At 42.7% G+C, this 288,358-nt stretch overlaps 5 protein-coding genes and 4 long non-coding RNA genes across 28 annotated transcripts; 5 read left to right on the top strand and 4 right to left on the bottom strand.

Moving 5' to 3' along the window:
* Window positions 1-14,406: 14,406 nt before the first annotated feature.
* On the top strand, window positions 14,407-18,547 carry LOC144304892 (uncharacterized). Of its 2 annotated transcripts, none has more exons than XR_013371874.1 (3): window positions 14,407-14,686; window positions 15,085-15,259; window positions 15,656-18,547. It is a non-coding gene; the product is annotated as an uncharacterized LOC144304892 (long non-coding RNA). The 2 variants fall into 2 exon arrangements; XR_013371883.1 differs by having other exon boundaries at window positions 14,408-14,686; window positions 15,130-15,259.
* A 62,873-nt stretch (window positions 18,548-81,420) lies between these two features.
* Window positions 81,421-89,401, bottom strand: LOC144310190 (uncharacterized). Its single transcript, XR_013375871.1, has 2 exons — window positions 89,329-89,401; window positions 81,421-81,530 (listed from the first exon to the last, which is right to left on the bottom strand). It is a non-coding gene; the product is annotated as an uncharacterized LOC144310190 (long non-coding RNA).
* Window positions 89,290-164,067, top strand: ADAMTS18 (ADAM metallopeptidase with thrombospondin type 1 motif 18). Its single transcript, XM_077890882.1, has 20 exons — window positions 89,290-89,566; window positions 91,766-91,959; window positions 92,433-92,516; window positions 94,055-94,214; window positions 95,779-95,884; window positions 97,836-97,973; window positions 100,536-100,689; window positions 108,004-108,099; window positions 112,718-112,866; window positions 119,031-119,203; window positions 123,060-123,190; window positions 123,931-124,054; window positions 124,794-125,038; window positions 144,451-144,592; window positions 146,966-147,092; window positions 150,578-150,782; window positions 153,444-153,629; window positions 155,332-155,544; window positions 157,708-157,855; window positions 162,079-164,067. The coding sequence occupies exons 1-20, from the start codon at window positions 89,428-89,430 to the stop codon at window positions 162,192-162,194; spliced, it is 3,030 nt and encodes a 1,009-aa protein (XP_077747008.1). The 5' UTR covers window positions 89,290-89,427; the 3' UTR covers window positions 162,195-164,067.
* SYCE1L (synaptonemal complex central element protein 1 like) lies at window positions 161,243-233,694 on the bottom strand. Of its 11 annotated transcripts, XM_077890892.1 has the most exons (14): window positions 233,487-233,694; window positions 228,860-228,922; window positions 227,153-227,257; window positions 226,887-226,961; window positions 226,282-226,329; window positions 225,956-226,010; window positions 224,667-224,750; window positions 224,349-224,412; window positions 223,484-223,553; window positions 223,298-223,385; window positions 223,012-223,096; window positions 162,235-162,409; window positions 162,023-162,136; window positions 161,243-161,509 (listed from the first exon to the last, which is right to left on the bottom strand). In XM_077890892.1, exons 1-13 carry the CDS (start codon window positions 233,692-233,694, stop codon window positions 162,117-162,119), a joined length of 1,140 nt encoding a protein of 379 aa, XP_077747018.1. In that variant the 3' UTR covers window positions 161,243-161,509; window positions 162,023-162,116. The 11 variants fall into 11 exon arrangements, with proteins under 11 accessions (XP_077747018.1, XP_077747016.1, XP_077747017.1 ...); XM_077890890.1 differs by having other exon boundaries at window positions 162,023-162,409; XM_077890891.1 differs by having other exon boundaries at window positions 162,023-162,409; window positions 227,153-227,212.
* On the top strand, window positions 177,784-183,682 carry LOC144309976 (uncharacterized). Of its 4 annotated transcripts, XR_013375789.1 has the most exons (5): window positions 177,839-178,045; window positions 178,196-178,386; window positions 180,280-180,350; window positions 181,382-181,600; window positions 182,978-183,682. It is a non-coding gene; the product is annotated as an uncharacterized LOC144309976 (long non-coding RNA). The 4 variants fall into 4 exon arrangements; XR_013375785.1 differs by lacking the exon at window positions 178,196-178,386 and having other exon boundaries at window positions 177,784-177,920; XR_013375783.1 differs by lacking the exons at window positions 177,839-178,045; window positions 178,196-178,386 and adding an exon at window positions 177,786-177,832.
* LOC144310178 (uncharacterized) lies at window positions 215,854-220,109 on the top strand. The gene is made up of 3 exons (XM_077890914.1): window positions 215,854-216,949; window positions 218,421-218,511; window positions 219,861-220,109. Exons 1-3 carry the CDS (start codon window positions 216,510-216,512, stop codon window positions 220,101-220,103), a joined length of 774 nt encoding a protein of 257 aa, XP_077747040.1. The 5' UTR covers window positions 215,854-216,509; the 3' UTR covers window positions 220,104-220,109.
* MON1B (MON1 vesicular trafficking associated B) lies at window positions 231,454-268,707 on the bottom strand. 6 transcript variants are annotated; one of them, XM_077890884.1, is made up of 9 exons: window positions 268,568-268,702; window positions 268,279-268,411; window positions 254,644-254,705; window positions 248,394-248,674; window positions 241,401-241,558; window positions 239,132-239,461; window positions 237,786-238,605; window positions 237,283-237,430; window positions 231,454-234,884 (listed from the first exon to the last, which is right to left on the bottom strand). In XM_077890884.1, the coding sequence occupies exons 4-9, from the start codon at window positions 248,495-248,497 to the stop codon at window positions 234,675-234,677; spliced, it is 1,770 nt and encodes a 589-aa protein (XP_077747010.1). In that variant the 5' UTR covers window positions 248,498-248,674; window positions 254,644-254,705; window positions 268,279-268,411; window positions 268,568-268,702; the 3' UTR covers window positions 231,454-234,674. The 6 variants fall into 6 exon arrangements, with proteins under 6 accessions (XP_077747010.1, XP_077747009.1, XP_077747011.1 ...); XM_077890883.1 differs by having other exon boundaries at window positions 268,279-268,707; XM_077890885.1 differs by lacking the exon at window positions 268,279-268,411 and having other exon boundaries at window positions 268,568-268,693.
* On the top strand, window positions 242,228-245,301 carry LOC144310189 (uncharacterized). Its single transcript, XR_013375870.1, has 2 exons — window positions 242,228-243,147; window positions 243,423-245,301. It is a non-coding gene; the product is annotated as an uncharacterized LOC144310189 (long non-coding RNA).
* Window positions 268,708-275,093: 6,386 nt separating the features above from the next.
* LOC144304360 (metalloproteinase inhibitor 2-like) lies at window positions 275,094-278,712 on the bottom strand. The gene is made up of 7 exons (XM_077882893.1): window positions 278,598-278,712; window positions 276,949-277,083; window positions 276,627-276,749; window positions 276,379-276,452; window positions 276,134-276,248; window positions 275,764-275,885; window positions 275,094-275,523 (listed from the first exon to the last, which is right to left on the bottom strand). Exons 1-7 carry the CDS (start codon window positions 278,710-278,712, stop codon window positions 275,419-275,421), a joined length of 789 nt encoding a protein of 262 aa, XP_077739019.1. The 3' UTR covers window positions 275,094-275,418.
* Window positions 278,713-288,358: the final 9,646 nt, after the last annotated feature.

The following is a 288,358-nucleotide window of genomic DNA, read 5'->3' as shown; positions in this document are numbered from 1 at the left end:
GAGGAGCAGAGGGAGAAGCAGACCCCTGCTGAGCAGGGAGCCTGATTTAGGACTGGATCCCAGGACCCCAGGATCATGACCTGAGCCAAAGGCAGATGCTCAACTGACTGAGCCACCCAGCTGCCCCCTCTCATTGTGCTTCTGGTTTTCTTGATGACTACACTGAGCATCTTCCTATGTGCTTCTTGGCCATCTGTATATTGTCTTTAGAGAAATGTCTCTCCAAGTATTTTGGCCATTTTTTAAATTGGATTGTTAGTCTTTTTTGGTGTTGAGTTTTGGATTTTTTAAAAAATATATTTTCTGGATATTAAACCTTTATCGTGTCATTTGCAAATGTTTCTCCCCATTTTGTAGGGTTTGGTGTTTTTTCTTTCATTTTGTTGATAATGTCCTTTGAGGCAGAAAGTTTTGAAGTTTGCTGAAGTCCAGATTATTTGTTGGGTTCCTGTAGGTACTTTTGGAGTATTAGTTTGTGAGGGCTGCCATCACAAAGCACTCTGGTTTTCTCTTTCACCATATCAAAAATACCTGTGGTTTCCTCCGAGGCCTCTCTCTTTGGCTTGCAGATGACTTCCATCTTACTGCCTCTATGCATGATCTTTGCTCCTCCGTTGTGTCTCTTCATGTGCCCTAACTTCCTCTTCTATTTTCTTTTTAATTTTATTTATTTGAGAGAGAGAGAGAGAGCGAGCACAAGCAAGCATGAGTGGGGGAGAGGGAGGATCTCAAGCAGACTCTGTGCTAAGCAGGGAGCCTGACTCGGGCCTCAATCCCAGGACCCTGAGATCATGACCTGAGCTGAAGGCAGATGCTCAACCGACTGAGCCACCCAGGCGCCACAGATTTCCTCTTCTTATAAGGACACCAGTTGTACTGAATTAGCTTACTTTCTTGTTAAAGGAGACAGAAAAAAAAACAAATAAATGAGATAATACTTGATAGCAACGAGTTCTATAATGAAAAATAAACATAAAATTCCAAAAATGAAATGCCAGAATGGAATGGAGAGTGAATGAGGGAGAGAGACTGTACTTAAGTCCAATGATCAGGGGAATCCTCCCTGAGGGCTTGATAGTTCACTGGCACCTGACTAATCAGAAAGGACCAGGTATTTAAAAATCTGGGAGAGAATTCAGTCTCACTACATAGGAAACCACACACTTGAAGCCAGTGCCCTTGCTTACAGTGGCAGGGCCAAGATTTGCATCCAGGTCTGTCAACCTCCCTTTGAAACAATTTGTATTATGCATTTCAAGATGAATCAGCCAAAGTGAGTGATTCAATATCATGTCAGTAGTGGGAGAAAAGGTAAATGGCAAAAAAAAAAAAAAAAAGAAAGAAAGAAAGAAAAGGAAAAAAAAAGATATTATTTATTTACTTATGTATCGAATTTATTGATTCTTTGGCAGCCATGAGGGGGTAATCAAATGACATATTAACTTGACCAGTATTTTGACAAGCTGCCTGGAATGTAGGTCCCCAGAATTATGTAAGACCAATAAACGACATTTCTTGCTGGGTAAGGTAGCAGACATTCCATTCTCCAGATCCAGGGCTGGCCACAGGGGGATTTCTGGGTGGCCAAGGAGAACAAGAAGTTGCAGATGCTTGGTCTTTGCTGGACTTGCCTGATGAACATCGAAATGACAAATTGTCTTTCACAGTCCCTAACAAGGGATGACAAAACATGGTGGTGGCTCAGTGTACAAGTCACATTCCACTCTTATAGGCTTGTGAAAAAGCCAACCCAGTTCTCAGAGCTCTTCTGGACCCCAGACCAAATTCTTCTCCTTGGGAAAGCCCCACCCAAAAGCAAACACGCCCCAAACACACTGCATTCTCCCACAGCACAGCTCCCAGAGAGTTGCGTTGCTCAGCACAATCTCAGCTTTTAAAAAACACACCATAGGAGAAGACCCTTCTCTAGGGAGAAGAGTTTATTTCTGATTCCCTAGGCATTGGTCTTATTTGGTACCTTTTTAAAAAAATTTGAGCTGCAGAGAAGACATCTCTTTGGGGTTCTGATAAGTCTTCATCAATAAGAGCTCCACCTCCCCCTCCTGCCCAGGCAGGGGATTTTCAATCCCAAATTCATTTCTCCAATCTCTGTCACTCGCCGATTTTCCATATTCTGGCCCCAACTTCTGTGCTTTCTTTATTTTTTTATTACCTTTCCTCAGTTACATGTTTCTAATTAGAAGCATCATGTTTTACTCATCTTTGCCTGTAGTACCACAACACCTATGATGCTTGAAATAAATATATTCTCAATAATTTTTTTTTTAGGGAAGACCAATTTATCTTGTGAAAACCTTTATGTTTTGCATGTACTTTTACAAAGTTGGGAGCTGCTATTATTGGCTTATGCATACCTGTAATAAGGGTAGCATTAGAGGCAACTCTGATAAATGCAGTAGATGGATATTATAGAAAAAATGATGTAAAGTTGCCACATCACACAATCTAATTGCATTATTTCAAAGGGAGAGGAATAATAAACAGAATAAGCCTCTTTTTAATTTATGGCTGGGGAAGTTGATATAACAAGTATTACAATTTGTAGACTGTCCAGGTACTTACAGCCACTAATGTAAAGCTTGATGGAACAATATAAAAGAGAATACTCTCTAATAGAACAGAACACTTGAAAAATTAACAGTACATATAATGTGGTTGGAGTTTTAAACAACATATATTGTGCATGAGTGGGAGCATTATAAATCATTTTAAGCATAAATAGTAATATCCATTAAGAGTAATGAGAATACTCAGGGATGCCTGGGTGGCTCAGTGGTTGGGCGTCTGCCTTCAGGTCAGAGTGTGGTCCCAGGGCGCCAGGATAGAGTCCCACGTCGGGCTCCCTGCGTGGAGCCTGCTTCCCCCTCTGCCTGTGTCTCTGCCTCTCTCTCTCTGTGTGTCTCTCATGAACAAATAAATAAAATCTTAAAAAAAAAAAAGAGTAATGAAAATACTCATTGACTTTGACTCAATTCTCTGTCTCATGGGAATTGATGTTAAGGAAATAAGTCCAATAGACAAAAAGCAATTCTATACTAGTACAGATCTTCCCTCAACGTATGATAGGGTTACATCCTGATAAAGCCATTGTAGGTTGAAAATATCATAAATCAAAAATTTATTTAGTACACCTAACCCATTGACCATCATAGCTCATCTTTGCAGATGTTAAATGGGCTCAGGACACTTATATTAGCCTATAGTTGGGCAAAATAATCTTACACAAAGGCTATTTTATAATAAAATGTTGAATAACTCATGTAATGTATTGAATGTTGTTGTGAAAGTGAAAAACAGAAAGGCTATTTGGGTACAGATGGCTGTCGGTGTATTGTTCACCCTCATTGGTTGTGTGGCTAACAGGGAGCTGTGGCTGCCACTTCTCAGCATCATAAGCAGCATCAGACCACATGTCGCCTGCCCAGGAACAGATCCAAATTCAAAATTCAAAGTACAGTTTCTACTTAATGCACATCACATTCATGGCATCATAAAGTCAAAAAATCCTAAGCTGAATCATTGGAAGTCAGGGACCATCTGTATAGACAAGATCTTTTTCATACTTCCCCAAAAATTAAATTTAAAAATTATGTGGTGGTTAGACTTTCAGTGTTGTAAGATCCACATTACAGTCTAGGCAGCTGATATATCACACACTTTGCTTAAATGTTGTTAATGGAATAGGTAATAGCACAAACTAGGATATGTTTTGATACCATAAAATGGGAATAGAAAAGCACATCGGTGATTACAAATAGGTAAAATATTCATGCACACAGACAAAAGCTGATTTCTGGTAGTTATGGGGCTGAATTGACTCATTCACAAAGCTTGTGGAAATGTAAAGATTTTTTTTCTAAAGCTTTGTAAACCAATTTTCTGAATTCAAAAGATAAATAAACTAGAATTGACATAAGGAAGATTGGTTTGATAAAAAAATTAAGGTATTTATTTTTATAAGGTATTTATTTTATATTTATGTCCATTCCTCCCTTACTGATCTGAAATGGAGCTCCATCACTCTGTCTTCTAACAACAAAGAAAAGATCAAATAAATTTTTGAAAAGCGGAAACTTTCCTAGAGAGAAAGAAGATAGTGATCAGGCGTATAAAAGCAGACATCTCCCTTCAGGGCTTGTGAAAACAATTCTAGGGTCTGACGACTCATTAGCGTCATTTTCTATAAATTTTGAATTTTATTAGAGAATAAGAAGGATGCCATTAGATTAGGCAGGCCCAAATATTCTAAAATGGAGATTATTTAAGTCCCTTTGGGAAAACCAAAGAAGTGACTGAATCTTTTTAAAGAGAAGCAATCTTGTCCAAAAAGCCTGATGCCGATTGTTAAATTGATGAGCATTTACAAATGCGTGTTGACACTAACGTGGTTTGTATTTTTGTGCCAAAATAACTCCACAGACACTATGTTGACAACTGTACCTTGAGGATGGAGAAGCAGAGGACACTTGCACCCTGGTTTCTGAGAAGCATTTGATGAAGTGTCCCTGATAGTTGTGTATGCAGGATTATGACATGGGGACCGGGTTGTAGGGCTCTGAGCATGATCATACGTGACTGAGGAGGTTGATTAATGACTTCTTGTCAACTTGGTGGGAGGTCTGCAGCAGAGTGACATGGGGATCACTCCCCGGGTCTGTCCTGTTTGTCATTTTTTATCAGCCACTTGAGTTGAAAGTATGCTTATCACATCTTCAGCTGCCACAATGTGGGGAGGGATTGCTCATTGTGTAGACAACAGAACCAAGTACACAATGAAATCAACCGGAGGGAACAGTGTTCACTGGTGGGATATAACAGGAAGAAACAGGAAGTCTTACTTTCTGGACTGACAGTAAAATTAATAAGTTTTATTATGAACCTCATGTTTCAAGAGGGTCATCTTAAAAATTTAGAGAAATCAAGAGAAAGGTCAACAGAACAATGAAACGGGAAAGAAAGCGGACAGGTACCAGATTCTTACTCTGTGCCTGGCACTATGCTATGCTGGGAACTTTATATTTTACTCCCCAAAAGCCCTATGGCATAGACACTGTGTTCATCAATTTATAGATGAGATTAAGGCTCAGAATTTAAGGAAGTTGTCCAAAGATTAATAACTAGCAAAGGACCAAACTGAAATTTGAGTCCGGGACTATAAGTTGCGCAAACCTAAACTACTTTCTCCTCCAGGAAAACCATCCAAATTTATTGAGAACACAAGCATTGTCTTCATATATTTCGAGCATTAGCATATAAAAGAGGAAGCAGACATATGGGTTTCCACATACAAGAATTAAACACATTTGGTGTAATTTCTTAGAGCAGCCAACTCTGCTACTTTAAGGAAGGAGTTTTAATGCGTAGAATTATCCAACAGTGCAAACATCTAGCCCACATGAATCTTGAATTTCCTTTTACTGGAGCTGTTTAAGCAAAGAATAGAAGGTCATCCATCCTGGATATATGGAACAGGTTCCTTAAACTCTTTCTGAGAAAGCGGTGGAGCTCAAAGACCTGCACAAAGTGGTTGAGCTCAAAGACCTCCCTTCCAACGCTAAAATTTCTGAGTCTGTAGGTCAAGCCCACATGAACTTCAACTATATTCGGAAAGGATCAATTTGCCAACTTCTCTGTTTCAGTACTTCTGAAGTCCTGTTTTTTAATCCCATGCAGCATTCCAGATGGCTGGGATTTAGTTTCCAGCCCTGGAACTTGGTAGCTCTATGACCATAGACCTAACCTTTCCACTATCATCTCTCCCCCTTGCAAACGGAGGTCCTAATAATGCCTTTTTCAAATGGTTGTGCAAACAAGAAATGGGATGTTCACTTAAAAACAAAAGATCACAGCAAAATCTTCATAAATGTTAATTATTGATAGTAACAGCACTGGGATGGTAGTTATGATAAACAGAGTGTCTTACATGTTTTTTTTTTCTTTTGTATTCTTAAATTCTTCAAGCAAGGATATCAAGCTGCTCAATGTAGCAACTTGAGGCTTGGATGGACCAGAATATCTGAGGTGCTGTCTTTCCTGTTACTCCACTGCACACTCCCCTTGGGATCAAGTCAGCACCCAGCAGAGCGCCAGCAGTTCTGGGGAAAGACTCAGAAATTGAATTCTACTTGGTGTCACTTGACTCAAGATACAGATCAAGAACCAAGAACCCCTTCCATGGGTACTTTTGTCTTCTTGCTATTTTAATTCTGTCTTTTTAATCATTGACATTTATATATGAGGCATATTCATCTATAATACATTCAAATGGCGTGGAAGTGTGTAAAATACAAAATGGGAGTCCTCCCTAACGCCACGCATTAACCCCCAGCCCCAACACACACACCTGCACGCACACATATTCCCTAAAGGAGAGCTTGGTTGAGAACTCCCGGAATTTCTGTTTTTGCCTAACCACAAAGAACTCCCACTTCACTATTTCGTTTATGTCCTCAACAATCACGGGAGGTATCATCACTTTACGTATGATGATTGTAAAGATCAGAAAGGCAGAGTGGAACATTCTCCTACAGGTAGCAAGTAGCCATTAGGGTTGGAAGTATTCTACATCTGTTGATTCCTATCTCAACAAAGGCTTCCTTGAGGTTGCTTGAACCAGACTTCTGGCTTATGGCACAAAGAGTCATGAAAAAGATCATGAAATCAAAATTGAATTCATTAGTATTTGCTTTGAAGCTTGCACATTTAAGAGAAAACTAATTTATAGGGCTCTGCAAAGAAATATATAACTAAACCTGTATCATCCAAGAATGTGTCATAATTCTTTCCTTTAAAGTGTAAGACAAAGCCATTACACTTAAATTTTTAAGAGGCAATTTAGACATTTTGATATCTTCTATTTGGAATAAAATATGATTTGATACAACCTCAATTTCTAACTAGTTTAGTCTTTTCCTACCACCAACTCGTGGGAGGAATTCAAAACGCTGCAATTCGGGGGAAGAAAATGTTTGTCTTTCTTCATAACGCTTCCTTTTTTGGGAGTTGTTTATTTAATAATCAGAATCAGACATTTTTTTTTGCAGGCTTGGCAAGTGGCTACCAGCTTTGGATCCATTCTGATTTGATTAATTGGACCACAGAGAAGACACTGGAGCAGAACTGACTAGATGTTTCCTTTTTTTGTAACTAAATATTTGGACTTTGCTGCATTTTTTTTTTCCTGTATACATGAGACCACAGTGATATATTCTTAAATCCAGTGTTGAATTTAGAACATTTCACATTTTATTCTGCAGTACCTTCTCTTCCTGCTGGGTAACTTTTTGAAGTTTAAATTCAGAACTCACGGTACATGAAATGCTCAGACTTTGCATAATATGTCTATGACAGGTCCTTGGTGTGGCTAGCGGGCCCTTCCATATGTCACAGGATGACATGTGGTCAGGTTCTGCAGACCAGAGTTTCCCAGGCAACTGAGTCGTGCCCTATGGGGATTCCTCGGGAAGTTGAAAAAAGAGGTTGGAGATGAGAGGTCTGGAGCCACCACGTCTCCAGGCCATTGTTTTGCTTTCTTTTGTCTGCTCTCCTGCCTTCCCCTTGATTGTAGCCTGAGTCTCCTACATGGGGAATGCATTCCTTTGCTGGCACTCCAGAAGCTTGGGGGGGGGGGGGGCAGTGGAGCGGCACACACAGAACTTTAAAAAAATATTACAGCTTGATGTTTTAAACAATTAATATTTTCATGTTTGATAAAAAAGTTGTAAAGTGAATCAAGTTACATAAATGTGAGTAAATAGTTCAGGTGGAGAAAAAAAAAATACAAGGTAGCAAAGAAACCCTTGGACTCAGTTTCCAAATTCTCTATCATTTCTAGTTTTTCTGTTTATATCATTTTTCTTAACAACAACAGTGATATTGACACCTAATGCTTTATTTTCCTTCAAATTCATACGACTTCTATATCTGTCTGTACAGCTATCTGATTGTCCTTTTTTTTTTTTTTTTTTTTTTTGAGTAAGGAGGAAGCTATTCTTTATGGGCTGGAGGGAAGGAAAAAGAAACCTACAAGGCTGCCTGCTGGTTTGTGTCCAGAGAGCTTAGTCTGGAGTCAGATAAACCTTTATCTGAAGCCCAGCTTCATTGTTCACTAATCCAGTGGTCTTGGGGAAATTATTCGGTTTCTCTGTGCCTCCGTTTCTTTCTCTGTAATATAGGGGGAACAACTGTACCTTCCTTGTAGGATTATTGAGAGGATCCGATGGCCGACGCAGACAACGGTTTAGCGTGGTTCTCAGCACACAGGCAGTACCCACTATGCTCTAGTTATTGTTTATTCTTATCATTATCAGGTTTCTAAGATGCTGCTAATTCCACAACACCTTATTTCACAATGGTTCAAATGTGAAGAGAAGTGTGTTTCAGAAGGATGGTGTGTGAAATCGCTCCAGTGAAGCTTTTGGAGTCCTTATAAATATCTTGCCAATTTGCATCATTCATTAGGATTATCCTCTTGTAATTGGTGAGATTTCCGGAGCTATCTTTGCTTCCAAGACTTCCTCCCAATCGTGGTGTTGTCTGGGGACATCTTTGGAATCATCCTCATGTCGTATGTTGGGACATGGCACTCATGGCACCCCGTTCCCATGTTCTCAGGGCTAAGCAAAGAGAAAGTGAAATGCCTTCAGTTGATCCTAGGAGTATATTTATTTCTAACCAAAGATATAATATAATGCCTTTAATCATTTTAAAAGTTTGCCTTCCTGTATCAATCCCGGCTTATTGTTTGGTTTTGTTTTTAAAAAGCAGATCCCACATCACCTTCTAGAAACATACCCATTTGTTCAGCCACTTTGGAGCCTTATAACTCTTGATAATTGCCTTTTAATTTTATTATAAAAGTGCATTACAGATGATAGTTCTAAAAGAGATGAGATTTTCCAAAAATAATACCTTTTTTTTTTTTCTCTCTCTTTTGAGAAAGAGAGAGTGAGAGAGTGTGGAGCTGGGGGCCAGAGGGGAGAGGCAAAGAGAGATGGAGATAATCTCCTGCGATGATCGTGGAGCCCAATTCTGGGCTCCATCTCATGACCCTGAGTTCATGACCTGAGCCGAAACCAAGAGTCAGATGCTTAACCAACTGAGCCTCCCAGGTGTTCCACATACACATTTTTAAAAGTGGTGAGTATGTACCTTGAGTGAGAAAGGTCAGATGAAGCAATTGGCATAATCCATCCTGATATATGTAATACAAGGTAACACTTCCTTAGGGAAAACAACATAACAAAGATAGTTTAATCTGTCTTTTTTTTTTTTTTTTTTTTTTTTTTTTTTTTTTTTTTTTGCTACGATGAAATCATGCCTAGTCTTTTCCAGTTTCTCTAATAAGGGTAGAGGCTCAAAGTGGATGCCCAAGTTTACTGGATGGAACGCAAAACTCAAACACGCTCCATTCCCTGCCTCCCCCCCTCCATTCCAGTACCACACATTGGATTTCAAAAAAAAATTCTATGAGAAAGGAGATGGAGAACATTATTCAGTCAAGGATTCATTCATTCATTGTGTAATAATTCCACAAATAACATTAAGAATCTTTTGAGTGCCTTGCACAGGGCAATGATCGCTAAGGTTTGCTGTGTGTACAATGTTACATCATGGAATGGAAATGCCTATGTGAGATACAGACCACTCCCCACCCCACCCCCCATTTTACAGATGGAGGAACACACTGCTTTTCCTACTGAAACAAGCTTGCAAGAAATGAGTAACTCACTCATTTGGATGGCAGCACCATAGTTTTATTCTAGTACAATCTATGCTATTCTCATTTTTTCTCCCTTTCCCCTTCTTTCTTCTTCAGGTTATTATACAAACCATTATGGATCCCCACCTATCGAGTCCCACACAGAGTCCCTCTAGGATGGATCCTGAGACCTACTATCTTCTCATTCTAGACTCTTTCACTGGTGTGCTTCAACCCTGAGACACCGATGTGGGCATCACCTCACATTCTGATATTTCTAGCCCAAGTCTTTTCTCTCAGACCTTACTCCAGGCTGACACCTGTAAGTCTCAAGGCCAGCTAAGACTCAACACTTTAAAAGCTTACTTCGTTGGGTCTCACCCCCACCTACCCTGTCCCAAACCTGATGCTTTTCAGAGATGCTACTTCGCTAAATGGTATCCCCATCCCTCTGGCCAGGCAAACTGGAAACCACACTCGCTCTTGACACCTTTGTCCTCCTCACCTCGGGACTTGTAATAGATTCCTGTAGATCTCCACGTCCACCACCCCCATCCTTTTACCTCATCTCTGTCCCAGAAAATGGCACTGCCCTCCTCATTGTTCTTCCTGCCTGGTCCCTTTCCAACCCGTTCTCCACACATCAGGCAGAGTGAGATTTCTCCGAATGCCAGTCTGCTGGTATTGTCCTGCCCATCTTCAAATTTTTCAGTGGGATGCCATGGATCTGATAACAGACCAATATTCTAACATGGTTCCAAGCCTTTTGTATGCATCCTGTCTCATGATTCTTTGCCCTTTGATGTCTGCACTTGGGCCACCCTGATTCTCTGTCGGGTCCTTAAATGAGCCACCTTCATCCACGTGCAAAGCCTTGCCAAACTGCCGATGGCCTGAAAAGCCACCTCCATCCCAAAGTTTATGGCCATCATGTCTCTGTTTCCTTTATTTCTCAGCTCAGATACCACTTCCTCACTGAAGCTTTTGTTAATTTGCCATACCGATCAGGTCAGTACATTTTAGGCAAAACACTTTAAGTAATTGGTGCCTACAAACTTATCTGTGCATTTATTCAGTTAATATCAGTTATCTCTACTAGAAGATAAGCTGGTGAGAACAAAGACCATGTCTCTATATTTACCATTACGCCCTCCTATGTCTAGTGTAGAGCCTGGAGCATAGTAATAGTTGAATACATATTTGAATAAATACACTGTGATGAGGTACAATAGGATAATTACATGATTAAACTATCTGGTGTTCTGGTCATTGGTGAAAAAAACCATCTCTGCCTCTAGAGTAGGGATTCTCAAATGTTAGTAATGATCAGAATCACCTGGAAACCTTACTGAACCTGCTGGCTCCCACCCCCAGCTTTCTGATTGAGTAGGTGTGGCTGTGTCAAATCTTTGCATTTCTGATGAGTTCCCTGGTGAGAACTGTTGCTGCTGTTCTGGGGACCAGACTTTGAGAAACCGTTGTACTAGCCCATATAAATTTTGGAATATACTTCTTACAGTTTTGGGAGATCATCCCTTCTTCATCTATTGCACTAGGCACAGCCTACAGGAATGGTTATTGGATGCTACAGGAAACGGACAGGTTTGCTCTTCCTTGTCATTTCTAGCCCTTCGGAGAGTCTCCCATGTTGCAACAGCCATGCCTGGCATCATCAGGGATTCGGTTTCCAGCAGGGATTTACTCACTAGCAGGGCTCTCCTGATTCTCAATGGGGACAAGTGCCTGCAACTGAAACTAAAATGGGGAGGGAGGGCAGGGAGGCTTAGGTTTCAAACATCTTTCACTGAGGAATTAGTTATAAAGAGACACACAACAATAAAGGCTGAACTGAGCCCAGACACCGTCATTCACAGCAAGCTTACCCTCTGAAACTGGCTGTACGCCAGCTTGCAGCCAGGTGCCTCTCTTGGATCTGAGTCAAGTGCCCTGCGGCCACCTACGGAGCACTCAGGTAGGATCCTGAAAGCCCCTCACCTCCATCTGCCCTGCTTGATTACTGTTTCAGGTCCCACCAAAGGACTCCCAGCTGGCTGGCTGGGGTCCAGCGGCTCGGGCTCGCCCATCACATCATCTGTGCCACCATGGGGAGGATGGGAAGGACCGTCAGGAGAGAAATGACAATTGGGCCACCTTCTGTGCTTGGAGCTCACCTCAGAGAGGTATTGTTTACACATGATTAGAGTGTTTATAGCTTATTATCCTGGGCCTAATGGCTGCAGAAAGAAACAGGAGGGCCAGACCATCAAAGCTAAGATACAGGTTTTAATAAGACACAAAACGAAATAATAGGACTTTCTGGGAGGAGATGGGGTGGAGTGGCATAAGATCATCTGTACATAGAGAAGGGCATTTATAACATGTCCTGCAAGCAGATGAGCTCACTGGCACCACACACGGATGATGATCAAGTGCAATTCAGAGGGAGGACACTGTTTGCCCAAAGGGCATGTGTTTGAGCACATGCATGTCTAGCTGAATTGGAGGCAGAGGATTTGTGCTTGTTTTATTAAACATTTGAAAGTACCTAGTGTGGTGGTCATGTGAGTGCCTCACAAGCACTCCACTTCAGGCAGGTAATTGACCAAGGGCCCAGCTGCTGTCCTGAATTCTGTGGAAATTCTGCATTTGTGTCACAGCAGCCAGGGAGTATGACAGCAGAAGCCATGCTAAGGCATACCCTTCCACCTCCCTCCCCCACTCCCTCCCCCCACTAGGAAACACACAACTCCTCTGCTGGCTCCCTCTGGCTTCAGGTCATTTCAGTGGGCTTCTAGAACCTCCTTAATATTGTATGGAAGTCTAAGATGCTTCTACCCAACCATCATTCCCTCTCTCCTTCACTTGGGGTCAGGCCCTCATCGCAGACTGATGGGTTTGCCAGACTTACTGGCTCCTCCCATTCTTCTCACTGACATTACCCCTAATATTCTTTCACAGTTTCTTCTTTGCAGAGGATCCTAGTAAAACGATAGGGCACAGGGTATTTATTCTTCACCCTGGTGAAGAAACAGGACTTTCACTGAAAGGGGTGGATTGAGGTTCAAAAAAAATGGAGATGTTTCTTCTGTCCCTTGGTCCAGGGCCTCATTATCCACATCATCTTCCAGGATTCTCTGCTTTCTACCATCTGTTAAGTTCCCCTCTCCCAACACACGCACATGCACGCAGTTGTTCTCTAGAGGGTCTTCAACAAAGGTCATCATCCCAGGAGAATACTTTGGCATTCAAGATCCCCTACATTCATGACCCCTTTTTATTCTTCTTCTCTCCCACCTCAAATGGCAATCTAGCATTTCTCAAAACCACCCACCATAGGAAAGGTCATCCTTCAGGTTCTAGCCTGAAAGCCTACTCTACTTGTGGAGTCATTAAGTACAAAAAATGAAATAAATAACCTATGAATCCTATGATGAATATATACTATTTTTCCCAATTGCTTTTTTATCTGGTAGGCAATTGTGTACAATTGTTATGAATCAAGAAACGTAAGTCAGATGCTGTGTTGCCTTAGGAATCTTAATCAGCGTCTCTGGGCTTCCATTCTGTCATTTGAGATGATGACATTACAGAGCTATTGTGAAAATTATAGAAGATAATATTATATATGTGAAAAGTTTGCATAGGGCCCTATACCCTTTAATGGCCTATTGGGTGCTTAGTGTTATTATTACAAAAATAGTTATGGTAAAGAAATAGCACATGGTGATTCCAATCCTTAGCACATGGTGTGATACATAAACAGGGCTTAATAAATATTTGCTAGGGCTGCCCGGGTGGCTCAGCAGTTTAGCGCCGCCTTCAGCCCAGGGCCTGATCCTGGACACCCAGGATCGAGTCCCACGTCAAGCTCCCTGCATGGAGCCTGCTTCTCCCTCTGCCTGTGTCTCTGCCTCTCTCTCTCTGTCTCTCATGAATAAATAAATAAAGTCTTTAAAAATAAATAAATATTTGCTAAATGAACATCCTTTACGATAAGGCTTCTCAACCTCAGCCTCATTGACATTTTGGACAGGATAACTCTTTGTTTTGGGGGTTCTGTTCTGTGCAGTGTAGGACATTTAGTAACATCCTTGGTTTCTACACACTAAATGCCAGTAAAAACCCCTATGCAAGTTATGACAACCAAAATGTCTCCAGACATTGCCAATGTCCCTTGGGTATAGGGAATGTCCCCAGTTGAGAATCAACAGTTAAGGTAGAATTAACATAGCCCCTAAACCTCAGCAGCTTAAAATCCAGTAGGGAAGCTATCCAAGATTATTTCAGATTTAGGTTTAATTTTCCATGTCCTGTGACAGAACAAAATACTGAATGTTTGAAGAGCACAGAGAAAGGTATTGGCCCATTTTGGAGGATTCCGGGGTAGTTTGCTTCCCATAAGCTCAGGCTCATGCCAATTACGGCCTATTACATTGACCTTTACAGATGATATGGACTCATTAGGTCAATCTGAACTCATGATGAGATCTGGCTTGGTTTCTAGCTCTGTGGTTAGAGTGTGTATTCCAGCTTTAATATTTTAGAAACGGACAATGTGAAAATAATAAAAGGAAACCATATTTGGGATGAGGATGGGAGGCCGGCAGGGGGAGCTCTCCTACCTAGCACTCCATTGAAGACCCAACAAGAAGAGATAGACCTTGCAGGTGGATGGATACTGCTTTACCCTCACTACTATCCCAGCGGGAGGAAGAAAGACTTTCCTTCTCCCCTAGCAACAGCCCAGCCAATGAGAGCGTGTTACAATTCAGGCAATGAAAAGCCACCATACTTCCAAGGCCCAGTTTACTCCAATGGCCTTTTTGTTTACAACAGCCTTCCCAACATCCCCTTTCCTTTGTAAAAGTGGTCCTCTGTGTGCTCCGGATTTGCCTCTGGTTTTGCCTAGCTTAGCTTTTGCTCATTGCCATTGGCTGCTAGTCCCAAATAAACCCACTTTTGCAGGTAACATAACTGGCTGTTTTCTTTCTTTTCTTTCTTCCTTCCTTCCTTCCTTCCTTCCTTCCTTCCTTCCTTCCTTCCTTCCTCTCTCTCTCTCTCTCTCTCTCTCTCTCTCTTTCTTTCTTTCTTTCTTTCTTTCTTTCTTTCTAAGATTTTATTTGAGGGAGAAAGCATGAGTGGGGGTTGGGGAGGGGCAGAAGGGGAAGCAGACTCCCTAGGGAGCAGGGAGCCCCACTAGGGGCTGGATCCCAGGACCCCAAGATCATGACCTGAGCCAAAGGCAGACGCTTAACCAACTGAGCCACCAAGCACCTGGCAGTTTTATTTCAAAGTTTAGCAACAACAGTAACACTTTTTTTGCCTTATGCCTAAATTGAAGATTAATATTTCTGCTTTCTAAGGGACATGGCACTCTCCAAAGCCTGAGGAAATCACTCTCTTTTCAGTGTCTTTTGACTGGGTCAAAAGACTCGGTCAGCAAAAGGAGTCTGAAACAGCTGCGCTTCTGGTAGGTGCCCTGCTCCACTGATGAGAGAAGTGAGGGATGGACAACTGTTATTTCTCCAGAGTACATCGGTGAGTTATTTGATATGCTAAGATAGGCCTGGGTCTGGACAGGGAGTGGAGGCTAGATAGTTTGCATAAAAAGCAGGGCAAAGGAGAAGAGGGGAAAGTCTGGGTTTATGGAGACCTCCAGCAACATGGTGGGTGGCCTGATGACTTGTAAGAAAGGGATATCTGATACTGCCTTAAATCAGTTTAAACTCTGCTGTAAACCCATTTGATGGTGGTGATGGTTGCACAATATTGGGGATGCACTTAATGCCACTGAATTGTACACTTTCAAATGGTTAAAAAGGTAAACTTTATGTCGTATGTCCTGGTGATGGTTAATTTTATGTGTCAACTTGACCGGGCTGAGGGGAAGCCCAGATGACTTGTAAAATATTATTTCTGGGTGTGTCTGTGAAGGAACAGATTAGCATCTGGATAGGAAGTCTGAATAAAGATCACCCTCACCAATGCCTGTGGGCATCATGCAATCCTTGGAGGGCCTGACCAGAGCCAAACATCAGAGGAAGGGCGAATTTATTCTCCCTACTTGAGCTGCGACACCCACCTTCTCCGGCACTTGGATTCTCGGGCCTTTGAATTCAGACCAGAACTACACCAAGGGGCTCCCCTGATTCTCATTTCTTCGGGCTTGGACTGCAGCCATAGCACTGGCCTTCAGCTTGCAGAGAGCACACCATGGACTCCTCAGCCTCCATAATCAGGTGAACCAATCCCTGCTCAGAGCTATGCTCCTATATACATGCAAAGTTCCTATTGGCCTTGTTTCTCTGGACTAAGATGGTATTTCACTAGAACAAAAAAAATAAAGAGTATCTGAGTCTCCATACTTTAGTAACAATGGCCATGCCCTGTCTTGAGTGGTTTGGGACAAACAAGGCATGGTGCTCTTTGTCTGGTCGAGGCAGGACAGAGAGGAGAGGGGAAGATGTGAGAGTTGGTGACATGGAGAGTTTGGCAGGAGCCAGGGGTCATGTGAGAAAGAACATGTCTAGGAAGTCTCCCAAGTTCTGGCAAGGTTGCTAGATGTCCAATAGTACAAGGGATCTAGGGCCACTCTTTATGTTCACATTTTAAGGAACGGGGTGAATTCAGTCATCAACCGGCATCCATAAAGATGGAGTTTAAAAGGTTCAAAAAGACTGTAATCTATGTTCTAGCTTAGAGCTTATCAATTGCTATTTATGGTACTGATCTCATGGGTGCTGTTTTAAGGGTCAAAGGAGTTAAATAGCTCTACAAATTTAATGCATATCAATTTTTTAGAAGATTTTATTTATTTATTTATTTATTTATTTATTTATTTATTTATTTATTTGAGAGAGAGAGAGAGAGAGAATGCACAAGCAGGGGGAGGTGCAAAGGGAGAGGGAAAAGCAGACTCCCTGCAGAGCAAGGAGCCCGACGTGGGACTCCATCCCAGGACCCTGGGATCCTGAGCTGAGCCAAAGGCAGACACTTACCTGACTAAGCCACCCAGGTGCCCCTAATTCATACCAGTTTTTGATGTCTGATGCTACCTTTCCACATACTGTTCCTTCCCTTTGTATCTGTTAATTGTTTACTGGTCATCATATTACATCCATTTGATAGTTATTGACTTTGGTTTTTGTTCTTTTAGTTTTTATCCTTCTAAACTTCCTCCTCCCTCCCACATGCCTGATTTTTATCTCTCTCAATTCCTTTCCCTTCTCATTTAAGTATATAAATGCCATGTTGGGTCTGACCTGTGACTTTCCTGGGTGAGCAATCTGACATGCAGGGATAGCCCATGTAAATTATGAAGGTCCTTTTTGGTGTATGAAAGTTAGCAAAGAATGCCAAACGCAGCCCATTCCCAGCTGAGCTGTGGTCCAGTCAAGCCTTCAGGGCTGGCTACCAGACATCTGGTGGGCTCCAGGAGTACCAGGCTTTCACTTCCCACATGAAGACTCCCTGAAACTGAAGCTACTGCTGGCATGATTGGGATTGGGTTGTACCCCCGAGACCAGTGCCTTACGCTCCCCAGTAAAGACTGTGTTTCCACCACCACCACTTATTCAAATTTTGTCAGCTGGTAATTTCCTAACTTCTTTGTTCATTGGATAGTCTTACTTTCATTTTCCAGTTTAGGAAACTATTTTGCAGAGTACTTTGATGCTTATTTTCTTTCAGTGTTCATGATGCTGGGCTCACTACCAAGTAAGCAATCAATTAGTGGGAGTACCTTTCACCGTCGCTGTTGTCATGATTATTCATTTCTTAACCAAACTGGAGTCTCTCTCTGCTACAGTGGGACTTTCTGAGATATATGTATGCCTTGTGCTTCTATTTTCCTAGTTTCTACATCATTAATTAAGCATAGTATCCTTCATATGCAAGATTGAACTCTAAATTGTGGCTCTTAGGAAAAGATGGAACCTTGTGAATCTAATGTTTGTGGGTGCATTCCCTGGGTGTGAGAGTGATGGTATCCATAAATGTATTTATGCAACCTGTGTTCATTGGGCACTTACCTTTTGCGTGGTCTGAGACAACACCTGGGCTCCCCACCTCCCTTCCCCATTATAGGGGCAATGATACAAGTGTCCCCGTTGCTGCCATGATTTGGATTTTTTGTTTGTCTGTTTTTAAGATTTCATTTATTTACTTGAGAGAGAATGAGTATGTGCAGTGGAGAGAGGGGCAGAGAGAATCGCAAACAGACTTTGCTTTGAGTGTGGAGCCCAACCCATTGCTCGATTTCACAACCCTGATATCATGACCTGAGAGGAAATCAAGAGTTGGAAGCTTAACCCACTGAGCTACCCAGGTGCCTCATGCCATGATTTGTTATACCTCAGCTCTCTCATAACAAAGGGGGTTCTAAATTTTTACTAAGTGTGTTATGTTATATTCCTTGGATGGATTATGTCCCAACCATTCACACTGGTGGTGCAGGGAATCTTAATACCTGCAACATATTCGATATATGTACTACTAGTCAAACAAAGCCGTGCACAAGTGTATCCAACACAATCTCAACTATATAAAATGGCACTTATAGCCGGAAGATACTCTGTAATCTGTGGTCATCTTTGAGGGGCGGATAATGAATTATTCGGATTCTTTCATTTCATTTTTCTGTATTTTTCAAGACTTTCAAAAGAGAGCTTGTACTGGCACTTATTACTATTTTTTAATTAAGTAATTTCTTCAGTCCCTCTGCAGAAGGCCTACTTTGCCATTTCCAAAATGTAATGTGGCAATTTATCTGCTTTCTTTGTTGAGGGGGGGGCTGTTTTTGTTTTGTTTTTGTCTGTATTCTCTTTATGTGCTTTGAAACTAAAGAAGTGTTTTATAATTAAAGCAGTGTGTTCAAAGCTGTGTGTGTGTGAGAGATCTTTCATTTACTGTACAGTGAACTCATTGAACAAAGCAATATTTAGGCAATTCTGAAAAGATTTTTTTTTTTTTTTTTTTTTTTTTAGGCATGAGGGAGCATGGGGTGGGGGGAGTTTCAATTGTAATGATTTTCCTCCGTGTCATTTAGCAGTTTTCCAGGGCTTTTCATTATGGCAGCGCTGGGCCATTTGAGGTACTTGCTTTCTAATCAGCCCTGGATGCCTTCCAGTGAGCCTGGGCGGAAATTCACCGGGCACAGGGTTTAATTGGGGCCACCCACCATGGAAGCGCTTCCCCCCTTTGTCCGGAGAGATGGAAGCTCTTAACGTAATGCACATAAAAACGTCCAGTATTGCAGGGCAGGAGCAAGCGGGCTCTGATGTCCCGAGGCTGTTATTATGTCCCAGTTTAATGTTAGGTTTTCAAGGAGGCTCCATCCAATCACGGGGGATGCGAGAACTCTACAGAAAGAGAGCAATATAAAGTATTAGGTTGCAGTCTGAACACAACCCCTGATGTTTGGAACCTCTCTAAATAGATCCCAGACTGCTTTAAAAATAAGAAATACCCCCTCTCATCCCTTCTCCTATAATCCCTCTGGCACCTTGGATTCCTTAAATTAATTCGTTGCAAAAGCCGGTTGAGTTCCAATAATTGGTTTTAAATGATCTGCCTCTTGAAATTGTGCCTTGCAGTCTAGTGGAAACACCAGCCTCAAGCGCGGTGGGGCCAAGTCACTATGCAGCTTCTGGAAACAAATTGCCTGTGTAATGGGGTGCAGGCTCCATACAGCACTCCCAGCAGGATGGTGATTGTGTAACTAGGGAAGGCAGGGTGTCTACAAGGCCAGATCATGGTGGTGTTTTGGATGATGCAGATAAGTCAAGGGAGCTGTGACCTCTTTGCATGCTTAAAATTGGAAATGTTTAATTTGGATGTGACTGTGGCATCTGCAGGCTTCTTACTGGCTGTGCTTCCCAGATTAACACAGTCAGTGTCCTGGGAATAAAGATTATTCTTGCTCTGCCTGCCCCTGCTGCAGAGGGTAGAGGGATGAAGGAAAAGAGAGAGAGAGAGAGGGAGAGAGAGTGTGTGTGTGTGTGTGTGTGTGTTTGTAACAAGGTGACTACTTATCAAGTGTTTAATCTGGCACTTAACCTGATGTTTAGGATGATCCATCTCCCCTTTCCCCACATCCCTATGAGAAGGCACTGTTACTACTACCATCTTGGAGATGGTAAACTGAGGCTTTTAGTAGGGAGGAGACCAAGTTCATCCAGTTAGTGTCTCCGTCCTGCCTGTTTGACACTACTGCAGCCCTTCTGAAGCTTAATGAGCATCCAGTCACTTGGGGATCTCTATCTAATGCAGGTTTTGATTCAGGGCTGGGGGGGCCTGAGACTTTGCATATCTAATGAGCTCCCCAGTGATGTGGATGCTGCTGGTCTGGGGATCGCCCTCTGTGTGTGCAGGCTAAAGACAATGGTTGGGCCTCAACTGGCCGCACATCCCATTCACCTGGAGCCGGAAGCACCGACAATAGTCCTGATACCCCTCAAGACCCATTGACTCAGAATCTCGGCATTGGAGGGACCTGACCACTGGGCAGCCAGGCTGAGAGCATCAGCCAAAGTGGGGACTTGTATGGCTTCAACCACCAGGGCGAGCATCAAGGCACTTAGACTTATTAGAGCAACACACACAGGAAGGGAAGGAGGAAAAGACCACAGTGTGTTACTAGTGAAGGAGGGAATAAAAATGGACCATGCTGGTGGGAGGAGGTGATGTGGGAGGAGGGAACACAGCTGGAACTAGTTCCCAGGCAGGTGTGGGACCTGTTCTTCGCAGGAGGCCATAGGAGTGAGGTTCCCCAGGTGTTGCTGGCTGCCAAGGTGAAAGAAAGTGCCTGTCTCCGTGGTCTGGACCAGTTTCCTTCTGGGCAATGAAGGCTCCATTCAATGTCTTTCCAAATGTGTACATCTCAGTCCTGCCCTTGGTACTAGAAACAGAAAAGGCAGAGATGGCCAGGCCGTACTCTGCCCCGGGCAGCTGGGGAGACAGCTGTGGTTGAGCCAGAGCCATGGCCTCTATAGCACTTGTCTCATGGAGCCAACAAGCCTCCCCACCCCCTGCCAGCCGGGGTGATGTGGCAAGTCTGTCCTGGATGGGACCCCCCCTCTTTAGTAGTCTGAAAGAGCACCGAATGCTGAGGACCTGAACTAAGATAATCGCCATGAGAACATGAGGGACTGCAATGAGGACAAAAGTGCCTGTAGCACTTTTTCAAAGATTTATTTATTGGGCCACCCGGGTAGCTCAGTTGGTGAAGCATCTGCCTTTGGCTCAGGTCATGATCCCAGAGTCCTGGGATTGAGCCCCGAGTCAGGCTCCCTGCTCAGTGGGGAGTCTGCTTCTCCCTCTTACTCTGTGCTCTCTCTTACTCTCTCTCAAGTAAGTAAATACAATATTAAAATTTATTTATTTATTTGAGAGAGAGAGAGAGAGCATGAGTAGGAGTGGCAGAGGGAGAGGGAGAGAGAGTCTCAAGCAGACTCCATGGTTAGCATGGAGCCCAATGTGGGGCTCGACCTCACGACCCTGAGCTGAGACCAAGAATCAGATGCTCCACTGACTGCGCCACCCAGGTGCCCCATGAGCCTGTGGCATTTCTAAAGCAGGTTTGGTGACCAGCTGAGCCTCCATTCTCTCCCACATCCTGGGAGGCTCCCAAACTTCCCAGCTTGGAATTTGGGGCAAATGGTGGAGCTGGAGAATAACTGGTGGCTTTTGCTTGGTCTCTTGTTGAATTTAAGGTGACTCTGAAGTATCCAGTTAAACATGCCCCATAAATGGTTGGAAATGTGTGTGTCTAGAGCTGGGGACTGAGATTCAGGCTGGAATAACAGCTCAGGGAGTCCTAGCAATTCAGGTGGGATCTGAGGACACAAGGGCAAGAGATGATCTAATTATAAAAGGTAAGAGACAGGGATGCAAATCTGGGGAGCACCAATGTTTAAGGGACACAAAAAGGGAAGGGAAATAATTGATTAGTAAAAATTAAGGAAAAAAAAAAAAAACCCGGACATAGTAATGACCTGGAAGCTGAGGAGGTGAATGCTTTTTGAGACGGAAGCAGTGGTTATTAGTTTCAAATGCTACAATTTGGGGATCCCTGGGTGGCTCAGGGGTTTAGCGCCTGCCTTCGGCTCAGGGTATGATCCTGGAGTCCTGGGATCGAGTCCCACGTTGGGCTCCCTGCATGGAGCCTGCTTGTGTCTCTGCCTCTCTGTCTCTCATGAATAAATAAATAAAATCTTTAAAAACAAAACAAAACAAATAAATGCTACAACTATTTTAAAAAGATAAAGACTGCCAAGCGCTTTCCCTCTCTAGAACATTTTTAATGGTTCTCTCTGAGCGAAGGAGCAAGGTCTACATCTTTATATTTCTATTTATTTTTAAATAGCTTTATTCTCATTCCACAATTACAAAATTATCCTTTGGAGTCTGGCCACCTTGGGGACTGTTTTGGGGAACCTGGGACACAAGCGAGGGTAAGTGACTAAGAGCATGATGCATTTACCTTCAACTGCAGAGCCCAGCCTTTTGAAGGGCTTCTTGCGATAGCATGACACACGGGAAGGAGGCTGGGTAAATGCGGGAAATGATAAAATTGCTGATTTAGAGGGGCTTCTGGGGGGCTCAGTCAGTTAAGCGTCTGCCATGGGCTCAGGTCATGATCTCAGGGTCCTGGGATCCAGCCCCACATCGAGCACCCTACTCAGCTGGGGAGTCTGCTGCTCCCTCTGCCTCTCCTCCGGGCTCGTGCTCTCTCTCTCTCAAATAAGTAAAATCTTTTTAAAAAATTGGTGATTTAGAAATAGTAGCAGTACATAGCAGTAGGTGGGAAGAATCTTTGCTTCTAGTCAATTTCCCAATCCAAGTTAAGAAAAGGCCTAAAAGGAAATTGTACCCCAAGCTGGGCACCGTGAATGGTTGTGTCCTGCCTGGGGTTGAATTGAAATGAAATCCACCGGGTCCTAGGCTACTAAATCCTGTCCCCAAAAGTTGCCATTAGCCCAGAGGGGCTGCTCCTGTCCTAATTTGCATAGCTTCCAACTTTTGGCCACTCTGGTGTGCCTGCCTGTGCAGAATGGAGCACTGCTTTCTTTCTTTATTGAGGTATAATTGGCGTACAATATTATATTTGTTTCAGGTGTTATGACATAGCAATTCCACAGTTGTATACCTTAAGAAATGATCAACACAATAAGCCTAGTTACCATCTGTCATCTTACAAAACTTAATACAATATTTTTGACTCCACACCTCACCTGTACCTTACATCCCCATGACTCTTTTATTTTTTTTTCTTTTTCTTTTTTTTTTTCCCATGACTCTTTTATAACTGGAAGTTTGTACCTCATAATTCTCCTCACCCATTTTGCTTCCATCTGTCCCCCTGCCCTGTGGCAACCACCAATCTGTTTCTTTGAGTCTGGGTTTGGTTTGCTTTTGTATTTGAGACTGCACACATAAGTGAAATATGCAGTGTTTGACTTCCTGTCCAATTTATTTCACTTTGCATAATACCTTTAGGTCCATCCTTGGTGCGAATGGCAAGGTCTCATTTTTTTTTTTTTTTTATGACCGAGTGGTATTCCATTGGATATGCTACACACCTTTATCCATTCATCTATTGATGGATAGCTTGTCCCTATATTGTGGCCATTGTAAATAATGCCACAGTGAACACAGGGGTATATGTATCTTTTTGATTTAGTGTTTTTGTTTTCTTCAGGGACATCACCCAGAAGTGGAATTGCTGGGTCATCTGGTCATTGTTCTGTGGGGGTGGGGGAAGGTGGGCAAGGGGACTGTTTTCTACTGTGGCTGTACGAGAGAACATCATTTCCTAATGCACACCTAGGCACTGTTTCTGGGAGCTGCAGCCCTGGAATCTGATGGGAAATATTAGGGGTTCCGTCTGGAGTTTGGATGAAGGGATATTCAGATGACACCACCTCTAAGCAAGCATTGAAGTGGAATGGCCACAGGAATAAGGTTCAAAGGAAGTTCAAGAAAGGGAGAAGAGCTACCATTTCTTGAGCCCTGGCGGTTCTGGGTTCTGCCTCAGATATTTTATATATGTTGCTCCTTTCAACCCTCATGAAAGCAAAAATAGGTGAAGGAAGGATTATCTTCTCGGCGTGAATGATTATGACCATATTAAGACTTTGTGTTCCAGGTCACAGAGCAAAAAAGAACTAGGACTGCTTTTGTTGAAATTGATGAAAACCCAACACAGATCAATGAAAAGGTGGAAAGAGAGTTGGAAAGAGGTGTCCTAACAGCTTAACAGGTAGTGATTTCAAGGATTAGAGAAGAAAGTCCAAGAATACTTGCCTCTGACTGGAGCCCGTTTATCTCCCTCTTTCCTACTCAAGGAGTTTCATTTTTGCAGAGCAGGGGGATGGCTGCTGACAAATCCAGGCTGCAATCACACATTATGACCACCTCCACTGGAAGATGGATTCGTTCTCCCAAATTGTGTAAACAGCAGGGAGCGATTCTAACAGGTCACGCTGGAGTCCAGATCCCGCCTCTTAGGTCAGTAGCTTTGGCCCCGTAAAAGTGCTATTATGTGTTTGGGCAAGTCCAAATCACAGATTAAACCAGAAAGAGGGGGATGGAAATGTTTAGAAGACAAAGTAGCCTCTCCCACCCCAAAAATCTAATCAAACAAGCAAAAAGTGCTTTCCACTCATCACTACAGCAAGGATCCAATCCCATGCCTGCCCTTTATTATTTCTATTATACTCTGATTCCTCCCCAGGTAAGTAGTGGCTCAAAGGCATCCCAGCAGCTCTAAACCCTGTTGACTCAGAAGTAGTGCTGGTGTTTAAGTGAGGGCGTAAGCACAGTGGGCCATGACTACCTGTTTGTGATACATTTAGTTACATCAGAAATAACCAGGTACTGGTTAAAAAATGTCTGAACTTCATCCCAGACCCACTGGAATACTGATAGGGATGCCCAAGAGTGGTTCTGACAACGCCCCAGGGGACTGTGGTTGGTAGTATCTTCCAATCCCGGCCGTCCCATCTGGAGGGAGGACTCGCTGGTCTTAGAAGGGTGCTCTTGGGAATCACTGGGACAGACGTCCGAGCCTGCACGTGCTGAGATCCTGGTGGTGGGGAATGAAGACAGGTCACACAGACAAGAGTCATTTCCCTTTTTTAGCCTGATTTTTTCCCAAAGCTTTTGCAAAGTCTCTATTCCACTCTTCCACTGTGCAGGGAGCTCAGAACTTGGCCCAAGTCCCTTTGTGGAAATGAGTAGGCTAGTTCCAATACAGCCTCCTGAGCCTCAGGCAAACAAACTACTTTTAATAGCAGGTCTTGGGAAAGCACTAAAGATAGAACAGGGGAGCAGCATGCGTAGCCAGCGCGGGATCAATAGAGGCAAGTGGAGTGGAGGAGCCTCATCGCACAGGTCAGTTAGGACACGTACAGGTTGTAAAGCAAAGAAATCAAGGTCCATGTCCTAAGAGGGGCAATGAAAGACTGAAATGTAATGCTAGAGGGGAGAACGGTTGACAACTCCTAAATGGTGCTTGATGACAAACTATTTCCAAAGCTAGTTGTTAGCCTAAGAGGTTCTGCTTCCTATATTGTCACTGACAGATGAAAAACAAAACGTGCTGCATGTCACTTGTTTGAATTTTATTCTTTGTGTGGCACACACCTTGGCTTTCTGGATGGTTATCTCTAAAGAAAATGGAAAAAATTTGTACCTGCCATTCTTTTTTTTCTCTCTTTTTTTTTTTTTTATTTAAGAGAGAGGAAGAGAAAGAATCTTAGCAGACTCCACAGCCAGTGTGGAGTTCCATGTAGGGCTTGATCTTATGACCGTGAGATCATGACCTGAGCGAAAATCAAGAGTCAGATGCTTAACTGACTGAACCATCCAGGTGCCCCAGAACTCATTCTCTTTGGACATGAAAATACTTTCTACAGGAAGCTATTCAGTAAAACCAGAGGAACTATTCAGTGCAGCTTTAAAATGCCAGAGGACAGTGTCCCTCTGCTCTCTCCATGGAAAGGGGGAGGAGAAACAAAGGGGTTGGCTGAGACAGAGAAGTCAGTAGTGGTGGGAGAAGGGGTAAATGTTCTTACTGTCCATGAAAGAGACACTTGCATCCTCCTGAAGCAGAGACCAAGGGAAAATTGGATAAATTACAGGGATTGCCATTTTTTCTTACTCTGGCCACAAAAAGGTACATGGCTTAAGGTGTATTCTTTTGAAAAAAGGTTAAACTTATGTCCATGAAGAAAGAAGAAAAACCAATGCCTACAATCATATCATTGATATTAAAAAAGGGGATAAAAGGGGGAAAGTCAAAAAAAAAAGGGGGAAAGTCTTTAAATACTTAAGGGTGAAACCCTGTGATCCCTCCATCTCTAACTTTCTCACCATTTCCTTCCTTCCTCTCTCTCTCTTTTCCTTCTTGCAAATATTTACTGAATGTCTGCTGTGTGCCAGTCTCTGGGCTATCTTCCACAGAATACACAACCACCGATTTTTTTTTCTTTTCCCCCTTAGGTTTATGTGATGAACTGAATATTTGTGCTCATGCCCCCGGATGGTATCTGGAGAAGGAACCTTTGAGAGGTGATTAGGCCATGATGATTGAGTCAGTGCCCTTACAAAAGAGATGGAAGAGAGTTCCCCCGCTGTTTCCATCATGTGAGGACACAGCAAAAAGAAGACACTCTGTGAACCAGGAAGCAGCCTCTCCCAGACATCAAATCTTCCAGCACCTTGATCTCAGACTTCCCAGCCTCCAGAACTGTGAGAAATAAATGTGTGTGGTTCATTTTATTTTTTTAAATGTATTTATTTATTTATTTATTTGAGAGAAAGCTCCAGAGACAGCACAAGTGAGGTGGGGGTGCAGGGGAAGAGGGAGAAGCAGACTCCACGCTGAGCAGGGAGCCCAACCCGGCAAGGTTCAATCCCAGGACCCTGAGAGCATGACTTGAGCTGAAGGCAGATGCCTAACCGAATGATCCACTCAGGTGCCCCAATGTTTGCTGTTTACATCAGCACTGCTATAGTGTTCTCTCATAGCAACCCAAGCAGACTGAGACAGATGACTATGAACGTTCAATATTCATTATAGTGCCTTACATTCATGGTTTTAAAATCAGCTAAAACTTGTATTTCCAAATAACTTAGAGATGAATGCCGCATTGGAAGGGCTGGACCTTGCGCTCCTGACTCTCTGTCACCATCTAGAGGCAATTTATACATATTGCAGGGCTAGTTCTGAGAATATTGAAAATATACAATCATCTCAGAAGTTGGGGATGGTTTTACAGTGTTTATATATTGACCCTACAGAAGAAAATGGACCTAGTCATCTGCAAATGGATGGAATTGGAAGTTACGATCTCTCCAGGTATGAGTAGGTGAGAAATGGATTTTGGTTTCTGTACCACACCACTGGAGGGTGGGGAATCTACGAAGTGCAAAGGTTTAGTAGAGTGTGGGAGAACAGCTGGAAAACCAGGGGAGGGCAATAAGCCTCTCACATCAGGTTCAAGGCCTTCACTCCTTTGGTGTCCAGTTCTTTACTGAGATCACATAAAGCAGCGAAGTCACCTGTATTAGAAGCACCCACAGGGGCTTGCTACAGATGCATATCTGGGCCCTGCACCAAAATCTACTGAATCAGAATTTCCTTGGTGCACGGCCCAGGAATCTGCATAGTAAGCCAGCTCCACCATCAAAGGTGACTTTGATGCACCTTACAATTTGACATCAGATGTATGAAGTACCAGAAATACAGTGTATCCTCTGTTCTCGCTTCTAAAGCCCCCATATAAAGTGTTCAGAAAAATACAGCCAATCCTTGAGCCATCCTTCTGATACATCATGTTTATTCCTGTTTCACAGATTATAAAGTGGAGGCCACTGGAGCTGAAAGAGATTATGTTGGGAAGCCCCCCTGGTTTGTTCAACCTGGATTTCCTCACTGTGCGGCCTTTCCCCTCGCAGGAGTGCTCCACTTGGGCAGCCCGGACGTTACCCTGTCACTGCTGCATCCAGAGAAACCGATGATGCGCCCTGAGCTGTCACCCAGACTAAGCTATGACGAGGACCTCATCTCAACCACGTCGGTACTCTTAGGGCTGGCGCAGGGTACACATTCCCTTCTCCTGCTACCATCCTGGTCCAGGATGCCGTCATTATTCACCCTGATTCTAGCACATTTGCTTACTTGCTCTCCTCTGGCCCGACCTCAGCACCACCCGTCCCTATCCACACATGATCTGAGACTTTGTACTAGAGATAGTGCTGTCCTCCACGCACACACACGCTCTCTCCCAGCTTAAATTCAATAGGATTTGTAGGCCAGCTTCCTCTGGCCTACAGAGTCCCGTTGGCTTGGCCATGTGCTTTCTGCCCCTCCCTCTGGCCGGTAACTCACCCTCCAGGGCCAGCACTTTTTGTGCAGGAAGACCTTCACTTAGGTGGCCACCCGCCTTCCCTTGTACCACCAGCACACCCTCTTTGGTCTTATGTGCGATGTCAGCTCTGAAGAGACACCTTACATACACACTCATCCCCGCCGCAGCTAAAGTAGATGCAGCTGTACTCTAAGTTAGGAAGGAGCCACTTCTCTTCCCTTGTGGAACTTGTGATTATTTGGGTTCTAGCGCTGAGTTATCCGACGAGTCTTCCCCCCTGGCCTTGGAGACTGTGTCTTCGTTCACCCCTGCCAACAGCAGGGATGCAAAGATCGAGTTAAATGTATTGAGTCCAGGAAGAGGCGCGCGCGGCAGGTGAGACGCACGCCCACCGTCCACGGTGACGGCAGCGCTGTTTGCCGCTGCGGCTGAGCTGTGAGTTGCGGTGTTCGGGGCCAGGACTCGGTCTCGGGAAGGTGGAGGCGTGGTCCCAGGGAGGGGAGAGCCCGGCAGCCGCGAGGCCACCGCCACCAGCGCGCCTTGCCCTGCAGGCAGCGACGCGGCTGGCGGTCCAGCCCTGCAGGCTGCCCGGGGGGGGGGGGGGAGGGCGGCTACTGGGTTCCTGGGGTGTAGCTGGGCTCTCTGCAGCCGGGCCGAGCCCACTGTCCTAGTCTTTGTCGAGGGGTTGATTGCTCCCCGCCTTGCCATGACAGGGCCTGAGGTAAAGGAGCTGAAGCGGGGAGGGGGTCGCACCTGGCGCTCGGGAGGCGCCCCAAGGCTGGGCACCCCGGCCCGGCCCGGAGCGGTGTGCGGCGGCCAGAGCAGCCGCGCCGCGTACCTGCGCCCGCCCCCCGCCCCCCGCCCCCCTGCCCTGCCCGCCGTGCGCGGGGATTACGTGTTCCGAGCCCGACCCGGGGCGCTCCCCGCCCTCCCCCGCCTTCCCTCCCCCCGCCTCCCCCCGCCGAGCGCGAGCGGGGATCCCACGCCCTTGCACCAGCCCGGGGGCTCGGACGGGCCCGGGAGCCGCTGGTCGCCAATCACCGTGCGGGGGAGAGGCGGGCGCTCGGCTCGGCGCGGCGCGCTGGGGAGCCAGCTGGCGCGGCCCTCCCCGGGAGCCTCAGACGCTCGCGCGGACAGACAGACGCACGGGCGGGCGGCGGGCGCGGACACAGCCCCGGCCGTCTGCGCTCGGAGCGCGGGAGCCCCGCGTGGCCCCGGGAGGGCGGGCGCCGCGGCGGGGAGGGCGCGCGGGCGGCCGCGGGAGGGCAGCGGCGGCGGCTCCCACCTGGCGCCGCACCTGGAGCGCCGCGCGCCGGGCCGGCGGGGAGAATGCGCGCCGCCCGTGCGCTCCGCCCGCCGCCTCCGGCCGCCCGCAGCCGCCGCGCCCGCACCTGACCATGGAGTGCGCCCTCCTGCTCGCGTGCGCGCTCCCCGCCGCCCGCTCGGGCCGGCCGGGGGGTCCCGCGGGGCTGCGGCGCGTGGCCAAGGCAGGTGCCGCCGGGGGCGCGCCGCGGGGGGGGCGGGGGGCGGGGGCGCCCGGCGCCGGCCCCGGCGCCGGCCCCGCGCGCCGCTCACGCGGGGTCCCGTCTTGTCTTGCAGGCGCTCCAGCTCTGCTGCCTCTGCTGTGCGTCGGTCGCCGCAGCCCTCGCGGGTGACAGCAGCGGCGGCGGCGGCCTGGACGTCGGTGCGTATCTGCTCCCCACCCCAGAAGGGCCTTTCCGGGCACTCGCCCCTTCCCCCCCCGCCCCCCGCCCCAGAGACAGAAAAGTAGGGGGGCGCGCTCCACCTCCACCTCCACCTCCACCCTCCACCCCCCACCCCAGCCTGGCAGGTGTGCGCGCGTCCCGGAGTGAGTTCCAGTCGGCGGGTGGCTGCTGGGGATGTGGCAAGGACTCTCTGAACTTATCAAAAGAATCAATGCCGCAAGCTGTAAGTCCCATAAATGAGAAAACAGCACTTTCCTTCGTTCACAGATGGCTTGTTTTTTTGAAAAAAAAAAAAAAAAAAAAAAGGAAAAAACCTCACTGCGGTGAGAAATTAGGAAGTGGACGAGGTGGTTGATATCAAAAGGCACCTCCCTGGTTCCTTTCCTCTTCTGGGAAACTAATTCTTGGTGGGCCCTCCCCCTCCCCCCATCTTTCCTTCTCACTCTCCTGTCCGCTTGTGCTCCTCATCTTCCTTCCCTTGTCCCCTGCCCTTGTGTCAGGGATTCCCCGAAACTGTATTAGAAGAAAGCAGGTAGCTGGAGATCTCTGGGACCTTTATATCTTCTGAGGTTCCCAACTGCAAATCTCCAGAACACCCTGCACCTCTATCACACGCTAACTTCTTGGGGCCCCCAATGGAAAATCCTTGTTGCCATTGTCCCACCAGCTTCAGGGGAACAGCTGATCCAGGCGTCTAGCAAGACCTTGACATCCAACTCAGATCCTAGAATTTTTAAGCCTTGCAGGGTTATCTCCTATTGGGGCGGTGGGGGGGGGGTGTTGGGCAATGGCAGGGTCATGGAGGAAGGACTGGGAAGATGTGGGTGAGTGAGGGGACAGGAGAGAGCTAGGAATTAACTCTTGAGAAATTCACTTTTTCTCCAATCAGGGATGCTGGCTGCAGTTTTTAAAACAACCCCCCATTGTTCCGCACGCATATAGTTCCCTCTGTTGCAGCCGCCACCTGTAAGGATCTCATCCTTGGTGAGCCCCTGAGCTGACTGGTTAGATCACTCTCTATGGGAGGCTCTGACTGCCTCCCTTTCTGGTGAGGACTGGAATATTACCATCCACCTGCTCATTCTCTGCTTGGAAACAAACCAGTAGCTGTTTCTGGGGCTTGACTTTTAGTTTTTGTAGGAATTACTGTCATGGAGCTCACTGCATGGGGGCTTTGTGGGCTGATTGCCTGGAAGGCCGGCTGGATAAGGCTATCCCATGGCCTCCTAAGTAGAAGCAGGCAGAGCTTCAGGTGGGTTTGGACTAGGAGGTATACGGAACATCTTCTTGCCGAGACTGGAGCACGTGCAGGCAGGGTTTTCCCACTTAGGTTTTTGTATGGGGAGGAAGGAGGTGGTTTTTGGCTAAGAAAGAGTTGCATTTAACCAAGAGTCGCATACCTGTAAAGCAACAGATTTTCAAAAGAGAAATAGTGTGTGGCCTGCTCATTTTTTTTTTCAAGGTTAAGAGAGGAGAAGAAGTTTTCCAGTTGTTTTTTTTACCATGTGTGTCAGTTAGATAGTATTTCTAGTTAAAGGAGTCAGAAAATGGGAGAAGCGAGACATAAAGTACATTGTGAGAATGAAAGTTGCTCAAGCAGTAAGAGTCACAGATGGTTCATACTGAAGAAAGCAGTTGAAAATTATGATCCTGATGGGATATTTTTTTTTTCCCCAAACGTAGGCTCAATTAGAATCTCACTCATTGATCCCTGTTAGCTACAGGGCTTCTGTTCATTCTTGGGCTTTTCTTATTTGGTTGTTGACTATTTTGGGAAAAAGGGAAATTCCTCTTTCTTTTCCTCCTCCAGTAACCAAGGACCCAAGTGACTCAAACATGCCTCTTAGTTATTCGGAATCTTTCTAAACACTTTCCAAATTAGTTTCCCATTCTGTGCCTAGAAAGTGGAAACGCAGAGTGTGTTTGAACACGCGGAAGGCATACTCCAGATCATTTTTTGATGATACTTTTCAGTTTCAACATTTTGTGATAGAAAACAGTGTGCCGGCTTCAATTTTCCAGCAGCAAATAGTTGTGTGTGTTTTTTTTTTTTTTTTTAAGCTCCTCCTCTTGAGAACAAGCAGCAATTAGTGCTGCTCTAGAGAGCAGTGGGGAAAGTATTTTTAAACATGCCTTTCCAGGTGTCCCCTGACTGACACTCCCCCACCAACATGTCTGAGCAATTTTAAACATCAGACTCTATAGGAAAGTTCTGACAATTTTGAGACATTTTTATGCATCCACTATATTTTATGTTTACAATGAAAGGGGATTGTCCCTGTGAAAGCTCAGAGTAAAATGTTCAGAGCGCTACAAGTGCTGGGGTTTTATTATCATATATACTTAATATCGGAAATATGAAACCGCTGGTACTTGCTCCTTATCTGGGATGTCATCTCAAGTTACTCAGCATTGTGTTATCATTTGAAATTTAAACTCGGCCTCCCCAAATGCTCCCAATTCAGTTGAAGCACGAAGATATTAATCTCCTTGAGGAAAAAAAAAAAAAACTGTTCTTTTCTCTACTCTTGTGGTTTTGCAGATATTTTGTCTCCAAATATCACTTTTTATGTATGGATGGCTCTGACTCACATACTAAGTCCATCTGTCTCCCTCCAGACCATGAGAGAAAGTTGTGGCATTTTCCACAAACATTCTTGAGATTCATGAAGATTGTGCTTGACTTTTAGTTTTTGTAGGAATTACTGTCACGGCGCGCATTGCAAAGGCCACAGCGTTCCCTTCATGAGCTGCTCTGAATTGCTGTTAATCTAGGTGCGTGGCGATAGGAACAAAGACACCTGCGAGCCGTACGCTGCGCTTTGCCAGCCCATTGGAAAAGTGACCCTTCGGCACTGTGAGTTCTGGGTGCTGACAGCTAAACCTTTCCCGTTGCAGATTACGTCTTTGTCACGCCGGTAGAAGTGGACTCGGGCGGGTCATATATTTCACACGACATTTTGCACAACGGCAGGAAAAAGCGATCGGCGCAGAGTGCCAGCAGCTCCCTGCATTACCGATTTTCAGCATTTGGACAGGAGCTACATTTAGAACTTAAGCCCTCGGCGATTTTGAGCAGTCACTTTATTGTCCAGGTACTTGGAAAAGATGGTGCTTCAGAGACTCGGGAACCCACAGTGCAGCGATGTTTCTATCAGGGATTTATCAGAAATGACAGCTCCTCCTCCGTCGCTGTGTCTACCTGTGCTGGCTTGGTAAGTACCCCACCCTCTGGGTCGACTCCCTCTTTTCGTGTGTTTTGTGTAACTTGAATGAACAGATGTCTGCAATATTAAGTGTTCTTCCAGCCAACTCGACACATTCACACTGTCAGCTTTGATACTTATAATATTCTCAATTGAATTAATCTAATCTGCTCCCAGAAAAAGAAAATATAATAGAACTTTAATTACCATTTAGAGCATTCTTTTGATGTTTAATGGTCTGGGCCTCTTTATTCTCCATGTTTGAGACGATCCCCAAGGAAATTAATTTGATGGATGCCATTCGCTTTGTAAAGTCTTGGGAGACCCAGGCATTATATAAATCTAACAAGCCGCATGCCTCTACATTGCTTTGAAATGGGAAAACTGTATTTCAATGCAAAGTTGTGTTCAGCAGCCCCGGGAAGCCCAACCTTCACTGTAGAAGGGAGGCCTTTTGTTTTCTTTTAACTAATCTTTTCGTGTCCTGCTCACATAAGACATCCTTTTAGAATGTGGTATGGGGTGCTTGAGGGCTGGCAGGATTGCATGTGGCATCCAGGGATGCAGAGCACTTAAAGTATCTGGGACAAGTGTTATTTCCTCTCTGTGTAATCTTCAGCAGTTGTGCTCTAGGCCAAGGATATTGGAGTAAAGGATACTTGTTTCAGGATTCAGTCAAATCTGTGAGGCAGTAAATGGGTTCTGGGTTCGCATTGCAATTGAGAAGTGTCTTGAACTGACATCAGAGTCTGTCTGTTGAGACGCATCGTGGTCGTGCTCTGGAATGGCTGGAAGAAGAAAGTGAGAAAGCCCGTTTGAGGATGTAGTTAGTAATGCACACAGCACAGCAGGACACAGAGCAAGAGGGGTTGAAGTAGGTGCTGGTGAATGAAAACCCCCATGTCCTTCGCTAGTCAAAACTTTATTATTTAACTTCTTTTTCACATCGTGGCCTGAACTTTAGCAAACACCTCTCATTGCGGAGTTTTGATACTCTTTGGTATACTCTTTGAAGCATAGAGCAAAGCGAGGATTTAACAATTTCCAACTAAGCTTGATCTATTTAAATGATCAATAAGACTTACTAATGACCTATATATTCTAACATGATTGCGTGCGTGCGCTCGCACACACACGAATCCTGGGATTTCTTGTTTAGCTTGAATGTGATGAGTCTTCTCATTTCTGAGCATTCTCCATATTTCCCCCTCTCCTATCTGTTCCAGTATCCTAACATTTTCAGGAGGTTAGGCCTCTCACCATAGCAGCGTAAACTATCCCATTCCACATAACATAGTGGTTAAGAGTAGACTGTCCAGGACACCAGCACTCACTGGTAGGACCTTGGGCAAAGTACTAACCTCTATGTGTCTTAGTGTCTTCATCTCTAAAATGGAATAACAAGAAGGTTTACATCATAGGGCTGTGGGGATTAAATGACTTCTTCCTAGGAAAATGCCTTAGCAGTTCCTGGCAGAGAATCATTGCCCTATAGCTATTCTAGTTCCAGCAAAACGTAGTTAGCCACCTCGTATTTAGCTCTCTTGGAATTCCAATCTCTGTGAATGATAGGAAATCTGATTAGTTGTCTCCTATTAATAGATATCTGGTTATTTCTCTAAGTTGGAGATTTACAGGGAGCAAATGATCACTAAACACATAGGAAATTAAAAATTTTCCATTGTGATGTAAAAATTGGGATGGATGTGAAAGAATTGACAACTACGTCTGCCTGTGTCTGAGGCTGAGGTGAATTGGAATCATGAAATTCAAATTCTGTCTCCACTGCTCAACAAACCAGCTGCACGTACTTAGTTAAATAACTTTACTTCTCTAGGTCTCAATTTCCTCTCCTGAATCACGTAAAATGATTTCTCAGGCCAGTGCCACTCTAGGCATCTGACTCTAATTTGTTGACCCTGGCCAGATCCACTTGCTATGGGGTAGAGTGAGAATCACGCTTGTCCTCGGTGCATTACCCACCTCTCCATGACCCTGCCAAACAACTGTGAAACATAAGCACATACACCCACACTCAATTTAAAAAAAAAAAAAAAAAGAAAAAAAAACATGCAAGAGAATAGAAACACAACTGAGAAACTGAGAAACTGGATGCCACTCTGAATACTTTATGTAACCTTGTGTTGAAGTATAATGTATACAGAAAAGTGCAAAAGTATATACAGAAAAATACAAAAACCATAGAGTGCAGCCTAATGAATTTACACAATGTTTACACCCGTGTAACCACCACCAAGATGAAACATTACCAGTGCCCCAAAAGGCCCAGCTGTGTCCCCTCCCCAGTCACTTGCCTCCAGAGGTAATCACTATCCTAACTTCTAATTTAGCTTAACTTTGCCTTTTTTACTTATTTCACATAAGTAAAATTATACAGTATTCCTTCCTACGACTATTTCACAATGTTTCCATTTAATTGTTGATGGGCATTTAAGTTGTCCCTGCTGTGGGCTGTCGTGGAGTACTGCTGAGCATTCTTATATATGCCTCTTCGTGAGCAGATGGACACATTCTTTTGAGTTGTTGGTCCTGGTTGTACTAATTGCACTGCCATCAGAGTGTATGGGAGTTCCAGTCACTCCACATCCTCACCAACACTTACTATTGTCTGTGTTTTCCATTTTAGCTACTGAATCGATGCGCGTGATGTGGTACCAAGTTATATGGGTTTAGTTTGTGTTGTCTTAATGGTTGAGTTCTAATTCTTATGCGGATCGGCCATTTGTATATTCTCTTTTGTGATCTATCCATATCGTATGGACAGATAGTATAAATGTTTCCAGCCTACACCGTGGTGTTTTTTCCTTTTCTCTGTAAATAGAAAAAGAGAGTTCTGAGCAAAAACACTGCTTTGCTGGCTTAGTATCTCTCTTATTATGGCTCTGAATCTCCAACAATGCATTGATCTGCTTGTGAAACACTAGCAAATAGCAGTAGTGAACACTGTGAAATCATGTAAGCTCAGGCAGGGGACACTTCACGAGGAACATTGAGAGATGGTGATGGAGAGCAATAATCATGGTGGGAGGAACATTTCTTCATCCTTCTAGCCACCTGGAACACATTGAAATCGCCTTGCTTCTTTGGCCAAACAAAGGGTTCATACCTTTGCTAAAGTTAATTAACAACTACTGTGACAGATTCAGAACAGTGAATGATTTTTAAGAGTTCAGGAGAGGGACAGACCTCTAAATGCTTCGTGGAGAGACGACTCAGGAGACAAGCAACTCTTCTTGCCTTGATACAGAAGCTGACAGGAGGTGAAAGGGACTGATAGGTAGAGCCTCTTCCACTTGAAGTCTCTACATCAGGTTTTCTGCAACGGTGGAGGTGGATGGCTGGCATCAGAATGCCTTTAGTGCATTCTATAATACAGCAACCTCCTGGAAAGCATGCAGTGTGTAAAAGGACAGTAGGTCACCATTCAATAATAGAGTACCAAGGGGAAAACTAACTATGATCCTGATTGCCAAGGAAGCCCCAGGAGAGAATGAGAAAGCATGGGAGGACTATAATAGTAAAATATATGCGTCAGTACGTGCATGCCTACCTGTATATGTACGTATCCAGTGAGGATTTCTCCTGCAGAGAATTTTCCTCAATAATTCAGAATTAAACTGTGCTTAAAATATTTTCTTAAAATACACTCCCTTTCCCACAACTGACAGGGTTCAGTTTATTCAGGAGTTGAGCAGGTATTTACTTAGGATAATGGAAAAAACAGAAGATGCAAACTTCCCTGAGTGAGTCCTGCCCACTGTGATGTCCAGGCAGGATTATTTTAAAAATTTTTGAATGCCTTTACACAGGAGCACGTGCCCTCCAGCTCACCACTGCCCCTACATCTGACTGCCTTGCACTATGGGAAGGTATCTGGGTTTGCAGCCTTTGTTGCAGAATCTTGGCGTCACAATTAATCTAATCACCATCTGCCATCCCTTCTACCTTATCCAGCCTCTCCTTGGCTACCACAGTGAGGAGAATGGGATGACATCCAGGAAGCCCTCACCGTTGTTGGGAGACTCTTCTTGATGTTGAACTACAACCTACCTTCTCATGATTTTCACCTGTATTTGTTAATTCTGTCTTCTGAGAGGATAGAACGGACTTGTGTCTATCTTCCTACAGACTGAGAGATCCAAAAGGCCTTTCTGCTCAAAAATCTTTCACCCTAGAGCTCTTTTTTTATTAGGACAGTGTTTTTCAGAGTGCTGGATCAGCTGCCTTAACTTTGCCTGAGGTGTTGAAAATGTGAATTTCTTAACCCACAGCAGAAGGTCAAAGAGGCTAAGGTCAGGAATGTGTTTTTAATTCTCCAAATGGTTCCTAACGCATACTAACGTTGAAGAACCATTGGATCGAGACAATGAACATATACACAAATTGTGTTAATAATTGCTGCTGGAAGAAAATGCTATTGGTTTGACCCCATTTCTGAAACTTAATGGAAATGTCCTGTTTTAAGAGCTGACTGGAAAGACACATTGAGTAACTACTTTATTCAACAACTATTGATGAGCTTCCATTCAGGGCACAGTGGATAAAGTTGCAAACAAGTTGGATGCCATAATCGAGTTTATAGAAAAAGTTCATGGAGTAAAATTTTAAAAATGGGAGGAAGCATAGTCAAGCTTAGTGCTAAGGCTACCTCTTAGAGCTTTACCATGCACATTAGCATATTAACAACTTAGAAATGCCCTACATTAAAGACCTTTGTTTAAACCTAGAACTTTCATAACTTTGGTCATGGAAGCTTTTTTTTTTTCCCCAAGTAGTGTCTCTTTACAGTCTGGTAGTGACAGGAAAATCAAAGCAATGATTCCCAAAAAAAGATAGTTCTGTATTGATTTCTAACTAGTGAGAGATGCTCCAGGGATAAAAGGATTTCATGACCATATAAGTGGTTTCATGGCCATGTATTCCCATAGAGTGAGGAAAACGTGAGGTTTACATGCAATTAGACAGTCTTCTGTGTGACACATTTCACACCTTTTAATATGCTAATGTGTATTGTGAAGCTCTAAGAGGTGGAATTGTATACTAATTGGACTACTCCCCTCTCTTTAAGGCATGCTTTCATCAACAACTTGTCCAGGTTTCTGCATAAACCATAAAAGAGCAATTGCTAGATCTACGATTAACTGGACTTTATTGGGACCTGATAAACCTGATTACCAGGTGCTCCTGTCAGGGAAATGCACCCCTTGCTTAATAAACTCTGACACCAAGCTCCATTCACAATGTGAAGAGCAAGCGACCAAGCATGCAGAAACTGCCACCGTCTTGCTTTCCTGCCCAGGTCTGTACTAAGGGTACTTGGTCCTTTACCTTTGATGAATAACCTCAGCAAATGCCCAGTGGGAAAGAGTGGAGGAGTGCTCTGAGGGCATCTTCTGTCTTCTCTGATCAGGCCCCAGCCTCAGCACTGTGTCAGGGCCTCAGTGGAAACTGTGCCATGATCAAGGCTGCAGGAGATCCCTCCAGCCTCCCTTCCTGACACACCAACCTAATTTTGTCTTTTAGTTTTTCTTTCGTTTCTTTTTTCTTTGTCCCCAACAATTAAACTATAAGTGGTGTTTCTCCTGCATGGCTGGCTGCCCCAGTGTCCTCATGTCTTTCTTAGTGGTAGCCTCTTTAGACCGTGACTGCGGGGACCCATCCTCTGGAGAGCCTGGGTCCCTGCGAGGAGCTTTGGAAACAGTTGGGTTTCAATAGGCGGTAGGGAAGCTTTGATCTCTCCTTTTCAGAAGTATTTTATGACTCAGAAGGCTCAGCCATTGAGTTGTCTGCTGCTGGCCACTGCCTGCCCAGCAGCCTTTAGAAAGCTGGTTTCCATTCATAAAAGGGTTGAAGTTAAATGACCTTAGTCCAGACAGGCAGAAAGAGACTGGGCTCTCGTGCTTTGTGGGGCCTCGTTAGCCAGGCAGGGGTTTGCTGAATCACATACACCCCCTTGTAACTTTACAGATCCTTGAGAGGATCATGTGAAATTAAGGATTAGACTGGGCTGTATTGCTAAGTTTTGGATACAGGCTGACCCAAACCAGAGATGTTTTCTTAGGTTATTGATTCATTAAGGGTAAAAAGGGGTTTTCTTTTTGTTTTTGTTTTTGTTTTTTTGGCCACTCTTCAGAGGTGATTTGTGAAGACAATTATTTGCTTGTAGCAATACTTTAAGCAGAATGCCAGCCAATCTCTTTTTTGAAAACATAGCCAAGATTCTTGCCAGAGAGCAGGATCCCAAGGCTGATTTGAAGGGTGCTCACATGGGAGGGCGGAGAGCTGACCCTTCCCCTGCACTCCCTGCCTGTTAGAAGGTGGCCACTGGAGGAGCTCACACCCTGGGGTTCCAGCATTGTGAGTACTGTGCTTTCTGCATGGCTCTACACTTGTTTTCTCATCTGTGATGTGGATGATAACTCTTCCTCTCTCCGGAAGACTGTGGCGATGCATGAGGAGTGCTTAGCCCAACATGCACTGGGTGCTCTGTCCTTTGACTGCTTTTGACTTTGGACTGGGAAGGGTTCTGGGAAGGAAATGGCTCCAATTCTGGAGCTTCATCAAGCCTGCCAGAACAGGGAAAGGGCACCTGGGTGGTGGTAACATCCTGCTAGGCTGTTTGGAGATTCTGTGGGGGAATGTAACCACTGCATTATCTACCATGAAGAAAGGAAACGAGAGAAAGATAAAGAATCAAAGAGGAAGGATCAACAAACACATAAAGGTTTGGATTGGTGCATGCACAGTACAGCAATGTAGTGTACTGGCTTTGAGCTCAGACTTGGAAGTCCCAGTTCTGGACTCTACTAACTGTACAACTCAGCTCAAATTACTGATCCTCTCTGTTTAATTTCTTCATTGGTAAGCTGAGGATAACAGGGCTTATGGATGGTGAACTGGAAGAAAAATAGTCTATATGCAATGCTTAAAACAGAGCCTACGCACATAGTAATAATGTTGGTAGTGGTAACGAGAGAGGAATAATCATCATTATTGCAAGCCTCCTTCCATAACAGAGCTTCCAAAGCTGGCTAATGCCAACCCTCCTTACCACCCACAGGCGGGAAAGTTTTAGCCAAGATAATAATAATAGTTTCTATTTATTGAGCACTTCCTGAGTTATTAAAACTGGCCATGGAAAGGAGAATTCAGCTAAGACACAGACCAAGCCCTTCATAACCTGTAACTTCCAGTGAGCTTGTGCTTATTCAAGGTCTAAAGTGGCATTTTTTCCTCCATGCTGAAATGCTAAAAGACCTAGACATGTCAAAAACAAAGCCCCAGCATCCTACACTTAGGCTCTCCCTCAGAGAATTCCATGGGTCCTGGGTAGAGCCTAGGTATCCATTTGGGGATTCAGAAAAAAATTCACAGATGATCCCAACCCAGGTGGCACTGTTGACTGAATCAGTGTCCTAAACGTATCTACAAAGAATCTTCTCAGGGGAAACGGGATTGCTGAAACCTCTTTGGGACAATTATTTTTTGCTTTATGGAATGCATCATGACATATAAGTGCGACTGTCTGTGCTCTAACTCACATCAGCCAATACGTATACTAAAAGGGTCAGGCAGGTGGCTTATGTAATCGAAGTGCAGATTGTTCTTGTTTGTATGCCCTAGAAGTTTCACTGGCAAGTAGAACTCCATCTCAAACTAGGTGAGGCATAAGAAAATATATTTATTGGCTCTGAGATAATTCTAATTCATGCTTCCCGCCTCCACCCCTCCCTCCTTCCTTGTCTTAGGATGGCTAGCTTTGAGCAAGGCTGGATCCAAGGTACCCAGTGACATCATCACTGTTGTCTTTCTCTGACTCAGCTTTTTGACCTTGCTGGTTTTCCTTCTGCATGGAGGACCTTCTGAGTTCCAGAGGGGAATCCAACATTTCCTTAGGTGCCTGTGTCTCATGTGCCTTTACTCAGCAGTGACACCACAGTTATAACCTATATCCTATATATATTATATATATATATAATATATACACACATACATACACAACCTATATCCTATATGAGAATAAGTGTATGGAGCCCTGGACTTTATTTGCTCTCTGTAAGCCTCAGATCCTCAGATGACCACACTCAATTCATCTATATATCTGAACAAGACCAAATTATGTCTTCACTTAAGTATTGATAAGTGAATTAATGCATGGAAGGAAGTCAGGGATGAGGCACAGCAAGCCAACAATTCCAGTTATTGCTTTGAAGCTCCTTTTGAAACCAGAGTTTATTACATCTGTGTGTGTGTGTGTGTGTGCAATGTGTGCACACATACATGTGCATGCATGTGTGGACATTTAAAATGTACATAGATGGTATTAGCCAATACCTGAAGCATTTTGTTTGATGGGAAGGGGGAGTGCTTGAAAATAATGTATATCTTGGCTTTCCTGCTTATCAGTACATGTACATCTGTCTTATTCTTTTAACCGCTACATATTTAATCATTCCATCTGGTTAATATATTTGTTTCCAGTTTTTTGCTATTGCTAAAGAGAACATGCATATATATGTCTTCTTAGTTGCATGCAATTCTATATTCCACAAGAGAGAAAGAGAGACCAAGAGACCCACTTCATGAAAAGCTGAGGCGCCAAACACATACTGGACATCAGCTCTGGCCAGAAATTTCCTTGCTGATATAAACATTAGCCACCCAGCATCACTGGCTATTACCGTGGTGGTAAATCATGCAAAGTTACTGTGAACTCATTTCACCTTTGTTTTCCGTGAGCCCAAGGAAGTCACTTGGGAGAATGGTTCTCTCCAGTGGAGTAGATGTGCTGGTAAAATTGCATGATTTCCCACCATCGACAATAAACAATTTAAGAGAAAGTGGTACTGATTAATTCCTAAAGTCCAAACGTAATGAGGCCCAGGGAGCACTGCCCACTAAGCACTGCCCAATGACCAAAACAATTTGCCTGGGCTTCCCACCCAGCTCTGTCCACAAACCCAGGACGTCCCTTTCAGTTATATCAAGTTATTTCCATGAAAGCCTGTTCCCATGGTTTCTCTATCCAATTACAGGGCAGACTCTGCTCAAATACCATAATACAAGTCTGGTGAGAGTGTTCTATCTGGATGGCATGCTCACCTCTCCTGAAGGGATGCCTTTGATGTATCGAAGGATTTTATTTGCAGCTGAATTCTTTTGATTGCTTATTCATGCCACTGAGTCCGGAATATTTTATCTGCCTTTATTACCAGTATGAGTCAAGGGGGCATGCTTCCTAATATAAATTATATAACGCACACCACTAATTTACTGGAAGTCGGCTACCCTTATTTGAGAGAAGGCACTTAAAAGAGATGGGCATGATCTAGTAAAAGGAGATTATCGGGATCCCTGGGTGGTGCAGCGGTTTGGCGCCTGCCTTTGGCCCGGGGCACGATCCTGGAGACCCGGGATCGAGTCCCACGTCGGGCTCCTGGCATGGAGCCTGCTTCTCCCTCTGCCTGTGTCTCTGCCTCTCTCTCTCTCTCTCTCTCTGTGACTATCATAAATGAATAAAAATATTAAAAAAAAAAAAAAGGAGATTATCTCTCCAGGGATTTCCCGAGTTCTCTGACAGCAGACTGCTTTGTAGCGTCTGTGGGTTCATTCTGTGGTTTTATGATTCCTCATCTCCCTTTCATATGGTACTTTGCCACTTCCAGGAGACAAATGGTTACCCAAGATTAATTTCTCTGTTGATAACGATGAACATAATTGATCCCCTACCTTTATTTAGTGTAGAGCTGTTTCAGGCAACACAGAAATGTGGTGGAGAGAAATTTCTACTTAAATGCGCTCTTGCTCTTCATACACACGCACACACACGTATATCTTATATACAAATGTGTTTCCTATACTTTCCTATATCTTAGTCTTATCTCAGGGGTTTACAGCCACTGTTTTTCAGTAAGACGCATTGAAGCAAAATGAATTCCATGCTTTTAAAAGGACTCTTTTTGTGTGTAAAGCAAATACTAATTTCTGTTTATTCCTGCCTATGTAATAATGATTAAATCATGTCTAAATCAGTAATTCTTAGCATAGAGAGCTTTAAAAAGAAGCATGTATGCTCAGATCCTGCCCCAGACCAATTGAAGCTGAGTATCTGGGGATGGAGCCCTGGCATGTGTAGTTTTTAGTGGCTCCCCAGCTGGTTCTAATGCACAGTCAAAATTGAGAATCCCTGGTCCAGATAAATGCCAGTGGCTTCAGAGGTGCTGTCACCTTAGAAATGCCTGTGCAATAGTTTAAGAGGGCAGGTTGGCATGTTAAAATGCATGAGATTTTAGAAGCCCGTGGTTTTTAATTGTTATGAGATCTCTGCGAAATTACTCTTTTTGAAGACTTTTTATTTTGAAATACTTTTAGCCTCCCAAGAAGTTGCGAAAATAATACAGAGAGTTCCCATCTATTCTTCACTCAGCTTTGGGAAATTATCACCTCTCTGGGAATCTAGTTTCCTTACCTGTAAAGTGGAGTTGGGGGTGGAAGGAAGCCCTATTGATGGACTGCTTTGAGAGGGAAGTGACATTGATGGTGCCATGTACAAACTGTAGCTCTTGGTGTCCAGACATGGCTCTCCAGTTATCCAGTCATTATGCATGTATTGCTGGGAAGAGAATTTTGCAGATGTTGTCAAGGCTTCAAATAAGTTGACCTTAAGATAGGGAGATTTTCCAGGTAGGTCCAACCTGATAGTCCTATGATCGTACAGAATCAGGAAAAGTCAAAGAGATTCATAGCTAGAGGGATTGGACATGTGAGCGTCTCGTTGCTGGCTTTGGATATCAAGCACAGGTGGCCCCTAGCAGCCGAGAGTGGCCTCTAGCTGGCAGCCCCAAGAAATGGGGACCTCAGTCCTACAGCTGGAGGGAGCTGAATTCTGCAAACAACCTGAATGAACTTAGAAGTGGATTCTTTCCCAGAGCGTCCAGCAAGGAATGCAGCCCTGGCTGACACCCTGACTGAGGCCTTGGGAAACCCAGAGCAGAGAACCTAGTCACACTGTGCCCGGACTTCTCACTTGCAAAACGGCGAGCTAACAAATGGGTGTTATTTTTAAGCTGTTAAATATCTGGTGACTTGTAATGCAGCAATAAAAACCTAACACGGAAAATTTCTAGAGTGCTGACCTGCAGCAGGTGGGTCACATAGTAAGTCCCTTCTGTTTCCAGAATCATGGTCCTCTTACATCTTCCACCAACCGCTCATGCTTCCTCATGGAGCACGCGAGACCGTCCGTGGCTTCAAGGAGAAACAGCAAGTATCCGTAGATATTCCCTATTGAAGACTGCTTCGGAAATTATTATACAGTTTAGCACCAGGTTTCTTAGCAGGGCACTACTCACATGGATAGATGCTTGTGAGAACTGTCCTGTGCATTCAAGGATGCTTGACTATTGCCCAGCAGATTCCAGGAGCGTCCCACAGTTAGGACAAAATGTTTCCAGATATGGCCAAGTGTACCTGGGGGTATGTTTGTCACCAGCTGAGAATCACTGATAGCTGGCTTCTTTAATAAAATGCATTTATGTAAGCATTTTTTTTTCCAGAGCATACTTGCTGTTGTCATTAAAATAATTTCACTGACCATGATGATTCAATAATGATTTTTACTTTTGAGACACATACCTCGGAAGACTGTGTATGACTGGTGCCTAGGGACCGGGGTGGATTGGAAGGCAGCAAAAAAAACTGTCTGGAAATCTTTTTAAGGATGTGTATTTGCTTTTGAATTGCACAGCATGCCAACCCAGACTGCTGAAAATAAATGGATCTCTGAAGAAACAGATATGTTTATAATAAAATTTACCCTTGCATTCTTATGAGGGAGGGAGTCTATCCATGTGGATATAGATTAGAGATGTGGATTCCATTTCTGGGTCTGCTGCCAACCTTATGGAAAAGTTAAACATCCTCTCTGTCCTGTGGATCTATAACAGTGGGAACAATGGGCAGCTCTGGAATGAGATCGAGAATGTTCTCTGGGTTTTTATGAATGTATGCTCAAGCCTGAGAATCTTGACAAGGTATACGGATTTTTCTATCTACTGTATTAGTTGGGCATACTGGAAGTTCACAGTACCTGAAGAGGCAAGGAGCTCTGTTTTAATTGGGGTGCAGGAGAAGGGAGCTAATTCTTTCATATGCATAGACTCATCAGCTGACCTGATTGTTGAACCTGTCTCCTTCGTCACTTCCTTGACTAGACCATCTTTTGAGAGGATGTGGTATATTGGTACCTGGTACCTGTATAATAGCAACATCCTCTAAATTACCCAACTTCTTTATAAATGTAATAGGTTAGCAAAGTTAAGGTCATCTGGGGTGTTTGTACGCCTGGCTAATTGCTTGACATTTCTATTCCCTCTGTTCCTTCCTTCCTGCCTACCACCCACCCATCTCTACACCCATCCAACCCTCCACCCACCCATCCTTCTAATCCAAAGCATTTATTTCCAGCACATTTCTATTATGTGCTTTATAGTGTGATAGACTGTGGAAATATAAAAATGATAATATGATTCCTAATTTCTAAGATAGTCCAGTGTCAAAGTGGAGAATGATGGTGACAGTGATAAAAACACAGAAGGACAGCGCAACAAAATTAACTTTATAATGTCTCGTTTAAGGCACTATGAGAACACAAGTGTTGAATGACTGATTTTTAATATGGTGGGAAAGCAGGTTGAATGAAAATGCATAAATAGCAGGTGATCATATACACCTCCCCCCCTTGTACATTTCATTGCTCACAGTCAGTTGAGTTGGGTATTTTGAAAATATACCCAATTCTGACCACTCATTATCCCCTCTCCTGCTACCACTGTGATACATGGCACTCTCCTCTCTCACCTGGATTCTTGTAACAGCTTCCAGTCTGATGGTTCTCCTTCCCCTCTTGTGTCCTTATAATCTGTGCTTCTCACAGCTGCCAAGTTATTTCATCTTTTTTCCCTGGCAGCTAATGGCTTTCCATTACTCCTAGTTTATAATCCAAATTCCTGACCGTGACAGGCAAGGCCGTATGTGATTGGGCTCCTTTGATTGAATTTCCTGTCTTTTATACCATCATATACTTCCCACCCCCCCCCACCCCCAGCCCTTCTGGACTCTTACACCTTTCAAGTCCCCCACTGCCCCTATTCCATTGACTTTGCTCTTTGGATGATCATTCCCCCCCCACCCCCAGTATTCACCTGGATCCTCTCTTCATGTCCTGTGCATTTCGGTTCTCTGTAAATGTCATCAATGCAGAAAGTTCTTCCCTGCACCTGTCACGCCCTCATTGCCTTACCTAGCTTTCTTTTCTTCTTACTTATCACTCGTGTGATCAACACTTTGTGAATTTGCATGTACTGCCCTCTGCACTTGAATAGCAGCTTGATGGGGGCTGGACTTCATCTCTGCTGTTCATAGCTGTGTCTCCAGTGGCAAGAATAGACCCTGGCAAATAGTAGGCACTCAATAAATATTTGTTATACGAAGGTATGTAATTAACATCCTGTAATTTAGAAATACATCATTTCTGTTTGGCATGCATCATGAATTGGATTTTTCTTGTGCATCCATGCATACGTTCATTCACTGTAGAAACTCATCAATAGGTCTCTTTATATGCAGGTTAGATATGGGGATTCAGAGTAGTGGTCACCTATAATTTCTTGTCTGCCCAGCATCTTTTTCCCTAGTCTTTTGGTAAAAAAACGTTGCAGTTTTCCTTGGGGACCTACGTTCTCCATGTAGGAGACCAGTCGGAATCTCAGACGTCCTTGACTACAGTGATTGGTAGGGATTCACATACAATAGGACCAGAGCCAATGAAATAAAATCCTGGGACATCTAGGGGTAGCAAAAAGGAAAAAACGTAAGTCCCGAGTTGCCAGCCACCTTTATATCCCCTGAGAATTGTCATCCCAGTCTTGATACTGGACATTAAAGTACTTCAGGCTTTTCATTTGCATGAAACATATCCCCTTTTCTTGTTAGCCTGGTTTAACTTAGGTTTCCGTCACTTTGAAGTGAAAGTCCTAACTGTGATAGGAACGTAGAAGTCCTGGGTAGTTTCTGCAAAGAACCTTCTAGTCTCACAGAGGAAGCAGGCAAGCATAATGCAGCAAGGGCATTCAGCATACATTGATCAACAAATAAATGCAGTGACACCTTGCCTGCGTTTTGTGAACTGACATTTAGTGGGTACAGAGCCCACTGCACGGAGTGTGACGGCATATACCATTGTCAATATTTGTTCTTGACAGCGCATCTTGGATGGATTATCTGTCTTCTTGATTCACTACTTTGTCAGTTGTCTTGTTATTACACACCTCTCCATGTCTGCCAACAATAACTGCAGATGGATTTAACACAACAAATACAAGTGAGTACGTTCTATGCCTGTCAGTGAGCAGTTGGAGAGAGACCGCTCTCCATGGTTGGCTTAGAGGATGACTTCACACTCCATAACCACTTTTAATTGATTTCTTTGATTTGTTTGGACGATGACATGTGGGGGAATGTTGTGAACCAAGAATGCTTATTGATGGATTACATTGCCCAATGTTCATATGCAGTTCATTTGCGTCTTTGAAGATATTTATTTTAACGAGTCTAATTTTAGTAAGCAGTGGGTTTTTATTTTTAAATAATGACAACAGAAGTGTGTTTTTTTTTTCCTTCCCCCATGCTCTGTTTCTTTTTTGTGATGTATGGAATTCCATCTCCTCTTTGCTGTGGCACAGTGCTGTCCAGTAGAATGTAATACAAACCAACATATGTCATTTAAAATTTTCTAGTAGTCTTATTTTTTTTTAATTAAAAAGGAAGAGACAAAATTTGTATTGGTAGATTTTGTTAATCTAAAGTATTGAAAATGTTCTTTCAAAATGTAATAAAAAATGACATAGTTTGCTTTTGTTTTACATGCAAGTCTTCCAAATCCAGTGTGCACTTTGCAATTACTGCACATTTGGTTCAGACCAGCCACATTCCAAGTGCTCATGACCTCACCCATACTGGACAGGATAGTTCTAGCCTTCTCCTATCTGGAAGTCCTGGGACTTTTATAGTGAAAGTAAATGGGCAGAAAAGAAAGATTCTCTTTTTATCTAATTTGCTAAAATTGCATATCTTCCAAATAATACTCCCACAGTGTCTTTAGTTTTCTTTTGAATACTCTTCAGTTGTGGACAGGTTGATGTTTGGGTTTAGAAGCACTTTGCCACTATACAGTTCCATAGACAATTTGATGGTGGAAATCAGATGTAAAAAAAAGTGAAATGTTGAAGATAACTGGAGGTATTAGGTTTTGAAACATTTTTTAATTTACACATGTTAAATAAAAATTTACCCATGGATTTTCTTATAATTATATTTGATCAAGACTTGCTAGTTTAATAACCTCTGCTTTTTTTTTTTTAAGTGGAAGCCTCTTTATTAGGTCTCATTTTTTTGGATTTTCATAATAACCTTTACAGTTCTGGTAATTAACATATGTAGAAACCAGAGCAAGATAGAGTTTAAGAAAATCCATGGTCAGGTCAGGACATCAAGAGGTAATGTCACACTATATTATAAATTTCCCTCTCTAATGGAAGGGTTCAGTGGCAAAAATAACGCAGATAAATGAATAGTCAAAAATATATCTGGCTTAGGATCACATTTAATGTATCAGAAAATTTAGTTATCTTATTATATTTTTGCTCAAATGGTGATACCTGAGCAAATTTTCCTGGCTGGTGGCTGTGCTAGCTGAAGCTGGCAACTCCACAGACAGGAGAAATCAACCAATAGGTGGATGGATGTCTCCATGCCCTTCCCCGTCAGCCAGGTAGAGCTGCCTGACTGTGGTTTCAGCAAGACAATCTTTTGCTGAGCCCTGCCTTCCTTAGGCCAGAAGAGTAGAGGAGAGTTTTCTCAGGAACACTTGAAATGAGGAGCAGGTGGCTTTTATTCTACAGAAAGGAAGGAGACTTTCTAAGTCCAGGGAAATGGCAGTGCATGCTTTTCAGGGGAGCACCTTCCCTTCTCCATTCTTGGTGGTAGACTGGGCATGCATGGGGCTGTGTTAGGGTTCTCTGGAGAAACAGGGGCAAGTGTGTGTGAATTCTATATATTATACATATGTAGTATTACTATATATCAATATTATATTAGATATTATGTTTGTGATTAATAAAAACATAATGTATATATTTATATATACATATGTATGTTTATATTTATACACATAAATTTATATGTACCAATTTACTTATGTGTGTATAGATATAAATATGTATATGGGAATGACTTACATATTATATTATGAAAAGCTGAGAAGTCTCAAGACCTGCAGTTGGCAAGCTGGAGAGCCAAGAGAGCTGATATAGTCCCAGTCTGAGTCTGAAGGCAGGAAAAGACCAATGTCCCAGTTTGAGGACCATTTCCTCCACATTTTTGTTCTGTTCAGGACATTAGTAAATGGGCAATGCCCACCCCCACTGGGGAAGGAAACCTGCTGATTCAGTCTGCTGATTATTATTATTATTCAGTCTGCTGATTCAGTGTGAATCTCAATAAGAAACACCCAGAAAGACACACTCAGAGTACTGTTTAACCAAATATTTGGGCCCAGTCAACTTGACACATAAACTTAGGCCTCACAGAGTCTTTTTGCCATCCTTGGGCACAGTCGGTTTTGCATCTCTTTTTCTCCTACTGTGCTCCAGTTGTGCTTTTCCGTGTAATAATGTGATTGTTCCAATAATGCCTGTCTCCTACACTAGACGACAAGTGTCACAAGGATGTGAACCGTGCCTTTAAAATTTTTTTTCCCTCATCATTGTATTTCAAGCGTCTGTCATAGCACCTGGCATTCACTCATTCACACTCTCTCTTGAAATATATAAATGGAAATATACATATATAAATATGCATCTCCACATTATATATTAACATAATGAAATAATATTGTTTCTTCAAGAGAATTTCCTCACTTATCAAGTGTGTACTGAGGCAGGACGTATCCAGGAGGCCTCTAGCCTGGCAGTACTAAAGAAGGATGTTAGCATCCTCCTGCTTCCCATGACACCTGTGCTTGACAAACTCGGAGCAACCTTAAACTCTCTGTGTTTCTCCTTTTCCTTGCCAGTGACATACAGATAAGATCACCGATCTCTTATGGTTGTGGTCTTATATTCTTCAGATCACAATGCCTTGGAGAGACAATAGATATACAAATGAGTGAATATAAAGTATGTCAGAAGGTCAAAGTGCTCTGCAGTGGGTGGAGGGGTAAGGCACACCTGCTAGTGAGGGAAGGCTGGGGAGGGGGCTTTTGCTGTTCCCTGTTGGGTGCTCAGGAAAGGTCTCACTGGTAAACTGACAGTTGTGCAAAGACCCCAGGATGAACCCCTGGTGTGGCTATGCTGGGGAAGAGCACCCCGGAAGGAAAGTCAGTGAATGTGAATGCCTTAGGGTGGGTGGGGGGGAATGGCCAGTATGCTCTAGGAAGCTCAAATATTCAAGGAGCACCTACCTTCACAGTAAATCATTGCTGCCATAAGCTCCCTTCAGTTCATCACCTAAAATAGGTAGGCAGTAGGTATTTACGCCTCATTGGCACTTTACAGGAAAATCAGGGTTTCAGCTGGAAAAAATGAACCAGTTTAAAATGATGTGAAGGTCTTGTAAAACAGCTGGCTAAACAGGGAGTATCTGAAAGGCCAGAATGTTATATTCCTTCCCCCACTCTGAGGCTTGAGGATAAAAAGGAAGGTTTGGAAAGATTCACTGTACTGAGCACATTGTGTTGCCATATTGATTAGAAGGGAGACAGGGTTGTCAGTTAAGTATATTCAGTCCTGGGTTTGGTTCTAGCTAATTTCTGCAAAGGGCCTCTTAACATTATTAGTCTTCTTCCCTACTAAGGCTCAGCTTTATTGTGCATTTTCTCAACAGAGGTTAGAACAGGGGGAAAGGTTGTTGACTACCCGCTGAGGTAGTCTGGGACTCTGGAGGTTTGGTTCTAGTCCCGAAGCTCTTACAAGCTACTCTGTAACCTGGTACATATCTGGGCCTCAGTTTCCTCTGAAAATGAAAAGATGGGATTAGAGAAGCATTTATCAAACTACCATTCTGTGTCTACTTGCAGAGGCATTGTTTGGAGTGCTTGATAGAAATTCAGATGCCTAGGACCCATTTCAACTCTCATAATCTCTGGGACTGAGACCCTTGGAATCTGCACTTAAAAAAAAGATTTTATTTATTTATTTATTTATTTATTTATTTATTTATTTAGGGAGAATGCATTAGCAGGGGGAGGGGCAGAGGAAGAAGAAGAGAGCCTCAAGCAGACTCCATGCTGGTTCAGAGCCCCAGACAGGGCTCGACCTCAAAACCATGAGATCATGACCTGTGAGCCAAAACCAAGAGTCCGACACCCCACCAACCGAGCCACCTAGGCGGCCCAGAATCTGCATTTGAGTAATTCCTATGTTCATCAAATTTTGAGAATCTATGAAATTAAAAAATAAAAGCCTGGGATCCCTGGGTGGCGCAGAGGTTTGGCGCCTGACTTTGGCCCAGGGCGCGATTCTGGAGACCCGGGATCGAATCCCACGTCGGGCTCCAGGTGCATGGAGCCTGCTTCTCCCTCTGCCTGTGTCTCTGCGCCTCTCTCTCTCTCTCTCTCTGTGACTATCATAAATAAATAAAAAAATTAAAAAAAAATAAAAATAAAAAAAATAAAAGCCTGATTCCCACATTTGAAAAAAAAACAACAAAACTCTACTTCCTTATAAAAGATGTCCTCTTCAGACTTGGGGTTCTAACTGATCAGGGGGTCATGAATCAACTTAGTCGCAATGAGCATCGGTAAGAGGGAAAATACAGAAGCATAAAATAAAGGAGTCTAGACAATGCCAGATTATCATCTAGGAAAAGTATTTTGTGAAATTTTGCAGTGTGGGTGTGTACATTTGTGTTTACTGAGCCACGTCATAAAATGTGTGGAGGTGTGTATGCTCATGTTTGGGACATGGCTTGTAGTGAAGGTGATTTAGGAGATACTGTCGTAGGGCACCCATATTTAATGGATGTGCAATGTGGTCTGTGCAGTCGTCCCTCAAAAAAGTTGTATTGTGTGAGCCACTGAGAGCCAACCCAGACAAACACTGAGAACTGGACTGTGGTGACGTTACCAGGAGCCCCAGAGTCATTGAATGAATAAATCTTTTCTAGTACTGGTAGGTCTTAAAGCTTATGTACATCTCTATACCTTTGTGCTGGTTTTTTTCCCCTTTATCCCAAAAGCACAAGAAAGATTTCCATTAAGTATTTGAACAGAAATGGAGCATTTTTCCTCCTATGTTAGCAAATGCCTGCCTCTGATAGACCAGCATTTAGCTGAGCCCAGATTCAAGACAAGGCTTGTTTGACGAAGCAGGCCTGTCAGAGTGCTTCACCATAAATGCCATAACCTGTTGATTTAAGGGTTTCAGTGTATACCGTGGGTCGTCAAGCCCCAAACAGAGCACATGGTTTTTGATCTGAGGATTCAGCTCCCCATTGTAAATCTGTCAACCTCCTCTGTTGAGTCAGCTACTGAGAGCGGAATGTCTGTGGGACTATTTATCCTGTCATATCAGCTTAGGTCAACGGTTTTTTGTTACTCTCTGTGGAATAAGCCAGTCCCCCGTTAAATGCTACTTTTGACTCTAACATAGTTTCTTATCTCTGCTTTCTTCAGTGTCTGCTTCAGTAGGACGGGGCTACAGGCAACGAATGGAACTTTGGTCCAGAGTTTCTAACTAACACATGGCCACCCAGTTCCCAGGGTGCTTCTGAAGTCTTGCATACCACCCTTCTCCCTTCGAGAGTGTTGCAATTTCTGCTTAAAAAAAAAAAAATAAGTCAAGGGGCACCTGAGTGGCTCAGTGGTTGAGCGTCTGCCTTTGGCTCAGGTCATGATCCCGGTGTTCTGGGATCGAGTCCCGCATCGGGCTGCACACAGGGAGCCTGCTTCTCCCTCTGCCTGTGTCTCTGCCTCTCTCTGTGTGTCTCATGAATAAATAAATAAAATATTTTAAAAAATTAATCGAGATAGCATAAATACAGAAAGATGCAGGAGGAATGATGAGTATAGAGAGCTCATTTATTTTTTACAAAGTGGCCACATTTGTGTCACCGCGGAGTAGATCCAAATTTAGACCGTCTCCTGCACCCCCGGAGCCCTGCTTGTGCTTCATCTCAGTTCTTAAATGCCTTACTCCCAAACGTAACCATTATCATGGCTTCAATCACTAAAGATTAGTTTTGCCTGTTTTTGAACTTTGCATCAGTGCAATCCACAGAACGCTCTTAGTTGACCAGCTGCCTCTGTTCAATAGCATGTTTGAACATAGCTATGGTCGATTCATTTTTATTGCTTTAAAGCATCCCATTGCATAAAGAGCTGCACTTTATCCCTTCTATTGTTGATGGACATTTGACTGTTCTTGGCTTTGGGCAGTTCCAGATAATGCTACTGTGGATTTTTTTTGCAGGTCTTTTGGTTCAAAGGTGTACTCATTTCTGTAGGGTTTCTAGGAGTGGAGTCTGGGTCATAAGGAATGTGAAAATTGGTTCTACCAATTTGTTTTCAAAGTACTTCTAACCAATCTACGTTTTTACAAGCAGTTTCACTTGTTCCTCATCTTTGCCAACACTTGGAATTTTTTATCTTCTTTTTAACAAATATGGAGTGTACATAGTCTACTACTGAGGTTTTTGCATTCCCCTAATGGCTAAAGAGGTTGAGGGATTTTCCATATGTTTACTGGACACTTTAATGTCTCCCAGCTCATCAGTCTTTGGCATCCTATATCAAAACCTTTTCCTATACCCAAGACCATAAAGATATTTTTTCTGTGTAGAATTCTAGAAGCTTTATTGATTTATGTACCTTCATGTGTAGCCTACAATCTACTTGGAATGCATTTTTGTGAATGATGTTAAGAGTTCGTCAAGGTAACTTTTTTCTCCAAGTGAATATCCAATGGACACTACACCATTTATTTAAAAGATGATTCTTTTAAACACACTGCATTGCCGTATTATCTTTGTCATGAAACAGGTGATGGTATAAGTGTTGGTCTGTTCCTGATTTGTCCATTTTATTACACTTTAAAAATTGTCTTTGTTCTAATACCACACTTTATTAATTACCAATAGCTTTGTCATAGCTATTGATAGCAAGTAGTAGAAGTCATTTTTGTAATTCAAATTGTCTTGGCTATACTGGGTATACCTTTTCATATGCATTTTAGGATCAGTTTGCTAATTCCTACCAAAGTGCTACTGAGATATTTACTTGGATTTCATTGCATTTATGGGTTAATCCTTATAATAGGATTTTTTGATACATGAATATGGTTTATCTCCTTTGTAAGTCTTTAAATTCTTTCCTGTTTTGTAGTTTCATTTTAGAGATCTTGCTTATCCTTTATGGCTTTTCTTGACTGATGTTTTTGATGCTACTTAAAATGAAGTAATTGTCCTTATTTTCTAAATTTTTGCTACTGTTATGAGGAAATGAAATTGATTTTGTATATAAACTTTCATCTGGAAATTCTTCATTATCAACTTTAGAAATTTAGTTATAAATTCTTTTGATACCCCTTATATATAGTCATATCTTCTGCGAATAGTGACAGTTTTTCCCCTTAATCTTTGTTAGTTTTTTTTGGACCTTTGCAAAGTCAAAGACCTTAAGTATGGTGATGAATAGACATAATACTAAACAACTTCGTTTCAGTCCTGAACTTGGGGGGCAACATTTTACCCTTTTACCATTAAGTATGATGTTAGCTGTAGGTTTCTTTGCAGATATACTTCATCAGATTGATAACATTCCCTTATATTTGTAGTTTGCTAATAGATTTTATTAAAACTTCTTCATCTATTGAGGGCATATGATTTTTCTACTTTTTTTTTCCATTAAGCTTATTAACTGACTTTTTTTCAAATGTTAAGCCAACCTTGTCTTTCTGGAATAAACTTTATTTGGCAATGATGTACTGTCACTTTTAGTTATTGCTGGGTTTGATTTGCAAATATTTGCTTAGATTTACCCATGCGTGTTTGTAAGAAAAAATTGATTTGTAATTTTAAACTCTTATTACATCCTTATCAAGTGTGGGTATTGAAGTTAGGCTAGCTTCATAAAATTAATTTAAAACTTTTTTTTCTGCCACTTCCCTTGGGTTTGTTATTTATTTTTTATATAGAATCTTAGCTCATTGCTTTTCATCCTTTTGTCTCTTCTGATACATATGCTTTTAAGTCTAAACATGTCCATATAAACATTACTTTAGCTGCATATCACAAGTTTTACTATGTGAAATGTTTATTGCCATTTATGCGAAACATTTTGTGATTTCCCATTGGATATCTTTTTAAACTCAGGATTAGTTAGAAGTGATTTGATTAATTTGCAGCCATTATCTTTTTGGTTTTGATTTCTAGCTTAATTTCACAGTGGTGAGAGAATATCCATCCACTTTTCAGCCCTTTGAAATGTGTTGAGTCTTGCTTCATGGCCTAGAATGTGATCATATTTAGGGTAAGGATAAATATTCCATAAGCCCTTGAAATGAAGGTGAATTGAGTCCTTGTGTGCACAGTATTCTATACATCAATTTTGTCAAGTACATTAATTGTGCTGTTCAGACTATTTCTGTCTTTAGTGATTTTTCTGTCTGCTTGATCCATTAGCTTTTGAGAGATATAAAGTATCCCATTATGATTGTAAAGTTGTCTATTTTTGTTGTTGTTGTTGTTGTTAGTTTCATGATCTCTTCCTGGTCAATTATCTGCTTTTAAAATATGCAGTGTCTTGCTATACCTCTAGTAATGCTTCCTGCCCTCAAGTCGGCTTTGATTACTGCAGTAACAGTGTCATCTTGGTTGATGTTTTTATGGTGTAACTTTGTTCCATGTTTTCACTTGCAACTCTTTGTCTTTATTTTTAAGGTAAGTCATTTGTAAACAGCACATAGTAGAGTTTTGAAAATCCGTGCTTTGAATCTTTGCATTTGAAATGGAGTATTTTATCCACATACTCTTAATATGATTACTTAAAGGTTTTGGCATTATTATTGCCATGTAGTTGAACTTTATATTTAAATCCAAGATATCACTATTGCTTATAGAATTCCATTTTATTTAGATTTACCCATTTTCCCTTCATTGTTATTCATTCCCTTTCATTTTCATTCTTCCATCTGGGAGTCAATAAGTGTGTAGGTGGGTGGGTGGATGGGAATGTGCATTCATTTATCCATATTCAACCTGAAGAAATCTCGTATTTATTTCCTTATATATCTGATAGTGGCAGACACTTCTCTCTCAGTGTTCATTTGTCTGGACATAGCCTTAATTTTTTTTTTTCCCCTCTTCACTAGGTCTGGAATTCTAAGTTGACCTCTAGCTCCTTAAAGATGATCATTCTTGCCTCCAGGCTTCTACTGTTTCTGTCAGGCAGCCCATTGCCATTTTTGCTCTTGTTCCTTTGAAGGTAATACAACTTTAAAAAAACAAAAACAAAAACAAAACAAAACAAAAAACCTCCCTTCTGGGATGCCTGGGTAGCTCAGTGGTTGAGCATAGAGTCTGCCTTTGGCTCAGGTCTTGATCCCTGGGTCTTGGGATTGAATCCAGCATCAGGCTCCAAGGAGCGAGCCTGCTTCTCCCTCTGCCTATGTCTCTGCCTCTCTGTGTGTTTCTCATGAATAAATTTATTAAAAATTAAAATAAAAAATAAAAAGTAAAAACTCCCTCTGGATTTTTATTTTTTTATTTTTATTTTTTAATTTTTATTTATTTATGATAGTCATACAGAGAGAGAGAGAGAGAGAGGCAGAGACACAGGCAGAGGGAGAAGCAGGCTCCATGCACCGGGAGCCCGACGTGGGACTCGATCCCGGGTCTCCAGGATCGCGCCCTGGGCCAAAGGCAGGCGCTAAACCGCTGCGCCACCCAGGGATCCCCTCCCTCTGGATTTTTAAAGAGTTTTTAACACCTTTGATTTTCAATGCTAGTACTACGATGTGCCTAGGTATATTTTTCTTTTTTATTTAAACTTCTTGGGAGGCACCTGAGTGGCTCAGTCAGTTGAGTGTCCAACTCTTGATCTTAAGGTTTTGAGTCCAGTCCCTGCATCAGGTTGTACTCTGGGCATAGAGCCTACTTAAAAATAAATCAATACATAAACTTCTTGGGGCTTGTAAAGCTTCTTAGGTGTGTGGCTTGAAAAGTCTTGGGAAGTTCTTGTGGCCATTATTTTTTCAGATAGTTCATCTGTCTTAGGCTGTCTCATGTCTTCTAAGATTCCAACTGCATATGTGTTACACACATATTTTTAGATAACCAATCACAGGTATGTTATACATTTTCTACTTACTTGTTTTCGGAGATATCTATTCCCCCTTTAGCTGTGTCTGAAATTCATTTAAATTCTTTTTTATTTATTTTATTTTATTTTATTAAAAAATTTTTTTTTATTATTTATTTATGATAGGCACACAGTGAGAGAGAGAGAGGCAGAGACACAGGCAGAGGGAGAAGCAGGCTCCATGCACCGGGAGCCTGACGTGGGTTCGATCCCGGGTCTCCAGGATCACGCCCTGGGCCAAAGGCAGGCGCCAAACCGCTGCGCCACCCAGGGATCCCCTAAATTCTTAATTTCAGTTATTATAACTTCCATTCTAAAACATGAATGTTAAAATAAATTTTGATTTTCTAGTGAAATTTCCCACTGTCTCAATTCCTAATGAATTTTCTCACTTGTTACTTATTTTCTTGAACATGTTAACCATAATTACTTAAAGTCAATATCACCAATATTTGCATCATCCCTCTTTGGTCCTGTTTCTTGTTAGGTCTTGTGATTTTAATTAAATGATGAACATTATGGATGAAAAATTAGATTCTAGATAAGCCTTTAGGCTTCCTGATGCAGTTAGGTGAGAATAGATTCCATCAGGTAGATCAGTTTAATCCAATCAGTTTTTTGAGGTTGAACTTTAGTCTCCTTCTAATTTTCCTTTACTTCTAGAATATAGTCTTCCGGGGTTCGTAGGTGCAGCCTGGAGGGTATTCACCAGTTTCTCTTCTTCCTTGGTCAGTTTTCTTTTTATCCCCCCTTGAAACTGTCAAGACTGCAGTTTGGCTTCTCCACATTTGGGGTTGTCCCTCTCTGCTTGGCTTCTCTGGATCAGCACCATTTCTGAAGTAGCAGATTCCTTAAAGAGAGAAGAATTTCAGACTCTTGACCTCACTTCTCTGCTTCTCTTCTCTATGAGATGTTGGCCTTTCTAATCTTAGGTAATTTGATAGCTGTAAACACAAATTTCTTCCTTTCTTCGTTTTTTGTATCAAAAGAATCACACTGAGGTATCTGGGGGGCCGGGGGGGTTTTGCAGTTGCTTTAAATTGGGCTTTTCAGCCTCTTCATCGAACATGAGGAAACAATAATGTCAGATGCTCAGATCACCTGATTGGGTTTCCTTCACTCTAGGATCTCAACTCTTTTGGTCCTGAATGTCTAGATAGTTATTTAATATCATCAAACAGATTTTGAGGGGGAGAGCGGGGAGTAGAAATCTTACAAAATGTATCTAGTTGTTCTTAATGGAAAGAATGGTCCACTGGCAAGATCTTGATTTACGTCTTTATTATTACACTGTTGAGTTATTGAGGGCTCTGGAAAAGAGAGAAAAGAAAAATTTTGGAATGATGGGAGCAGCTAACATAAACTGTACACTTGTTTTGTGGCCAGTACTGTGAAGAACTCTGATACAAAGAAGCCACATGGATATTGATAAAGAGACATAATCATTTTGCTTGTAATGCCACTTTATTTTTTATGAAGGATTGTACTGAAGAAGGTAGTGGAATACTCCATCCCCTTATCAGAATTCCTTCTGCATATACCTAGTTAGGTTTGATCCAGGGCCTAAGAATGTAACCACTATACTATACTCCCTTTCATTTGATAACAAAAGTCTTTATTTCTTTTTAAAAATATGTTCCAAGTGCTTTACTTTGATATTCATTTAAGTCTTATAATAAACACATTACAGAGGTACATTATTATCACCATTTTATAGAAGGAAAATAATTTTTTAAAGATTTTATTTATTTGACACAGAGAGGGAGAGAGGGGAGCACAGCAGGGTAAGCAGCAGAGGGAGAGGGAGAAGGAGGCTCCCCACTGAGCAGAGGGTGGGACGTGGGGCTGAATTCTAGGACCCAATGGTAATGACCTGAGCCAAAGGCAGATACCTCACTGGCTGAGCCCTTCAGGTGCCCCCAGAAAAAGAAACTTTTTAAATGTTTTTTTTTATTTAAATTCAATTTGCCACATATAGTATAACACCCAGTGCTCATCCCATCAACTGCCTTCCTTGTTGCCTGTCACCCAGTTATCCCATCCCCCCACGAACCTCCCCTTCCACAACCCTTTGTTTCCCAGTGTTCGGTTTGTCTCTCTTTCTAATTTTTCCCACTTGGTTCCCCTCCTTTCCCTTATAATCCCTTTCACTATTTCTTATATTCTACACACGAGTGAAACCATATAATGTTTGTCCTTCTCCAATTGACTTACTTCACTCAGCATAATACCTTCCAGTTCCATCAAGGCAAATGGTGGGCATTCCTCTCTTCTGATGGCTGAGGAATATTCCATTGTGTATATATAGACCACATCTTCTTTATCCATTCATCTGTCGAAGGACATCATGGCTCCTTCCACAGTTTGACTATTTTGGACATTGCTGCCAGAAGAAGAAACTCTTAAAGAGATATTATGGACTGAATATTCCCCTACCACTTCCCTGAATTCATATGTCGGAGCCCTAAACCCCAATGAGAATGTATTTGGAGGTCAGGCCTGCCAGGGGTAATAAAGGTTAAACAAAATCGTAAGAGTAGGGCTCCCGTCTGATATGATGCCTTTATAAGAAGAGGAAAAGACACTAGAAGTCTGTCCTCCATGTGAGGACACAGCAAAAAGCCAGCTCTCAGCCAGGAAGAGCCCTCTGACCAGGAGGTGCATTCACTGACACCATGATCTCAGACTCCCAGCCTCCAGAACTGTGAGAAAATACATTTCTGTTATTTAAGCCACCCATTGGGTCTGTGGTATTTCATTATCTCAGTCCTAGCAGACCAGTTCGGGAGGTTAAGCAGTCAAGGTCTCTCATCTGGTGAGGCAGAGGAAGAACCTGTGTAGAAGTAATACTGGATTCTTGCTTATGAAAAGCAGTGCTTAAGCAGCTCTTAAGAAGAGCTCATTTCTTAAGCAGTGTTCTTCAACCTTAGATGGAGCCTGACTGGAGAGCCTCAAATCTGTTCTGTTGACGAGTAAAATCAGGGCTGTGTTGGACTCTGAATTAGACATTACAGGATGTTCTCCCTCGTGGTTTGGAGAGGTGCTCAAGGTAGTGAAAAGTATTCTATTGTTTCAGTCTGATTTTTATTCAGGATTGAAAAATACGGGATGTATTTGACCAAGGGCTGCTTGTCTGGACATGAATTTGGACTTAGCTGTCAACACACCACTGAAGGTGTCTAGATTTTCTCCCCCAGTCCCGGCACAGGGGTGGCCAAATGTTGCTTCAAAACAAAGTCTTAAGTGAAGTCTCTTGCATTTCCCTTGTCTGGATTTCAGTGTCACTTTTGCTCAGAGCTGACCGGCTCGAAATCACTTGAAATTTTTTCTTTACCAATGGCTGGGGTAATTAACAGCAGCGCAAAAAATATTTTTCCGGAGGCTCTGGCCTTGTTCTTTTGTGAAGACTTTGTTCAAATATCCTTTGCACTGAGAAATCTCTGATGCTCCCACACTGGGTGAAGAGCTCCTGCTCTGTGCTCCCGGGACTTAACCTTTGTCATCATGCAGTGTTGCAATCACCTATTTTTTTGGCCATCATCCTCATGAGATAGGTAACTCCTTGAAGAAAGAAATCAGATCATAATCTTCACAGTTTCAGAACCTGGCATGGAATGAGTCACATTAGATACGAAGAATCACAGAGTGGACTGCATAAGAAATACTTCAGAAAAGTAGATCGGCTTGATGACCTGGACTGGGCTTTGAGAATTTGCAGCCTTTGGTTATACAAATAGAACAAACAAACAAAAACCAAGAGCGTTATTAACTAACCCATCTACCAAGTATTTGAGAGTCAAAGTATGTTTACTATTTTCCATGTGGATTTTTAAACAAGATTTAGCCATGGAGTTTACAGTGAATTTCCCATGATTTTATTTTTTCTTGTAATTTATTACAGTCACTGATTAGGTTATTAACTGACAGAGAAGGCCAGAGTCCATATGTTAATAGAAAAGGATGGAGCGGAGGCTGAGGCTCAAATTCCATTTCCTCTGAAAACTAGGTTTATGCGGTCCCGAGAAGTTGTCCCTCAATTCTATTTTCTTGTCTCTCCGAGAAGCACCCCCTTCCCTTTGGTCACCAGCATGCATCCATTGTCTCATGGAACTGTATGATCATTGTAGCACAAGTGCAGAATCAATTCACGCTTTTGATTCATTCATTCACAATGAATGAATTTGCTTCCTCTTCCTGCTAGGAGACATGGTTTAGTTGTCCCCCACCCCCTCCCCTTATTGGCAGTTTTACTTTCCAGGGTTTCAGTTACCTGTGCTCAGGAAGCACATGGTTCTCCCTCTGACATCACAAGAGACTACATTCACATCACTGTTATTACAGTATATTGTTACAGTTGTTCTATTTTATTATTATTTATTGTTAATCTCTTAGTATGAGTCATTTATAAATTAAACTTTATCATAGGTATGAACGTACTGGAAAAACTGTGATCTGTACTGGGTTCGGTACTGTCCATGGGTTCAGGCTTTCATTGGGGGTCTTGAAAGGTTCTCCCCACAGATAAGAAGGGGCTGCTGTATTCTTAAAGCTCAGGGCTCTTGATTCACAAGAACCACATCTGAGGAATTTTCAGAGGCCCCACCCTAAGGAAAGCTTGCTGGAAATGTGATTCCTGTTGTCCCTCAGATCTTTGTGTCAAGGTCACACTCTTAGGAAAGCCCTCTTCTCAAGTTAGGTTCATTTGTGTGTCTCTGTTTTACTTTCACAGCGCTGTCTCTTCCTAACAGATTATGTCTCCCTATTGGTGACTGTGCACTTCATTGTGTGATTGTGTGGGCATTGTTTATCTCTTCCACTAGACCTTAAGAACTGTGTCTGATTTTGCTCACAGTATCTGACCTGAAAGTACCTACCCCCATCTATATTTTGAATGGAATGAATGACTCTGTCTCTCCTGCTGAGACATGAAGAGCATTTACACTTTGTTCAGACACTAACTCAGACAGCAGCAGGCTGTATTCCATGCTGGAGAACCTAGATACCCGGAAACAGGGGGAGTGTTGACTTCTAACCACATGGGTCCCTGAGACCTCCCATCAAGACCACCCCGATTTCCCAGCCTCCCTGGTCATACCGCAGTGTGAGGTAGTGGGTTGAAAGCATAGGCTCTGAGCGTAGACAATCTTAAATTCAAATCCTGTCTCTGCCATTTAATAGCATTGTGACATTGGTAAAATTGCTGAAGCCGTCATTTCTAAATGGGAATAAAATACTCTCTATGTCCAAGTATCAGTATATGGATTAAATGAAGTGACTCAAGGAAAGCATTCTCTTTTTTTTGGAAAGCATTCTCAATAAATGCTTTCCATTATTATTGACAGTAATGGCACATCTTAGCCCAGGGACTTCCTTTTATTAGTGTAACTCTTAATGGCACCAGCATCTTCTTAATGACAAATTACTGTCCTCTCCTCTTACCATCTATATGATCTTGGGCGAGTTACGTAGCCTCTTGGTGCCTCAATTGTCTTAAGTATAAAGTTGACGCTATTATCACCTCTTTCATCATCCTGTAGAAATTAAAATTGGACTAACGCACAAAGAGAGGTGTAAGCAATGCTTGGTACATGAGAAGTAGTTACATAGTAGCTTTGTTATAACTTATAATAATGGTGATGCCGAAAATAATAATTATTAATTGTGCATGTGGGCATGTGATTGCGGCCCAGTGATTACTTCCTGTGTACTTGATAAAAGTTTGTGTTTTTGTGACATCGTGGGGCATTTCCCACGCAAAAGCCAGATGAAGAGGTAAAGAATTCAGGGCATTCAACTATGGCTGGAGTTTTTGGTCTTGAGCCAGGCATCTCAAAACTGCAGAGAGTTAGGATGATTTTGTAAGAGTAAGAACTGGAAACTCAAACCTTCGTTTTCTGGGGGGGCCAATAGCGCTAATCCAGCCTGACTTTCTTTGTTTTGTAAAAATGCATTTTCTATTGTTAGTCTTTGGATTGATTATCCATGTTGATCAAATGCAGATTCGTATATCAAGGGGATAGGAAGGCATATAAACATTCCCCTACTTAAAGTTGATTTTTAGAGTTGTTTACATCCTGCTTAAATCTGGGACTTAAAATGTACTCTCAAGAGTTTAAAGGCCCAGCAGTAATTCAGCCGGCACTCAAAAGTGGGCTCCATTCTTGCTCCCCACACTCCAGTGCTTCTAGACGCACAGGGGATCCGTAGGAACCTGGAAGAGCCTCCTCTGGGTTAGTCTCTGTGTTTGGAAAGGTGCCCCCAGAACTGTAGGATAATGAACACTGACTGCTGGTGCCTCGGGCTGTGTCCAGGAAGAAGGCAAGAGTGATCAGAGGTAGGGGACCAGGCATCTCCCCATGAATAGCCCTTTCTTTGGGTGGGAAGCAAGTAGTGGGTGATTTTTTGTGCTCTAACAGGAAATTTAGGAGGTTGAATATGTCATCATTTGACTGAAGTTCTTCTATACCTGTTGTTTTTTTTTTCTCCACTTGTTCTGGAAATAGGCAGAGCTTGTGAGTTCTAGTGTCTGATGAGGACAATATGCACAGTGATTAAAGCTCTGGAGCCAGACTGGAGCCACCATTTGATGGCCATTTACTTGAACGCTCTATGCTTCGATTTCCACACCTCTCGGGCAGGATCAATAATATCACCTACTTTAAAGAACTCATGAATGAATTTAAGTAAAGCTCTGGATATGTCATCTGGTACATAGTAAACATGGGTGCTATTGTTATCAAGGATTATTGGGCCTCAGTTCTGTCTTCATTTGGTTTTTCCCAAAGCAGAAACTGAGACAAGGACTTAGGTGTAGGTGGTTAATTTGGAAGGTGATCCCAGGAAGCAGAAGTGAGAGAACAGGGAGAATGTGATAAAGAAGGAAAAACAGCAGTATTGGGGTGCTTTCTAGAAGATTCTTCTGGGAGCACAGTGAAGTTATTTTCTCAAGAAGCATAGGAGTACCTTTTGGAATTCCCCCTGAAGAGTGACCTTCATGGAGTCCCGTCCTTTATTAGTTGAGGGTTGTCCTGGGGTCTTAACTCACTCCAGCCTCAGTGCTAGAAGCTGGGTGGGCTCCGACATAGAAGACGGCCACATAGCAGGTAGGCAAAGACAGTGCTGGCTTGAGGTGGGATGTGGCCAGCTGGATATATATGTGAAGCCCCCTTGATCTGCTCATTGCAGTTGGGGCTGGAATCAGAAGGGGCTGTCGGGAATGTGATGCAAGGCACCACAGAAGTCTTGTATGAGGACCTGAACCACAGAGTCGGAAGTTCCATTTTAAAGTTTATCAGTTTATTGGAGAGATCCGTGGGCATCGCTTCACTCTAACCAGTGCCGCCAGGTACTTCTTGGTATAAGAAAGTCTTTTTGTTTGTTTTAAAGATAGATTAGCTGGCACTGTCTTCCTAGAGGTAGATGCATGTAGGATTCTAGATTGTAGACACAAAGTAATCTGTGATTTCTATGAGTGACAGTATTACTCAGGCTGATTACAGTTGTAATTAGTGGTGGTGGTGGTCATTAAGTCCTGGTTACATACTGAATAGTAATTATGGTATGAAGTGCTTGGTATAACCCAGGAACTATGCTTTGGGCCTGACAACGTCATCTTACTTTCAGCCCTGGATGGCTCTCTGAGTATATGATACCATCTGCCCCATTTCATGATTGAAGCAACGCAAGGTCAGAGAGATTAAGCAACTTCCCAGCATCCGAGCACCAGCAGGGAGTAGAGTCTCTTACTGAGAATTAGAGGAAACAACAGATATCACTTCATTTTATCTTCCTTTGGGGGAGAAAACATATAAAGACTTAAGACTCTGTCACCCCTGAAGCTCTCTTTTCAAGAGTGAAAAGCTTGACTCTCCTGATTTAAGTGAAACAGGAAAGTCTATCTAGGGCTTTGCTAGATTCGGCTGCTAAACGGGGTCCTCAGGACTTGGTGTGTCTCCATCTCCCTAAGTGGCATCAAGGATGGCCACAGGAAGGGGCTACTCTTCCCCCAGTTTAGCAACCTCACATGGAGGCCAGACTTGTTCGCGTGAGCTCCAGCTGAGGGCACAGGGCTGGCTCTCATGGTCTGCAGGGACGTGGCCTCATTGCCAAACCCAAGCAGAGTGACAGCCCCAGAGCCAGCGGCAGGTCCAGGTAACACCGGCCCCCCATGCAGTAAAAATGAAGCAGAAGATGCTTTCCCACCAAGGGTGGTGGCTTCTGGCCTGGAAGAGCTGCTGGCCAGGTCAGAATGCAGGTGGCTGCTCCGTGGGTTCACAGCATCTCTGTTTTCATACACGAACATAAACATATAGGCCCTTCTTACACGCTCAGCATCTTCCTGCAGCATCATCCTATGACTCAGTCATCCTATGACTTTTTTACTCATCAAACCCAAACTTCTAGATACAGATTTTCAATTCATCCTCTCTTCAGGTCTTAAACTGTCACTTCTTTGTCCCTTTCCATCCGTTTTCTACCTAGAACGGGGGTTCTGAGCCATGAATGATTTTGCCCCCCATGAGACATTTGGCAATGTCGGAGACATTTACGGTTGTCCCATGTCTGGGAGGAGGAGGATGCGGCTGGCATGGAGTGGGCTGAGGATGGCTCAGCCAGGGTGGCTGCCAGACATCCTATAATGCCCAGGAGGGACCCAACCACAGACTTGCCCAGAATATCTAAAGTGCAGAGGCTGAGAAACCAAGCTTAGATAAATGCCTTAAAACTGTTGTGACCAAAGTTAGTTCTCACATCCTCCTTGTTGCTGAAACTGGTACATGGCTCTCTGCCCTTAGATTATCTAACCTTTTAAACATATTTGACAATTATGGTGATGGATCCTCCATTTCCTTGGAATATGTGATACACCACCCATAGGTTTCCTGCTTCTTCCTAGTTCTTACCATTATTGTTCTTTATACCTGGTGTCCCAAATGCAAATCCTGGAACCGGGGGCAGGATATGCAAAAAAGTAACACAATCTGGATGCATTATGCAAAAAGGAGGGCACAGAGGAGCCTGTGGCAAACAGGGGTAGGGGCCTCATGCCACCAGCTTCTCTCGGTTCTCTAGACAAGCCATGCATCCTGGATGTGACTCTTCCCATGTTTAATGTAGACAACTTATTTAACACTTTTGTGGGAAGCTCTGTGTAGACAAAACAGAACCCATGTTTGTGTCATGAGTATGTAGCCACCTCTACCTCAAATACCAGAATTTCCTGGGGATTTTTTATTTTGGGGGGAAATTGGAAAAAAAATGAGGATCCTGCTCATTTCTCTTTCACCACCTAGAGATACATAAATGCACAGAGTTCTTTTCACATGGTTGATTTTTCTTCTTTTCACTGTCTAAAACAGATCCTAAAACTCTTTTTTCATCTTTATTCCACTTGTGGAATTAGCGGTATTAGAGTTGGAACAATAGGAGTGTCTTAAGTGGCCATGCAGATTGGTACAAATTGAGAAGACAAAGCTGGGAGAGCTGTTAAGGGGCAACTCTCTGCAAACAATAATGTTTTGGGAATGTACCTGATCTGTGACTTTGGTTTACAAAACAAACCAATCTCCACTTCTTACAAGCTTTCTTAAAATCTAGATTTGCTCTGGGTGCCAGAATTTAGAACTTGCTCTTTGCAGGTTTCTTCTTGACCAGTTGTCTTACCTTCAACATTTGTTTTGTCATTAAGATTTTTACCTTCCGATATTTCCTGCGGTTTGGTTGAAAATGGTTTTTCAACTTTGTGGTTCTGATAACAACTTCCTTCAAAAATTATACTAATCATGTGAAACTGGTACATAACCCATATGGCGTCTGGAAACAGTTATTTTTAAATGACTTTATGCTGAAGTGTAGTCATATTTTTGTAAAAAGGCTGCGATCTGTTTTTAATTTGTGGCAGTTTGAAGCCATATTGATTTTTTTTTTCTGCTGATATTTCAAATTTCCCTTTGTAGCAAACACAGTAAGTCGATTAACCTCTTGCCTTCCATCACTGTCAAGGGGCAATAGCTTTATTTACCCAATTCAAATGTCTCAAGATTAAAAATTCTTTGATTCTCAGTTGAGACTTGGGTGGAATATGGTAGAAAGCTATAGACTGTCGTGGCCTAGGGCTTGGGCTTGGTACTCAGGTGGCTGGTAGAAATTCTGGCTTTCTCATACCAGCTGGGTGGCCTTGGGCAAGTTGTTTAACTTTTCCTGAGGCTTGGTTTCCTCGTCTGCAAAATATTAATGGAATTTTTCTTACCCTAGAGTGCTATTAGGGTAGTTAAGTGGCCTGGCATCCTGCCTGGTTCATAGTGGTAGGTGCTTCCTAACCGTACGAGAGTACCGCTACTAACCCTAGGGCTTGCAGTCACAGTACTCGTAGTAACAATGGTAGTAATAATAGCAGTAATCCTATCTATCACCTTTTTTGAGAGTGCCTCTAAAATTACCAAAAGGCTTTTCCAAATTCAGATTTCTCCAGACTCTTGTTTGCCGTAGTCCACTCCATCCTTTTGTTACTTTTTAAAAAAGATTTTGTTTGTTTATTCATGAGAGACACACAGAGAGATAAGCAGAGACATAGGCAGAAGGAGAAGGAGGCTCCCTTCTGGGAGCTTGATGAGGGACTGGATCCTAGGACCCTGGGGATCACGACCTGAGCCAAAGGCAGATGCTCAACCACTTAGTCACCCAGGTGCCCCACTTTTGTTATTTTTTTTTAACTCCTCAAGGCCAGGGCCTTTGGGACGCGCTAGATAGACTTTTTGAAAGGAATATTCCTGCCCTTGTGGAATTTGTAGCTTATGACCTTTGCTAGAATGGATATGTCCATTAATGAATCCTAGAGATACACAATTACATTGGTAAGTGCTTCAAAAGAAAGGTGTGTGGTACACTGAAGACCTGCTTGGTAGAGGGGAATTGAGAAGAGATAGCCCTAAAGTAAACAGAGTTTAAACTGAGAAGTAAGAGAAGGACATCTTATCTAGAAGGAGGGAATGGTTTTCACATGTGTTTTGTAGGAGGAGGAAGCATGAAGAACCAATGAGGCCACATGGTGGAGCCACACTGGTTGGTCAACTGTTGTAGCAGGTCGTTGGTGAGTCTGCAGAGGTAGGCAAGGGCCTGACCCTATGGGCATTATTGGACTTTCAGAGAACTTTGGCTTCCCCCATAAACACTCTTCCTACTCACCTCTAATCTCATCTCACATCACATTTGCTAACTAATGATTGAGTTGGGAAGATGAAATAAGTATGGTTTCTAGCTTCCCTAAAGGCAAATTTCAGAAGCCTTCTTATGTCTCCTCTCATGCCATGGCTCACTCGGTACTTCCTCAGACCTACTTGGACTAGAAGAGTATCCTGAAGCTCTACTGATGAAGGAAGATGATTCAGACCCTCGCTAGCCACGGGTAGCGTGATCCCAACATTACCAGTAGTGCCTGGCACATAGTATGTGACTCATCAATTTGATTAAATGATTTGTATCACTTTTGTTCAATTTCCTGTACCATGATTAGCCCATGTGTGAGAGGGGCTTTTTCTGGTACTGAAGCTTCTATGAATATAGGTAATCAATGAACATATTTTATTAATAGCTGTATGAGTTATATTTTTCAAAGTTGAGTCACTTCCGTCAAATCTAGCAGGCCACTTTATCCCTTTGTGAAACTCTTTCCAAACTCAGAAAGTGAGGTGTCTGTTGATTTGAGATGAACCCCTGAGTCCCCCTTGCCTGCCCTCCATGTGAGGAAAACAAGTTTTCCTTCTGTTCAATTTGAAACGAAATACAGTTGTAGTAGTTTTTGTTACTGTTTTTGGGTATTATAATTCCCATTATTTCTAACCCCAGCAGATTATAGATTGTTCATAAAGCTCCTTGCAGATATTTAAAGAGAAATTGAGAGAGTAACTGGATGGCTCAGTCGGTTAAGCGTCTGACTCTTGGTCTCAGTTCAGGGTCTTGGATCTCAGGGTTGTGAGTTCAAGCCCTGTGTTGGGCTCCTCACTGGGCATGGAGCCTACTTGAAAGATGATTGATTAACTGATTGATAGATATATGGATGGATGGATAGAGAGGGAAAGGGAGAGGATATTGATAGAACCTTATGGTTGACCCTTCCTCTCATCATGGCTGTCCATACTGTATCAGGAACACACAAATCATTGTTATCTGACATTGCCAGCTTCCTGCTTGTTTGCAGCAAGCCTCTGTTATATTCAACTGAGACTGAGAAATCATGTAAGGCTGATCTCTACTCTTACCACACTTCTCTTCCAAATGCATGTATATAGGAACATTTAATTCATGCTCGTAGGTAGATGAGGGTTCCTATATGTACCAGTAGCCCGACATCTTTCAGACTTCAAAGGAAAGCAAAACATAAATGTATAAAATCATTTATCCAATTTATTGGATACGGTTGATGGAAGGATGGTGGCATGGTGTGTCCAATAGAACTGTCTACACTGTCCAATATGGTAGCTGCTAGCCGCATGTGGTGAATGAGCCCTCAAACTGTGGCTAGGGTGACTCAGGAGCTGCACTTTTAGTTTTATTTGGGTTGAATGTATTAAATTTAAATATAAATAGCCACCTGTAGCTAGTGACTATTGTATTAACAGTATAAATTTGATGAGTTCAAGGAGTTATCTCCAGAAAGTAAGCAAGGCTGAATGATTCTTTGTCTTTGAACCAGCCTCTGCATCTACAGAAAGGATCTGAGTAACTTCCTTAACCCATTTCCAATAACTAAACCCTCCTAAGTCTTCATTCTGAATTTTTAAAAATGTGTTTACTTCTTCTTTACCATCATTGCTGGGTTTCTATTGTCATTTTGTCTTGCAGAAACCCAGGCAAAGCCTCTGCTTTACATTTCTTAGTCTCGGGTTCTTGGCTTCCTTTCAATCATCATCCACATTTTAGCCACACTGACTCTCCTCTGGATTAACATCCCTGAAGACTCTCTAGTTTTCTCAGGACAAAGTTCAAAGTTGCCAGCTTTAATGAACGTAATGGCTTCTTTGGTTTTCTCTTAAGTTGTGAAATTCTGGCTGTGTCAATGTCAAGCTGATTGTGAGTTTTACTGATAATGTTATTTTTATTCCTAATTACATAGGGGTTCCACATTATCTTTTTATATTTAGGGCTTTTAAAAAATCTACTTCTTTCCACCTGCCAAAGCACATACGTGCCAGTGCACGAAACCATAATATGCTTGGCAAGTCAAACAGCTTCAGGCAACTGAGCCTTTCACCTTTGCTCCCTCACCTGGATATCCCTCCCCACCCCACCTGCCTTGCTAGCTCCCTCCCCCGCCCTGTTCACCTGGCTGACACAATCCTCATTAAAGACTAAGCTTAGATAGCCCCTCTTTCAAGAAATCTTTCAGGGGCCAGCACAGTCTGATTCCTTGTCCCTAGGGCCTAGGTCAGAGCTGAACCTGTTATAGATACAAAATATTTGTTGAATGAATTCATCTAATAGTCATATACTGTCATGTGGGGAATTTTACAAAGCCACCCTCACCTCCTCTCTCCTCCAAAAAAAAAAAAAAAGTTACAAGCAAAATAAAACCAAACTCCTCATAACAGGACTGTCATCTTATATACGTTTTGTGGAACTAGCTAATGCAAAGATTGAGATACTCTTGCTTTTATTCATTATTAAATCGTGTCCTCAATCCTCCAACTAATGACTTCTTTGCTTAGTTGACTATTGCCAGCTTCATTCGTGGCTGCTGTCTTGTCACAAAAGCATCTCTTGGACATCATTCATTCAATCCACAAATACTTATTCAGAATCTGTCATGCATCAGACACCACTCTTGGTGCCCGGAAGCTAGGGATTTAAAAAATGGGACAAGCACATACAAGGTCTTTTCTCTCTACTACCCCACCTACTAGTGGAAAAAGATAAACAACCAGTCAGTTGAGAAATATGATACTTTCAGGCAGTGAAGCAGCAAATGAAATAGGCCAGCCAGGCACTCACTATGTGTCAGACACTATTTTAAGTGGTTTATATATATTAGTGTCTTTAATGCTCAGAGCAAGCCTATAACCTTCATTTATCCTCAGGAAACTGAGGCCCAGAGGGTCAAGGAACTCAGCCAAGGTCACAAGTCTTAGAAGTAGCGGCGGCCAAAATTGAATGCAAGCATTTGGGTTCAGGCTGTGGCATGATCAGACTGTGGCCCACAGTGTTTTTGATTATATGGTCAGGGAAGAGTTTCCTGAGAAGGTAAATCCAGCCTTGCTGAGAGCTGGGGGTTTCTCCTCCTGGAGAAAGTCAGAAACAGGTTTGGCAAGTTGAAAGAACTGCAGGAAGACCAGCCCTGCTTAGGAAGTGTGGAAAGGGTAGGGAGTGGGGGGTAGGGGTCATGAGGAGAGAAAAAGCCAGAGAGACTAGAAGAGCCAGTCAGGCACTTTCTTTCTCATTCCTGCTGGGTAGGTGAATCCTACCCAAATGAGGGCCGAAGTCATCAAGTACATCAACTACTGGATAGAAAACGTACCATTTTACTCATAGTCTTGGTTGTTGATGGATAAAAGTAAGATACTGGCTGTCTTCTCAGTTCACATGTTATCTTAGCAATGGTCAGAGAACCAAATGAAACCTTTTTTTGGCAGAAGTTAAAGAACTCAACATCTTGCTGTTGATTTTCTCAGTGTGATCATGGTAAACCACTGATACCCAGCGTGCAATCTCTACTTAAAGGAGAGACAGGACGACAGAAACAGTTCACTCCAAAATGCTTTATTTAAAAGAGTGGGTATGTGGCCCCAGCAGCTGGGTTGTGACAGAGCTACCTTTTTTTTTTTTTTTTAATTTATTTATGATAGTCACAGAGAGAGAGAGAGAGGCAGAGACACACAGGCAGAGGGAGAAGCAGGCTCCATGCATCGGGAGCCTGACGTGGGATTCGATCCCGGGTCTCCAGGATCGCGCCCTGGGCCAAAGGCAGGCGCCAAACCACTGCGCCACCCAGGGATCCCCAGAGCTACCTTTGTGTCTAAACTCTTGAAGAGTGCATTTTAAGATTGCTTCCAAGAACTAGCTGTCGATTTTTATTAGTAATCTGGAAGCCTACACAGACTTGGTTTATTGAAATACAACTTATCCTAGGACAAGGGTGGCTCGAGCCATCTGACACTGTGAACAACTTCGTAAACTGATCCATGACCCATGACAGACTAATATGTAACTGTTGATATCAGATGGAAGTGACCCAATGTTTGGCAAGAAAGCTACTTCTCATCTTCCTGCCACACTGTGCTTGTAACAGGAAGAGAACTTGCACAACAGTTGGATGAGCCAAGGAAATCTATGCGAGCATAAAGAAAACCTTGGAAATCACTGCACACATTCAATTAATCCCTCAGTTTTATGTTAACGAGTTAACAGCATATGTGTTTGTCTAACATCCTGTCTTATTTGTGTCTTTCTGAAGCCAAATCTGGATGGAGGGTATTAGTTTAATTTAATGCAAAAGGTCATTTGCTATTTTTGCCTCCAGGCTCCCCTCCTCCATCCCCAGCATCTGTTTGGAGTAGTAATCTGGATACTACAGAAGGCAAGTTTGGTTCACAGAGCAGAAATGTTTACCCATTGCAGGCTTCTGTAGTTTGTTTCTGCATGGAGGCACCAAGTATTTGCAAACTCCCAGACTTCACAAGGTAAATAAACTATGCTGCTTTTCCAACCTTCCAAGGAAGCTGTGTTTATCTACCTGCCTCATGCAAACAGCGCCACTCGTTGATCTCTTGGTTACTGTCACCAACCAGTGTACTTCTTCAACCGTTTCCTGATAGAATCCCAAGTGATGCTATACAAAAATAGAATTCTGTGTTATTCTCATTTGTACAGTTCAGGAAACTGAGGCAAAGGTAGGGAATGCAAATGGTGCAAAGTTGCAAAGATTTTAAGGTGTGGATTCAGAACTTGAATCTACATCCAGACTCAAACTCCCAGTTTTTCTTTTTTTTCCCTTTGCTCACTATAGACTCTCCATTCATAATCAGATCCTTTTTCCTTAACAATTACTTCTGTGTGCGACACATATGTAGAGTTGGCATTGTGCTGGATGATCTGGCAGTTACAAAAAAAGGACAAATGCCTTGGATGATGAGACATGATTCTTACATAAGCAGCGCATCAAAGATAGGGCTGAATTAAGGCAGAGGTCTCTAAGCCAAACGTCCACAGGCACAAGACTGGTCATGTAATGAGGGACGTGGGACAGTGGGGAAGGATGCAGACTGTGAGAGCATATCCAACATGCTTAGGGGATTAGCCACTTCTTAGCTGCTGTCCAATAGCCCTATATGAAAAACAGAATTCCTGACTTCTCTTGAAAAATTGGATGAAATGACATTAACACAGAGTTGAAAACCCAGCCTAACTGAGGAGGGGGTTACATCAGCAAGAAGGTGGACAAGTTTCCAGTGCTTGTCCCCTTGTAGAAGCATCAGTTTGAATAACTGGCCATGCATGAAAATGCCTTTACGATAGTGCAGCTAAATGAATTAAAGGCTTAAGAATAAGACTGGAAACTGTAAAACTCTGTTAGAACATAAAAATTCAACTGAACAAATTTTAAAGATCTTCTTGGCTTTGTTCCATGATTTGGGAATTAAGGCAGCAACCCATCTAGTGGATAGAAAGGAGCTCCAAGAAGCTGTGCAAAATGGAAGAGTTTTATAGGCAGAAGGAAGTAGGATAAGAAAGTTATATTGGCAAAATGTGGATTGATTGTGGCAAGACCACCATCCTTGAGGGGAAAGCAGGGGTCTTTCAGGAAGATTATGTCCTTGGTACTGACTAGGTAATTTCTGAATGACTCGTTTAGGGTTTCATTCCTGAAGAGACAGAAACTGTAATTAAGTATTAGGTCTGGGTTTGGGGACATGGGGTTTAGCATAAGTGATTCTATTTGGGGGCCTATTGTCTCTTTCTTAACAACTACTGGAAGAGAATGTAGGGAAAATGCTTTTTGACATTGGCCTGACAAATGAATCTTTGGATATGACCCCAAAGATGCAGACAACAAAAACAAATATAGGCTAATAGAATTGCATCAAACTGAAAAGCTTCCGTGCAACAACGGAAACCATAAACAAAGTATAGAGACAACTTTTGGAATGAGAAAAAATTTGCAATGTATATCTGTGTATCTGGTAAGTGGTTAATATCCAAAATATATAAGGAATTCCAGTGACCCAATAGCAAGAAAACAAATATCCAGATTTAAAAAATAGGCAAAGGCAAATGACCTGAGCAGACAGGCAGATGGCCAACTGGTATATGTAAAAATGCAGATCAAAACTACAATGAGATATCACCTCACACCTATTAGAATGGAAGTTATCAAAAAGACAAGATAACTGGTATTGGCAAAGACATGGAGAAAAGAACCCTTGTACTGTTAGTGAGAATATATAGTCATTATGGAAAACAGGATGGAGGTCTCTTAAACAAAAATAAAACTATCATATGATCCAGCAATTCTACTTCTGGATATATACCTAAAGGGAGTGAAATTAAGATCTCAAGGAGATATCTGCACTCCCATATTAATTGCAGCATTATTCACAATAGCCAAGATATGAGACCAACCTAAGTGCCCATCAGTAGATGAGCAGATAAAATGTGGTATACATGTACAATAGAACATTACTCAGCCTAAAAAAGGCTGTCATTTGTAACAACATGGGTGAACTGGGTGGACATTATGCTAAGTGAAACAAGCCAGACAGAGGGAGACAAATACTTCCTATGTGTGGAATCTACAAAAGTTGACCTGTAGAATCAGAGAGTAGAAGGGTGATTGCCCTGGACTAAGGGTGGAGGAAATGGAGAGATGTTGGTTAAAGGGTTCAAACTTTCAGTTATGCGAGATGAGTACGTTCCGGAGATCTAATGTATTACATGACAACTGTAGCTGATAGTACTGTGTTGTATACTTGAAATTTGCTAAGGGAGTAGACCTTACAGTTTTCAACACACATACAAAATAGATAACTTTGCGAGGGGATGGATATGTTAATTAGTTTGATTGTGGCACTCGTTTCACAATGTATGTCTGTTAAAATATTACATTATACAGCTTAAATATATATATAATTTTTATTTGTCAATTATACCTCAGTACAGCTGCAAAAAACCCCACCAAGAGCCAGGCAGGGTCTGTGGACTTCAGTTTCTAGTATCTGTTCTAGAAGATTGGTTTTCAAATCTGAACTCTGAGGGTCCGAGGGGGGAGCTGCATCCTTAAGCTTGGTGTTCAGATTGGTCAAAGACAGGCTCTAATGCCTGTAACTGGGCTCTGATGCTACAAAGCGCCATCAACAAACATTTTTGTTGCTACACGTGTACTAGGCTTTCAAATAGGTTGCTGCCTGTACAGAGTTTGTACGTTGCATCACAGTAAGTTACCTACATATCATCCCAATTGATAAAAAGAATAGAATTCCAGATGTGGAAAGGGCCTTAAATGATCGAGTCTAACCTCTTTGTTAAGTAGATGAGAAAACTGAACAGGAGGCAGAAATGATCCGCTGCTGATTGGTTGCAAGGCTTTGGGCAATGCCTTTGTTCTCTCTGGATCCCATCTCCTTTCTCTGTAAAATCGGAGGATGAAGTACACAATTGCTAACATCCCATAATCCTACAATTATTTTCCTTGGTTTTACCTTAAGGCAGGGGGTGAGGAAGGGCAGGAGAAGATAAATAACTGAAGAAAATTGGGACCAGCCGTTTCAACATGGTGTTCATCTCTAGCTCTTCCACACTACCCCTGGGAGAGCTCGGGAAGTCCAGTGAGCCACCCAGCCACTCGGTGCAGCTACCCAATGAGTAGATGCCACGTGGCATACTTCATCACATCTCTGACAGCTGGTTACTGGCTTGGCTTCCAGCTCCAGCTGTCTGTGAAACAAATGAATGTTGTCAGTTCCAAGGGAGGCAGGGCAAGGTGGGGTGGAGAGCTTGACATAACCCATCACCACTGCAGAAACAAGTAAAAACATATGTCTTCCTGATGCCGTGCATCCGTGGGCAGCAGCCTTGGGAATGGAGCAGCATCATTTATTCCAAAAAAGCGATTTGCACTATCGTGCAAATACAGCAGACACTATTTGTGCTGCTCCAGCTGAGTCACGGGGCCCATGTCAATTGTTCCTTCTAGGAAAATCACTACTTTCGGCAAACATGTATTAGACATCAGCTACCATATTTCCTACTCTCTAAACTCAGAACCAAGTAAAATTGGATAGTGAGAATTTAAGCAGTGGGAGATACCAATAATCTATTGATTATTGATTTTCAGGTAGCCAGGGGTTAGAGTTTGGATATAGTACTTTTATGAAAATATTTATCTGGATTAATTTGATATTGAGAGTGTAGGTTTCAATACCTGAATACCTATAGCTGGAATGCTTAGGCTCTTTGAGATAGCAATCTGAAGCAATGATAGTATAACAAGTTGAAAAACTGGATGTTACCTAATATGTAATGTTTAAATTTTCTAGTCTAAGTTTTTGGCATATTTCAAAAATGGCAGGCAGATTATATAGTGTCAAATTAGCATATCCTTCACTGTTACAGGAGGCAGAGTCCTTACAACTTGGGTCCAGCCATTTTTCTATAACATAGATGGATTCTTCTGGCTTGGCCTTCAAAACCCTCAGCTGTTTCTCACTGTACAAGAGTTTGATACCATCCTCAGAGGTGGTCTGACTTTACACTCCCATGGAATTTTGTATATTCCTCCATTCCTTCAACATGATTGACTGTCATGCCAATGCCATCTGAGTTCCAAGAGCATAAAGTCAAAATACAGTATCTGTACTTGCAGGGATTTTACATTACAAAAAAGTTATATAGCTCCCTTTGATAAGCACTGTGGTAATGTACATGATGATAAAGAAGCCTATAAGAGAAGCTTGTAAATCATAATGATGAATCAGGAAAGAATATAATATATCTGATTAATTGTTTATGTGTTTGTCTCCCAAAAAAGAAGCATGCTTAAGTACAAGCATCAATGTCTTGCCTATTTTTAGATCTCTCTTAGTACCAGGCATGTTGCCTTATTCCTCCTTAATTAATTCTAAAAATATTTACTGAGCACCTACCATGTGCCAGAGATAAGCAAGAGAAACACAAGCACCAGGCTTTATGGAGCTAATAGAAGCAACAGACAATAAACACAAAGCAAACAACTACAGGATAGACCATCAAGTAACAATAAGGGCTCTACAGAAAAATTAAGCTGACTGAGATGGAGGATGACAATATTTGCTTTGTTTCATAGGGTGGCTTGAAAAGGTAACCTTTGGGCAAAACAAAGCGAGGCATCTGGGGACACAGCCATCTAGATGCAGGAAACAGTAATCACAAAAGTCCAGGATGGGAGCTTGTCTGTCCTGTTGATGGAGCCAGTGTACCTAGAGTTTAGCCACAAAGGGTTGAAGATGGTTAGAAAGGCTACTGGGGGCTGGAATTGGATTAGACTGGACTGAAAAGTGGTTTGAAATTCATATTTCTTGGTTTGGCACTCATCTTGTAATAATAGAGCATAAATGTGACCTGTTTTTAAGTGATACTTTAGAAAAATAACTTTGGAACGAGAGAGGATAGAGCTTGCCAACAAGGAGACAAGATAGGAGGCCCCCTGCTTTATTCTAGGCCCTCGGTGATATGTGGCCAAACTGAAAAGAGAGTATAGGGCCGGACAGGGTTAGGAGCTCAAGAGATCAACTATGTGTTGAGATTTGTCAACATTGTTAACCACATAATGCTACATTCCATAGGACGTTGTTGGAGGAAATGAGGATTGGAGGTTGGAAGCATAAGTTTGGATTCTGAAATTGACATAAAAAACACAACTTCATTGGATATGAGTTATGACCATTTCCTCTCAGACATTTAGCATGCCCCTCCCTCCAGAGGATGCTGACATGACATGTGGAGAAGGAAGACTGTTTATTAGCAGACACAGCACCAAAGGCTGGAATGATCTAGAGGGAGAGGCTGGCTGCACGGTCCCCTGCAAAATAGGCAGAGTCTGGTTTCTATTAAATCCAGACCTGCCAGCTATCTCCACTTGGTCCCTCACAATTAGCCAACAGCCATTATGGTAGTCATGTGTTTTCCAAATGACATCCTTCCTTAAGCTTCCTTTGAAATGATCTGATTCTCAAGAGACTGGAGCAAAGAGGATCATGCGACACAAGGCTGTCAAATGGCTCCCTCCTTAGTCTTCCCCAGATGAGAAAGTCTTTATGACCAAACTGCCTATAAGGGTCATGGAGCTCTGATATCTGTTCTTGTTGATTGTGGAGGCATATTTAGCTTTCTGAGGAGCTGAGAAGATGTGGTTTTTCTCTTCCCTTATTATTCTGTGTATATCTCTCCCAAAGATGTGTGAAGTGCCCCTGACATGCAGGACATGCTGTGGTGGTTACAAAGCAGAGTGTCCCAGCCCTGCCCTGAAAGTACGCGCAATACACTAGAAGGTAGGAAACCAGAGCACTGCAGAATGAAATCTGAAGCAGATTAGTAATGTCCAGTAAGGCCGCATTCCAGAGAGCGGTTGAGCTGGTTACCTCTAGATCCACGGAGAAGCTTTTTCAGTGACTGTTGAACGTCCACCCCTGCCACCCCTTTGGTGTGAAGCCAAAGGGGAAGCCAAAAGGATGACTGCTTTTAGTGCCACTTGACCTCAGCCTTCATTTCTAGAGATCCGAGTTCATGGGTATTCCTCTATGTCCTTTGGATCCATCAGCGTGGCAGCAAAAGGTCGTTGCCAGGAGGTTAGGACCTACATGAAGCCAACTCAGAAGTATTAGTTCCTCAGGAACTAAATAACTCTGTTATTTGGGCTGCTACCCTCTTCCCCCAAAAAGTCATGTCCTCTCTGGAACCTTTCTTTTTTCCAACTTTATTGAGGTATAATAAATAAAATTGTAAGTTATTTGAAGCATATAACATGATGATTTGATACACATATACAGTCCCTCCCACTGAGTTAGTTAACATATCAAACACCTCACATATACATTCATTTTTGTGAAAACATTTGAGCTCTACTCTCTGTAGATTTCTTTTTTTTTTTTTAAGATTTTATTATTTATTTATTCATGAGAGACACAGAAAGAGAGAGAGGCAGAGACACTGACAGAGGGAGAAGCAGGCTCCATGCAGGGAGCCCAACGTGGGACTCGATCCCGGGTCTCCAGGATCACACCCTGGGACGAAGGCGGCGCTAAACTGCTGAGCCACCCAGGCCGCCCTCTTTGTAGATTTCAGTTAAACAATACAGTGTTTCTGGAACTTTCCCTGAACCCTAAAAAGGTGTGTGTTTAAGAGTGAGCAGAAGCTGTGTGGTCAGAGATCCCTGAGTTACAGAGAGGTTAATAAAAGTACCCATCAAACTGAGCTGACAGGTGGGATTTTGCAGACAGATTGCCTTGTACAGTATCTGGTACATAGGAAACGAGGAATTATTCTTCCAGGTGGAGCAACAAAAGAAGGGGGAGAGGGAGAGAAGGAAAGAAATTCCTCTACCTGTATGTATGTATGTATATGTATACATATTCATACATACAATGGAATACTACTCAGCCATCAGAAAGGATGAATCCCCACCATTTGCTTCAACGTGGATGGAACTGGAGGGTATTATGCTGAGTGAAGTAAGTCAATCAGAGGAGGACAATCATCATATGGTTTCACTTATATGGAGAATATAAGAAATAATGTAAGGGATTATAAGGAAAAGGAGGGGAACTGAGTGAGAAAAATTAGAGAGGGAGACAAACCATGAGATAGACTCCTAACTCTGGGAAATGAACAAGGGGTGGTGGAAAAGGGAGGTGGGCGGGGGGTTGGGGTGACTGGGTGACGGGCACTGAGGAGGGCGCTTGATGGGATGAATACTGGGTGTTATATGTTGGCAAATCAAACTTCGATAAAAACAAATAAATTAAGAAAAAAATTCCTCAACATCTATTGATTGTAATTAACCACTTGGATTAATTAATAAATGTTGAAACAAAAAAAAATAAATGTTGAAACATAGATGCTGTATAAGACTGCTTCTAAAAATTGTGTGCATTTAGGAGTATGTGTGCATTTAATTTTTTGAAATTAATACTAAAATTTAGACAATAGGTCATGGTAAACTGACAACCATTTTGGTATTAATACAGTGTTTGGAAAAAAAAAAAGAGCTTTTTGGAGGTCTGTGCCCTTCTGAGAATGGGCACAGGCATAAATTGGAACAGAATGGGTTTATATCTCCCAACCTCATGTTGCATCGGGAACTGCTATACTCTGGTCTCATGAGGTTTGGGCTGTTGAAGTCATTAAGTGTTTATTTCAACAGACATATTTTTAATTAGCCAAATAAATAGGTTTCATCAATATGTTCTTAATATCTTTGAAGAGCTGCTAGTATTGCATCTTTTATACCAGTACAGACGGTTATACTTCAAGCACTCTGAGGAAAGAGTCGATTCATCTTTGTGTCAGTAGCTTAAACCATTGCACATGGTCAAAGCCATGTTAGTTAATATTGTCTCGGAGCCAAATTTGGTTAGTGTAAGTGAAAGCAAAGGATAATTCATTTTCCGCCTACTGGAGTATAGGAAGAAGTAGCCCAACATCCCAAGCTAGGGAGGAGGAAAAAAGCCAGGCCATTTTAAGAAGTTCTGAAGAAAGATTTTTTTTAGACTGTTTTTCTAATCTATCCTTATCAGTATGACTCAGAAAACCATAGAGACTGACAGTACCTGGAGACTCTACTTGCCTAGTGGAGGTCAGGGGTCACCGGGAGAACTGGGCTTTGCCCAGTGATGCACCAGTGTGTGCCGCAGGTGGGATGCTTGGTGAGCATCTGTAATAATCTACCATAATCTCCAGGAAGTCAGCTCCACTTTTTTTCTCCCTGCAGTAACCTTCCATTTATTCCCATCAAAGTATCCTTTTCCCCATGATGCTGCTTTTTTTTTTTCTTCTTCTTCTTCTTCAGTAGAGGGCAGGTGGATAAGAGTAGGTCTTCAGAATGGACCAAGTCTGGGTTTCACATTTAACCTGTGAACATGCAGATGAGAAGTTAATAGGTCCAAAAAGTGTCATTGAAGTGGAGGAGCCTAGCAATTCCCCCTCTACGTGTCATTTGTCTTTCCCATCCCCAACAAAAGAAAACAACAAACAAGTTAAAACTAAAACCTGAAACCTTTGGGTTAAACAGATCTCCAAGGTAGAAAAACTCATGATTTCTCCTCTGTCTTTAAATATCTTCAGTTATATTTGTGAGAATATCATTAATGTGTCTCATCACCTCTTAAAGCCTTGTGTAGTCTTCCGACTATTTTCTCAATAAACACAATACTTAGGACACCAGATTCTGGTCCCCAGAATTTCAGGTCCAATTGAAGGGGAAGATTATAATATCAACATATTACTAGAAAGCAGGATGACTTCTCTGCTTTGTCCCCTCAAATAATCAAATGGAATAATGATAACAATAAACATTACTGGATGTTTCTCAGTGCCAAGTGCTCTTCTTAGCACTTCAGAAGCATTAACTCATCTAATCCTCTAAAAATCCTCTAAGGGAAGTGCTATTATTATTATTCCTACTTTACAAATCAGGGACTGGAGTATCTGAGAGTTTTGTAAATTTCTTCAGGGCTAAGGGAAAGGAAGAACGAGTCACTTAACCATTACAGAATGTGAAAATTCTGTGGCTCTGCATCTTGGCCCCCTTCTCTTGCCAGGCTATTTGGAGATACTGGTAGTATCTGAAGAAATTTGCGCTGAGTGGGCTTTTCAGTTTTCTTGAAGGAAGATTACTATGTATATAAATCTGGAAAGCCTAAATGCCCTTCTACATCATATTTGTATTGTGAGTCTAGTTGATGATAATATTGCTATCAATGAATGGATGGGAAATACCAGATTTTTGTTGACATGTATATTTTTGTTTTTTTCTCCCAAAAATGGAAGATTTTCTTCCCCTTGACAGTAATAGGGCATCCCAAATGTTTTTTTTTCCCCAAAAGGCATGTCCACGTGTGAGGGCCTGTCCAAGTTGTCTGTTAAACTACTTCTACATGTATGGATGCAGATGGTAAAAAATTCTATGTCAGTGTCTTAGAATTGTGTGCTTTGTAGAGAACTGAAGATGTTACCAGCATCTGTACGCTCTTGGCATGATGTCGTATTTTGTCTCCTCAGCCTGACCACTGATCCAGATAGTCTACTTGTTCTCATCTGGAACCTGGTGAATCATTTGTCTTTAATCTCAAGATTCTTACTTCCTTTTTTAAAGTCACTATGGCGCTGTGTTTTATGTTTAGATTTACTGAGCAGTTGACAACTTAGCACAGTGCTTGATAAATAAATATTCACTTATTTGACCAGTGAGAAAACCCAAGTTAGAGATACTTTTATTCCCACTTCACAGATGGTGTAAAAAGGCAACCAGAAGTTCAGAATGCTTAAGCCCAGCAAGTGAGCAATGGAGCTTCAAGTGTACCTGTAAAATGTTTACTTTTTGTTTGTCTGTTTTTTAAAAGATTTTAAAATTTATTTTAGAGAGAATAGGGGAAGAGCAAAGGGGGAGAGAGAGAGAGAGAGAATCTCAAGCAGACTCCCTGCTGAGCACAGAGCCCATAGGTGGAGCTCAATCCCATGACCCCAAGATCATGAGCTGAGCTGAGCTGAAATCAGGAGTCAGATGGTCAACCGACTGAGCACTCAGGCACCCCTAAACTGTTGTCTGTATGTTGAGCATTTCCTTTATTTCATTATCTTTGTGCCATTCCATTTTAGCTTAATTCTTGTCACTTCTTCACACAATTCTAAATCCCTAGTCCTTTGCTTCTTTGATGGTCCCTTTCTCTCCTCCTCCAGCCCCTGGACCGTGGACTCCTGTTTCATATTGACTCTGCTTCCTTAAGCTTTTTGCTCACTCTAAACTGATATTTCCTTTTGGGGCATCCTCATACATGCTGGGCAACAAATGAGTTAGTTATCCTTTAGTCCCGTTGTTTGGACAAAATAGTTGTTTTTTTTTTTTAAAAGAATGTGACAGCTTGACTGAAGTTTCAGTATTTTTTAGGTCACTATTGTTAACAATGGGTTAAAAATTTTAAAATGAAAAATAAGTTGATTTTTCGTAATCACAAATATATATCTTTGCCAATATTTTCCCAGCCAGCCTCATGGGGGCTACTTTGTTGTTTTATTAGCCTTCCCTAAGAAGAGCAATAGAATGTTAAGACCGCCCATGGGGGTTCTTTTTTTATTATTACTTCAGGACCTTTCTTTAAGATAGATCATCTCACTTTTAGCAAACATCATTAATCCATTGAATCCATTTTTGATTATTTAATAGGTACCAGTGCTGGGATACAGGTCACTTAAGACAAGGACCTTGTCTTTTCTCGAATCTGCAGTCTCCCTTTTTTCATTAAGTTTAAAGCCTTTGATAGAACTTAAATATGACCTAGAGGAGTGGGTGTTTTAAAGAGCAATTTCCTGAAGTATGATTTATACCCTACCTGAATCCTTAGTGTATTATTTGGCCACTGACATCCAAAGTAGGAAACAACTGCTAACAAAATATATTGTCTATAGTATCTCCATTCTAAAAGTATAAAGTGGCCAACTATCACTGCATAGAATATTGACTCTTGGTCTTTATCCCTAGCAGTTAAATTTGTAACTGGGTTTCTAGATCTTTGAAACTAGAAAAGGTTGACATGTAATGTGGGAACAATATTCAGTCCAAAAGGGAACACCGCCGGGCCTTTATCTCTGGCTTCTTCTGTCTTCTGAGAGAGAGGAGTCCCTAGTTTAGGGAGTTGGGGGCAGCTCTGAGTGTGTCACACTAGCCTCCCCAGGGACTTGAGGCCTTTCCTGTCCTTCCCAGACCTAGAGGATGCCTCAGTGCATCCTCAGGCTCCATTCCCTTCTGGTAGGCCACTGGGTCTCTGTTCCCTCCTGTCTACCCTCATTTCCTGCATGAGCCAGGAAAGGGCTCTGATCTCCCGGAAATGCCCATCCTCAGGAAAGCCTCCCATGTTCTCCCACACTCCTTGCCCTTTCCCTCATCTTGTTTTCTCTCCTAGAACCCTTTTTTTCTTCATATTTTGCCCAAAGGAATATTTCATACCCATTTGTGATCTTGTCTTATCCCTGCTCCCCCATTTAACTGGAAGTCCCATGAGACCACGGCTCCATCTTGCTCACCACTGTTGGAGTCAGAACATTGCGTGTGTTCAGCAACTCAAGATGCTTCACACATTCCGCAAATAAACAGATGGCTCCTTTTGGAGGTGCTGGGTTTGGATTTTTAAACCATAAAATGTATTTATTTGGTCAGACTCCAATGTTTTCTGTCAAACCCAATCCAAAAAAAGAATATATTTCTTCCTTAATAGCTAGTGCTGCAAAATTCTTGTTTCATTTTGAAGAATTATTCTAGATTTTTGTCCTTGTCACTCTTGAACTGAAAAAGAGAGGATCATGTGGCCTCTGTGTTTGTCCCAATATGGGAAGACAATTCTTATTTTTTTAGTGCTTTCTCAACACAGAAGCTTTCACTGTGCCTTTGAGTTGCCTTAAGGTGCTCAGGAAACAGGGAGAATAGAGAAAAAGCTTCCCAACCGGTTGGTCCAGTTAAGACACTTAAGTGGCTTAAGCCTTTGATATTAGTTTAACCAAGTTAGGAAGTTAGTAAGGCAGGAGGGCTTTCATGGATAAATCATTGCTCCCACCCCCACCCCCCACCTTAACTGTTCACTCTGCTGGGGACTGTAAATGGTGTCCTTTGTCTTCAGGCATGTAGAAGAGGTGGGGGCACTGGAAGGCCAGGGTTTACCTAGGAGGGACCCAGATCTTCCTGTGCTTCCAACTGAGATTTCTTCACAGGGTGGTCATGAAGTTTAAATAAAGCATCCCATCGAGTGTTCCAGGCTTCACAGCTCGACTTCAGAAAGAGTGCCTGGATTTTATGTATTGGAACCTGTCGCTTCCCACCTCCAGTGTCCTCCGCTATGGAGGGAGTGGGTGCTGGCGCATCCCCGCATGCCTCCGGTCAGAGATTCTTTCATTCACTCACTCCACAAACATTTATAGACTAATAAACAAATGTTGATTGGCTGATAACATGTGACACACAGCAGGGATGCCAGTGTGGCTTCTGCTGTCACAGAGAATTATGTTAAAATTACATGTCCCTGGTGGTGGGGAGAGGATGGCATTTTGTTTGCTTCTGTCGTTGTAGAGAGACATGAGCAAGGAACTGTGGCCTCAGAGAATTTGGAAGTGGGGGGTAGGGGGAAGCGGGGCCATGAGTGAATTTTCTTTGAGGGGAAGGTGACAAAGTGGTGAGCACCAGAAAGCCAAGCAAGTCTATGGGAGCAGGAGATCATAGGTCAAAGAAACAGTGTGCAAGAGTTTGTGGGGGAGGGAAAAATAATTTTCCCTCTACCCTACTAAGTTCTTGGCTCACCCCCCTGTAATAGAAGACAGATCAACAGGAAAAAACAAAGATGATTAATAACATGGGAGGGACCCAGGAGAACTTTGATATTTCTCCAAAAGGGCACAAGACACCACCCTAAATATGATCTAGATAAGATGTTGAGAGGGACAGTTATGGGAACTAATCGGGCCCAGTGCAGTCAGCAAGAGTGTGATTGTTATGCAGAGTTAAGTCCACACCTCTGTTGAGTAGTGTCTCCAGACCTTTGGTCATCCCCCTACTCCTGGTACACAGAGGGAGACACTCTTATAAATGGAGATTTCCTTTATAAACATAACTGTCTCCTACAGAAAGATAACTTCTCGGGGCATCTGGGTGGCCCAGTTGGTTAAGCCTCTGCTTTCAGCTCAGGTCATGATCCCAGAGTCCTGGGATCCAGCCCTACATTATTGGGCTTCTTGCCCCACAGGGACCCTGCTTCTCTCTTTCCCTCTGCCTGCCACTCTACCTATTTGTGCGCGCGCACCTGCGTGCTCGCTCTCTCTCTCTTAAGTAAGTAAGTCTTTAAAAAAAAGGAGGGGGGGGTAACTTCCCTAGGCTTTCAGAGCTTCTCCTGTATGGGCTGAGTCTTAAAAATAACCAGCTTAAGATAATCCTTGTGCCAAAGAGGCATATTTTGGGGTGGCAAATTCTGCTCACCTTCAAGTAAGAGCACATAGTAGATCTAAGAAGTGAAATGTCTTGTTTTGAATGGTGAGGAGAGAGGGAGAGGGGATGGTTAAACCGCCCAGCTCCACCTGGGGCAGGTTATGCAGGGATCTGTGGGCCAAGGAGAAGGGGCTTGGATTTGAGATCAATACCCGAGTGCATGGAATGAGTTGATTATGTTGGACAAAGAGACTATATGTGAGGAGGCTCACATAGGAGATGGCTTGGGGAGACTAAACAGAAAGTGTCCAAATGAGGAAGGGAAACCCTACCAGCATGGCTCTGGGCTGGGTGGGAAGGGCAGGTTACTCTGAGATCCAGCCTGAAGATATGATGGACAGGATTCCTAGATTGTGGGATTTTACTCAACTGAATGTTTATCTTGCCAATCAATTTCTCTTCTGTAATCTCCAGGAGAACATGAATGTGAACTGTTCTGTTGACATGTGGTGTGCCTCTGTTCTTTATGCCAACTCCTAGACAAGGGCTGCTATTGAGGTGCTCAGTGTGAGTTCACCGAGCCAAGCAAAGTATCTGTCTGTTCCCCGGTTCTAGATAATAGGTCAATGCTATAAGTCAACAAGACAGTCTTTCAGAAGGCAGCATCCTTCTGAAGGGGAAGGAAAGTCAAGGGCAAACCACATATTCTGGGACTTATTTTAGGAATGAGAAGCTGAATCCTAACATATGGCCCAAATTAGGCCTGAGCACAGAGCCCGTCTGCTGCAACCCCTCCACTCCATTGGGTGGGTTAGGTGCCAGCGCCTCCATGTTCCCATAGTAATCTGCTCTCAGCCTGACACCCCCTTGGCGTTTGGTACCATCCTTAAATTTTTAGGTGTCTGGCTCCCCAGCACAGCACATCCTCTGTGTAACTCCTACACAGTTGTGTGCCTTGCACCTGATACCCAGTGAGTGTCGATTCAATAGGCGCATCATCCTCACCCACCCAGACTGCTGTAGGTGAGAGTGTATAAAGGGATCCTACAATGGTTATTCGATCTCCCCTTATAAAGTAGTCAGGGAGGGAAGGATTCCTCCCCTTTTGCTCATGAAGAAGGGGAGGCCTAGAAGACGGGCTCATGAAGCCCTTTGTGCATTGATAGTCCTTGGAGCAGTTCAGAACAAAAGTTCTGATGCATGAATCATGAGGAAAAAGATGTGGATTTTGATGGTATGCAGTTCTGCTTGGGAGTGAGGGAGTCTGTGTGCCTCTTGGATCCCTGCGTGTTTCTGATGTTCGGCAAAGTTTAAGAGTTGCTGGCCCACGTAAGTGCTTCCCAGGCCTTCAGAGACATATGAATCGTGTGGGGATCTAAATAAAATGCAGCCTCTGATGCCACAGATCTGGGGTGAGACCTGAGTCTGCATCTCTGACAAGCTCCTGGGTGGGCTGAAGCTGCACACCAACAGACCACACTTGCTATCCCGGGGCCTGGATGTACAGAAACTTCGGAACCAAACGCAGAAAGAGAGAGGATGGAGATGTGGAAGGGAGAGTGAGGTGTGCTCCAGCTGAAATATCAGGTCCAAATATATACACTTTATGCCACAAACTTGGAAAGCGAAATTGTGATTGGATGGCTGGCTGAGTCATGGTCATCTCCATGGGTCCCGGGCTGCACCATCGAGAGACAGATCTGCTAAGTGGAGGAGAGAGAGTGAACAGGGACTCTACTACCTCCGCTTTGACCTCAGTCTGTGTGTTCTAATTGATGAAATTCTTCTTCCCAGCTTATTTCTTAACTCAGGCTGAAGAGCCAGTGGGTGGGACGCCTGGGTGGCTCAGCAGTTGAGCACCTGCCTTTGATTCAGGGCATGACCCCAGGGTCCCGGGATTGAGTCCTACGTTGGGCTCCCTGCAGGGAGCGTGCTTCTCCCTCTGCCTGTGTCTCTGCCTCTCTCTCTCTCTCTGTGGTGTATCTCATGAATAAATAAATAAAATCTTAAAAAAAAAAAAAACAGCAGACATGAGAAACTCTCTGAAAACCAAATAGAAGTTACCATTTTACATTCATGAGGGAAATCTCCATTTTGGGGGTGCCTCCCTCTCTGTGCCAGGACCAGGAAGGTGATCAAATCTCTGGCAACTTGTCTGGGCAGAAGGCCAGGACTTAAATCCGCACATCAACCATATCTCTTTTTTCTGTGCTTTTCCTGGTAGCTTGCGTGACTGCCCTTCTCCCACCCCCATCGCCTTCAACATCTTCTCACATCTTTAGCTGGAGACAGTATTTATAAGGTGGTGTCTTGGTCCCTTTTGGGGAGTTACTCAGTTTTCCTGGATGACTCCCATCTCTACGAAAGATATACATGTTATTATACCTCTGTTTGTTTTTCTCTTGTTAATCTTTTATTACAATGGGGTCTGAGCCAAGAACCTAGAAGGATAAAGGGAAAATTTTTTCCTTCCCTACGATGTCAGCGCTCACTTTCCTACTTCCTACCTTAGCCTCTGTCTTGACCTCCGTAAAATGGGGATAAAACATGTTAATGCTAATGGTACATAGAAAATACCCATCAATTACTTAGCGCAGTGCCCGCACCCAGGAAGTGGCCAGTAAACAGTTGTTGAAAATCACCACATAAGAGGAGGCCTGGAATCATTCATGTTTTCTGTGTGTTTGGCTTTTTAGTCAGGTCTAATAAGGACGCAAAAAAACGAATTCCTCATCTCACCGTTACCTCAGCTGCTGGCCCAGGAACATAACTACAGTGCACCTGCAGGACACCATCCTCACGTACTGTACAAAAGGACGGCAGAGGAGAAGGTCCACCGTTGCCATGGCTACCTGGACTCCAGCGGACGTTCTTCCGGTCTCTCCCCAACTCACACTCCCCGCACATCTTGGAGTCAAGAAAGAGAGCATCACCACCCAAGGTTGCAAAAGCAGCATTTTTGTGGACGACGCAAGAAATGTATGTAAGGAAACTTTTTCTTATTCTGTTCTCATGCGGGGCCCTCCGTAGGCTTTCTTGAGTGTAATTGGGTGTGCTGACTTTGCAGGTTAAAATTGGGGCTACACTGGGAATCCCTTGAAATCAGTCTTGGAGATGGACCAATATTCATCCCTGTCAGGCAAAAACTGGGCGACCAATTCTCAATTCTTCTAGGTTAAACTAGGAAAGATTTTGATATGCTTTTGTTGGTTTTCATTTAGCATCTCCTATGTTTTAGTCTTGGATCCCCATATTATCTTGGTTTCTGTGCTCATGCTTCTGTACTGAGTCTTCCAATGATGAGAGAAATCAGAGGTGTATCCTCAGGTGTGGTTGGATGTTTGTTCCTTTTGAGCTCTTGAAGGAGAACTTAACAGGAAATGAGAACATTGGCACCTACATGGAGGTGACACTGAGATAGATACAGGGCCCCTTGGGCATGATTTGTGACCCAGCCATGGCATTCTGCACTTCGTAGACCAGTGGTATCTAAGAGAAATAAATGTCAGCCCCACAAATAGTTTTAAATGTTCTACTGGCCGCATTTTTAAAAAAAATTAAAGATAGGAAATTAATTTTAATAATATATTTAACCTGATATATTACAAAATATCTCAACATGCCAACACTATACCAAATTATGAATCAGGTATTTTATATTAAGTTTTGGAAATATAGTATTTGTTTGACAATTAGATCACGATTTTAATTTAGACAACAAATTTTCATCAGAAATAATTAATTTGTATTTGAGTTTCATGAAATGAAGGTTGGAAGTGTAGATTTACATATTCAGGTTCTCCCAAACTCCCTTGTTTTCCAATAAGTGCAGCAAGTATTGCTTTCTTACTTTAAATCAAAATTAATTAAAATTAAAATAAAAAATTCAGTCTCTTCAGTGGCACCAGCCACATTTTAAAGGCTCAGTAGCCATAAGGGCAGGTGAATGCCTGGTTGGACAGAGCAGCCAAATGGTGGTTCTACCCAAGGAGAAGGGGAATGGATATCCCTGAGCAGTTGATTGGGAGCAACAGTGAAATGCCATGTTTCTAGCATTTTAATTGGTCTTTGGGGATTTGGGGTGTTAACAAAAATTTCCTCTTTAAGGAACATCTATTTGGCATGGATTTATAAAAATAGTGATATTCATAGTGACAGTGATATATATTTGATAGGAGATATCAAAGCTAATATTTAAAGCAGGGTTCAGATTGGTATTATGGATATTAGACTCCTTCCATTGAGAAACTGAGACTTAGGTCACTTATGAAAGTGGCCAACTTGAGGCTTTATATCTAAACTATATAATTTGATCTTTTAATTTTACTCTTTGGAGAGCTATCTGACTTCACTATTATGACTCTACTAGTTGTTGAAGTATTAAAATAACTCTGTGTTAGTATCACATTTCCAAATGCCCTATTGCCCCCCAGCAATCCTTGGACTTGTCCCTCTCCATTAACTGAAGGGATTATGCCTGGGGCCCAACATCCTGAGACTTCCAAGTCTCTTCCTAAAGGCCATGGCCAATATCCATTCTGTTAAGGTGGTGCCTGCACCTTACCTATTATGAAATATTTCATATTTTAAATATCAGCGCTGACTATGCTATTTCCCCCCAAACGAGTTCAATATTATGTCAAAGAGTCCTTATTGACCACTTATTTTGTGCTATATTCTAGCTTGTGTTGATGAAACAAGGATATTAGACATGGACAGTGTTCATTCTGTAGGACGTATATTTCTAAATTTTATTTAGAAAATAATATATAAAATGTCATCATGAATTCAGAGGCAAAGGGTAATGTCTACTTCTGCAGTGTTTTATTTTATTTAGAATAAAATAAAATGAACATTTTCTGTTTTTAAAGACTATTCCAGCAAAATTGATTTTTGTCGACCTGCTATACCAACTAGATTTGTAGTTTGGTTGTGTGTGTATGTTTACTCATTAGAGTATTTTTGAGTTATTGTCTGTTCATCTACCAACTTGTTTGAATGAATCTTTCTCAACCACAAACTAGGTACAAAGCCCCAGGACAAGCACTGAAAGCATCATTTATCAGTAGATCAGTGAAGTGTTGGTTACAGACTCTCTCCCTGCCTTGTGTAGATTTCTTTCTATCTCACTCAGCTGTTCTCCACTGGTAATCCCTTCCAAATGCTCTTATGTTCGTTGTAGATGCCCCTAAGCCTCCCACGGAGGATACCTATCTCAGGTTTGATGAATATGGGAGTGCAGGGCGACCCAGAAGATCAGCTGGAAAATCACAAAAGGGCCTAAATGTGGAAACTCTTGTGGTAGCAGACAAGAAAATGGTGGAAAAGCATGGCAAGGCAAATGTCACCACCTACATTCTCACAGTCATGAACATGGTAAGGGAGTTTGCCAGGACTCTGATGCTACTCGTCCTCCAGAACAGCTAAAAATTAAGAGTATTGGGATGCCTGGGTGGCTCAGCAGTTGAGTGTCTGCCTTCGGCCCAGGGTGTGGCCCCGGGGTCCCAAGATCGGGTCCCGTATCAGGCTCCCTGCTTGGAGCCTGCTTCTCTCTCTGCCTGTGTCTCTGCCTCTCTCTCTGTGTGTCTCTCATGAATAAATAAATGAAATCTTTTTAAAAAATGGAATGGTTTAAAAAAATTAAAGAGTATTTCCTTGTGTGGATTGAATAGCAGATATAGCCACATTATTTTATTGGAAAAAAATGAATTTTGAGGAGATTTGACTTCATATGTACATATATTTGGTGAAGTTGAGGCCTGTATACTTATAAATATGTCTGATTGATACAGAGTTTTGGAAATGTTAAGATTTACTTTATTTTTGCTTGATTTCAATTGTTCTGACAGGTTTCTAGCCTATTTAAAGATGGGACCATTGGAAGTGATATAAACATTGTTGTGGTGAGCCTCATTCTTCTGGAACAAGAACCTGTACGTGCCATACTTCACTTATTTCTTAATTCATTCTACCATTCAGGATCCACTTATTGAATACCTACTATGTATTGATCCGTGAACTAGTCATTAGAAATTCCAACTTAAAAATATGCTGATCCTATCCTCAAAGAAACTATAATGTAATAGGGTTGTGTATTCAAACAATGAAAACATCACAAAATAATTACATATATGTGCATGTATATACAACACACAATGACATATATATGCATATATAGTATAAATGTTACATTCTATATAAAAATACAAATATTATGTAGGCTTTACAGGGAAGGTGCCTTTGATATCAGATTTAAGGGTTAGTTGAATTTTGCACGTTGGATATCCTGGGTAATTTGCAGGTAGATGCAAAAGGATGTTTTGAAAATATACAGAAAATAAGTTATCAGAAGATTCTTGTAGTAAACCTACTGTTTCCCCAACACCATCTTAGTACTGCAGAGAATAAATAAGGAATATTTAACTGCCCTTGAATCGATTACCTTGAAGTGTAGGTCACAGGCACAGAGTAAATTATAAAACCAGAACATATAATAAAGTGTTAATTGCATGGCACCCGCTGCTTTGTAGTGTTTTGATGCAGAAACTGTATTTTTCTGAAATGGAGACTACCACAGGGTTTTAAGTCCCCTGTGGCTTCTCCTCTTCATCTGCAACCCCAGTAATTAACGTACAAAGCAAGGAGTCAGAGACAAGACAAAAATTAATTGTCCAGGTGTGTAGAGCAACAGAGGTTAACAACCTGTCAGATTGTTCTTGGAATTTTAGAAGGGTAGAAAGGAGGATGTGTGTCATTGGGAGACACTTCTGTCTTTAACCTACCACTTATACTTTGCCCAAGGTCATTGAAGCCAGAGGCATCCTAATTCATGGATAATTAAAGACCTAGTCTAAAAACCCTCAACTTGATCCAAGTCAATAGTTTCAAGCAAAGATTTTTGGTAAATAATTATCTTAAGGCTAGGTCCTATCTTACCCTCTCAGAATCTTATAATTATTTGTTTCTACATCCATTCAGTGAGCTTTCATTTTATTGATTGATGGATGGACTGATGATGTGCCAAGCCCTTTGCTGGAAATTTTGGCATAGGAGTAAATAAGCTGTGGTCACTACCTTGCTTGTACTATATTGAAGAAGGCATTGAACTTTATCAACAATAACTTATAATTAGGTTCTAAAAGCTATCAGTTTTATAAAGGTGGTAACAACATGAGATGGACACAGATATTCCAACTGATGTCAGGTTATTTATTTTTTTTATAAAATAGAACTAATTATACAATATACTGCCAAAACTCTATAGTTACTGGAAATATTGTGAGCATTTACCTGAAATATTTTTAGGTTTTTCTTTTTTTATCAGTTGTCTCCAACCTTAGCCCAAGTGTTTTCCTCCACAGACCTTTCTCCCTAGAAACATGAGGTTTCTGTGTTTGCCTGTACAAATGGAATGATTCAACGTTCTCACTCCTGACAAATTCACCCTCTGGTTTCTGTGGGTTTCCCATAGGGAGGATTATTGATCAACCATCATGCAGACCAGTCTCTGCATAGTTTTTGTCAATGGCAGTCGGCTCTCGTTGGGAAGAATGGCAAGAGGCACGACCATGCCATCCTACTCACAGGATTTGACATCTGTTCCTGGAAGAATGAACCGTGCGACACTCTAGGTATAGTATGAAGGGAGGCTTCTCTCACGCCTGTGAAAACACAGTATGGAAACTTTCAACTGGGTGGGTGGCCCTTAGGACCCTTAATAAGAAGAAACATCATATTTAAATTGTGGGGTAGTATCTTCACTCAGCCCTGTGGTGAATATTGTTCTATTTAACCAAAGTCAAGGTAGAATGGTGAGCTTCATTTCCTTTATTTGTTTTGGGTGTTTCTTTATGAACTCTATGGGATGATCATTGAGGTAAATTGTTTAACCGGAAAAATTGTGGTTTGTTCCATAAGCATGAATGCAGCTGGGTAGCTGAAGAGAATTAGACTGATCACCATGGTGTATAACTGTGCCCCTAGGTAGCATAGCAGTGCATCCGTTAGAAGGTTACTTGACTTTTAAGGGACTCAGCTGTTCTATATTTACCTAAGACACTGAGTAAGGACTATATCTTCTACATTTATACTATGTTTTCTAGTATATTCCATTGCATACATTAGGAACTCAAGAAATTTTTTTTTTGGTGAATTAATGATCATCTAGATCAGTGGTGATGATGGCAGTGGTGGTAATGATGGTGTCACTGATGATATGTGCCAATACATTAAGTTTCTCAGATCATCCCGTGGACCTCATAGCAGCAAAATGGATTCAGTCAGTCCACAAATGTGCATTTTATACTAACTGGGTCCATATCCTTGTTCTGCACATGAGGACCCAAAACTGGGAAGAAAGACCTGTACCACTATCATGTGATTCAAGATAGAATCAAGTACTGGCTGAGATGATTTGATAGCTGCTCTTTGAAGGATGTGGTTTTGGGGTTTTTTTTGTTTTGTTTTGTTTTTAAGATTTTTATTTATTTATTTATTCATGAGAGACACACAGAGAGAGAGGCAGAGAGACACAGGCAGAGGGAGAAGGAGAAGCAGGCTCCATGCAGGGAGCCTGATGTGGGACTCAATCTCTGGTCTCCAAGATCAGGCCCTGGGCTGAAGGCGGCACTAAACCACAGAGCCACCTGGCCTGCCCAATGATGTGGTTTATGAAAACAGAAGCATTTATCACATTATAGTGAATATGAGAAAAATGCACTTAATCTGTTCACATTGTTCAGGCCTTTTCTTGTTGTCTGCATCAGGAAAAGACCAGGATGTATGTTCTCTTAGGAAATATACCTTGAGTTTTGATGCTACCAACACTGTTAAGTGGACATTTTGCATCAGTTTAACTTAGATGAGGCCTATAAATGTCCTGCAGCTTCTTATTCTATATGCAAAATGGAAATTACAACACTCATACTGAGTTCTCAGGGCTGTAAGGAGGATCTTTTGATGACAATATTTTTTAAAAGGCAAAAAATGTTAAATATTGTGTTTATCAGGGTAGGACAAATAATCATATGCCTATAATGCTTTTCTGCAAAAATATTAAGTACATTAATCAAACTAAAACTAATTATGTGAATCAGTTAAACTAAAACTCTACAGAACATTTTGAAGCCATAAGAAATGATCAGGTATCAGTATATGTGCCCTTTAGCCTAACATTTGAAATTGCTCTCTCAATAGGATTTGCCCCCATCAGTGGAATGTGCAGTAAGTACCGCAGTTGTACCATCAATGAGGATACAGGGCTTGGCCTGGCCTTCACCATCGCTCATGAGTCAGGGCACAAGTGAGTGACCCCTGGATTCACTACTTTACATGAAATTGGTTGGGTGATTCATTGGTGTCCCTCTAATGATTATTGTTGATCTAGTTAGAATAGATAGGCTAGATCTTGGGTAAAGCTTAGAATAATACCTGACTATAAGAAGGGTTGATAAAGGCCAGTCATTGTGACTAATATTGTTTTTTTTTTTTAAAAAAACAAAACAAACAACAATGTTTCATAGCTGTACAGAATTACAGATGGACTGCGAGTCATCTAATGGACCCTCTGGTCTTTTAGGAATGTCTTCCATGCTGTGCTGCAGTGAAGATTCTTTTTTAGTTCATTATGCCAAGGAAATAATCATGCAGATGTGTAAATTTCCAGAATGTAGTGATATGTTAATTGTTCAAAGACTTTCAGTGCACACACTGGATATTCTTGGTAGTTGGTGTCATTGAGTGTACTTAGTATTGTTGTCAGTGGTGTTAGTAAATCTTTCTGAGAATAGAGTTTGAAATGAGGAATGAGAAACCTAAGAGTAATGAGTTGAATTTATAAAGCATGTTATCTGGTGCTGAGGCAGTTCTGGAGAGGATTTTCAAACGGTCCTTGAATAGTAGCATTCATATTGAAATAAGCACACTGCTTTACAAAATGACCTTTTCAAAGGACAAGTTCTTTGGATATATGAGTTTAGGAGTGTTTATGTGTGTGTCTCATATTCAGCATGTATATTAAATGCTCATTTTCAGGGCATCTGATTGATCTCTGACTTAAAAATAAAAGCAAAATCATCTCCACAACTATAATTTATATTTGAATATTTTGTATTTTAAATATTATGAGCATATTATATTCAGGAAATTTGAATCCTGTGTATGTACACAACCACTTTCTTAGTAAGGTACAAATGAACCAATTTTATTGTGAACAGTGGTACAAAAATTCCTATTAGGTACAAGGCCCCTTTGTACAGAGCAGGAAAGAAATACGAATGTCAAACATATATCTAAATTTATTTCTGTACCTATCACCTCCTGACCCTGAACTTCCTTATCACAGTCTCACAATTGAGATTAGTAAGAAAAAAAAATTGGTACTTGAAATAAAAGAGTTTGACTATCCCATCATTTTAATTTAACTTAGATATCTTAACCAAAAGTTTCTCATCCTTAAAAAATAAAGCAGACATATCGTTTGATTTTGTGGCCAAGACAGTAGAACAAAGCCCTTAGCATTCTTTAGAATTTTCTACATAAATTTTACAGTACTATGGTTGACTTTTTTTTAAAGATTCATTTATTTATTTTAAAGAGAAGGAGCGTGTAAGCAAGGGGGAGGGGCAGAGGAGAGGGAGATAAAGAACTTCAAGCAGACTATGCACTGAGTACACAGAACCCAACACAAGGCTTGATCCCAGGTCCTTGAGATCACGATCTGAGCTGAAATCAAGACTCAGATACTTAATTGACAAGCCACCCAGGCTCCCCTATAGTTGACCTTTGAACAGCATTGGTTTGAACTCTGTGCAGGTCCACTTACATGTAGATTTTTTAAAATATAAATACAATATAGTACTTTAAATGTATTTTCCTTATGATTTTATTAACATTTTTTTCTCTAGCTTACTTGATTGTAAGATATGTAACATGTAACATACAAAACATGTGTTAATTAACTTTAGGTTATTGGTAAGGCTTCCAGTCAGCAGTAGGCTATTAGTAGAAGTTTTGAGGGAGATAAAAGTTATACTTGAATTTTCAACTGCAGGTGGGGAGGGTCAGAGCCCTTACCCCTGTGTTGTTCAAAGGTGGGTTGTATATAGTAACTCATTTTTGTCTGTCTTTTTTCTTACAAATTTGATAAATCTGTCTCACTTGGGTTCATTGATTGTCAATGCATCTTCTTCCTTTGATTATAATTTGGAAAATGGGTTCACAGGAAGATTTCTGTTTTCATCTTTCTATTTCAGCTTTGGCATGATTCACGATGGGGAAGGCAATCCCTGCAGGAAGGCTGAAGGCAATATCATGTCCCCCACACTGACAGGAAACAACGGGGTATTTTCCTGGTCTTCATGCAGCCGGCAGTATCTCAAGAAATTCCTTAGGTGAGACAAAATAAAGCCAGGAGTATTCTGAGGGTTGGAGTGGTGACAGCAAACCATGCTCAACAGACGTTTAAAATAAATACTCAGGGGATTGGTGATGGTGATGATGATGATGGTGGTGGTGGTGGTGGTGACAATGATATTGTCATCATTATTGCTATTGAAAAAATACATTGAAAGTCTAATACTGTACTAAATGCTCTGCACATGTTGCCTCATTCAATCCTCATGGCAATCCTATTATGATCCTTATTCTCCAGTTGAGGAAGCCCAGTCATAGGGAGGTTAAGTGTGTTGCTTAATATCCTACAGCTGCTAAGGTGTAGCCATAAGACTCAGAGTTAGGTGTGCTTCTGTTCCCAAGATTTATGCTTATAACTATCTCCCCTTTATGACCTCCAGACGCTGCTAGATATACTTTTTACTGTGACTAATTTTAATCTGATCAATCAATTCAGTCATAAGAGTATTAAAAATGCTAACATGGTACACATGTTCTATAATGAACGGAATATTGTCTTGCTTAGCTATTTTGTTTGAAATGACCATGAGCTATCTGTGTGTCCAGAACACATCCAACAGGGATGATAAGTATATAAAATCTCTTTGCTAACTCAAAACACCTATATGGTATTAGTAAAATGGAAGTTAGGAAGGTAGTGTGATTCATATTAAATGTTATTTATGATTATGTTATTATGTTATTAAATGTTAATTATGAATATTAAATTCATATTAATATGTGGTTCATATTAAATGATGAGCCCAAAGTTGAACTCTTTGAAGTTTCCTCTAATTTTATTTAGCAACCATATATATTTGACCATTGTAATTATAATAGCACTCTAGTTGTTATTAGGTATCTCACCATGCTGTGTTGACTCAGAAGAACACTTAGGTTCTAATCCCATTTCCCTTTGACCAAATGTTAGGGCAACTAACAAAATTTCTTTGGGAATTCATAATATTGATACCTTTTTTTAACCTGTACTATTGCATATTATTTGCAGATGTTTACAGAATTAGTAATACAGGAAAAGCTGATTAAATGTAAAGATGTTTAACCAAACAATGTCCCAAAGAACAGTAAAAAATCGACAAACCTTTTGTTAACTATGTTTCATCAAATAGAAAATTATCTTGGGGCACCTGGGTGGCTCAGTCAGTTAAGCATCTGCCTTTGCTTCAGGTCGTGATGCCAGAGTTCTGGGATCAAGCCCCACACCTGGGGGGCTCCCTGCTCAGCAAAGAGTCTGCTTCTCCCTCTCCCTCTGCCCTTACCCCACTCATGCATGCTCTCTCACTCTCTAGTGTGCTCTCTCTCTCAAATAAATAAAATCTTTTAAAAAAATTAGAAGGTTGTCTTAATAGTTCTAAATTTATGATCGGGGCTTGAAATTATCTTTTCTATCTCATGTGATAATAGACTCAATAAATATTATAAATCAAGGTCACCTTAATCAGATTGAATTTCCATCATTAATATGATACAGTTAAATGTTTTGGGATGATGATAACAACAGTTGACTTTGAATGCTTAATATGCCTTTTCTTATTGGATCTGTTAAACTCTTGTTGGAAGTTATTGTCCATAATAAGGAATATTAGCGTTGTTCTTGGTCTCATGATTGACTCAGATTCCCATCTGTCTGCCTCCAAAATCATCCCTAATCACCGTGCTATTTTGCCTCTCATTGGTACCATAGTTTAACTATGTAAGTTAAACGGAGGGAAGGTGCCTTTTTTTTTTAAGATTTATTTATTCATTCATGAGAGAGACATACACAGAAGGGCAGAGATACAGGCAGAGGGAGAAGCAGGCTCCATGCAGGGAGCCCAACATGGTACTCGATCCCGGGACTCCAAGATCACGCCCTGGGCTGAAGGCAGGCGCTCAACCACTGAGACACCCAGGGATCCCTGGAAGGTGCTTTTAACAATATCCACCATCAAGACTGATTTTTTTCTTAACACATCCCAGTTGAGCAGACTTTGGGAAGTTACCCTGCTTATTGCCCCAATGCATCCTTTCTCCTGATGCTTTCAAAAGCCTTGTTTATTTTTTGCTTATAAAGATTATTTGAGGTAAAGCACATCTTTGACCACTGTCCCATTATTTATTAAAAAAATACAGCATGACTTTCAACTCCATGAAGACAGGTACTGTGTCTGGCTAGCTTATTTTGTATCTTTAGCACTTAGCCTGATGCTTACCACACAGTAGGCACCCAATACAAATTTGTTGAATATTGTCAAATGAGATTGTTGGGGGGTTTCCAAATATATTGACTTTTCCCATCCAGCAGACCAAATCAAACTACTTGGATAGCTCTAACTTCTCATACCAGGTAAAATCTTCCATAGCTGTGTACATTTCACCCTCTTAGATAGGCTAGGATTCACTCTCTGGGAAAAAAATATATACATTTTAATTTTAAGTATTACCTATATCTTTCACCATGCTATATTTTTCTTTGCATGAGTGCATTCAGAGGTGTACTGTTTTACATGGAAAGATCACGGATAAACGTAGGAATTAACAACGATGTGTTTTCACGGCAGCACACCTCAGGCTGGGTGTCTGGTGGATGAGCCCAAGCAAACAGGACAGTATAAATATCCAGACAAACTACCAGGACAGATTTATGATGCTGACACACAGTGCAAGTGGCAATTTGGAGCAAAAGCCAAGTTATGCAGCCTTGGTTTTGTGAAGGTATGTTTGCTTGTGATTTCAAACTTACATTAAGATTCTGCAATGTGTCTGTGTCCCTAACAGAAATATAAACATTTGGTTTGCTAAGGCCAAGGGTTAGAGTCTGGGTTATCTCTAAAATGTCAGTTGTTTGGCATGATAATTAAGTGGCAATTTTACTGTCAATGAATTATCCAGGCTTATCCCCCATAGGCCATGCCTGGTTTAAATACCATCTGACTGCATCCTTGGAAGAAAATCTCTCCTGTGTGGATGAGGATTTCATCACAAGCAGTAAATCTGAGTACAGTCACGTTTACCTTCTTCTTATCATTCTATCATTGTTGTATTCATATTTCTTTTTAATGTGATACATTGAAAATCATCACCACCTCAAAATATATTCATATGCCTTTATGGAATATGAAAACCGTTGGCAGCCAACTTCTTTGTGTGTTAAGTCTTTCCTTCAATATTATGAGGAACATGGATGGGAAAAGCAAAAAAGTCCAAGCAATAGACATGGGAGAAACATCAAACAAATTGGCCAAGAAATCCATCAATGTCCATCTCAACATCAATACAGTGGGATCAGTTTTGAGTTTTTCTTCCCTAGTATTCAGAGAGAAACATGGAAATCCTAGGTATCTAGAAACAGGGAAATGACACAGTTTTATAGCTCTGTTTCCCTGTTCTCTTCCTATTCTTCCTCCTTTCTGTCCCTTGTCTTTTCCTTTCCTTCTTCTGCAACCAGCACCACCACCACCGCCAGCATCGTTGTGGCTAGCACTGCCTCTTCCACCACCACCCCATGTCCAGCAGTTGCCATGCGAGTCTCTGCTCCACATCAGGCACCTTCTTAGAGACTTATTTTACTTTTCCACAATCTTCACAAAGACCTTTTGAAATGAGAGTTATCATTTTTTACATGGAGTTCAGAGAATGTGTATTCCATTTGCCCAAAGCCTCAAAACTTTTAAACAAAACCTATCAATCACATTGATGTTAAAACTTCCTTCTCTGCAGTTAATATGAGTGTTTCCTAAGCTTCAGTCACTAACCTCAACATCCAGTTCCTGACAACTACCTTCATTCATTGTGCTCTATCTCTGTATTGTGATTCACTTGTTGCTTTTCCAATAAATCAGCTCACTTAAAAATATGTAAGTCCAGGCCTAATAAATAACCACCAAATCACAGGTTTGATTTGGGATCACATATTTTTCTAATGCTCTTTAAATGTATAATTATTAGAAAAGTGTATCCACCCACCATCCACAATTTTTTTTGGTGTCTCCTCCATGGTGCATGGACATCACTTTGGCAAATGCTGGAGTATCATGGATACACTAATAAATTTACAACTGTTTCTAATTGCCTGTTAAGTTGATGTGTTTGGCAGAAGTCAGTAGACATTCACTTTGTCGACAGTTTGTCCTAATTCTCTCTTGTTCGCTTCATTCTTAAAGGTTTCACTAGTTTACGCATCCATTAATGAAACATTTATTAAGCACTTACTATGCAGCAAATGCACAATTGGTAATAAGTTTGATTTTCTTTAGAAACATAAAGGAAATTTTAAAAATTACTCTCATTCCTTCAGGATTAGACATTCAACACACGTTTGTGGGGTGTTGATGGTGTCAGGGCTCACACAGCCATTCTTCAGTGACAGATATTTTTCTGGAACCATACCATATTTTGGAGAGACAGCACCTCAGCGTGATGGCCTTCCTTGAGGAGCAGAGCAAAGGGAAGTGGGAATGGTAGACTAAAAGGCTGGATAGAATGAGGCAGGCACAGACGGGAACCTGGGGGACAGGGAGATTGGCTTCACGGAGGGATTTGAGATGACTATGAGGTAGGACAGGGAAGGTAGTGGATTCTGAATGTGAAATTTCCCACCACCAGCCCCCCAGCCAGGGGCAGAAATACCTGCTTATAACGAACCATGGCATGACCTCTGAGACTCACAGGTAGTTCCCGCCTGGCACTACATGGGAGGGGTTTCCCAAACAAGCAAACCTCCTAATGGCCCTGCTGGTCTGGGCAGTGTGGACCCATCTCAGGGGCACAGATAACGGATGGTGTTTGTTTTCAGAGTCCTCAGATGTGTCATTGCTTTGCTTTACACACCTGTTCTCCTCACTGACTATTTTTTTTTTAACTTTATGCCTCCTGGAAAGGCAGTTTTGCATAATAGTTAGAAGGAAGGAAAGTAAAGGAAAAAGAAAAGAGAAAGGGAAAGGGAAGGAAAAAGGAAAGGAAAGGAAAGGAAAGGAAAGGAAAGGAAAGGAAAGAAGGAAAGGAAAGGAAAGGAAAGGAAAGGAAAGGAAAGGAGAGGAGGAAAGGAAATGAAAAAGAAAAGAATGCTCCAGTGTCACTGAAGCCAGCGATGCAATTGTCAATATCCCCTGGAACTCGTTAGAAATGCACATGCTCAGGTCTCATCCAGGTCCTAAAGAAGGAGGTTTCTGGGTAGGGCTTGGCAATCAGTGCTTGAACAGGTGATTCTGGTGATTCTGATGCCTGCTCAGGGTTGAGAACTACTGAATTAAGCAGTCTTCAGTTTTACACACACACACACCACCAAATTTTGGACTTCGGTAGACCTGGCTTTAAAATCTTATTTCACCACATCCTAGAACCCTGAGCAAATGGCTGAACCTCCCTCAGCTTTTGTGTCCACATTTCTAAGGTAAGGATAAGCACAACTCTTCCCTGGTAACCGTGAGGATGAATCTCTTGGGATGGCGGCACCCCTCAGCATATCGCCAGGGTATGCTCCCTGCCCTCCTCCTCCTGCCTCCAGCAGCTGCACCCTCGCAGCCTCCTTTCTCCCAGTGACCTCCTTGTCTGAGGCCTAGGCTGGCCATCCTTCATCCCTGTCTCACCTTCCCTCCTCTCCCAGCCACAGGTTTTCTGTCTTCAGTATGTCAAGCTTGATCTCTCTTCCCTTTCAAAGAGTTCAAGAAAATGAGTTGACCTCTGATGGGTCCACATTATCTGGACAGATGTGAAGGAGGGTCACATCCACAGCAATGGGGAAGAACATGCCTTTGGTTGCTACACATGTATCCTGCTGCCTGGCAGTACGGGAATTGGTGCTGTCTGCGGAATGCCCCAAGTGCTGGAAGAGACTCTGGCCAGTGCTTCCCATGCATGCTGCTTATTTTACTAAGTTAGCAATGAGCAGCTTGGGCTCTGTACCTCAGCAGCCAGCAGTGACTGTCACATAGCAGAAGCTCTGTAAATGCTCATGCTTACAGATGCACCAAGAGGGTTTGAAGCAGAATAGGAATTATGGGGAAGGTATTTGAATTCTAGTGAATATTTTCACGCTCATCACCTCGGAGAACATTTCCTTTGAAAGAAAAGGCATGTCAAAAAGAGTAGGATGGGCATATATTTCTTCTTTTGAGAATCTGACATTGTAATGCATAAAGGACATCAAAGGGTACAAAGATCTAGAAAATAGCTCAGGGAGATGCAATGTACAGCATGGTGACTGTAGATAATGCTTTATGGCACATTGGAAAGTTGCTGAGAGAGTAGATCCTAATAGTCCTCATCACAAGAAAAATAATGCAATAATGCATGGGGACAGATGTTAACTGGATCTATTGTGGTGATCTTTTGTAATACATACAAACATCGGATCATTATGTTGTATACCTGAAACTAATATAGTGCTACCTGTCGGTTATACCTCAGTTTTAAAAATTATTTTTAAAAAATTATTTTAAAAATTTATTTTAAAAATTATTTTTTTTAAATTATTTTAAACTTTTATTTTAAAAATTATTTTAAAAAAAGAACTTGACATGGAGAGAAAAAAGTGGAGACCAGAGAGAAACTTCCTGGTATTTAAATTTAAATATAATCAGTAAATTGTACCTACTTTGCAACTTACTAAATTTGTTACATCAGGTTTCAGCTTTTACTAACTTCCCCCTTGGACTTGTGTCCCAACATAAGTTGATGTTGATGTCCTTGTATTTTCTCAAACCGTCCCTTCTTTCATGTCTACAAGTCTTTGCATATATGCCTCCCAGCTTAGAATGCTGCATGACCACCCATGTGACAAATACCTAATCATCTTCTACGGTCATCAAAGATGCAGCACAAGTGAGTGTTGCCTCCTATTTTCCCCAAGAAGATTTAAACATTCCTTGCCCCCAGGCTCAATCTGCACCCTATAAACTTGTGATACTGTATTATAACTGAGTACATGTGTGTCTTGTCTCAGTGGATGGCAGATACGTAGCGTGTACCTGCCATGTTGGCAGCTAGATACCCAGGACTCATTTACTGAATTTACAGTGGTAACTAAAGCTAACATTTCTTTAGCACTCCCATTTTCATAGAGTGGAGGATTTTGCCTCTGTCCCCTTCTCATCCTTCCTCAAGGGAGCAGAAGGGACTGACTTCTCTGGGAGAAAGAGAGAAGTCAGGGATGACTCTAGGATTTCTGGATTGAGCCACCAGAATCACAGAGGTCTCATAACAGGAGCTGGAAGAGTCTGAACAGATTTGAGGGGGACAAATGGGGAATTTAGTCTTGGATGGGTTCAGCGCTTTATAAACTTTGACCTGCAGAGACCATTCACATTTTTAGCACAGCCAGTTTCACTTGTATAGGGGCATCCTTCAGAATCCTTAGGATGCAGTGGGACAACACGGTTAACAAGTGACAGGACAGAGTCATGCATAATGTTGAGACTCCCCTTAGAAGTCACATCCAGGCTACACGAGACCTTGGAGTCCCTGTGGTCATTTCTTTTTTCCTGAAATTATTACTTAAGTCTAGGGAATTATAGATAAGGAAAAGTTAGTCACATGTGCTGGGGAAAAAGAGGGAAGAGCAAGCAAAAAAAAGTGCAAACTCCCATTTCTGTTTACTTTGAAAGGGAGCTTTCTCAGAGGACTCTCCTGGTCGTCAAAGCATGTAGTTGGCTATAATTACGTTTGACTTATGTACCTCACCACAAAAGAAATAATATGTTCATACAGACTGTCTGATTTCACTCTGGATTCCTGTGTTTTTGTGTTTTGCTTTACTTTCCCGGTCTTCTCCAACTGTCCCTTCCCCTTAGCCCTGTGGCTTGGCATTGGCTGTGGAATCCATGTCTCCTTTGCTTTGGTCTGCCCCGGGGTCATTTCGGTGGCTGCCACATAGGCTAGGGGTGTGGGTTATGGCTTCCTGCTGGCTGTAAGGAGGAAAACAGTTTAATGCTGAAAGCCTTTCTAACCATGGCTGGGTTTCAATGGTTACCTCTCATTTCTCCATCTTGATGTAGACTATCTTTTTCCACATTAAATTGTTCCCCTCAGGCCCAGGGTAACACATGGAGGAGCACAGAGATGATGAAGCTGATTCACCCGCTGGAAGGCTGCCTTATGCTTTCTACTAATGTCAGTGGCAGGTCCACTTTTATGGGAAACATTGACATATTGTGTCTTATGACTTATTTTGAGATTTGAAATGGTTTTGTGTGGCACACGTCTGGGGCCATGGGTGGGTGGTGTTTCCAAGGAGTGTACTGAATATCCTTCCATGCTCTGTTGGGGGTAAAGACTTTATGGTCTATAAGATCAGGCTCATAGCACATATCTCTGGTTTCCCTGTGTTTCCTTTTCTTGGTTCCGTGGAAAACTTTTTTTGTGAAATAACCTCCAAGCACGTTCTTGCCATATTTTCTCACCGTGAAATCTACGTGAACCGGAATGCTTAGGGAATTGGGTGCCTGGTTAATTGAATTTTCAGGGCTACACCAAGTGACCACAAAAGTTCGTTCATTTTGTTTCCTCCCTGGTTGTTAATATTTTCCCCCAAATTATATTCGTTCACACGTCTATCCTAGTAAATAGAATGTGGCAAACAAAATGGAATCATTTTGACATTTCATGATTTTGACATCCTATTAATGACATAATTCTGAATAGCAACTTTAGCTGTTTGAGCTGGAAGGAATCTGGTCCAGTCCCCTTTCTTTAGAGATAGGTAACTGAGGCCCCAGAGAAGTTGAGAGCTTTCCAAGTCCCATTAATGGCAAAACCAGGTCCAGAGCAGTGGTCAAGGACTCTGGCTGGAATCAGGCCAGTTTGAGTCCTGCATTTGCCACTTACCAGCTGTGTGACTTGGCGGCATTGAAAGTGTCAATAATTTGCTCAGTCTCGTCATCTAAATTAGTTTATATGGGGAGTTAGTTGAGTGTCTACCATTAAATGGTGTTAGTAACAGTATTAGTTTTCTTTCTATGGCTGCTCTAATAACTTTCCACGAACTTGGTGACTTAACACAAATTTATTTTCTTGTAGTTCTGGAGGTAGACATCTGGAATGAGTCTCAGTGGGCTGAACTCAAATGTTGGCAGGGTTGTGTCCCTTCTGGATATTCCAGAAGGGAAGGCTTTTTTTTTCTTTGCCTTCTCCAGCTTCTAGAAGCCTCCAGCATTCCCAGGCTCATGGCCTCTGCCCCCATCTTCAAAGCAGCAACATCCTCCTTAATCCTCCTCACACTGCCCTCCCTCTGGCTCCCTTCCATCCCCCTCTGCCCTGTTGAAGACCCCTCATGATTATCTTGGACCCATCTGGAAAATGAAGAGTTTCCCCATCTCAGGGCCAACTGATTAACAACCTTAATTACATCTGCAACTTAAATTCTCCTTTGCTATGTAAGTGCATGAAGTCACAGGTGCCAGTGATGTGCACATGGTCGTTTTGGGTGGGACAGTGTTCTGCCTACCACAGTGTAGCATGAGAGTCCAACCACTTCATGGTCTAGTGTGAGAATTGTCGAAATACTTGAAAGTTACTATAAAGAGGAGGAAGGTGATGATGGTGATCATTGGCCCCATTTATCCTTGAGAACCAACCTAAAGGCAAGAGCTATGTTTAGCACAGTTTGCGCAGGTAAGAAAACTGCACATCACAGACTTCTATAATGTGTCTGTAGGGTGCAGAACCACCTGGAATTCTAGGGCAAGGATTGGAGTCAGATGTGCTCAATTCCAGACTTGGCCTCTTCTGCTTCACTGGTGGCAGTGTTGCTGGTGGTTATTACAACCCAGGTCTCTTAGTTTCTGAGAGAGAACTACAATTACCTCCCTGTCATTACTAAACACGTATGCAGGTAGCATAGAAACTTCCTGCTTATACATTTGCTAGAACATGTTATTACTGGTTACCTTGCAGCTACCAACTTCACTTGCCTCTACTTCCTGGATAATGTCTCATTCCAGCTGCCTCAAAATATAATATTGTGTACCAAAGCTTTGGATATTTTCATTTTTATCGTATCAACACCCTTACTCGCTTCTTCTTACCTTTCAGGACATTTGCAAGTCACTTTGGTGCCATCGAGTGGGCCACAGGTGTGAGACCAAGTTTATGCCTGCAGCAGAAGGGACCGTTTGTGGCTTGAGTATGGTAAACTGCATACTTGTTAGTTTTTAGTGCTGGAAACATGACAATGCATAGAAACAAGCCGTTGTACAAACTATTTGAACTGAGACCTCAGAATGGAATGCCTTGGGCACATACATTTTCTGACTTGTCTTTAAATTAACCTGCATTATTTAGCAGCTATTATAAAAAAACTCAATGTTAATATAAACCAATTGGCTCAATTGTTTAGAATTTTTTTCTGCCTTTGGTTTCTATTTTTAGATGAAATATTTCTATTTCAATAAGCTGGAAGGTTTCACTGTATACTGTTTGCCTTTTAAACTTGATTCAGTATAGAAAAGCTTCAGGGAGCAAATGTCTCCTTTGGTAGCAAAGGAAGGACTGTCCTCCCATACAAAGCCCCTGCTGCTCACCTCACAGGACCTGTCACTGAGCCTCTGACGTGCTCGGGAGTCCTGTCACTTAGAGGGACTCCTAGCAAAGGATAAGCCGCATCTCTGTCTAGGTTGTACCAGAAAGCCATTGGCCAGTCAACCCTAAGAACCAGCTCTGATATGGGAAGTTTCTGTGTTTTGAATGAAGAACATTCATATATTAGTTTCTGGGTATTTTTCTCCTTTCCTAGTAGCATCTGGAGGAAGAGGTGCACTTGAGGCAGCAATAAATGACCCAGATTGGGGACATTCCTTTGAGAGATCATGATCGAGGAGCTGTGAGAGAGGGGAGCATGGAGATGCTCCAGGTTCTTTGATCTCTGCTTTTGGCTCTCTCGAGGTGGCACGAGCCTGCATAGAAGCCTCGGTCATTTCAAATGAATTCAATTGCACAATAATTTATCAACTGCTGGGTATCAGAGACAAGAGGCTCTGGGGATATGAAGATGAATAAAATTCAGTTTTATCTCTTCAAGAACTCACAGTCCAGTGGGGAAACCTGTGCAGAAGCCAGTAACTCTGTCTTTCTTTGTAAACAGATCTTGAATCCCTCGTTGCTGTCAATGCTTGGAATTAGGTGTGCACTTAGGATGAAGTACAGGGATGCCTGGGTGGCTCAGTGGTTGAGCGTCTGGCTTTGGCTCAGGGCATGATCCCGGGATCCTGGGATTGAGTCCCACATCGGGCTCCCCGCAGGGAGCCTGCTTCTCCCTCTTCCTATGTCTCTGCCTTTCTCTCTCTGTGTCTCTCATGAATAAACAAATATAATCTTTAAAAAATAAAAATAAAATAAAGTCCAGTGAGTGGGGACCCCAAGATGTATGTTCCTCAGCTGGGTGGGAGAGAGATTTTCAATGAGAGATTAATGACACAGGCAAAGATACAGGCCCACAAAAATTAGCAAGTGTCCAGAAAACACTTTCTAATATTTGTGGAGTCATTTATTCAACATGTTTTAAAAGATTTGCATTTTTAACTCTTTGATTCTAAAGAAAAAAAACATTTTTTAAAAATTGAGGTGTTAATGTGCAACTTTCCATCAGCAGTCCCTGTCTTAGGAAATTCCAATAAAGTCTCTCCTTGAAAATGTGCATGGAATGTTTTAGGTGTGATGAAGCGAAAGAATGAAATAATTAATTGAACATGTAAGTACTGCTCAAGGCATCTTATTTATTTTATTTTTAAAATTTTTAAAAAGATTTTATTGGTCTATTAGAGGGGGAGAGAAAGAGCACCAGGGTGGGGGGAGGGGCAGAAGGAAAGGGAGAAGCAGACTCCCCAGTGATCTGGGAGCCCAGAGTAGCTTGATCTCAGGACCCTGGGATCATGACCTGAGCTGAAGGCAGACGCTCAACCCACTAAGCCACCCAGGTCCCCCATCATTTTTTATTTTTAAAACATCAAAATTCAGGACTTGCAACTCAAGGGTTAGTGACCATGGGGAAACCTGTGCAGAAGCCAGATCTTTTCATTATGAAAGCAGCAGCATTAAACGTAAGAGAGATGTACAAGAAAAGATTGCTCTAATAAGCAAGGAAAGTAAGTGCCAAATGGCATAGGGCTAACGTTTGTCTTACATTACATATGCCAGGGGGGTAGTTCCACTGGGATGAAAATGCCCCTGGATTAGACTTTAGTTACCGTAACCTGAGACAAATCAGGCCAGGAGTTAGAAAACAGATGTCCTAACGCCCCTCCTGCACCTCATTATTTTAAAAGACCAGACTGCAGTTCTAAATACTGGGGGAGCGCCCCTTGACCGAATGATAGAAGCCCCCCTGCTCAGCAGAAAGCCCTAAGAAGAGTGTCACCCATCGTCACCCCAGTGTGATTGTTAGTGCCCCCATATGCACGGTTCTCCGACTCTTCCTCCGCTAGGGCATGGGACTGGCTCTCCCCTGGACTGGAAACGCCGTGAGGCCAGGGCCACGTCTCACGCTTTTATCTCAAGAGTCCTACAGAGCAGCAGCTACTCCATGTTTGTTCATTTGTCCCCTTGTAACTGGGCGCTCACTGAGTCCTTCCTGTCTCTCTCGTGGCCCTGGCCATTCGGTGATATTCGTACCATGAATGCTCAGTAAACACGTGAGGTTGTGAAAGCCACATAGTTTTATCGAGTTACACATGTGAGGAAAGAAAGGCTTGTGCTCACTCTCTGTTGTAAAAGCTGTCTGCCTGGTTACAGCCATTCAATTTGAAATGAGAAGTATATATATATATATGAATAGATCCAGCTTTATATGCAGAATTTTATTAATGTGGATTATGCATGTGTGTATTCACATATATGTGTGTATATAGGATATGTATATTATGAACGAGGTCTACATGACTTAGCATAACTTCACACTTTCCTAAAAGCCTCTGCAATTAGAGCCAAAGAGGGATGTCTGTGTGTATGTGTGTGTGTGTATTCACGTATTTATTTCTGATTTCTACACTGAATGAAAAAGCCAGAGGAGACCATCTGTTAGCAACCTAAGCCAATACTAGGATGAATCCTGAAAGAAAAGAAAGTTAAATTAATTGAAGATTGGAAACAGATTTAAAAACCTTATTTCTAAAAAAAAAAAAAAGAAAGAAAGAAAAGAAAGAAGAGATAGAAAAGAAAAGAAAGAAGAAAGAAAAAAGAAAGAAAGAAAGAAAGAAAGAGAAAGAAAGAAAGAAAAAGAAAGAGAGAAAGAAGAAAGAAGGAAGGAAATTAGGTTTAAGATATATCAGTGGGCCCTTTGCCTGTGAGGCGAGAAGTTTACGTATCCTGTTCAGAAGCTTTGGTTACTGAGTTTAAATCGAGCCCCAGCTAGTTGTGCGGCTGCTTGGGTAGCGGTGTTAGTATTTCTTTGCTAAATTTCTCATCCAGAAAATAGTTATTAACTCCTTAGCGCTTTGGGAGGATTATGTTAGAAAGTGCATGGGAAGCCCTCCCTCTCTCCCTGCCTGCACCATTTCTGGCACCTGGAAGCGACTTCATAAAGCGTAGCCTCTGTTGGTGTTGGCTGTTGTTATTTTGTCTCCGCCACTGAGCTCAGCCGGGAGAGTCCTGGGGATTCCTGGTCCGGAAGATTCGGATTCCTGCTCGTGGTGGACAAAATCCTTTAACGACCAACTGCTTTCCCCCTAAAAGTGCTCAACGGTGTTCTATGAGTTCATGCAAACTCTGAGACGCCAATTAAGCCAGGGAAAAGAGAAATGAAAAACACAGGGAGGAATCGGTGCACGGCAAGAACTGGAAGAGAGGAAGCAATGCCTTGACCTGGGCAAAGTGCACCAGAAACAATAAACAGCCAAGGAGCCAAATGGATCACAGGGGAAAGGCGAAGGCTTGGAAGTCCAACATCCTCCCCCGATTCCGTCACCGAAGCCCCACTCCTCGGCAGAACCTGGCAGGTCCAAAGCCCAGCCCGTTGGATCCCACTGCAGAGGCTCTTAGGAGAGTGTGCAGTTACACCAAGCCATGCAGAACTCGCTCATAATAAAGCACCGCAGGAATAAAACCACTGGCGGGGCGAAGGCGAGCCCCAGGGACAGAGACGGCCGCGGAGCCTGGGATGGATCGCAAAGGAAACAAACGGAGGTTGGCGCAGCCCCGGCTTGGTGGGCGCCTTGGCAGAGGCAAGGCCCGGGCTCCAGGTCACCAGAGGCCTGGGGTTAGGGACCTTTCCTGCAGACCGAAGGTCAAAGGGCGCTTTCTGCAAGCACAGTTCTCGGGCGGGAGCTGTCGGGTTTGGCGAGAAGCGCTGCGCAGGGGCCGTTGGGACGAGCAGGAGTGTCCGCACGAGGAGGTCGTCAGCCTGACGACTTCTGTGTCTGTACCTCGTGCGACAGCTGGTCCTCCTGAAGCGAATGAGCGACCCAGGCTGTCCCTGAAGCGGCTTCGCTCGTGGGGCTCGGGGAGGCTCAGGTGCCGGCGGCCCCACGGGCGCCCTGGGCGTGGGGTGGAACGTTCTCTGAACCTTTGGCCTCGGCAGCTCACGAAGCGCGTGAGCCGTGCCTGCGGGTGACACACGGCCCTTCCCTGGGTGCCAGCTCTTCGCCCCGCTCGCAGGAAACGTGGGGGGCCGGGGCCGGGAGGCGCGGCGGGCGGGGGGTCACGGCCCCCCATTTGCCCACATACCTGTGTTTGCTGCCAATGGGCAGGTGTCTGCATCTCCTCGCCTTCCCCAGGTGGACTCTGACGGGAGACATGTCGCACGTTCTTTCCACAGTGGTGTCGGCAAGGCCAGTGTGTGAAGTTCGGGGAGCTCGGCCCCCGGCCCGTCCACGGCCAGTGGTCCGCCTGGGCCAAGTGGTCCGAGTGTTCGCGGACGTGCGGCGGCGGCGTCAAGTTCCAGGAGAGACACTGCAATAACCCCAAGTAAGGCCGCGCCACCCAGTCAGCATGCGGAGGCGACTGGTTCGATTTGCTTACATACTGCTTTTTACTGCAGTTTCTTTCCCTCCAGAAAGGAACCTCCAGAAAGGCTTTACTGTTTGCTATAAAGGCTGCATGCCCTGGGGGGTGCGGGGGTGCAGGGGTTTGGTGGTCAGAAACCTAAAAGCCACAAAGGAGTTAGTTGCTCTGTGTGTGAGTGAGTACGGTGATCAGGGGCTCCAGGGCTAGTCTGAGCTGCTTTCTCAACCTCAACTAGAGCCACCCAGTCACACAATCAGATGCCTGTGTTGTAGAGCAGAGGAGCTAGGCCAGTGGAATGTGTGTGTGTGTGTGTGTGTGTGTGTGTGTGTGTGTGTGTGTGTGTCTCAAACTGATGAACTGGAGAAAGTATGCTAATTTTTGCCTTGCAGGAATGTACATCAACACGTGTTGACAGATCTGCCTGACTTTTCAAGAGAAACCAGAAATCCAAAAAAACATGTGGGAAATTTCCCAACGGTTAAGACATTGACCGCAAATTCAATTTTCTTTGAACACAACACAGTGAGGACTAATGACAATGTCTACAGATTGAGATTGGCCTGTGGTCACCTGCAGGCACCCTGTGGCCCGGGGTAGCCCGGGATTCTGAACCGCCGTCTGTGTTCTTTGAAAACGAAGATGGTTTTATGTTCCTTTTATCTGCTCTAATTCCCACGTGCAACATGCATGAGATGTACACTTCCTGACTGGCACAGTGATGGAGAGAGAGGCCAGGTTAGAGAGAGAGAGAGAGAGATTAGACTACAAAATCCTGGGTCTGCTGCCTATTAGCTGTGTGACTTTGGGAAGTTCACTTGAACTCTGAATTTGGTTTATGTGTGTAACAGAGATAATAATGTCTCCTGTAGATTTGGGGGGATTAGAAGTGGGAGGAGAGAGAGAGAGAGAGAGAGAGAGAGAGAGAGGCCTTACTGATGAAGCTGGACTTTGGAGAATGTGGTAGAGAGAGAAGAATGAGATGGGTCCTTGGAAAATAGGGATTTCACTTTACAGCACTGCTTGAGTGGTGGCGTGATGTGAGGGTCAAGAACATAGGCTCCCAATCCTGGAACCCTAAGTGTGCCTCCTGGCCCTGGCTCTCTCCAGCTATGTGGCCACAGACAACTTTCTCTCCCTTCCCTAGATGCCTCAGTGGTAAAAATGGGATGAGAAGAGTGCCCGTGTCAACTGAGTTAATATTTACAAAGCGCCTGGCGTGTTATAAGCATCCCATAAATGTTTGGTAGGTTGTGAATTAAAATAAATAACGAAACTGGAGCAGATGGAAAATTTTAAAAAGACATGGCATTTCATCTGAGTCAGCAGCCTGAGCTGGATCAAGAGGCCAGTTTGTTCCAAAATAGAGGGTCAGAAGATACTTTGACATGGTTTCCTAGATGCTCTTTGGGATATCAGGCTAATTGTATTTTTCAACTTTGGCACTATTGACATTTGAGACTGGAAATTTTTATTATGGGGTTTTCACAGTACATGGCAGGATGTTTAGCAGCAGCCCTGGCCTCTCCCCACTAGATGCCAGTAGGATGACGCTCTCTCCCTGACAGCCGTGTGATAGATAACCAAAAATGTCCCCTGGGACTATCAAATGTCCTGTAGAGGGTAAAGCCATCCCCAGTTGAAACTCATTGGTTTATTCAGATCCTATAACTAGGTGTGATGGTAGACAAGCTTGTGATGCATTTCCAGCTTATACCAGATTATTAAAACCACCCTCCTCATACTTTGCATGTAGCCCATATCTTGGATAGAATTCTTAAAATCATTATATTACTTTTCATTTTTTCAGCCTATTTTGTGGGTCTGGTTTTCATACATCACAACATTTTACAGCTCAGTATTTTCCCAAGAAAGAAATAGATTACCTAATTTAATAGCTCTGCTGGTAAAGTGTGTGAATGACACCCCTGAGATTTAAATTAAAACCTCTCATATCTGTGGGATTGAGAACTCTCATTATAATAGGGCATTGTTCATGGAAATATCATATTGTAATTTTAGAAATGCCTAATAAAAGAATCACTAATGTAGTTCCATTTGGTGCTGTTTTATCATTTTCAACAAGATTAAGGCTCCTCGGGATACTGTTTAATTATGCATCACAAATAAAACAAGTACATGAGCGGCTGTCCTAAGGCAATTGAATTAGTTGTTCTCTGTTCTTATTTCACTTTGTTGTAGTAAAACTGGTTCCCCCCCCCCACCCCCGCTCCATTTTAAATTACTGATTCCTTTTTTTGCTTCAGTTTAAACATCGGGTCTGTTCACATCACTCCACCTAACCAGTTTCATTTTCTCATGTGAGAAGCAGTAGGAGCTTTGATTTCACATAATGATGATTTTCCCAGAACATATTTTGTTTCATAAAAATGAACTATTCCTGGCTGATTTGTAGACTCCTCCAACTTTTCAGCTTCAAAAGTGTTTAAAGGTTATCTGGTTCTGGAATAACCGGTACCACACACATGTGGCCCTTATTTTTCCCCATGTCTAAGGTGGACATTTTTGTTTATTTTTAGTGAGAGCATGCGTGCAAGTGGGGGCGGGGGCAGGTGGAGAGGGAGAGAATCTCAAGCAGGCTCCGTGCTCAGCATGGAGCCAGGGCGGGGCCTGATCTCACAACCCTGAGGTCATGATCTGAACCGAAACCAAGAGTTGGACACTTTACCAACTGAGCCAACCAGGCGCCCTTGAGGTACAGATTTTTTAATGGATTAGAAGCTCTGTTTTCTACTGAGCTGTACTGTGCTTTAGGAACCTCATAACATTTTCCCAGGCCTTTGCTCCCAATCTACCTAGAACAGATGCATGAGTTGCAACCTGTTATTTAATCCAGTTACTTGACAAATGAGTAACCAGGGGAGGCGGAGGGTCCCAGAGTGGCAATCTTTGCCCGGGTCACCAAGCTGGTAGTAGTAGAGTCAGACCAAGAGCCCACAGTTTTAATCCTCTGACATTCTTTCCGGTTCCCTGGCTATTCAATTATTACACTCTAAAAGAGCCTAGTGGAATTTCTGTAAAGTCTGTTCAAAAAAATTAATCGCAAAAATTGAAGTAGCGAATATCAAACATGCAAAGGCATTCTAGAACTTTCCTAAAATGCAGGTCAATTTGAGAAAAAAATAATATGCCACTACAGTCATAGCTCTGGAATGATAATTGAATCAAATCTCTGGCCCATTCTTCCACCAGTAATTTCCAGGCTCAGTTGATTATCAAAATCACCAAATGTTCTTTAAAAAAACACTGATTTTTCTCTGTCTTCCTATCATATATTCATATTGTGAAAGTCTGGAGGGACCCAGGAGTGAGTGATCTGTCTGTGTGGGTGTGTATCTTTTTTTAACAGAGCTCCTCCACTGATTCTATTGATTAGTCAACCAATAGTATAACTATTTGTAGCCAGGACATGATAAATTATGCAGAAGTAAAAATGAACATACTTTATAATGGTCTAATAGAAGGACAAAATCATGTTCCCAGACATTTGTTTTCTGACTGTTCATATTTTGGTTTTTAATCTTATTACACCAAGTAATATCATGGTAGGATTTTCTGTTAGTTTATCCTAACACTCCTGTTTACAGCTGCAGAAAAATGTACCTGCTTTGGAGCATTTGATGAAAAAGTACAAATTCTTGCCAGTTGTTAAAGCAGAAAACATTTTAAAATAGTTATGATTGATTTGTGCTAACTCTGCCCCAGACTCAGCCCTAAATTCTTTTTTTTTAACATTGTATCCCATTTATTTTTACAACCTTTTTTATCATTTTATTTAAATTTTTTCATGATGGTAAGTGTAGTCTTTAATCCCCACCCTCTATTCCCCCAACCCCCCAAACACCTCCCCTCTGGTGACCATCAGTTTGTTCTCTAGAGTTAAGAGTCTTTCTTGGTTTGTCTCTCTCTCTTTCTCCCTATGATCATTTGTTTTGTTTCTTAAATTCCAAATGTGAGTGAGATCACACGGTATTTTTTTTCTCTGACTTACTCCTTTCGCTTAGCATAATACTCTCTAGCTCCATCCATGTCGTTGCAAATGGCAAGATTTCATTCTTTTTTATGGCCGAGTAATATTCTATGGTATATACATACCACCTCTTCTTTCCATTCATCTACCAATGGCAACTTGGGCTGCTTCCGTACTTTATCAGCCCTAAATTTTTTTACGACACTTATCTCAGTTAACCATCCCAGCTGCCCCCATTTTACAGATCAGGAGGTGGAATGAAATTGCCTAAAGATAAGCTGGGAAGAGACAGAGAATATTTAAATCTAGATCTGCCTCATTATAAAAGACCAACCCCCTAACCGTTGTGCATGACTGTCTTCTCTTCAGCGCCCGGCCCCTGCTCCCTAACTCAGCTAAATGCAGGCAGAGTGAGTAGGGTAGGGATCCTGGGGGAGTCAAAGGCAGGGGGCTTAGCTGTGCACTGTCTCTTGCTGGCTCTGTGATCTTCATTCAGCAAATTTCATGAGCCTCCTTCATTTCATTCGCCTCATCTACAAACTGAAGGGGTGCTATTGAAGTTTCAAGATCTTTTCCATGTTATGGTTTCTGAGTTGAAGAAGTAACATGTGGTCCTTGCTTTATTGAATCTGAGTTGTCTAAATGAAGGTTATTTGTAAACTCTCAGATGGAATGTCTTAAACTAAGAAAGTTTTAACTATGCCTTGTGAAGATGACCAGGAATAGTAAGGCTATCAGATGGCACTTTAAGGTTTCTCTAAGTGCTTTTAAGATAATGATTTAAGAAGTCTTCAGGGATTTGATCTCGCACAATGGCTGCTGAATGTTTAAGTAGTTGCTCCAAAGTGTTTTGAAATAGCAAAAAAATCTCTTTCTGGCAGCATGACACTTCCCGTTTCTGTTGAATCCATCTTAGCATGCAGTTGCACGAGGATTTGATAAAATATGCTGAAGCAAATCCAGGGGTGTTTTATAGCATTCTTGTGCTTCCTAAAGAGACAAGGAATTTTAATCACATAAATTTATTAACCTCGAGCGTTCTTTCATGTTACATGTTTGCATTGAGCTTTTGTATGAGATGATCCATAGTTGGGTTTTAACCTTTGAAGAAAAATACAAAAAAGTGGGAATGAGAAAGAAAACAATTGCTCTGTGCCTGGAAGAAGCTGGATAAGCTGTTATTGGTAATTTTCAGTTTGGTTTATGCTCCTTTTTTTTTTTCCTTATATTGCTTTCTGGTTTTTGCAGTCTACCTACCAAGAGCTTAAAGAGCCTGCCATTAGATCATAATTATTTATGTTCTAATGGGATTCCCTACTCTGGAAATCCATTTCCCATTGTGCTTGGCAGGAGAGGAGTAGGCCACCTACAACGTTAAAGAGTGATTATGCAGATGAAAACAGGGGAATTTTTGTTTACAGTTTAGGATCAACTAGAATAAAACATACACTAGTCAGACAATAATCAGAACATCAGCTCAGTGATTGACACAGCTGAGTTGGAGAACATGGCAAATGGGGCTTTCTGCCCTTCTTTTCAGTGTCCTGATCTTCTCCACAGCATCAGGTGGGTAGCCTGCTGTAGGAAGCTGGGTGTGTTTAGAAATGGGGGGAAAGCTGGGGAATAGGTTGGGTCCACATTTGAAGAGCTTTGATGCCAGTGTGAGTGTATGTGTGTGTGTGTGGGGGGGTGTTCATGCGTGTAGCACACAGACACACATGTGCGTTAGAACATTTAGGTGCATTTACCAATTTCCCTAATACAGGGATGAGGGCCAAGAATATGGTTTCATCATTCTTTAAAGAAATTGCCAGAATATAAAACTGGGATTAGAGATGACAAGTAAGTTTTACCTAATATGGCATTTCCAGTTGCTGAGCAGTGGTAGTGCCTACCCAAGGACTATGTTGAGAAAAGAAAGAAAGAACAAGCCCCTGGTTGATGGGTCATGCCTGCCATGGATACAAGGAGGGACGTGGCATGTTGTATACCACATTATTTCCATCTTGTGATAGACTGTATACACTGCATACTTTGTGACAATATTCATCTTGATTGTTGCTCCTCGTATTACTGCTTGTCACTAATCATAAGCCCTTTGTTTGCTGGCACTAAAGTTCTTTAATTTTATTTTCAGGCCTCAATATGGTGGCAAGTTCTGTCCAGGTTCTAGCCGTATATATCAGCTGTGCAATGTTAACCCTTGTAATGAAAATAGCTTGGATTTCCGAGCCCAGCAGTGTGCAGAATATAACAGCAAACCTTTCCGTGGATGGTTCTACCAGTGGAAGCCCTATACAAAAGTGGAAGGTAATTTGGTCTCTATAAGCCTCCAAGAAATATGAGTCTATGTGCCCAGTAATGGGAACAAACACACAGGAGAAAATGCTGCCTACATAAAAGAATTTAGATGTTGACGTCATCCCCTAGACCTGTCCTGCCCCAGTTTTTCATTCACATCCATAGATTTTGTTTACTTTTCCATACTTTTTTTGTCCACAAGACACCCCTTGTCCCCCACATCTGTAAGCCAAAGGGTTCATGTGTTTGGAATGTACTTATGTTTCCAAACTTACCTTTGACATTTCAGCAATTAAATCTCCCAGGGATGTTAATTGAAATTGGTATGCATTGTCCAGACCAAGAACTCGTGAAACCATATATGCCCCATAGAGACGCCATATTCAGCAATTGACATGTTAGATGATTGCGCACATGGGAAGGCCTATTTGCAGGGTATTACACACGCACACACACACACACACACACACACACAGAGCCATGTATTTCAAAATGTCTCTATACTGGCTTCTTAGTACTTACTATTACTTAAAGTTATAGCCTGTATTTTACTTTTTAAATTGAATTGTGACCTTACTGAAGTCTCAAAACATTTATTTTACTTACAATGTACAAATTTAATTCACTTTCTATTATCTCCTCAGACTAAGCTGTCATGGTGGGGTTGTTTGCCTTTTTTTTTTTTAATTTTTATTTATTTATGATAGTCACAGAGAGAGAGAGAGATTGAGAGAGAGAGGCAGAGACATAGGCAGAGGGAAAAGCAGGCTCCATGCACCGGGAGCCCGATGTGGGATTCGATCCCGGGTCTCCAGGATCGCGCCCTGGGCCAAAGGCAGGCGCCAAACCGCTGTGCCACCCAGGGATCCCTGTTTGCCTTTTATTATTTCCATTCCCTTGCTTAATCAAAACACAGCCATCCTCCCTTGGGAAAGGGTAGCTCTGAACCCCAAGGCCACACATGTAGAATGGGAAGACACTGAATTTAGTGACAGTTCATGGAAATAAGACTGAGGGGCTGTAGCTGTGCAAAAGCTCCAAATGAACCTGTGTTATCAGTTACCATAGAGAAGTTACCAGAGTTAGAGACAACACACAACAAGTAACAAGGGAAATGATAGTGCTGCTTTGCCCAGTCATTCATTGCAGGAGCACTGTATGGTGCTGGGTCATGACTTGTCCAAAAGCACAGAGGGAGACAGGCATAGAAATTCTGCAATCTATGTCTTAGGAAGAAGCAATGAGCAATCAATCTATAAATGTCTACTTATATGTGTTTCTTTGTGTGTGTGTGTTTCTTTTTTCACATAGACACTCAGCACTTTATTATTTGCAGTGTTTCAAATTGCACTAAGAGGTAATATATACGATGTTTACTAATGAATTTTTAACAGTTTTTTAAAAGTAATACACAATGGTACACCTCTTTCTTGCTTTATGGAACAAATGTGTTCTTGCAAAGACAACTTGTCTAAGGGCCTTTTGGACTTCAGTGATAAAGCTGGGAATATATTCATTAAAAAAAAAAATTCTCCAGTAGAATCATTTGGAAACTTACCAAGGAAAAGAGAAAAGAAACCAGTTACCTACCAAAATTCAGTGATAGTAACTAGAAAAGGATTTAGATTTATTTGAAATCACTCCAGAAGACAAGACTAATTCAAGGGCTATGAACTTCTAGCCATAGCACCTCCTCAGGGAGGCCTCCCTTGCCAGCCTGCCCAGAATATCCTTCCTTCATGTCATGCTCTGAATCCTTAACCTGCTTCATTCTTCAGAGCTCTTATCCACGCATGACTTTATATCATATAGTCACCTATTCATTATCTTTCTCCCCCTAAGGCTTTATGTTCCATGGGATGAAGCCTTTGTCCATGTTGAGCATGCTTGGACCTCCAGCATCTGAGAACAGCACTTGACACATATTTATAATTTTCAGACTGAATGGGTGAATAAGTATCAACTGTCCGTAATGGACTTTTATGAGTCGTCCACTCCCCATCACTGGAAGCATTCTATGAGGAACTGAGCAGTTATCTAGGAAGGGCACTGCACAGCAGGTTCCCATGGACAATTAGAATACCTGCAGGTGCTTTCAAGTCCAGCATTTGAAGGTTTATTTTCTCTTGGTCGAATACTCCCGTAATCCCATGTTTCTTATGTATGGCTCTTTCCCCCAGATCCTATCATCCTTCCTTTTTCACTTCCCCTTCTGTCTTCTTGGAAATTCCTTGGTCTTTCTCAGATTACAGATTTCATTCAAATACAGTGTCTACGGAATATGTTTTGTTATCACCCTTAAAATAGGTTCTGTGTGGAGTACCTAAGGAGAAAGTGAAGCAAATAAATACTGTAACTGGTAAAATGTCTTTTGGTTTCACAAGTTTTTCACTAATTTAACTGCAGACTTACTAAGTAGAGAGCATGCCACTTTATTGATTAGCTCAACAAGTGTTTACTGAGCCTTTAGTGCGTGGAGCCATTCTGCTGGATATGGAGGGAACTACAATGAGTATATCAGAGATCTGGCCTGGGGAGCTCACGTCCTAGCACAAGAGACAGACAGATTAAGGCCTTTTGTCTCTCCCTCTTCTTCTGATATGTACCTGGAATCAGCAAATACAGACCTTCGTGATTTTAAGGTCTAATGATCTTCATGCAGTTTGAGATGAACAAGAGAAGACTCTTGTATAAATGTAGACAGTCTTTGTCTTACAGCAGTGAGATTTTTTTTTTCCCTTCTGTGTTTCCAACAGACTAGTTAAGAACCTTGCTCAGGAGCCTTTTTAGAACTTGTTAATTCCCGGATGTGATGGAGAAAAGAAAGGGTATAGCTATGTCTTCCATAATCTACTATGCAAAAATTAGGAGGTGTTAGAAAAGCTGTGAAAAGAAATTTCTAGGTAAAGGAGAAACTTTCAATCCATTGACACGTCTGCATATTGGGATTATAATCTAACTTCTTTCACATTTAAGTTTTGACTCTGTCTTCTATCGAGAGGTTTCATGAAGCACAGCAATTTGCAAACTGTTTACACGTTTGTTGTACAACTGTTGTCAGGGCTTTTGCACGGTGTCGCCCACGCACGGTCTCCCATGAGAAATGTCATCTGGAGCTGCTGGCCAAGAAGAATGCTCTGTATTTGGGAAATTGGCATAACTCCTTTCTGATAACAAGAGCTCTATAGAAATGCAGTATTTTTTTCCTTTTGCCTATGATACCCGAAACTTCTCAGGGACTTTATGGTCAATAAGTTACATTTTTTTAGCCTTTAGCTTTATTTTTTTTCTCTTCCTTTTCATGACATGAGTATTCTCTATATGTTTTATAAACATGAGCCATATGCCCCCCTTTCTTCTCCAAAGTGCCTAGAATTTTTTTCTCTTAACTGCAAAAAGATCTAAAGTGATCCATGTCTTAAATCATTGTCACCAATCCATGGCCTTGGTGCCAAATCTGACCAGTTTTTTGTTTGTTTTTGTAAAGTTTTATTGGAACACAGAAGCACTCCTTCATCTATATATTGTCAATAGTAGGCCATAAGTCCTGTAAAGCCTAAAATATTTGCTAACCAAGGAGAGTAGCTATATAACCCACCAATCTTATGTATTGAGGCTATTACTGAGGATTAGAAAAATAAAATTTTTGCATGTTAAAACAGTTTTATATGAATTGCAAATGCGATTCCTATTTTTAAAAGCACATATATGCATTCATGCATGCACACCCACATACAAAACTGCAACATTTCCCATTTTAGACATGACAGCTTTCTAAATAAATTTAGTTCGACCTTTTGGACATCGTGTCATTTTCCTGTTATTTCCTCCTGATCACGTGCTATCTTGGTCTCTTTGCTTCTAGAGGCAGATCGATGTAAACTGTACTGCAAGGCTGAGAACTTTGAATTTTTTTTTGCAATGTCCGGCAAAGTGAAAGACGGAACTCCTTGCTCCCCAAACAAACACGATGTTTGTATTGATGGGATATGTGAAGTAAGAAAACATTTCTGCTTTGGGATGTGTGGTCACACTCGGGTTTCCTCAGGTCAAATGTGTACCATGAGAAATGGTACGAGAGATTCTGTGTCTGGAGAAAAGGCGGTGTAGGGGAAAAGGCCAGTGTTTGCAAATTGCATGTGCACACTGTCCACCATCCCCTCTGATTTTCTGCAAGGCCCTGTCTGATAGTCTTAGTTCCTCTTCACCCATCTCCACATGTATGCAATGGAGAGGATGATGTCTCTACTATGTGCACTAGTTGCAAAAATCAAATAAGAATGTGAAGAGTAGTGGTAAACTTCTGCATGTTTGCTAAGGATGTTCACTCTGTGGTCAGAGCCTCACAGTTGTGTTTTGAAATAGTCCTATTTACCGCCAATTAGTATTCGTTTTAATTCCATGTGAGCTCTCATAGGGGGCAGGGGGCATTGGAGGCTCCCCATTTTTATATTTCAGCCATAGAGCTGGCCCAAATAAGCTCACCTGCCATTAGTAGAAGCAGTTTTCCAGACAAAGACAGCAAGCTTTAGACGAGGTCTGTAACTTCCCTAGTCTTGCATCTGCTAAAGGCAGAGCAGGGATTTGAACCCTGAGTCAAACTTGAGACTCTGCTTTTAACTCTAGCGCTGTACTATCTTCCTAATGTTCTGAAGACTAAAGCCCAGTTAGTTATTCTTTGCCACTGGCTTTTCTGATCTTTTTCACCTTATTATTTTTCTAAATTTTTGTCACAGCCAGTGGGATGTGATCATGAACTTGGCTCTAAAGCAGCTTTGGATGCGTGTGGTGTTTGCCAAGGGGACAATTCGACTTGCAAGTTTTATAAAGGCCTGTACCTGAACCAGCATAAAGCAAATGGTAAGAAATGCCTGCCCTTTCATTGCTCTGGCTTTGCTGCTGAGTGATTTTGAGTCAGTCAAGCTGGAGATGGCCGAGTGGGTTTCCAGGCTCACCTGACACACACAGGACGGTGGCTTTGTCACCTCGCAAGAACAAGGAAGGCTGGGCGATTTCTCAGTGTGACGAGTTCTGTCAACACCTACCGCTCTGAGACGTGTCACACAAATGCCTTTCTACTTCACGGTTTGTCCCGTATCCCACACACCTTCATTAAACGAAGAACTGATTTTGAAATCCACCGTTTAGGACATGAATCACAGTTCATGCTCACAGTGTTAGGTGAATATCCGAAGCAAGTATCTAAAAGAATCCTGAGTAAAAGGAAACCTGGAGCCCTGTTTCATGACTATCACCATAGAGGTCCATGGTGCTGAGTTTCCTCCAAGTAGATTAAAGATAAAGAGCGTTCTTGAGTAGCGTGGCCTTGATTGTCCTGGGAAGGAGAAGAGTGTATCTCCTCTACACACACACACACGTGCTTGGGAAAGGAACACACCTTTTCTCTCTGGTGTTCCTTCCACTGGGAACATGAAACAATTGATCATTTGCACTTCATAGAGTAGGAATTAATGTCCATTGGTTATTCAACAACCCCCCACCCCCCAATAAACATGGATATCACCATGTCTCTGAGTCCTCAGCCCCGTTTCGCAGCGTACAACATGGTAAACAGCACCCTTCTCTCCTTCCTGTTTAGAATATTATCCAGTAGTCACCGTTCCAGCGGGGGCCCGAAGCATCGAGATCCAGGAGCTACAGCTCTCTTCCAGTTACCTTGCAGTCAGAACTCTGGGGAAGAAGTATTACCTCACAGGGGGCTGGAGCATCGACTGGCCTGGGGAGTTCCCCTTTGCTGGGACCGTGTTTGAATACCAGCGGGCCTTCAACCACCCAGAACGTCTGTATGCACCAGGACCCACCAACGAGACACTGGTCTTTGAGGTGAGCCCCTTCCATTTGTTGAGTGCTCGCTGCGTCTTGCTGTGTTTATAGCAATGGCCCCACTTTGAGCTAGCTTGAAGAACGCCTATCCTCTGATTCATCTTTGTCTCCTAATAAGCAAAATTGCAAAGTGCAAAGAGGAAGAGACAGCATCTACATTTGGGAGAAGAGGGCAGGAGTCCACTGGGTCTCCAAGAGAATGCCCTGATCTTTACATTTGGATGCCAGCCTCTCAGCATGGCACTTGACTGCCATGACACTAAGGGATGGAGTAGGACTGATTTTTAGATAATTCCATATAGTCTGCATCTGCTGTTGGGCTGGTCCACAGTGGCTCTTCACCACGTGGGTCACCTGGCCCAGGACATCGACTGATAAAGTAGAAAGAACACTTGCCTGAATGCCAAGAAAGTTTTAATCAGAGCAATCCACCTTACTTGTTCAGGTTGTTGTTTCCTTCGAAATGAGAAAAATGAACGGATAATAACCAGCCAGTGTATCTGCAGATGACTCTGCCAAACTATTATCATGCATTCATTTTCCTTGTTTGTAAAGTAGGGCCGATGTCTGCTTGTAGAGGTGGTTGATTTGCTTCAGGCTGCGTAGAAGCCACGCTGGCTACAACTTGCGGAGGGCTGAGATTACCAGACACTCAAGGCGGTCTTCCTGAATTTCAGTTTCTCACCTACAGAATTGGGATAGAAAGCCTACCTCACTGGCTTGCCAGAAAAATAAGCAGTGAAATGGAGAGAAGCGTTCAGAGGCTGGCCTAACTCACAGCTAGGGGAAAAGCAGAACTGAACAGGACTCTGGATGTTTTCCATCTACAAGTGTTTAAGACAGCCTGGTTGGGGAGGGGCAGAGGAAGAGAGACAATCCCAAGCATTCTCCTCGCTCAGGGTGCAGCCTGATGTGGGGCTTGATCCCATGACCCTGAGATCATGACCTGAGCTGAAATCAAGAGTCAGACACTAGTCAGACACTTAACCCACTGAGCCACCCAGGCACCTCTCCATCCATAAGTAGGATGTCTATACTTAGTCCATGCTGCTCTCTTCTCAAATAAAGGAAACATTAGCTTAATTTAACTATTATTATTTAAGGCACTGCCTTTAAACATTTACTAAGAAAGATGAGTAGAAGAACATTGGAAAAAAAATGGTCACATGTCACTTTGGATTCTAAGTCAGACGTTGTCCACCTTGGATGAATAAGATGACAGATTCCTAACTAAGCAACTTGAACAAGCTATCTGGTTAAGTTCCTTAACATCCATGTCCCTTAATGTCCACATTTGTAAAATGGGTGGATGGCACCAGCTAAGTGTTCAGGTTATCCTAGGGAGAATTTAAGGCAAATTCAATGCTTGCAAAGTACTCGGTACCTAACGTGTAACCATTCTTATCACTTTGCCTTCTGCACTTGCCCCGTATATATTTTTTAAAACCTTGGCAAAGGGCACTTGGGTGGCTCAGTGGGTTATGCATCCGACTCTTGATCTCAGCTCAGATCTTGGTCTCGGGGTCATAAGTTCAAGCCCCACATTGGGCTCCATGTGGGGCATGTGGAGCCTACTTAAACAAAAATAGAGATTTGGACATTTCCTAAGAGCAGGGAACTTCTAGCCCCAGTAGACATCTCAGTTTGCAACCTTAGTTCTAGATGGTGACCATGGTTTAAATTCATTTACATTCCTATTGTCTCGTCACTTGAGGTATTAGGTCCCGTCACCTCTGTCTGTGTGGTGGGAGGTCACTCAGATATCTCACGTCACTTACTCAGAGAGAAGCTGTAGGTAGGAAAGATTCTCCCAACTGTCTCAACTCTTTCATTTCAGAGATGAGAGCAGGGACTACAAATTGAATTGAACTAAAGGAGCGCCTGGGGGCTCAGTCAGTTAAGTGTCTACTTTTGGCTCAGGTCATGATTCCAGGGTCCTGGGATCGAGCCCTGAGCTGGGCTCCCTGCTCAGCGGGGAGTTTGCTTCTCCCTCTCCCCCACCCCTCTGCTCATTCTCTCTCTCTCCCTCTCAAATACATAAAAGCATTAAAAGAGAGCAACTGGACTAAGGGTGATTGGGAGCTCCATGGATCCAGCCCCTGAAATTACTTCATTAAACCTAACGCACAGGAATGGAATTCTGATTCAAGATTTCTGGATATTTTTTCAAACTTTTTTTTTTCAGATGTTCTATTTCTTTTCTATGAAGCATCTGAGCAGGAAACATCTTTTCCTTCTCTTTAGGAATGTCATATTTTCTTTCAAGGGGTATATTTAGCTTGCAAGGTATCCGTTTTAGAGCAACAACGCTTCATTAGTTCTGCCAAGAGGCCTTTGATCCATCTCTGAGCAAATGTACACAAACCGAGTTCTGTGGCTGCCGAACAACCTAAGTCAGGAAGTGGGGCTAGGTGCCTCTCGTGGCTTGTGCCACGGGCAATCAGAGCAAAGTGCAAATCATTCCCGGGGAGAAATAGGTTTTCTACTACTTCATGACAAGCAATCTCTTTTTGTTGTTTCTCGCTCTGGTTTTGGTCATAAACACAAAGTTTTTCTAGTAGATTTTCACAATGCTGTCTGTAATTTCAGGTTTGCCATTAAACATATATTATCTGCAGGAAAACCACAACAAAAAGACAAGAAATGATGGAAAGAGCAGAGCAGAATAACAGAGTTCTCTCTTACTTTCATCTTGAGGACCTGAAATACCCCCTGGCATTGCGTTGATCGAATTAACCAGATAATTGACACATTGTCACTGAACATTATACCAGCCTGGAGCTAAGAATTTTTCTTTATGCTTTGCTTAATTTAAACATAAATCCTTATCTCATTCATCCATATTTTGTAGCCCTGACTGACACTAAATCTTTAGAGTGCTCACCAGGTCCTAAATTTTTCCTGATGGAGCTATTTTTAAGAAATGGTGTAAGAGAATGGTCTAGTTTCATTCTTCTGCATGTGGATGTCCAATTTTCCCAGCACCATTTATTGAAGAGACTGTCTTTCTTCCAATGGATAGTCTTTCCTCCTTTATCGAATATTAGTTGAAATGGAAGGAGGACCTCAGTTAGTGATGGAGTTCTCCAAAATTGGCCAGGTCCACCATCTGTCTCCTTGCAAATACAGACACCTCCTTGAAAATAGGTCAAAATTTAAGGAGAACTATTTGGCTAAATCCAAATAAAATTATAAAAACATAAAGTCTTCCCTGGGTTCAACCGGATATGTATTTTTTTTAACAGTTTCTTACTACTATATGACTAAAATAAGAACTGTAATAATATCTACTAATACAAGGTCATAGTTTTGCCACAATGGATTAAGGTCACATTTGCTTAGCTGTTGTACAGAATTGTACTTTATGGACTCTTTCTACCTACAGGTTGAATGAAAGCTTAAATTAACATCTTAGGAATGTGACCTGTCTGAAAACAATCTAGAGGGAGACTTGTATGATTAATTGGACATGCCTTGCTTGTATTTCTAAGCAGTTACAGTTTCATTCAAAAGTTGCAACCATGTTTGGAGATAAAAAAAAGAAAAAAGAAAAATCAAATCTAGTAACCTAGCATTATGTCTGTTTTATCTTTTAAAAGAATTTGGGTTAATGACTTTAATATATAAATTGTACTTTATTGCTCTGAGGAGGACGTCATCAAATTCCTGCTCAGTTTTTATCACATGTTCATACCTTTCCAACATCGGTAGAACAAGGTGATTTTTAAAACTTAAAATCACAATAAGCAATAATGTACATTTTCTAAAATGAAACTATATATCAGTATCCAAGTAATCCATGGCTATATTCTTTAAAGGAAGTTAAATAAAGTTCACGTGCCTTTCCATACAACTATGGATTGAACCAAAATGAATACTTTGGGAGCCAAAAATATGTTCACTCCAATATAAAAATGTTGAATGTGTTTTAATAGCCCTGTGGGATGCTGGAATCAAAGTGTGGGAACCTACCAAAGTGAAAAATGCTATTCCATCCACAGAAAGTATAAGTCTGTGAAAGAAAGCACTTTCTCTCTTGGCCTCTTAAAATTTCTGAATGTTCGCTAAGTTCTTATTATAGTGTAAAATTCAGCAGAAGGGTATGTTTGTCAAAATACATGGGGATGGCATTGGGGAGATAATGTTTCTCTCCTTCATATGTATTAATCAGATCCTCCCAATATCTTAGCTAGGTCCCATCTTCAACCACCGTGGTATGTTTTGATCTAGATAGCTACTTTCAAAGCAGTTTTCCCCGTTCACTTCCATGTCTGGTAAAAATAAAATTAAACAAACGTTCATTGGGCACCGAATTTTTTGCCCAGTTGTGTATGAGGCATTGGAGATGCACAAGTGGGTAAGACATAAATCATGTTGCCAAAACATTATAGTCTGTAAAGAGTGAATTTTATATGTGAATCCCATTCTTGTTAGAAGCAACATAGATTAGAACAAGGAACATCTATACAAATGGTTGGCTCTGCTATTCCCTATGTCACTTTGCATGAGTCACTTAAAATCTCTGGGTCCCAATCTTCTCATTTGAGGCTAAACTAATGTCTTCCACTCTATCCTACGGCAGCACCCTGAGGTGCTTTTATAGCATCCCAAACCCCATAATTGCAGAAAGAGGACGTACTCATCTTTGTAGCCTCCAAAACTTACTGAATCATTACGTTGTACATCTGAAACAAATATAACCCTGTGTGTCAACTACTCAAGTAATAATAGTATTAATAAAGCAAATGAAAGGAGAGCTTCTGACCAAAGTCAGGAGTGACAAGCCGAGAGGCCAGCCTTCTCCTTTTCACATCCCAGCCCTTCAGTCCCAAACCACGGTCATAATCCAAAGTCCTCTGAAGAGGTCTGAACTTCCGTGATACACATTTTAAAAACCACTGGATTGCATCATCTCTTAGGACTAGTTCTCAAAGTATATGGTTGAAAGTTCAGTAGAGTGAATAGCATTTAAAGGAATGAAATTTGAGCTCCTAAATTGCATTTGAGGAATCAATATGCTTCCTAAAATCCTTGCCTTTCCCAAAGTGAATAATTTGCACATAAGAAGTTGCTGACCAGTTTGTTCAGAGCAGATTTAGTTTAATTTGGGAGAGTAGCAACTTGCCCTCCCAGGGTGGTAGATTTTATCAGATCTTTTCACTCCCCCCCCCCCCCCCCCCCGGTGTAGCCTAGTGCAAGGCAAGGGTAATGCAATCCTGGGAATAATTGACTGCTGTCAGTTAACTTGTGGCCTGACACCAAAAAGAAGTGCCTTCTGCGTCTGGTTCTTTTTACATGTCAAAACCTTATAGAATGTCTTTATAGGGAAGCTCAGTTTAAACTAAATGGAAAACAGACCTTCACTTCTATCACTGAGTCACCCAATTTAAAATGCAGTCTCTGTTACAAACATTCATTCTTCTTGGAACCTTGACTCTACATGTTTCAACATTTGCAACAGGTGGATGTCAATTTAAACAGAGCTGGCTGCATTGATTTCCTTGGTGGCCAAGGGAAATTCCTAAGAGTAATCAAGGATTTATATGATTGTCTTAGGCCTTAAATTTTTAAGGCATTATTTAAGTCCATCAATCAAGTTTTTATTTTGAAGTACATTTGTACATATACATGTAAATGACTTGAAGAAAAGGAGCTAATTTTCAGGACCCTGTATTACATTTCTGCATCACCCAGGGAAAAACTATTCATACACATACGTACCCCAGCAATAAAAAAAAAAAATCAATATTGATTTGGCAATCATATGCTTTCTGAGATCACTACAGAGACAGTTATTATAAACTAGATAATTTCCACATATTTCTTCTATTCAACATATTCCCCACAACATAAATCTGGCATAAAATCTATAGAATTTATCATTGAACCAGTACGCTCATTAGTCATCAGAAGGATTGAAAAGCCAGCTTGTATGTTAAGTCTTTAGGATATTATGTATGGACCTCACCACCTGATGTATTTTTTATTGAGTATGGGAACATGAGAGAAGCTAAATGTGTTACTTCTATACCCACGTAGCTAGATTGGGTGTGTGTGTGTGTGTGTGTGTGTGTGTGTGTGTGTGTTATGTAAGAATTTAGATTTTGAACTGGCAGAAATGTGTAAACTGATCATCAGAGTTGAAATTTACACATGCTTTCATCAAAAAATGGTCATTTAATCTGAAGTATACACAGGTATATGTTGGGCTTTTTGAGAATAGCTGAAAACTTAATATTTTTCCATGTTGAGGTTGAGATATAGGTAACGTAAGGTCATGCCCTTTGTACTTTGTTCAAGCACAGGGTAAAAGGCCTGTTTAACGTACCATTTTAAGAGACCTTGACAAGAATTAAAAAAAAAAAATCGGGGCACCTGGAGGGCTCCGTTGGTTAAGCGTCCAGCTCTTGGTTTGGGCTCAGGTCATGGCCTCAGGGTCGTGGGATCGGAGCCCTGAATCGGGGTCCGCTCAGCATGGAGTCTGCTTGAATTCTCTGTCTCCTTCTCCCTCTGCCCCTCCCCTCTGCACTCATTCTCTCTCTCTCTCTCCTCCCAAAACAAACAAATTAATCTTTTATAAACACGCAGAATTTATTTTTCATGATAAGGAATCTCCTTAGAGATGACACAGTTTTTAGAAGCAGCTGAAGGTGAGCTTTTTTGCTACTTGATAGTTGATGCATTCTCCCCTTGTCATCCTCTCCCCTCCCCCTTATTCCTCTCCTCCCTTCTGGCTCTTTCTTCCACTTCTTCTCTGTCTCCCTCATTTTCTCTTTCTCCATCCCTCTGTCTCTCTGTGTCTCTGTCTCTGACACCCCAAACAATTGACTCACACTCTGTCAAACCAGCATACCGTCAGAGGGAAGGTGAGGAAATTCATCACCGTGTTTCATTGTAAAGTCACTTCATCTCTGGCTGATAAACAGGATTCAGGATGACAGGATACCACAGGTTGCCATTCAGAGACCGAAATATGATCCCCTATGTTTTTACAGCATTCATTCCTTTTTTTAAGACGTCTTCAAAAGAAAAGCTCTCTTTTATGTTGAGGACTTCCTCCTCCCTGTTAGGCAGCGTGGGAGTGTTTAACTCTTTGGAAGCCCTCCTGCATTTCACAGTGTCCTGCCCCCGACGGCAGGGCAGCAGCCTTGGCAATGCCAGTGCGTGAGAAGTCGCTTCGCCACAAGCCAGGGCAGAGAGAGACCTCTAAGGAAAACTGCAATAAACAGCTTGGTCCGCACTTGGGCCCAAGGAGATGATGGGGGCGGCGGGGAGCAGGCGGCGGGCGCACGATCGGGGACACGGTGGCCTGCGCCCGGCGAGCTCCCCCTCCGGCTCTTGCTGGGCCCCGGGGTCGCCGTGGGTCCAGATGCGCCCAGACCAGGGCGGGGGGGCGGGGTGTACAGCCAAGTCACTGGACTGAGCGAGGACCCAAAACACAAGAGGCAAAGCAGTAATGGGGAAGTAATTCAGAACAGATGATGCGAACCTCAGACTCCAGAGGACGATTCAGAGGCGCTTTTTTGATGCCACATCATTCGTCTAGAGGCTGCCATTCGCTATTTGAAGCGTGGCCTCCGGTTAATTCATGGCAAATGCTTCCGTGACGGCCGGAGCACACTATTTATTTCTGATCATTAGACTCGGAGGCAGGCCGGCGGGTGAGCGAGAAGTGGAGCCAGGCTCGCGTGTCCGCCCACACCTTTGAAGGCGCCTAATAGGTGCACGGCCCGTCCCCAGCGGAGTCCGTGCTGCCTCCTGTCGCACCAGAGCCCTGGTGACACCTGGTCGTGTTCTTCCAGCCTGGAAGCAATTGAGAAGGCAAAGACCACTGGCGGAGCTGCGACATCACGGGGGCTTCCAGGAATCGCAGGGCCTTAGCAAAAGGTGACAGCACGCCGCCCAAGGCTGTCCCTTCCCTGAGCGTCGCCCGGCCTGTAACGTGCGGTGCGAGTCTCAGTTTATCCAGAAGGGCCAACCTACAAAGCGGGTCGGATCTCAGTCGTCACGAGAGCAACTGGGTAAAACATCCAAACGAACACAGGAGAAGACGGACTGAGGGGATGAGAAGTCGTGGAGGCTCAACCCAGCCCTTGGCCCATTCGGGAAATACAGGTTCCAGGTGTGAGCCCAAAGCAGCAGGCACACGCTCCAGCGAGCCGCTGAATCCCTGGGAGACAGTCTTTCCAGCGGCTCGTACAGGGTTCAGAGCTTCTGTTTGATTTTTAAAAGAGATTTTATTTATTTATTCATGAGAGACACACATACACAGAGAGAGGCAGAGACACAGGCAGAGGGAGAAGCAGGCTCCCTGCGGGGAGCCTGATGCGGGACCCGAACCCAGGACCCCGGGATCACGACCCGAGCCGAAGGCGGATGCTCAACCACTGAGTCACCCGGGAGTCCCAGTGTTCAGAATTTTAAAGTGCGGTCCCGGACATTGTGTTTCAGAGTTTGGGGAAGAGTGTTGTAAGAGAGAAGATGTCAAGTTGGAGTCAGTGTCAGAGACCTGAGTCCCAGTGTTGCCACTTAACTGGGCCCGTGCCCCTGGAATTGGTCTGTTCAGCTACAGGACTGGGGTATGAGCAGCACTCAGCCTTCCTCATGATACATGGTATTGTTACCAACTTTAAGTGAGACGATGCACATACAGTACTTTGGCATGCAATAAGCGCAATAAGCATTGCTGTTGTTTCAAAGAAGTCAAATGAATTATTGAGGACAAGAAACAAGCTTTCTAGCTTGTATTAATTAAAAAGCCAGTCTTTAAAGCCTCCCTATAACTCTGATTTACATGGGAGAATTAGGACTTTTTTTTTTTTTCAAAGCGCCTTAAATGAGGGGGCCCCCTGGGTGGCTTAGTCCATTGAGCATGGAACTCTTAATTTCTGCTCAGGTGACGAGATCGAGCCCCACATGGGGCTCCACATGCAGCTCGGAATCTGCTTGGGATCCTCTCCCTTTGCCCCTCTCCGCCACGCCCGTGTGCACATGCTCTCTCTCAAAAAAATAAATTAATCTTTAAAAAATTAAAATTAAAATAATAAAAGGCCTTAAATGAAGAAAATGCAACACTGGTTGAAGGCATTCATAGTTTTAACATTAAATATTAAAAGTGGGAGCAAAAGAAAGATGTTTACCAAGATTACTCAACGTGTCCTTTGTTTTAACTTCCTATGCCCTAGGCAGAAACCAAACCCCCTTCCCTCAGAGGGCAGTTGGTAGAGTCCAGCCCGTCTGTGGTTTTCCAACTTAAGAAGCTGTAAATTTTATAACTCTGCACCCTGCGGTCAAAGCTGCTGAATGTTGTGTCTGAAGTCAGGTGGTTCGTGTGTTAAAGGTAGACATTAAACAGTTCTACTGAGGACCTGGAAGTAGTTAAGGAGGTTGCTTGCCAGCTGTAAATTAGAGACCCAGTGCCAGTTGGCTGGAAAATTCTCTGGACTAAGTCCAGTTAAGTAGACTGAATCACTGGCGGTCTTTCTAAATTTGTGCATTTACCAGCTCGCCGTACAGTCTGACATGCAGCGTGGGGTGGCTCTGAAACAGTTATTGTGAATTTCTGCCACTGACGGAGGGTGGGGGGCATTCCCGTGACCTGGAGGGCATCTGCGTTCTCCACTAGTGCTGAGAACAGTTATTGACTGCTTTTGACAAGGTTGCTGAAAATGCTTTAAAATAGATGTGAGTGGCAGGGACTATCATGTTCTAAATCACCCCTTATTCTGGATGTTTCCAGACGTGCTGCCCAGCATTCATGGGGGAAGCTGGAGTCTTTGCTGTGTGGTTATTGCGCATCATGCTCGTGCTCTCCAGGTTTGGGTGGGACAGCCTGTGATCAAAGGGACGGCCAGGGTCACACTGAGGCACTTAGGTGCAAGCCCACCTCACCAGAGGCTATAGTCCCCGTATGGGAAGGATGGGTGACATCAAGGTTAGACCACAGGGTCATTTAGAACTTCAGAACTTGGAAAATCTAAAACTGTGTCTTAAAACTGGTACAGGTGACAACCTTAGAGATCAGACGAAGCTGGCCTTGTGGATGTGGGACCAGCAAAGTCCACAAAGCCTCATGCTCAGAAGGACTCTGTTTGGTTTACTGCTCTGCTGTCACTAACTTAAAAGTCTTAATAATTTTTAAAAATACTTTATTTGAGAGAGGGGGAGGGGCAGAGGGAGAAGCAGACTCCTGCCAGGCAGGGAGCCTGATGAGGGGCTCCATCCCAGGACCCCGGGATCATGACCAGAGCCGAAACCAGACCTTTAATCAATTAAGCCACTCAGGTACCCCAATAATGTTTCTTAAACAAGAGGTCTTGCGTTTTCACTTTGTATCAGGCCCTATAATTTCTGTAGCCATTCTTTAGGATTGATTTTTTTGTTTTTTAAAGACAGTCCTCTCTTTTGAGAATAGGATGAAAGAGTGACAATAGAGATTCTATTAGCTAGGCAGACACACTGTTACCAAAGGATTGACTATTGTGCTCATTTCGGCAGCACATATACCAAAGGATTGACTATTTGCCGCATCAAATAGTGAGAGGCAAGATGATTGCTATGTAGTCTGTTCTTGGTCATTTTTCTTCTCAATACAGGATAAAGAAAAAGGCAGAGAATACCTTAATTATCATTGAGAAGCAAATAATATAATTGGCAAGTACTCATCTTTTATATACTTGGCCTTGATATCTATTTATTTAAATAATTACTGTCTTTCAGAGGCCTTTATAAGCTGATGTTAGACACTTAAGTCAACTTTGCTGGTTTATACAAATATTGTCTTTCAGTCTACGTGATGGCACACACGACTCTGCATGTGAATTAACAGCAACATAGACAATTTACTCAAGCCTTAAGTCATTTGACTTTTAGTGCTGAGAATCTTTTATTAATTTATGCATTCACTGAATGCATTAATGTGTTCCGCAAACAAAATATAAATGATGTGTCCTGTGTGCCATATATTATATGAATACATTCATATAATGTTGTGCATATTTGTAATAAATTGTGTAAGTTATTTCTCTTCTTGCTTTGGCTGGCTGAATAAACTTAGTACTTTGATAATATAAAGTGGATTAGTAGCCCTCTTGGAATCAAATCTTTGCTGCTGTTTTTAGTTTTAGCTCAAGAATGTTACTCTTCAGGTTAATACTTATCCTTCTCAATCTATTTCAAAAAAAGTGAAAAGGCAGGAAAACTTCCAAATTCATTCTATGAGGCCAGCATTACCATGGTACCAAAACTAGATAAAGATCCCACTAAAATAGAAAACTATAGGCCACTGTCTCTGATAGGTAGATACAAAAATCCTCCACAAAACTAGCAAACCAAATCCAACAATACATTTAAAAAATCATTTGCCATGATCAAGTGGGATCTATTCCTGGGTTGCAAGAGTGGTTCAATATTTGCAAATCAATCAACATGATACATCACATTAATAAGAGAAAGGATAAGAACCATCAGATAATTTCAACAGACATTGAAAAGCATTTGACAAAGTACAACATCTATTCATGGTAAAAACCTTCAACAAAGTAGGTTTAGAGGGAACATGACTCAACATACTAATTAGCCATATTTGAAAAACCCACAGCTAATATCCTCAGTGAGGGAAGAACAGAGCTTTTCCTCTATGGTCTAGACAAGACAGGGATGTCCACTCTCACCACTGTTATTCAGCATAGTACTGCAAGTCCTAGCCACAGCAATCAGACAACAAAAAGAATTAAAAGGCTCCTACACCAACAAGAAAGAAGTAAAACTTTCACTATTCGCAGGTGACATGACACTCTATATAGAAAACCCTAAAGAATCCACCAAAAAAACTGCTGGAACTGATAAATGAATTCAGTAAAGTCACAAGATATGGAACCAATATACAGAAATCTGTTGCATTTCTATATACCAATAATGAAGCAGTAGAAAGAGAAATTAAGCAATCAGTTCCATTTATAATTGTACCAAAAATAATAAGAAATAAACCTAACCAAAGAGGACTATACTCCAAAAACTATTAAAGCACTGATGAAAGAAATTGAAGATGACAGAAAGAAGTGGAAAGACATTCCCTGCTCGTAGATTGGAAGAATATTGTTTAAATGTCTATACTACCCAAAGCAATCCACACATTTAAAGCAATCTTTGCTAAAATACCAACAGCATTTTTCACAGAGCTTGATTAAACAATCCTAAAAAGTGTACGGAATGTACAAATTTGTATGGAAAGACCCCGAATAGCCAAAGCAATCTTGAAAAAAGCAAAGCTGGAAGCATCACAATTCTGGACTTCAAATTATATTATAAAACTATAACAAACAAAATTCTGTACTGGCACAGAAATAGACATGTAGATGAATGGAGCAGAATAGGTATCATGCTGAATGAAGTAAGTCAATCGGAGAAGGGCAAACGTTATATGGTCTCATTCATTTGGGGAATATAAAAAATAGTGAAAGGGAATAAAGGGGAAAGGAGAGAAAATGAGTGAAAATATCAGTGAGGGTGACAGAGCATGAGAGACTCCTAACTCTGGGAAACAAACAAGGGGTGGTGGAAGGGGAGGTGGGCGAGGGGTTGGGGTGACTGGGTGACAGGCACTGAGGGGGGCACTTGATGGGTTGAGCACTGGGTGTTATGCTATATGTTGGCAAATTGAACTCCAATAAAATTAAAAAAAAAAAAACAGAAATGAATCCACAATTACATGGTGAATTAATCTTTGGCGAAGTCGGAAAGAATATCCAAGAGGAAAAAGACCATCTCTTCAACAAACGGTGTTGGGAAAACTGGATACAACATGCAAAAAAATGAAACTGTACTGCTTCCTTATACGATACCCAAAAATCAATTCAAAATGGATTAAAGACCTAAATGTGAGAAGACCTGAAACCATAAAAATCCTAGAAGAGAACACAGGCAGTAACTTCTTTAATGTTAGCCATAGCAACTGCTTTCTAGATATGTCTCCTGAAGCAAGAGAAACAAAAACAAAAATAAACCATTGGGACTACATCAAAATATAAAACTTCTGCACAGCAAAGGAAACTATCAACAAAACTAAAAGACCTCCTGAATGGGAAATATTTGAAAATGTTATTTGAAAATGACATATTGAATTAAGAGTTAGAATCTAAAACATATTTTAAAAACTCATAAAACTCAACTCCCTAAAACCAAATAATCCAATTAAAAAACAGAAAACATAAAAAAAAAACAGAAGACATGAACAGACATTTCTCCAAAGAAAATATATAGATGGCCAATAGACATATGAAAAGATGCACAATGTCACCAATCATCAGGAAAATACAGATCAAAACTACAATAAGATGTCACTTCACACCTGTCAGAATGGCTAAAATCAACTGTTGGTGGGAATACAAACTGGTGCAGCCTCTCTGGAAAGCAGTATGGAGGTTTCTCAAAAAGTTAAAAATAGAACTACCCTACAATCCAGCAATTGCAGGACCATTTACCAAAAGAATACAAAAATACTAATTCAAAGGGAAATGTGAACCCTAATATTTGTAGCAGCATTATCTACAATAGCCAAATTATGAAAACACCCCAAGTGTCCAAGTGAATTGGTAAAAATGTGGCATATACATACAAAGGAATATTACTCAGCCATCAAAAAGAATGAAATCTCGCTATTTGCAATGACATGGATGGAGCTAGAAAGTCTTATGCTAAGCAAAATAAGTCAGTCTGAGAAAGACAAATACCACATGATTTCACTCATAAGTGTAATTTAAGATACAAAACAAATGAGCAAGGAGGGTCAGGGGCAGGGAACAAACTAAGAAATGGAGTCTTAAATAGAGAACAAACTGAGCGTTACCAGAAGAGAGATGGATGCGTGGCCGGAGGGGGGGTGAAATAGGTGATGGGGATGAAGGAGTGCGCTTGTGTGCTGTATGGAGGCGCGGAGTCACTATATTGTACACCTCAAACTAATATTATACTGTATGTTAACTAACCGGAATTTAAATAATTTTTTAAAATTAAAGTTTTACCCTTCAGAGGATCCTTAGATATTTTTGTTTAAACTGTGAGGCAAGAAAAATGGGAAACTCAGTATAAAGGTTTGCCCCTCATAAGGGGATAGAAATCCTCAAAGAAAAAATTATCTGTTGTTTTGTGGCTTCTTTGTGGAAATCATCACCAAGATAGTTTATTAATGAAATGACAGCTTACAAAGCTTCTTCAGTTAGTCATGTGATCCGTCCCCCCTGCCCCCACCCCAAATTTCACAGTAGCATTTGATGTTCCTTCACAGGTTCTAAGGCACTTTGTTTGTAATCCCTTAAGTAACTGTCAGCAAGCAATTTTTATAATACTGAATGGTACAGCCTTATCTCCTCTATTTGGAGAATATGGCTCCTCCTCAGCCCTAGAGCACCTTCACCATGGAAATCAGAAGAGGTGATGATGGTAGCTCAGACCAGAGAAGTAATAGTAGTGATAGACAAAGCGAGACATGATCAGATTGGAGGTACACGGAACAACCGTGTCCTGATTGACCAGATGCAGAGTGGGAGAAAAAGGAGATCAGGATGCTTCCAACTTTTTAATTTTGGCCTGAACAATCGGAAAGAACAATTGCCATTACATGGGATTGAGAAGAGTAGGTTACAGAGAGGAGAGCCATGAGTTCCATATTGTATGATGATAGGCCTTTTTAACATTCAAGTAGAGCTACTCCCTAGGCAGCTGAATGTGTGAATCTGAACCTCAGAGGATGGGTTTCATCTCCAGCTCTGCTGCCTAACAGGGGAGCCTCTATCCACATACGGTTATTTAAGTTTAGATGTAAATTAAATGTAAAGTTTATTTAGTCATAGTAGTATGCCAGAGCTCAGTGGCCACATGTGGCTTGTGGCTACCATGTGAAGCAACATGGGATTATAGTACCCTATCATCACTGTAGAATGTTCTCTTGGAAAATGTGGGGAGTTGTGATTTGGGAGTAGTCAGCATATGAACTGTACTTAAAATCAGAAATCACATGAAATCACCTACAGGAATGTATGTAGAAAGGGAGACAGAACATGAAGACTCCTAACTCTGGGAAACGAACTAGGGGTGGTGGAAGGGGAGGAGGGCGGGGGTGGGGGTGAATGGGTGACGGGCACTGAGGGGGGCACTTGACGGGATGAGCACTGGGTGTTATTCTGTATGTTGGCAAATTGAACACCAATAAAAAATAAATTTACTATTTAAAAAAAGGAACGTATGTAGACAAACGAGAGGTAAAGAAGTTGGAGGTCACTTTGATAATAAATAGTTAGAAGATAAGGAGGATTCAAGCAAAGAAACTAGGAAGGAAGTTCTGTGAGGCAGGAAAAGAACTGAGAGAATGAGCTTCTGGTAGCAAAGCAATGAGGAAGTGATCAGTGTGTCCAGTAAGATGGGGCCCATCAACTATTGGATATGGCAGGGTGCCCTTGAAAGAACAGTTTCAGTGATGTGCGGGGGAGGGGTGCTTGATCCAGAAGGCTCATGGGTGAATGAGAAAAGCTATGGAGACAAAGAGTGAAGACAACTCTTTGAGGGATTTTTGCTGTAAAGGGAATCAGTGAAATGGGACATGAGCTGGAGAGATTAAGTAGAGATCTATCCCACCCACTTATGTGGAGTATTATTAAGATGAGAGAGATGATAGCATGCTTGATGCTGATGGAAAAGATCTAATAGGCAAATTTCAGTAAATCTCAAGATAAGGGGAGTGGGCAACTATAGTAGTGGTGTCATTATATAGATGCGGGAAGATGGAATCTGGAGGGTGGTGGAGAACCTGGACCAAACAGGAGCTAGAGTAGGGCATCCTGGGTTAAGGAAGGAGAGCTAGAGTATGAGTACAGATGCAGAAACAAGTTTGACAGGGGAGATGGTGTAAATTCTTCTTGTTGGTAGCATTGATAATTCTCTATGGGTAGCTTTCCTGGAGGCTGAGAGAAACTTAACATCTTGATTGGTTTTGTTTAATAATAATGACACTTGCTGCGTAATTTTTTTTCTTAAACTACATCCTACTGTTCACAGCAACATTTTAAAATGTTTTACAGTGAAACCACAGGACACATATGGCTTAGGTTCTAGAGTCTGTCTAAAAAGATGAAAGTAGAATATATTTTCAATGCCCACTGAAAGTGTGTTAAACCCCTCTGAAATCACCACAACGTAAGTCTTTTAAACTCAAAAGGCAAGAACTAATATTTTTAATTTTTCTCGCATTTCCATTGGGCACCCTTTTGCCCTATAGTAGTCAAAGTCAGAATCTAGTTTGAATGGAAGAGAATGGGATGGTCTTAGGAAGTGGAGATAAGTGAGTGGATTTCTTTTCTCTGTCATGCTTAACACATGAACATGTCTCCCCTACGCCTGTGTGTGATACAACTCCATGGATTGTAAAAATCATCCTGCCCCATGGGCTTTAGTGCTCACTATATCTCCTATGTGCTTCACCTACATTTTACTGCTACACATGGGCAGGTGCACTGTATTACTCTCTCCTATGAGATCTCTGTACAAAGAGATTTTGCGTAGAGATATGGCACAGAGAAAACAAACCCAAAGTGTTACATACAAGATACTACTTTAATTGAAGGAGAAATTGAGTTGAAATGTCAATGAGCATCAAGATTATTTTCGGAATGTAAAACCTCTCTCAAAATTCTAGTTTGCAAATAAAACTCTAAGTTGTTACTTAATATCAAGAACAGTTGTATGACAGAGCTATAAAAAGAAGAAAAAAACTAGAAAGATCCTCAAAAATAAGACTTCTAGGACCTTGATTTTGACGTTTTCATTGGTGACTAATGAGAATTTGGCATTTGTCTGTTTTAATGGTATTATTACCTGCTGTGTGTTGGTTTGGGTTTGGATGGGGGCGACGGGAACAAAGACCCATCTGTCAGCATGTTGGTTGTTTCTGGAAGGCACCAAGATTCATTTTGTTGTACAACAAATGATGTTCACACCATGGAATCTTCAGAGTAAGCCATAATATTCCTGGAGACATTGAAACTAATAGCAAAGTGGAAACCACTTTGTAGCATCCTGAGCAGTGGTCTGGTATAATGAAGGTCCTTGAGCAGCTGCCATCCACCCAGCTTTAACTGAAGTGGGATCCCACCAGACAGAGATAGAGCCAGGGCTTCCTATTTTTAGCTGGAAATCTGCTTTGCTCTTTGGGCATGAATGCCCAGTCCTAGTGGTAAAGTATTTTCCACAAGACTCCTGGGGTGGGAGAGAAACAGCTATTTATACTCATGTTGGAAATTAAAAGAAGGAAAAAAAAAAAAAGAAAAGCAATATTTAAGAAAAGAGAGCATCAGAAAGGGAGGCAAATAATGTTTGCCTACACCAAAAGCAAGGTGATAAATTTCAGTATTTAGGCACATTTTGTTGGTGGTCCCATTCTATTTTAAGTTTATTCACTGGTCATCTGTGTGATTCTGTACAAGTTCTTTCTTGTCAGTTTTTTTTCCAATGAAAAAATAAGCAGCTATATTGTAGAGCTATTATAGGAATGTTTTGAGATAATGCATAGAAAATGCCCAGCAAAGGGCCTAACAAGTAGGATCTGCCAGTCAATGATTGCTCTTATTTTAGTGGCCAGACCTTATAGGATCAGATTTATCCTAAATCCTTGTCCTTTTTTTAAAATTCAAATTCTAGTTAATATACAATGCAATCTTAGTTTCAGGTTTATAATATATTGATTCAGCACTTTCATACATCACCTGGTGCTTATCAGGACAAGTGCACTCCTTAATCCCCATCACCTGTTTCGTCCCCCCCACCCCACCCCGCTCTGGTAACCTTCAGTGTGTTCTCTAGAGTTAAGACTCTGTTTCTTGGGCATGTGGGTGGCTCAGTCAGTTGGGCGTCTGCCTTCAGCTCAGGTCATGATCCCAGGGTCCTGAGATCAAGTCCCTTGCTGGGCTCCATGCTCAGTGGGGAGCCTGCTTCTTCTTCTCCTGATCCCCCTGCTTGGGCTCTCTCTCTCCCAAATAAATAAATGAAATCTTTTAAAGAAAGGCTCTGCTTCTTGGTTTGCCACTCTCTCTCATTCTCCCCTGCCCCCCGTGCTCATTTGTTTCTTAAATTCTACATATGAGTGAGCTCATATGGTATTTGCCTTTCTCTGACTTATTTCACTTAACATCATACTCTCTAGCTCCAACCATTTCATTGCAAATAGCAAGATTTCGTTATTTTTTTATAGCTGAGTAATACTCCATTGTATATAATACCACCTCTTCTTTATCCATCAACCAATGGACGCTTGGGCTATTCCATAATTTGGCTATTGTAGATGATGCTGCTATAAACATTGGAGTGCATGTATCCCTTTGAATTTGTATTTTTGTATTCTTTGAGTAAATCTTCATGTAATTGCTGGATCATAGGGTAGTTCTATTTTTAGCTTTTTGAGGAACCTCCATACTGTTTTCCACAGTAGTGCTCCAGTTGGCATTCCCACCAGCAGTGCAGGAGGAACTCTCTTTCTCCGCATCCTTGCCAACACCTGCTCTTTCTTGTGTTGTTGATTTTAGCCATTCTGGCTGGTGTGAGGTGATATCTCATTGTAGTTTTCATTTGTCCTTCCTTGGTGATCAGTGATGTTGAGCATCTTTTCTTGTATCCTAAGTCCATTTGATATTAGAGATTAAATCCATTCCTGTATATACATTACCAACCCCTACTTCTGATCCTATTTATTTTTGTCTTATCCATTCATCCTGGTACAAAATCAACAGACGCGTTTTCTTTGGACAGATTCTCTTTGGAAATCCTACTAAAGCCTGCTTGGATTCTCAAGTGGATGATAGGGGTAGTCTGCAGTTTTTGGAGTACCTCCCTTGTGTCCAGCTTCTCATGGCACCCAGGAAACTTTAAATTGTGGCCCAGGGTATATAAATATATGAATAAATACACAAATATATAAATATAAATATTTTTTTTTCAGTTTCCACCATTATCTGTGAGGCACCGCTGTGTGTTAGTACTGTGTCATGCTTTCAGGTTAAATGGGAAGATTGGACCTCATAATATAACCTTACTTCCTTCAATATACTGTAAAAAAAAAAAAGGTTTTTTTTTTTTGCTTTATTAATGGACCTTCATAGAGTTGAAGGTTGTGGGCATATAGCAAATGTCAAGCCATATTTCCCTATTGAGCATCTATCTAAATCACAGCTTTGATGACATGGAAATACACATTTTAAAGTATCAAGGGAAAACCTGAAATCAACATAAAACATACTTGGGAACAATGGTGTGACCCAACGTTAAGGTCAAAATGTCGTACAAATATCTTTAAAACGTTTGGTGAGATTTCTGGAATGCCAGGGTCTGACCTGTCTCTCAATCTCTGGTTTGTATCTTATGCTGTCCAGGTCCTGATGCAAGGCAAAAATCCGGGGATAGCTTGGAAGTATGCACTTCCCAAGGTCGCAAATGGAACTCAGCCAGCCTCAAAAAGGCACAGCCACGCCTGGAGTACAGTGCAGTCCGAATGCTCCGTCTCCTGTGGTGGAGGTAGTGGATTTCCCAATTCTACCTTCCAAGTCTCCTCTCAAAACAGGTTCTTTGATCTCAGACCTCTTTAAATTGTATGATTTAACTAAGCAACAAAAGAACTGTGTTTCGTGGAAACCATCCCTATAAAAAGCAAATATTATTATACTCTTTGAGGATATTCCTACAGAGAAGGAACCAAGTCTCCCAAAATCCGAGTCATTCAGAAGCAGGACTCAAAAGTTATATATCTGAATTTTGGGGGAGAAATCTACAAAAGACCCCTTTATTTATATTTTTCTTTTCAGCCAACAGTTTAGTTTCTCCCTATACTGACTTTTCTGTCAGTAAGAACCTCCACTGAAGCTTGTGGAAGGTAGGGTCAGAACCAGAGAGAACACAGGCAAGGCAAACATAAGGCCTCTGTCTGAAACACGGGTGTCATATCACTGCATCCCCTCTGGGATGAGGCCAGCAAAATCTCTATCGGGAGGGAAGTGTGTTCAATCTGAGAAATCCCTCTCCTAAGGGAGGGGAAACAACAACCATCCTCTCAGTGAGTAGAAGGCAACCGTTTTTATTTTGATCCAAAACACTCATATTTTTGTGTGTAAGGCAATCTTTTCACTATGCTTTCCCCTTTGAGAAGAATGAAAGTCTCTAAATGGACCCATAAAACTGAAGCATGAAGGTTTGGTCACTCATTCTCTCATTATCAGAGCATCTGGTGATGGTGGGTCTCCCAACCGTGTCCGCCCCCTAAGCACAGTGGGGCATCTTGAACCCGACACAGAGCAGAAATACAGAAAATGAAGAAGTTCTTCAGTCTATGAGGCTGCTTCGGGTGTTTGTGCTAATTAATAAAATACGAGGAAATACTTCTTTTTAAATATATTAAATACTTGAAAGGTAATACATTTTTATAGAAATAGATGAAGGGGATTCAGAGCCCATGTATCATGATGGGCAATGAGCAATGCATAGCATTGTTGAATCAGTATGTTGTGCACCTGACACTAATACAACACTGTGTGTTATACTTAGAGAAGAGAAGAAAATGTAAAATGACCAAAAGTAATACATTTTTAGTAATACACGTTTTAAAGGCAACATGCTAGGCAGAAGAAAATAATTTTCCCTAATCCTTTAATCAGCAAAAGCCAATGTTAATACTTTTGTCTGTGTCACTCTATTGTTTTCTTATGCAAGTATAAAAACAGGGGTGTTAGATGTTCTCAGACATACACCACACAGATCATATTCTTTTTTCACTGCACAGAAACCATGCTATCGATACATGTTTATACTCAGCTTTTTTGCACTTGGTCTTGAACGATGAGCAGTTTTTCATGTGCCAAATGCTCTTTGAGATCATTTGCACTAACTTCCTGGTATTTCCGGGAGAGCACAGTTCCTTGGGAAGGAGAGAGAGTCCATCCATTTTCCATTTATGGGGAATAAGTCCAAGCGGAGGGAGGATGCTGGAGAAGTGCATTGTGGGATTCTCCCTTGCCTTGATATAGCAATCCCTCCACATGACTTACAGACTGTAGTGTGTCCGAGGCATGTGAGAAGGAGAGTCCAAATGAATTAATGCTCTGGAAGTAAACGATTAACGTAAGGGAATCCTAGTGTTCGGTAAATGCCTCCTCCAAGCAGACCTACTTTGACCTAACCATTATTACAGGAGTGACTTTTCATTGTTTCTCAGATTCCATTTTAAGGAAAAATATAAACAATCAGAATTCAGAGAGGAAGCAGCATTCCTATTTGGGGAACTGACAGACAAAATTATTCACACACAAAAAATATGTGCCTCTGATGAGAAGTCCGGGGACAAACATTGCAAGTCAGGCAATAGGTGCCTCTGAAGCAAAACAACAAAACAAGAATAGCTGACAGGTTTGAATACATATTCAGAGAGTTCAACTTTTTGTTTCTATCCACTTCTTATGGAAGTAGAAGATGCTTCAGGGAAAAAGCAGGATAGTAGAGTTTCCACACATAATTAACCAACAGTTTTTCTTTGAAGAACATTTCCCAATAGATGGATGCAGCGCGAGTTAAAGTTTTTGAGGAGTTCCCCCTTTCCAGCCACCCTGTTTTCAGAAGGTTGTATTTGTCACTTCATGGTTCAAGAATCTGCAGCGGTCTTGAAAACTAAGAAGCTACACATTAAAACTATTAAAATATGAAAACTATGATCTTGGCGGGGGGGAATGGGATTCAAATTAGTTGCAGATTTTATCAAAAGGAGGTGTTCTCCACACAGTATTTGGATTCGGTACCTTAAGTAAAACATCAGAGGCCTGCTAAGTCAGAAGCTGCACTTGGAAACGAAGTTGAATCTGGTTATCTGTAATTTTCACTTTGTAACTCTTGATGTCTTATTAGGTTACATAAGCATAAAGGCCATTTGCTTACGAGATCAAAACACTCAAGTCAGTTCCTCGTTCTGCAATGCGAGAACCAAGCCAACAACTGAACCCAAAATATGCAATGCTTTCTCCTGCCCTGCTTAGTAAGTCATCTGGAAATGTCTTTCTGGTTATATTTGTACTTGTATGCTCTTCTTGTTGATATGAGAAAATTAAAACCCACTGCCGGTGCTTCTGCTCAAAAGTGACCCAGAGAGAGATAGAATGCCCAAAAAAAAGCAACAGAGAAAAGAAGACAATTGAGGTGAAAATATATAACTAGAAAAACACAGATTTGCTTTAGACTTTCATTTGATGCCAGCTGTCCAAACCTAACCACAGGATTTAAAGGTGTCTCTCTCTCTCTCTTTTTTTTAATCTTATATAGAACCTCCTCTGAACTAAATCACACAGATATTTAAATAACACAAAATCTTATATTAGTTAAATTTACGTGTGGTTGTGTGCTTAACTTTCATATAGTCATCCAAGAATCTAAAAATCATAATACTATGCAGACCTTCAATGAAACCCCAAATGCAAATTACACAGTAGCAGGACACAAAATAAAAAGAGGTAGAGGCCAAGTGGTAATCCACTTCTGATGATGGCACTCTTTGGGGAGCTGGGTGGGTTTGTTTTGGGATAGATTTTAGCCACACTATTGTTTGAACACTAATTTTAAGTAATCTTCCCAGCCGAATGGAGTCTTTTGTGTGATTTATCATCTGCCAAATGTATTTATATAGAATTGACAGAGTTTCTTCTAAAGCAGTGTTGTGTTCGCTAATGTTTCAGACCATCTTAATAAGCAGTATTTACTTTGTGGTGATGCAATTATATTGCACAATATTTTTATACACATACATATATTTTTTCCTTATAATAGTGCATTTATCATAATTGTTTGGGGCTTCAGCTATTCACCAATCCTGTGTGCCCAGTTGTCCACCTAGTTTTTCTCCAAGAATGTGGAACCAGCTGTGTCCTGAACACAAAGAGTAGACAAAAATTTGGTGAGCTTCCATAGATTTTCCCGTTTTGCTAAGAATTATCTGGTTCTAAGAAAATATCCAGTGGCTCTAAGATATGGTTACCAGACAGTGTTATTGACACTTTTAGAGTAATATCTTCTTTACAAACGTGTGTGTGTGTGTGTGTGTGTGTGTGTGTGTGTAGGACCTGTGAGTCTGCTTGAATGGCAAGCTGATATTTTGTGATTTTAAGCCTCCTTCCTATTGTTGGTTATTTCTGCTAAGCAAAGAACGGGACCCTACTCATATGTCCATCCATGAAAAGAGAGAGGGCCTAGCTTGTACCTGACTTTTAGAACTTCCATGATGACCATGTGTAGAAATGATGCTCTGCAGTAACCACTTACTGGCGATTTTTAAAAGATTTTTATTTATTTATTCATGAGAAACACAGAGAGAGAGAGGCACAGACAGAGGCAGAGGGAGAAGTAGGCTCCATGCAGGGAGCCTGATGTGGGACTTGATCCCAGGTCCCCAGGATCACACAGTGGGCTGAAGGCAGAGCTAAACTGCTGAAACACCTGGGCTGCCCATTACTGGCGATTTGAAAGCAGAACAGGCTCGTATAGTGACTGCAGGGTTGGTGTGGTAAAACAGGCAGGATCCCTTCCTTCCCTTTCTTTCCTTTCTTCTCCACGTATCATTTATATCTTGGTATTTTCTGTTGGAATAATGGGACCTTCAGGGACTGTTGTTCCCCAGATATATATTGGAAATAAGGTCTTAGACTATTCGAGTTACAGGAACAAAGGAGTTCATGTGATCTAACAGTTACCTTCCCATACAACAGCCATGTCATATGCACCTACTTGGTGCCAGCCTTGGGCTGACAGTGGGGGTCTGGAGAACTTGTATTCCTGCCACCAGTGAGCTTACAATCAAAGGGAAGAGACGGGTGTGTAAGTAAATAATTGAGAGGCAGTGAAAGATGTGCTAGGAAGAGGTCATGTGTAAAAGAGCAAGGAGGAGAAAATGGACAGTATAGGAGCTGGGCTCGGAGGTGGGGTCAGTAGGAACTGAGGTTAGATGGGGAGTGAGCCTGGAGCCCATGGGGGCAGGACCATGTCTGGCATGCAAAAAGTCTGCCTGTGTTGTGCTCTTTCCCTACTTTCACGGACTCCTCATATTTATCACATGAAGGAAAAACTTGAATTGGGTAGACAGAAATGCCATCTTTATAGGAAAATGTTGAAACTAATAATCTCATAATAATAAGTCTCTTTTCTCTGGTAAGCCAAGGTCAGTTTTAGACATCGCTCCTATGACTGAAATGCAGAAGGTCGCCTCTGGGGGATCTTGTTTATGCTAGGCCTTCCAATCCTAGATTATCAATTAATCAACTGTAGTTGTTGGGAAGGATTAGTAGGTTTCACGGCATCACCTTTCATTCAGATACACTCCAAGCCTCAGATCACCATGAAAAATGTGGTCTGGCAATCTTTCAATAAAGAACACGAGGTTGTGTCTCTAACCCATCCATAAAGTTTAAGAGTAACCAGGATAGTTGGGGGAACTGTCTCCTTAGAAATAATTCCTATAAGACCACAGGTGAATGCGCCTCTGTCTCCTGCAGGCATCCCTCCCCGCTACTCCCCTGCCCCCCTTGGATCACTCCTCCCTCTGTCTCATTACTGTACTTTGTATTAACATCTATTACAGCAATTATCTCATAGTATTGTCCTTATTCACATATCCACCTCATCACTGTGGTGTAGACTCCTTAATGGAAAGAACATTGCCCTGTTCATTTTTCCAACCCTGATGCCTAGGAGAGTCCCTGGCACAAAGCGAAGATCCCAGTAGATTTGGCTGAATGAATGAATTGCTCAGGTTTCCAAATGGCACACGTTTCTTCCCTAGCAGAGAACAGGAATGTGTTTTTGCCCAGAACTGTGTGGTGATTAAATATGACTCCCTATCACTCCCTTAAATATAATCCTATCACATTAGCATAAGCTTCAAAGCCCAGAGAAGAATAATTACTAGGATTTGGTTCTTTTTTTTTTTTTAAACTTGGAAATATCATTTATTCTCACTAGACTCAGTGTTCTTGGTTGTAAGTGGAAGGAACAGATATAGATCAGTTACTCTCAATTCTGGCTGCATTTTCCTGGGGCAGGTAAATGTCTGTGCTCATCTCTATTTCCAGACCAATTAAACCAATCTCTGGAGGTTATGGTGTAGCTAGTGATTCTTGAACTTTAGTATATGATTCACACAAACATTAAACACAGGTTGCTGGGCTGCATCCCCAGAGTTTCTGATTATGCAGGTTTTGGGTGGGGCCTGCAAATTTGAATTTTACCAGGTTCTCAAGTGATGCTGTGCTAATAGCTTGGGGACCACACTTTGAGGACCACTGGTCTAGCATATGTGTAAATGTGTGTGTGTATGTGTGTGTGTGTGAGACTGTGAATATGTAGGTATATATCTTATTGGTTCTAAAATTGACCGACGGCTTCCATCGGGTGGTTAACGCTTAGGCAGTAACTGCTTTGGAAGGGATGCTCCAAAGCCTCAGCTTCACTGGAAGTAATTTTGTTTTTCACTGCAAGCTGGAAGCCAGGCGAATGGAGTGTGTGCAGCAGGTCATGTGCGGGGGGCCAGCAGAGCAGAAAGATCCAGTGTGTCCAGAAGAAGCCCTTCCAGAAGGAGGAAGCAGTGTTGCATTCTCTCTGCCCAGTGAGCACACCCACTCAGGTTCAAGTCTGCAACAGCCATGCCTGCCCTCCGGAATGGAGCCTTGGGCCGTGGTCTCAGGTAACTGGGCAAGACTTAGGAATCATGAGTCTTGTTTCTTCTGGACAAAGGTGGCAAAAATAGGGGTGATGTCTTTGCTCCCCACGAGGCACTCACCCATTTAATGCTTTCCCAGGAATCACATGGAGTTAATGTGACAAGGCATTTTAATTCACAGGTTTTTTTTGTGTGTGTGATTTTTATGCAACCTGAACTTTGGGAACCCCTGCACAATAGCTGAGAGTCTTCCTTAGAAGTCTAGAAAGTGGAGTATGAGGGCCATTGAGGCTAGACCAGTGAGCACAGCTAGAAGGGATTTGAGTGTCAGTGATTGGCAGATGGAATGGCTCCTGAATTCTCCAAAGCAAATGGAAAACACAAATACAAAGGTGGTGCTGTAGGAAGGGTATTGAACTCTTACTTCAGGGGAAAGAGCCATGGGGGTTCGAGAAATACAGAGGGGGAGTCAGGCATAAAGTTTCCCATCATCACAAATTCTCAGGGAAAGGTAGAAATCTAAAAAGTCATAATAGTCATAGACCTACCTGCCATTCACAGCTCGGAGGTGCTTAGCGGGGCCCGAGTTTGTCAAAGGTCCTCTCAGGCGCAGTGTCTAGAGGCATTTTTGACTGTCCCAACTTGGGGGTAAGATGCCTTGGGCATCCAGGTGGTAGAGATAAACATCCTCCAGTGTCAGGACAGCCACCTGAAACAAAGATTGATCTGGTCCCAGATGTGCTGACGGTGAAAATTCTGCTCTGTGGTAGCCTGGATGTCAGGCAAATTTTATGGAATAATCAGAAAGATGCAGGGTTCCATCACCTGAACTGGGAAGCCAGGGAGAAGCCCATGATCACATTTCTACTATGCTTTCCTTTAGGGAACATTATCCCAGAGCACTGATTTCTGATTAAATATAGCCATGTACTGCTACATCCAGAGTTGTAGCAACAGAGTTCAGATTAAGGCTTTTGTTTCAATTATGGATCATGGGATCTTTTTTTTTTTTTAATGTTAAAACTCTGTTAGGGGATTAAGGTGACAGCAGGGGGAAAGAGTATCTTTGACATGCATCGGTATGCTTCAAAATGAAGGAATATATTCATTTATAGCAGAAGGTCCATCTAAATAAGGGTATGGTGTCGTGTCTGGTCTCTTTCTCTGCAAGTAAGGAGGCACATTTTTTTTACAAGAGGAGAATTCAGAGGGCTGTTTTAGCTAAATGTGTGTGGGTAGGCATGGAGAAAAGAAATGGAGGACCAAGCAGTTCCAAATGAGACATCATGAAAAGCTTTCGTTCAGAGTTTGCCCCAAATGGAAATCTTTTGAGAGAGTGTTTTATGCCCTTAATTGGTTGGTTGGTTGGTGTTTACTAAGACCAAATGTGTCCTTTTGAGAACATCTTCATGATGAATTTGAAAGTCCCTCAAAATTTGTTACTGTAATCTGTTCTCTGGAGACCATGTCTCTGAAATCCTCTGGGATGCAATTTTAAGTTGTCTCATCATTCTTAAATCAAAAAAAAAAAAAAAAACAATGAAAACATAAGAATTCTATTGAGTAAGGATCAACCATTTTGCAGTTTTGAAAGTGAATGAATGATGATTTGCTTAATGGTACATCTCCCCGTCTGATGCCCCACAAATCTGTCTGCCTGTCGCTGCCACGTGACAGCTGTTTGATCCTGGTCAAGTTCTCTAAGCTCTGAGTCTCAGATGACCCTTCTGGAGAACGGGACAAGAGCAGTATCTCAGAGGCTTGGTAGAAGGTTGTGTGATAATAGGTGAACGTGCATCATCACATGGAAGGCATTAAATAAACGTTCTCTGCTGCTGTGGTTTGCAGAGTATGATACTATCATCCTCGTCACCCCTCTTCCTTAAGGACGTGAAGAGCCAGGAGTCATGTTGATCCTCCGAAGAGGCTTGGAATCATGCCCAGATGTTCGCATATTGACAAAGAGCCAAGGCCCAAGGGGCACATTTCATACGGCCCTTCTGATCAGAAAACAGGGCCAGGGATGGGACATGTCCCTTGAGGGCAGACCCAGACCTGGAGCCAACACCTCCTAAGTGACCCTGACAAGTTTTTAACTGTTCATCTGAAAGTGAGGAGATTACTCCCCACTTTCTCACAGAGTCCTTGGAAAGGACAAGAATGTGCTGGTGCAGGAGGGACAGGCCCATTCACGGACATCCGCCGATGCTTACTTATTTCTTCCCCTAGAGTTAGCACAGAGCCCACCCCAGAGGCAGCAGGTGGGTAGAGAGAAGAATTGGACCCCTCAACCCATTTCTATCAACGCCATGATCCGTTGCTGCTACATGTGTACATGTATTTCTGTTCTACTTCCTGTCAGGAGCACGATAATCCTCCTTAGCCAAGTGCCCAGACCAATTTTGCCCTGTGCCAGGGAGCGAGCCACAGTTAGGGCCGGGAGCAGGCCACGTACCGTTTTCCCAGTAAATCATGCTTGTTGCACAGAGAAAGCCTCGGCCCCGGGCATTCGCTGGTGAAGGTGAATGCCAACCTGCATTTAAGGCCTCTGGAGGGAGGAAAGATTTCTCCTGCTGGCTGCCAGGGATTATATTGGGCATTTGGTTCTAAAGCTTAATGTTACTTTTGTGAATACCTCATTAATTTGTTCCCAGCATGCAAATGACCTTTTCCCCCCATCTCCAGTGTTCCAAGACGTGCGGGCGAGGGGTGAGGAAGCGCGACGTCCTGTGCAAAAGCTCCCCAACGGCAGAGGAGGTCCCCGAGGCCCTGTGCTCCAGCATCCCAAGGCCAGAGTCACAGGAGGGCTGCGTGCTAGGACGATGCCCCAAGAATAACCGGCTGCAGTGGGTTGTCTCCTCCTGGAGTGAGGTAGGAGTGAGAGTCTGTACCGCTGGGTCGTGTCTTGGAATGCTCCGCTCGCTCACCAGCACCCAGATGCTCACACCTCCTTCCTGCTCCACACATGGAGCAGGTGCCTACTACTCGTCCATTCTTCCTCCTGCCTCTTCATGGGACCCTGCCGAAGCCTCCATCGCACTGAGCGGGCCCGTGCGTGGGCAGTGGAGGTGCAGGTCTCCACCCCGTGCATGGAATGCGCCGCGGCTGGGGCACGCAGAATGCTGCTGCACTGGGGGGTCTGTAATGCCATGGGAGACCTTGGGGTCCCCCAGCCCTGCCACCAGGAAGAGTCTTTGCCAGGAGAGATGTTCCAGGGAGCGTGAGTCTGAAGGATGAGCAAGAACTGGGCAAGGGGGGGATTGAGGGAAGATCCTTCCAGAAGGAAGGTGTGCGCCATACGAGGGCGCAGAGAGAGAAGCCAACGGGAGCAGTGGCAGGAGGGCGTGGTGCAAGCTGAGGCCTCCTCAGGGCCGGGGTGGGGGTCACTTGGCACTGAGCACGGAGAGCGCAGCCCGGAGGTGGGCAGGGCACTCCGGGGAGGTGGCCGTGGCTGGGAAGAAAGAGGGTGTTTCAGGAGTGGAGATCTTCTTGAGCCCCCGAGGAGGCCATGCCTCGTTCCGGCCTATGTGGTGGTGGGAGGGGGGCGGCGGGGACAGGGCCCGTGAAGATGTCCCTGGGCTTTGTGGCGTGGGAAACTGCAGTGCACACATATAGACGCAGGAGCCCTGAGCAGAGGAGGCCTGGGGGCTGCACCCGGTCCTGATGGCAAGGTGTCCGCTCCGGAGGGGACCAGGCGGCCAGCAGAGGCAGGGCCTTCAGCCCCGCAGCCCCTGGTAGTGGCCGCTGGTGTCCTTTGTTCAGTCTGAACAAGAAGCCCCATACCCAGCAGTGCGTGCCCCGCACCCCATTCCCTTGGGGTTCTAGCCGCAGGGCTAAATGCACCTGCAAATGAGACGCCCCCTTTTCCCTGCAGCCTTTCCTCCCTCCTGTGCGACCTGGAGCTGCCCACTTGCCCCGCAGCCCCGCTTCCTCCCCACGCGGGGAGCTGCCGTGAGCTCAGCGCTCCCCTCTGGGCACCAGGCTCCGCTTGGATACAGGGCAGTTAGGAGGCAGTTAGGCAGTTAGGCCTTACCCATTCCCCATCTCACCCGCGATGCCATTTAAAGTACTTAAGTTCTCACATACTTCCTCAGCCTCCAGCCTGCCCTTTTTCCTGCTGTCACACAGCTTTGGGTGGTGGCTCCGCCCAGTGAGACGCAGGGTAGGGGACAAGTTGTGACTTGGTGGCTCCTTCCCACGTGGCCCCCCCGTGCCCCGCTCGCCCGTTGCACGCGCAGCTCCTCAGAGCCAGAGGCCACAGGCGATCGGCCACGTGAGGCTGCACGACGCCCTGCGCCCATCCCCCGCCTGCCCGACTGTCCAGGGGCCGTGTCGCGCCCACACGGGCCTCTTGGGGCTGCTGGACGGCGCCCACCTGGGGCCTCCGAATTCCCTAGGCTTGGGTTCCTTTGCAGCGGCATGAGGGACGCGGCTGCCGCATCTTCAGGATCCTCGAGCACACGTGGTTGACCCGCTGCAATCCCATTCCTAGAAGTCCACGTGGACGATGCTCTGCTCAGCTCGCCTGACCGCGGAGCCTTGCACCCCTAATGCCTCCTCTCTTGGCTCCTAGTGTTCGAGGACCTGTGGCTTGGGCGTGAGGAAGAGGGAGATGAAATGCAGCGAGAAGCCCTTCCAGGGAAAGCTGCTAACTTTCCCCGAGCGAAGGTGCCGCAATATTAAGAAGCCAAACCTCGACTTGGAAGAACCCTGCCAGAGAGGGGCTTGTCCCGCCCATCCTGGGTTCAGCGTGGCGGCTGCGTGGTACTCGTCGCCGTGGCAGCAGGTGAGCTTGTGCAGATTTCGGCTGCGTTCCCCAGAAGGAGGCCCAGCAAAGGCTGCTGTTAGCCCCCCACCCCCCCACCCCACCCCCGTCCAAATGTAAAGAGGAGAAGCTCTAGTTCTGGAGGCCGAACAACTGGAGATCTTGGCCAGCTCCACCCCGTGTGGCCCTGGGCCGGTTCCACAATCCGTAAGCTTCGGCTTCCACAGCTAGAAAATCAAGACGATAATGTCCTGAGGAGCGGATTTTTTTCATGAGCGCCGAAGATAATACAAAGCACTTATACCAGGCTGGTCACATGGTGCTGAAAGGTCACGGTTGCTGCTGTTTTTAAAATCCCCACAGATTAAAATCCCCACAGAGTCTTCTGTATTCTGGAAACCTTGCTCATAATCTTGACTCCTTTGGTTTTTATGGCATGTTTCTGAATTATGTAACAGCGGACATTTGTTGTAACAGCCTGTTCAGGCGTATTTTTGTCCCTGTTTTGTAGAGGAGGCAAGAAAAGCTCAGAGTTGGTCAACTCAGGCAAGGACACCAGCTCTTAAAAATCATCAGATGTTAGAGGGACCCTTTTTCTCAGAAGACTCGGATGAAATTTTGCTTGCGGTAGTTCGGTTCTGATTGGCTGGGATTGGTGTGTGAAGCAGAGTCTGGGAGAGGGGCCGCGTGGTGGTCCTCACACTTCCCAACCAACAGATGTCCCAGCTCTTTCAAGGACTCGCCGGCTTGAGAGGGGCCGCCCACCCCATCATTAAACACAGGGGCTAGGTGGGGGGATGTGTGAGCACAAATGGAGGTCTATAAAGTTGTGTCTATGTAAGTTCACCTTCATCCATACGTGTATATATAGTGTGCGTGTGTGTGTGTGAGAGCCTGTGTGTATTGGGGAAGATCTGAGAACTAAACTACAGAGAAAAGGAAAGGAAACTAGTGCAATTGTGTATCTCTAATCAGCTGGACATCATGCTAGGCACTATTTAGATGGCTGTGGGCTTTTTCAAATTTTTTATCACTATCTTATTTAAGAGATTTGGAAATTGATTATTTTAAGATTATTTAGATCAGATGTCAGCACACAATTGCCAACAGGCCAAATCTGTGCCCCCAATCTCTGCCTATTTTTTTTTTGTAAATAAAGTTTTATTAGAACTCAGCCATAAAAAACAAAAAACAAAAAACCACGCCGTGCTCTTTTGTTTACATATCGTCTGTCCCCGGCTGTTTTTGTGCTTCAAAGGCGGACTTGAATGGTTGCAACAAAGACAACATGGCCCACAAAGCTGACAATATTTACTATCTTGACCTTTATCGAAAAAGTTTGCCAACTCCTGATTTAGATGATGAGCCCAACTCATAGGGCTATACGTGAACTTGGCGCTAAATCCACAACTCCTATGCTTTCTGCTCCCACTTATTTTTTCCCAAATACCGGTCCATATAATGATGCTTGTTCAAAATGAACACTTAACCATATCTGCAAATAAGAAATCTGAAAATAAGAAAATATGTAGTAAATTTTTTAAAAAGCAAAACAAAAAATAATCAATTCAAAGGGCTTTTTTCCTGATACTTTATTCCTTAGTTATAAAATATCTTTCTATTATGTGTCTGGAAAAAATAAAGTTTATAGTCCTTGTTAGTCATCTATTTTTTATTTTATTTTAATTGAACGGGGAAACCCTTGACTTCTATCTAGGAAACACCACACCCACTGTGCCAACTCAGAGTTTGGCTGGGCAAAGAGGGCAGGATTCCAACACTGCCTCGGACGAAGTATTATTCATTCACTGTCCTAATGCTGAACCACCCCCCTATTGGATCCGCAGAGATTATCTGGAATTCTTTAAATACTGTGAGGATTTGTTCTGCATTCTATGGCAGCTTCTGTATTTCTGGAAGCTCTCTCCTTTACGAGCCACTTAACTGGAGACACACTCTCTGGGCTGAGATAGATGCATCTGCCTAAGATCCCCTTCTAACCAGATCACAAGGCTCCCGTGTATTAACTGTGGCCATGGGCCTGCGTGCCGGGCTCCGGCCAACCCCTGCTTCATCAGCAGGCACCCTGGTCATGTCACAGAGGCTTCTCTGACACTGCTGACCTCTGAAGGGACACCTTCCAGCTGGGTGTCGCTGACTCCTCCCTCTTCCCCTCTTCTGCAGTGCACGGTGACCTGTGGAGGGGGTGTCCAGACTCGCCTGGTCCGCTGTGCTCAGCAGGGCCGGCCTTCCTCAAGCTGTCTGCTCCGTCAGAAACCTCCAGTGCTACGAGCCTGTAACACAAACTTCTGCCCAGCTCCTGAAAAGCGAGGTAAAGGGCCCCACACCCGAGTCAACTTTACTAGTCTCACCCATCCTATCTGGTTGTGCAGTTTATTCCTGGCACAAGTCTAGGGGCCTCTCCCAGTGCGGTCAGTGTGAACGAGGCTCCCCACAGGTGTACAGGGCACAAATCCAGGGCAGCTCCTGCTCAGAATGATCTTGTACACACACATGGGCAGGGAACACTTAGTTCTATGATACGACTCTTTAGCCATTAATTCTTACTTGGAAAGGGGGAAATGGTAATCTTGCAAGTCCCATTTTTTTTTAACACCGTTTTAATTGAATAAGCAAGTGAAAAAGTAACCACCGTGCACCAGAGATTACGCTCACGAGTAGGAACACAGGGGGGAGTGGGAGTCGTCCTCGGGGGAACTTGAGCCGTGAGTTAGCCCAGACAACAGCTTCCGTGTGTGCGTGTCTACCGTCCTTCCAACGAAGCGCAGTGCGTGCTGCTGAGAAAACGGGCAACTGAATCATCTGCGTGAACTATACTGCTTTCCACTCGCCCAACTTTCTTTAAAGTCACCTGACAAACACACCAGGAAAGGTCTCTTTCCCCTAATCCGATTTCCTTGTGCTAAATTACGTTCCACCATGTACCTGCTGAATTTCCTTTCTTCCAATGACAGCTTTTCCAAGACTAAATTTCTTAGCCCGTGCTTCCCAATTGATGGTGAATCAGATTCAGGACTGTCACTCTCCCTTGTCCTCTCACTTCACATTTCTAAATCGTTATCCTTGTTTATCTACATCTTAGAGCCTTGGTTCCAGGCCCAGGGCATCAATTTGCCCCCCTCTGTCCTCTCTCCTTCCCTATCTGAGGTTTGCATGAGACCAGAAAACTAGTAATGTAGCAGCTTCTCCGAGCCACGCCACGTCCAAGGTGATACTAGAATTCTACAAACCTGCAGCCTTTCTCAGCACAAAGTTTATGGGGGAAGAAACCCACATTCTGAGCAAGTGGTCATGAACTTGTAAATTATTTCCTCCTTTTTTCCCTATTGGTGACTTCCCTTTCCCCTTGTTAGTCAGATGACCCCGGACAAACCCACACATGCCAAGAATCAGTGGATGCCCCCTAGGTACTTTGAGACAGGCTAACGGACAGTGGCCAATCATGAAAGCTGCTGGGCGGGAGTACGTGGTGGGGGGAGAGCCAAGACACGTGTTAGATCCAAGATGGGGAGGGAGGCCATTGGTGTTATTTTGTTCATCCAGCACCACGCCTGTCACAGCATAGGTGTTCAACATGTGTGAAGTGCAAGATTGTTTGTAAAGTACTGTGAGGTTCTCTATTTTCATTCAAAGCCAGGTCACAGAGCACCTGCCACATATCCCTACCATTCTTCTAGGGATAAAAGAACAAGGCAACATCCTCTTCTTTTTTTAAAGATTTTATTTGTTTATTCATGAGGGAAACACAGAGACAGAAGTGGAGAAGCAGGCTCCATGCAGGGAGCTTGACACGGGACTCGATCCCAGGACCCTGGGATCATGACCTGAGCCAAAGGCAGATGCTCAACCTCTCAGCCACCCAGGTGCCTGGCAACATCCTTCTAGATACACACATAGCTCACCTTCCTTTAGGGTCACCTTTAGGTCGCCTAAAGGAACACAAGCTATGTGCATATGTAGAAGGAGAGTGTTCCTGCCAGTTGGAACAGCACATGCAAAGGCCCTGAGGTGGGAATGTGTGAATATGATCAAGGAACAGCCAGACACCTGGAGGAGGATGTATAAAGTAGGCAGGCGTTAGGTGATTAGCTGAAGTTGGTCCTGGAGGCCTGGTCAGCCATTGTAAGGACTTCAGATTTAACTCTGAGGTGTTGATACAACAGTGCAGTTAGGACCATCATTTTAATGGTCTGTTTTTATCCTGATGCAGTATTTCCACTGCCTCAATAGGATAATCTCTATGATTTAAATAGAAACTGACTCAGATGTACATTCTGGTGGACTAGGCTATGTGCTAGTTGATTGGGATAGAAGATACTGTACAAGTATATATTAAAAATAATTGAATACAGATCCCACACCCTTCTCCTGGGGCCCCACCCCTAATCCCTGTGATGGTCCAGGTCAGTATTCCCTCTTCTAGATGCTCAGAACAAAAAGCCTATTTTCCTCCTTTTTTCTCTTATATCTTTACCAGCCTGTCAGAAAATTCTCTAGACGCCATATCCAGGACTTCCCGAAAAGAAGAAAAATTCTCTTCCTTCACCATTATACCCAAGTTGAGACTTTGTGGGTTTCACATTGGTTGTTTCAGCCATGATAGTTAGAGGAAAGCTATTTTTTTTTAACAAACATTTTCTTGAGCAGCTACTCTGTGACAGGCGCTAAGCATTGGGAATAAAGTAATGAAAATAGTCGGCGAACTCTGCTCTCAAGGATTTTACGTTCCAGAAAGGAGCCAGACAATAAGGCAACACATAATAGGATGAGGGCTGATAGACCCAGGGTAGAAAAATAAAGCAAGGTAGGGAGGAGGGAGTGCTTTCTGGGAGGCCAGGGAGCACATTGCTTGTATGGGGGAGTCTGGGAAGGCCCTACTGTCAGTGGCCTTTGAGTAGAAACTAAAGGGAAAAGAAAGGATCTGGATGCCTGGATCAGGATGCCTGGCACGTTATGGCATCAGGCAGGTGGCCCATGTCGGGGAGGGGACAAGAGGAAGAAGATGAGTCAAGCAGTAGTGGGGGAACCAGATCCTTGGGCCACGTCAGCCGTTGTAAGGACTAACCCTTTCATTCTAGGTGGATGGAGGGGCCAAAGGAAGAGTTTGGGGCTGAGACATGACATGAACTGTCTTATCTTGAGAGGATCAGCAGGACTACTATGAGATGGGAGAGGTGTATTTTAGCAGAAAGACAAAGGCATGGGGAAAGAACTACAGGCAGTTCTGAATCAGAGAGAGCAGGAGACAGATCGGGAGCAGCAGGAAAAGAAACCGGAGAGCCGAGAGCCTTGCAGCCATGTCCAAGGGCACAGAGCAGAGCTACTTAAGGATAATTTTTTTTCATGCAAAAGGATTTTATGTAACTTGAAATGTTTGCCTACTTATGACATAATTTTCTTATCTTCATTACCAACATGTTTTTTAGCACATCTTTTGTTATATGTAATTTTGCCTATTTCCTATTTTGATGTTTTATTTAATGTGACCTTTATCATAATTTTATTGCTCTTGTTTCCATTTTTCCCATTTAAAATTTTTTATTTTTTGTATTTTTTTATTGGAGTTTGATTTGCCAACATATAGTATAATACTGAGAGGGGCACTTGAAGGATCATTTTGGAAGGGATGTAGGTGGGTGCCTATGAATAGTAGGGGGTGTTGGGCAAGGTGAAGGTAAAGTGACTTCTAAGCCTTGCGTAGATGAAGGGGAAAACCCTTCCAACCGTGAATGAGGACATTTATTTATGTACAAGGTAGGCCATAAGCACTCTTTTTTTTTCCATAAGCACTTCTGAAGTGAAAATTCTTTGAGTATCCAGTAAAACAGCTAAGACCCAATGTGCACGGAGGTTTATATAAAGAAAATCTTACATACAGCTTCACACGCATTCTGTATCTAGGGAGGGCCTTCTGGGTGAAAATCCCTGATGTACAATGTCCTGCTTCCACGGTCCATAATCACATCTGTTAATAAAAGAAGTTAGGACCGGTGTTGACTTAAATTCACTTAGTTGCAGACTGGCTATGAGATTTAAATTGATGTGGAGTACTGCAGCTGGGCCTCAAACCCAGGTGTGATGACTCCTGATACATTAGGCCTCTTGTTCCCCAAAGTAAGGTCTGTGGACCAAGTAGCAGCAGCATGCCCTGGGTGCTTATTAGATATAGAGCCCCTTAGCTCTCACCCCACACCCTCTGAATCAGAAGCAGTGGCTTAACAACATCCCCAGGGGATTCCTCACGTGCTGTGCTAGGGATGCAGAATGGTAGCTCCAGGCTACTGGGGTCAGACATGAATCTCTGGCTGGATAGAACATTTTTAACATCCACTTTCCCCCTCCTGTCAACATTTAGTCCCTTCTGATGTCTTAATACTGCTTCCCCCACCCTCCCAGCGAAGTCCTAGTGTATAATGAGCAGAACCACTCAGAGGCATGAGGCTGGCAGATCCAAGGTCTTTGACCTGTAGGCTCTCACCTTAAGAAAAAGGCTAAGGTTTCTCCTAAGGGGTTAAATACTTTTTCTCATTGCAGAGGATCCATCCTGTGTGGATTTCTTCAGCTGGTGTCACCTAGTTCCTCAGCACGGCGTCTGCAACCACAAATTTTACGGTCAACAGTGCTGCAAGTCATGCACGAGGAAGAGCTGATCTCCATGCCCTCCCTGACACCTGAGGGCCAAGATCTTACCTCTCGCCTCTGGAGAGACCGGCCACGTTTCACATCGAAGGCTGGTCACTGCAGGCCACCTGTTTGCTGCTGCAGCATCTGTGGAGCTGACTCTCAAGAACAGACAGGCTCCCCATTCACTTCCCCAAAGCACATGGTACTCCGAAGCACTTGAACGTGGGAAGCGAGGACAAATCTGACTTGCAAAAGAAAGGACAAAAGAACTTTGATTTGCACTGTTACACGAAAGAAGTGATGGATCACACTGAGCTACGTCACATTTTAATTCTGACAAAGTGAGAATCTGGTCAATGCTGGGAGAGATTGCTCCCTTTGAACTTCAGAGGGTTCCACGGCAAGACCTCCGTTTTGCAAAGGTCCTTGAAGACTTCAGGTCAAAGACTGAGGCTTGGAGCAATCAAGTCTGGATGGAACACATTGCCTAACTGTTACCTGGAGCTCACAGTTTGATTGGCACTGTGGACAGCCCAAGCTCGGAGTCACACAGGAAGCCAAATGGTGCTCATAACTGTGCTTGCTGCTGGACTAGCAAGCTTCATGTTACGTTTATCTCGTGTGCGTGTGTTGTTTTTATAATTTTGTTTAGAGGATATTCTGCTTAGAGAGTCTCCAAGACTAAAATTTACAACTTGAAAAGTATTCCAAGGAATATTCTGAAAACAGGGCAACATGGACTATTTAAGATCTCCATTTAATTGAAGTTCACACTCAAAAAAACAAAACAAAAAGCCCACAAACTCACATAAAAGGCAAATGTTGATGTCCTATGCAGTATATCAACCTCATAACTTTTGGTGCTAGTGGAACAAGTACACGGAAGCCTCTAGTCTGCTCTTTGGGAATCAGAACTGGGGAGATTTTAATTTCTGGTAAAAATCTAGGAGGAGCTAAAGAGCAAAACAGCAGTGTTTTGAAGGAGAGTAGACCGTCATTTATAAGGCTCCCTACATAATATCAGAGCTGCTTGGAAAATTAAAGACCACTTGTGGTTTTTTTTCTACCAACTGTCATGTTTAAATTTTCCCTGAGATTTAGTTAACAAGAAAAAAGAGTGGCAATAGAAAACCCCATCTGTCTTCTTGCTATGTTAACATTAATAAATCATAATAAGCCAAGATCCTTCAGTGAATAAGAATATTTTATAATCTTTCAGATGATGTTTTTAGTCACCAGAAGCCAGCTGTTGATAGGCACTAATGAGCTTAAAATTGTTCTCAATTGGAAAATACCACACTATTTTGCCAAAACCAAAGTAACTTACAAGGCTGAGTCCTTCTGTAAGTTTTTGAGATGTGGTTAAAAAGGGCATATTTATATAATTCTACTCTATTCCTCAATTTCTTTGATGAATGTAACCCAGTTTTACTGCTTTATAAAGTCTCAATTCAAACAGGGATTTGCCAGCTCAGCACAACCAACTAGACAGTGGTTTGTTAAATTTAGAGCATCCTTTGTTCCCGTTCTAATTAAAATCATGCGTTCTTGAATCTCAGAGAAAAAAAATGATTAGCATAGTCTCTCAATCCACTTGGCTTGGCCTAGGGTTGTGGCCACTTTATCATCAGAAACACACAGTTCCATAACACCACCCTTGCCCTCTGAAAAATTGCAAGTTATTTGTTTCTTTATATAATGATCATTTTATTATTTTATGGAAAAATTAATTTATTAATAGCCTATTCTTATGTGTTCTCACTTGCTTCTCTGAGTAAGTGGTATTAATTCTGAGGAAAACTGTTGAATAAAAAACAATGGGTTATAGAGAAAAGTCGAAATATATGTGTAATATTTAATTATTTTATAAGTTTTATAATAAAGTGTTCTGTTTCCTTACCTTTGAAATTTGTTAAGTTCTTGAATAAAAGAGAAGTCAGCTACTTCCAAGATCATTTAACTGTATAAATACTGATTGGGAAACTCAGTAATTGCTCAATGAGAAATCGGGAAGATAAAGCACTCATTGATTTTTCTTGCTTGTGTCTAAGAAAATTAGAAACCACCAAAAGTTGGGGGTGAAATGGAAGACATATTTAGCATCTTATGGAGATACAGAGTATTTTTTCCTGCTGTAATGCTTTGTCAACATTTATGGAAATCATCCAGGTTAGATAAATCTACCCTAAGTGTAGTTGGTTTTCTCCTTTATTTTTTTCCATTTGAACAGCATTCTGGTGAAATCCTCTTGCAAAAAATAGAGAAGGAGGAAGGAAAAACAAATTAAAAAGCAATTATTTCAGGTTTTCCAAATTTGTAATCATCAGACCAATGGAGAATAAAAAGTCTGGGCAAAGTCAGTCCAGTTGACCTGAGTATATAATATTCTTCTCTATGTGATATCTATCTATCTATAAATATGAATATGTCATACATATGTGAATGTATGTGTGTACATGTGTATCATTTATGCATGCAAATCTTTAAAATATATTTAAGATTTTTATATGAATTATTGCTATTTGGCAAACAAAACTGGTTAAGAATGAAAAACAATAGATGGCACATAAAATAGAAAAGAGAAGATATCCTTGTGACTTTTGGTGATAAAATATTAATGAAAGCAACCACATATTTGTTGTTTAATGGGTGCCAGGGAGTGTGCCAAGCTCTTTGTATATGTTACCTCTTTTAATCCTCACAAGACTCTAGTTAGAAAGATACTACTTTTTCCCCTTTGTAGATGAGGACTCTGGGATCCAGAGATATCACATATCTCATCCAAGGTAGCCATAAAAGTGAGCTCCATAAATAATATAAACATTTCAGTTCATTTTAGTTAAAATAGTCACTAATTGGTTTACAAAATTCCTATCTATAAAAAGAATTTCCTCAGCGAGAATAGGGGAGCTGTTCAGAGCTCCTCAGGAATATTCAGTTTCACATCACTAAGTTTAAGATAAAGAAGGAATTTTCTGTAAGATGAGTTTTATCTTTAATCCTAAGTTACATTTGTGCATAGAAAGGAAAATGGGATCTATTTAAATGTACCTTTCTGGATAGACATTGAGAATAATGATGTAAGTGACTTTGGTTCCAATTGCTCTGTATAGAGAAGCCAGCAGGAGCCATATCCAGAACGTATCCTCCTTTGCTTCTGTAAACTCATGCCTAATTGCCTTACCCCTGCACACCACCACCATCCTATTTGAATGTTATGAAGACATACGTGCTGGGTACAGTTGTTTTCCTAAGCTATTTTTAGTAAGGGACATAGTTGAGTTCATAATCAGGTCATTTAATAACAAGCAAGTTATATAATTGTTAATTATTTAATGAACGAAGAGGTTCAGAGATTTTTCCTAGCATCCTAACTTGGATGAGAAAGAGGCACTAATGGCTAGGAAAATGAAACCCTTAGGCCATGTCTCCCCAATACTCCTGTTTATTCCCACCCCCTCTTCCCCTCTTCCCTGCATCGCCTTGGCCTCCCCATTCAGGCTGCCTCTGCCCCATAGAGGTTAGGCCATCACCTGACGCTACCTAGCGCTGCACCCTATGCCCATCCCACACGTTAGAAAAGACGGGATGAACACTTGGTACTCCTCAACCTTCCATCTGACAGCTAATGGACTTTCTAAACCAAGTGTGCAGTACAGAGGGGCACTTTCACTGTATAAAGTTAACAGAGCCCTTGAGAGATGGTCTTTGAAGGTGAACCAGGGCCAGCGGCTCTTCCTGCTGGAGGCGAGGCCCAGACATGTCTCTCCCGCTGACTCCCTCTCCTTTCTTTCCTTTTATGTGGCTGGAGCACAGGAAGGACCAGCAGCCCCCCGCCCCCCTCCTTGTCAGAAGGCCAAGCCAGCTCTACTGTTCCTTAGTGTGCTCCTCTGTTTCGGCAGCCCCATGTCATGTACCATGAGGCTGAATATCTCCCCTTCCTTGGAAAGAAGGTTCTTTCTCCCCTGCCCCATCCTTTTTGAGAGCCAGGTTGGATCTAGAGTAAGTCTCAGGACAACAGTTTCTAAATAATTAGCTGCACTAACTATCACTTAGGGATATTTTATATATTCCTGGGCCCCATTCCAGAAACAATTAATTAATTCTGGGAGTAGGGCCTGGGAATTTATATTTTAAAAGGCATGCAAGTTTCTCTGAGGAAAAACTCATTTTGGAATCACTTGTCTAGGATAGATAAAGGAAAGCACCTCGAGTCGGTCTTCCTTGTGTAGGCAAAGGAGTTCCCTTGGCACCATGCCCTCTGCTACAGCTCCGCAGGGGTCTGAGCTAAACCTGGCCAGTAATGAAGGGGGCTTTGCCATCCTGTTGTCATCCTCTGTGTGGATTTCACCGGGAGACCCTCAGGGCTGTAAATAGTGGGTCAAGAAAAAGACTCACAGGCAAGGACCAGTTCCCTGGCCATCTTTGTCTCGATTTCTTATTTCCAACCATGTCAGTAGTCGACAGCAGGGTTGGATGGGCAGGCAGTAGAAGAGCCGGATGGAGGGAAGTTGGCCATTTCTCTCAGGCAAGCACCCACATGCAAGAACTAGTACACTGTATTGTTTTTTGTTTCTTTGTTTTGTTCTGTTTTTTAAGGACACACAATAGAGAAGCCAATGAAATCCCCATTGGAAAGTGGCTTTTGGCAAATTACTCCAGGTCCTTGTGTGTGCGTGGAGACACCCCAGCGCTTGAAAGAAACAGTTGTGTTCCTGAGATCCAGAGTCAAGGCAGAATGAAGGCTTCCATCCTATTTCCTGCCAGGACACTGGGTGCCAAGAGGTGAATTAATCACTCGTATGAATCAGGCCAACTGTCACTTGCTTACAAATTGCCAGAAATGCATTGGCTGACTCGAGTCAATGAGAATTGTAACTTCAGCTTTTGTATGACAGAAGAAAAAGAAACAAAGCCTTTGAAAAGATAGGGAAGAGCAGCTAGAATGATGTTTTTGGCCGCACTAAAGTATAAACAAGGTAATGTCATGTTCCCTACAATTGCGCTGTTCTGGGACTCTGATTTTTCTCATTCAGTGGCTCATTTCCTTAATTTACAGGTTGTTTTTTTTTTTAATACATTGGCCCCACATACTTAACGTGAACATGTCTGTCTATTTATGTATCTGCATGGTCCTAAACCAATAAAGGCATAATTGTTATTGTACTCAGCAATTTTCTCCCCTTTGTGAGGATGCCCACATTGTCTAGGGCCTTTATTACTTGCAGATAGGTCTGCCAAGGGAGCAAACAATTCACATTTTCTTAGAGGTTAGCATTTACTTTCATGCTAAAAGTCTCTCTGACAGAGTAACGCTCACCCTTTTTTGAGCTCTGCTACACTAACTTTTTTTTTGCATTCTTGCTAACCAAAATACATTCGTTCTTTGCAGCCAGCATTTATTGAGCACCAACTGCACTGTGAAGTCCAAACACAGAAACAGATCTTGTTCCTGATCCAAGGGGATTGGTATTTGAAAATATGGGATGCACATCCAGTCAAGCAATGGACCAAGGTCATATAGTCCTGAGGTTTCCTTTTAATTCCTCACTGTCACATTCACCCTAGTATATATTTGATCATGTGTTTTTTAGGCTTGTATTACTGTCACATAGGATATGATGAGATCACATATCTGCAAATCACTATCATGCAGACTGCAGACTTCTTTTCCCCTTCAAAATTAGTAAAGTCACAAAATTACAGCATTAAGCAGAATGGCCCACTTACAAGTCATTGTATAGAAATTAAGAAATCGAAGAGGATTTTGTTATTTCGCTCTCTCTCCATCACAGATGTAGACAGAGAAATATTTGAAGGCCTTTCCTAAAATTACATAATGAGTCACTGGTAAGTCTAGATATAAGGCCAGTTGTAACAATTTTCATGCAAGTATATTTTCACTGTATTATAAAATATTTACTGATTTTTCTTACTTGACAGGCAAACATTTTTATTACATTTAAGGACAATCTTAATGAGTAGTAAGTTTCAAATAGAAACCTAGTAACATTGCTGATTTCATGTGCCATCTATGCTACTACCTTAAAATTCCCTGCCCTCAAAAGAAATACATACTCTGGTACCATAAGAAGCATAACAAATTTTGTCATATTTCCTCTATGTAGAGCAAAGGTGATCTCATGAAAGTACCAATTATTAAAAACCTCTGACCCCTTCCCTTTCCAATTGTCTGGTATCCCAAGGAACCGAGCTATTGCTTTGCTTTGAGCCTGGAATTAAGAGCGATATTGGGCAGCCCTGGTGGCTCAGCGGTTTAGCACCACCTTCAGCCCAGGGCGTGATCCTGGAGACCGGGGATCGAGTCCCACGTCGGGCTCCCGGCATGGAGCCTGCCCCCCGCCCCATGTCTTCATGAATAAATAAATAAATAATTTTTTCAAAAGAGCGAAATCAAAGGTCACAAACTCTATAGATATACTAAAAACCACTGGACACTTAACATGGGAAGATTTTATGGCATGTAATTTACATCTCAATAAAGCTGTTTAAATTAAAAAGTATGCAATGTGGGCTCAAGACGGTGAACTAGGAAGATCCTGAGCTCACCTCTTACAGACACACCAAAACTATACACATAGAACAACTGTCTCTTAGAACAAACTGAAGACCAGCCGAACAGATCATAGATATAAAGACAGGCAGGGAGGGCAGAGACCCGCTATAGTCAGTGCACACGCCCCTGGCACAGCAACCCACAAGCAGGAGGGATATCCCAACTGCAGAGCCCCTCCGTAAGGAACAAGGAATCTGAGCCTCACATCTGGCTCCCAAGCCCAGGGAACCTGCAAAGGGAAGTTGAGCCACCATTATGTCTGCTTTGAAAACCAGCAGGGCTCACGTCAGGGAGAGCCAGAGGGCACACTGCTCTTCAAGAGCATCTCCACCATCTTACTTCTGCCTAGTTCAAGTGCAGAGGCATCAGTTTGAAAAGCACCTGGGTTACACATGAAGGAGCACAACTGGCTAATTGGAGGGCATGTGCCAGAGGGATCCATTGGAATGCTCACCAGGGGTAGAAGTGATCGTGGGCACTAGTTTTTGTTCATTCCCCTTCTACTAGCTGGGCCCATTTCTTACACTTTCCTGATACATCTACTGCAAAAGCACTACTTGCCCCACCCAACTGGCCTGCTCTGGATAGCGCCACTCCCAGGCAGCTCCCATGATGCCATACACAGCAGGCAACCTCACCTACCCCCAAGCCCCTCCCAAACAGGCCCCCTGCACTGCCACACATAGTGAGCAGCCTCAGCAAGCATTGATGTTCCCCCACCATGCAGCCTCCACCCCAGGAGCCAACCTTGTTCAGTCAAGTCCAGGCCTCATAGATAGCCACGTCTCCCACACACCAGGGAGTCTGCATCAATCATGGGCCAACCACCATAGAAGGATACATGAGCACACACAGGGGACACTTGGCTCAAGTGACAAGGGAGACTGTGCTACTGGGCCCCACAGGACACCTTCTAGATAAAGCCACTCCTTCAAGACTGGGAGACATAACTGATCTACCCAATACATAGAGAAAACACAGACTAGACAAAATGAGGAGACAGAGGAATATGTTCCAAATGAAAGAACAAGACAGAACCTCAGAAAAAGAACTACATGAAATGGAGATAAGCAATCTACCAAATAAAGAGTTCAAAGTCATGGTCATAAAGATGCTCACTGAATTTAAGAATAGATGAACACAGCAAGAACTTCAACACAGAGGTGGAAAATGTATAAAACAACCAATCAGAGCTGCAGAATACTGTAACTGACATGAAAAATACATAGAATGAACAGCAAATTAGATGATGAAGAAGAATGGATTGGTGACCCTGAGGACAAGGTACTGTATATCAGCCAATCAGAAGAGCAAAATGAAAGAGAATTTTTAAAAAGCTTTTATTTATTTATTCACGAGAGACACAGAGAGAGAGGCAGAGACACAGGCAGAGAGAGAAGTAGGTTCCCCACAGGGAGCATGATGTGGGACTTGATCCCAGGACCCAGGATCATGACCTGAGCCAAAGGCAGATGCTCAACCACTGAGCCACCCAGGTGCCCCAAGAAAGAGAAATTTTTATGGGGATATAGTTTAAGGAGCTCTGGACAACATCAAGCAAGCGAATATTTGCATTATTGGGGTTCCAGAATGAGCAGAGAGAAAGGGACAGAAAACTTATTTGAAGAAATAATGGCTGAAAATTTCCTTAACCTGGCAAAGGAAACAGACATCCAAGACCAGGAACCAGAGAGTCTCCAAATAAGAGGACTCAAAGAGACTCACAATGAGACACATTATAACCAAAGTGTCAACAGTTAAAGATAGAGAATCTTAAAAGCAGCAGGAGGAAAACACTAGATCCATACAAGGGAACCCTTATAAGACTATTAGCTGGTTGTTCAGCAGAAAATTTACAAGCCAGAGGGGAGTACCACGATATATTCTGAGTGCTGAAAGGGAGAAAAAAAAAAACTTACAACCAATAATATTTGACCAGCAAGGTCATCACTCAGAATTGAAGAGATAAGGAATTTCCCAGACAAGCAAATGTTAAAGGAGTTCATCACCACCAAACTGGCCTAACAAGAACTGTTAAAGGAACTTCTTTAAACTGAAAATAAATGGCAATAACTAGAAATAATTGAGAAAGAAAAAAATCTCACTTATGGTAAAGTAAGCATATGATAAATGCAGTGGATCAACTACCTATATAGCTAGTATGAAGGCTAAAAGACTAAAGTAGTAAAATCATTTAGACCTACAATAGTCAAAGAATACACAAAATAAGAAGATGTAAAATATGAAGACAAAAACACAAAATATAGGGAGTGTGCAAAAATGTATTGCTTTGAGAGTGCATTTGAACTTTAGTAACCATCAACTTAAAACAGGATATTATATATGTAGGAGTTTATACATGAACCTCAAGGTAACCAGAAACCAAATACCTAAAATAGGCATTCAAAAAATAGAGGGAAAGGAGTAAAAACACTAAGGAAGATGACCAAATCACAATGGAAGAGAGCAAGAGAAGAAAGAGGCAGAGAAGAACTACCAAAACAAACAAAAATCAATGAAATGGCAATAAATACATATTTTTCAATAATTATTTTCAATTTAAATGGACCCAATGCTCAAACCAAAAGACATAGGGTGGTTGAATGGATAACACCCATGTACTGCCTACAAGAAACTAATTTTGGATCCAAAGACACATACAGACAAAGTGAAGAAATGGAAAAAGATATTCTACGCAAATGGAAATGAAAACTGGGGTAGCAATACTTTTATTAGATGAAACAGACTTTAAAACTAAAACTATAACAAGAAACAAGGGAATTATGTCATGATAAAGGAATCAATCCAATAAGAGGATATAACACTTGTAAATATTGATACATCCAACATGGAGCACTCAAATACATAAAGCAAAAATTAACATAAATGAAGGGAGAAATTGACCATATATTATTAGTAGGGGACTTTAACACACAACTTATCAGTGGATAAGAAAAATCAATAAGGTCTTGGCCTAAAATGACATATTAGACCAGATGGACTTAATAGATATATACAGAGCGCTCTGTCAAAAACAGAAGAATATACATTGTTTTTCAAGTACACATGGAACATTCTCCAGGATAGATCATATGTTAAGCCACAAAACAAGTCTCAATAAATTTAAGAAGATTAAAATCATACCAAGCATCTTTTCCAACCACAATGATATAAAACTACAAATCAATTATAAGAAAACTGGAAAAAAAAACACAAACACATGGAAACTAAACAACATGCTACTAAACAACAAATGGGTAGAAAAGAGTCAAATAGGAAATCAAAAAATACCTCCAGATAAATAAAAAAGGAAACACAACAGTCCATAACCTATGAGCTGCAGCAAAAGCAGTTCTAAGAGGGAAATATATAATGATACAGGTCTACCTCAGGAACAAGAAAAATTTCAAACACTCTAACCTAAAGGAAATAGAAAAAGAAGAACAAATAAAACCCCAAGTTAGTATAAGGGAGGAAATAATAAAGATCCAAGTGGAAATAAATAAAGACTAAACCATTAGGGGGTGCCTTGGTGGTTCAGTTGGTTAAGCATCTGCCTTAGGCTAAGGTCATGATCTCAGGGTCCTGGGGATCAAGTCCCATATGGGACTCCCTACAGAGCAGGGGAGTCTGCTCCCTCTCCCTCAGTGCTCTCCCTCTCTCTCTCAAAAATAAATAAAATTTTTTTAAAATCCTGAAAAAAAATAGATCAATGAAACTAAGAACTGTTTCTTTGAAAATATAAAATGGATATACCTTTAGCCAGGTTCCTCAAGAAAAAAAGAAGGCTCAAGAAAATCAAATCAGAAATGAAAGTTATAACTGATAGCACAGAAATACAAAGGATCACAAGCGACTATGAAAAATAATTATATGCCAACATATTAGGACACCCTAGAAGAAATGGGTAAATTAATAGAAACACAATTTTCCAAGATTGAATCAGAAAGGAATAAAATCTGAACATACCACTTACTAGTAATAAAACTGAATTGGCAATTTAAAACCTCTCAACAAACAAAAGTCCAAGATCAGTTAGCTTCACAGGTGAATTCTACCAAACATTTAAAGATAAGTTAATGCCTATCCCTCTCAAACTAGTCCAAAGAATTGAAAAGCACACTTACAAACTCATTCTATGGGGCCAAAACCCAAAGACACCACAAAAAAATAACATTAAAGATCAATATTCTTGATGAACATAGTTGCAAACTTCTCAAAATATTAGCAAACCAAATTCAACAATAAAAATAATCATATACTGACCAAGTGAGATTTATTCCAGAGATACAAGAATGTTTCAATATCCACAAATCAATCAACATGATATACCATATTAACAACAAAAGAGGCAAAAATCATATGATCATCTCAAAAGATATAGAAAAAGCATTTAATAAAATTCAACATCCACTTATGATAAAAAAAAAAACTCTCAACAAAGTGAGTATAGAGATTACATATCTCAACACAACAAAGGCCACAGCTAACATCACTCAATGGTAAAAGCTGAAAGCTTTTCCGATAAGATCAGAGAGAAGACAAGGACGTCCACTCTCACGACTTTTATTCAACACTGTATTAGAAATCCTAGCCCTAGCAATCAGACAGAAGAAAGAAATAAAATGCATCCAAATTGGAAAAGAAGTAAAACTGTCACTATTTGCGACTGATGTGATACTATATATAGAAAACCCTGAAGACTCCACCAAAACACTATTTGAATAGATGAATTCAGAAAATTGAAGAATACAAAATTCATATGCATAAATATGTTGTATTTTTATACCCTACAGTGAAGTATCAGAAAAAGAAATTAAGAAAGCAATCTCATTTATAATTTCATCAAGAAGGAAAAAATACCCATAAAACACCCACACTTATATATTCGATTATTCCTTGACAAAGCAGGCAAGAACATACAATGGGGGAAGTCTCTCCAACAAATGGTGTTGGGAAAACTGAATGGCTATATGCCAAAGAATGAAAACGGACCAATATCTTACACCATTCACAAAAATAAACTCAAAATGGATTAAAGGCTTAAATATCAGGCCAGAAACCATAAAACTCCAGAAGAGAGCACTGGCATTAAGTAATTTGACGCTAGTCTTAGTAGTATTTTTTTGGATCTGTCTCCTCAGTCAAGGGCAACAGAAGCAAAAATTAACAAACGACCTATGTCAAATTAGAAAGTTTTTGCATGGAATTTTAGGATTTTTAATGTTTGTTTCATGTTTCTCAGCTTCAATAAAAATCACTAAATCTCAGGCTTTCTAAAAAAATTTTTTTGCACAGTGAAGGAAACCATCAACAAAACAAAAAGGCAATCCAATGAATGGGAGAGGATATTTGTAAATGATATAATTGATAAGAGCCTGATGTCCAAAATATATTAAAAACTCACACAACTCAATATAAAAAATACAAATATTCTTTTAAAAAATTTGTTATTTATTCATGAAAGACACAGAGAGGGGGGCAGTGACATAGGCAGAGAGAGAGAGACAGGCTCCCCGCAGGGAGCCTGATGCAGGACTCAATCCCAGGACCCCAGGACCATGACCCGAGCCAAAGGCAGACGCTCAACCACTGAGCGAGGTGCCCACAAAATACAAATATTCTGATTACAAAATAGAGGAGTAAAATAGACATTTCTCCAAAGAAGACATACCGATGGCAAACAGACATGAAAAGATGCTCAATATCACTAATCATTGGGAAAGTGCAGATTAAAACCACCATGAGAAATTATCTCACACCCATCAGAATGGCTAGTATCAAAAAAACAAGAAATAACAAGTGTTGGCGAGGATATGGAGAAGGGAACCCTCATGCACCCATTGGTGGGAATATAAATTGGTGCAGCCTCTATGGAAAACAGTATGAGGCTCCTCAAAAAAAAAAATTAAATCTAAAAGTACCACATGATGTTGTAATTCCACTTCCAGGTATTTATCCAAAGTAAATGAAAACACTAATATAAAAAGATATATCCACCTCTAGGCTCATTGCAACATTATTTACAATAGCTAAAATACGGCAGCAATCTAAGTGTCAGTAGAAACCTGCATGGATAAAGAAGTATGTGTGTGCATATATATACAATATAATATGTACGGTGTATGTTACATATGTATACACATATGTACATATACACATTTATATGTATATATATGTATTGTGCATATAATATACATTATGCATGTGTGTACAATATATACATGATACATGTGTATAATATACATATTACATATACATGTACACTATGTATGATATATACATACTATATAATATATACATACAATATATTATACATAATATGTATAATGCATTATATTGTACAAATATGCATAATATGTATATTGCGTGTGTGCATATATGCATAACGTTATGTGTACATGTATTATGCATATATATACACACACAATGGAATATCAGTCAACTATAAAAAGAGAATGAAATCTTGCCACTTGGGACAAAAATGGATGGACCTAAAGAGCATTATACTAAGCAAAATAAGTAAGAGGAAGACAAATACCATATGATTTTACTTAAATGTGGAATCTAAAAGCCAAAACAACCAAACCAAACAAAACAGAAACAGACTCATAGATACAGAGAACAATCTGGTGGTTGCCAGAGGGGAGGGAGGTTGTGGGATGGGAGAAATAGGGGAAGAGGATTAAAAATTACAAACTTTCTGTTATAAGATAAATAAACCACAGGGATGTAATACACAGCAAAGGGAATATAGTTAACAGTAGTGTAACAATTTTGTATGGTGACAGACGGTAGCTAGCTAGATTCACCATGGTGATCACTTCATAATCTATATAAATGTTGAATCACCATGTTGTACACCTGAAACTAATATGTCAACTACACTTCAATAAAAAAAATAATATGCTTAAAATGATGACCATCTATGCTCCACTTAGAGTCACACAGGAGCTTTTCTGGGAAGCATCAATTTTTCCTGTATTGTTCCCACACCACTGGAGATATTTACTTGGGGCAACATAGAACTCCAAAAAAAAAAAAATGTTTGTTGCTGAAGGGGCAACTTTATTCACCCATTTGCTATTTCACTGAACAAATAACCATAGAATGATCATTTTCAACCATTGTCCTTGGTACTGAAGATGCGATTAGAATTTAAGGTCCATAAAGGCAGGGAATTTTTTGGTATCACTACCTAGAATTTTTTGAACGGATGATACACAGAGAAACAAGACAGACATACTCTCTGCCTCTTCAAATTTATAGCCTAGCAAGGGATTCAGAAAATTAAGTAGCATTTTCAAAACAATTGAAATCCTCTATGAAAGAGGATTTTTGTGGGACTGGAAAAAGAACACTATGTGAGACGGTTTCTAAAGTTCTTTCTTGTGACTATTTGATGATTGAGATGAAAAAGACAATCTAAACCTTAGCATTTGTCTTAAAAGTTTTCTAAATTGGTTCCCTATACTCTTTTCAAATGGAGAAGCATTCCCGGTATTAACGTTTAGGCCGCAGATAGTAAGCGTGTTTTTTGACCCAAATGATGTCACGAATCCGTATGCTTTAAAACCAGCTATATATGCCCAGTTAAAAGAGTAGTTTGATTTACTAGGTTTGTTCAGAAACAAAGGACAATAACAGAGTTGAAACTATGATAATTAAATCCTCCTGCCCCTGACTGGATCGTAAGGGGAAATAAACCAAATTGGAAGTAAACTCTTCATTTTCATTATGTCGTCACTGAGGGATAAGGACCTTGTCGGGAGCATGCCTGTTTCTGCTGGAAACACTTCTGAGGTTCTGAATTCTAGTTGCAGAAAACAGGAGGATCGGGCCCTACCACTGGCACTATACCTTACTCATTCAGCCTACGCTCAAGAGCACAGCAGGTGCTGCTCCTTCTGCCTTTGTAACCACCTCCCTCCCAGGAGAAAAAAGTATCTACGATGAGGTTGGGGCTGCAGAGGGCGGAGGGAAAGAAAAACTAATCTTATACTACTCCCTTCTTTCTACTCCACACATTAAAAGAGAAAAAGAGGCACACCTAGAGGAAGGTGTTTTGGACACAGTGTTCTTTAACATCTGGTGGAGTCTCTGAAAGATATATATTTTTAAAAATCTGCTTTAAGAGTCATCTAATGAAATTTAAATGTTTTGTTTATTTCTGTAAAATTTTCCTAGGACCTACTTGGAAAACCAGTAACAACAATGTAGTAAGATACTAGAATTCCCAAAGACTAGCAAGAGGAATGGGAAGAGCAGGGAGAGGCGATAATGATGTCATGATGGCTGATATCAATGCACATCTGCTATGTGCAAGGGATTTTCCCTGTATTAGTCTGAATTTTCTGACTCTTAAAACAACATGTGAAATAAATTATTATGTCTCCTAAGTTTGCATGTGAACCAAGGCTCACATGCATTTTATATGATGGCATTAGATTACAGAAACCCCACACTGTAAAGAACCAAGAATCTGCAACCACATGATCTTCAAGTCCATCTCCCAGGTACCCCCAAGGAATCCACCCGGTCAGAAGCAGTGGTGCTTCATCTCTTTAAGCCTTAATTTCTTCATCTAGGAACATGACTGTAATCATTCAACGAAAGCACCACTGTGCTGGATGTTACACGGTTGGAGAGAAACAGGGTTCTACCAACATTGGGCTTATGATCCATGCCCATGGAGCACCATTAATCCAGTCATTTCAGACAAACACAAAGTTTCAACCATGATAAGGGTTAAGCAGAAAAGGTATATGATCATACTGGAAGCTGTATACCGTTCAGTCCATTCACACTTGGAACCTTTAGTCATTTTCTTGCACACCAGTCTGTGTACCTGTGCATCCTTTACCAAGGTTCTGCTCTCACTGCCAGCCCCCACCTTGCCTGCAAGCACAAGTGCCTGGAAATTTAATCCCCCGCTCAACCCTGTGCAGACACTGGCCCAGTATGTCATTCATTCCCAAGTGATCACCCGAGTCAGGAGTAACTATAGTAACTAGAATTTTCTGAATGTTCAGTAAGGTATTGTGCCCTCAACGGGAGCGCCTGGCACATGGCAATACTCGACACATGGTAACTATAAAAATGACAATCAAGAGAAGAACCCAGAATGGTGAAGAAGGCAGCAGATGCTCTTGTGACAGCAAAGGAGATTTGAAGGGTAGAAGATGAGTTTTAGGATTTTGCAGCTTTTCGGGAACTGCCTTCAGAAGCAGGCTCATTTGGGGCTCACATTTCTCAAGGCCCTGGACCAGCTGACCCCCAGCTGCCAGCCTCCTGGCACAGGTGCATGGCTGGTGTCCTCCAAGGATTGAGAGCTGGCAGCCTGGGAATGGCCAGCTGCCAAACTCCTTTTCCCCAAGTGGGAGGAAGTTGGTTCCTGTGTGACTATTAATTAAATCCTGACTGGGTGGGCACTTTTAACGTTCTTTCCAGGGGCAGTCTTACTAGCCGAGTTCATAACTGAACTGCAGCCAGCCTCAGTCAGGGAGCAGGAAACCACCTTTTGCTGGGGCCAACTCACTTGTTCCGCATCCAAATTTACTCACCCAGGTAGAGGTCTGAATTGGAGGTCAGCCTGTGATTCTCAATGGATTGATTGTTTCCACCCATCTCCCCTCTGCAAGGTCCGGAAGACATGAAATAGGATTTGGGGGGAAGATTAACATGCTGCTTTACCATATTGTCTATCTGGAAGGCACACTCTGGGTATTGTTTGCTAACACAAAGAGTCTTTCAGAGTTACCCTATAAAGGACTGCTTTTGGAAGATTATGTTTGGGAGTTAGGTGTCTCAGTATCCCCCAGGACAAAGTGGCAGGGAGATTTAGCAGTGATCTAGATAATCTTATCAACCCCGATAATTCAGATGTTGGTTTTACTGCCTTCAAATGCACTAGCCAAATAGTCAGCAGCTCGTTCCATTCCTTTCCAAAGTGTTTACTGCTACACAGAGAGAAGGGAGCTGATACTTACTCAGCCCCGATGGTGTGCCAGGTGCTGTCCTGGGCACTTCGTGTGCACGCTCCCCTTAATTCTCCTATCAAATCCCTCGTTATCATTTCCTCCCTTTAAGGATAAGGAAACGAGGTTCAGTAAAAGGAAATAATTCATTTAAGGTCACACGGTAAAACCTGATGTTACGGGGTTTAGAATACAGGTCTGTTTCAGGTAACAAAATACTTGGGAGTAACTCAGAGCTTTTGTATCTCTTAAGCTCATGGAGGTGTTTCTGGCATGCAGCCAGGACAAAGAATCACAGCCCTAGACTGAATGTACTCAATCTAAGTCGCATGGCTAGTCTATGGCAAAGCTGATACCAGAGCCCAGTTTTACCGGACATGCTTTCTACAAGCTCTGCTGCCCCTTAAAAATAATAGATTCAGCCCAATTCTCAACAACAATTAATGGAAGCCAATATTCTGGTGACCAAGGATCCTGGCTGCCTGAGTTTCATTACTTAATGAAAGAGATCTTAAGATTTACTGTCTCTCTTCCCAGAATTGATTAAGTAGACATTACTAAGTGCATTACTTACTAAGTACATTGGAAAGAAGACCACGTTGGAAAACAGAAAACCTGGGCTTTAGACTTTGCTCTACGTTAATCCCCTGGATAAACTTGATTTTTTCACATAACCTCCCTGAGCCCAGGAGATCACTGGATCTTGTGATTCTCAACCCTAAATGTACATTGTAATAACCTGGAGAGAATGTAAACAATTTTGTGCCCATGCCCCACCTCCAGAGTTCCTGATTCTATTGATTTGGGATAGAGCTATACGGTCCCCTCACGTTATTCTTACATTCAGCAGGGCTGGGAACCAGTGATTTAATTCTAACAACATGGTAGATGAGTCATGTCAGGGCTCTTCCAAGCCCTTGAATCTTCCATAATTTTACGATGGTTTCCATTCTCACTGAAAATCTAAGAATGACTTCAGCCTATTGTGTAAGTTGCCTGAAAGTACAATTGTTAAAGCAATTTATCTATCTGCCCTGGGTGGGTTCAACAAGCAAAGATTAAAAACATCTGTGCCGAGTGTTAGTTCCCGCAGTGACATGGGACACAATGAGGATGCGGGAAGTGGTCCTTGGGGAACTTGTTGGAAAACTCAAATGAAAACTTTTTTATATGTAGATCACTGTTGCTATGATGCTATATTGATGGATTTGGTACGATGGGGTGCTTGACTTCTCTGGTTTCACAAACGATTTTCCTTCTCTTCCCCCCAATAACATCTGAAAACTCACACTGATATTGGTCTAACTCTGGAGTGGCAACTACTTGTACCTTTTGGATGGTGACAGTCACAAAGGAAATGGGACAGGGGCATAAATGAGCCCTGATGTGCCCAGGGGAAAAATAGCTTAAATTCAAGCTTACATTTGCAAAAATTAGTTTTCTCTCTTTCCAACTGCCTTGATTTCCTACTCCTAAAAGGAATTTTTAGTGTTGAATATTGATCTTCAGTACTTGCTTAGCGAGCCTGATCCACTGTATCTATTTTCCCTTTTCCAGAGAAAAACCACCTCACTATGGAAGTTAGGGCTCTGCATTAAGAGAAGAGAATGCCGGAACCCAAAGCAGAGGTGAATGGGGTCTCCTCCAAGTTTTCTCTTTTATTAAAGAGCTTTTCTCTACCTCTGTCTGGCACCAGATGCCTGAACCTCCTCTTAATGCTGTGGTGTTAATATCTGTTTTCTCTGTCCCTTTTGACTCATTCAATCAATTCAATCTATATGGCTTTTCTTCCAGCAAGATTTATGGGGATGACATTAGACATTTTGGATTATGAAAGGTATAGAAGAATAAAAACCAAATTTACTCAAGTGATCTAATTCTCTTCTAGTTCCTTCCATTAAAAAAAAAAGGTGTTAAAATTGAACTTGGATTTTCCCCCCATTTCCAAAAGGAATAATTTGGGCAATGTAACTTTTAAGGCTTTTTCCTGCCCTAATAGCTACAATTTCTATTTTATCTCAGCCTTCTCCTACAAAAAGTTGTTTCCTATAAAAAGTGAACTTAGATTTAGTGTTTAATAATAATAAAAAAAAATAACACGTGCTGCCTTCTACTTTATCTCAGGTGCTATTTTGTACTTTATTTCATTAGCATTGATTTTGGCCCCTAAAAGTAGGTTAGGGTTGATGAAGGGAAAGAAAGGAAAAGATAGTTCATTGATCTATTCTTTAAGTATCCATTATTTGCCAAATTTTAAGTCAATATTAGAAATGCCAGATATGGCCCTTTCTCTTATATGTCACTTTGTAGAGATAAAATTGTACAATGAAATGCATCTTCTTTATGAGATAACATAGAATTACATACAGCGTGCTGTGGAAAAGCAGAAAATTAATAATTCTGTCTAATGGATTCAGAGAACACTCCACAAAAGCAGTGGCATTTGAGGAGATTCTAGAAGGATGGACACTCCTGTCCAGATAGAACCAGATCTATCTGAACCAGATAGAAGAGAGGCAAGGGCAGCTGAGATAAAAGAAACAGCAAGCCTGCAAGAAAGTCCCCAGTGACATCTGCCTCCTGGTATTCATGCTTAGTCTTGTATGGTCCCCTCTAATACTGAAAAAAGCCAACTTTTTTTTTTTTTTTTTTTTGCCAGAATAACGGTGTGTGATTTCCAAAGCAAGACCATAAAAATACTGTTTGGTATTGTGCTCTCTTGGATTTACACTGTGGGGTGGTCAGTCTCCATGTTGTAATGATGCTCAAGCAGCCCATGGAGAACCTCCCAGAAGAGGAACTGAGGTCTCCTAAGGGCAACCAGAGCCAAGTGAGAGCCATCCTAGAAGCAGATTCCCTAGCTCAGCCAAGTGTTCAGGTAATGGAGACCCATCTGACATCTTTCCTGCAACCTCATGAGACACCCCAAGTCAGAACCACGGACCTAACCATTTCTGAATTCCTAGGAGACAGTACGTCCTTATTGTTGTAAGCCACCGTGTTTGGGGATCATTTGTTATGCTGCAATAGATTGCTGATACAGGTGGCATCCAAGTTTATGTCATGCTCTGAGATAAGAAGGGGAATAATAAGGGATGAGGTCTAAAGGGAAGGAAGAAGATCAAATTGGAAAGGTTTCATAGAGTGGACCACAAAGAAGTATTAAAGTGGATTCTTGCTGATTTTAGTAAGGAAGTGATGCAATTGGATGTGTGAGTTAGGAAATACACACCTAGACACTAGAGCATGAGCTGAGGAAGGAGTTAGCAGATATAATATTAAGCATAAATTATAGGGTTTTTTTTTACACTGGATTACTTGTCTACCTTTATTAAAGAATGATTTTGAGTTGCAAGAGAATTTATAGATTCCTACCTCCTTCCCTCTCATTCAGAGCCTACTTGACAGATGACCTTGCTCTCTCTGCTTAAATATCTCTAGGGATGGGGAACTCACCACCAGTTGAGCCAGTCCCCAACATGCTGATTTGAAAAGCTGTTTGGCTCCCTATAATTTTAATGGGCCACTGGACTGGGCTTTAGATTTGTCTCTCCCACTGAAGAACTGGTAGCCTTAGGACTAGAACTTTTAAGATCAGTGCAGATTGGATAGGGTTCAAGATTCTAGTGTCTGCCACTAGCCTACTCATCCTCTTGAGATAAGCTCACATAGATTAGTAATAAAGTAATAACCTCAGAGATACAAACTCTAGGTTGGGGTCTGAGAAGTAGAGGAATAGAGACTTTACACTTACCATTTCTAGACCTGGCCTTACCAAATTAAGTAACAGAATCACTTGAGAGAAAGATGACTACATCTCAATCTGTCTACTTGACATCTTATTTTGCAGCTATTTTAAAGCATCGGATTGAAAGAAGAGGCTTTGTATTGATGTGTGGTTTTCTGAATACTCCAGAGAGTTGATGTAGCACTAGATCCCATGCCATCCCCCTCTGATGGCTCTCAAGTGGCCATGGATGGCGGTGGTCTGAAGTTTGCAGTCCCAGGATATCTATGATGTAGATGAGGTAATGGTTAATCAAGACTTGGCTCAGACCAAACCCTGGTAGAGGAAGCATGAGAAGCAGTCCAGCTTGTATAAATCCTTTGCCTTTCCAGCCCAGGGTTACAACACTTGGCGACCATCAGAGCCCTGTTAAGTGATTTGGATGTCCACACAGTTGCTTAATCAGTAGGTTCAATCATCTGGGATTTTAATAACTTAATCATTCAGTATATTCTATGATCTCTGTAGGTCCTGCCAAAACACAGTTTCAAGAGAGAGAAAACAGAGTAATGGAAGCAAGACTGAGAACAAGAAGGCCACCTTGTATCTTGTTTTACATAGGAGCTTAACCTTGAATGTCATATTCATATTGTTATTATGCTGATATAGTTCATCCGCTGGTCTTTGAAGCTATTTCAAGATATGTAACAGGAACCCCCCCTAAGTTTCAAAAGTGTAGTGTAGTGAAAATGGACCTTAGGGTCAGACTGACCCACTTTCAAATCATGACACCATTGGAACATCTAAGTTGAAATGGCAAGGCTTCCAGTTAGCTGAGAGTTTCCAGCTGAACCACCTTCCTTTCAAACCTCAGCTCGGCATACAGCGGGGATACTGGAGGACAGCCATTTCTGCTCAACGTGGGACATCTCTAATGGGCAATCTTTACTCTGGAGGTCCTGGCTGAATTGATCAATACTGCATCAAATCTGTGTCATGGTCTGTAGCCCTCCATGCCACATCCCACGTCCCTCTCCCACCTCCACCCCCACCCCTGTTTATTTGATAAGTGCCAGATCCACACTACAGTATGAGGATTTCCCCCCAGCATTGTCTCCTCCCTCTTTTAGCTTCCAACCTCCCACTGGGGCCCCTCCCACAGAATGATCCATTTGGACTCCTAAACCCATCTGAGAGTCACCCCCAAATGATATAACAGATTAAGTTATTGAACTCTGAGATCCAACTTCTTTATCTTCCCAATCCTATTGCGACCACCTACACCATCAGAATTTGAACAGTTTAAATGAGGTGGAATACATACAGTATCCTGGCTTATAAGTAGACCATCACCAAGACTTTTTTTCCCCCTTCACTCAGCTCATCAGTAGGACCATTGGTGTGTAAAAAGAAGACACATTCTTCGCTTTCATTCACCAACTGTGATATGCCTAGAATAGCATTAACTGTCACGAGGGGGATGGGATCCTGGAAACACACAGCTGTGGAAGAGTGGGACACATCTGTTACAAGCCTGTGAGCATCTTTGATGCTGGGGACTATGGGTTTCCTAAGTGCTAGGACAAATGTCAGAGAGCAGCAAAGAGCAGGGGCACCTAGCCTGGAATGTCAAGAACTACCACCTGGGGAGGAAACACTTGATTTGAGTCTACAAGAATGAGTACATGTTCACCCAGCAAAAGAGGCAGGTTGTTGCCAGAAGAGGCAGCAGCCCTTGCTGTGTCTGAGACACACCAGAGAGCAAAGTTAAGATGTTCTAAAGCTATTATAGAGCAAACTGGGGAAGAGGGCAGAGGCACCCCAGCAAAGCTGCTCCATGAAGGGCTTGGGCAGAGATTCTCTGCCCTGCTGTACAGAAAAGGATGCCAGCTGGGGCCCACATGGGTTAAATGCCTGGCCCAAGGTCACAGAGTTGTAAAGTCACCAACACCCCCACCCCCAAGCTAGAGCCAGGTGTCTGGTGCTGCTCTACCTGTAAGTATAGGTAACTTTCAGGCAGTTCTCAAGGTGATCTGGAAACAGGTCTTACTCAGCAGATTGCCTACAGAGTGAGAAGGGTGCAGTTAACCTCAGGACCAATATTTGAGGCTTTCACTGCAGACCATGCTCAATAGTCCAGGGAATTGGAGCTCCTTTAAAGCATGACTTTGGGGAAACAGAAGCCAATGTACACATTCACAGCATTTAGTTCCCCTGAATCAATTATGTTTAAGTGATGTTAAGGGTCTGACAGAGCCACAAAAGAAAGAACAATCTTTAACCTCAACACTGAAGCTGATCCCTGTGCCTTAATCTAAGCCATTGTGTCTGGCCCTACTTGTAAGCTCAGGTCTGGTTCTCATTGCTTTTGCGGATTTAAGCAAAATCCTTCACATAACTGAAATTAGGGTTTGTGTTGATATTTCTTTTGTTATAATATAAAAAAAGAAAGAAAACCACCCAAATCCCTGCAGTCCAGGCCATTGGTCTGGTGGACACACACTGTCTCAATAGAGCATCTTCTCAGAGAATGAGGGTGACATTGGCGTGGGCATCAGCATGTGGGGTGTGAACTGCAGCCCCTTCTGAGAGAGCCAGATGGGCTTGAGTTGTACCCCTCCTGCCATGGCTTGTTGGTGCAGAGATGCTAATGGAAACCACACAGTATCAGGCTGTTGCTATTGAAGCTGCCGTATGCCTTTGCTGCCTTGAAAGTAGCCTTTGGATGCCGTTTACCTAAAAGAAACCACATTTCATGCTAGGAAAGACTACCGAGACTAGGCTAGCTCAACTCCCTCACCTTCTAAGTGGGAAAATGCAGGATTTGATTGGACAGGTGACTTGCTCCAAATCAAGGTCAAGGCACATAGAATTACCATCCAAACTTTCTGGTTTCCAGACCCCTCATTTGGCTTAGCTCCTCAGAAGACAATGAAAGGCTTCTGGTTCCAAGTTTTTCTTTCCATTTGGGTGAGAAAAATGGGACACAATTCCGAAAGAAAAAGTTACCCAGGGAACAGTGGAAAAATCTAAAAACCAGTTTTGGCAGCAACGAGAATGTTGTGAAATGCATTTTTAGATTGTGCATATTATTATCTTCTGTGTGCATGCACTGATGAGTGTGTATTTTACCCATGTGGCTCGGTATAAATATAGATCTGTCAGTTGCCTGTGCCACATGGTTTGTGATGGACAGATGGGGCCAACAACAGGAAAGCATCTCCCCTTGTACCTGATGTTGAAATTATAGAAACAAATGTGGAATATAGGTGATGGTGGTAGACAGAAAAGATTGCCCAAGTTGAGAAGGCTCCTAGGAGATCACTTAGACCAGAATGTCTCAAAGAATAATCCATGGGAGGGTGATTTATGATGGAGGGGAAAGTCCTGTGGTCAAACGGTTTAGGAAACATGAATCCAAATTAAAGAGGTTTCCTTACTACAAGGCTTCTTTATGCAGAGTCCTCACTATGGGTATGTATAGTAGGGTGTTCTAGAAGAGGAATGCAAGATAGAAACTGCCAGACTTACATATCCACTGAAGCCCTGTTCACTCTAAGGCCAATTTCATGAAACTAATATTTCTTGGAGAATAACCTTTAAGTGTTGACCTTTCCCATATCCTAATTTTACAGATGAGAAAAAAGAGTGTCAGAGAAAAATGACTTTCCTTAGGTCACACTAGTCATCAGTGGGCAGAACCAGGACTCAAAAAAAAAAAAAAACTAGACCTTCAGACAATAGCCAAAGGACCAAATCCCTTTCTTGTTGCTCTATCCCCAATGTGTTTCCAAGAGAGTTACCAGCAAGTAGTTTGGCAGTGACTAATAAAAATAGCAAAATATTTTACCTACATTATTGTATATGATCTTGATTAAAATCCTAAGAGATAGGGACTCTTATTACTAGCTTTTCAGATAAGAATGTGGAAACTTAACATACCAGCTGGTTGGCCTGGGGCAAGTAGTAGCACATGGAAGACAAATGAATGATTGGATAAATGATATAGGGTAAGATACTACTATGGATTTAAACTACTCTTGGATACTTCCCTGAAAAGCAACAGCCATGGAAATAGAAGGAGGAAGGGACGCCTGGGTAACTCAGTGGTTGAGCATCTGCCTTTGGCTCAGGTCCTGATCCTGGAGTCTTGGGATTGAGTCCCACATCAGTGTCTCCTTAGGCAGCCTGCTTCTCACTCTGCCTAGAACTCCACCTCTCTCTGTGTGTGTCTCTCATGAGTAAATAAATAAAATATTTTTTAAAAAAGAAATAGGAGGAATAATAAAGGAGTATGGTTTCCCTATGACCATGGCAGAGATCCTGTTCTCAAACTAGAGCTGAAGATCAACCCCAGGTGCAACAGGTCTGTGACTCAGTCCCATGACCAACAGTTTGTGCAGACTAGAGAAGACATACAGCCTGAGATGTCCCATTCCGGCCAGAAGGAAAGCATTAGCCCAGCCTGCCCACACTTCTATTGGTCTCTTCTGTGTTACTCAAGCTTTTGTGCCATCACAGAAATCCCATCTCTTGGGATTTCAGATTGTTTCCCATCTCTGCCCTTAATTCTGTGTTCCTGTCTCACAACGGAAAACCTTAAAACTTTAAGTTGGGCCTGGGATTGTGCCCTAGCTCAGGACCTTACATGCTGTTTGACCCTGGGCAAATCACCGGAGAGATAACACTCCCTACTGTCATCATCACCATCATCATCAAAGTGCTTATTATTGGCTTTATCTTCCACGATCAACTTTAAGCTTCCCAACAAACCACTGGGGCAACTCTGATTATTGTCCACATTTTGTAAATAAGGAAATGTGGCAAAGAGAAGTGAAACTAGTTCTTCAATTCATGACCTTTGTCAGGTTGCAGAGTCTGAACACAGGTGGTTAACCGCTTAACAACCTGGAGGTGCATATATTGTGTAAGAGCGAATGAATTCTCCTCTGCTGTCACAGGCCTATGACATAAGTAGTATCCTGCCCATCACAAAGAGGAGACAGGAGTGTCAAAGAGATTTAAAAGTCTGCCAAACGTCCCATGGCAAGTAAGTGGAGCTAAGAGCTGTGCTTCTCTAGAACCCAACCTCTTCTAATTGTATCCGGACACAGTTTCCTCATTTGCAAATTAAGGTAATGATAATGCCTGCTTCTCAACGACTGCAGCGAAGATCATGGTACCTGAGAGACCTCATAATCTATACACTCAGTGACGGTCACCTAGCCTCACCTTCGTCTATGTAAACGAACAAGGAGTCATCTCTCTGGCAGGCTGCCATTTGCTGACTCTGTGTTCGTGTGTTGGCTGGATGTTAGATTCACTCACCTAATTTTTTAGGGCCTTGTAAAACGTATGAGGTAATTCGTCTTTGTTAGTGAAAAAGATTTAGTGATGAATTCACCCTACAGCATAATTAGCCCCAGGCCTGTCTGTCCCTGAGGGAATCCTTCCTATCTTAGCAAAACAGAGGCAACCTGAGATTCAGAGGCATGTCATTTTACAGAATCTAGCTAATCAAACACAAAATGCGTGGAATCAACAGGTCTCTATTTCTGCCACCTCTAAAGAGACTCCGCTTCTCCCCAAAGCAAAACAAAGGAGGAGTTTTGCCAGCATTAAGGTTGGCCGAACAACGTAAATTCCAACTGGTAACTATAAAGAATTGTTGGATGCTTGGTTTGTATTTCTACAGATGCTCCTTGGCTTTCAAGGAACAAAGAGGTATGCTTAGGAAGCGGAAGACACTTGTTATACTTGCTATTGCTTCGAGAATGTGCCTCCACTTGATTTTCAAAAGACTTTCTGAACTAAAGGCTACGTGGTTGCCAGACTGCCTCAAAATGACAGAAGGATTTGCTCAAAGGAGAGAGTTTGCATTTTAATTTTAAATCATGCTCTGTTCCTGCCCACAGAATAACCAAACATGTGCGGAAATGTTTGCTATCCTTCCCCAGTGGCTTAGGTCATTTGGCTATCATATGACCTTCGTTGATCTAAGTCACCTCTCTCCTGGCTTTGCCAAAAAGTTGATTGCTGTTCATTTCTTCCCCGCACTAGCCATTCGGCAATAAAACGTCTTTTCCTTACCAACTGAAGACAAATCCACAGGAGAAAAAATAAATCTCCTGTGGCAATCCAGGTGGCAGTAGATGCGTGTTGGCTTAGACAGCTTCTGCCCTCAGAGCTAAAGTCCACATGCTTTCCTCATGGGCCTCAGAGTCACTGGTGTCAGCATCCACAATGAAGCCAGGTGGGTCTTTGGCAGCCAGCTAGGAGAACAGTACATCTCCCCTACTCCTGGTGAGGTAACGTGACCAAAGCAAGGAAGTAGGACTCTCAGAGATAACCAAACTGGGGGACACAACAAGTGCCAATAATTGGCGTTTTGACCAAATCCAAGGAATGAAATAATTCCAAGGCAACTTTATGCAGCATCTGTGGAATGACACTTCAGATATATAAAAACAAAACTCATCACCTGGGTGGCTCAGTAGTTGAGTGTCTGCCTTTGGCCAAGGGTGTGATCCCAGGGTCCTAGGATTGAGTCCTGCATCGGGCTCCTCTGCCTATGTCTCTGCCTCTCTCTCTCTGTCTCTCATGAATAAACAATCTTTCAAAAAAAAAAACACATCATCTAACTCATTGAGGGAAATGTCTCACTGAACTGCATTTGATCATACAGGGATTTTTCAGCAGGATTTGATCATACAGGGCTCTTTGTAATCTTATGTCTTTCAGTAGGAAAGACAGTCTTCTTTATCTGGTGGTCACAGCATTTCCAGAGGACAAAAGAAGACCTTTCAAAGCATCTTGATGACTCACGTAGTATCACATATGTCCACAGTGTAAGAAACAGCGGAGGGCACTGGGGAGGTCTAGCCAGAGGCACTTAGTACCTGCCCCTCTGGTCTTTCTCCTCCCGACAGGTTTTTCTCTTGCCAAAATGTTGCAGCAAGAACTTGGCATCGCCAGGAGGGGTCTGGCCACAGCAGAGTAGAGGAAAATGATCATGGTCATTGTTTAGAACTTTATTCTGTTCTTAATGCCACATCATGCTCATACGGCTTTACTGGAGAGATGCACGATCCAGGTCCCGGTGGCCTTGCTGCCAGCAGCAGCCCGTGTGAAAGAGGCATCTGGGCCATGTTCGTTCCAGTCTCACCTTGACCTGAGAATATGCACTTGATTTTATTTAAGAACATTCTAGAGAACAAGCACAGCAATTTCCACTTAGCCTTGTTTTCAAATTGATACGGTCACTGGGCTTTTCAGGTGCTATCGTGATTAGAGAAAATTGTGTTTTATGCAGTGCTCCTGCAAATCCACCCTGAGCCAGAATTCCATCCTACATTCCATTTAACTTAGAACTTGCCTTTGGTAGAAAAGTTTCTATGTAGCACTTGGCAAAAGTTTTTGTTTAATTCACCTGTATTCTATTTGGAAAAGGAAAAACAATTACAAGTGGCACTAACTTCCTTCCAGAGGACTGATTATTCCTTGTTATCCCCATGTTGTAGGAGAAGCAGTTAGAGGCTATACAAAGGAGAGAGTGTTTGGAAGCAGATAAATTCAGGATTGAATCTCTTTCCTACTGCTCAGTAGTTTATGATGTTAGAGAGGTGACTAAGAAGGGACAGTAAAATGTACAGAGGGGGGATGAAGTTACTTCTCTTGCAAAATTAAGCCATATAGGAACACCTGGGTGGCTCAGCGGTTGAGCATCTGGCTTCAGCCCAGGGTGTGATCCAGGAGCCCCAGGATCGAGTCCCACATCAGGCTCCCTGCATGGAGCCTGCTTCTCCCTCTGTCTCTGCCTCTCTGTGTCTCTCATGAATAAATAAAATCTTTTAAAAAATTAAGCCATATAAGCCTGGGTGGCTCAGCGGTTTAGTGCCACCTTCAGCACAGGACGTGATCCTGGAGCCCCAGGATCGAGTCCCACGTCGGGCTCCCTGCATGGAGCCTGCTTCTCCCTCTGCCTGTGTCTCTGCCTCTCTCTCTGTTTTTCATGAATAAATAAATAAAATCTTTAAAAGAAAAATTAAACCATATATATCTTTATACATATATATTAATATATATTATGTGCATACAATTTCATTTGATAGATACATCCCTGATCCCCGAGCCGAGCAGAGAGATGCACACATTTGGTCTTAGTTCATTTGCTGTTGTTTCCTACTGGATACAACCTCTGTCCATCCGGTACCCTGGTTGACCTGGGAGTCTACCAACAAGTCCTGCCACTGAAACATGTATTTAGCACAGGACATTTCTTGTGATTGCCAAAATGTACAACAGTAGGTAAAGGAGAAATGGCACCTTGAGATTTGGTAGTTCATTGGCCCTGTCTCAGCATAGGAATCATGTGTGCATGAGAGCCTGTGTGTAACCATTACCTGTGTAGACAAGGGCCCTCCTGTGAATAGGCATAGGAGTGAGAGTGTGTGTGTGTGGATGGGTGAGTAGTTGCAAGGTGGAAACTAGGAAAGGAGATCCTCTGAACCAGCCGGTTCTTGGAGCCCTCTTGTGTTCCTTAAATATATGCCCAGCGCTGGGAGCCGGCGGGGTGGCTGACACATCTCTGAGCACATGCCGCCATCTCCTGGTCAGACCCACATGTAGCAAGTGTCGGATTGTTCACTGCTGTCAGCAGGAAGGGGCCTTTCTCACCAGAACCCCCAGACTCCGCCTTGGGAAGGCACAAAAACATAAAGGAAAACCAGCTGGCTGCCAGCAGAGTCCACGATTACTTCCAAACATACTCTTCACCCATCCTCCCCTACACCAGTCTCTGCTGTTGCACTTTGAAAACCAGTGTCTGCTTAGTTTTTTTGTTTTTGTTTTTGTTTTTGTTTTTCCCCTGGGCTTTGAAGACTCTCTGTAAGAGGAATAATTCTGCAACATCGTTGTTATAGGACGATTTTGTTGGGGGTGAGAATGAAGCGACTTTATCAGAAAGTAAGCTTTACAATTTGTTCATACCCTGAAACAGGTGATCCAAAGTACTAGTAAATAGACTGTAACCCAGCAGGTACTTTTCACATATGAACTCCTTTCTAACCCCCACCCCAACACACCACACCCCAAACAGGCCTCTTACCCTAGTGCCTCAACCACTGCACACAACTGTGACTGCACAGTCGTCAGCTGCTGCCCAACCTGTCTGATTACCTCTGCTGACAGACCTCTCACTACCCGATGTGGCTGCTGACTCTACTGTTGGGACAGTGGTATTTGTTACAAATCCTTGTCTTGATGGTTCTTTATTACAGAGAAAATATTCCTATGAACAAATGATTTCAGTATCAGCTCTCAGTTCATCAGAAAAAAATATATTTTAAGATTTCAGAGAGAGAGAGAATACGTGTGTGTGCACGTGCACAAGCAGGGGAAGAGGGAAAGGGAAAAGCAGACTTCCCACTGAGCAGGGATCCTAATTCCAGGCTTGATCTCCAGACCGGAGAACATGACCTGAGCCAAAACCAAGAGTTGAATGCTTAACCAACTGAGCCATCCAGGTGCCCCAGGAAAAAATATCCTTAGATTCTTCAGTCTGAGCTCTCATGACATAGATTTCAAAATCTTTATCATACTCTCCCCACTGGATGTGCTTCATTGTATTAATTCCACCTCAAACTGAGTTTACTCAAGTTTCATGAAATGCTGTGAGCAAAGCTAAAACAACAGAACCATGATCTCCTTGCTCTCAGCACTAGAGTTGCATCAATGTGTTTAAAGATGCCAAAACAAAAAATAAATAAATAAAGATGCAAAAACATGGGACGCCTGGGTGGCTCAGCGGTTGAGCTGGTCCTTCAGCAACATAGAAATCACATTTGTGCCATGGCAGGGGTTCAAGCACTCTCGTATACTCATCCTCCTCTCCCTCTGATGGGGACGGTTTAAGGCTTCGGTTTCTGTTTGCCATCCTTGAAATAGGAAACGTATTTACTGCCTTTGGTGCATGTCCTCACTGGTCAGAACTGTGTGGAACCCACTCATTTCATTTTAAATATTTCTTTAGATAAACGGATTCTTTTTGTACTTAAACTTATTTAAAAGTACCTTTTCGGTATTATCATGTGAAAATATCACCAGCTGTCTTTAGAAGGAAAATGCAAAAATAGAAGGAAAGCTTAACAAATACATTAAGTTTTTTTATAATAAATTTATTTTTTACTGGTGTTCAATTTGCCAACATACAGAATAACACCCAGTGCTCAACACATTAAGTTCTATAAAAAAAAAAAAAAAAAAAAAAGAGTTGCTGGCCAAAGGTGTTATTGAAAGGAGAGGGGGGCATCAGAAGTTTCAGGGATGAATTTTATATCAAAACCAAAAACTTTTTAAAAGCATATTTAACGATTTTGAACATGTTTGAAAGGAGAATAACATCATTAGGATGTGGAGGCACCTGGTGGCTCAGTGGTTAAGGATCTGCCTTTGGCTCGGAGGCCTGACCCCAGAGTCCTGGGATGGAGTCCCGCATCCGACTCGTGGGATACGCGTGGCTATACAAAAGGACAGGTTTTCTTTGTTCTTTAGTGGATTGCTTGGGATATGCATCACATTCGCGTTTAATGCTTGTTCAAAAACGAAACTGTCTTCTACTTTGTGCAGAGAGGTTTTCTGGATTGGCTGCAGATTTTTAGTTACATTTTCCCAGCAAGATGGCACAGTGAACCAGGGCTGAGTCAGAAAAGGAAGCACCTGATTCCTAGCCAGCTGCTCTTTCTATTGGCCCCACTGCCATTTATGGCCGAAGGGGACGAGAATATGTCACCTTAAAATATGCCTCTTTGGCATATTATTTTGAGCTCGGTTTGTTTTGAAGAAAAGGCACACACAGGAGAAACTCAGACAAATGAGTAGAAGTTACCTAAGGTAACTTATCCTTTGTGATGTAAATGTAACATTTACATTTATAAGGGAAATCTCTCTGGGGAAGGGTGTCTCTCTGTACCAGGAAGAGGAGGAGGACTCTAACTTACCAAGAATGAAGGCAGGGATTCAAGCTTACATAACAGGGATGCCTGGGTGGCTCAGTGGTTGAGGGTCTGTCTTTGACCCAGGGTGTGATCCTGGGATGAGTCCCACAATGAATTCCCTGCATGGAGCCTGCTTCTCCCTCTGCCTATGTCTCTGGGTCTCTCATGAATAAAAAAATAAATAAAAATTAAAAAACCCACAAACTTACATAACAGCCTTGCTCTGGTTTGCTGTGCTCCCAGCAACTTCCCCTAACTGGCCTCTCCCTCCTATCCCCTACTTTTGTCTTTCTCTAGAGATGCTATTTAAGGTGGTGGCCTTAAATAGGAATTACTCAGTTTTTTTTTTCTGGGTATCTTCCACATACACAGGAGGTATATATTTTAGTAAACTTCTGTTTTCTCCTGTTAATCTGTCATTTTATTACAAGGTGGAGGGGTCTCAGCCTAGAAAGGTTGAGGGAAGTTTATTTTTCCTTTCTCACATGAACACAGTGTTTCATGTTTGTTATCGTGTATGGTGCAAGTCTTTTCTCCCTGCGATCAGTTGATCGGCTCCTCTAGAACAGAACTTATAACTAATACATTTTCTGTTATTTTCTCAAAGCGCCAAGGACATGGCATAGTCAATAAATGCAAGTTGAATCACTGAACTTGGAAAAATGAAGTCAGATGGATTGTGACCTTTACTCACTACAAAACTGTTAAAGAGCCAGCAGGACCTAAATGGAGTCGCGTATGCTAACGTCATCAAAATGAGATTTCATTTACATTTCTGGTTCTCCCAAAGCTGGAATCTTAAATTAGTCCCTCAGGAATCACTTAAACAGCACTAGTTGGCTCATCTTCCTGATGGGCCTCTGCTATTCTCTACAGGAAAGTGAGCTTGCAATAACTAACCAGCTTTTTTGCCTCATATAACTTCCTTATTCCCCTCCTTCTGTCTCTAAAAGCCTTTCACTTGATACAGCGCCTTGGAGCTCCTTTCTACCTGCTAGATTGGATGCTGCCCAATTCATGAATTATGGCATAAAAGCCAATAAGAGATTTCACATTTATTCAGTAAATTGTGGGCTTTTTAAAAGAGATTTTATTTATTCATGAGAGAAACAGAGAGAGAGGCAGAGACACAGGAAGAAGGAGGAGAAGCAGGCTTCATGCAGAGAGCCTGATGCGGGACTCGATCCGGGACTCCAGGATCACACCCTGAGCCAAAGGCAGATGCTCAACTGCCAAGCCACCCAGGCGCCCCTGGAAAATTGTGTTTTTTAATAGTTTGGTGGCAATGATAGGATCTTCTGATGACTTCAGGGACAATGAGAAATGCAGGTGTTGGTACCCATGAGCCTTTTGAGTCTGCCTCACTGTTTCCAAGCCATGGGTAAGTAAGTTCTTGATTCTAACTCTGCCATCTTTGCGATAAGCTCCAACTTGAATTGGTTTTCTAGTCTAGGGTTAACAGATTAGTCTAGATTGGCAGGAGGCTCTCACAGAGCTCCAGCTCTCAGCCCCTGCTCAGTCCAGGGCTTAGTGGGTCACCTTGAACCAGCAGATGCTTCTCCCTGGAGCCCAAGTCCATAGCCCTTGATTCATTCCACAGCCCCATTTGTTGAGATCTGCTGTTCAATCTCTGGTTCCATTTTAGGAGCTGCTGGTCCTGTACACCTAAAGCCTTCTCTTAGCCAGTCCATGGTACTATCTCTTTGCTTACTGCTGGTATCCACAGTTCTATTATCTTGGTTATTCTTGGTCTCTATTAATATGCATATGGCATAAAGGAACAAGAGATCTGTTATAAATGGAAATCTCAGAATCCACAGCCATCAAATTAATGGGCACAGGTTAAACACTTCAAAGCTGCTAGAGCATTTGCCATCTGATTGTAAGAATCTTATACAATGATAAATTGGTTACATAAAAAGTTAGAGGGACACCTGGTAACCTATCGATCTCAAAATTTCCATGCAGGAAGTACACTGTAAAACACCACATAATCTCCTAGCCAGTGGCTTATCCCTCTTATATATTAATTTGACTCCCAAAAGCTAACACTTAGAGAAATGGAATCCTCAAGTTTCAAAGCGTTGAGCGCTCCACCTTCTGGCATACCTATTTCTATATCCAAGAACTCTGATCTCAGAAGCTATAGATATCTATAAAAATGGCAAAATCTTACTAAGACAGCCTTACTTACTAAGACAATCTTACTTACTAAGACATCCCATAATTGCCACCAAACTATTAAAAATACGATGGCCACTATGGCAAACGTTCCAAATTGACAAGCTCATCTAAGAAGTACACTTGAAAACAAGGGCTCTTGGAAATTAAACAAACAGAATAGGATACCAAACTCAAAAGCAGAAGCCTCCAAAAGTCTTCAATATCCCAAAATGGCAGGCAGCCTGGGTCGCTAAGCAGTTTAGCGCCGCCTTCAGCCCAGGGTGTAAACCTGGAGACCTGGGATTGAGTCCCATGTCAGGCTCCCTGCATGGAGCCTGCTTCTCCTGCCTGTGTCTCTGCTGGTCTCTCATGAATAAATAAATGAATTCTTTTTAAAAAAAGATTCTGAAATGGCTTTATTGAAGAATTAAATGCAAAAGGTCAATGAAAAATTAAAGACAAAATGTCCCTGAAACAAAAGACTGACAGGATTCCTACTACCCCCCCTTCTTACCCTTTACCTGTGTACTCAGTCTACTAATCCTCTATTTGAATTGCCTTTCCACTTTGAAGAAATTACAAGACTGGTAAAAAAAAAAAAAATCCACCAAATTAGCAGCAGCCATACAGGTGATCTGATATTTACCCTGGAAGGAGGGCCCCCCTACAGGCCCAATATTTACCTCTAAGGGTTGATGGAACTCAAAAGGATTCTCCTATTAGCAGTTAGCAGTTATTCCCTTAAATAGCCAAGGGGAAACTAAAATTAATGGAAAACTTGTCAAATTCTGCTAAATATTGGAACTACACTCTAAAGCCCAGTTGTTCTGGAGCCTGAACAAGGGATTCTCAGAATATTGCAGAAGCTGGCCAAGGGTGAGAATTTTTACAAGTCACTTCTTCTGGATCTCTGTCTGTGATATCCAGTTGAGAGAGGAACATAAAATTTCACATCATCCCTTCCCGTTGGTTATTGGTCCTTCTTTTCCCAGGGACAGCTACTGCTCTCTGGTAGGTCTCATTTTGTGTCCTAAGAACATACCTTGGCAGGCAACCACGAAGGTGGAGGGCCCCCAAAAATGGCTGGACAGAAATCAGTTGTAATCCATTTGTGATTGGAAACCTACCATTTGCTAGCTTTCAGGGGAACTGTCTTTTGGGTGACTATCTCTGGGTGTGACTCTGGATCTTAGGAGGGAGTTTCTTTTGCACTCCTTTTTGAGGATGTCTCTTGGGTCTGTGGGGTTGTTCAATACTCCCAGGAATATTTTTACTGGCTGTCCCAACTGAAGCCCGATAAAATATTTGAAAGGATTTAAGAAGCTCTATAGTTCAAAATTGGCCAAACTGGAAGCTGGTATGCAGAACCTGATTTGAATTTTTTATGAGGCATTCTCCCCCAATCTAAATGTACCTAGAGAGAAAGAAAAACACTCCAAAGACAAAGCTCAAAATCTAGAACATAGGAATCTTTTCATTTTCATTTTGAATATCTTCTGATATAAAGAAGCCAACTGAACATAATGCAATTGGATCACTAGATCAGCCCTTTTGAAATCATTCATACGGCAACCCGATTATTTGATAAATTAAACTGTCTTTGTCTTACTATTTACAAGAACAAAAATACAGCTCTAAGAGCAAACCAAAATCTACCTATCCTTCTTATCAATCCCAAAACCTCCCCATCGCCTCAAAAAGTTTGTAGATATTGTAAAAATGATGGCTTTAAGAAACAGAAGTTCCTTCCTAGAGGAAGCTGCATTATTTCTCTGTGTTATTGAGATATAAAGGTCCTACGGTCTTCTCCAAAAATTCTTATCCAGGCCACCTCTTCCAAATGCAAACTTCAAAGAGATAATTTTTTATCAAAAGGGAAAAAAGGGGGAGGGCTATTTGGAAATTAGATGAATAAAAACTCTTAAGTTTCTGTTCCACAAATATTAGTAACAAGCCTTAGCCATCCAGTAGGTAACCTTAGCATCCCATCTGCCAGAAACACAATTTGTATCCAACCTTTCTTTTATAAACGAGTGAGTTTTGCATTATCATTTGTGTCTCATAGCTAAAGTTTTCAAATAGGAGCTAGAAAATCTGTTTACACTTGTCTGTATGTTTAGGTATGTCTGTGTGTGTATATTATGAAAGTGTGATTTTTTTTTTCTACTCCAAATGGTATTGCCATAATTAATTTGTAAAGTGCTCTTTTTAATTAAGGACAAACAAGTGTTATATAAATCATGTATATGCTCAGAAATCAAAACTAACCCAAATTTCATGTGATTTTGGATAACCTCTGGTAAATAGAAGCTAGTTTAAGTTTGTTGGTTTAATTTAAACTAGCATGTTCTTAGAGTTATCAGCATTAAATACAGTACTTTTACTCATTTACTAAAAGTCAAATAAGCTCATATCTCTGTTACAGAATCCGTCAGCAAGGATCATTTAAGATGATGGGTAGCTATTGAATGACTTGTGAACCTTCCTAACCTATCTAAACATAATAGTTAAGAATAAGTGAGTTACATAGACATAACCAAAGTTTGCAAATGAACTTTTCTACCATAAGTAGGCTTTAGGGTAAGTCTACTTATAAATACTTTCCAAATTTTTTGTTAACTAGAAACCTTAAAGTCATACTGAGATAGATTATGGGCATTCCGGGTTACCTAGGTCATTTCCAAATAAAGAAAAATACTGAAACACTGATTGCTGAATATGGAGTTTTCCATTTTTTCCTCCCCCCCTCCCCGTTTTTTTTTTTACACAGACACTAAATATATTGGGATCTAAACATGTTTGCACCACCTTGACAAATCTACCGTGAGGAAGAATATGCTTCTGGAAATTGTGAAATGTATTTATAAATTTGCTAATCACAGAATACAAGTGTAACAGACCAGCATTGCTTACTTCTCAGTTTTCATTAGGAATTTAGGATTCTGAGGGTTAAGAATTCTGATATATGTATTTAAAACTATTTAGAAATAATAGGGGTGAAGGGAAGTTACTGTGTATGAGAAGTAGGTAAGGGGAGTAGAGCAAGAGACTGTTCCATTATGAGCAAGAGGACATAACCTTAGAGGAATCTGGGAAAGCATCCAGGAGGCAGTGACCTCTCAGCTGAGATCTGAAGAACTACAGAGGTTGGTGACATAAGAGATGGGGAGAACATGGTCCATCCATAGTCAAAAATGTACCCCAAGGAGGGAGAGTGTCGAGCAGCTAAGGGTGAAAGAAACGTGTTGCAAGATTTGGAATGTTCAGGGAATGGAGAGGGGAAACTGGAGACATTTAAGAGGCCTTCATAAGCCATGTAAAACATGCAAACTGTACTAAAAAACACCATCTCAGGATCAGAGACCACTCCTAACTTCAACATCCATCCGTCAATCTTGCCTACGACAGAAAGAGTATTTCTCAAAATTATTATAACCATGATATTTGCAACTTGTCTCCGAAGTTAAAAATAATAATAACAGTGATGATGGGAAAAATAGGTTTCCCATAGCTATATGACTTTGTTGCCAGATTACTAACAAAAACACATTTCCTTCTGTGGACCTAAGTCTTAGCATTCGGACAGGCAGGCAGGCAGAGGCGGCCACGGTGGACAGTAAAAACTGTTGGAAATTCTGGAAGCGCTTTGCTCAGTGAGGGATGGCAGATGCCCTGACAAAGCAAGTGTCTCTAGGGTGCCCCCTGCCATGGGGGTGGGGAGCAGAAGTCATTTAAACCTAACTGTAAAGATTCAAGGGAGGCTTTTCCTTTCCTCTTGGCTCATCACCACCTTTACTACGCGATGCCTGGAATCTCTGCAGCCAGCAGGCGACATATGAAGGGAGCTGAAAAGCAGGAGCCGGAGCAGAGAGACAGAAGGCATCAAGGTCTTTGAAGAGGTCAGCGAGAGGCTGGCCACCCCAGCTGCGAGCCAACCACTCCCGTGAATGATCGTGATGTCGGAAAATACGCCCCTCAGCGCACCGGGCATCACGGTAAGGATGGGGTCCACCTGGGCCCACAGTGGCCTAACTGAGAAGGAAGCCCAGACAGCCTCGGGCGCGGAGCTCAGAGAAGCAGCGCAGGGGCTGATGCCCTGCAGGCTGGGATCTGGTCCAGCAGCTTAAACTTATTTTTTTTTAAGATTTTATTTATTTATTCATGAGAGACACAGAGAGAGAGGCAGAGACCCGGGCAGAGGGAGAAGCAGGCTCCATGCAGGACTCTATCCTGGGTCTCCAGGATCAGGCCCTGGGCTGAAGGCGGTGCTAAACCACTGGTCCAGCAGCTTAGAGGCGACCCGATCAAGATGTCGTGTGCGCTTTTAACCCCAGCAAGCTAGAGACGGAGACAGAGAGAGAGAGAGAGGACGCTACTGCTTTGAGAGGGAATGAATACATGATCCCCGCAGGGGAAGCCCAGCTACTAAAACAGAATTCCTTCTCCTCTGATTTTATATAAAACACGGATAAACGAACAGCTATGTATGAAACACGTGTTAAACCCCAGTTGATTTGAAAGCTTCTAATCTCCCTGCGTCCTCAGTGGTGCCACAGGAGCCTGACAGCCGAGGGCAGGAAGAGATCCCGCAGCCCCACCTGGTGCAAGTGCAGGCCCAGCCCCGGCGAGCCCCGGGCCCTCGGGAGAAGCCGCTCCAGGCTCCTGCTGCCGCCAGCGCCGCCCTGGGCCAGAGGGCCCGGGGAGGAGGGGACGCGGGACCGAGCCCGACTGTGCCAACCGTCCTCTAGGTTCTGGGAAGTCAGGCGGGGGCCTGTGGGCTCCACGATGCCTTCCTCCTCCGAGGGCCTAGACGGCCACGCACCTGTGGGAAGGCTCGGGTACCCCGGGGAAATGGGATAGTCGTGGATGCGGGGAAGGCTAATAAGCTTTAAAAGATGAAGTTTTCCAAAAAAAAAAAAAAGATGCAGTCTTCCTTTAAGTAGTTGGTATTTTTGTTTTGGATGATGGGAGCACTACAGATAGAGAACGGGGTCAAGTAAAGGTTTTTGGCTGAGAATCTGACAAAAGGAGCACAGCTCCCATTCCAGCCACCCATCCCCTGAAAGCACACGGGGTGAACTTTACAATTATTCTGGAGGCAGAAATGTCAGATGATCCAAGTGGAGGAAGAGAGAGGATACAACATGGTTCTGGTTTATAAAATTAATTGTCATGCGGTCACAACGGCTGGTCACTCTGGAGCCGCCACCCCCCTGTGGGAGATACTCCGTCACCAAGGGCTTTCTTTCACAGAGATTTTAGGGATCACGTAGTACAACCATCTTTTGAGCCTCACGATACTCTACAGGGTCTCCTCTGAGTGATCGCTCAGCCTAAACCAGACACGGAATCACAGGGAACAGAAAACCAGCAGTTTCTAAGCCCGATTCCTAAAAAGAATCTCCCCAAATAGGGACACACACTTGTGCACTCAAACATGCCTGCTCTTGGACGGAAGTGCCGTGTTTCACACCCACACCAATGGTGCTATTATTAATTGCAGTACTGACATGATGTTTAAACCTCAAATGACCATGGATCACACTTGGGTTGAACTGACAAGGTAGCTCCTCGAAGAGTCTGAAATTAGGGAAAAAGGAAAACTAGTGGTTCATCTTTATGTTTACTGGCCATTTTCTCAAGCATTTGACTCATCTAGGAAACCTAATGAAAACAGGGCAGCACTTCAAGGTAAATTTTTTCATGGCCAAGTTGGAACTCCAACGCCATGTTCCCAACCTGAGTACTGGACACTTCCCACCGCAAAATCCTGATTCTTGTGACACAAATACTGCAATGTTTAATGTCACCTAAAACAGATTTTCCCTGTGTATTTCTCCAAAGACAGAACATAAGATTAAACTGTATTAAAGTTCAGAAACAAATTTAGCAATTTACTGATTGATCTCTCTGAGGTGTGCTTTCTTTCAAGCCTGACTTCCAAATGATTGTGTGAGAGACAATGGGATTTGAAGAACCCAGAGGAAAATGGAATTCTTGGTAACTTTAGCATAACAAATCTTCATACCTATATTCATTGCATCTTTAAGGATAGTTAAGTTGTAATACTGTAAGTATTTTTAAATGTTTGTGAAATTTGTAGCACAGGATTTAGGATTGAGTAGATAGTACAGTCTCTTAAAGGTTGATATTTTCAATGGCAAATAGCTGCCAGATATGAAAAAAAAATAGACTGTCTACACACACACACATACAGCAGGTAACCCAAATTAAAAAAAATTCTCAAAAAATCCTCTTATTATTATGTAGTCAGGAAGTAGTAATTTCATTATTTATATTTCATTCCATACCCTACATTATATTTTTAAGAAATATTGTAACTACATACGGGATGCATGTGTCACAGGAAACCAAAGGTTGTATGCTTCTTGTGATACATCGAGTTCTATTCTAAAGGAATTCAGAGATAATTTTCCTCTGTTTAGTCCCTGTAGAGTATTTTAAAATACTTTAAAATTCATGGGAATAATCAACACTCAGAAGCATTACATCTTTGGCAATGAAAAACAGATTGAAGGATTTTAGAGCCTTTGCAGACTGCCACTCAAGCTTATTATTTATGAACTCTTTGCTCTTTAAAATTGAGAACAAAGCAATTAACTATAATTTCACACCTCCAGGAAGATGAGGAACAGAGTCTGCTAGCTATTGTAAATACCCAAGGGTATTCTTACACTTAAATTTATTGCATGGAAATTTTCCTCTTATTCAAAAGAAAGAAAGTGAATCTTTTAGTTTGTTCACTGAAAATAGTAGGAAACGCATGGCAATCTACTGCTAAGAAAATAAGTTTAATAGACCCCATTGTCCAGATCATCGCAAGGCCAATATTTTCGAACATGAAGCACAGAGGTAGACCATAATCAGGGAGGCAACGTGCTGGCTGGCTTGCTCACTGAATGCGGTGATCAGAACTTCACAAACACATGCCTTGGCAACAACAGTTCAGGTGTTCAGGTTACCGAGCATGGCACTTGCTGGGGGTCGGGTCCTCGATCCCCACGGTGGCTGTGCTATGCTCCTACCACCACGAACCACCCAGAGGCTTGAAGCAGGGAGATCAGGGAGGGTCCCCCAGGTGGGAAGGCATGGATTGGAGCCCGGGCCGTCGGACCAGCATGCGAGCACCCCTCTCTGTTCACGGCTCTCTGCCCAAACAGGAGTCCCCAGCAGGCGCAGGGAGAGGCTACACAGCATGGATGACATCTGTACCAAAACACCCCAACTCAACACAGGTGCCACCAAAAGAAAGTAACGGGATGTTCCTTTTGGAGAATAACAAAATGACTCACTTGGTTTTCATACTTTACAGCTGCTCAAAGAAGGAATTAGAATTGAACCAATATCCCTTACGCCTTAGACCTGAACATTATCCTCTCATTCTTCCTCTTCCTACTGCCTGGGGTAGGCCCCTGCCACCGCCTCCTCAACTATTACACTAGACTCCAACATCATCCTTCCAACCTCAATCTCCTGCTCCATTTAATTTTTCAGAGGGACTCTGCTCACGACCAGTCTGCTGCTCAAGGAAACTTCCGATGGCTGCTCCTGACCATAGGATGAAAGGTATACAACCCAGATGTCTTGGGTTCAGGTCCCAACTGGGCTCTCAACACTCTCCTTCCCTCTCTCATCAAGAAGTAACCACCAATCTATTTCCGTGCAGTTCCCCTCCCCCACCCCCACCTCACGACTAGTCCACAGGTACTTACCAAGAACATGCTACATTTAGTGGTCTGTGCTGGGGGGAGGGGGGATGGGACACCCTGATAAATGCAAATATAAATTCTTCATGGATCCTACCCTCAAGTTGCAGGTACTTAAGGCTCACAGGTACCATGCATGTACCTAGCTAAAATGAAACGACCCAGAAGACTGAGGGCAACTTTGGGGATTTCATCTAATCAGTTGGGAACTGTGTTTTTAGCTCAGCTATTTTAGTCATCTTAACAACTCAAGCAAATGAGCATATCTGGGGTGGAGACGGGGCTGGGTTCAGGCAGGGGGAGATTAAGGCCAGGGTGTTGACGTTCAAGGAGAGAAATGTTCAGTGACTTTCCCCCATATTCTGACTTCATTTCTATTTATTTTCAAACTTGCCCAAAGTTTATCCATTCAAGATAAGTGTATGTTGGACATTTCACAAAGGCAGAGCATGTGGATTCTAACATCTGAGGTGGTTTCTTGTTTACCTTTGCCATGGCAAGTCTGTGCATGACATGGTAGGGGACAGGAAAAAGGTGAGGGTCGCATACTGGCCATCACAGTGACTTGATTCTGTGAAGTGCGGCCATTCTGTGTACACCCGCACGTGGAGACAGCAGCTAAGGGAGGAGGAAACTGATCTACGGACGCCGGTCAGCCCTTCCCACAGCACAGGAGCCAGCTGGCTCTACCAGGTTGAAATGGATCCCACTCACTCCACACAGGGGTGACATCGCCAGCACGGAGCACATCTGTCAGCAATAAAATGCACGAAGGATCAACAGTAAATGGCCCTGCCTGCCCATTTTCCTATCGTTTTCCTGCATATATAAAATAATCAAACAGGTGCCTATGTGTTATACAGGTGATTGCCATTTAGCGTCAGGGAAGGAAAAATTCATCAACACACCCCTTCCCCACAGAGGGTTATAAAAAACACCCAGGAGGAAATTGCTCCTCAGATGTAAAATATTTGTTAGATTTGCTATTGTAATTATTTATTTGTAAGTAATTTTAATTTATTTTGATCTAGTCAATATCTATTTTTTTAAGATTTAATTTGTTTATTTATTCATGAGAGGCAACAGAGAGAGAGAGAGAGAGAGGCAGAGGGAGAAGCAGGTTCCCTGCAGGGAGCCCAATACAGGACTCAATCCCAGGGCCCCAAGATCACGCCCTGAATCAAAGGCAGACACTCAACCACTGGGCCACCCAGGTGCCCCTCTATTTGTAATTTTCAGACACAAATGGGTTTAATAAGATTAGGAACATGAGTAACAAACTTCAATCACAAAGCACCTGCGTTTTCTCTAGCTGTGTACCAAATTAGCATCAACTTAGCTGCTTAAAACAGCACATATTTATTTTCTCCCAGTTTCCATGGGTCAGAAGTCCAGCCACAGCTGAGCTGGTCCTCTGCTCACGGTCTCACAGAGCTGCAAACAAGGCATCTGTGGACCTACGTTCTCATTTGGAGGCCTCACTGGGAAGAATGTGCTTTGTGCTCATTCGGGTTGTGGTTAGAATGCAACACCTTGCAGCTGCCTGACTGCCCAGGTCTCTGCGGGATGGTGGCTGGAGGCGGCCTCGAGGTCTTAGGGGCTGCCTACCAGTCCTAGAAACCTCCTGTAGTTCCTCACCTCAGGGGCTTCTCACACACATGGCTACTTACTTCATCAGGTTCACGAGGGGAGGCTCTAGCTCCAGTAGGCTCTAACAGAGTCTTCTACAAGCTAATGTAATCTCAGGAATGACATCCCACTGTGTCTTCTCAGAAGCCCAGCACAGGCCCTGCCTACAATCGAGGAGGGGGCCCTGCACAAAGGCAGAAACATCAGGGACTGGGGATCACTTTAGGGTCTGTCTGCTGCAAGTTAAATGGACAACCTATTAAAACACATTTATATCCACTATCTCAGCACCTGAAATTAAAGGGTTCAAAGAAATGACTGATAAGCTAGACTTCATTAAAATTAAAAACTTCTGCTCTGAGACAATGCCCAAACAACAAGATGAGCCACAAACTGGAATACTGACCAAAGACACAGCTGACAAAGGACTGTCTGCTAAAACATGCATAGAACTCTTAAAATTCAATGTGATTAAAAAATGCACCAAAGACCTTAAGAGACACCTCACCAAAGTATATATACAGATGTAAAATAAGTATCTGGAAAACACTCCCTTGATTTTTCATCAGGGAAATGCAAATTAAAATTACAAGCTATAACCACACAGCTGTTAGAATGGCAACAATCCAGAACACGGACAACAGGAAATGCTGGCAAGGTCGTAGAGCAACAGGAGGGGGCAGCCATCACTAGGATGGGGGTGCAGGAGGGAGAATAAGGCGGCCACTTGGGAAAACAAAACTAAACCTACTCTGAGAATATGATCCAGCAATTCCGCTCCTTGGAATTTCCCCCAAAGAAGTGGAAAATGTATGTCCATATGAAAACATGGATGTGGTGGTGGCTTTATCCCTAACTGCCTAATATTGTAAGTAACCACGATGTCCTTCAGCAGGTGCAGATAGACAAACTATGGTCCATCCAGACCATGGCATATTACTCAGCACCAAAAAGACATGAGCTACCAAGCCACGTAGAGACAGAGAGGAACATCAGGGGTTGTATTAATGAGTATTTCTAAGTAAAATAAACCCATCTGAAAAGGTCGCATACTCTAGGACTCTAAGTATAAGGCATTCTGGAGAAGTTGAAACTATGCAGACAATCAGATCAGTGGTTGCCAAGGGTGAGGTGGGAAGACTAAGTGGAGCATAGAGGATTCTCAGGGGAGATAAATACTCTGTATGCTATCATGATGAAGGATATAGGTCATTATACCTTTGTCCAAATACACAGAATGGCCAACATCAGGAATGAACCCTCATGTCATCTTCCTACCTTGAATAATTATAATATGCAGAATAGGTCCATCAGTTATAACATACGTACCATTCTAGGAGGATGTCAACAAGGGGGAAGCCATGCATGTGTGGGGTAGGGAGTATATGGGAAATATCTATACCTTCCCCTCAATTTTACTATGAAACTTCACATTCTCTAAAATAATTTCTTTGAAGGGACACCTGGGTGGTTCAGCAGTTGAGCATCTGCCTTTGGCTCAGGGCATGATCTGGGTCCCAGGATCAAGTTCCACATCGGGCTCCCTGCGAGGAGCCTGCTTCCTCTGTGTCTCTACTTCTCTCTGTGTGTCTCTCATGAATAAATAAAATCTTTTAAAAAATAAAAACACTAAAGAAAACTAAAGAAATACTGTTTCTTTTAAAACACTAAAGGACTGATCGAGGTATGTGTAGGATAATATTTCCTGTCCCCATTTCCCAGTGATCCTATACAATGTCAAGTTCTTAAATCAGGGATCCTCATAAGGGGCTTTAAATACAATGAAAAACAGAGAATTTTTAAATTAAGGTTCCTGATTATGTCGCTATGTTTATCTAGGAACTTTGCATTTAAGAATTAACACTCTCGTGAACCAATTTTTTTTCTTAATTTGCTTCTAGAGAGTAAAATAAAAATCATATGTGATAAAAATAGAATCCTAGCCTTTTATATTGGGATGGAGCAGCTGCTTAAAATTCAGTCTTAGCCTACAGCCAACGGTGATATTTGAATGTCAGCAGATAACCTGGAGAGCAAACAAGTAAATACTGCATTCAATGATTGCAAATTATTATTTTTAAAAATCATCAAATTGATTGAAGCCTCTGATTTCTATACAGAGGCTTATATATTTAGGTCTAAAATTTTTGTAAATAGTCTGTAGTATAAAAAGTTAGTGAACAGTCCATTCATTCATTTAAGTATTTTAAACCTTTACTGAGAATCATCTAAATATATCAGGCATTATTCTAGGTGTTGGAAATTTCATAAGTTAGGTATTGGTACTTAACAAAATAACCCCCAAACTCAGGAGGTGAAAAAGAAAACACTAACAGTTTCTGAAGATCAGGAATCCAAGAGCAGTGTCCCTGGGCGTTCTGACTCAGGGTCTCCCATGGGATGGGCATCAAGATGGCAGCCAGGACGTTGGTCATCAGAAGGTTCCCCTGGGCTTTTAGGATCTCCTACTAAGGCCATTCATGTGACTATTGGCTGGAGGCCTCAATTCCTATGTATGCTCCTCCCTAGAGCTATTCATAACGTGGCAGCTGACTTTTCCCTTGAGTGAGCAATCCAAGAGAGCAAGTACACAACCAAGCAGCAGTTATTTATAACTTCATCTCAGAAGGGACACACTATCCTCTCATCTGTATTAGACTGGTCCCAGACACCAACCCTGGCCCAAGTGGGAGTAAACTGCAAAAAGGTGTGAGTCACTGGGAACCTGGTACTCTCAGTAAGACATGAACGAGCCATATCAGAACAAGTATCATTATCTTACTAGGTCGGCTTTATATCTGATGATAACCAGGAGTCCTTGGTGCCAATAGGATGAATAAAGAGCATGCACGGGAGCTGGGTAATATCTGCTTGTGTCAAAACACTCAGTCTGTAGCCATCATTCCATTCTCCCCAAGATTAGAGCATCGTGCCTCTCCTCTGCTCACCATATTCCACCTCTGGACCTCTTTCCCAGCCTGTGAGATAATGCCCATTCTTCAAGTATTATTTCAAATGCCGCTGCCTCCATAAAGGTGTTCAACATCCCCTCTTAACCCAATGTTACTCTCTTCTGAATAAGGTTTCAAATGTCTCTTACACCAACTATAACCTTCCCCCTACATTGTAATTATTAATCTAAGCATTTCTTCCCACTAATCCAGTTTCAACATTGTGTGAGGAAGGACAGGGTCTTCTTTCGTCTATGTCCAGCATGGCAGGTGTTTCACCGATTGCAGAAAACAGTGCATTACTGTGTGAAGGGAGATATATTGACACAGCAAGCTGTCGGAAGGACTCACACACAGGGAAGGGCCCAGGCGACAGGAAGACATGAAGGCAAAGGGAAAAATACGTTTTGAGGCTGAAGGTAAGACAAATAATTACAGAAATATCTTTTTGAGGACAGCTCTATCCACCACATTGACCGTATTGCCTGCATGCCTTTCCCCCAAACTCTCTAGTGAAGCAAATGCTCTACTAACTGGCAACCTTCTTGACATCTACATGGGTTAAACCGCATGAACTTCACAAAATTTTAAGTTTCTACTCATTTCCATCTTCTTTTGAAAGTACAGACATCCAGACTGAAAAACCATTCCATCTCCATCACATGGTCTATTCCTGAATCCTGCTTGACATACCATCTTCTCATATAGAATATTGGGCCATATTATATCCTAACATATCAACAAACCCAGGATTTATATTCCAATCCATTGAAACTCAACAGAATCATGTTAAATATTAAACATAAACTGAGATCTGAATCTGCTTCTACCACTTCATCTCAGTCTGTGTCACTTCAAAGTTACTGTCATTCCCTTCAGCATGTTGACCCTGTCATAATGCCTGTTCTTTTCCATTGGGTGGTCTGGGATGGTTTGTGTTCATCATTAAAGTAGGTGCCTATTAATGTTTAGAAGATAATAGTATTTTAATCAGTAACTTACATTGAATAAAAGAAGTAATATCAGTTAGTAAAGAAGGAATGGCATTACATCCTGACCCATTTTGGCCTCTATTTGATTTACAAAGCCCTAAATAATCTAAACCACATCTCCCCTAACTTCAATTCTGCCTCCCTCTCAGCACCCTGGCTCCCTTTCCATTTCTCAAATATTCAAAACTTTGACCATTGACAATCTTCTCATATTACTTCCTTTCATTTTTCACATGGAAGACTGGTCATCACTGAGTCTTGGTTTATTTTTAAGAGACTAGAGAGAGAGAGGCAGAGACACAGGCAGAGGGAGAAGCAGGCTCAACACAGGGAGCCCGACATGGGGCTCGATCCTGGGCCTCCAGGATCAGGCCCTGGGCTGAAGGCGGCGCTAAACCGCTGAGCCAACCAGGCTGCCCTGAGTCTTGGTTTAAATATGAATTCCTTGAGGTACTTTCCATAACTACAATTCTGAATAGAAGCCCAACTAAGTTATTCTCTATCATAGCACTCAAATGTAATTGTATTATAATATAAAATTTAAATTTTTCCTTGTTCACTTACTTATTGACTCCCTCAATAAGGAGGGAGATTTGAGTTCCCAGGGCAATGGTCTTCCTCCCCCTGCCTTATAACCAAGCATAATGTGGTGTGCTTAGAGCACGGAGGGAATTCAGGAATACTTTAGAAAAAAATGAACAAATAGGTCATCAATCAAACACCATCTTTTGCTACTAATCCTTCATAAAATTTCACCCTGCATTCCTGAGCAAACATTTTAATTCAGTTTTACAGAGTTTTTGTGTTATCATTCACCCAAATGATCCGCCTATCTAAAGTACATTTTAGGAAATGAAGTGAAAGCCATCCCCAGGATGGGACACACCACAGAGACCTTGGGCGGACATGCAGGGCAATAACGTGCCATCACCGAGTCTAGGATGGAAGAGAGCCACCAGTCTGAAATAAAGCAATTTCCAGAAACTGAAATGGAAAGAACACTTAGAGAATGTCTCTTTGAAAGAAATGAGAGTGTGAAGGTGCCAGCTAAACATCCATCCCAACTGTGCTGCAGAGAATGGAGAGGTTTCAAATTTTTATTAAACCACACAGAAAAGACAATAAACAACCGCAAAGTCACAGAGCAAAAGTGATTGGACCAGCCTAGTAGCCTCATTTTTCTGTCCTCTCATTGTCCTTTTGCTTTCCCATCTCCTTCATTCTGTACTCAGCATGAAACTCTTCTTATCCTTGTCTTCCCTGCCCTGTTTGTGACGAACCTTCACCTGGGCATGCACACAGCCATTATTGTGCACTAAAACACATGCATACATAAACTTTATAATCTTAAAAAAAAAAAGGAAGAAATAATGGGTGCCTAAGTGGCTCAGTCGGTTAAGAGTCCCCCTTCAGCTCTGTTCATGACCTCAGGGTCGAGGGGATCAAGCCCTGTGTTGGGCTCCCTGCTCAGTAAGGAGCCTACTTCTTCCTCTCGCTCTGTCCCTCCGACCTTGTGTGCTCTCTCTCCTTCAAATAAAGTAAAATACAAGAAGCTATCATTTTGGGAATTAACATTTTTTCTGTTTGCCTTACTTTACAGAAATCTTTTCCCTGGTTTTTTTTTTTTTTTTTAAGATTTTATTCATGAGACACACACACAGAGAGGAGAGAGGAGAGAGAGAGGAGATAGAGAGAGAGAGAGGCAGAGACACAGGTAGAGGGAGAAGCGGGCTCCAAGCAGGGAGCCTGACTTGGAACTCCATCCTGGGTCTCCAGGATCAGTCCCTGGGCCAAAGGTGGTGCTAAACCGCTGAGCCACTCGGACTACCCAGTTTGTTTGTTTCTATCGTGGACATCCTGATGTCTTGCTGGTATTTTGTATGGGATGTAATAAACTCTGAATCATCCTAAAGTAGAATATTATGATTTAGGATTAAACTTGGATATCTAGAATGTATGTATGTTTTACTACCTCTATGGAGGATGGATGAGAATACTTCACTATTCCTAAATAAGCTTTTGAATGCGGACTTAAAGCCACCAAGATATTTGATGAATTGAGAAACTTGCTGATACTAATTTCTTTACAATATTTCTAACAAAAATAAATTATCATCTACTTCAATGATCCCCAGCAATGCTTACACAAGCCCTACAGATTTGAAGATAGGCTTAAGTCTTTAAAAATCAAGTGCTCTAAAATTACAAACCAATTTAAAAGTGAGAACAAAGAAACCAAGCTACCAACTTTTATAATTAGTAGTTCACTCAGAGCTACACTTTTTGATAGATCAATATTATTCATTTTACAGATGAATAAGTCTAGACATAGCATTTTCCAAGTTTGATTAAGGTCATATTTCCAATTAGGCAACAGGCCAGATATCAAACTATAAACCTTACTGTGCCTTGGTCGGCTCTTTTTCTAAGATAATTAATTTAGAGAGTCCATCTGTAGTGGGTTCAGTAGTGTTGCTCCAAATTCAGGTCTACTCAGAATATCTCAGTGTGATTTTATTTAGATATAGGATCTTGGCAAAATTAGTTAAGAATTAAAATAAGACCATACTGGATTAGGATGGGTTCTAAATCCAGTGAGAGTGTCCTCAGAAGACGTATAAAAGTATGCCCAGGAGCACAGGAAGGAAGGCCATGTGAAAGAGATGGGAGGAGGAGATGGGAGGCTTTGCCCACAAACCAACACACATCAAGGATTCGCTACAACCACCAGAAGCAAGGAGGGAAGGGTGGGGCAGCTTCTCCCTCAGAGCCCCCAGAAGACCTGACCCTGCCAATGCCTTTATTTCAGACTTCTTGCCCCCAAAACTGTGAACGAATCCATTTCTGATGCTTTAAGCCACCCCATTTGGGGTATTTTGTTACAGCGCCCTGGGAAGCTAGAGCACCATCACTTATAGAAAAGGATGTTTAGTTACTAACGAAAACCATTTTCTTCATGAAGCCAAATGGCCATTGATTCTAGGGTCTCTTGATCTATGTAATAATGTGAATTGTTCTGTGCTGAATCTGGAATCTTTGAGATATCAGAATCATTTACAGTGTTTAGATTAACTCCCTATTTCCATTCGCAACTGCAAACAGAATAGCTAATGTTATGGCCGGTTCTCTTTCTAAATTCCTCTCCTGACCTTGATTTTTCTTAATAGTTGTATTTAAATGCTCTTCCTTTTTCAAAATAATTGAGTTGCAAACTCATGGAGGGCAAAAATCAGGTTTATGCACGTTTAGCAGATTACCTGTTGGACCGAACCACTGAATACACTCACCGCCTTTTTATCGAACCAAACCCCTGGAGAAAGTTCCAGTGTTCCACCGGTCTCTAACCTTCTGAACCCAACAGACCGCCTCCATGAACAGAAACTCTCCCGGAGGCTGAGAAAGAGAAGATAACAGTACCTTCTTTGAAGATTTCCAGGATCTCAAGGCAGAACAACTGCCCCTCAGCCCACACGAGCCCGAGTCCTCCATCTGTCCTTCTTAGACTGAGTCTGTCCTTCGGCGCGTCGGTCATGGAGCCGATATACTACATCAGGTGGATTATCCTGGCGACCTGCCCCTCTTTTCACCCGGCTTCTCCAACCATGCCCGTCCCTTCCCTTTTATTTACAATCCTATCAAGATGACCTTTTCCTAAACCCATGTTAGCAAATATCTAGGACCTAATTCTCCAGAGAAAAACAGTTAAGAATAAGTTACAGCCCCAAATTTAACATTTAGAATCGGTCCTTTCATCCAGCACTTAAACACAACACCGCTTCTTTCTTGGCTGTCTACTTTATGGTCCTTGGGGCCCAGAGACCCCAGCCAGCGCATGGGAGGACAGGTCCACCTGCCCCAGGGGCCACCTGCAGGAAGCCAACCGGCCCCCCCCGCGGGCCTCGGCAGCCAGGCCGGGAAGCCGAACAGCAGCGCCTCTGGCAACCGTCCCCAAACTCCTGGGACTTGATTAATAACTGACCGTTTTCCTCGTTTTGGCCCTCACTTCCAACTTAGGACCCACACGACAGAGGCGTAGCCAACGCACCAGCAGAAAGCAGCCCTCCCCACCCACACAGGGGCTCCTCAGGGCAGCCCCCACCACAGCCTCCCCGAGCCCACAGCCTCCAGCCAGGGCCGCTGGCATCGTGGGCTGTTTGCACCATGAAGCTTTTCTTCTCTGTCTGCCTTGGAGAATCTGCCAAACGTGCGAGAGGGTAGCGGACTCCCTGGAGGAGTAACTCTGAGCAAGTAGCTCCTGCCTGTGCTCGTCCAGGTGGCTGGCACTTATTTCCACAGGGGAGCCAGAAGCAACGTTCCCGCTTGATTGGCACTTGAAGAGATTGCGATGTGACTGTTCCCTACGCAGAACCACAAATCCTGCTATTCCTGGTTTCGGGGGCTGATTCTTTTCAGTAACGTGGGCCTATATAATAATTAGTCCCCTGTCTCAGCATATATGCTGTACTCCTTATCCACCTTTACAAATACTGGCATAGGGCAACTTGACTCCCAGGTTGTGTTATGTAATACATGGGATTCATTTTATTAGATTATCTCTTAATTCTTGCTTGCATTTTTACTTCTACTAATTTCATTTACTTTGCTGCTTAATTTTATTGCTACTAATTTAATTCTATTAATCTATGTGGATTCCAACCTATCAGAAATGCCAATATGCTACGAATTGAAATATAATCATGTAAGGATTAGATCCTTATTTTCCATGTGTGTCATGTTCACATGGAAAACTCAGAAGTGATTTCCCAACAAAATTACTCAATTACTCAGGAGGCTGCTGCATTGCAAAGAGAAACAGCTGGTCACTCAGCCACACAGGACATCGCTGGACGGCGTACAGCAACTCCCTACCTCAGACCAAGGCATCAGAGGACAAAGGCTGAGCGAGTGTCTCCAGCTCCTTCCATGTCCCATCTTTCACTGGTCAAAATTTTCCCTACTAGGAGTTAACATTTCCAGCTCTTGTCATCTGAGCATTTCAGACGTTTACTGGTAAAGCCATAAGGCACACTCTGCTGCACCATATGGCACCACTTCCTTCTTGCCCAGAAGTAGTGGGAGCAAACAGAGCCTTGGTGGATCCATCAAGTCAGAACTGCTTGCTGTAGCTTCTGGGTCTCTCATCCAGTGGTGACATAGGAGTCCTTCCAGATGCCAGCACTCACCTTGGGGGCCGAAGAGAGCCCATGCTACTAGTAGGTGATGTCTCAGAGGCCACAATTTGGAGGTGGCAGCCAAAGCAGAGACTCACTCCATAAACAAGTAGTCAAAGCTCAAGACACAACGAGACCAAGAAACATGTGATCCTTACACATTTAACATGAGGAGATACAATCAAAGTGTCAGCACAGTAAAACATCCTGAAAAAATCATTCTATACAACTAGAAATAGAAAGCTGTAGTACCCCAGAATTTATGTTACTGGAATATATAGCCACCTGTCCTCCCAACAGAGCGAGCAGAATAAAATCAAAATATTTAATAATGGCAACGTCCAAACCATTTGTCCTCAGCTGGTGTCGGTACAGAGAAGTAACAGTGAAAATTGAGTCAATCTACCCCCTCAGATTAAGGACTGAGGTTAGGCTGGCCAGGCCTAAGATAAAACATAGAGAACACAAGACATTTCCAAAGCTTGAAAGTAGTTATTTTGGGGGAAAAGTACGCTATCACCTTTGACATATAAACATATTCCTACACATACAACAATGAAAGAGCATCCATTCAAGGAAAAGTCATGCTAAATGAGCTGCCACAGTATTTACCTGTTTAACTGAATAATACTATTGATATTTTAATTAATATGCATGTGTTACAAGAACTTAGGGAACCTCAATTGGAAAAGGATTACCAAGTGAGTCTGCAGGTCAGTCTCTGAGTTATGAATGAATTAGGTCGTGGAGCCCATGTGCTCTTGTAAGATTATGATCATCAAAAATGGTCCTGAAGCATATTAATAGGAGGACATTAACGCTGATACATATGGGATATGCAAATATTTGGCGATCAGATTACTTTCCCTCTGTAGGTGTCTAATTCCCATGGCTTGTAGCACAGCAACGAGCTCCTTTGTGTTCAACGTGGTTTCAGATACAGGAAGGCCTTGCTGTCACCTCTGTTCCTTCCGTCCCAGTCCCGTCCTCCTCCCCGACCCCCAGGGAGCCCCTTCCCACCCTTCGTGGTTTACCTTCCCCAGACTACATCATGCACTTCGCCGTTAACCCGCCAGAGAGGAGACCGCTCACCAGGCCGAGCAGTCTGGCGCCTCCACACATGCCTGAGCTGAGCTGGATGCCTGCGCTGATTAAGGACAGTGATTGGAGCTGCCACAGGATGTAACAAATCACAAGGCGCTTGGAGGCAGGTGTGGTCTAAAGTGCTAAGCCCCATGATGCTGGGAAGGTAAGTGACCTCTCTGAGGAGTGAGGCTTCCTCATTCAAACCAGGAGTTCCCCGCCTGCATCAGAATACAGAGCCAAGAGTCCTAACAAGACCCCAAACAGGGGGAGCCTGAGCAAGGCGGCAGCTGATTTCCCCTCTGCCTGGACAAGGATCCTAAGAGGTGGCCCTGGTGTGGCAGCTCTAAGGCCCAAGGACTCAGGCTCCTCCTTTCTTACTGTTCTCCCCTGGGCCCCTGGTCTGTAGGAGGGAGGTAGCCCCGAGTCAGCTGAAGGGAGTGACTCCTAGCAGGGAACACACCCTTCTGTCTGGAGGGCACAGGCAGGGCTGTCCTTGGGGGCCCAGGGCCAGCTGTCACGTGAGTTGGTTGTTAAACACAGCTTTTATTAAAAATTCAATCACAGAAACTCACAATTTATATTGAAAACAAGGGCACCTTCCAAATCGTGTATTTTACTATCGTCTGTGCTCTTACAGTTGGTTTTTTACTCCCATTGTTCACGCCCGCGCTTATCACAGGATATGCTACTGCGTGTTCTCCGAGGGGAGAAACTTCACGTTGGCGGCATGAGATCAGCCACGGGGGGTGGATTTACACGGCAGACATTGGCAATTCAGCTTCCTTGTATTGTTTTGTTGATTCTCTAGACCAGCAGCTGGCCAACAAGTTCACCCCTGTTTTTCGGTCCTTAATCTAAGCCCTTGTTACATTTTATTTTTTTTATTTTTATTTTTTTTAAAGATTTTATTTATTTATTCATGATAGTCACAGAGGAGAGAGAGAGAGGCAGAGACACAGGCAGAGGGAGAAGCAGGCTCCATGCACTGGGAGCCCGACGTGGGATTCGATCCCGGGTCTCCAGGATCGCGCCCTGGGCCAAAGGCAGGCGCCAAACCGCTGCGCCACCCAGGGATCCCGCCCTTGTTACATTTTAAAATATGAAAGGAAGAGAGAAAATCGGGGACCGTGACTGGATGCGGCTGCAAACCTGACCTACGCTCGAGCTCGCAGGCCCTTTCCCAACACGCTCCTGAGCTGATGGGAAGTACTCACAACGCCAAGGGGCCTGAAAGCCGTCCCTGCTGGCTGACAGCTGGCGGACCCCGGGCTCACAGAAGCCGCACCTTCCTGGTCACCTGGGCCCTGGAGCCTCCAAGCCAGCAAGGGAGAGGATCCCACGGGTCCGATGCCTCCCGGGCTTTGCGTCTGGGCCAGCGAGCGCCAGCCCCGTGCAGGCCCCGAGGGAGGCCCGGCCGCGCTGAGAGCCTTCCAGCTCGACGCCCAGCACCTGCCGTCCCCCACTGGGATGCTGGGCGACGCCAAGGACTTTTGCACAAATAACCTCTTAAAGACTGTTAGTGTGTCTCAGCTCATCCTTCGATGGTTCTGGGTCGGAGACGGTAGCCCAGGAGAGCCCCGGCCTCCCCCAGGAGCGAGAGCAACCGGCCACGGCACCCGCGGGGCCCCAGGGGCTCCTGCTCTGAGGCCCACGGAGCCGGGCGGGCCCTCTCGGGTCGTGAGGAGGCTGCGGGACCTACGAGCACTTCAGAGGGATCAGAACCGGAACCGGACCGGGCTAGAGCGGGGTCTGACTCAAGCTGGAGTGGAGCCAGCCAGAGGCCTCAGGTGAATGAAATTTTAAGGGTGAACAAGCAGGTTAAACATATCAAAGAGAATCCTGAATTAGGGTGGCCTCAGTGGAGAACTTTTAACCTAGATAAGCTTATCCATTTAGAAGCTGCCCTAGAGAAAAAGGGGTCTCAGGCAAGCACTCACCATAAAGGGAAGAGGGAAAGTTATTTTTCATCCTTTACAATTTTTCAAGGATGAGAGCCCAGGGACACCCCACTCCTTACAGAGCCTGCAGATGGGATCCTGGGAAAACTGGCCTAAGCTGGCATCAAAAGTCCAAAAAACAAAAAAAATAAAATCAACAAATCACTAAAGTAGTAACTTGGTAAAAAAGCTTATGCAGGGGATCCCTAGGTGGCGCAGCGGTTTAGCGCCTGCCTTTGGCCCAGGGTGCGATCCTGGAGACCGGGGATCGAATCCCACGTCGGGCTCCCTGCATGGAGCCTGCTTCTCCCTCTGCCTATGTCTCTGCCTGCCTTTCTCTCTCTCTCTCTCTGTGACTATCATGAATAAATAAAATTAAAAAAAAAAAAAAAACTTATGCACCTACCAAAAAGACAGTTGCAAAGCAGTGCTAGTTAGGTCATTTTTTGAGAGACCCCTACCGTCTCCTAAAATAAAGTGACTTTGCAATAACCAACTCTTTTTAGCCTGGTCTAACTTCCTCGTTCCTGCTCCCCTTTAACCTAGAAGTCTTTCACTTTGTACAGCTCCTCAGGGCAACTTTCTATCTGCCAGATTGGATGCTACCTCAATAATGAATCATTGAAGAAAGCCAGTAAGATCTTTAAATTTTATTCAGTTGAATTGTTTTCTTAAAAAGTGAAGCAAAAAAGGGGGGGTATTATATAAGACAGATGAGTCACTGACCTCTACTTCTGAAACCAATAATACATTTTATGTTGATTGATTGAATTAAAAAAAAAAAAAAAAAGCCAGACCAACCTGGATGGAATAGGAAAGAATGCAGCATGCTGTGGCATACAGAACAAGAATTCTAGACTCCATTTAGGAAGCCCCGGGCTTGAATAGTAGCTCTATCCTGGTTTTTCTATGTTGTTTTTTTAAAGATTTTATTTATTCATGAGAGACAGAGAGAGAGGCAGAAACATAGGCAGAGGGAGGAGAAGCAGGCTCCATGCAGAGAGCCCAATGTGGGACTCGATCCCAGAACCCCAGGATCATGGGGAGCCAAAGGGAGAAGCTCAGTCACTGAGCCACCCAGGTGCCCCTCTATCCTGGTTGTTAAGCGATCATCAGTTTTCCTTTCCTGACAGAAACCTATGGTGTTGATTAGGATTGCTGTGGGGACTGCTCAAGTGGTGACGCAAAGCAAATATGAAAATTCTTTGTAATGATGGTAGCTGTCTCCAACAGAGTGCTCCTGCTGTGCCAAGTCTTGTCTTAGGCACTTTCTCTATATTATCTGTTTCCTTAACTCTCACAACAACGCTGTGCTTTACAGGGGAGGAACCTGGGGCTCAGAGAAGCTAAACAACCCGGTGAAGTCACAGAGCAGGTGTATGGCCCAGCAGTCTGGCACCAGGAGCCCACAGGTCAGTCGCCCAGCCTGCCCCATGGCCTGGGCAGAGGATGCAATACCCCAGAATGTCTACTGAGGTCGCTGGGACTCTCCCTCACCCACCCCTCTGTGGGAACCCGTCCAGTCCCTCTGGCTCCTCGCGGGCTTCCCACAGTTGGCTCCAGTCTACCTCAGGTTCCCTGAGGCATGCTCTTCAGCTTTTGCAAATGCTGAGCTGCCCCGGGGCCATTCACATGTGAACTTGAAAGACAAAGGAGCAAAGTTCTGAGAAAAAAAATGACAGGAAATGAATACAAGCCCTGCAGACAGAGGCAGTAAGCAGGGGGCAGAGGGAGGTTAGCTGAGCCAAGAGAACAAATAGCAAATCAAAAGCCAACAGGCCAAACTAAAAGGCATCCTATGGAATGGGAGATGTTTGCAAATGACACATCAGATTAAGGGCTAGTATTCAAGATCAGTAAAGAATTTACCAAACTCAACACTCAAAATAAATAAATAAATAAATAAATAAATAAATAAATAAATAAATAAACAAACAAGTCTAGTCAAGAAATGGGTAGAAGACATGAACAGACATTTCTCCAAAGAAGACCTACACATGGCCAACAGACACATGAAAAAATGCTCCACATCACTTAGCATCAGGTAAATACAAATCAAAACCATAGTGAGATACCATCTCACACGGGTCAGAATGGCTAAAATTAACAGGAAACAACAAATGTTGGCAAGGATGCGGAGAGAGGGGACCCTCTTGCACTGTTGGTGGGAATGCAGGCTGATGCAGCCACTCTGGACAACAATTTGGAGGTTCTGCAAGAAGTTAAAGATACAGCTACCCTATGACCCAGCAATTGCACTACTGGGTATTTACCCCAAAGATACAAAGGTAGTGATGCGAAGGGGCACGGGCACCCCAATGTTCATAGCAGCAATGTTCCACATGGCCAAACCGGGGAGTCAAGATGTTCATTGACAGATGAATAGATAAAGATGTGGTATATATATATATATATATATATATATATATATATATATACACAATGGGATATTAGCCATCAAAAAGGACCAATACTTACCATTTACATATATGTGGATGACACTAGAGGGTATTATGCTGAGTGAAATAAGTCAATTAGAGAAAGACAATCATATGGTGTCACTTAACATGTAATTTAGAATGTTCTAGCCACATTAAAAAAAATTAAGAAAAAACAAGGTGAAATTAACCTTAACATTTTATGTAAGCCAGTATGGTCATTAAATATTATGACTACACCTACTCACAAAATAGTATCATTTACATATGTAATCAACATAAGAATTGTTAATGATGCATTTTAATTTTTTTCCTTCTTCCAGGATTTTGAAATTTGGCAGGCATTTTGTACTTGGGCCATGCCTCAGTTTGGACCAGCTAATGCCACTCTAAGTGCTCAGAAGCCCCACATGGCCGGCCTGGAGCTGTCACGCTGGGCAGTGCAGCTCCCATCTACGACTCCATCTTTTAAAGGCTCACTTCTCACACTGCTGTTCCACAGTCCCAAATATCGGTCTCCTGTCCTTTTAGTCTCCCATTCCAAGCCCACAACCCCAACAGAATAAAGATGAAAAAACTAAAAGAATTCCCTGACTGGAACACCGTTTGATCCTTTCCTTCCCGGGGAGGGGGTGGAGGGGAATAATTTGACAACTGCCCTTAACCTACAAGCAGACGACAAAGGGAAGTGTGTGAGAGTGAAGAAGCAACCACTCCAAGTATGAACTTTTGGGGAACTCCAGGAATATGGAATAAGCCAGTGTTTATTTTATATGAGAGAGAAGAAAAATGGTTAAGAATAAGAACTACGGGCACATGGAAACAATGAAAAATTAATCATCAGTAGCCTTCAGATGTAAGGAAGTTCAGTGGATTCCATGCATGTACAAAAATATCCAGGCGATGGCTGAAAGGGGCATCTGTTTTCAGGCTGGGTTGTTTTCAGGCCTTTTACTGGAACCCAGGGAGGCACAGTAGGGCTGGTCAGTCTCCACTCTTCAGAGTTCAGCCTGGGAGGCAATCGACCATCTCCTTATCCTGTACCCACAGGAGGCAATCGCACTAGAGGAGCAAGGAGTTAGCTAGGTTTATAGTAATTTCTGCGAGGTTGGTATCACCATTTTGCAAATCTGGCAGTTGTGTTTGGGAGACATTAATCAATTTGCTGAGGTTACTGTGAGTAACCTCTGCCAGTGAGCAGGGAAGCCAGGATTTGAATCTAGGAGGAAAATAATAAATTGGCATAATATCCAGGCTGTCCCATCTGTGTGACACAGAGACACCAAAGGTCCCCTAGAGATGCCTGGAGGCTGGCCTAAGGCAGGTGGACAGCAGGCCTGCGGATCCGGGTGATAACTAGCATATACTGAGGGTTTGCTGTGTGTCAGCCCCTTCCAAGAACCCCGCACACAGACTAGACAGACAGGGCCAGACGTGGCTGGGTCCCCAGCAATTCTCCAGTATTAACCGCCCCCCCCCCACACCCTTTACCTCACTGTGCTCCAGCACACTATCTCCCTCCAGATGTTTCTCAAACAGAACAAAGCTCGATCCCACCCCACAGCCGTTACACGAGCCATGCTCCCTGCCGGGGGCACCTTTCCCCAGATGCCTGAAGGGCTCCCTTCCTCCCTTGCACCCCTCACCCCCCTGCTCTGGCACCACTGCCTCCCTCAGTGAGACGCTGTCTAACCACGCCATTTAAATTCACAGGTTATGCTGCTGCCTGGCACGTAGCAGACGATCAGCACCGGCATTTTGTGAAGAGTGTTCAGTAAATGGCCAACACCCTGGTGCAAGGTGCCTCTTGAAATAGGGTCCCCCAGGCCAGCCTTCAAGGAAGTCGACAGTTGTTAGAGGCCTAGGGAAGGGGGCCCCACAGGAGGACAGGGCAGGGCAAAGGCTCGGAGAGGAAACAGTGCTCCGCCAGGGTGCCAAAGGCGAAGGTGCGGTGTGTGGGGGTGGGGGGGCAGGGGCGGCTGAGGGGTCAGTGGGAATGGGGGGGCAGGGGCGGCTGAGGGGTCAGTGGGAATGGGGGGGAGCAGGGGGCGGCTGAGGGGTCAGTGGGAATGGGGGGGAGCAGGGGCGGCTGAGGGGTCAGTGGGAATGGGGGGAGCAGGGGCGGCTGAGGGGTCAGTGGGAATGGGGGGAGCAGGGGCGGCTGAGGGGTCAGTGGGAATGGGGGGAGCAGGGGCGGCTGAGGGGTCAGTGGGAATGGGGGGGCAGGGGGCGGCTGAGGGGTCAGTGGGAATGGGGGGGCAGGGGGCGGCTGAGAGGTCAGTGGGAATGGGGGGGCAGGGGCAGCTGAGGGGTCAGTGGGAATGGGGGGAGCAGGGGCGGCTGAGGGGTCAGTGGGAATGGGGGGGCAGGGGGCGGCTGAGGGGTCAGTGGGAATGGGGGGGCAGGGGCGGCTGAGGGGTCAGTGGGAATGGGGGGCAGGGGTGGCTGAGGGGTCAGTGGGAATGGGGGAGCAGGGGCGGCTGAGGGGTCAGTGGGAATGGGGGGGCAGGGGGCGGCTGAGGGGTCAGTGGGAATGGGGGAGCAGGGGCGGCTGAGGGGTCAGTGGGAATGGGGGAGCAGGGGTGGCTGAGGGGTCAGTGGGAATGGGGGGAGCAGGGGCGGCTGAGGGGTCAGTGGGAATGGGGGAGCAGGGGCGGCTGAGGGGTCAGTGGGAATGGGGGGAGCAGGGGTGGCTGAGGGGTCAGTGGGAATGGGGGGGAGCAGGGTGCAGCTGAGAGGTCAGTGGGAGTCGGGGATGGGGACGGCTGAGAGGTCAGTGGGAGTGTGGGGGGGAGCAGGGGACGGCTGGGAGGTCAGAGGGGGTCGGGGGGGAGCAGGGTGCAGCTGAGAGGTCAGTGGGAGTCGGGGATCGGGACGGCTGAGAGGTCAGTGGGAGGGGGGCAGGGGACGGCTGGGAGGTCAGAGGGGGTCGGGGGTGGGGACGGCTGGGAGGTCAGAGGGGGTCGGGGGCAGCCGGCGCTCGGCTCCGGAGAGGCTGGGATGGCCTCCGGACCACGGGGCACAGACAGGACCCTACGTGGGGTCTTGCCCCGCTCCCTCTGGCGCCTGTCGGCGGACAGACAGGAGGCGGAGCGGGGCGGCGGAGGCGGGGTGCTGCGGCGGCGCCCCGAGCTTCCCGAGCCGGCCGAGGCCCCGCCCCGCCCCGCGCCGCGCACAGACTCAGGCGGGAGGGGAGGAAGCCCGAATCCTTGCCTTTATTTCTCGGCCGCCGGGCGGGCGCGGGGCGCGGGGCGCGGGGCGCGGGGCTCCGGGCGGGTCCTACTGCTCTGGGCGCGGCTGCAGGTCGTCGCGGGGGGCGCCGGGGCCCGAGCCAGCCTGCGGGGGCCGCGAGTCAGGGCGCCGGCGGCCGCTGCCCCCCCCGTGCCCCGTGCCCCGCGGGGCGCCCCGCTCCCCACTGACGCTCTCCCGGGGGGCTCCGGGGGCACCCCTCGCCGCCATCGCCAGGCTCCCTACCGCTCCTTCGCAGGCTCCGTGCTTTGGGGCGCAGTGGGCTTGGGCGGGACCCTGCCCCCCGAATTCCTCGAGCTCCGCCTTCAGCCTGGAGAGCGGCGGGCGCGGGGAGGAAGAAGAGGACCAGGTGGGGCGGCGCGGGGAGGACCCGCCGGGGACCTCAGACGAGCAGCGCCGCCCCAGAGGCCCCGCGGACCCCGTCCCGGGCCGGGTCCTTGCGGGGGGCAGGGCCGGCCCATTCCCCGCCCCCTGGCTCCTTGCTTCGGCCCCGGCTCCCGGCCGCTCTCACCCGTCGTCCACCGCCTGGACGCCCCGGGCCTCGGGCGCCGAGCTCAGCCGCCGCTCCACGTCCTCCAGCTTGGCCAGGGCCCGGCTCTCTGCGGGCGGCCGGGGCGTCAGGTCCCCCGCGGCTCCCGCGGGCTAGGCGCGCCCCCCCCCGGCCCCCACCGCCCCCCGCCCCGGCCCGGCGTCCCACCTTCGGTGAGCAACTGCTCCCTGCTGCTCTGCAGAGCACGGATCTCCCAGGCCAGTCGCTGCTTCAGCATCTGCGAGAGAGGAGACCTGTCCGTCCGTCTGTCCCCTTACCCGAATTATGTCATTCATTCATTCAACTATTAACTCGATGTGCAGTTCCAGCTGTGGCCTGGTGGTGATGGGGACGCATTTCCTCTCCAGAAGCTCTCCACGTCCCAGGGTGCCTCGCAAATCTCTTCTCATTTCCCTCATCCTCCACCGGCTTCCCCTTGCTCTCCTACAAATAACCCGGGCACGCTTCAGCCTCAAGGCCTTGGCATTGGCCTCTCCTTCTAACAGGAACATCTGCACCAAGATACCTGCATGTTTTCCTCCTTTATGTCTGCATTCAGATGTCACCTGCTCAGAGACCTTCCCCTGACATTACATGATCCACTTATCTTTTTGTTTAGAGTCTGAGTATGCCTTCCCTGCCCCCAGCCATCCTGGGGACAGCAAATAGTTGACCCCTTTATCTCCTCACTGTCTCTTCCTTTATTCATTAGTTGAATGAAGGAATGATCAGACCATGGCCTTCAAGGTTCCCATTTGCCATTGCAAAGGGAGCAAACTCGAGGTGAGTAGGAAGGAAGCAGGATGCTTAGCAACAATCTGGGCAAAGATGCCAGGCATGGCAACGGGACATGGTAAGAGGTGGCTAGATTTAAGGTAAAACCTGAAAAGCTTAGTAGGTGGGTAAGAGGAAGAGGAGTCAAGGACTATCCCATGGAGTTGTGGTGAGCAGTGGGTGGACAGTGAGTCAGTCAGTGGAGATACTGAAACCAGGAGAGGAAGGGCTGTGGTTGGAGGCAATGAGGATGGCTCACGTGGAATTCCCAGAGTTCCTTGTGCTGGCCCATCAAATTCTCCAGCTGTTCTTCAACATGCAACCTACAGGCAAATACCGAGGAATGAGAGGATATATGGTAGGACTGACAGCCAGCCTGGCCCAGTCTGGGGAGTCCTGTGGGAGGCCTCTGGATCTTTGCCCTGTGCTCCCTCTCCTAGGATCCCCTTTATGGGCTTCTTCCTCCACGCCTTGGTTCCAATAGCTCCTCTTCCAACAGACTCCCTGATGCAAGCCCCACTCCCATGTTCAACCAGCACCACGCTGGGCCATAGACCAGGGTTACCCCAGCAGTTACCCCAGCTTCCTCTGTCTGCAATTCTCTGCGACCTGAGAGTTATGGATAGAAATTTGCTCTGTGCAGTCCTGCAACATGTTCTTCCTGGAAGGAGAAAGACAACTCTTAGTCATATCTCTGAATAAGCCCTCACTTCCTTCAGCAGGATTGGGAAATGGCAGTGGTCTGTTCACAACTTTCATCATTGTCCTTTCTCCTGTGACTGGATGTGCAACTTTATGGGCCTCTATTGAGATGATTACCCTGTCCATCCTGTCCCTCATCAAACTATGCCTTCCCGAGAAACCTCTGTGAGGGGTATAGTAGTTTAGCTTAATAGATTCTGAAGTCTCAGCTTGAGTCCTAGATCTGCTATTCCACTCTGACCCTGGACAAGTTACTTAGCAAGTCTGGATCTGTTTCCTCATATGTAAAATGGTGATAGTGGTGGGAGGGTAACAGTAGTCCTTAACTCCTGTAATTAATGTGAGGATTAGGTAGAAAAATGGACATAAACTGCTCATCAGACAGTCTGTGTGGTGTAGTGTAGTTAAGCATACACCTACTTTATCATCAGGTTTTCCCACATAGTTAAAATCATGGTACACCAGGGTGTGAGACCTCTGGTTACAAGTACGTGTTAAGGAAAGGTTCGAAGGATGGAGAGATGGATGGATAGGTGGTTGGATGGACAATAACTGATGGGTGAATGACTGGCTGAAGAGACAACGGCTGGTTGGAGAAATGATGAGTGGAGGGATGATGGCTGGACAAAGAAATGAATTGCTGGAAGGATGGATAGATGTCTGGATGGATGACTGGGTGAAAAAATGATCAGCTAGATGAATGGGTGGTTGGAAAGATGGAGAGAGGATGAGTGCATGATTGGATGGATGGAAGATTGGTTGGAAAGCTGGAGACATAATGGCTGTCTGGAAAATGATTACATAGATGTGTGGATGAATGGGTGAGTGGGTGGACAGGTGAGTAAGTGGATGACTGGGGGCCTAAATGGGTAGATAAATAAACAAATGAATGGATGGTAGAAAAGATGAATAATCAACAGAAAATGATTTAGAATAATACCAGTGAGTGAAATTTATTTAATAAAGAAATGAACAATGAATGATCAAATGAGTGACTTAACCTCAACACCATCATCTGATATCAAAGATGAGCAGAGAAGTCTCTTGTCTAGCTACTCTATTCTATGGAAAGAAAAAATGAAAAGTGTGTGTCCAGGGTATATTTTCCCTAGCTCTTGCTCCCTCCTCCTTCAGGTTGAGGAAAAATTGAGCAGGACCTCTTACCTATGAGCTCCACTTTCCTTCCTTTGGCAGTACAACTGGAGGATACTCAGTGCCTCTGTAGGAAGAGGAATCAAGGTAGCCTGTGTGAACTCTTGGGGAGTCAAGACTGGGTGGAGGTAATGGGCCCCACATTGTATCACACATTGGAGGGCACTTGGGGGCCGTTAGTGTCTTTGAGTCAGGTGGCAGCCAAGGGAGAGGTCTGAGCAGAGAGTGAAACACCCTGACTCAGGTTTCAGTGGGACTCCTCTAGCTGTTCTGGGAAATGTGGTCTCTTGTGGGTAGAATGGGGGTAGAACAATGAAGACAGAGCAGCTGATAAATACCTTGCTTTTTGTTCAAGACCTCCTCTAGATGCACTTTCTCTTCATTCACTGGAAAACACAGTGACACTTTGAGCCTCCAGAGGTCACATTCTGTGCCCCCATTGCAACTTCATGCAAAGGCATATCAAAGTTACAGAACGTATGGTACAGTGCCAGGGCAGGGGAGGTATTTTTTCTTGCCACCCTCAACCATCTCCCATTGGGGACCATCTTGATGCACATCTCCGTGTCCACATTCTCTGTAGATGACAAAGGAGTGAAGCCCTTGCAGAATGCACAGGGGTTTATAATGGGAGAGATGCCTAGAAATAAATACACTATGTCAAGTGGAAATAAAGGCTCTGAAGAAACAAATCACGCCGGGGAGTGGGAGTGACAGAGGGAAGGTGGTAATCCATATTTAGATGGGGTGGTCAAGGTAGATCTGTTAGAATAAAGTTTGGGCTAAGAGCTGAAATGTGACTTGCGATAGCAAAGAGACAATCGGTATCATACAGATAAGAGCATTGCAGATGGAGGGAAGAGCCGATGCAAAGCTCTGAGGTGTACAGAGAACACTGACGGTGCTCATAAGATCTGTGGGTCCCTTTTTTGGTCCCACTTACAGGAGTCCAATTCCCTATGCAGGGTCTCCCAGAGAGCTTGGGCTTCTCCCAGTTCCTCGCTGGATTTCTTCTTTGCTGGGCAAAAGCAGAGAAGAAGACTTTGTGTGAGTGCAGCTTCTAACTTTGCTATTCTCTTGCACACTATGACACTGCACACTCCTCTTTCATCAATGTGAAGGTGCCTGGACTTTATAGATGAGGCAGTGGAGGCATTCAAAGTCCAGGTACTTCCTGGCTAGCTAGGAAGTGTAGGTCCTGGAGTTTACCTTGCTGAAGCTCATTAATCCGGTTAATCAGGTCTTCAATTTGTGGTTCCAGGCTTCCCTCTGCAGCATGAAAGAAAGATTGAGCCAGAGAAGACAGATGCCTGGCTGTCTAAGGCAGATAGAGATGGGTGAGTGTTGGCACAGTGTCTCTGATACTAGCAATCAAAACTCATTTATTGAGTGCCTGCTGTGTGCTGGGCTCTGTAAGGAGCCCTTGCAAGGGCTTCCATTTTGCACTGGTGGGATAGACATTGAGCAAAGATATTTGCTATCAATGTGGGTGGCGATAACTGCTGCAGATGGAAATAAAGTGAAGCAAGGGGTTCAAGGGTGAAAGGATAGAGGTGCTTGATATGGAAGGGCCCTACCTGAAAACCTGCAGTTTTGTCGCGTGGGGAGTAGGGAGACCCTGCCAGGCAGAGGGACAAGTACAAAGCCCCAGCAGTGGGACTGAGTAACGCACATGCCCAAAGTAATGGCTAAGGGGCTGGTGGTGGGGGGAGAAGGGCTGATGTGAGTTTAATGAGTAAGGTAAAAGTACCAGGAGGCAAGGTAGGGGAAAGTGGGGTTGACAGATCACAAAGGGCCTCCTGGGACATGACATGGTGGAGGCTTCTAGATGTAATTTTGAGTGAAGTGGGAGACAGTGATCTCCACCCTGTTAAAAGCCTGGCAGTCACTGCCCATCTGACTCTGGTATTGGCCTCATTTGAGAAATGGGGACAATGCTGTTTTCATCTTGTGGGTGGCAACTTTAAAGCTTTCCAGTGACAGAGAGATCATGCTCTCTTTAGGGAACAATCTCTAGCTTCTTACAGTCCCAATTTTTGGGCTCTGTTATGGAGAAGACTTCCTCCTCATCTCTCTTTGGCTTCAAGGTCAGCAGCACAGATTTGGGGCAAAAGCTTCCCAACCCTTGCTGGGTCTCACTACCAACTCTGACTGGAGTTCTGGAGTTAATAAACTCAAGCCCTTGATTTTCTGAGGCCACCAACTCTATCTCCGGAGACTGCTAGGAGAGTGAATGCTCTCCAAGGTGCTGATTATGACTTACACTCCTGAGGGTCTTCATTTTACTCGAGAATGTCATGGTCACTCTGCATTTCCAGTCCTGTAATTTCTCTACCTAATTTTAGCCTAGGCAGTAGCCCCAATGCACTCCTCCAGGTAGTCATGAGTGTGCAGGGCTGGAGGAAGAGGGTTCTCTTTTATTTGGAACAGATCAAACAGACCAATGGATCATAGTATTTTAAGTTGCAGATGGGCTGGGCTGGGGGCCAAACCTCAAACCTAGCCAGCACTCTGCCCCCACCCGGATGTAGGCTGGCTCCTAGGCCCCCTCAACAAGCGAAGCAAGTGCAATCATTTGCATTGACATTTGCTGTTTGTATATAAAAAGGGAGGACAATATGTATGTGTTCTAATCTCTGGAAAAAAAAAAAACTAAGACTTTAAAAATAGTTGCTGCTATCCCTTGGGCCAAGGACACGGATGGCAAGTGTATGTGTAAGACAGTAGGCTTTTCTGTCTCCTTAATACTTCTTGAATTTTGAAGCTGTACTTTTGGTTCAAAGAATTAAACTGTATAAGGGGGAGAATGCACAATGGGATAATTTCTCAGGTCGTGAGTTAAGGGGACTCAGTTTGAACCACATGTGCCTGCCTCAAAGCCCCACACTGAGCCTCAGACACAAAGAGATGCATGACCTTTCTGCAGTTTTTTCACCATTGCCAGCAAGTCTTCAGTCATCTTCAAAGACTTGGTCTGCCCTGCAGAGATGAAAACCAGAATTATAGGATGGAGGAAAGGTCCAGGCCTATCTGGGAAGGGAGGAAGAAAAGGCACAGTGAGTTCTGGGGAGCCCCTGAGCTGGAACTGAGGACAGGCTGGGGGGCCAGGTTTCCAGCCAGAGCAGGGTTGCTGTAAGACCTCGTCCCTTGCCCCTGAGGTTTATGATGTGTGCTGGATGAGTCAGAACTAAGGGTCAACTTCTCCTAAGAAGTCAGAGAACACCACAGGCATCCCCTTTGTGAAATGAAATTCAGGGTGAAAGGAGGGGATGCACTTTTGCTGCTGCTGCTGCTGCTGCTGTTTAAAATCAATATGAAGTTCTAAGTGATGCGGTAGGGCAGAAAGATTGCATATGAATTTTTAAAAAATCATGACAGGCCACAATTTGCAAATTCTTAAAGAACTGATGGGTGTAGGAAATGGTTGTTGCTAGCATCAAAAAGAGACAACCAGATGTTATGAGCCTCCTCATGGAAGAAGACAATACCACTTATGAAGGATTCTTGCCAAAAATCAAACCAAAACAAAACAAAACAGTCCAGGAATCTTACCAGGTTTCTTGACCTAAATACCAATTCAGAAGAAATAAAAGGGGGAGAAAAAGAAACATGTTAAATGATACCATGGGGATGCAGATGCTGGGAAACTCCACAGGACAATTTGGTTTCTTCAATAAATAGATTGCAAAGAAAAAAAAAAAAAGAGGGAGGGGAAAACTAGTAAATCAAAAGGACTTGACACATCTATCATTCAACTGTAAGGAGAAGACCTTATCAGATCCTGACTCAAAGACACTTTTCACCATATATACTTCCGTATGTATTTAACATGAACCTGCATTACTTTTAAAATTATAACAACTAAAAAAAAACCCCACAAACTCCTCCTAGGCCACCAGCTGGATTAAAGAGCATGTGTACTACTAAATTTGACTAGATTTATGAACTTGTTTTCCACCTGTTTCAAGGAGGCCCACAAAAGATTCCTTCCTCGTATCCTTAGCAGCCACATATGCTAACGCCCTCATTTGCCAATCTGATAGGCAAAATCATGATTACATTTCAAGCTTTTTGGTAATAAATATCAAAAAATTATTTAAATCCTCTAGATGATAAATTCCATATTTAGGAATCTATCTCAAGGAAATAAGTAATGGTGGGGAAGTTGTTCATTGTTTCTAATCTTAAAAAAGGAAGCAACCTAAAGATATTTTAGTAACTACAGCACATTTATAGAATGAAATTTTTTTGCAGCCACTAAAAATCATGTTATAGGGGCACCTGGGTGGTGCAGTTTGTTAAGTGTCTGACTCTTGGTTTTGGCTTGGGTCATGATCTCAGGTCCACACTTAGCGCAGAGCCTCCTTGAGACTTTCTCTCCATCTTCCTCTCCTTCCCACACCTGCTCTCACTCTCTCTCAAGTAAATAAATACGTCTTAAAAAAAAAACCATGTTGTAGGTCAGGGGTTTTTAACCTAAGCTTATTAAGTTTTGTTAAAATGTTTGGTGCTATATTTACTTTCTTTACATGTCTTGTTTGAAATCATCTGTAAGTTAGTATGCATTAATTTGATTTTCATTTGAATTTTTAATTCCAGAATAAACAAATGTAGAAAAACATGGACTAAAAAGTAAAAGCTTCTTCTCAGCAACAGCCCCTTCTTCAATAAGCTGCTCCCCTCCCCAGAGGTAAATACTGTCAACAGTTTGATGAACATACTCAGACCTTTTAGTAAAGTGTATTTCATGTATTCCTGTTTTTACTTTCTTACCCAAAAAACATTCAAACACTACAGAAATATGTGAAGTTAGAAATGAAACTTCCCCTTCTCTCCTTGGCTCTAAATCTTACTGCCTTTTTCCAATAAAATCACTAATAATAGGTTCTGTACTTCTTGAGACTTTTTAATTTTTATAATACTCATAATATTTGGAAATGAAACAAAACAATTAAAGCTACTTTATTAACAAGGGGAAGTATTTGTAATTATTTGTTTTGTTATATTTCATATGAAAATTTTCAAACACACATGAAAGTAGAGAGGACACCATGATGAACTTTGATTATGCATGGCTAAGATCTGACGACTATTAATATTCACGCATATTTGCTTCAGCTGTTTTGCCCGTGCTGAGCTATTTTCAAGCAAGCCCTATGCTTTATGTCATTTCATGCCCAACTATCTCATTTAGAGTCTCAACTACTTGAGGACATTTTCTTAGATGTCTCCAATCCTGTAATCACACTGACAAGATTAACAATCATCATGTAATATCATCCAGTGCCCAGACAATGTGATTTCGGCTTGGATCGTGATCTCGAGTCCCCACGGCTTTTACAGCTAGCTTTTGTAACTATTTCTGCAAAAGCTCTATCTATCTGTGTTTTTCCTCTCCATTTCTAGTCCTAGTCATCATGAGTGATCAGTAAATCTTAAATAATCCAACTGACATCTTGATAAATTTTTTTTGAGAAATCCATATTACAAAACAGCCTGTACAGCATGAATCCCTTTTAACATTTTATTTTGAAATAATTCCAGATGTACATAAAAGTGGTAGAAAAAGGCCACAGTGCTATTTGCCTGCGTATTGGATTTCTCATCTGTGAGCATTTCTGTACCATAAATTGCAGACATCATGGCCCATTATTCCTTAATATTCCAGTGTATATTTCTTATATACAAGGGGGCCCTACCAGGTAACCACAGTATAACCATCAAAATTGGGATGTTAATATCGATAAATATTAATATATGATCCTCAGATGCCTTTCAAAATTTCACTTTCTCTATTAAACATTATATAGCACTACATTTTCCTGAAAGAAAAAATCTTTTAAAAAATCACAAAAATGCCTCCACCTTTGCACGCTCCTAAAAATATAAGTAGTCCCTTGTGGTGAGTGATTGGTTAGGCCTTTAGACATTGTTCTGTGCAATATATCTGGGGCTCTAGTTGACACTGCCCCTTTTACTTTAAATCCCAACTTGCTTTTCTCTCATAAAAGTATGATCATTTTTGAAGCTCATTCTTTGTCAATAAACCACGATCTTACTCTTTAAAAAATTTTTATCTTGTATTTTTCCAACTGCTTAAAAAAGTGTCCACCAGGCATTCCACAGTGGGCATGGGTATATCTAAATCTAGACATTTCCGATTGCTCCTTGTGTTTTGCTTCTAACAACACTCCAGTGATCCTTCATGGTCCACACATCTGCATATCCTATGATTACCAAGCATGGTGACTAAAGATATGGAATAGCATTTTAGACACTAAAAATATTCTGCCAAACTGCTTCTAGCAAAGCCTTTACTGGTCAGTTCTGAGTGAGGCAAGAGAGTCTGCTTCCCTACAGAGTAATCAATACTAGATTTATCCCTCTCTTTTTAAAGCCATTTCCAAGGGGCTAGAAATGGTAATTTATATACTTTTCAATGTTCTCCATTGCTGGTGAAGTTAATCATAACTTCAATTTTGACTAATTTGAAAGCTTGACACTAAAATGGTTTTTAGCATAGTTGCGACTATCTTAAGTGCTATAGGAAGTGCTCAATAAATGAGATCTATTTGCATCTGTCTTCTTCCTGCCTATCCTTCGTTGGAAGCTGGCCCTTGATGGGTAACCCTAACCTAAGAGAGCTTGTTGTGTGACACTTATTATTCATACCAAAAAATAAAAATAAAAAAAAAATACTGAGCACCTACTACATGCCAAGCAGGCATTGTTTTAAGTGCTGGGGAAGTAACAATAAACAAGTGAACAATCATAATTATTGTTGATGTCTGCATAGGTAGATCTGGAAAGATGCAGTCCAAATATTATTATTAATACAGTAGTTTAAAGAGTGTGCAGGAAGGGGGTACAAAGATAGATCAAAGGAGGGCACAGTCCAGAGCTGCTGAAACAAGAGTGATGGGTACATGGGCCGTCACCATGCTGTACTTTGGTACATTCCAAAAATGTCTACAATTAAAAAAAAGTTAGTGGCATAGCAGTGGATCACCGAATTGGGAAGGTTTCTTCTTCAAGCTACGCAGTAATCTCTAATCATCTTTAGGGCAATAGGCTGTGGGATGTCATTCTGGACAAAGGGCCCCATAGAAAAGAAGCCGTCCGTGGGAGAGGCCATTCTCGATTCTTAAGTCTAGTGGACTTAGAGTCCACGCAAAATGTGACATGAGCTGGGTGTGAAGTGATCCTGGGGGAATTACTGCTGCGTTTCCTCGGTGTGGCAGGAGCAGGGCGATTTTTGTGACAACGTCCCGCCCCCTTTTTGTTTGAAGAAATGCATACTGAAATGTCTAGTTGTTTCTTCGAAACACTTAAACCAATGTGCCTGATAAAGTGGAGTTGATCTGAATGATGAGAATATGCACGTTATTTGCCTCCCCTTTGGTGAAGTTTTTTTTTTTTTTTTTTAATAAAAAGCTTAAATTCTTATTTCTTAGTACTGCTCTTTTACATCTCATAACTGTAACGGGCCACAGGCTCCCTCCCTCCTGCTCTGGCCGGGAAGAGGCCGGCTCGCCCTCACTACCTTCAGCCTCCTCAGCCTCCTCCACGACTTCGGGGGGCTCCATTCTCAAGGACTCCAACTTGCCCGCCATTTTCCAACGCGGGGCCTGAGCTGGCGTGCGCCTTGGAGGACTACTGCTAAAAAAACAAAACAAAAAAAACCCCAACCAACCAACCAACCCCGCTGTGCGAGCCCCCGCCCCCCCGCCCGCCAGGCTGCGGGTGCGCATGCGTGCACTGCGCGCCCGCCGGTCGGTTGGCCAGCGCCGGAGCAAGGCTTCAGCTCCAGCCGAGCGGCCCCGCGGCCCTGAGCCGGGGCAGCGCGCATGCGTACACCCCCCAGGCCCACCAGCTCCAGTGCAGGGAAAACAGGGCACAAATGGGTCGAGGAGGGAGCGCTGCGCACGCGCATACAAACTCTGGGGAGGCCTTTTTCTAGGGTGCTGTGTGGTGCAGGTTGTGGAAGTCTGGGACAAATGCACATGTGCTTTGCGGTGGTACCCAGAGTTCGAGTCCCCTTTCGTTCACAAATCCTAGCATAACCGCCACTGCGAGGTTTTCTGCACTTCACGGTTGAGTTCAAAGAGCCTTCAAAGCCGAGTGCACCTTCCACACAGAAAGTCTGATCTCAGCCACGTGTGAAGTCAGGTGCTCTGTCCTGGAGCGAGGCCCTGGAGGCCACGTGCTCACTGGTGTCAGCAGCAGGTTACACTGATGGGGGCCACTTCTGACAGGGTTAAGATGGAGTATGTGAAGGGCAAAGGAATGTCCTTGTAGGAACTGAATTTAGGTCTTTTATGTACTGTTTCTTTCTGAAACTCTCTCCAAGCTGGTTCCAGTCACAGGCCGGCCATGCATTCCCAGTTCCAGAGCCCCTGTGGACCACTCAACGGGACCCTGGCCAGCCCTGGACACTCAGGGCTGAGAGCCCATCAAGGAGACAGACTCCTGATGCAGGACAGGGGATGTGGTACCAGGACCGGAGGAGATAGCCCCTGACAGAGGCGAACATCATCCAAGTGGAGGAGGTGAGGCAGAGGGAGAGGAAGGCAGAGGAAGGCCTAAGGACTGTCCCAGAGGTGGTAGAGCATGACGGAGCTGTGGAAACAGACTGTCCTCTGTGCCTCCTGCCCCATTTCCAGGGTGGAGACAGAAGGTAAAAGCCTAAGGTAGTAGTTCTCAGCATTGCCCAACCTGAGAACTCTGCCTCTCAAGGTCCAGTGAATAAGCCATTATGGGAAGGCTGGTCTGTGGAAGCAGCTGGGGCTGGTGGGGGTGTGGAGTACTTGGGTGGGTAACGAATGAAGAGTCGATCCTCTTCTTTCTTCACCCAGCGCAGGAGTTTGGTCACTACCAAGATGGCACCTGCCTTTGTCACCAGGGGGCTGAGGCAGGTATAGAGTTCAAATTTGGAAGTCACCTGCAGGTTTAGAAGAGTCAGTCAGTTGGGCCAGAGCTGGCCATGCCCAGTCCTGTCCACCCCACCCAAGCCCCATGCCTGTCTCTGGTTTGGAAAACACATCTGGCAAGGGTTCCCACCTTGTGCTACCTGGTCACTGGTCTAATAGGTAAACTAATATTTTGTCATGGTGGGCTAGGGGTTTTCAGCTAGGCCAAGGAATTTGCTGGATCTAGTGACTTCAACTGGATAATGCTGGCTGTGTGTGTGTGTGTGTGTGTGTGTGTGTGTACTCCCTGGATCTCAGTTTGCTCATCTGTGGACCAGGTATAACAACAATGGTTAACATTTACTGAGCAGTTGTTGTATATAAGGTTTTAAGCTCCCCATACCTATTACCATTTTTTGTAGCCTGGGCATAATCTGAGGATTAATTCAATTTAATATACGAACCAGAGAGACCTAACTTGACCAGGTCACTATACCTTTCTGTATCACTTGTCATTGCTCTCCCCCTTGCTCACTCTCCTCCAGCACTCTAACCTCTCCTTGCTATTCCTCAAAGATAGCCAGGTTCTGTCTCACCTCACAGCATCTGCTCAGTCCTTTCCCTCTGCCAGGTGTACTCTCGCTCTAGACACCCACATGGCCTGCCACCTCCCCCTTAGATACCATCTCTTCAGGGAATCATCCCCTGACAACTCAATTTAAAATCCTAGGCCTACCATATTTTGGTTTTGAAATGCCATTCTTCACTACAAGGGCTCCTTGGACAAATGGCTGATTCCAGGACTAGCATAGAGAAAGCACTTGATGAGCCTGGAATATCTTGTGCCAGAAAATTGGAATGCTCATATAGTGATGGAGATGTATCAAAAAGACACAGGGGCCAGCTGGCTAACTCGAGATACTTTTGTCATGTACCAAAGTAAATGACAGAAAAGGCTTTTATATGAACAAATGAGTTAAAGAAAAATCCATGAGGCTATACTGATATAAAATTAAAAATTCAACAAATAGAGGGAGGAAAAGTTCTTCTGTATAGTAGTAGAATCTCAACCAATATGCCTAGAATGGATGACGGAGTTCAAAAGTCACTACCTGACAAACACCAGAGTAGTAACTATTGCAGACAAGAATCATGGATATTAAAATGAGTGCATGAAGGTATGATGTAAAAGAGAAACCTGACAAAAATCACAAGATATTTACTAATTATAAAGGGGGAAAACACTAACTTTATACTAGAGAAATCTGGAAGATCCCACCTTAACCAAGTGATCTAGGTTATATCAACAATGGGACAAACTGACAATGTGGATCTCCTGATCAGATGCAGAGAAGAGCACATCATTCACTCCTCGGATATTCTTGCCAAAAAATGCATGACCTTAATTCAGTCAAGATAAAATACTAGAAAAACCTAAGTTGAGGGACATCGTACAAACTAGTTAGCTGGTACTTTTCAAAAGTGCCAAGCACATGCCAGAAAAAAAAAAAAAAAAAAAAAAGAGACTGAGAGAGGATTCTAGAATAAACAAGACTAAGGAGATAACAATAGATAAACCAACCTATGATCCTGGGCTGGCTTCTGGACCAGTGAAAGGACATTAGTGGGGCAACTGGTGAGATCTGAATTAAGTCTGTGGATTAGTTGTTGTATTGATGTGAATTTCCTGATTTTAATAAGCTCCCATGGTTAGTGTCTGGAGAAACTAGGTGAAAGACCTACTTATAGTAATTATTTGTATCATTTTGCAGCATCTTTGCAAGTCTAAAATTGCTTGAAAATGAAAGTTATGAAAATTTAAAAATAATAAAATCCTGCGGTTAGAACAATGCCTGATACCCAATAAGCATACAATAAGTGATTTAATACATGTGTGCTAAATGGCAGAGCCTGGGGAAGGTACCGTTTCCAATGGGGTCACCTTGGCCAAACTCTCTGAATAGCTGACCCTCAACATGGGAAGTGAGGAGAGGAGCCCTGAGGACCTCAGGGGAGGACACACAGGTAGAAGGCACAGCCTGGGACCAAGCCTGTAGTGTTCACGAGTGCTGGGGCTCCCAGAGGGAAAACTAAATAAATAGTAGGGCTCATGCACAGGCAGGGCTTATGGGAAAGCAGTGGGCACACTGATGGTGGTTTATGGGACCTCTTCAAAGTCGAAGACACTGTACTGGTTGCTAATGGGGTAACAATGAAAGGAAGAGTGGTACAGGAGGCTTGTAGAGTGTGCAATTCTCATGTGTTTCAAAGACACACGTGTAATGATAGGAACAGCGCTGCCGGCCAAGGCATAGCCCAAGCGAAGGCATACTGTGACTCATGGTGCCTGTCATGGTCAGAGGGGACAGAGTGGAGGAAAAGGAGGCTTGAAGTCAGGAATAAAGTCTTTCAGACCCCTCTTGGACTCACCCAGGCCAGCAGTGTCTCCCTCTCGGCCACATGGTAAATGAGGCGCAAGGGTCTGGAGGAGCTGTGGAGGCGTGCGTGCAGACGGTGGTACAGGTCCGACAGGCGCTGCCGCTCCTCCTCCCTGCTGTATGGGGCCTCCAGCTCGGGGCTGCAGTGGTGGAGGGAGGGGAGGCCAAGGTCAGTGGGAGGCTTTCTTGGCTGGCCTGTCTCCCCTTAGTCTAGGGAGTTCAATTAAAGGAGGGAGCTGAGCCTCCCCCATTAGACTTGAGGTTTCTCAGTGGTTGGAGGCCCAGCTTCCCCAGCAAACGAGGGGGTTCCTGGAGTACTGGGGCCCTCTTCACCAGAATAAATGATTCCTTGAGGTTGGTGGTTGAGCCTCCCCCATCAGACAGACACCCATTCTATTCCATCCTTCTAGAGAATGCCTGGCTCTCTCCTGCCTCAAGTCTATGAGATGCTGAATCTTTCCTGCCTAGCCAACTGCCCACAGGGTCAGGGCCTACCTGGTAAACTGGGGCAGCTGGCGGTGATGGTCGGGGATATCCAGCGGCTTATAGAGGAAGTGTCGGAGGCCAGGTGCCCCCACAGCCTGCACACTGTAGGCAGGAGCATTGGTTGATGGGAAATTTGAGAAGCTGGCCGCCTCCCCAAGGGCACGCATGGCACCAAGGGTGTGCATGCCCTCTTCAACCAGGCGCCGGCAGGTGGCCATGTCATGGAAGGCCTCAGGGTCAGTGCCGAGCAGCAGCAGGCAGACCGGCATGGCATCCAGGCGAGCCACGTAGGCGTAGAAGAAACCGTCAGGGTTGAAGCGGGGCAGGCACACAGGTGCCCATGCCTCCCCTGCCGCAAAGGCCGGGGCACCCACCCAGTCGAGCAGCAGCTGCAGGTCAGCGGGGTCCAGCCGGCACTCGGCTAACACAGTCCGCTCCTGGGCTGCCGTCACCAGTCGACCTCCAATCGCCAGCACTGACAGTGCCAGGCCAGGTGCTGTGCACCGTCGTAGCAGTGCACCCAGTGCATCCCTCAGAGGGCGAGCCAGAGGCACACAACGCACGGCGCCCAGGAGCAGGGCACCAGGGTCCCGTTCCACACTGTCCAGAAGCCGGTCTAGTGTGCGCTCTGAACCGGCCAGCAGGCGGCGGAGGTCGTAGTTCTGCTTGCGTGCGAAGATGCGGGCCACACTCGCACGTGTCAACGTGCTCACGATCTGTGCGTGCACAGCTAGCAGCTCCCCCCGCAGCTGGGCTGCTGACTGAGGAGTCCTTGACACGGCCACCAGCAGCAGTGGGCCCTGCTGCAGGAACACCAGCTTGTGGTCCTCTGGGGGAGGTAAGGGAGGCGAAGGGGTAGAGATGGGTGAGCAGTGACTGGAGGGGTCAGGCGGGGCTCTTCTCCTCTTTCCCTGAACACACACACTCCTGGCCCAAGCTCACATGGTCACTCTATGGTACACTTGGACTAGGATAAGGACAACTTGGCAGAGTTTGGATGTTTGTAGAGACATGATGGGATGGTCAAGGAATCAGCTTAGACACACAGCATGGATCAGGGGAAGACAGAGCAAGGACTGACACAGAACCCAGAGGCACCCAACTCAGCCACAGAGCCCTCAAAGTCACGCTTGCAGATAAACAAGGAAGTACCCAGCCAGTGAGTCAAATCCAGGTGAGTTAATCACTCAGAACCAAGCAGGCCAAACAGACAGACAACAGACAGTTGCCTGGCCAGCCATCCACATACAGGGACTCACCCCTGGCTGCCTGGATAGTCTCCCAGGCAGCCAACTGGCCAGCCAGTCATTTTCCCAGTCACCATCCCCTGCTCTATCTCCTCCTCCTTTGCTCACCAGCATAGATGGCGCGGATGGCATCTCCTGCACTCTGCACGAAGGACACGAGGGCTGTCATCACACCCATGGTCGTCGACAGAGCCTCCACACTACCGTATCTTGAGTAGATGGGCTTGCCTGCCTCGCTCAGCACAAACACGTGCTTTCGCTTGCTGCGCCAGTCCTCATCACTGGGGTCCCCACCCTGGCCCCCAGAGCCACTCTCAGGGGCCCCCATGGGACTATTCTCGGAGGCTGCAGGATCCCAAAGCCCACAGGTGCATGATGGGGCCTCTGACTGGGGCAGTGGTGACAGCAGGCCAGGTGGCTGATCCTTCGTCTCGGATTCTGAAAGGGAACTCCTGGTGGGTCATCTGGCTGTGGACTCCCATTCACCCCATGTGCCCAAGGACTACCAAATCTCTACCAGTCCCCCCCAAAGACCCCTGATGCTGACACAGACCTCCAGGTGTGTCCTCCACCCTTCAATGACCTCCACATGGTCCCCCTAAAGCCCCAACAATCCAATCTCTCACTGTCATTACTGAACCCTCTATGTCCCTAGAGACTATTTAGTCTCCTTTCAGGAACTGCCACTTCCAAGTCTTCAAAGCACCATATTGCTTCTGAATGAACATTATTAATATCTTCATCTTCAGTGATCCCCTATAAACATCTCTGACCCCTCATGTATTCTCCTAGTATCTACTCACCTCATTGGCCACCATGACATCCACTAATATCTCTACATTCTCTCATTCCAATCCTTTCCCCTGCCCCACCCCTTCTTAATCCCTTATTTATTCTCATGGATGTTCACTGATCCCTAATGACCTCATTGACTCTTCTGGTCACCCATGTATATTTTTGGTGATAACCACTAATTCTCCCAATGACAGCCATGAATATCTACTAGCACCCTAACACCCTATTTACTCCCACTGCTGTTCACTAACATTCCAATGACCCTGCATTAACATCACTAATACCTGGTCTTAAATGACCTCCAGTGACTTCCCTGACACACAATCTATTTTACCCCGTGTGCATTCCATCCCCACTATGACTACCATTAACCTCTACTAACATCCAAGACTTTGATGACCTCCCCCGACCCTCTTGTATTTCATTCTTCCTTCCCCAATGACTACTGGTAATCTCCACTAACATCCAGGACTTCAGCGACCTCCTCTGACTTCCCTGATCTCCTTTTATTCTGATTGATAATCCACTCCCCTCCTTATAATACCCACCATAAGATACACTAACACACAGGACTATAATAATGATTTCCACCACCCTTCCTCATGGCCATCATTAACAATCAGCAATGAAACCCACGACTTCCCTTGACACTCTTCCCATTTCCAGTCAATGTCCACCGATCTCCCAGTGACAACCATTGTATCAACAATTTTCCCATAAAATCCCAATGACCTCATATTTCCTCATTCTCTGATTGACATTCACTGATTCCCATGTTCCCAATGATCCCTATGCCTCCCAGTACCTACCACTACTTGCCAATAATTCCCAAATTCGCTAAGACCACGATCCCCCCTCCCCCCACTTATCCTCAGTGATGCCCACTCATCCTTCCTGACGCCGCTGCTAACATCCACTCATTCTGATGTGGTCAATGAGCACTGATTCCCAATGACTCCCATTGAGTCTCCACCAAATACCTTTACACAACCACCTAGGTCTTCAAAACCCTCCTACTGGTCCTCCGACTCTCCAAATAATCTCACTGATGTCCACTGCCCCCTCACCAATGATCACCATTAACACCTGCTAATTTCTGGTTCCTTAAAGATTGCCGCCAACAACCCACCACTGAGCCCTCATAAACACTGAGTGTGCATTGGTTGCCCCTGATCCCCCTTCCCACCTCAATGACTTAAACAACACCCTACCCCCAAAAGACACTGACTTCTGAATAGTTTCCCTTCGGCTGTATTAACTTTCTTCCGGTCATTCGTTCATTGACCTAAACATCCTAAATCCCCATTGCCCCTCATTGACCCCCGCTGATCCCTTTCTGATTCTTCAAAGACCTGAACTCACACCAAGTTCCCAGTGAACATCCACTGACACCCACTGATTTCCTGTTCATTGCTTGGTGATTTAAATTACACTCTGTGTCCACAGTGGCCTCCTACTGATCCCGCTATGGTTTAGACTACTTTTCTGAGTCCAGAAGGCTCCTCGCTGGCCCCCCACTCCTCCCGCAACAGTGACACCCTCTCGGTATTCCTTCCGAGACCCTCGTGAGGGGAGGGCATACCTGTTTTCTCCAGGTCCCCGTCTCCAGGATCCGGCGGGTCCTCGTGAACCCCTCCACCGTCTCCAGCCTCCTCACTGGGGAACCGCGTGTCCTCCAGGTCCTCCGCGTCCCCAGGGGCCGGGGCAGCAGTGTCTCCTCCAGCCTCCATCTGCACATCCCTGTGGGGTAAGGGAATTGAGGGTGACAGCAAAAGAAACTTCTTAAAAGCCTCTGCTGAGCCCGGCCCTTGGACACAACCCTAGTGCTCGTTTCCCCTCGGGTTTCAACAGGATGAGACAAGCAAAAACATGGCCAAAGACTTGCACCCTCCAACATTTCCCGAAAAGGGAGGTTCCAATGAGCTCCAGCAGACAAAGAGAGAGAAACACCTGTTTTAACCCCGTATCCCAGCTGGCTGGGTACCATCCCTTCCCGAGCAGCCGAGCATCCCACTTCCGGGTGCGGCTCCGTCCGGCCACACTTCCCGGGGCGCGCCGCGCCGGAGGCACTTCCGGTTGCGGAGCTGGATTCGCTCGGCGCCGCGCCGGAGCCCGGGCTCCCGCCGCCCACTGGCGTCCCCTCACCGTTGAGACGACGCGTGCCACTCCCGGGTTTACGTCGTCTGGTCGGGGGCCCGGCGAGCCGCCTGTGCGCCCTTCCGCCGCACCGGCTCGCACGGCTCTCAGGCGAGCGGGGCCGCCTCTCCTACAGCCGGCTGGCGGCGTGACGGGGGCGCGGTTCACGCTCAGCCAATCCGGAGCCGGAGGGCGGCACCGCCTCCCTTTGTGGCCCAATCAGAAGAAGCCTGCTCTGCCCCACCGGTTCCGCCCCCTCTCCGGCCGCGCCGGATCTCCACCAATACAGCGCGCTGCGCTGCGATTGCCCCCGCCCAATCTTGACTGACAAACCCCCGCGCCCAATCGGAGGCTCGGGCCGATTTCTCTCCTCACGCGGGGACTTCCGCAGCCGCGGTCGGGGTGGACTCCGGGGCGCGGCCAATAGGCGTGCTCCCCCGGAACTGAGGCGGAGAAGGCGAGCGGGCGAGGTGGAGTGGGCGGTGCAGAGAGGAAGTGCTTGACGGACAGCCGCCGCTTCCAATAGGAGGGCTGTGCGCAGACTGGCCAGCCTATGGGGCTCGGCTGCTCAGAAGCGAGAGGCGGGCTTCTCAGAAGTAGGAAGTGCTCGTGTGTCTCTCTGGGGTCGTCCGGGCAAAGGGCTCGACGGCCTCTGGAAAAGGTAGCGCGGGCCGTGGACGTGCTCGTGGAGAGGGCGGGGCGGGCTCACGAGGCAGCGTGCGGGCTGCTCGCGGGTTGCCCAGATCTGCCAAAGGCCCGCGGACCTCACTTAGGAAACAGCTCTGTGGGCGGAGCTATGCGGTTCCGGGGTGCGGGCTCCGAAAAGCCCAGGAGCCCTGGTGTCGGGGGAAATGCGCCCCAGCCTCGGCGTGCACCCTGGGCGGGCGAGGGGCAGCGCGACGCCCCCCCCGCCGCTCCCGCCGCCGCCGCCCCCGCCGCCGCCGCCGCCCCCGCCGCCGCCCCCGCGCCCACGGAGGGCCCGCGCCAGCCCAGAAAGCGCCCGAGGCGACGTCACCGGGTGAACGAACCGACTCCGCCCACATCGTGTGCCCGGCGAGATGCGAGGCGCGAAAACTCAGCTCTGCCCACGGGACTAAGCTTCTGGAGTCCAGTGAATCCCGGGACGAAGCCAGACCCTGGACTCACGCAAATACTTTTCCATCCTCATTACAGAGGCCCGAAGGAACTGAAGGGTATTTGGGTTTGTTTATAGGGCTGCTAAGGAGACTAAGTGTGCTCACATCCCAAAGTGGGCGTCTCCAGTGGGGACTTCTGCATTTGGGTCGAGTTGATCAATCTCATGCCCTTTGCCATCTCATTCTTTGCACAAACACTTCCGTACTGGGCTCCACCCACAAGCCCAGGAAGGCCTGTCCTTTCTAAGGACTTTCTTTTTTTTTTTCATGAGGTCACTAGAACATTGTCCCCAGGTGTGCACAGCCGTGCCTGCTTCTCTCCTTGCCCCCAGGATGCACAGCGCCTCTGAAACTGACAATGCGTAAAGCACACGAGGAACCTGCCTGTGCCCATCTGGACACGTTGTGATGCGCCTCCTGCCCACGGGTTCTTGTCTCTCTAGACTTCCTGAAAGCTAGGAAATTGAACTTGAATATATGGGTGGACATTGGAGTGGGAGGAACACAGCTGTGAGAAGAAACAAGGCAACTTGTCGTGTACTTGTGCTGTCACTTGTATGCACTGTGCAGGAACATCTGTGACCTCGATTTCACTACTACCTGTCCCTCTTCTGTTCCTTGCTAATTCTCTCTTTTCTCTGCCCCTCTCACTTTGTTCCAAGCTCTCTTCTCCGATTGGTATCACTGCTCCCCGCTCCTACTCACTGTTCCCTGCTGTGTTTCCTTGGTCCTCGCTCCCTCCCCTAGTTCTTTGCCTCTTCTTTCTCTACCTTGTCACTCTCCTTGCTTTGGATCCCTTGATCTTATTATCGCCCTCAAACTGGGTTGGGAAAAGGACTAGGGAGAAGAGGAATGATGATCTTAGCTACATGTACCACATTCTTCCATGAGGAAAGGGTTGGGTGCTTTCCTAAATACACAGTTTTGAATGGAACACCCCTACCCTGCATCCATCAAGTGCGAAGATTGAACAAGTTTAGCCTACCCTATGTAACTAACCAATGTAAATGGAACAAAAAAATTCATAGCCTTCTCTATTTCACCTGACGGACGTCTAGCCCCATTTCCAAGTTTACTATCCTCCATAAGCCAACCAATTTCTTCAAATTTCTAAATACCCAAACCTACTAATTTAACCAAGCCCTTAAACACTCCTTAAGTCATCGACCTCCATAAAACATCCAATGTCTCCAATCCCAAAACATCCCCAAATGCTGTCTTCACCCCAAGCCCCATCTTTACCACACTCACCAGTGTTCCTAAAACTCTCACTCTTCAAATGGAAGAGTTTGGAAAATGTCCAAAGCACCTAATCATTCCACACACCCCATGATCCATTAATCTACCCACATCCCTAAAGCTGCCAATTTCCACAAATCAGCAACCTTCCGAAAACGCTAGTCTTCAATACCAAATACACTAAAACCTCAACTTCCCCAAGGTCAACAACATTTCATGCCCATCAACCTCCTCAAGCCCAACAATGTCCGATGTCCATGCCCATCAATTGCCCCAACAATGTCCCATGCCCATCAAACCCACCATATCCTTATGCTATTCAGCCTCTCCAAACCTGCAAACTTCCTAAACACACCATACTGCCTGAATATACCCATTTATTCAAACACATCAAACCCTTCAAACCTCTATCCTCTCACAAGGCATCAATATCTCCAAACCTTCCAAGCTCTTCAAGTCCTGCCTTTTCCATGAGGTTCAAATCCCTTTCTCAGCTCCCCCAAGCCACCAGTCACATAACTTCCAAGTGTATCAAGCCCTAAACCAATCCACTGAATTTCTCAAACCTCAAATGGCTAATTTCTTTAAGTCTCCAAATACCCATCCTTGTTTCCCTAATCCCGTATCCTCCATAAAGCCCAAATCTCTAAGTCCATTGAAATCCCACCATCACTTTCAATCTTCTCTCTTCCTCAGATCAGCACATCCAAACTTCCCTAAAATATGAACTGTCCAATTTCTCAAAGCCACTGATTTCTCCAAACAAGCAACTCTCCCCAGCACAGAAAACTGCCCGTATAGCAGCCCCCACAATCCTGCCAGATTATGGATGTCAACAGCCTTTCTAAACCATGCCATCTTCCCAACACCATTAGGTGCTGTCAGTTTTGAGGTCCTCTATTTGGACTATCTCTTGCTCTGGGTGCTGGTGGGAGGGAGTGTAAACTTAATAAAATTCCTCAATTCATTCAATTCCTTGTTGATATCTTTGGTTTCTCTTTTATCTAAGAACCACATCCCTGTGTCCGTTCCTTCTTGCTTGGAGGCACGCCATCTCTTCCCACTGGGAGCAACCAGACACTGGGAGTAAAGAGAGTATGAGATACAGACAGTCTAAGACCACAACAGGCATGGCATGAACATTGCTTGGCATTCTTTCTTTCTTTTTTGAATGAAGTATGGTTGGCATACAGTGTTACAGTAATTTTGGTTTCAAATGCCAAAACCTCTGTGGGTCCAGGGAGAAGACTCTGGATTTGTGGTGGGCCTGGTCCTAGGTTGAGTGCTCTGTCTCCACAGAGGATACACAGCCCTGAAGAATTGGATCTGACAAGTGACTGGAGCCTGAGGGCCAGGGTCAGGCCAAGTGTCGCTATCAGAACTGTGGTGATATTTTTCCCCAACATGCCTGTGACATTCCTCAATCTGTTTGACCCTGGTTGTAGGGTGAAGAGGTTGATCTGTGATAAAGAATGCAGAGACTGATAGTGCAGGGCACACAGCTCAGAAGAAAGCAAACCCCCTTGCATAGACAATTTCAAAACTCAGAGTCCTCTCCCATAAAAGGTCATGGCTCAACCCAGGGTAAGGCCACTGTGTGGCCATCCTGGGGTTGGGTGGGGTGAATAGACACAATCACTGATCTGTTGCAGTCTCATGACTAGTCCTGGATGTGTACTGTGTGGGAAGAACCTGGGGCAGACCATCTACTGAGTGTCTGCCCAGCCCTGAGAGGAGGGCCTGCTTGGGTCCATAGACTGTTCTCCAGAGATTGTTCTCCTACTCTGGAGGAGAGTTTGTTCATTCATTCTTTCTCCATCTCTTCTCTTCTCTTTTTTCCCCCTTTCTCTTCTTCTTTCTTTCTTTTGGCTTAAATGGGGGTAGAACCTCATTTGTAAAGCCTTGTTATTTGTCACTGCAATTTTATTCCTTTCTAAAAAAGATATATTTATTTTAGAGAGGGGGGTAGGGAACAGGGGAGAGGGAGAGGGAGAGAGAATCTCAAGCAGACTCTACCACCGGTGTGATGCAGGATCAATCTCAGGACCCTGAGATCATGACCTGAGCCAAAATCAAGAGTCGGATGCTTAACCAACTGAGCCACCTAGGTGCCCCATCACTGTAATTTTATTCCTAATAAATATGGTAAAATTGATACTAATGTTTAGTATTCAGAATAATGGCTCACTAAAAATACCTACATCTCAATCTCAAACCCCTTAACCTGTGAATCTATGGCCTATATGGTAAATGGAGCTTTGCAGATGTGCTTAGATTAAGGTACTTGAGTTGAGGAGATTTATCCTGGCTTATCCAGTGGCTCAGTGTTATGATATGAGTCCTTAAAAACAGAGAACATTTCCCAAATTGAATCATAAATAGTTATGAAAATGGAATGCGTCAGAGAGATTCTACATGGTTGGTTTGAATATGAACACAGGAGGCCAATGCTGTCAGCTTCTGAAATTTCACAAAGCAAGGCACAGATACTCCCGTAGACCCTCCAGAAGGGAAAATAGTATTGCTAATATGTTGATTATAGTCTGGTTGAAGTTCTGACATACAGAAATGCAAGAGATCAAATCTGAATTAAGATATTAAATACGTGGCTAAGCCTGTGGTGTTATGTTATATACATGAGTGAGCTAATACGTAATAATATTAAGAAATGCACAAAACAGTCATAACAGCAACATACACTGAGGGATTAACATGTACCAGACACAGCTCTCTGTGTTCCATGTGCTTTTCAAGTTATTTGAGAATACATTGAGAATACAATGATCATGGAAGAAAAATTATTCTCATATCACATTAAAGAGGGACAGAGGGGATGAATGTCCTGTCCTGAGGAAAGAGAGCCAGGAAGAACATAGCCTAATTTTAGTCCTGGGGTCGTTTGAAGCCTGGTTCCATTCTTGTCTCCACTGTTTCTCCCAGGGTGATTAAACAGAAACTTGCTACAAGTATCTAGTATCTATATTTTGTCCATATTATATTGATACACTGCTGGTGTCAATAGATCAATAAATACTGATGTCAGAAAATGGGTGAAAAAATGCAGCTTCAGGAGTTTAACAACAGGAAGATAATGCTATCGACACTTTTCCATCCTCATTCCCTGCACAACCCCGCTCTTCAGCTGCTGTGGCAGCTGTGCTGCGGGGGGCGGGGTGTTCCAGGCACCCAAAAGGTCCTAGTGAAACAGCAGGGTTCTTTTTCCCTCCTTCACCAAAGATTTTCCTTTCTTTCTTTTCCACACACGTTCTCCTTACAGATGATCAAAAGGCCTGAGGGACAAATGATATCTTCAAATTAGCTAGGTCAGTGATTCCGTATTATAAGAACAGTGAGGTTGCCTTTCCAACAGAGATTTCCTCACATGGGGTATGTTGACCTCTGCCAGGTTTCTTTGTCTTATTATCTCACAAAATGGACTCCTGAATCTTGGACCCCATGCATGCACCAGGTCACCCAGAATGCCCCTCACTCCAGGCATCCCGCCCACTGAGTCACCCCCTGATAGCTGTATTCACAGATCTGGCAGCTCTTGGCTATTTCTGCACCTGCTTCAGGGCTTCTGAGCCTCCAGGACTGACCACCTATGACCTCCAAGCAGTGTGTGCCTGTCAGTGGACATCTGTACACACTGTGCTGACCCTTTTGCTATAGCATCTGTTCCTGTGTGGCGATTTGGATAGTAATAAATTATTTTTGACCAAGTATAATATGATTTCTTGCAGAGAGGTCAACAAAGATGAGAAAGAAGATTGTGAGAGAAGAGAGAGAGTTACATCTTCTAGTTTGAGTAGCTCTAGGTTGAGTAGGCTCTCCAGTTTCTGCAGCCAGGTCCTGGTGCTAGTTTTACTTCCTATCTTCTGTTTCTTTCCTCTATTTTTTGCTCCCTTACCTGGAACAATGCTCCTTCTTTCTGCTCTTGCCTGGCTCTGTGCTCTTGCACTCATCCCATCTCTCTATTTTGAATGGAGTAGGACTCAGGGAAGGAGGGTTGGGGGTTAGGTTTGCTGAGGTTTCCCCCCTCCCCAGATTATTATGGCACTTACATGACTTCGGTCAGCATCATACTGTAATGGTGCTGGGCACCTTTGTCCTCTCTGATGACTTGCTGTACCCCCTCCCCACACGTGGAAGAGAGCAGCACTTGCATCTTCTGGTATCAGGCCTGAATGTATCTTCCAGTTCCTTCATGTCATGCCATCTCATGGCATGGTCTAAGACTATGACACTCCCAGAGAGCACTTAATCACGTAGTCCATGAGCCACCTGAAGCATTTCAAATATTATCTGTATGGGTGTTCTTCATGACTTTCTCTTGGTCTGAGTGCTGCAATAAACGAGAGGTGGTTTGTTGAAATGTGTAAATGCGTACACAACTCTTTATCTGGATTATGCATCAACAAACTCAAGGAAGTTCAAATATTAATAAGCTACAAAGAATGTAAAAATCTCATCATTTTGACAGATAGTATCTATACCTTCATTCAATTCCTCTTCCCACCTCATTCTTTTTATTTATATAATTGCAATTAAAAATATAGATGTGCTTAAAAAATATAGATGTTCTTGTAAACTAGGATTAGACAATACATAGTGTATACACACACACAATGGAATATTACTTGGCCATCAAAAAGAATGATATCTTGCCATTTGCAATGATGTGGATAGAACTAGAGTGTATTATGCTAAGCAAAATGGGTCAGTCAAAAAGGAAAAATACTATATGATTTCACTCATGTATGGAATTTAAGAAGCAAAACAGATGAACTCAGGAGAAGGGAAGGAAAAATAAAATAAGATAAAAACAGAGAGAGAGAGAGGCAAACCATAAGAAACTCTTAACTCTAGGGAAGAAACTGAGGATTGCTGGAGGGGAGGGGCTGGGAGATGGGGTAACTTGGTGATGGGCACTAAGGAGGGCATGTGATGTAGCGAGCACTAGGTGTTATATGCAACTGATGAATCACTGAACTCTACCTCTAAAAGTAATAATATACTATATGCTAGCTAAGTTGAAATTTTTAAAAAAACAAAAAATAAATAAATAGAAATGAGTAAGAATTTCATTTGGAAGGCAGTGTTCATTACTGTTGCAATTTTATTCCTAATAAATCATAATGAAAGAAATATGTAGAAATAAGAAGAACAATAATCCCTACTTCTTACTTCTGAAACCTGTCAGTGTTATCTTACATGGCAGAAGGGACTCTGCAATGTGATTAAGTTTGGGGATCTTTAGAAGACGGAATTTTTCTGGACTACGCAGGTTGATCCAATCCTAAATAAAATATGAGTTTTTTTAAAAAAATAATCTTTCATGGCTGTGCTCAAAATTAGGTTTAATGGAAGAAGGAGGTTTAATGGAAAAAGGAGGGGTGCCTAGGTGGCACGGTCAGTTCGGCCTCTGACTCTTGGTTTTGGCTCAGGGCCTGATTTCAGGGTAGTGAGGTCAGGCCCCACGTTGGGCTCTGTGCTCAGCTCAGAGTCTGTTTGAGATTCTCTCTGCCCCTCCTGCTTGTTATCTCTTTCTCTCTCTCTAAAATAAATAAATAACTCCTAAAAGAATCAATGGAAGAAGGACATGAGAGAGATGCTCTGTTGCTTGCTTCGAAGATGAAGTGGTCCAAAAGCCAAGAAATGACAGTGTCCTATAGAATCCCCCCAAACAAGGAAACAGATTCTTCCCCGGGATCTCCAGAGGGAAAGCAACCCTGTTGACACATTGGTTTTAGCTTGGTAAGACCTGTTTTGGACTTCTGACTTACAGAACTGTAAGATATTTATGTTGTTTTAAACTGCAAAGGTTGTGGTGCCATCTAACAGCAGTAAGAGGAGCTAATACAGAATCATTTTGAAGATTTCTAAAAAAAAAAAACCAGCAATAAATATTGAGTTGTTAATGTGTGCCACGTACTTCTCTATGTGCTTTACTGTTGATTTTGACACTGTATTTTGAGGAGCAGAAAAATATCCTGCTCTGAGATGTCATACCTAAATGAAATACATCTTGGATTTGATCCTAGGATAGTTTGAGGCTGGCTTGATTCATTTAAACATTGTTTTTCACAGGATGATTAAAGGAAAACTTTTGAGGAATCTCAACTATGTGTTTCCATGTTCTATCAATATTATACTGATGCTCTGGTGGTGCTGATGTCAGCAGGGTCACACAAAGTAGATCCGGACGCAGAAGCTGAAGATGACTGGCATGCACACCAAATGCTCATAGAAGATTCAGTTATCTTCAATTTGCATCTGGTTTTCCTATAAAACAGGCTAAGAATTTAAGTAAAATTAAACAGGAAAAAGTTTAGAAAGAAACATAATCCCTGGTCCTGAGTAAATGAATGATGGTTGCCTCTGTCCTCAGGCTTGATTCCAGCTCCCTACCTGCCCGACCTGCCTCAAGTTTTTTGCCTGAAGGAAGACACAGAATATCTGTGTTTGCTGTATATTAATCCATGATATGGCTAGGGTTTACTGTCATCACTAAACCCGTCAAATTTCCTTTCCTTTGCTTTGCAAGTGGCTGACATGGGATTTGATATTTTCCTATTTCTAACCAGACTTCCCAAGGCATGGTGTGGGAGCCCATGCCGATAATGGTGCCCATAGGAAACATGAATAGTGATCCAGGTGATCCTTTTGGAGGTAGCTAATAAAAGAAGATGATTTCAGTCTGATGAGTCCCAGCTACTTTCACCCATTTCCTATTTCCTACTCTGGTAGATGGCCAGAGGCTTGATCTTCAGATTAAAAGGTGGGGGGTGTGACTCACAGGCTATCCTGAGATTGACAATCTACTCTTAAACTCTGGCTTCCTGCAGGACCTTCCAAACTGGCAAAAGCAGGTAGGAACTCCATGCGTTCTCTGCCATTAGTCCCTGGGGAGACATTCTGTTTCCCCCAGGGCCGCAGAGATCAAAGATGGTAGATATTTTACAGAATCCATCCTATTTCAGATTTGAGTGGGTAGATTAAGTTTTGCTGTGAGACAGTTGCAATTTACCTCTCCCTTGTGCTTTGTTAGGCCCTCACCATGAAACATACCCTCCTGCTTCCCTCTACTGTGGTGTTGTCCCTGTTTGTCATCTTTGCTGTATCTGATTATAATTGCTTCCAGCATAAACCCCGAACTATTTATTTCAACTTAAACATTGGTGTGCTTGGTGAACATAAGAAGGGCCACCACCATGAGTCTCATGGGGATTCTCACCAGAGGTTACTGAAGGTTGAAAAAAATCTCCTCCTCCAAAAGGTTGCTGGCCAGGGAAACTCACTGATTTCCATAAATTCTATCATTTGGAGGCTTGAATATAGGTGAATGAAGAGAAACTTGAATCTCTAAACATGAGGAGGGGTAGAGTTTTTATTGAATATTTTCTTCTTTGTTGGTAAAGACTGGAGAGTCATCCACATTACTCACAAGCCAGCTGTTTCATGATTTCATCATCACCTAGGTGAATCATTCAGCTCCTCCCCAAACTCATCTCCCCACAGACACACCACCCCCTAGACCTTACTGCAGCGAGGAGGTGAGGAAGGTGAGTAGGTCCTGGTGATGCAGCAAGACCATGGCCCACTGTCTCATAAGAGCTTCTCTATCCTTTAACACTCTTCCACTTTCTTCTTACAGATGGTCAAAGGTACTGTGCCCTTTGAAATTTTTGAATATAGACTAAGCCATCATGTGATAACATGTCTATGAATATATTTCCCAATGAAGAGTTTCTCATATAGGTGACCTAACCCAAGACCCATGTCCACTTATCTCCCTCCCCTGCATGGACTCTTTGACATGAGCCACATTTGTGAGGATGGCAACATGGTCACTTCCACTCCTGACTCTCTCCTCACAGAGTGTTCCAAAAGATACTCTGTCCTCTGACCTGGCTGTCCTGTTTATACCTTCCTTTGGGTGTCATGAAATTCTAAATCTGAAATCTATGGGTCAAAATGTATGTATTCTTGTCTATGGACATCTGGACATACTGTGCTGATCCTTTTGTTACAGGATCTGCTCCTTTCAGATCCTCTGATTTTTAAAAAGGTTTTATTTATTTATTTATTTATTTATTTATTTATTTATTTGAGAGAGAGAGAGAGAGAGAGAGAGGCAGAGACAGAGACAGAAACACAGACACAGGCAGAAAGAGAAGCAGGCTCCATGCAAGGAGCCTGATGTGGGACTCAATCCCAGGTCTCCAGGATCATGCCCTGGGCCAAAGGCAGCGCTAAACCGCTGAGCCACCTGGGCTGCCCAGATCCTCTGATTAATAAAAAAAAATCAACTAAATGTGAGAAAGGGTGATATGGTGTCCTGGGAGAATGTCAGCAAATACCAGAAACAATGCCTTCATGGATACTAAGAGGCAGATGTAACTGCACTGTGAGTAATCCTCTCAGCCCTTCCTGCAGCCCAGGAATTGTTGATTATTTCTTGTTATCATCTGCTTCTTGTCTTTGCTACTTGCTCCCACAACTTGAAACTTCCCCGTCTCTGTGCCTTTTGGTCTACTTTCTGCTCTCCGGCCCCTGCCACACTTGTGGTAATGAGATGGAGCTGAGTCCTGGGAGGGAAAGTGATGAGTGTTGCTGTGACCTCTCTCCAGATACAGTCTGAGAATGAAAGATCTGTCAATGTTCACTCCACATGTGCTGATGGTACCAATCTTGCCTCAGCTCCGTGGAGCTGTCACATGTCTGCAGCACCAGTGCCTACACCCTGTATCTCCTCTTGCCTGCAGACGGAAATGTATAAGTGAGGCCATCTAACCTATGCCTCTATCTCTCCCATGGCATGCCATCTCTTGCATTTCCAAATATCTACCCGAAGACCATGAGACTCATGAAGAACATGACTCTCATTAAGTCAATGAACCACTCCAAGTGTTTTAATTATTGCCTCTTCAGGATGTTTGTCAAGTATTGTTTTTCAATCTAAGTACTTCAGTGAGGGCTGTGAAACCTCTGTCAAGATGTGTAGACATGAACATTTATGATGTGCACATATTTTGTTATGTAGTTTCTGCCCTAGAAGAATCAAGTCTCCAGTATCTGTGTTTCATCCATACTGATGTCATGCCGGTGGTGATGGTGATGTCAGCAAGGTCAGCTGATGACACACTTTCATGGATACACACAGGTCAGTGATTGTGCGTGGGGGCCACCAATGAAGCTAGGATCCCCCTCAAAGGTTTCCTCATGTGGAATCAACTCATGCCAATCATGTTGTCCTGAACGAATTCCATGGGTTAGTGCTCATTCATATATCAGGTAACACAGAATACCTCATGTCAGGCATTCTGGCCTCTGAGCTGTTCCCAGAACACTGGAGAAGAACAGGAAGTCCTTGTGGGTCCTGTACCTGCCTCTGGGACAGACTCCTGTGAACCATGATGTGCCCTTCCATGGGGCTACCTAGACGCACTATTTAGGCTCTAATGTTCCATGCAGTCCCTCAAAGTTATCTGAATAACAGAGAACTTTAATATTTGCCACATGGGTTCCTGGAAGGTGCTCCTTTTTGGGCAAAACCAAAGCTTCCTAGAGATAGGATTAAACTTTACCATGAGCAGTTCCTTAAACTGCGCCTGCAGCTCTGGGGACTATGGCTGACTTCTCTCCCTGTCTCCTGTTGCTTCCCTGCGCTCCTTGGTCCCTGCATCCCCTCCTGGGCCCTGCACTCTCTCCTCTTCCCAGAATCCCCTACCGTTGTGAGCTCCTTCACCTTGTTCCCTGGCCTCTTACTCTGCTATTCCATTACCCCTCTGCTGGGTGCCTCCATCCTCTGCTCCTTCTCTGCTTGCTTTCTGCCTCCCTCAGCCTGTCCCCATCTCTGCTCTGTGGCTTCACCATAGCCCATTTCTTTCTCTCACAAGCCCCCATTCACTTCTCTCTAACTGGGGTAGCCTACGGTAACAGAGCAGAGGGGAACTGATGCTGCTGGACACTGATCCCTGGAGACCCACTGCAAAACTAATGGGAGTGGCTGCTTTCCTGAGTCCTGTCCTGTCCATGGGCACAGCGGCCTGAAAATACTGAGTTCATTCTCTTTTCCTTGACCAGCTCCTGCTCCCCCTGCCACCCTGTCACTGTGACTAGATCTATATAAACAAGAGCTTCTTGCAATTCACTCATCCCACCCAACTGATGAGCTGTCTTAATCTCTATGCTCAACATCCCCCCAGGACCATCCATGCTCCCAAACACCATAAGGCTACCAGGTGCCCCAGTCATCCAAAACACTCTATTCTCTTTTTCCCTCAACCCCCTCCAAACCCTAATACTCACCAAGTACATGATTTCAGATCTGTGCTTGGGCACTTATTCTGTTCTGCTTCTTGATCTGCATCCTAGTGAGACGGATGTGTAGACTTTGTTACAACTCACAAAGCTGTACACACACCATGTTCACACATTTTGTCATTCAGTTTATGCATAATATAATGTAATAAATAAAAAAATTGACAAATTTCCTCTCTGCTTCTTCATTCCATTTCATCTTAGCACTTTGTGTCCTCCTTCCTCCCCAAGTCACACCCTTGACTCCATTTTTTTCAAGCTCAGGTACAGTTTGTGTCCTTGTCCTATTGAAAGGATAAACCTGGAGATAGAGAAGGTGCCAGATCCAGAGTGCTCTAGGGTAAGAAAACTTATGAAACTTCTTGTGAAGCTCCCTCAAATACTGGAAGCCATGAATCATCTCGGGTAGGGAGTCAGGGAAGACACTTAGCCTATTTGGAGGGTTGAGTGCTAAGTCTGATCCCTGATCCCTATAAGATCTTGGTTAAACACAGGAGATAGGCTTTAGATGTGAGTTTAGTTTAAGGAGTAGAGCCATGCTTCATGGATGCCATTGACAGCTTGACCCTTTTACTCTGATAAGCCTAAGCCTACCTCCCAGTCTAAGGCAGGAACAGGGCTATGGTTCATGAGGTAGTAGACAGGCCTGTGGAAGGGGCATGATGCACAGGGAAAGCTGCCTTTGTTGCTTGTGACTTCCTCTTGTCTAGTTTTGATTTTCCCCTGAATCTCAAAGGCCCAATATCCTTCTTCCTGGTCTTCTGATCTCAGGGAGCCTTTGGAGGAAGTATACTGCTTGAGGCAGGAAGCACATATCTTGGGTGCTCAGGAGTTACCATGGCAGACTAGGTGAACTAGTCAAGGCCCAGACAACCAAACCTACCTCCTCCAAAATACTCTGGGGACTTTAAGAGGCCCAACGGTACACCTAATCAAATGGATTTATTTCTGATATGCTTGATCTCCTGCTGTGTGCAGAGAAGGACCATTCCCTATGACCTTGGGGAATGGTTATGGGCTGGGGTCACAATCCAAGTGTAGGTTCCTGGAGGGCAATAGGGCCATTGGTGTCTGACCTGCCTATGTCCTTGAGCCACATACCTGCTTATCTTTGGGACTTCCTAGAACAGGGAAAAAGCTGAAGATCTGGCTACTGATTGATATGGATCTAGCATTTATGAAGGCATTGTGACTGCTTTCTGACCTGTAATTGCCCACTCATTAAGTACTCCAAAGGACAGTTCCTTGCTTGACTTGTGCTCTCCTATGACCTCCTCACAAAGGGTTTTCAGTGGTCAAGGGGACATAAGATTTTTAGGAAACCAACAAGCTATAGTGCAGGCCAGCTAAACTGATTAAGGCCTTGAAGACTTGGATAAAAGGAAGCCTGCTTCTCTGTCCATCCCATGAAGAGGCATGGACTGGCCTTGCTAATGACTTGGGCATGGCCAATCCTGTAGTTTGGAATAAGAGCCATAATCATTGATCACTGACCTGTGTGTGACCTTCCAGTGAAGGCCTGACAGGTATTGGACATTCTTAGGATGGGAGTGAGGCCATTAATGTTGCATATGATTGGCCCGGTCTAGGACCCGGGAACTATGCTGCATCTCTAACTGTTCTGTTGTGGTCATGTTTACTTTTCTGAGAATCAGGAAAGGCTCTTTACTTTTTAAGATTCAGGCAACTAAATTGAGCACACCAGATAATCCAAAATAATTTCCCCATCTCAGTGTCCTTAAATTTAACCACACCAGCAAAATCCCCTTTACTATGTAAGGTAACATATTCACAAATTCTCAGGACTAGGACATGCACGTTTTTGGGAGGGCCATTATTCTGCCTACCTTCTATGCATTGAATTATGCCCCCACAATTCATATGGTGAAGCCCTAACCCCCAGTGTGATGCTATTTGGATACAGGGCTATTGGGAAGTAAGTAGGTTTAGAGGGTCATGAGAAAGGGTTCTCATGATGGGATTAATGGCTTGTTGAGAAGAGACCAGAGAGCTTGCTTTCTCTCTCCACCATGTGAGGATAAGCAAGAAGGTAGTGGTCTGCAAACCAGGAAGTGGGTTCTCACCAGATACCAAGTCTGTTGCCACCTTGATTTTGAACTTCCCATCCTGCAGAACCGTGAGAAAAAAATTTCTGCTGTTTAAGTGTCCTTGTCTATGCTATTTTATCATAGAAGTCTGAGTTGACCAAAACACTCCTATACTCCTCAAACCCATGCCACACTCCTACCCTTTGTTACAAGTGATCAAGGCAACTGAAGAGGTAGCTGAGTTCATTTATATGACTTCTAAGGATAACAGTGTTTACATTTAAAAGTGGGCACCTTGGGAGAAATTCCTCATCTAGGGTTAATTGATTAGCCTCCAGACTCTTACCCCTAACCCTTGGCATGTGTTCCTCAAAAGTGGAGACCCCCATCTTCCCAGGACAAAAGGTCACATCATTCTTCATGAGGCAGCCAGGACACTGCACTCCTGCGGCTGGTGAACCATGCCCCATTCTCCATCTGCCCCAGGCCCCTGAGCCTCTGGAATAGACTATTTGTGGACCACAGTGTGTTCTTTTCTGTGGATATCTGCATGCACTGAGGTCACCTCCAGGCAATGACTTCTGTTCCCACGAGTCCTTCCAAATCATAAGAAATTAGAAGACAAGCAGCAGGAATTACTCAGATTTCTAGTTGGGAGAAGTAACAAGGCAAACCATAGATCTACAAGAGAGAATGCAACTATGCTATTTTAGACTGTATCTTGAACACTTTGAGTATTATTTGACATGGTTCTTTTTGAAATCTTCCATTTTAGTAAGTGCTCCCCTGTCTGGTTTTGGAATATGCCACTCTGGCCTACTGCTATGGGCTGTAGCTCAGCTATGAATTTAGCTTACCAAGTCTTTACAGTAAGATTTGGTTTCTCTTACTTATGTGCTACTCAGAGGCCAATTGTGAAACATGCTCAGTATTCTATCCCACAGTTCATGTCTCAGATATTTTGCTGTCAGTCTGGTCATTTTCATACATGCATCTCTTAGGAGTTTGCCAGGATATTGTATACAAATTTAGTGAATCCCCTTCTCTGGCTACATCATTTCCATAAACAATGTCTATATTCTCTAGCTGGGATATGTGCCATTTTATTATTGAGGGGAAGTAACAAGGATGTAGGGATGGAATTCCAAGCTGTAGGAAACAAGATGACAACAGTCACGAGTACACTGTGGAGGAAACAGACTTTATAGAATTAGTCTAGGCAAGTCACTAAACAAACAAACAAAAATCTAGCAACCACCACCACTCACAAGGCAAGAACAGAATCCAAAGTTGATACAATGCACTATCTAAATTGCTGATTTTTCAATAATGCATGTAAAGAAATAGGAAATCTTCTTCACAGGAAAAAAAAATTTGTCAGTAGACATACTCCGAGGGGGCTGAGATGTTGGACTTAGCAATAAAGGACTTCAAAACAGGTATCATAAATATCTATTTAAAATGAAAAGAAAGTATATATAAAGAATTAAAGCAAACACAATTATATGGCTCATAAAATAGATAATATGAATAAAAAAGTTGAGATTATACATATGAACCAATAAGATTATCAGGATATGGGTAATTCACTGGAGAGATTCCACAGCAGATTTCAGCTAACAGAAGGAAGAGTCTGCAGAACAAAGAGTTGCAATAGATACTGTCCAGTTGATGGACAGAAAGATAAAAGAATGAAGAAAAATGAACAAATCTTAAGATACCCTTGGGAAACCATTAAACATACTGCATTAAATATGTAATGCTCATTCCAGAATGAGAAGAGTCATAAAAATATAATGGCTGAAAGTTCCTCAAATTTAAGGGAAAGTATTAATGTGTACATTTAAAAAGATCAACAGATTCATAATGGCTTAAGCACAAAGGTATCTGCCCCTGGAATCTGTAGACTGGATGCACCTGGTCTAGGTCACTCATAAAGAATTTCCCCTTTGACCGTCTTGGCTGAGACATTCCATCAAGTTTCTGCAAGGCCCTCAAGCTTCTTGGAGGATGTACAGTTAACTGCACTTCATTTTCATCTTTTGTGGCATAACCATGAGGGAAATAGAGGCTAATGATGGGTTCACAAGTCAACTGGAATAATTCTTCTAAGGTTTCTCTGTATTTGTCACCAACTCCATCCACCTGCCCTTGGACTCCTTTATTTTATTTTGCTTATTCTTTTTAGGCACTTTTACAATGTTGTTTTTATTTATTTTTATTTTTTATTATTCTTTTTTACAATGTTGTTTTTAAAGCCTGGCTTTTTTAAAATGGACTTTTAGGGGCACCTAGCTGGCTTGTTGGTAGAGCATGCTACTCTTTATCTTGGGGTTGTAAGTTCGAGCTCCCTGTTGGGTGTAGAGACTACTTAATAATAAAATCTTTTAATAAAATAAATGAACTTTTAGTTTGGAATAATTTTAAACTTATGGAAAAGCTGGAAATTCAGTATGGATATTTCCTATATGGCTTTCAGTTTCTTCAGGGGTAATATCTTACATAAGCACAGTGCATTTGTCAAAGCAATGAAATTAACACTGGTGCAATACTATGAGCTAAACTATAAACTTTATTCTTGTTTAAGTAATCCTGATACCCAACCCATATTCCTTTTCACTTCTCTGATCAGATCCAGGAGTCTTCTTGTGCCTTTAGCCTTCTACAATATGTGATAACTTTCAATCTCTCCTAGTTTTTCATGATTTGGATAATTTTGAAGAGGACCAGTCAGGTATTTTGTAAAATGTCTCTCATCGTTGGTTTGTATGTTTTCTCTTGGTTAGGTTTGGATTACAGATTTTTGAGCAGAATATACCACAGAAATGGATTACCCTTCTCACTCCATCACATCAGGTGATACATGATATCAATATGAATTATCCCTGTTTATATTCCCCTGATTAAGAAGGTGTCTGCCAGATTTCCACTATAAAGTCACTATTTTTACCTTTTAATACTTTATTTGGAAGTGATTGAGTCACTAAATGTAGCCTGCACTCAAAGAAGAGGGATGTGAAGTTCGCAGAATTATCTGCTTATCTTACTTGGGATTATTTTGTAAGAAAGACTTGCCTTTTCATTTATTTCTTTATTCAACCTTACACTTATAACCATGTGGTCATAGATATTCACTTTATTCTTTTGGGGGTATGAGACTATACTACCAACATATATTTTGGGCAAATTCTCTAGTTTCAGCCATTGTGAGCTCCTTTAGATGGACTCTTGTGTCCTTTTGGTATAACTGTAACTTTTATTTACTTATTTAAAAACTGTACAACCTTCTAGGCCATGGTTACCAGGGCTGGAGAAAATGGGAAAGATTGGTCAAAAGGTATAAACTTTCAGGCAGCCCCAGTGGCTCAGCGGTTTAGCGCTGCCTTCAGCCCAGGGTGTGATCCTGGAGACCTGGGATCGAGTCCCATGTGGGGCTCCCTGCATGGAGCCTGCTTCTCCCTCTGCCTGTGTTTTTGCCTCTCTGTGTGTGTGTGCCTCATGAATAAATAAATAAAATCTTTAAAAAAATTTTTTTAAAAAGGCACAAACTTTCAATAAGATGGACAAATTCCAGGGATCAAATGTACAACATGGTGACTGTGGTTAATAATACTGTATTGTATACTTAAACTATGCTAAGAGAGTAGATATTAGGTGTTCTTACCACACACACAGTCATTATGTGAGGCGATAGATGTGTTAATTGAGCTTGACTCTGCTAATCATTTCATAATGTATACATATGTCAAATTGTTACATTATATACCTTAAATGTATATAATTTTTATCAGTTGTATCTTAATGGAACTGGAAAAGATAGGTCTTTGATTTATGGAGCTCCAGGGTTCCTGTGTATTTTCCATTCTTCGGCTCTGGAATCAGCTGTTTCTCCAGGGTCGTGCATTCTTATCATATCCTACCATATTCCTAACTGAAAGCCTCCCAAGGGGTTTCCATGAAGTCAATAACTAGGAGAAAGTCATACTATATCCTAGCCAAGGACGTGATGAGCCTGCTAGTAAAACAGGGGCAATATCTTAATAGAATAGTGGTATCTAGCTGTCATGTACTGACAAGAGCCAGGGGGTAGCCATGGGACCAGAATCTGTGATTGGTGGCCAAACAGTATGGAAGATTAAAATTGGATACAGGACTTCACACTACAGCAGGAATTGCAGTAGGTGGGGTGAACACATTTCTAAGATGGCTCCTAGGGATGATTTCATGATTCATGTGGAATCATGAAAGCGCTAGATGGAGAAGCACCAGAATTGCTATGGCAGACAGCAGGAGTAGGCACATTCGAGTGGATAAATTGTGGAAGACCAAGTAGTTTTCTAGCACCTGGTAGTGTTTTGAGCCATGCCTATTCCTTTTCTGACCTACTGTCTTGTGTTGACTTCCAAGTTAGATGAAACAGAGATGAACCACCTCTGCCAGTCCTTCAGGAAAATCCCAAGACAGGTCTGAACACACACACACACACACACACACACACACACACGCACACGCACACTAATTTGCCATTAAGGTCTACTCTGATCCTTCTTGGTTCAGGGAAGAGGAGGGTACCTCTCTGGGAATGTGGGCTGCTATTGCTTTAAAGCCGCTGCATAGCTGGGGTTGAGTGAAATAAAGGCAAACAAGATCACCATGGAACTCTTCTACTGTTTTGAAGTCATGTTTTTTTTCTTGATTCAGCATTAGCTTGGTTGCTGTCAGCGGTTGATTGTTTTGTGGTGTTCTGATAAAATTGGTTCTGACATTTTCTGCTTGTTTTTTTTGATGTGTCTCTGAGGGGATGAGAGCTTGGAGCTGCCTACTCTGCCATTCTGATGACATTACTCCTCTAGTTATTGGTTTTTAAAGACCATTCTCTGATTTAGAAAATATGGGCTTTGTAAATGGGTATAGAAGCCAACCTGAAATTGCTCCCAATAGGCAAAGCTGGAACAATTTGAGCAAATACATAAATAATATTAGGACTGGATTATAACCCCCCAAACAAAATAAATATCTAGGAGCCCATAATAATATCAGTGAATAATTGAATCAATAAATAGATGGGGCAAAGGGATAAATCTCCTCACAGAGCAATTTGAATTAATTCCAATTACTTTCCCTCCCAGGAATGTGGGCTGGATTTAGTGACTCACTTCCCAATGAAAGGATATGGATGTGGAACATGAAAAGTGGGTTTACAGTGGTGAGACCTAGTAGTAGCCACTTTAACCAAGTGATCAAGGGTAACATCACTGGAGATGATATGTACATATAGTGCACCCCTGATATGACTCGATGAGAAGGGCACTTCTTTGTGGTAGCTTTCTCCATAAAAACCATAATCTCAATTTAATAATGAGAATATAGGAGACTAACAAAAATCGAGAGACATTGCATAAGATAGGTGATGAGGACTCCATCATGTTTTCTAAGTTAATGGAAAACCAAGGACTGAGAAATAGATCAGAGATTGAAGATGTGGTGATTGAGGGCTGTGGTGATCTAGATTAGATTCTGGCACAGAAAAACATTTGATTTAGTGGAGAAATTAATGAAATCTGGGTATAGAGACTGTCACTGAGTTAATAGTATTGTGCCCATGTTGACTTTTTAGTTCTGACCAATGTCCCCTGGTGATGTAAGGTGTTCTCATAAGGGCAAGAGTTAGGTGAGGAGTATGGAAAAAATTCTAGGTACCGTCTTTGAAACTTTTCTGCAGATCTAAATTTATTCTAAACTTTAAAAATGGAGTAGGATAAAAAATAGGGAAGACACTGTTGTGGAAGGAATCTGGACAAGTTTGAAGTTGATGAATTATGTTAAGGGGAGAAATTCAATCACCAAAAACATTCATTGTTCAGACCTCATTTATTCTGTAAATTTTCTACAATTTCAACCTGGGTCTGCATCTTGCAGTGTTTTCATTTTACAGAGTTTATGGTATTTGATTTTATTTTGGAAAACATGTTTTATTTTAAAGTAGTAAGATTGATTAATAATAGCCTTCACATTTTGTGCTTTTGTATCTTGCAGTCCTAAAAGATAGTCTTTTTTTGTGTTAGTTTTAAAAGTTAAAGGTGTTGTGCTAGGGGAATGAGATTCTTCTCTCTTTTCTCATCTAATGATTTCTTGGTTCAGCAAATCATGTAGGGAAGTTTCAAGTCGTGTTGGCTGGAGTGTGACCCTAGGCTTCTCTGGGTCTATTCCATTCTGTAGGCTTTGTTTTGCTTTGGATGGAGTGAGGCATCTGATTTTAGAGAACCTTAGACACAATGTGTCTTTCCATTCATTCGAGTTAATTTTATGTCTTTTGAGAATGTTTATATTTCATATATACTTTGGAACTTATTTATTGATGGTTTTTAATATTTTTGAAAATTACATGCACATTTTATTGCTAAACCACTTTGAAGGTAAATTGCAGACATCAAGATATTTCACCTCTGAATACCTGCATCTCCTAAGAACTAGGATATTTTTATACATAGCCAAGAAATTTACATCAATTCATCAAGCTTACCTAATATATACTCAACTTTCAGACATTTTTTTTTTTTATCATTCAACTAACAAGGTTCCACATTCTTGGGCCTCCAGATTCTACATCATAGACCGCTCTGTCTAAACTTCATTTATCCTGCATACTCTACCGTAGACAAAATAGATTCCACATCTCAGATATTTCAATCTCCAATTCTAGACATTATTTCTAGAGACCCCATGGCTAACTCCAGAAAAAATCCATTTCTGATTCCAAAACCTTTTAATGATTCAGCCCTCAGTCCCACTCACAGACCTAGAGAAATTTGCTACTGAGCCCACAGACACTAATCACTGACCCCACGCATGCCTATCAATGTCTCCATACACCACCATTAATCTCAAAAGCCTCATCACCTATTTCACAAACCCAGTTCCACAACCCACAATTCCAGGGAGATTTATGGGTAAGTCCTCAGGTAGATCAAGAAAGAAGAGAGGCCCTCAAAGACCCCATCTTTGTTCACATAAAGATTGTTGTCCTTCTCAAAAATGACCAGTAGATGGCAGAAAAATCCATGTTTTTGATATCTGCTCCAAAGATCATGGAACTTGAAGAGTTTTTGAGACCAGCTCATCTGTGATCATTGTGATATCAGAAAATTCCCCATCAAAACCTTTTCTTCTCAGCCCACTTCAGGCCACCTCTAATAGCCCGTCCCACTTCTATGTCACTAATCCAAATCTGTACCTATCTTAAGGGTCTTGTGCTTCCTCTCACCCTTTTCTTCACTAAAACCCATTGGGAGGAAATAAATACATTGAAAACTATTTATGAAAGTCTTGCATGTGATATTTTATGTTTCCTACTAGAATTTTCTGCATTACCATAGAGATTATTTGTTAATCCAAAGTGATTAATCTGTAATAGCCAGAGTGGTGTATATAACATTTTTGGATAAGGAAAGAGTCCATCTGCCTCTTAAATTAGGTTGGTGGAGGCAGCCTTATACTTTTGGAAGTAATAATAAGAGCTGATATTTGTTAGAATATACTATGTGCAAGGCACTGTACTAACCACTTTTCATGGGCAAATGAGAGTCTTCATATTAACTCTACTAAGTGATGGATATGAAACATTTTGTTACTAAGAAGTACACTGATGCCCAGAAAATTCAAGTAATGTGTTCAGGTTCCTACAATCAGAAAAATGCTCAGGATTATATCTTTCCATATATTCATACTGCATGTAGTGAACAATATGGCGTTAGCATTGTTGGAGCTTTGTGGAATCAAATGAAGTTACTGTTCTCTTGCTGCAACATGTGTTGGAATCTTCTCATTATTGGATCTGGCAAACAGTTTTAGCTGTTCTACCTTGGGTAAGTATGACCATTAATCAATTCTTCAGGAGGGTGGCATTGTGACAATACCTAGGCTGATGCTAGCAGAATATTTTCAGCTAGGTCCGCCCACTGGCTCCTGGTTGCATGACTCTCTTTAGGGGAGTGGAGTGTTTAGATTACACATCCCAGCTGCTGCCAGGGACCAGTTCAAGACCATCTTCTTCGCCCCCTGCAGGCAAAACATCACTCAATTTTTCAATGTGATTGTGTTTCTCTGGCAGTATAGCTGGACACTCAGGATGGTGAGCAACAGCTCTGTACCAGCACCCCTGGGGCTGTTGTCAGAGACATGGTATACAGTGTCATAGTCCTGTGCCTAGAAAACAGTCTCCCTACTCATCATCCCATTTCCTACAACTCGCTTTGGTAGTTAGGATTCTGGGTTGAATGTAAGAGAAACCAATGCTAAGGCGCTCATTTAAAAGTGAGTTAAGGAAGTGTTGCTCCTCTTTCTCTCTCAGGAACTTCTCCCTCACCCACATGGCTCTTTTAGTCATCACCATCCTTCCCTGGTCACAAGAGTGGAAAGCTTGAGCCAAGCCAGTCCAGTCAGAGTACACCAGCCCAGGCCATACAGATTGGTCAGTGAAGGGCACATGACTCAGTGAGAATTCTTGGAAATTTTGATGCCGGAGAAGATTAAAAAGCTGGTTATTTTTGGTGAGGTTGCTGAGCTGGCAGATGGGAGCCTGTCTGAGGAAGGATGCCAGAAGAGACAAGCAGAGCTGTGAGGTAGAGAGATAGACCAAGAGTCATAAAGGTTCTGAGTCTTTGCATCAAGCCAGACCTGAAGCCAGGGGGGGCAGTTCTGTATTTCCCAATTATGAGAGCTCATAAATCCCACCTCTTATGTGTAAGTGACTTTGAGCTAGTTTTCTATCACTTATAATCTAATGTACTGGCTTGTTACGTCTCAACCTACAACAGGCTCTGAAGGTCCCTCAGTCCTGATTTAATCATTTCCTTAATGGATGATTATTTTATTTGTAAAGATCTTTAAAGGAGAGCATCTAACTAATCACCAGAGCCCTAGAAGGTCACCCTTCATAACCCTTCAAAGTAGCCTCCATATCTGGTGCTGGGATTGGTATTATTCGGTGTTGCAACATAAACACATTCATAGGCTTAGGGATGTTATCTTGTTATTTTCTGTTTTCCCTTAGATGAAATATTTAGGGTCAAGATCATGAAGTAATTCTTATAAAAACAAACTGCTGAACTTGAGGAGAAAATTCACTAAAAAATTTCAACTTTAATATTAGGCATTTCTAAAACCTAAATACAGAACCACACGTGGAAACAAGGGATAGTTATGTCTGCACAAAAATTTGGTGTCAAGAGCATGAGTTAAGTAACACACAGATCACTTACTTAAATTAGTGCAAACTGTCTGATCCCAATCATTTGTTTGCCAACTCACTTCCCTGATAAGCTATGGTGGTATCCACCAAATGTTGCAGAGACTCCCAAATTCCGCTCAGCTTGCAAAACCAAAAACTGAACTCAGTATATGTGAAAGAGAGAAGTTTGAAACAAACAAGATCTGGAGATCATCAAGTATACTATTTTTCAACATATATGTGCTAAACATCTTAAAGGCTAGAATATCTCCATCTTCCATCATCAGCAACATGAATTCGTTATCGCATAGGGAAGTAGCCAATCTGAGTCACATTCTCAGCAAATATCCTGGAAGACCAGAAAGCAAGAGCCCTATATGCCAGTAGTCCCATTTTGAGATTGTTTGCATTGTATTAGTGGGTCCTAGGTGACAAAATCCAACAAAAAAAATGAGGACAATACTGTATGGTCAGTATTTAATTTTGTTGCATTATTTTAAAGTTAGTGGTTATAGGTTCCTTGATACAAATTTAGTATAACAGATGTTTAGAAAGGAATTATGACTTAAATACAATGCAGTATGTTACATATTTAAGTAAATTTCACTTTTAAAAGGGAATAATATTTTTAAATATACTCAGGGGTGGAGTATGTTTTTTATTGCATCATATCAGGGGGTATATGATGCTACTCTAAATGATCTGTGCTGATATTAGCCTTGATCACTTGGTTAAGATGAATTCTTCAGTGTTTCTCTATTATAAAATCACTAGTTTCTCTTTTCCATATTCTATTATCTGGGATATGGTAAGTCCTTCTCATACTTAAGAGAAAGGAAATTAATTTCCCACCTCCTAGAAGGCAGAAATCTACAATGCTATTTGGAATTCTTCTATAAGGAAGATTTGCTCCTACTCCCTATTTATTTATTAAATATTTTATTAATATTGGTATAGAATTATGGATATTAATTTTATTTTTTGAGCTATAATTTAATTCTATATATTTATTTTTCTAGGAAAAATTTCCTAGAAATTGTATATTTTGCTTGGAAAATTGTTTCGGCCATGGCCATTGAGAGTTCTTTCATATTGATCCATGTGTCCTTTTAACACACATGGGATCATCTTGTGTTTTAACTGCCCCAGCCCTGTATTCAGCCCTTTTCCAAAGGGCCCTGAGTTCTTGTATTGGATAATGGTGTTTAGAAACCAAGATCTGGGCATTAGGTGTTCTCATTGCTATCAGGATGTCAGCGCTTCTAGGTCTGCTCAGGAGACAGTCAGGAAACAAACAAATTTTATAAATAATATAAATATGTATCTATATATGTATATATATACTATATATGCTAATCTTTGTATATAACCGTATCTATAATAATTTATGCATCTATGTATCTGAATATATATTAAAATAGATGTGAATTCATACTGTATTCATATCTCTGACTAAGCCTCATCACAGGATACAATGTAGCCTTTCCCCCCCTTGCTTATGCAAGGTTTTGGATGAATTCATGGATGACACTTAAGAGGCCCTAATAGGGCATGGAGAAAAGCAACCGATCCTTGACCTATTTGTGACTTTCTCCTGAAGCAAAAGCCTAGGTATTGGTTAAAATAATAGCCTGAAAAAGACTGCATGTTGTAGATCAGAGGCATGGCTGTAGGCCTCCGATGTACAAGTAAGATCTAGTTACATATCTTCCTGGACTTGGGAATTTGCAGAGGAGAGGAAGAGATTAGGTCATGGCCTAATGGTCATGGCCTCCCTGTTGAGTGGTCAGTGTGGATGAGGATGCAGGGGCATGGCTATGTACAAGAAAATTTATGGCCAACTTTGAAGGATAATGGGGGAAATGATTATAGGAACTAATCTCTGAGAAATTTTGTGACATCCTATAGAATTCTTTCATATCTCAGGACCTTTCCAGGGTCAAAGAAGTAATGGTAAGTATGTTGGCTTTCTCCTTGAAAATACTAGTTTCCCTTTAGGAAGTGTGGATGATTTCAGTACGTTGTTAATCTGAATTAACATAATACTATAACAATGATTAATACTAGCCTGGTGAATCTTTTGTTGTTCCTTTTTAATCTATATGAAACTGGGACAGCTGTGATACATCATTACTTTTTGCCTTTATAGTAGAATTGAATTTACTACTACAATTGGGAATGAGGAAATAGCTCAAAACTCGGGGAATAAATCTATATTTTTATGAGTATGGTGAGGTTTAAAAGAGGTAGATCCTTATTTATTAAAGTAGTGGTCATTATTGCTAATGTTAGTAATAATAACTACTAACCATAGAGTATACAAGTTGAAATTTATTGAGTGCTTACTTGGTATCAGGTAATACTTCAAGCATATTCCATGTCTTAAATATTTAATCTTGGCAGTGGTCCTATAAGAGAAGTTCTGTAATTATCACATTTCACAGTCGAGGAGTCTGAGGAGATGAGCTGCTCTGAAGTCCTACAGCCAGAAATTAATGCAATTTGGATTTTAACCCAAGTACCTTGAGTCTAGGTACCATTAAGTTAACCTTTATGTTTCTCATGATGATTAAAGGAATACCTATTACAAGGCTCTAATATTATTTATCCACATTCTGTAATATTATAATGCTACCTCAGTAAAGACAGAAGAACTGTATGAAAGTCTTGTCCTAAATCCTTCATTGTCCCACCAGGCTCCCACCTGGCTCCACCTGGTGGTTTCTGTATCCTTCTGGCTATCTTGGCCATGCTGGCAAGTCTGCGCTTATGCACTATTATACCACTGGATTCTTTTCTTAGAACTTGGTGAGTCTGTTAAGAATGAAGAGTCCCTTGCTATGGAATTTCACCATTTGGTCATAAGGGGTGAGAATTCTTGATATGGTGGTTGAGTGGGGGATCATGGACATGGGTGCAGTGGGGCTGCACTTTTTGTCTTTAAGACTTGGCTGGAGACACACAAGTGAAATCTTGAATACCTAAACACGCACAATTTTTCAATCTCCCAAACAATACTGCTTTATTCTAGGGCCTGGGCATTTCATCAGGAGAATGCAGGTCTATAAAATCACATTACCAGGTTAACACTACCAACTCCTCTTCATACGTATCACCCCATGAGAGCAGAAGATTCTCCATCCTACTCTGACTGAATGTGTCTGTGTCTGACAGGTCCCAGTCAAACATCAACACTGTAGCACCCACACACATTCCTGAGTGCCATACCATTTTTCCTCTTTTCTCTGCAGATGATCAAGTCTCCTCTGAGGAGGCATTTCAATTTACCTACACATCTGATGAGGAAAAAATACCATGGTCACATTTCATGAGTGGATATTTTCCAGCCAAAAATACCTCATCTAGGGTGAGTTGTCTTCTTTGACCCCTTGCATGGAACCCTTGCTTTTGGCCAATAGACCAGAAACATAGTTATTGTTTCTCTTTGTGCTCCCATGACTGCCCATCTATGGCTGATTTGCTTTCTTGCCCGGGGTATACTGAAGCCCTAGGACTGGATTCACTCAAACTACAGAGGGAACACAGTGTGCAGACCCTCCAAGTTTGACTTCTGTCTTTGTGAGCACAGTTATCTTTGTTACTGTCTTTACCCTGTCTTTGAATAACAATAAGTTAAAATTGAATAGATGTAATGTGGAATATGGGAATGTACAGCTAGAAGGAGAAAGAAGGGATCTTGATATCTACAAGGCAGAAGGTAATTCTATCATGAGTGACCCACCAGCTGTTCTTTCAGCAAGGAGCTATTGCTCCCTCTCCCTCTTCATTTTTTCTTCTCCTTTTCTCAATCCTTGTTGTCTTTCCTTTGTCCCTTGTCTTTGTTTTTGCCCTTTCTATTTGGTGAGCTTCTTCATCTTCCCTTCTCCCTATCAGCACTACCCACATCAAGCCTTTTTCTTTACACACAACTCTTGACTCCCTGATGGACAAAGACAAATATAGATTAATAGATGGTTTGGCTTGATATGTTGAAATAAGGTGGAAATGGATGGCTACTATATGATATGCCAAGTCAAGGGTGATTTTGAAAAAAAAGAAGGGAAGGAAAAATTCTCCTAATAAAGAGAGTATAAGAACATGCTCCTAGTCATATTGTTTCTGTGGAAAAAGAAATGACCTGAAGTTAAAAGATACCTGTATTAGTTTTCTAGGACTACTGTAACAAAATACCACAGACTGGGTGGTTTAAACAACAGAAATTTACTTTTTCACAACTATGGAGGCTAAAAGTTCAAGATCAAGCTGAGAATCATTCTTTGGAGTTTCTTCTGAGACTTGTCTTTTTGGCTTGTAGATGGCTGTCTACAAGCTGTGTCTTCTCATGGTCTTTCTTCTGTGTGTGTCAGTGTCCTAATCTCTTTTTATAAGGATGCCAGCAATATTGGATTAAGGCCCACCCCTGTGGCCTCATTTTACCTTAATTATTCCTTTAAAGACCGTCTCTCTGTCTGGCTCAGTGGTAGTGTGTCTGACTCTTGATTCCAGGGTCATGAGTTTGAGCCCCACGATGGGCATGGAGCCTACTTAAAATTTAAAAAAAATTTTTTTAAATAAATACCCTCTTTCTAACTACAGTAACATTCTGAAGTACTAGGACTAGGACTTCAACATATGAATTTTGGGTACACAATCCAGCTTATAATAATATATGAACTCATGGGCAGTGGCAAATGGATGTTCCAGTCTATTTCCATAAGCAGTTAACTGTAGCCCCCAGATAGTGTCACATGGAGAGGAAGCTTCACCTAGCCAAACCTGGGAATCACAAGAAGTAATAAAATGGTTACCAATTTAATCAAATTTATAAAGCAAATGGATACACAATGCACCTTGCACATTTCAATCACATGTTCTAAAGAATTTTTATGAATAAACACACTATGTAACAAGACCTCAATCAAGATACAGAAAAATACTCCAAATCTCTCAAATCCCTTTGGACCTAATCATTCTCTTAGGCTAGATTCAGACAAATATTGACTTAATATCTGTAACTATAGATTAATTTTGCATATTCTCAAATTCAATGCAAACAGAATACTTTAGTGTAATCTCTTTGATAAATGGTTTCTTCCTCTCGGGACAAAGCTTATAAAATTCATCCATGTTGCCTATACTGGTAATTCATTTTCTTTCTTGGTGGCTATTACATTGTATGAATAAACCAAAATTTGTTCAATTACTGGTGGAAAATGTTTATTTTCCAGGATCTTGGCCATTATCAATAAGGCTATTACATACATTTATGACAAGTCTCTTGGTTTTTAATAGATGGCTTGGCTTATGTTTTCATTTTTTATATAAATACTTAGGTTGTAATCTGTTTATCATATGATAATTGTATCATTAACTTAATAAATCATTGAACATTTTCCAAATTGGTTGCAATACTTTATACTCTCAAGAGTAAATTGGTGGAGAGGATGTGGAGAAAGGGGAACCCTCTTGCACTGTTGGTGGGAATGTGAACTGGTGCAGCCACTCTGGAAAACTGTGTGGAGGTTCCTCAAAGAGTTAGAAATAGATCTGCCCTATGACCCAGCAATTGCACTGCTTGGGGATTTACTCCAAAGATACAGATGCAGTGAAACGCCGGGACACCTGCACCCCGATGTTTCTAGCAGCAATGTCCACAATAGCCAAACTGTGGAAGGAGCCTCGGTGTCCATCGAAAGATGAATGGATAAACAAGATGTGGTATATGTATACAATGGAATATTCCTCAGCCATTAGAAATGACAAATACCCACCATTTGCTTCGACGTGGATGGAACTGGAGGGTATTATGCTGAGTGAAATAAGTCAATTGGAGAAGGAAAAACATTATATGGTCTCATTCATTTGGGGAATATAAAAAATAGTGAAAGGGAATAAAGGGGAAAGGAGAAAAAATGAGTGGGAAATATCAGAAAGGGAGACAGAACATGAGAGACTCCTAACTCTGGGAAACGAACAAGGGGTGGTAGAAAGGGAGGTGGGCGGGGGTTGGGGGTGACTGGGTGATGGGCACTGAGGGGGGCACTTGATGGGATGAGCACTGGGTTTTATGCTATATGTTGGCAAATTGAACACCAATAAAAAATAAATAAATAAATTTTAAAAAAGGAGCAAATTGGAAGACTACCAGTTACTTCAAATCCCTGTCAACACTTGGTATTGTCAGTCTTTTAATTTTAACCATTGTAATGAATACAAAATGGTGTCATGTAGAGATTCTATTTTTGTTTTTCCAATAATAAGTATTTTTAGGGACTTCTGGCCATTCATGTATCATGTTTTATGAAGTGTCTATTCAGATACTTTGCTCATTTGTATTGTTATTTTTCCTTTTGAGTAGTAAGAGATTTTTTTCCCCTTTAGTATTTTCTAGATACAGCATGTTTGTCAGATATATGTGTTTTGCATTTAACTCTCCTCTCTGGGCTTATTCTCTTATTTTTGGAATATCAGCTTTTGAAGAATGAAAGTTTTAAATTTTAATAAGGCAAAATTTATCAGTTTGTCTTTTACCATTTTTACTTTTTGTGCCCTATATAAGAAACTATGGCCTATGTCATAACTGATGTTTCATTTCATTTAGGCTCTCAGAGGATTAAGCTAGGACATCTTTGCTACATATGTATACACAATTATGTATAAAAATTTTTGTGACTGTGTGTGTGTATGCATATGTGTGTGTGTGTCCTTAGAGCCACAGAAAACATGCAACCGTTTACTTCCCAAAGTCTGTGCCGGGTATGCCATCCATTCTGCAGTGTTCTTTTTCCATAATTCTGTTCTGATTCCAAGGTCAATGGTTGAATTCCAGGGAGGGCGAGATCACAGGCATTGATACATGGATTTTGCAGCCTTCCCTACGTCTATTAAACCCCAACCATGTCCACTTAGATTCTTGATTCTCTGCCAGGAGCTCTATGTTTTTCTGAGAGTTGTAAATGGAAAGCCCTGCTCATTGGAAGGTTGAAATTGGGGGTCTGCATAAATTAGGTTGGGATTGTAGATGTATAAATATCAGGCAGTGCCTTTATTCCTTATAATGCATGCAAGTTCACTCCGATTTCTGAGTCTGTGCCAGGAGCACTATCTCTTTTATAGGGCTTCCTCTCCTAGAATAGACCCCAGTAGATATCAGGTGTACTTGGGAACCTTTGGGACCTTAGGGTAGAAACTGTGCATTTGAGTTTGAATGAGTGGATTGATGTAAAAACTCCATAAACCCTATATTCTAGTTGGTAAATTTACTTTACAGGGGTACATGTTGACAATTCTGAAACTACTTTACATGTATTCTAGGGTTGAACACATAAGTAGATAATATGAGAGTCAAGTTTCTTATTGTCAGAGGAAAAGTGTACAATCAAGAGTTGCGAGCTATCATGAGCCCTGTATTACTCTGTAGTTGGTATTAGTATGAGACTAATGCTTATTTTAATATATATTGAAAGAAATAGGGTAATAGTTATTTTTTTTAAGATTTTTATTTATTTATTCATAGACACACACACACACAGAGGCAGAGACACAGGCAGAGGGAGAAGCAGGCTCCATGCAGGGAGCCTGATGTGGGACTCGATCCTGGGCCTCCAGGATCACACCCCAGGCTGCAGGCAGCGCTAAACCGCTGTGCTACAGGGGCTGCCCTAGGGTAACAGTTATAACCATGTAGATATACATAAATTAGTATGCATACATATATTTCCTGGCTCTATGTACTGAGAAAGCCCAGGTATGGCTTTCTAAATTCCACTGATCAATTGAAAAACAATGGGGACATGGCCAACGAAGTATATAAGGAGAAAACAGTGCCTATCCAGTGGAGAAATCTGGCAGATACAACCTTAACTAGCTGACCGTTGTAAATACTACCAGTGATACAATGTCAATGCTATGTACTTGTGATATAGATCAATAAGAAAAGTATTTCCTCTTTGTGGTATTCTCCAAAATTAACAGTCCCAGTAAAATCATGAAAATACATTAAGACAAATCCAAATTGAGGGGCAGTTTCCAGGATACCAGTACCCTGTAAAATTGCCAGGTCATCAAAAATGATGTTAAATTAAGAAGTCACAAACCAGGAACACCTGAGTGGCGCAGTTAGTTGGGTTTCTGACTTGGTTTCGGCTCAGGTTGTGATCTCAGAGTCATGAGATCAAGCTCTGCATCATTACAGCAAACTAGGTAACAGGTATATATGGATACTTTGTACCATCTTGGCACCTTTTTTGATAAATCCAAAATTTAAAATAACTAAGTAAAATAAAATTGCGTAATCAAATCAAATCATATTAATAATTAAATAAAAGAGAAGACACTCTTTCTGGAAGGACTCTGAGGAATTTTTAATAAATTATGTTCAAAGGGAAACTCCAACCAATTCCCCCAAACATTCATTATTCAGACCTAATTTTTTTTAAAGATTCTATTTATTTGAGAGAGTGAGAGAATAAGGCCAGGGAAAGGCAGAAGGAGAGGGACAAGTGGACTCCCCACTGAGCAGGGAGCCAACACAGGGCTCCATCCCAGGACCCTGAGATCACGACCTGAGCCAAAGGCAGACACTTAACTGACTGAGCTCCCCGGTGCCCCTGTTTAGATCTAAGTTTTACCATAAAGCTGTAAATCCTCTATAATGTCAATCTATGTCTGCATCTTATATTTTTATAGTGTTCATGGTACTTTGTTTTATTTGGAGGAAGCTATTTTATTTTAAAGTCACGGAATTTATCAATTTTCTCTTATATCTTGCACCTTTTATGATTTGAAATCCTAAAAACATTTCGTTCTGTTCTTATAAAAGTTCAAAAGTTTTCCATTTTTATTTTAAGAACTTTAATATGACAAGGGATGATTTTTATATTTGCAAGAGAATCTTGATTCTGTGGGAACAAGGAGCATCCTTTCTCTCATGATTTTTGGTTTTGGAAATCATCTGGGGAAGGTTAAGGATATGTCAGGTGGTATCTGGCCCTGGTCTCTCTGGATCTAGCCCTTGCTAGATCCAGGCTCTTGCTTTGATAGATGAGGAAGTGTCAGGAGTGATGGAATGAGGTTTCTAGAGGAATAAGAAATAGAACCTAACTGAAGAACTGAGAAGATAAAGGGAATTTCTCTCCGGGGTGGGGTTTATCAACTTGGGATTTATTTTTTGTAAATTTTATTGATGCACGCACTACTCACAGAAAATAAACACAACTGAAGTGTACAATTCAAAGGAGGCACAATTCAAATGAACTCCATTCTGTTAACATCAGCCAGGTCAGAAAACAACATTAAAACTGTAATAGATCACTTAGGTCCTAGTGAATAGAGAAGTCGCTGGGGTTGAGGCTTGGTATTGATAATCCTTCTGGATATGGGTCCATTTGCAGACCCCGGTGTCAGTGGGGACACACATGGAGTACAAGGAAAGGTTTCCTTCCCATATTTTGTAGTTACAGTCCTTCTGTTTCCACACACACTCTCCTAGGTCAGGTTGAGGGCAGTCATGCCAGCAGAGGAGGCAGGGCTGAATCTAGGGGTGGAGGGAGATCCAGGACTGCCCACCTCCTGTTTATATGCCCACCCATCCTGGACAGAGAAGGACAACAGGGGTCTGGGCACAAGGAGAGGCTAAAGGGAACAGTGGGGCGCAGTGGTGAGGACAGGAAAAAACAGTGGGAGGAGGTCATGGCCAGGGGACAGAAGGAAGGTGAGAGAGCAGTGATCATCCAGAAAGGGAGACAGCAAGGGAGAAAGACCTGGGAACAAGGACATGGGACAAGAGCAGTGCCTGGGCTGCAGAGAAAAATCACTTAGGTGGCTACTCACTGCACATTTGCATCCTGTTCTGTACGCTCCCTCGAAACCTCGCTTCTGCTCTCTGGTGAGCCGGTACCAGAAGTAGACCAGATGGCATCTTGTGAAGCGCAACGTCCCTCCCCTCAAATAGCCTGCGGTGATGGGTGAGCATGGACTGAGTTGGCACAGCATGTGTGGATGTCCCCTGTGAAGTCAGCCCAGAGGGTCTGAAACCCTAAGTCAGCCATGAATGAGGGTCCAGTATTTCTCTAGAAAAAGTCTCTCAGATTGTGGAGAAAGGGCCCTTGGTCTTTGGTGGTGTTAGCTGTAGAAGTCAGGTGGTCCTTTTTCAGGGAGAGGCAGCAAGGCTGAGAGGCTGTATGTGGACAGGGATGCTCACCTGCGATAAGTAATAGTGACTGTTGAGTGGTCCTCAGCTTATAACCACAGTCGTTCCAACTGATGGGTGAGTAGATATCATGGATTCTTGGGGTGCTCCGGGGAGCCTTGAGTACCTGGGATGGGAGGGAAAGAGTGGCTAGGACCTTAGGTTTTCATAGAAGCTTCAAGGCTCCAGAGACCACCCAATTCTGCAAAAGCAGATTGGAACAGTCTTGTTTTGAGGAAAGGAGGTACTGAGTTTACCTTAATGACATTGACTCTGAAACCTTGTCTTGTGATGGTGTTGTTTCCTGGTCCCAGTATATCAGCTAATATGACTGGGAGGAAGAAGAAATGGGTCAGAGGCCCAGAGGTTCATTGATTTAGGATTTCCTCATCCAATGTCTTAGGGTCACATTGCTCAGATCACCAGAGCTCCCCCACCTCCACATTTCTATACCCCAGGGTGAGACCTCCTTGGTGGAGACTTCTCTGGTGTTTCCCTAGCTCACCGATATCCGATGTGCAGTAATATGTCTGAGGGTGCTCAATTTTACAATTACAAGCATTGCAAGGTGTTGACAGGGCCAGGAGCAAAGGAAAGGCCAGCAGGAATGAAGGATCCATGGTAGGCACTGGGGACATAGGGCATGAATTACAGCATGAACTTCTTCTAGCCCAGCTCCCCCACCCACTTCTAGACAGAAACTGGGATGACTGTGGACACTGTGTACCCCCCTTAAAGATTGAGGACCTGAGAAAGTTTGGGTCCAGCTTCCATGATCCTGTGGACCAGATGCATGAAGTCTATGCCCTGCATTAAAAATGCCTTACCTCTGTCACTCTGAGCCGAGGTGTACCACAGCTTCTGCAGAACACCTAGCACCAGGAAGGATAAATAGTCATCTGCACTTCCTTTTCGCCCTGGGGCATATCCATCAGGGAGGTATGATTTGATTACTGGGTGTACTAATCAGGTACAATCATTTTTCTCTCATGTGCATTTCCTTTCATCCTTCAGGCATATTAACCAGGCAGGTACAGTGTGATTATTGGGTACACTTGTCGCTTGCAATCTCTCTCTGTATGGTTATTAAAAAAGCCACTGAACTGACCCATTCCTGAGGACTATTTTGGGCTGAGCTGTGTCCCCCTAAATTTTGCATGTAGAAGTCCTAATCCCAGCCTCTCAGAATGTGACTGTATTTACAGATAGGCTCTCTAAAGAGGGAATTAAAGTAAAATGAAGTCATTCAGGTGAACTGTGATCTGATATGATTGGTATCTGCATAAAAAGAGAAGATGAGGACACAGCCACACATAGACGGAAGACCACGTGAAGATAAAAACAGAAGGTGGCCATCTATAAATTAAGGAGATACTCTCAAAATGAAACTCAACTGACACCTTGGTCTCAGACTTCTATGCTCCAGAACCATGAGGAAATGTTTCCATTGTTCAATCCACTCAGTCTGTGACACTTCATTATGGCAGCCCTAGAAAACCAACAGACTCCTTTGTTTTATTTTTTAAAAATATATTTGGGGCCTTTATACAACTTAAATTCACATTAGGATTTTGAGAAAACAAAATTTATTCAGTCATTCAACTTCTGTTCCTTTCCCATAGCTCTAGTTTCTGCCACCCATCCCCCAGGCTTCCATTTACTATGTCGTGGTTGATCCTATTGCTCTTTTAACTGAAATACCTATAAACAAAGACACAAGCACATCCATTGTGGCACAATACATATACTTTTTGTCATCTTGCCATTTTAATTTTAGGACATCCTCTATGATGACATCATAGTAGCATATATTCCTTTACTCTTTATACAGTTGTATAATCTTCCATGCTGATAGGCTCTGGATTATCCAACCATTTCCTAATTATTGGTTCTTTCTTTCAACAGTTTTCTGTTGAAATACATATTTTCTTGTATTTAAAAATGTGTATTTTTAAATTTTTTTCATTTTCATTTTTAAAAAATTCTAATCACTGGGTGCTCATCAAGACACGTGTACTACTTATTATTTCACCCATTTCCCCCTCCCCCCAATCTTCCTTCTGGTAACCATCAGTTTGTTCTCTATAGTTAAGAGCCTGTTTCTTGGTTTGTTTCTCTTTTTTCTCTTTTCTCACTTGTTTTGTTTCTTAAATTCTACATATGAGTGAAATCTGTAGTATTTATCTTTCTCTGACTTATTTCCCTTAGCATTATACACTCTACTCCATCTGTGTTGTTGCAAAAGGCAAGATTTCATTCTTTGGTAAGGCTGAATAATATTGCTGTGTGTATCTCACATCCTCTTTATCCATTCATCAATCGATAGTTACTTGGGCTGATTCTGTATCTTCAAGAGCGTAAGGAATGCTGCTATAAACACCAGGGTGCATATATTCCTTTGAATTAGTGTTTTTGTGTTCTTTGGGTAAATAACCAGTAGTGTGATTGCTGGTTTTTGGGGAGCTCTATTTTTAACTTTTTGAGGAGCCTCCATACTGTCCTCCATAGCGGCTGCACCAGTTTGCATTCTCACCAACAGTGCATGACAATTCCTCTTTCTCTAATCCTTTTGTGTTGTCGATTTTAGCCATTCTGACAGGTGTAAGGTGGTATCTCATTTTAGTTTTGATTTGCATTTCCCTGATGATAAGTGATGATGAGCATCTTTTCATGTGTCTATTGGCCATCTATATGTCTTCTTTTTCTTTAAAGAGTTTATTTATTCATGAGAGAGAGAGAGACAGGTAGAAGGAGAGGCAGGCTCCCTGCAGGGAACCCGATGTGGGGCTTAATCCCGGGTCTCCAGGATCATGCCCTGAGCCAAAGGCAGACGCTCAATCGCTGAGCTACCCAGGCATCCCTATATGTCTTCTTTGGAGAAATGTTTGTTCATGTTTTCTCCCATTTTTAAATTGGATTATTAATTTTTGGGTGTTGAATTTTAGAAGTTCTTTATATATGTTGGATACTAATCCTTTATTAGATACATTGTTTGCAAATATGTTCTCCCATTCCATAGGCTGCCTTTTAGTTCTGTTGATTGTTTCCTTTGCTGTGCAGAAGTTTTTTATTTTGATGTAGTCCCAATAGTTTATTTTTGCTTTTGTTTCCCTTGCCTCAGGAGACCTCTATCTAGAAAGAAGTTGCTATGGCCAATGTCAGAGAAAGTATGGCCTGTGCTCTCTTCTAGGATTTTTATGGTCTCACATTTAGGTTGAGTTTTATTTTTGAGTATCCATTTTGAGTTTATTTTTGTGTATGGTGTAAAAAAGTGGTCTAGTTTCATTCTTTTGCATGTTGCTGTCTAGTTTTTCCAACACTATTTGTAAAGAGACTATCTTTTTCCCACTGGATATTTTTTCTTGCTTTGTTGAAGATTAATTGACCACATAACTGTCGGTTTATTTCTGGATTTTCTATTTTGTTCCATTAATCTATGTGCCTATTTTTGTGCCATTACCCTACTGTTTTGATTACTAAAGCTTTGTGATATAACTTGACGTCAGGAATTGTGATACCTCCAGCTTTGCTTTTCTTTTTCAAGATTCCTTTGCCTATTCGGAGTCTTTTACAGTTCCCTAAAGTTTTTAGGTTTGTTTGTTCAAGTTTTATAAAAAACACTGTTAGTATTTTAATAGGGACTGCATTAAATGTGTAGGTTGCTTTAGATAATACACACACAAAATGTGTCTTTACAGGTGACTTCTAGAAATAGAATTGCAGTAAGGGCCATTTGCACTTTTTTTCTGTAACTTGTCCATATCATGCTATTTTTTCTACAGGGTTATTGACTGTCTCTCTACTTTTAGAAACTGTACATTAAACACATTAACTCTTCATGGTATAATTGCATTATTTTTCTCATATAACATTTTACTCCTCTTGAGTTAAAAAATAGTTTAACAATATAACCACATCTGGAATTTGAGTCACAGTTAGCAAAGGCTTCTACTACTAACAGGTATTAGAAGACTTTTACCATAATTCTTTCTAACATTTCATTTTTTTGTAGATCTTTAACCCATTTGGGATTTCTCTTAGTATCAGTATATGCATGAACACGATTTTATTTTTGTCCTTATGGAACCAATTAACCCAATACCTCCAGTACAAAGATATCTTTTTCCATACTTAACTGAGATGTCACCTTTACCATATACTAAATTTGCATATGCATTTGAGACTATATATTTTCTGTTCAATTTGTCTATCTATCCGTTCCTTCATCAGTATCACATTACAAAGATTTTAATACATTACTTATTATGTTTAAATATTTTAATATTTTTTAGAAAAGAATTTTTTCTTTTTCATTTTTTGCTTTTTCCAATACTAGAGGCATCCCCCAGGTTTGATCTCATGGTGCCTTTTCAATCTTCCAAGCCAGCAATGGCTAGTCAAGTCTTTCTCACATCACAATGTATGACATTGACTCTTCTGCCTTCTTTTCCCACATTTAAAGGATCTTTGTGATTACACTGGCTCCACTCTGATAAGCCAGGACAATCTTTATTTTTAAGTGAGCTGATTAACAAACTTAATTCCATTTGTACCATTAATTCTGCTTTGTAATTTAATATAACATTTATATGTTCCAAGGATCAGGATGTGGTTATCCTTGGAGAAGCATTATTGACTACAATAAGGATCTCTCTCACACTCACACACACACACACACACACACACGTACTTTTCCTATCCAGGATACAGAAAATCAGAGCTCCACCAGACACACCATTTTTTAATGCTTTGTGAGGTTCCTCATTGGAGTATTATCTCCAGCCAAATGGAAACACATTGCTATATTTAAAGTTAATTGTTTTACTATTTTTCAACTTTATTGCATAAAATGTTCACTATTTTCTCTTAGTCTGGCTTGTTTTATTCTCCTTACAGTGTCTTCTGAAAAACAAATATTTTGTTTTAATTATTATTTTTTAAATCCTTCATGGTTTTTGTTGTTCTAATATAGGAATTATTTGTCTATGTCAAGGTTGCAAAAATGTTTTGTTTTCCTCTAGAAATTGTAGGCATAAACTTTTACACTTAAGTCTATGATCCATTTCAAGTTAATGTTTGTATGTGGCCTGGGGGCAGAATAAAAGTTAATTATTTTCCATATAACATCAATTGTCCTGGCATAATTTCTTGAAAAGATCCATTTTCTCTACTATGTTACCCTGGCATCTTTGTGTATATTTTTGTTGAAAATAAACTCACCCTATATGTGTGAGTTTGTTTCTAGATAATTTTTTTCAGTACTTATACAAGTATTCTCATGCTAAAACCATATTTTGTTACTTGTAGCTTTATGATGTACTTGAAATTCTGTAGTGTTATTCTTTCAAATGTATTCTTTTTCAAAACCACCCTGGCTATTTCCACTGCATGTAGAGCCCACTGCATATACAATTTAGATATCTACAAACATGCTTGCTGGGCTTTTGACTGGGATTGATTTGAATCTATAGATGATTTTAAGGAAAACTGGTACCAATATTGAGTCTTTCAAACCATGTGCATTTTCTCTCTCTCTACGTATTATACCATTTTAAAATTTCTCTCTACAGTGTTTTATATTTAGTGTAGGAGTCTGGCACATATTTTGTTAAATTTCTTATTTTTACACTATTGTAGTAGGTATTATTAATTTCTTTTTTTAAGATTTTATTTATTTATTCATGAGAAACACACACACACACACAGAGAGAGAGAGAGAGAGAGAGGCAGAGACACAGGCAGAGGGAGAAGCAGGCTCCATGCAGGGAGCCCGACATGGGACTCGATCCTGGGTCTCCAGGATCACACCCCAGGCTGCAGGCAGCACTAAACCGCTGTGCCACCAGAGCTGCCCGGTATTATTAATTTCAACTTTAATTGTTCCTGTCATATAGAAATGAGTACAAGTGAATTTTTAAAAAAGATTTGATGGGGATCCCTGGGTGGCGCAGTGGTTTGGCGCCTGCCTTTGGCCCAGGGCGCGATCCTGGAGACCCGGGATCGAATCCCACGTCGGGCTCCTGGTGCATGGAGCCTGCTTCTCCCTCTGCCTGTGTCTCTGCCTCTCTCTCTCTCTCTCTCTGTGACTATCATAAAAAAAAAAATTAAAAAAGATTTGATGTATTTATTCATGAGAGACAGAGAGAGAGGCGGAGACATAGGCAGAGGGAGAAACAGGTTCCCTGCAGGGAGCCAGATGCGGGACTCGATCCCGGGATCCTGGGATCATGCCCTGAGCTGAAGGCAGACTCTCAACTGCTGAGCCACCCAGGCATCCCAAGTACAAGTGAATTCTGTACATTGGTCTCGTCCCTGCGACCTAGTTAAATTCACTTATTGTTACAGTAGCTTTTCTTTAGATTTTTAAAGAAATTTTACATATAAGGTTATGTCATCCATGAATAAAGACTGTTTTTCTTATTCCTTTCAAATCACTGTGAATTTTATTCCTTTGAATTGCTTTATATGCTGACTAGAACTTTTGCTACACTGAAGAATAGTAAAGATAAGAGCAGCAATATTTACCCTGTTGCTGATCTTAAGGAAAAATCATTCAGTCTTTCACCATTAAGTATGATATTAGTTGAAAAGTATACATTCTTTAATAGGTTAACAACTCTTCTATTGCTGTAGGTGTTATCAAGAATAATTGTTAGATTTTCCTAGCTATTTTTCTGTATCCACTTATAGAATTAAATCGATTCTCTTTAAACATTTATTTGGTTAATGTAGTATACTAAATTATTTGCTTTTCATAAAGAAAAATCAATTTTCAGTCATATTACTGGATTTGATTTGCTAATATTTTCTCATGGAATCTGTATATGTTTCTGAGGAATACTTATGTTAGAGGGTTTATGTATTTGTATTTTCTTTGATTGTTAGTGTCATAATTTTTCACTGATACAGTGATTTAAGTAAAGACTTATTTCTCTTCTTTTTTTTCTTAAAGACAATGTGACTGAATGTATTATTTCTGCCTTAAAAGTTTGATAGGTTAACCAGGGAAGCAAGATTTATTTGGATTGTAAGAAAAATTCAGTAAACACAATCAATTTCTTTAGCCGATACAGTGGTATTGAAATTTCTATCTGTTCTTTAAAAAAAAAAAAAAAAAAGATTTTATTTTTGAGAGAGAGAGAAGGGACAGAGGGACAAGCAGACTCCCCGTTGAGCAGGAAGCCCAAATGGGCTCCATGCCAGGGCCATGAGATCATGACCTAAGCCAAAGGTAGATACTTAACCGACTGAGCTACCCAGGAGCCCCTATTTGTTCTTGTGTATATTTTGGAAACTTTTATCTTTCATGAAATTTGTCCAATTCATCTAAACTTTCAAATTTATGGGCATAAAATTCTTTAAAATATTCCCTAATTTTATTTTTGTATATGTAAGATCTGTAGTGATGTCCTTTTATCATTCCAGATAATGCTATTTGTACATTTTCTCATTTTTCCTTGCTAATGCACCCACTGAGTTGTCAATTTGATTGCCTTTTTCAAAAGACAACCTTCTGGTTTAATTAATATTCTCCATTTTTCTGATTTCCATTCATTTTGTGAAAGAGGGAAAGAAGAGAAACTCTCTTTGATCTTTACAACTTATCCTAGAAATAGTGCTTGGTTAGTGTGTGTATAAGACCTGGCAGATGGTGATGGGGAGAAGGCCTTCCATAGTAAAAGAGAGAGCAGTAGCATCAACAGGCATTTACTGTTCACTCACTATGTTAGCTGCCAATTATATTAACATTAATAAGCGAAGGATGACTCTACGCTTTTTCAACTTTGTATCATCTTTCAGTTCTTATTAAGGCAATGTGATATTGTCCAGCAGGTTTTTGTTTTTAAAGATTTATTTATTTATTTGAGAGAGAGAGAGAGGGAGAGTACAAGCAAGCAGGGATAGTGGCAGAGGGAAAAAGAGAGGGAGAGAAGCAGACTCCCTGCAAGCTTGGAGCCCAATGCAGGGCTTGATCTCATGACTCTGAGATCACGACCTGAGCTGAAAGAGAGTCAGATGCTTAACTGACTAAGCTACTCAGGTGCCCTGAGATTGCTCTGTGTTTTAAGTATTACTCTTGACTCACTTAATAAGCCTTGGTCTTTGATCACCTCACAGGAATAGCAAGTATTTTCTAGCCAAAATCTATCATTGCTTGTTTCCATTTACCATGTATCTTGGATCAAAAAGGAACAGGGATTTAGGCTGGGCAATACACATCAACTTGCCACTGTTGTATCTAAAGTTTCATCCACTAGTTTGGGTATCAAGACTAGTTTTAGTTTCACCATGAAACTGCTTTATGATAAGGAACTCTCTGATTCAGTTCTTTTCTAAAAAAGTAAGAATGATGTGCTAAATGTTTTTTTTTTCCTACAGTGGAAATATCTTTTTTATAGCTATTAGATATAGAGCAAAATACAATCTTTGTTAACAGTCAGTAAAGCTGATTTTGAACAGCTAAGCTCAACTTGAGTTGGGAAACTCAGAATTTGACCATTTTGCAATATTTCACCTACAGAGGAACAACTAGTCTTGAGTAAAGGCAAAAGTACTAATTAATACATTAAAAGGTGGAGAGTTTAAGAAGTTTAAAATGAGTGACAGAGAAAATTTGGTAGAATGATAAAAGAAAACTATGAGGGAAAGATGAGGAAGGATGTTTTGAATTTATTTTTAATTTTTATATTTACATTTGCTTCATTGACTATATGAATAGGGTCCATATGTCATTCCTTGATTCAAGTGTTACTTATGGAGCACCTAATATAAGCCAGTCCCTGAGGAAACAGGACAAAGACAGTCTTTGGCTTTAAGGACTCCAAGTTAATAGAAGGTGTGTTGGTGGTGACGGGTGGCTGGGAAATGTATCTTAATAGTGTGACAAGTGCGTTAAGATGTATAAGAGATACCTTATATGATCTTGGGGGTAGGATACAGTATGGAAGGAATTTATTCTAAGCTTGACATTCAGGGAAACATGCAACAAGTAGTAAGAGAATAGGAGCTTTAATAGTTAATCACTACATTTTGGTGAAATCAGCTCTAGGATGGAAGAGATAAAATTGACTTGGATGGTGACAAGGGGCCAATCTCCTCATTGCTATTTTATGTATCTATAAGATACAAAGAGCAAGTGAAAAAATTTAAGGTCTTGTTTCTTTATAAAAGATTTAAAAAAATTATTTAAGACATAAAAAGGAAATCAAAGACATGGAGGTGAAAAGATTTTGTAAATCAAGATAACGGGGACACCGCGACCATAACAAGCAAGAACAAGTTTAAGTATTAAGAATAATTAGGGATCCCTGGGTGGCGCAGCGGTTTGGCGCCTGCCTTTGGCCCAGGGCGCGATCCTGGAGACCCGGGATCGAATCCCACATCGGGCTCCCGGTGCATGGAGCCTGCATCTACCTCTGCCTGTGTCTCTGCCTCTCTCTCTCTCTGTAACTATCATAAATAAATAAAAATTAAAAAAAAAAAAGAATAATTAATCTCCAAAACTCAGAAATAAAGGAAAAGATGACAACATGTCCTTTTGAAAATCTTATCAGGTCATCATTAAAAGGTCTCATGCAAGAGAGGATGCATCTGTGTTTGACTTTGTTCTTTATTATTTGATGGGAGGATCGACACTATGATTTTATATGTTCAGTTATAGAATTCTGACTGATCGGGAATCTAAACTCCAAAGATTACAGGTTATAGCCCTAAAGAGCATTAACCAGTTTTGTATCTATTAACAAGTTCATTTCAGTATTCCTTTGAATGAGTCTTTAAATTTCTGTTCCTTGAATTCTGCTTTGAACCAGGTATATCATTTGATTCTTTCATTTATTAACAAACTGAATTAAACTGTTGGCATGTCCTTATCATATATTTATGTTTTTGCCTTTTTGAATTTATCCCCAAAAGTCATTACTAGTAAAGTCCAACAGGAAATACTGATATTGTTAGACATTATTTAACAACAGACAACTCCGAGCCCCTCTGTTACAACAATCTGAAAGCCTAATTTGCTACTGGCTTACAATCTGTATCAAAAATCTAAAGTTCCCAGTGGGTTCCACCCCAAAAAGAAGGACCTAGAGATAAAATGGTCTGCCATCACATCAAGATTGAATCTTATTATTAAGTGAAAAATCCATTATTTTGTTCTAGTACTATTTTTATGTGTTCACACAGACAAATTTGAAAGGATCATTACCATATCTCAGAGCAGAAAGGTATAAAATGAAAAGAGACTTTCATTTCCCACTTTATACAATGGTATCACTTAAATATTTGAAAATGAGCATCAGCTTTAATAAACTAAGAAAGCAAAACAAAATATCTCACACTGAAAAATGGCAATTTCATATTTTTTATATTAACTATGCCTACTGTAACCCTTTGCAATCATCATGGATAATTTGGAATGGAATATTCTGCTTAAATGTTTTCCTTCACTGGTTGAATATTTAAAGCCCTATAATAACTACTGGTAGTACCCTCCCTTCCTTGGGCTTCTCCCCTACTCCCCTGGCCCTAACAACTGCAATTCATGGAATCAATATTGTGTATCATGTGTAGGAGATATTTGATATATATATCATTTAAACCTCAGTCCTACTTTAGAATGGATATAACTATCCTATTTTAGAGATAATGTAAACAGAAGCTTAGAACGGTTAAATCATTTAGTCAAGTCGAATTGGAATTTGCATCTCCAGACTTCATGGCACCCAATTCCAAGTCTCATCCACCATTCCACACCAGCTCTGCTCTACTCCAGTGTTCATATTAAAATGCAAAACATGAGCAAGTTTCAGAACTGCTTGGCTATAATGCAAGGCCACGATCATCTTATTATTCCTTTGGATAAACCCAATCTGGTCACCAAAAACTCAGAAGACATAAATTGCATAATGGTGATGGGTGGGTGCCTTTGTTTTCATAGACCCCTGGATCCCAGATCTGTTTCCCTGTGAAGTAATGAAGCCAGTCAGCATCATCACTCTTCAAAGAATTAGAAAACAAGAAGGAACACAAAATCATTTCCAAGTCACCTACTGCCAGTTAAATAAGATTTGAATGGATTTTCTAATGTTTCAAAGTACTTCCTTGCAGACAGCTAAGAAATTCATAAAACCAGCCATGAGAGTTATATTGCCTTTAAGAGTAAACAGTTATGATAGAGGAGTAACTGCCTACACCCAGAGAGCCTTTTAAGAGGAGACTGATAAGAGTTTATATATCTCAGACTGAAGGAAAGGGCCCCTTTGATCATTCTCATGCAAATCCCCAGTAGCTGACAGAAACCTGCTTTAGGTTGTGCCATATTTTCTTTTTTAAAATGCATATGGAACAACTAGCTTAGAACTAACACTTTCTTTTTGAAGACATTTTTTTCTTAAATTGGAAACAATTATGGGAATTAGACTCTTCCTCTTTTTTAAATAGAAATTTCCTTTGTAACTTTTCCTCTGAAAAATTCTTTTAGAGGTATAGGCAACAAAACAATGCAATTAGCTTCTGGATTTGTTTATCAGAATGGCTCAAATTTCCCTCTTCTTTTTCTCCATCTTGTATGTAATCAGAAAAAAAAAAAAAGGCACAAAACATCAGCACCAGCTGTCTCATTTCCTACTCCTTGGATTTCAATAGACATACCAAATGGTCTCACGACTTAGCTAAAAGAGGTAGAAAGTTGCAGTTAGGGATGTTTTTAATTTTCTGTGACCTCCTTCTTTGAGCAAAATCCCTTTCTAGTATCCTCTGCTTCTCTGGTCACTGTGATGGGTCTTGGGGTTTTTAGGTGAAGTGGGGTCCTTTATTAGTTGCTTCACTCTGGTGCTCTAATTATTTGAAACAGTGATGTAATTCTGCACAATACAGTGGTATTGTCAAATTAGGCAGGGAGGCATGAGCACCTGCCTCAAGCTCCTCTCCCAGCCTAGAATGCCCTACTCCCTTTACTCCACGTACATCTTCACCATACAGTGTTAGCTCTACTTCTTCCACTGAAAGCCTACCATTCCCACTGGCAGACATCACATAACTGCCTGGAAACTTTTGATAAATGTAATCATCAGGCCCAGAGAAGACGCTGGGACTTAACTGTTCTGTAATTAGTTTTGGGTAATTTAGCTTTCACTTATTTCATTAATTGCACACATAGTCCTTGGGGCCTTCTGGGGGATAGATGGAAGATGAAGAGCACACAGTCCATGCCCTAAAGGACCTGCCAGTTTTCTG

The sequence above is a fragment of the Canis aureus genome, chromosome 3 (genome assembly GCF_053574225.1).
Source record: "Canis aureus isolate CA01 chromosome 3, VMU_Caureus_v.1.0, whole genome shotgun sequence".
Lineage (NCBI taxonomy): Eukaryota > Metazoa > Chordata > Mammalia > Carnivora > Canidae > Canis > Canis aureus.
The sequence above is the reverse complement of the archived record's forward strand: the minus strand, read 5'-3'. Positions and strand labels throughout refer to the sequence as shown.

Coding starts and splice junctions, on each gene's coding strand:
- ADAMTS18 (XM_077890882.1), top strand. CDS start 89,428: ATGGCTACCTGGACTCCAGCGGACGTTCTTCCGGTCTCTCCCCAACTC. Junction 94,215..95,778: donor TGAACCGTGCGACACTCTAG/GTATAGTATGAA, acceptor CTCTCTCAATAG/GATTTGCCCCCATCAGTGGA. Junction 95,885..97,835: donor GCTCATGAGTCAGGGCACAA/GTGAGTGACCCC, acceptor TTTCTATTTCAG/CTTTGGCATGATTCACGATG.
- LOC144310178 (XM_077890914.1), top strand. CDS start 216,510: ATGCCTCCCGGGCTTTGCGTCTGGGCCAGCGAGCGCCAGCCCCGTGCA. Junction 216,950..218,420: donor GAGCCAGCCAGAGGCCTCAG/GTGAATGAAATT, acceptor TGTGCTTTACAG/GGGAGGAACCTGGGGCTCAG. Junction 218,512..219,860: donor CTGGCACCAGGAGCCCACAG/GTCAGTCGCCCA, acceptor TCCTTCTTCCAG/GATTTTGAAATTTGGCAGGC.
- SYCE1L (XM_077890890.1), bottom strand. CDS start 233,694: ATGCGCACCCGCAGCCTGGCGGGCGGGGGGGCGGGGGCTCGCACAGCG. Junction 227,258..228,859: donor GGTGAAAAAACTGCAGAAAG/GTCATGCATCTC, acceptor TGCCTTAGACAG/CCAGGCATCTGTCTTCTCTG. Junction 223,386..223,483: donor GGAGCAGTTGCTCACCGAAG/GTGGGACGCCGG, acceptor GGCCGCCCGCAG/AGAGCCGGGCCCTGGCCAAG.
- MON1B (XM_077890883.1), bottom strand. CDS start 248,497: ATGCAAGTGCTGCTCTCTTCCACGTGTGGGGAGGGGGTACAGCAAGTC. Junction 241,559..248,393: donor ATGATGCTGACCGAAGTCAT/GTAAGTGCCATA, acceptor CTTACCCCACAG/GGATGTGCAGATGGAGGCTG. Junction 234,885..237,282: donor GGGAGACACTGCTGGCCTGG/GTGAGTCCAAGA, acceptor CTAAACCTGCAG/GTGACTTCCAAATTTGAACT.
- LOC144304360 (XM_077882893.1), bottom strand. CDS start 278,712: ATGGCTAAAATCGACAACACAAAAGGATTAGAGAAAGAGGAATTGTCA. Junction 276,453..276,626: donor TTACTGCACATCGGATATCG/GTGAGCTAGGGA, acceptor TCTTCCTCCCAG/TCATATTAGCTGATATACTG. Junction 275,524..275,763: donor GAACAGGATGCAAATGTGCA/GTGAGTAGCCAC, acceptor TTCTCTGTCCAG/GATGGGTGGGCATATAAACA.